The sequence below is a fragment of the Ornithorhynchus anatinus genome, chromosome X5, assembly GCF_004115215.2.
Source record: "Ornithorhynchus anatinus isolate Pmale09 chromosome X5, mOrnAna1.pri.v4, whole genome shotgun sequence".
NCBI lineage: Eukaryota > Metazoa > Chordata > Mammalia > Monotremata > Ornithorhynchidae > Ornithorhynchus > Ornithorhynchus anatinus.
The window spans coordinates 11,952,588-12,240,945 of NC_041753.1; the positions used below are offsets into that span (position 1 = coordinate 11,952,588).

General features: G+C 44.9%; 1 long non-coding RNA gene and 6 other non-coding genes across 7 annotated transcripts; 5 read left to right on the top strand and 2 right to left on the bottom strand.

The window, feature by feature from the left end:
* Window positions 1-1,065: 1,065 nt before the first annotated feature.
* LOC114808585 lies at window positions 1,066-1,203 on the top strand. The gene has a single exon (XR_003756431.1). It is a non-coding gene; the product is annotated as a small nucleolar RNA SNORA7 (small nucleolar RNA).
* Window positions 1,204-37,926: 36,723 nt separating this feature from the next.
* Window positions 37,927-179,758, bottom strand: LOC114808231. Its single transcript, XR_003756075.2, has 3 exons — window positions 179,623-179,758; window positions 38,654-38,768; window positions 37,927-38,159 (listed from the first exon to the last, which is right to left on the bottom strand). It is a non-coding gene; the product is annotated as an uncharacterized LOC114808231 (long non-coding RNA).
* LOC114808533 lies at window positions 47,384-47,526 on the top strand. The gene has a single exon (XR_003756380.1). It is a non-coding gene; the product is annotated as a small nucleolar RNA SNORA7 (small nucleolar RNA).
* On the top strand, window positions 87,413-87,550 carry LOC114808293. Its single transcript, XR_003756139.1, has one exon. It is a non-coding gene; the product is annotated as a small nucleolar RNA SNORA7 (small nucleolar RNA).
* A 54,733-nt stretch (window positions 179,759-234,491) lies between the features above and the next one.
* Window positions 234,492-234,629, bottom strand: LOC114808508. The gene has a single exon (XR_003756356.1). It is a non-coding gene; the product is annotated as a small nucleolar RNA SNORA7 (small nucleolar RNA).
* Window positions 234,630-276,678: 42,049 nt separating this feature from the next.
* On the top strand, window positions 276,679-276,816 carry LOC114808499. The gene has a single exon (XR_003756347.1). It is a non-coding gene; the product is annotated as a small nucleolar RNA SNORA7 (small nucleolar RNA).
* A 5,178-nt stretch (window positions 276,817-281,994) lies between these two features.
* LOC114808505 lies at window positions 281,995-282,132 on the top strand. The gene has a single exon (XR_003756353.1). It is a non-coding gene; the product is annotated as a small nucleolar RNA SNORA7 (small nucleolar RNA).
* Window positions 282,133-288,358: the final 6,226 nt, after the last annotated feature.

A 288,358-nucleotide genomic window follows, 5' to 3' on the forward strand; every position in this document is an offset into this window, starting at 1 on the left:
TGGACATTTAATTCCGATGAGTAAAATAAAATGAAAGGAAGAGCTTTTCCCCTGTCCATACCCTTTCCTAGGTTCATGGACCTTTGGACTGCAGGTAATGTGGCTGACCCTCCTGTGTAACTCACTGATCTGCAAATTGTAATGCTCAGAATATGTCTTTCCCTCTGTTTTGCACAGGACCTGCTCACTCTGCTGGTTTGGTATCAAAATGGGCAGAGCTCACAGTGAGCCATGGGAGGAACAATTGACAGCTAGTGGTGTTCCCTTAAAGGGGACCCAACTACCCTCCTGACTGGTGCACAGTTGGACCATACTATATTGCAGCTTGGCTCGCCCTTGGGGCACCAAATAGTATGGAAGGTGGGCAGAATGACACTTTCTGAGCTTGAAGGGAAGAATTGAGCCCATTCTCTTGATTTGGGGCCCACAATGAGCAGTACAGCCTTAGGCTTCAGAATAGTGGAAAATATATTTCATTGCCCTCTGGGATTGGTGATCCTGCCCTGGCTGAGTCACTGATTGTTGCCAGTGATGGTGGTCACGTTTTTGCCATGTCGGTGTTGCCTCATCACCACCATTCAAGTTTTAGTCCTTGATAATAATCCTGGCTTGCTTTGCAATCTCACCCTCCTTCTGGTGACCTGGAGCCCCCAGAATGGAATGCCTAACAAGACTTCAGGCCATTTATTGAGATTTCTCAATATACAGCTTATATAGCATCTCATCTACCTTCCTGTAAAGTAGGTTGAGAAGCGAGGGTCTTTAGAAATGGGGGAAAATGGAAATTTCAACAACCATTCTGTTAGGAAGAGTTGGATGAAGAAGATAGATTTCCTCCTGAAAATGAGAGTGAGCTGTCTTCTAGATTGTAAACTCCTACTCTAGACTATAAACTCCTTGGGAGCAGGGTATATGTCTATCAACTCTGTTGCACTGTACTCTCCAAAGTGCTTAGTATGGTGCTCTGCACACAGGAAGTATTCAATAAATACCATTGATTAACCGATTGATTGTCCCTGTTGCTTAGTTCACCCTCAACTATTAAATGAACTAGTAGAATGAATGCCCCTCTCAGGGTCACAGCTGGAGAGCTCCCAGTACTTTACCAGTCTCGACTGCAGGAGAGAGAGTCAAGCAGAGGCCTACCCATTCCATTCCTAGCTTGGGCAGTGGGTAGTGAGTGGAAGGCAATCTGCTACAAGGCAAAACTCACCTGTGCTGGGCAGCAGTGATGTGGGAGAGGATCTAGGGTGAAGACTCAAGTTTACTGTGCGGAAGGAAGCAATGGTAAACCAGTTCCGTATTTTTACCAAGAAAACTCTTTGGATACACTACCAGAAAAATTGCAGATGGAAGTGGGACATTCTGGGAGAGATGTGCCCATGGCATCGCTATGGTTCGAAGGCGACTTGATGCCTAAAGATAAGAAGAATGAACACCTTGCTTTCCCTCACATGATGACATAGGGATCATGATTTCATTTGTATTCAGTTGTGGGGAGATTGTGACAGGACAATAAGGGGTGAATTCAGTTGTGGGGAGATTGTGACAGGACAATAAGGGGTGACTTTTACCTGCGTACAAGGTGGAGGGATCGTCAGTTACACACTGGCCTTATCTAATATCCTTGTATAAATGGATAAAATCTCACTGTTAGCAGAGACCTACTCAAACCCAAAGGATAATTATATTTTGCATAGATGGTGTTGTGGTTTGTATGTGCTATATTATATACACGAGGTTATACTGACAGCTTACACATTAATTGTCCTTTAACAATAACTGATTCATTAACTATTCTCCCACCTCACCTCACTGCTCTCCTACTACAGTCCAACCCACACGCTTCACTCCTCTAATGCCAGCCTACGCACTCTTACTTGATCTCTTCTGTCTCACTGCTGATCTCTTCATATCTGATGGACAATGGCTCTACCCACCTTCAAAGCCTTTTTGAAGGCACATCTCCTCCACAAGGCCTTCCCTGACTAAGCCCTCATTTCCTCTTCTCCTACTCCCTTCTGCATCACTTGGATTTTCTCCCTTTATTCACCCTTCTCTCAGCCCCACAGGACTTATGTACATATCCATTATTTATTTATTTATTTATATTAATGTCTGTCTCCCCATCTAGACTGTAAGCTCATTGTGGACAGGGAACTTGTCTACCAACTCTATTATATTGTACTGTCCCAAGTGCTTAGTACAGTGCTCTGCACACAGTAAAGCCCTCATTAAATTTGATTGATTGATTGACTATTCCCACATTTTATAGACAGAGACAGGGAACCCCGATACCCATCAAAGGTTAGCTTACCTGTGAAATTTGAAAATTCAAATGCTGACTGTCTTTGACTATTTAATGCATCCTTACTGAATGTCACTGAGTTTGTCACTATGTACCTTCCAATAAATAAAGGTCTTAACTTGATAATCAAACTTCTACAACAACTCTGAGGAAATAATAGACTATTCCTGTAGGCAATGAACAGAGAAACCCTTAAAGCTCCTGTTGATGAATGTTGGATTATTTGTAATTACTTGTCTGAATAATTAGTATATTATTTTATTTCATTTACTATTAATATAGATACACAGTAGATTCGTGAAAACTAAAGTAGCCACATTTAAAATAATGGACTTTCAGTTTAGAGCATTCACTCATCTGTGTAAATGATCTGCATGTGAAATTTATCGCTGAATGGGTCTTCTCCTTCTCTCTGCCTGAATCCACTTGGCTAGTTATTCTAGCTGGAGACTCAATTTTGTTTCTCAAGAGTAAGATGACGGTTATGTTTCACTTCTCAGAATCCTGACCCCTTGAAGCAATAACAGTCATACACCTAATAGCAATGTAAAGAAAACAGACCGATTATGATCAATATCTTGAACTACCACTGCTATAGGTTACACTTTCCATTGGACAGAAATGATATCACACCAGGGAGAGCTGAATATGTTTTACCTATCTTAGTCAATACAGTTAACAAACGAAGCTACACCACATGCATCAGCACATGTTCATATTAATATTCATTTACATCCCAGAGGTGGTAATGACCGAGCACTTTTTTAGGCAGGATTTAGCCTTGATGTTCTTCCGATTTTGTTGATTTCTGTCAACTTGTTTTCCTCATTACAGTGTAAGATTCTTGAGGGCCAAGATCGTATTTTATATTTTTTTCTGTTGTGGTGCTGTGCAAACCACCAGCACTATAATCAATTATTTCCCACATATTCTCAGCCCTGAAGTCTTCATGATTGGATCGAGTCTTCTCCAAATGTATACAGAGGGAGACTCCATCACCATGTTCCCCACATACAGAGTACGGTACTCTGCATATAGAAGGTGTTCAATAAATAATGATGGTGATGAAGACTGATGCTGGCTTGGCTTTTTCCACTGACAGTTTCAGCTAGAATGTAACAGCAGAACTGTTGTTTTTCCAACAATGCATGCCTGTCTGGATACAGTGCAGGCTACGTGACGGAAGAAGCTGTTATGTACATGTGCACAGCGTCGGATATGGGGCAAATAATCTAACACGAGTTTTTTCTTGAGGCTGGGCTGTGCTAGAATGCAAACCCATGCCTCCCCCACACTCATGGGAGAATTGGGTATATCTGAATCAAAAGTCCATGGAGAAAGCTGATCTGGATGAGAACTAAATCTATGCTTAGAGCTTAAATTTTTTTTCCCACTAGTTGAGATAGAAAGAGGCAGGATGGATCATGGCAGAAGCATACTGCCTCCTAACTCTCTGAAAGCTGACTGACTCCCTTGTTGCCAGAAAAGACCTGGCAGAAAAAAAGAATGCAAATAAATCAGCTTTATAAATTACTAATCAACCCCCTTCCGTACTCCCCTGTGCTGCATGGAGACTTTCAAACTGCAGCTACAAACAGTGACTAAATTAATCAGGATCATTTGAATTAAAACAAGGGAATTGAGAGTGCTCCAGGTTGGCTCCCAAGTGGCACCTGGAGAAAATGAATTTCCTGAGGGGGAAGTAAGTGCCTAGCATAACAATTTGACATTCCCATCCAAAAATTTAGCTAGAAACTCCCTAGCTACTATCCTGATTTGGAAGGTGATCTCAACAAACAGAAGAGTGAGAGTCAATGGAGTCCTGCTGTTAATGGGGCAAAGAAGTACTCCAGAGAATACTAAGATTGGATGGTGAGAGAAGGTTTCTAGACTCAGGACCACCCCAGTCCCAATTTCTTGTCTTTTTTTTTTCACTTTCCTTATCCCTTCCCCATTTCTTCTGACCTAATTTCTCACTCACCCGTAAAACCCATGAATGATTGGATTATCTTATGTTTACCCCAGCTGTTAGCACAATGCTAAGCACAGAATAAACAATTCCTGTACTACAGTTGTCTAATGAATTTGGACTGCGGGAAGAGGACACGTCTACCAAATCTGTTAGAGTGCACTCTCCCAAGCCTGTAGTACAGTGCTCTGCACACAGTAAGCACTCAGAAAATATGATTGCCTCTCTCAGGGTCGCACCTTGAGAGTTTCCATTACTCTACCACTCTTGACTATGGGAGGGAGAGTCAAGCAGAAACATATCCATTCCATTCCTAGCTTGGGCAGTGGCTATCCAGTGGAAGGGAATCTGCTACAAACTTACCTGTGCTGGGCAGCAGCAGCATGGGAAAGAATCAAGGGCAGAGACTCTAGTTTACTGCATGGAAGAAGACAATGGCAAACTACTTCCATATTTTGATTGAGAAAACTCTTTATGGATACACTATCAGAACAATTGCAGATAAGAGGTGGGGCCTTCTGGGAGAGATGTGTCCATGGCATTGCTATCGGTCAGAGACAACTCCATAGCATAAGACAAGACAAATATGATTGATTGGTTAATTGATATGCAACTGCTGATGGTGTTCCTATCCTTATATTACAATGTGTCTGTAAAATCCCATCACTACCCACTGGGTAAAGTGTAGAATAGGTAGAAACAACTCTCCCCCTGCCACATACCCCTGCTTATCCATCATCCTTTTTTTGGGAAATCTCACTTCTGATAGTTGCACTGCTGGGGTAACATCACAGAGCTGCTCAGGGGAAGAAGTCACATACATTCCAACAACCAGAAGAGGGAAGAGAGCCAGTCCAGGAAATTAGAGTGAGCATGGGATTGGAGATGGGAGAGTCAGGAGTGAGGCAGAGTTTGAAGGTGAGGTTGAGGGGAACAAAGAGTTCAAGCTGGGATATAGCATGTGAAGAGAGTTGATAAGTAGGGTGGCGTGAGTAGTTAGGTATTTTACCAACAAAGAAGTTGGTGATGTCATCAGTGGTTAGGGATGGAGGCAGTATTCATTCAGACGTATTTACTGAGCACTTACTGTGTGCAGAGCACTGGACTAAATGCTTGAAAAGTACAATTTGACAACTAATAGAGACAATCCCTACCCAACAACGGGCTCACAGTCAGATACTGCAGCCATCAGAAAGGAGTTAAAGATTTAGGATAGTTGGTGGGGGCTGGGGGAATGAGAGTTGCACATGAAGAATGAAGTAAGCAGAGGTGTAGCAAGCGAGGGTGAATTTCAAAGAGCGGGGAGGAAAATGCTCATATATACGGTGGGAAGAAGAGTCTTAGGCACTAAATTCATCCCATTCCAGCAGTATCTAGCTGTTTCCTGCATTCCTACATTTAAAAAACTCTTCAGCTCTGGTAATCTCACTTATGGCCCTTTAAGGCAGTGGCCAGTAGAAGGGCATTATTTCACTGTAATGTAGTGAGCTCTCTGAGGGCACTAGAGGACATTTACAGAAGACCTGGGAATACGTAGGAGATGATTTGAAGAACTGATGAGTTTATTTGTATTGTTTGGGATGACTGTGTCTTCTTTCTCTTCTTACACCTATATGATGACCCAAGCGAACACCTGGTCCATAATTCATCTCTGGACTTCTAAAAATGCTCATTTGTCTCTTTGGTACTACTAATAATAATGATATTTATTAAAAACTTAACTCTGTGTGTCAAGCATTGTGCTAAATGCTGGTCTAACCCCAAATGAAGTTATTAATTTGCAAATATAAAAAAAGGCCTGGAAAACACTGCAAGACTGTGACTTTCTAAACTAAGCTGACCAGACTTTTATTTGTTCATAAAAGTGGGATTCATTCATTCATTCATTCATTCATTCATTCATTCATTCATTCATTACTGTGGGCAGAGCACTACATTAAGCACTTGGGAAAGTATGATACAACAATAAACAGTGACATTCCCTGCCCACAATGAGCTCACAGTCCAGAGGCGAGGGAGACAGACATCAATAAAAATAAATAAAATTATAGGTGTATACCTAAGTGTTGAGGGGCTAGGGGCAAGGGGAGCACGTCATGGTGACACAGAAAGGAGAAGGAGATAAGGAAAAGTGGGGCTTAGTCTGGGAAGGCCTCTTGGAGAAGATGTGCCTTCAATAAGGCTTTGAGGGGGGGATACTAATTGTCTGTTGGATTTGAGGAGGGAAGGCGTTCCAGGCCAGAGGCCTGATGTGGGCCAACGGTGGGCAGCGAGACAGGTGAGATAGAGGCATAGTGAGGAGGTTAGCACTAGAGGAGTGAAGTATGTGAACTGGGTTGTAGAAGGAGAGACGTGAGATGAGGTAGGAGGGGGCAAAGTGATGGAATGCTTTAAAGCCAATGGTGAGGAGTTTTTGCTTGATACAGAGGTGGAAGGACAACACTGGAGATTTTTGAGGAGGGGGTGACATGTCCTGAACATTTTTGTAGAAAGATGATCCAAGCAGAAGAGTGAAATATGGACTGGATTGGGGAGAAGTCAACAAGGAGGCTAATGGAGTAATCTAGATGGGATAGGCTGAGTGATTGTATTAACATGGTAGTAGTTTGGATGGAAAGGAAAGGGTGGATTTTAGCAATGTTTTGAAGGTGGAAATGACAGGAGTTGGTGATGGATTGAATATGTGGGTTAAATCAGAGAGAAGAGTCAAGGATAATGCCAACGTTATGGGCTTGTGAGGCAGGAAGGATGGTGGTGCTGTCTACAATGATGGGAAAGTCAAGGAGAGGATAGGGTTTGGGTGGGAAGATAAGTGGGACCTAGTGGGGGCTGGGCCTCAAAGGTGCAGGCCAAAGAGGGGCCCAGAGAAAGAGAAAATAGGAGAAGAAAAGAGAGAGAAAGGAAAAGTCGAAACCTGGGAAGGGGGAAAGGAAAGAGAGAGAACAAAGGGAAAATGGGGTGTGATGGACAGATAGGGAGTCAGAGGGGGAAAAACTTCTCACTCCCCCATTCCATGTCCTCCTCCTTCTCCTTCTCTTCTGCCAAGGATGGTCATTGATAGCAGTCAAAAATATCAGACATCCCTTTGCTGAATCCCCCATCTCAATGTGGTACCAGCAGGGAGACAGACCAGTTGCAATCCAGACTGATATAAAACTGGACAAATGGCTACCTTACCTTCTCCACCCATTGTCCTCTACCTGCTATTCTCCAATCCACCCACCGTGCTCTACTACTACCCACTACTATCACCAAAGCTGTGGCAACAGACATCAGCAAGCGGTAGTGGTGGGTGGTGGTGACAGGTGGCAAGTAACAAGTACAGATCTTATAGGCCAGGAATGGGAATTATTGAGTCAGTCAGATCAGTCAGTGACATTTATTGAGCACTTACTGTGTGCAGAGTACTGTACTAAAAGCTTGAGAGAGTACAATAGATGGAAAAGTAGAGTTCTACTGCAGTGACACTGACAGGGATAATCACAGCAGCTGCTTCTGCTGCTGCGCCATCATCACAGTTGAAGATTTCTGTCCTGCCACCCCAGCCAAAAGTGGGAGAGAACCTCCAAAAGGGTGACCCATTCTTCTAATGCAGGTCACCTGGTCACTTTACTCTCAACTGACTAAATGAGTTCCTCATTAATAATCAATCAATTGTATGTATTGAGCACTTACTGTGTGCAGAGCACTGTCCTAAGCACTTGTGAGATTACAAGAGAGTTGGTAGACATGTTGCCTTCCCACAATGAACTTACAGTCTAGAAGAACTTGAGAGAATCCCCTTACATTATCCAAGATTTTTATATCTAGGGTTTTGGCTTGAGACTGATATTATTTCCCTAGTATAAATCCAGCTCTAACAAGTGAGATCTGAGAAGATCACAGTATCACAGCATTACATGGAATTACTGTTATATAAGTGTAGGATAGACTTGGGAAGGTAAGACTCTTCTATTTATTTTCACAGGAACCCCCTCTGTTCTTCTTTAGGGTTCTACTGGACATCTGTGGAGTGGAAATTCCTTGCAGAGCCTGTAAAGGTCTGAAACGCACTTCATCCTGACTCTTAGGAAATGTAGATGCACCTGTTGAGGAGTTGTATTGAACTGATACTGTGAGTTATGGTAAATAATGATCAGAAAGTGCTACTGCATTTGTGAACTCAGAAAGAAGAGAATCTGACTGATGGAAAGTGGGAGCAAGAGGGTTACATTTGAGAAAAAAAGATGCTCCTTATAAGAAAATGTGTAATGAGATAGCAATTGATTCTTTCCAAAACTTGCGAGTGCAGCACCTTTCCCAGAAAGTCAAACTGTCTAAAGGAAGCAACAATGGAAAACAGGAAATAAATTATTGATTGGAAGAGTCTATACTGCATTACTTTATTTCCATACTGCTCATGGGCCCAAATCTTTACATCCACGATCCAAGATCTGTACCACTTGCACTTCCACTGAGCAAATGGAAGCCTTCTCCCCACCCACATTACCTTGACTAAGACAGGTGCTCACGTTCCCTTAGACATTTGTCAAAGAGGCAGCTTGACTGGTAAAGCAAACCAAGAAAAAAGTTGACAAAATAATTTTTCAAAATCAAACCAATCTCCAGAAAGCCCCAAAGAATAGGTCTGAAATCTAGGGTTGGCCTTTCCTTGTAAACAGAATAGAATGCAGAGCAGTGAAAGGCTGGGACAGTGAGAAGCAGCGTGGCTCAGTGGAAAGAGCACGGGCTTTGGAGTCAGAGGTCATGAGTTCGAATCCCAGCTCTGCCACTTGTCAGCTGTGTGACTGTGGGCAAGTCACTTAACTTCTCGGTGCCTCAGTTACCTCATCTGTAAAATGGGGATTAAGACTGTGAGCCCCATGTGGGACAACCTGATTCCCCTATGTCTACCCCAGCGCTTAGAACAGTGCTCGGCACATAGTAAGCGCTTAACAAATACCAACATTATTATAAAGAGCATGGGCCTGAGTGTCAGAGGAGCTGGGTTCTAGTCCCAACTCTGCCACTTGCCTGCTGTGTGACCTTGGGCAAGTCACTTCACTTCTCTGTGCCTTAGTTCTCTCATCTGTACAATGGGATTAAATACCTGTTCTACCTTCCCTCAAGACTGTGAGCCCCATGTGGGAAAGGGACTGTGCTTTGTACAGTACTTGACATGCATAATAAATGCTTCATTAATGCCACAGTTATTATTATCATTAAGGGAAAAACAATAATTTGCAAGGAATGAAAAACAAATTTAAGGAATTGAGCAAGAGAAAACCAAGATGAGGCAAGGTTGAGAAGGCCCTCAACCAGGAAAACGCTATCTGGGACTTCTTAGACTATCACGTCAATAGGATTTCTCCTGATGGACTAGTTGGATTATATTTCCTTTGCTAGCTTTTTGTGGAGATTGGAGTTGAATTAGGCTGAGGGCTGAAGGATTAGTTCTTCTAACAGCACAGCATTTCCTTTTCCTCATGGCCCGTGATTGTCCTTCCACCAAAAATGCAAATCCAAAAGCCACAGAGCACAAAAGAAGCTTGATAAGTTTGTAGCATTAAGTGGAAAGTAGGACAAGAAGATTTGTAGCTCAATATGACTGGAGAATTGGTTTGCTAAGTCTGATCATGGGACAAACTGATTAGCCCTTGAAATCAGAATACATCAAAATGACCCCAATAAAATTCTTCCCTTGGTGCTTTTTGGGTTTAAAATAGTTCCTCCCATCTCCAAGAACAACAGTAACTCCTCAGTGCTGGGGCCAACACAAGAGATTTTATCCTTAAGGCAAATTGGAAATGTCTGTTCCTTGGTTGTTCATTCAATAGATGGTCTTTGAACATGTTTTTTCAAGATGCAACAAGCATCTTGGTGTTAGAATAAGTTACTTGTCCTCTGCTCAGCAGGCTATAAGCATCTTCAAAAATCTCTGAGTCTCTGATCCAAGAACTGCTGAATGCTGAAAACTGGGCTCTGGATGCATACACACAAAAAATCATGCAGTTGATTTTGAACCTCTCCATTCTCCACCAACTACCCTATTCCCCCAACCCTCAATATCCTGGTCCTAATTACCTGGCCATCCACTTCATCAACAAAATTGAAACCATTAGGTGTGGTGTCCCCAAAATCTCCCCTGGTCCTCTCCAGCCCAGTCTTGGACTTTTCCATTCTTCCCAGGAGTATTTCATGAGAAGATCTTCTGCCTCCTCTCATATTCTATCCCCTTCACCTGAACTCCTGACCACTATCCCTTCTTATCTTATCAAAACAATTGCCTCCTTCTTCTTTTTTTATAGTATTTGTTAAGCACTTACTATGTGCCAAGCATTGCTCTAAGCGCTGGGATAGAAACAAGCTAATCAGGTTGGACCCAGTCCATGTCCCACATTGGGCTCAGAGTCTTAATCCCCATTTTCCAGATGAGGTCATTGAGGCCCAAGGTTACCCAGGAGACAAGTGGTGGAGCCAGGATTAGAACCTAGGTCTTTCTGACTCCCAGGCCGGTGCTTTAACCACTAGGCAACTAGGCCACTCTGCTCCTCCCTGCTTTTTCCCTCCTGCCTGCCATCTTTAACTGTTAGCTTTCCAAAGGATCCTTCCCCAGTGTTTTCAAGCATGCCCTGCTCTATCCTAAAAAAACCCTCCCATGAACCCACGGCTCCTTCCAGTTATCACCCCATTTCCCTCCTACTGTTACTCTCCAAACACCCTGAGTGAGCTGTCTACACTCATGGCTTCCACTTCTCCTCCAACTGGTTCTGTGATGGATTGGCACATTTTGCACTATGACATGTTAATCAGGAGAAATCCTTCAAGATGATTTGATAGATGAGTAATTTACATTGGCTCCCAATTGATTGTCATAATAATTTAAATTTTCAAGTCTCCCAATCTTGCAACAAGGGGTCAGTGCCAGGGAAGAGTGAGGCAGAACTTTCTGTGGAGCTCCAGAGGAAGGGGACCTAGGCTGATTGCATCAGGCGTGCGGATCGAGGGTGGCCTCTCAGTGAATGGAAGGTGGGGTGGGTGTAGGAAGGGTGGGTGGGGAGGAGATTTTAAAAATACTTAAATTATGCTCGTCTCACATTTTAAATGATTTAGGAATTAATTAAAAGAAGGCTGCCCTTCTGTAGATTATGTCTCTCACTTCTCCCCCAGGTTCCTTCCTCTGGAGCTGACGCCTGCAGAGGGGAATGGAGAAAGAGAGGCCCTGTGCTACAGAATTGGAGGGAAGAGAGTCTCTAGCATGTAGTTTCCTCCGCCAGGGATGCTTGTGGATTGTGGGGGTGGGGAACAGACCAGGGAGTGGGTGCCTGGATCACAAATGTCTGACTATGAGACTTCTTCCCCAGGTCCCTTCCTTTAGAGCTGGCCAGGTAGCGGACTGAGGGGTGGACCTCAGGCTGGTGTCAGATTGCATCATGTGACTGGCAGTTGTCAACAAAGGGGACAAGGCACCATACTGGCTCCTAATGCAATCCCTTTAATGAGGGATTGGCAGATCTGATAGGATGCCCAGACACAGTCAAAATCCAACCTGACTCCTCTTATACAAATCACAGCCCCGCTACATACTATTCCAACTCTCTCCTTGACCTTCTGCAATCTGATCGCTGCCCTCTTCATGCCACAGAAACAGCCTTCTCCTAGGTCACCAGTGCCCTCTTTTTTTCCAAATCCAATGGCTTCTAGTCCACTTTAATCTTTCTCAACCTTTCTGTTGCCTTTGGCACTGCGGTCCACCAACTTGTCCTGGAAATATTATCTAACCCCGGCCTCATCGACATCATCCTCTCCTGCTTCTCCTATCTCTTCGGCTTCTCCTTCTCAGTCTCTTTCGCTGGCTCTTCCTCTGCCTCCCACCTTCTAGCTGTGGGAGTGCCTCAAGGCTCCATCCTGGGGCTCCTAATCTCCATCTACCCCCCCTCACTTGGCAAACACATTCACTCCTCTTGCTTCGACTCCCATCTCTAAGCAGATGATTCCCAAATCAACCTCTTCAGCCCTGACCTCTCTCCTTTTCTGCAGCTTTGCATTTCCTTCTGCCTTCAGGTCATCTCTATTTGGATGACCCAACAGTATTTCAAATATAATATATCCACTGTAGAACTCACCTTTCCACCCAAGCTCTATCCTCTCCCTGACTTTCCCATCACTGTAGACAGCACCACCACCCTTCCTGTCTTACAAGCCTGCAACTTTGGCTTTATCCTCAACCCACCTCTTTCAACCCACACATTAAATGTCACCAAATCCCATCAGTTCTACCTTAGCAACATCTCTAGAATCTGCCCCTTTCTCTCCCTCCGAACTGCTACCACACTGATCCAAGTAGTTATTTCCCCCCTTGACTACCATATCAGCCTCCTCGTGACCTACCTGCCTCCTGTCTCTCTCTTCTCCAGTCCATACTTCACTCTGTTGCCCAGATCATTTTTCTAAAAAATCATTCAGGCCATATCTCCCCACTCCTCAAAAATCTCCATCGGTTGCCCCTCCACCTCTGCATCAAATAGAAATTCCTTCCATCAGCTTTAAGGAACTCAATCAGCTCTGTGATTTTATTATTCCAAGGATTTAGTACAATGCTCTGCACACAGGTGTTCAATACATATCATAAGCTTAATGCTTTTAAATGGTTGGGGGACTTGGACCTACTGTAGTTGTGATATCTAACTAGTTGAGCAGTTTCTCCAGCAACCCCTTCAAATAATAAAAACATTATCTGCCAGATAGGATAATGAATGATGAAGTTTTGGAACACCTGTCCTCCCAGCTACTCCCCACAGATGGTGGGTGTACTAGTTCCCAAGCCTGAGCTTTTTCCATGAGTGTGAGTCAGAAGACCAGGGTTCTAGTCCCAGCTCAGTCACTGGCCTGCTTTGTAACCTTGGGCAAGTCACTTAACCTCTCTGGGTCACAGTTTCCTCTTCTGTAAAATTGGGATCCTGGAAAAAGTCATGAGATGTGCAGTTGTAACAGTTGACACAAAAATACAAATTGTCAACTCTATGGTGTTTCCAGTGACAATGTATGGATCTGAAAGCTGGACAGTGAAAAAACAAGATAGAAAGAACATTGATTCTTTTGAAATGTGGTATTGGAGAAGGCTTTGTGAATACCATGAACGGCCTGAAAAACAAACAAATAGATTTTGGAGCAAATTCAACCAAAGTGGTCTTTAGAAGGCCAAATGATTCGACTTAAATTAGCATATTTTGGACTTATGATCAGGAAGACTAATTATCTGGAGAAGACACTAATGCTAGGAAAAATCCAGGGAAAATGTGGAAGAGGCAGACCAGTGGCTAGGTGGATGGAGACCATAACAATGATAACGGAAGATCCATTAGAAAGGTTGCGGATTATGGCAGAGGACAGGACGTTCTGTAGAAAGTATATCCATGGAGTCGCTCTGAATCAGACATGACTCGATGGCACTTAATAATAAAATAATAAAAATGGGGATAATATAGAGTGTGAGCCCCATGTGGGACAGGGACTGTCTCTGATCTGATAACCTTGTATCTACTCCAGCACTAAGCACCCAGTAAGTGTGACTAGAATGCCTGTGGGAGGCCTGAGGGAAAGGGACAAGCAGTGTGTTGATCCAATCAGTCATCATACCCCTCCCACCCTCACTAATCAGGGCCTCTTCTTTGGGTTTATTTGTGGGTTCCAATTTTGAATTTACACTACTATTTACTTCACTTTCTTGTCTGATCTGACACAAATGAGCATTTCATTAGTAGAATTATTGACTTTTGCTACAGAAGCCCCTACACCTCTAGAAATGAGGTCACTAATTTTGTTAGGTTTCTAAGGTTGACCTTGATATTGCCAACCAAATAGCTATCTGAATGGAATCCTAAAAAAGCAATAACTGAACAACCAACACATTAGTAGGCTGCTCTGACTGACTGTGTGTGTGTGTGCACTCCCATGAAGATGTACATGAGAAGAGAAGAGAAGTAGATGAGATGTACATGAGAAGAGAAGCAGCATGGCTCAGTGGAAAGAGACCGGGTTTGGGAGTCAGAGGTCATGGGTTCGAATCCCGGCTCTGCCACTTGTCAGCTGTGTGACTATGGGCAAGTCAATTAACTTCTCGGTGCCTCAGTTACCTCATCTGTAAAATGGGGATTAAGACTGTGAGCCTCTCGTGGGGCAATCTGATTGCCCTGTGTCTACTCCAGCACTTAGAACAGTGCTCGGCACGTAGTAAGCACTTAACAAATGCCAACATTATTATTATTATTACATGCACTAACATGTGACCGTGTTTCCAGTGCTTAGAACAGTGCTTGGCACATAATAAGCGCTTAACAAATACCATTATTATTATTATTATTATTATTGAGAGCTGGCTACTTTTTGTGTCAGAGGACAAGGAAGTCAAATAAGTTTCATCTAAACCCAATGCACCCAGCCCGATCACTGGCAGGTTCTGGAAAATTGAAAATATCTGAAACCCTAAAGGGGAAGAATGCCTGGAGTCACAAGGAGCAGGATCCAGTGGGTGTGGGTAGCCATCAGGAAGCTGATGGATCAGGCATCCCCTGAAGATACTGCCAGAAGCCAGAGAGGACCTTCTATCAAGGCCTGGCCTTAAGGAGAAAGGACCAGAAAGTCCTGGGTGGAAGACTATAAAAACTGAAGGCAGGGTTTTGGTGCTGGTATGGTGCTCAATGACTATTCAGTCAGCAGGAATAATAATAATAATAATAATGGTATTTGTTACGTGCTTACTATGTGCCAAGCACTGTTCTATGCACTGGGGTAGATACAAGGTAATCAGGTTATCCCATGTAAGGCTCACACACTTAATACCCATTTTAAAGATGAGGTAACTGAGGCACAGAGAAGTTAAGTGACTTGCCTAAAGTCACACAGCTGATAAGTGGTGGGGCCGGGATTAGAACCCGCAACCTTTGACTTTTAACCCCGTGCTCTTTCCACTGAACCACGCTGCTTCTCATAAACTCCCAACTACCATCTTAAAACACTTTCACACTAACTGCCCACTTATGCACTCACACCCTCCCCTAGCATTTCTGGAAATAACAAGTTACATACCCCATTATTGAAGCCCTTACTCAAGTTCATGCCCATTTTTCCTTTTTCTTCTTCTATCTGTAAACTGTTTTGTTTCTGTTTCTCCTGTTAAACTCTGAGCTCCTTGAGGTCAGAGATCATGCATTTTTCCTATTTTATATTCCCCAAGTATAGTGCAGTGACCACACAGGAGGTACTCAATAAATAGTACTGATTAATTGATTGATAAATAACGTTAATGAGTTCCCAACTGTGAAAACTGCTAACTAGATCTAGTGTTGAGAGTCACTGCTGGTCCTGGAGTCCTTTAGCAATGAATCTGAGAGTGATAATACCAACGCTACTTCCAGCAGTCACTTTGATCTTCCTCCTGATCCAAGTATCCCAAACATTCTCTGATCATCCTACATGCCTCCTTCCCATATTTTAGTCATCCTTCTTAATAATTATAATAATTGTGGTATTGGTTAAGCCCTAACCTGTCAAGCACTGTTTTAAGTGCTTTGGTAGATACAAGATAATCAGGTTGGATACAGTCCCTGTCCCAAAAAGGACTCACAGTCTAATATAAGGGAGAACAGGTATTGAATCCTTATTTTATAAATGAGGAAACAGGACAGAGAAGTTAAGTGACTTGCCCAAGGTCACATAGAAGGCAAGTGGCAGAGCCAGGGTGGGAATTCAGGTCCTCTAGTCCCCAAGCCCACACTCTTCCTACTAGGCCATGCTGCTTCTTCCAGGAAATTCTTCTTTGACCCTGATTTATATTCCCACTAGGCCATGTGGCCAGCCATCCCACAAAGGGAAAGTCAAACTGCTCTTTATGAGGTCCCTCTTGCAAATTTCTCCAAGCCTTTCAATCCGTGTTCTAACCTTGCTTCCTCATTTCACAGTCCTACCCTAGCTCCACACCCTCATCCACTGATGGTTCCCTATTCTGATTTTCATGCCATCATGAATCTGGGAGAGGCCTCATTATATTGCCAGGTTCATCCTCCTACATTAAAAAAGCACCTCTAGGTTGCAAAAGGAGCATCCTTGTTTTAGCTTCCATTTCACAAGATTTGATTACCCTCTGTTACAGGAATGCTAATAGGATGAGGGTGAACACGTGAAGCTGTCATTTCCTGAACACAAATGACTTAAGGTCATCATTAGTAGTATTGCTCCTTTTGTTCAAAGAGCATATAACATATATATAGCCAAATAGCATATAATATGAGACAGCATGTTCTCCACCAGCAAATACCTTCGTTGAAACTCTGATAAACTCAGGGATTATTTGGAGGAATTTTTAATACTGGAATTCTACGTCCAAATGGATAAAGGCATTTGGGAGATTAATTGGGGATTTCCTTCAGGCAGGAAGGATTGATTAACAAAGGATTGATTATTTTATTTTTCCATTGTTCTTAACATTCTTCCAGGAAAACTGATTTTATGATGAGCAGCGTCTTCCCCAATCCTCTCCATCTCCAAGAGAAGACTTGAAGGAAATTAGACTGGCAAGTGAGAAGTTTTACAAGTAAGTAAGGTAGAATTGGCCGAGGATTAATCTTGATGTAATTTCCAGATTCTCTGCTTCTAAGCTACTTATCGTGTGACCTAAATCATGATGAAAGGGCCAAATAGGACCGGCAAACCCATCATTTTATGCTTGAGAGTGGGTGACTAGCTAGCAGCCCTGACAGTCAAAGGAAAGATGAACAGTGGTGGAGCCATAGCCCCTGTTCTAGCAAACCAGACCTGAATTGCAAGAGAAAAGCCGCAGAATGGCAGGTTTCTCCAGCCAATCACCTAACATGAATATGCCACCCCAGAGAAGAAGATTCATCTAAGCACCTCATTTGAAATGACTGATTTACATGTGACCTTAAAGTCTTTCAGCAAACAGGCCCTTTCATCATCATTATGTAATCTGTTAAGTGCTTACTATGTGCCAGACACTGTACTTAATGCTGGGGTAGATACGAGCAAAGCGGGTTAGACACAGTCCCTGTCCCACAGGGGGCTCACAGTCTCAATTCCCATTTTCCAGATGAGGTAACTGAGGCCCAGAGAAGTAAAGTGACTTGCCCAAGGTCACACAACAGGCAGGTGGCAGAGCTGGGATTCAAACCCATGACCTTCTGACTCCCAGGCCCGTGCTCTATCCACTACGCCATGCTGCTTCTCACCCTTTGTTAAAAAAGTGTACATCACAGGTAGACATTGCTAGGTGAAAAGCCAAGACCCTCACATTTCATTCTACACGCTAAGCTTACTAAAGTTGTCAAAGCTCTCCTGTCTCTCAAAGTTCCTGGTGGAGTGAGGTCTGCTGAAATGGATGCTGTGTCTTGGCCTAGATGCATTTATTTCTCCCACAAGCAATGACTAGCACTGAAAAGTCATCAGTCCTTCCAACTTGCTGAAGGGGCAAATTGCACTAATTAATTTCTTCTCTTTGCTATCTCTCTTGGTGTAATGCCTTGGCTAACTGTATAGCTCAGTTTCTGAAAAATGACCAATTTAAATCCATAACAAACAAAACAACTACAGTTCAGTAACCCTCTTGGTAAATGGAAAATACGATTTTCATTCTGCAGCAAAAAAATGAGAATAGATTCTCTCAGCCATTTAGCAGGTAGCATTAAAAATGGCAGTCAGGTGGCAATGAATTGTTTATTTTCAATACTGGTCCAGGTTATTAGTATGAGGGATATTTCAAAAATGATTCAAGAATCTGGATTTCCCCCCACCCCCCTGGACAAAAATGCTATTCTGGAATTTACCAAATACTCACCTTGCATATTTTTTAAATCCTCTTTTAATTTCTGAAGAGTGGCATGCATTTTGTACTCATTAATTTTATGCCCAAATTAAAAAATGGGTACTTGAACACCAAGGGAGGCCTTATGATTTATTAGGATTTTTAATGGAGGATCTATCTAACATCTTGGACTAAGGAATTTTTCATTACTCTGTGTAATTTCTTTCCTCAGTATACCTAATTATAATAATCTTCCATAAGCATGGAACAGAAATCTGTTTCCTTTAAAAAAGATTTCCGGCTTCACAGCAATTCACGAGCTGCAGGCATTCCTTTTCTGCTCTGAAAGGGAAGAACACTAAAGCGTTTGTTTCAAATATAACCTGCCAGGATAATGGAAAGCAGCTTTCAAACAGAAATCAAGCAGATTTAGAAAAAAGGTTCATTAGCTTTGATAGGGACTCTTCCAATAATAAAGAATATCAGTATTTGCTGGACTCTGATGAGTCTTGAGATGAGGTGGTCAGCTCCAGTTTGTCACTGCTGTGTTTATTCTGTGATTTTAATGACCTGAGCCAGGTGCTGAAGGATTTATTAAGACAGAAGGCTTTTGATTTGGTCCTGAAATATTAATGTCTACCTGACACTTCCTTATCGGTATCAGATTTGCTTTTAAGTGCTTTTACCTTTCTCTTACCAAAACTGGGAGCCCATCTAAAGATTAACAGTTGAAGGAGAGATTGTGACTGATGACAGACTAAAAAGTACAACTGCAATGGAATATTTTTAATCTGCCACTGGTACAGTGATGCCGTGTGTACTTTACAGACAACAACACATTTCTCCACATGCACACACAAACACACACACACACACACACCATGTTTCCAGGGGTAGTGGAAGCTCCTTCTCTTCTTTCATCCCCTCTTCCCCACCTCTCCCTATTTTCCTCTTCTGTCTTTGCCCCACTCGTCTTTCCTTTTCTTCCTCCTGCTACGGTCTCGGGTCCTATCTTCTTTTTCTGGCTCCAACTCCTTTTGGACCCTCCCTGCCCCACCTAAGGGGACCGGTTAGACCCTGGAACTTTGTCCACTTGGTAAGGCCTGCAACTTCCACAGTGTAAAGAATGCTCTTGACACACCCAAGTGCAAGAAAGCCCGGAGGCTATGTCAGTGGGGTCCAGGGCCCTGATGTGAGGGATGCCTGAAAACCAGAGGGTCCCCCTTCCTCCCTGCCTGTGAGGCATGATTTCCCTTAATGGTTTCCCTTCATGTGATCTTTCTGCCAACAGGTTATAACAAATTAATTCATTGAATTTCTTGCTATCTCCATTTCATCCTCGGGCACCTTTTATTTTATGAATGCGAGCTTATTTTTGGCCCACCTAAGTTTCTTTCACACCTCATCTGCCACTCATTATGGATTTTTCTGTTTTCACTGGGTGAGCTCTGTGATTTTGAAAGGATGACCTTTCCCCTTTTACTCTGCCAATTAGCCTAGCGGTGTTTCTGTTGCTACCTGTTTGGTTGTTTTCTTTTCCTTTTTAGCAGATATTTAAAGTGGATCTCTAGATGGTGTTTTTTTAACAGCCTCCAGCCTTCCAGTAAATTGCTTGTTTTTTATCTACTCTTTTCAGATTCTTTCTAAGATTTGCATTCTTTCAGAGTTTCCTTTCCTCTTCTGGTTCTCTTTTTACCTTTCTGGCTGATCCTTCATGTTCTCTTTCACTGACTCATTCTCTGCCTCCCACCTCCCTAGCTGTGAGTGTCCCTCAAGGCTCTGTTCTGAATCCCCTCAATTTATATTCACTCCACTGGGGAGCACATTAGCTCCCTCAGCTTCGAATACCATCTCTGTGCTGATGACTCTCAAATCTACATAGTCCTGACCTCACTCCTTCTTTGCAATCTTATGTTTCCTTTTGAGTCCAGTACATCTCTACATGGATGTTACACAGGCAGTTCAAGCTCAACATTTCTAAAACTGAATTCCTCATCTCTTCCAAATTCCAAATTCTCTCCCTTCCTAATTTCCCCATTACTGTTGACTGGACCACCATCCTTTCTGTCTTTGAAGCCTGCAATCTTGGCATTATTCTTGACACTTCCTCCACTTTTAACACCCACACTAACTTAATAAATACTGTTTGTTCTTCCTTTGCAACATTTCCAGGATCCTCCCCTTCTTCATCCCTTTTCCAGTCCAGACACTTATCATATCCCGACTTGTTTAATGCGTCAATCACCTCTTCAATTTCTCTGTTCCCAGTTTCTCTTCTCTCCAGCCCACACTTTATTTTTCTGGCTGAATCATTTTTCTAAAATGTCTTTCTACACATATCTTCCCCATTCCTCAAAAGCTACCCAGAGTTGCCCATCAGGCATAACCTTATACAATTCATGTGCTTCCATTTCATTTCCTGAGGGATAATGTTGTCTCCCACTATTCACTCATTCATTCGATTGTATTTATTGAGTGCTTACTATGTGCAGCGCACTGTTCTAAGCACTTGGGACAGTATGGTAGAACAATATAACAGACACATTCCTTGCCCATGATGAGCTTACAGTCTAGAGGGGGAGACAGACATGAATATAAATAAATGAATTACAGATATTTACATAAGTGCTGTGGGGCTGGGAGGGGGGATGAACAAAGGAAGCAAGTCAGGGTGATGCAGAAGGGAGTGGGAGAAGAGGAAAGGAGGGCTTAGTCAGGGAAGGTCTCTTGGAGGAGGTTACTTCAATAAAGCTTTGAAGCAGAGGAGAGTAACTGCCTGTTGGATTTGAAGAGGGAGGGAATTCCAGGCCAGTGGTAGGATTTGGACCATGGGGAGGGTCGCCGATGAGATAAACAGGATCGAGGAACAGTGAGGAGGTTGGCATTAGAGGAGTGAAGTGTGCGGGCTGAGTTGTAGGAGGAGAGTAGTGAGGTGAGGTAAAAGGGGGAAAGGTGATTTGGTGCTTTGAAGCCAGTGATGAGGAGTTTTTGTTTGATGTAGAAGTGGATGGGCAACCCCTGGAGTTTCTTGAGGAGTGGGGAAACATCCTGAACATTTTTGTAGGAAAATGATCTGGGCAGAAAAATGAGCTTTGGGCTGGTGTGGAAGGAGGCAGGAGGCTGGGAGATCAGCAAGAAGGCCGATACAGTAATCGAGGCGGGATAGGATAAGTCATTGTATTAACATGGTAGCAGTTTGTGTGGAGATGAAAGGGCGGATTTTAGTGATGTTGTGAAGGTGGAATTGACACTATTGCTATCATCCCTAGTGTTACAGCTTCCCCCATATCATCAAACGTTTCCTGATCCCTCTCCTCATCTTGGCCAAGTGGTTTATATGACACTGCTATGATGATGTTTTGGATTAAGTTTGGGATCTTTATCCGAAGGGATTCCATGGTACTCCTCCTACCCTCTAAGATTTTTGTCGTCGTTTATGTCATCTCTCAGTTATAGCAGTGCATGCAGTAGTAATAATAGTGTTTACTGGGTGACCACTAGGTGCAGTTCTAGTACTAATACAGACTAATGAAGTGACCTGCCCCCTACCCACAAGGAACTCATACTCTGATGAGGGAGACAAACCTGCCTAACTCCGCCTCCACCTCCCTCAGCCCAACCCAATTTTTCCTCTATAGTGGATAACCTGGCAGCTCTGCATCCCACTGATTATCTTCCCTCCATCACGTCTCAGAGATATGCCATTTATGACTTGCTCCTCACCAGCCGCCAAGAATTCCAATTCACCTATTTCCATTTTTGAGGCTTTGCTTTTTTGCCAGTTATCATATTTGCCAGCCTCTCCATTGGATGGGCCATTTAATTTGCCCTCATTATTTTCCTCAAGTGGCTATTTGACTCCCTCCAGACTTGCCTAGCATTCCTTTGACCCTGGATTTCCCAGTAGCTGGGTCAATCTAGGTCTTGTACATTGCTGCACTCACCAGGTGTCCTGGGAATATCCCATGGTGACACAGGTCTTTCTTCTCTTTTCTCCACTCCAGTGGAGATGGAGGAGTGGGAGAGTAGGCAACAGACCCTCTCACTACCCTCATATAGGTAGCTGTAGTTCTCCTTTCCCCACTCCTCTCCTCATGGTGGGATAAAGGGGATGGGAGTGAGCAAGACCTCTCTTAAGCACTTAATACAGTGCTCTGCACATAGTAAGCGCTCAATGAATATGATTGAATGAATGAATGAATAATTTCTTCCAGGGAAATCAGGTCCTTCAGTGGTCAGAGGTTTCCCTGGGTGGCCTACCTGTTTTTTTCTTCTAGCTTCTCCACTATAGTTCAGTGAAGTGCCGACATTCCGAACAGTTCAGTTTGGTTCTGACATGCCTTGAAATATCTCTCTGGGAAGACCTACTCTCTTTTGTAAGGAGAGTTTTTGTGCCTTGGATTTTCTGTATCATTTGGACTATGATTCTGCTGTTGTAGGGCCATGTGTCCTATACACTATATACAAGAAATCCTTTGTAGAAGCTCAATTACCATTTAAAAATGAAATAGTCAGCAACCAACGTTCTCAAAGCCAGACTCTTTTTCCAGAGTATATATGAAGGTTACAGCTCACATAACTAGATCAAAAATCTGAAAGCAACTTTAGGGTAAGCTAGATCTCTAGCATTTCCTGTTTCCAGGCAGGCAGTTCATGCTGAAAGGGCATCCTTTGTTGGGCTGGCAGTTTGTACTTTAGGCTCCAGGGCATGACTGAAAACAACAGATTTAAAAGATAACCAGAAAACAAATTAACTAAACCTTTCCCAGTGAGTTCAATTGGGATTGGTTTTCAAAATCTCCTTCCCTCTCTCCGTCCCCCTCCCTCTCCAACCAAACTAGATCAGATTCACTATCATGCTAATAATAATAATAATGTTGGTATTTGTTAAGTGCTTACTATGTGCCAAGCACTGTTCTAAGCGCTGGGGTAGACACAGGGGAATCAGGTTGTCCCATGTGGGGCTCACAGTCTTAATCCCCATTTTAGTGTTCTGAATCTAGAAATGCCCAGTCAATCAATTTATGGTATTTACTGAGGGCTTACTATGTGCAGAACACCGTACTAAGCAAAGCAGCGTGGCTCAGTGGAAAGAGCACGGGCTTTGGAGTCAGAGGTCACGGGTTCAAATCCCAGCTCGGCCACTTGTCAGCTGTGTGACTTTGGGCAAGTCACTTCACTTCTCGGTGCCTCAGTTCCCTCATCTGTAAAATGGGGATTAAGCTGTGAGCCCCACGTGGGACAACCAGATTCCCCTGTGTCTACCCCAGCGCTTAGAACAGTGCTCGGCACATAGTAAGCGCTTAACAAATACCAACATTATTTATTATTATTACATGACAACAGGATTAGCAGAAACTTTCCTTGACATAATGAGTTTACAGTGCAGACTGTAATCCCCATTTTACAGTTGAGGTAACTGAGACCCAGAGAAATTAAGTAACTTGCCCAAGGTCACACAACAGACAAGTGGCAGAGCCAGGATTATGACCCAAGTCCTTCTGATTCCCAGGCCCATATTTTATCCACTGGACCCTGGGCTTCCCTAGAGATAGACGGGATCAAGGCACTGGAGGAGCTGAGTATGAGGCCTAGGCTGTAGTAGTAGGAGATTAGTGAGGTGAGGTAGGATGGGGCGAGCTGATTGAATGCTTTAAAGCCACTGGTAAGGAGTTTCTGCTTAATGTGGAGGTGGATTGGCAACTATTGGAGGTTCTTGAGGAATGGGGAGGCATGAACTGAACATTTTTATTAATAAATGATTCCTGCAGCAGAGTGAAGTGTGGATTGGAGTGGGAAGAGACAGGAGGCCAGAAGGTCAGAAGGGAGGGAGATGCAGTAATCAAGGCAGGATAAGATAAGTGCTTAGATCAGCAAGATAGCAGTTAGGATGGAGAGGAAAGGGCACTTTTTAGCAATGCTGTGAAGGTTGAGCTGGCAGGATTTGGTGACATATTGAATACGTAGGTAGAATGACAGAGATGAGTAGAGAAAAACACTAAGGTTACAGCCTCATGAGATAGGAAGGATAGTGGTGTTGTTTACATTGATGGGAAAGACATGGGTAAAGGCAGATTTGCTTGGGAAGATAAGGAGTTCAGTTGAGGGCATATTTAATTTGAAGCATCAGCAGGACATCCAATTACATATGTCTTGAAGGCATAAGGAAATGAGAGATTGCAGGGAAAGAGAGAGGAAAGGGCTGGAGATGTAGATCTGGAAGTCAATGAGGATTTGAGAATTCAGCCTTTAAGGAACTTCTGACCTCTGGAGTTGAGATGCTGATTTGGACAGAGAAGCAGATTGGCGTCTGTGGGTTGGAATCCAATCATCCCACTAGACTGTAAGCTCATTCTAGGCAGGGAATGTGTCTACCAACTGTTATATTATACTCTCCCAAGTGCCTAGTACAGTGCTCTGGATAAAGTAAGTGTTCATTAAACACCTTCAATTGACTGATTGATCAATTTTTGAAAAGCTATTTTATCTTATTTATCATTCTTTCAGAGATGCCAACCTCTTGAAGAGCAGTTCTCTCTGATTGCTTTGGTCAGAGTCCATACCAGCTCACATTGGCATGCCAGTAGATGCCAGCTCACACCCTGCAGCCATCATGGCCCCAGAAGTCCCTGACAGTTTAAGAGAAAGAGGGAAAATGAGGTATCCTAGATACACACAATACGTAGCCAGGCTCCCCAGCCACCTCCCATCCTGTACGTCTGTAGCAAGAATCAGTAGCCAAGCACTTTCAGTGATCAGGATATCTTCACCCCTCCCCCTTTTCCCCCCACTTTCAAATTTGACACCACTTCCACTCAGACAATGGCATGTTTGATGATCCACAAGATGCCACCTCCTCATCTCTGTGTTAGTGGGGTGGTCCTTACCCAGGGGCCATCTAAGATTAAGACTGAGACCAAGCAATGAAACAGTGTAGCCTAGTGGATAGAGCAAGGGCTTGGGAGTCAGAAGAACCTAAATTGTAATCCTGGCTCCGCCACTTATCTGAGGTGTGACCTTGGGCAAGTTCCATTACTTCCCTGTACCTCAGTTCCCTCAGCTGTAAAATGGGGATTAAGACTGACATGGGACATGAACCGTGTCCAACCTGATTTGCTTGTATCTACCTCATCACTTAGTACAGTGACTGGCACATAGTAAGTGCTTAACAAATACCATTAAAAAAAATTAAAAAACAAGCAGCAGATCAGTGCCAGCATTATCTTATCCCGTCCCTTCAAAGTGCCGGACCCCAAGCAGTCCCCCAGGCGATGCTTCTGCCTCATGCTCTACTTCCCACCGAGGATGCTTTAGCAGGTTTAATTGCAGAGTGGTCAGAAACTACTGGGAAGACGGTCATGCACTGAGCTCTGAATCGAAAGATTGGATGCTTGGTGTTGGAAATGAAAAGGTGAAGAGAGAGACACACTGTGTGTGGAATTGTCGCCTGAAAAAACTTCATCGCTCAGACCAGAGAAAGGCAACTTTCCCCAACTCCAGTGCAGCTTTCCCCAACTCCTGTGTTTGATAGCGCTTTGCCGTCGTGCACTGTGTAGGCCTAAAGGCCTTATTAGTCAGCCCTGTCAATCCCCAGGGAGGGATGATAGGTCTGCACAGAAGTGTCTGATCCTTTTCAGGCAGAGCCCAGAACATCACTGGGTAGAACCCTGTGTATTCTTAAGGCCCTGGGTCCAAAGTTCTGTACTTCTAGACAAGGAGGAATGGATGTGACTACTGTCACCTCTCTAGTCGGGACCATCTTCGGATTCCCCTAATTAATACCAGCCTTGAACACAGCTGAAATCCCAGATGGTGCTTTCAGTTTTCATTCTTTTGCCTGATAACCCTCAAGTAAACGTCCCTAATTATCAGTCATCTTCTCTAAGGGTCAGATCAAGCTCCAGTTTGGTAAATGTATCTTTTGATGACTTCATGGACATGTCAGAAGGTGAATGCACACACTGCTAATTCCTACCTATGCTTCAGTGTTAGGGTACTCAAAATACTCTTCCTTGATTACCCACAGCAAGCGTTCATTAGTAGGGGCTGTTCTCTGAGGAACCAACTGTTGACTTCCAAGCCCATACTCAAGTTATGCCAGTTATCCTAGATCCCTACAGATTCCCCTGAATGATAATGACCTCCAAGACATCAAGAAACAGTGTGGTCTAGTGGACAGAGCACTGGCCTAGAAGTCAGGAGATCCTGGGGTTCTAATCCCAACTCCACCACATGTCTTCTCTGTGACCTTGGGCAAGTTATTTCATTCATTCAATCATATTTATTGTTTACTATGTGCACAGCACTGTACTAAGCACTTGGGAGAGTACAATACAACAACAAGCACACACATTCCCTGCCCACAATGAGCTTTCAGTCTAGAGTGGGGGAAACAGACATCAGTGCAAATTAATAGAATTACAGATATATACTTAAGTGCTGTGGTGCTGAAAGAGGGAAAGAGCAAAGGGAACAAGTCAGGGTGACACAGAAGGGAGTGGGAGATGAGTGAAGATGGGGCTTAGCCTGAGAAGGCCTCTTGAAGAAGATGTGCCTTCAGAAAGGCTTTGAATGGGGGGAGACTAATTATCTGTAAAATTTGAGGAGGGAGGGCATTCCAGATCCTGAGCTAGGGGTCAGAAGCGAGTTAGGCAAGATAATAATAATAATGATAATAATAATAATGGTATTTGTTAAGCACTTACTATGAGTCAAGCACTGCTCTAAGTCCTGGGGTAGATGCAAGGTAATCAGGTTGTTCCATGTGGGGCTCACAGTCTTAATCCCCATTTTACAGATGAGGTAACTGAGGCACAGAGAAGTTAAGTGACTTGCCCAAAGTCACACAGCTGACAAGTGGCAGAGCCGGGAGTCAAACTCATGACCTCTGACTCCGAAGCCCAGGCTCTTTCCACTGAGCCACGCTGCTTCTCTGAGTTTAGATTGAGAAGAGGCAACTATAGAACTGCTTCATGGGTTTGGGGCAGACATGCACATTCACCCTGAAAGCTGGAAACTTGTCATGGGGAAAAATACTTCAGGTAGAAAAGTTCAGGAACAGGAGCTGTGATGGAAAGAAACAGTACTCCCCTAAGGCAGGTGTGGGACAGGGACCATAGAAGGGAAGGACCCAGGAAAAATTCCTCACCATTGGTTTTAAAGCATTCCATCACCTTGCCCCCTCCTACCTAGCCTCACTTCTCTCTTTCTACAACCCAACCCACACACTTCAGTCCTCTGGTACTAACCTCACTGTGCATCGTTCTCGCCTGTCTCGCCACTGACCCCTGGCACACGTCCTGCCTCTGGCCTGGAATGCCCTCCCTCCTCAAATCTGACAAAGAATTATTCTCCCCCCCTGCAAAGGCTTCTTGAAGGCACATCTCCTCCAAGAGTAAGCCCCACTTTTCTTCATCCCCTACTCCCTTCTGTGTCTCCCTGACTTGCTCCCTTTACTCTCCCCCGGCCTCTACCAGCCCCACAGCACTTATGTATAGATCTGTAATTTTATTTATTTATACTGATGTCTGTCTCCCCATCTCTAGACTGTGAGCTCATTGTGGGCAGGGAATGTCACTGTTTATTGATGTGTTTTACTTTCCCAAGCAGTGCTCTGCACACCGTAAACTCTTAAATAATATGAATGAAAGAATGAATGAATGAAGGATGGGGACGGTTCCCACAGGGCCAGGGGAAAATAACGTGAACTACATAGGATGAATATTCAATATTAGCCAGGAGAAAAGAACTCTTCTGGAGATCACAAAGTCACCAGCTGGAGCTGTAGAAAAGGTGATTGGTGAGCACTTTACACTCAAGGGTCTCTATTGAACACACTTTGATTTCTGGGAGGTTTTTAATGGTATTTGTTAAGTGCTTACTATGTGCTAGGCAATGGTCTAAGCACTGGGGTGGATAAAAGATAATCCGGATGGACACAGTCCCTGTCCCACAGGGGGTTCACAGTCTTAATCCCCATTTTACAGATGAGGTAACTGAGGCACAGAGAAGTGAAGTGATTTACATAAGGGCACACAGCAGACAAGTGGCAGTGCAAGGATTAGAAACCAAGTCCTTCTTTCTCTCAGTCCTGTGCTCTATCGACTAGGCCACCCTGCTCCTCAATTTCTGTGTAAACAGAAACAGAGATGAGTCCATCACCAGTAACCAATGATGCTGTAACTCTTTCCATTTTGTAAGGGCTATTATTAATGACCCATTATGATGATGATTATTATTAAATTACCTCTAGCGCTGTAAAACCCAAATGAAGATTTAATAGTACGTCAGTGTGGCTAGAGTTAGCGAAATCACTTGGATCTGTGGAGGCACATGATGGATTCTCACCCAGGTAAGACTCATTTGGAGTAGGGCTCACTCAATTGAATGTGTGGACTCAGGGGGTTATTTTAATAAGCTGTGTGTCTCCTTTTATTGAATGTCAGGATATAAAAATGGAAAAACATTTTCAAATTTGAAAGAAAAATCAGTTCATTTTCAGGATTAGGAGTGAGTCTGCAGTTCCTGGCATTTCTAATGCTTCAACGAGGCAGTATTTGCATTCAGCAATGTCAAAATGACCATAGGATTTGTGGCCCAGGGTGATTTAGTAAGGCTATTTGTGTAGAATCTACCATTTTCCAATAATACTTGAGAAATCACTACTCTTGGGTAGACAAATTTCTGTATAAACTGGAGGACTAGAATGCAGATTTCCCTTTTCTGGTCAGCACTAATGTTTCAACTCTGAAAGGCTGATATCCTATGCATCTTTCTGAGCAAATTAGCTTCATTTATCATACTGAATTTCCTTTAACTGCCATACACAGGGTCTTGTACAAATTCAAATCTTCCCATACCCACCACCCCACAAAATGGCTCTTTGATGAAATTAGTATTTGAAAAACAATAAACTGATTAGTTCACTTGACTGTGACAAACATATTTAATCTTTGCCAATCAATAAAGTCAGAAACCACCATGGTTAGTTAAATTATTGGCTGGATTCAAAAAAACAAATGGGCTAGTTAAACCATTATAATCAAGCAAAATCCCAGCTTATCGTTTTAGGTCTAAGCCGACTGAGAAAGCCCCACCGTGGAACCTTACCAGATCAGGCCGTTGCATATTAAGAAACACAAAAGAGAAAACAAACCATTTGTCCTTTTAGGAATCTCATCATCCTTTGCCGCTAACCCCTGCTATGGCCAGGAGTAGAAATGACACGTAGCAAGAGATTGTCATGTTAGGACAAAGGAACAGCACAGCACCTGTACCCAGAAACAATACTGCCTTTCAAGAGACACACCACAGCGACTTGGAACTGTTCACTGTGGTACTAGCTCCGTGGTTTATGAAGCACTGCTGGCTACCTTGAGCGAAGAAGAAGCCTTAGTCTTCTCATCGTAGAAGAGACCCTTGGAAGAGGCCTAGAGGAGAGAAGACATGGACACCACAAGAAATGGTTATGCCAGTCTGTGTCTGGCTATGTGAATTCAGGAATGATGTGGAACCTGGGTCTCCCTGATAAAAATAAAGTAGGACGGTGATGGTAATTTGGATCATTCAAATAAAAGACACGTCACATAAGCTAAAATTTGCTGTGTAATTCAAGTGAAAATGGTTTTGTTTTGGGTTTTTTTTTGCCAGAAGCGTCTGAATAGTTAATTTAGTTGTCTGGATTCTAGGGGGGGCCTGGTCTATCTGATATGGCATTTGTGCATTGTTACAGGAGTAGGAGCAGGGAAACCTTTTCTGTCCTTCATGCACGGCTTCCTTCCTGAATGTTCTAGGAATGTTTGTCTGAAATTTAAAATGGAAATGGAAAGGCATTTTTCTATTCTTTCCTTCTACAAGCCAGCCCACCCACTCCAGTCCTCTGGTGTTCTCACCTGTATCTCCACCCACCCCTAGACCATGTCCTGCCTCTGGCCTGGACCACCCTCCCTCCTCTAATCCAACAGACAACCTCTCTCCCCAACTTCAAAGCCTTATTGAAGGCACAACTCCTTCAAGAGGGCCTCCCAGGCTAAGTACCACTTTTCTTCATCTCCCACTCCCTTCTGTGTCGACATGACTTGCTCCCTTTGCTCTCCCCCCACAACCCCACAGCACTTATGTACATATCTGTAATTTTATTTATTTGTATTGATATTTGTCTATCCCTTCTAGACTGTAAGCTCCTTGTGGGCAGGGAATGTCACTGTTTATTGTTGTATTGTACTTTCCCAAGTGTTTAGTACAGTGTTCTGCACACAGTAAGTGCTCAATAAATATGATTGAATGAATAATAATGGTATTTATTAAGGGTTTACTATGTGCCAAGCCCTGGGGTAGATATGAGATAATCAGATGGAGCCCAATCCCTGTCCCATACAAGGTTCACAATCTGAGATGAAGGGAGACAGAACAGATAACTTATCCCCATTTTATAGATGAGGAAACTGAAGCACTGAAAAGTTAAGTGATGTGCCCAAGGTCACAGAGCAGGCAGGTGGTGGAATGGGGACTGTAATGTTATTCTCCTTCAATCAGTCATATTTATTGAGCATTTACTGTGTGCAGAACACTGTAAAAAAGTGCTTGGAAGAGTACAATATAACAGAGTTGGTAGACATGCTCCCTGCTTACTAGGGGCTTACAGTCTGGAGGGGGAGACAGACATTAATATCAATAAATAAATTACAGCTATGTACATAAGTGCTGTGGGGCTGACAAAACAATCCAAGTGCAGGGTCAGTGTGGAAGGGAGAGGGAGCAGAGGAAATGAGGACTTTATTGGGGAAGCCCTTTTGGAGGAGATATGAATTTTTGGAGGGTTTTGAAGGTAGGGAGAACTATTGTCTGTCTGGTATGAAGGGGGAGGGAGTTCCAGGCCAGAGGCAGGATGTGGGTGAGGGCTCAGCAGCGAGATAGATGAAATCGAGGTACAGCATGTAGAGGAGCAAAGTGAGCATGCTGGGTTGTAGTAGGAAATCAGCAAGGCAAGATAGTGGGGGAAAGGTGATTGAATGATTTAAAACCAACGGTAAGTTATTTCTGATTGATGCAGAGGTGGATGGGCAGCTGCTAGACGTTCTAGAGGAGTGGGAAGACATGAATTGAAGGTGTTTTCAGACAAATATCCTGGTCAGCAGAGTGAAGCATGAACTGGAGTGGGGAGAGACAAAAGGCAGGAGGGTCAGCAAGAAGACTGATGCAATAATCAAGGTGGGATAGGATAAGTTTTTGTAATAATGTTGGTATTTGTTAAGCACTTACTATGTGCCGAGCACTGTTCTAAGTGCTGGGTTAGACACAGGGGAATAAGGTTGTCCCACGTGGGGCTCACAGTCTTAATCCCCATTTTACAGATGAGGTAACTGAGGCACCGAGAAGTTAAGTGACTTGCCCAAAGTCACACAGCTGACAAGTGGCTGAGCGGGGATTCGAACCCATGACCTCTGACTCCAAAGCCCATGCTCTTTCCACTGAGCCATGCTGCTTTTGTACTAACAGGGTATCAGTATGGGTGGATAGGAAAGGGCAGATTTTAGCGATGTTGAGGTCTGCCCCTGGGCTTATAGTAAGCCCTGCCACCCGGACCTCTGCACCCCCGCTCAAGGACTCCGCCACTAAGGATCTCCCGCCCCGCCCCGCCCCCGCAGACCCCTAGCCACCAGCTCCTATTGTGCTCCCCTGCTCGGGCCTGGGGACATTGTGCTCCCCTGCTCCTCCCACCCCGGGCCTTGGGACATTGTGCTCCCCAACCACTTTCCCCCGACTCCGCCCGGAAGTGGCCATTTTGGGAAGCCCTCACTCCCTCTTCCCCCGTGAAGTGATTGATCTCCCCCGCCCCGGGCAACAATGTCCTTGTTCTCACTTTATTACCTTACCTTAGCCTCCACCTACGCCCGCAACCCACCCCGGACATCCTCAGGGCTCCCGCTGTAGCCTCAGAGACATTTGGACATGAGCCCCAGGACTCTCCTTGCCGCTGGGCTATTGACTTTGATTTTGATCAGGTCGACCCCCTCCACTCCCCCTCCTCCCATCTGCTCCTCCCAATCTTCTCCTTCCCCTTCCCCTCTCCTGCCCAGCTCTTTCCCGCTCTCTCCTCTGCCTCCTCCCTGCCTCCTCTCCCCCGCCCTAGAACCCCACTTTACCAGCGCCACCCCTCTTCCCCCTCCCCCTACCTTCCTCCCCACCAAACCCCTTCCTCCCACCCTCGCCCCTTCCCTCTTCCCCACCCACACCCCATTCCAGTCCTCCTGTCCCACCGCCACCCCTCCTCCCCCTCTCCCCGTCCAGGGCCCCGCCACCTCGTTCCCATCCAAACCGTCCCCTCCCCCGGCTCTCCCCCCTCTCCCCCTCCCCCGCACCCACAGCTACTTTCAAGTGTGGCCTCTGGAATCCCTGCTCCATTACAGGTAAACTACCTTTCATCCTTGACCTTTTCCTTTCCTGCTCTCTCCTCCTCCTTGCCTTTATGGAAACCTAGCTCACTCCTGAAGACACGGTCTCCACCGCTGCTCTCTCCAGTTTAGGCCTCTCCTTTTCCCACTCTCCCAGACTCACCGGAAAAGGAGGAGGCTTCGGCTTCCTTCTCTCACCCCGATGCCGCTTCTGCACTATCCCTCCTCCCCCTTTCTTCTCCTTCCCCTCCTATCATATCATTCATATCATATCGTATCATATCATATCATATCATATAATCCATATCATTCGCCTCTACCACCCCCTCCAGATATTTGTAGCCGTCATCTACCGCCCTCCTGGTCCCACCACTGACTTCTTCAACCACCTTGACCCCTTTCTCACCTTCCTTCCCTCCTTCTCTCCGCCCACTCTGATCCTCGGAGACTTCAACATCCACATGGATATACCCGGTGACTCCTCTGCCGCCCGCCTGCTATCGCTCCTTGACTCTGCCAACCTCTTGCTCCACCATACCTTGCCCATTCACCAACTTGGTCACACCCTCGATCTCATCATCTCCTACCGCTGCACTACCTCCTCCCTCACCAACTCTGAAATCCCTCTCAGACCATAACCTTCTCAACTTCCTCCTCTCTCACACTCTCTCCCCCTGAAAATCTGTACTACTCCCCCACAGAGACCTCCACTCTCTTCATCCCATCCATCTCTCCAAAAGCATCTCTCCCCATCTTGCCCCCTGTCCTCTCTTCCCACTCTCAATGATCAGGTTACCGCTCTCAACTCCACCCTCTCTACTCATCTCAACTCTCTCGCCCCCCCCCCCCCGCCGCTCTCGCTCCACTAACCCACAGCCCTGGGTCACTGCCTCTGTCTGCCTCCTACGCTCCTACGCTCGAGCTGCTTAACGCTGCTGGGGAAGGTCCAAGCACCAAGCCGATCTTATCCATTGCAAATTTATCCTTTCCTGCCTTAACTCTGCCCTCTCCTCCGCCAGGCAGAACTTCTTTTCTTCCCTCATTGACACCCATGCCCGTCACCCCCGCCAATTGTTCCGGACCTTTAATTCTCTCCTCAGGCCCCCTGTTCCTCCCCCTCCCACATCCCTCACCCCCAACGATCTGGCCACCTACTTCACTAAAATTAACAAAATCAGGTCTGAGCTCCCCAAAGTCACCCCTCCCCCTCTTAGTTCCCCCCCCCCCAACCCTCTCCCCTACTTTCCCATCTTTCCCTGCAGTATCCTCAGAGGAGATCTCCTCCCTCCTCACAAGTGCCACCCCATCCACCTGTGCTTCGGACCCCATTCCCGCTCACCTTATAAAAACCATCGCCCCTTCCCTCCTCCCCTCCTTAACTTCTATTTTTCACCACTCACTCTCCAATGGCTTCTTCCCCTCTGCCTTCAAACATGCTCATGTCTCCCCCATCCTAAAAAAACCCTCTGTTGACCCCACTTCCCCTTCCTGTTATAGCCCTGTCTCCCTACTACCCTTCTTTTCCAAGCTCCTAGAACGAGTCGACTACACTCGCTGCCTAGAATTCCTTAACTCCCATTCTCTCCTGGAGCCCCTCCAATCTGGCTTCCATCCCCTCCACTCAACCGAGACTGCTCTCTCAGGGGTCACCCATGACTTCCTTCTTGCCTAATCCAATGCCTCCTACTCTATCCTAATTTTCCTTGACCTCTCAGCTGCCTTTGACACTGTTGACCATCCCCTTCTTCTCTACACCTTATCTCACCTTGGCTTCATCGACTCTGTCCTCTCCTGGTTCTCCTCTTATCTCTCCGGCCGTTCATTCTCAGTCTCCTTCGCAGGCTCCTCCTCCCCCTCCCATCCTCTAACTGTTGGGGTTCTTCAAGGGTCAGTTCTTGGCCCTCTTCTGTTCTTCATCTACATTCACTCCCTTGGTGAACTCTTTCGCTCTTCTGGCTTCAACTATCATCTCTATGCAGATGACACACAAGTCTACATCTCTGCCCCTGTCGTCTCCCCATCCCTTCAGGCTCGTATCTCCTCCTGCCTCCAAGACGTCTCTACCTGGATGTCTGTCTGCCACCTAAAACTCAACATGTCTAAAACTGAGCTCCTTATCTTCCCTCCCAAGCCCTGTCCCCTTCCTGACTTCCCTATCACTGAGGATGGTACGACCATCCTTCCCATCTCTCAAGCCCACAACCTCGGTGTCATCTTTGACTCGGTTCTCTCATTCACCCCACACATCCAATCCATCATCAAGACCTGCTGGTCTCACCTCTATAACTTCGCCAAGATCTACCCTTTCCTCTCCACCCAAATGGCTATCCTACTGGCACAGAGTCTCATGATATCCTGGCTGGATTACTGTGTCAGCCTTCTCTCTGATCTCCCCTCCTCCTGTCTCTCCCCGCTCCAGTCTATTCTTCATTCCGCTGCCCGGCTCATCTTCCTGCAGAAACGCTCTGGGAATGTCACTCTCCTTCTTAAAAACCTCCAGTGGTTGCCTATCAACCTCCGCACAAAACAAAAACTCCTCACTTTTGGCTTCAAGGCTCTCCATCACCTTGTCCCGTCCTACCTCTCCTCCCTTCTCTCTTTCTACTGCCCACCCCGCATGCTCCGCTCCTCAGCCACCCACCTCCTCACCATCCCCCGTTCTTGCCTATCCCGCCATCGACCCCTGGGCCACGTCCTCCCGCTGTCCTGAAATAACCTCCCTCCTCACCTCCGCCAAACTAATTCCCTTCCCCTCTTCAAAGCCCTACTTAGAGCTCACCTCCTCCAAGAGGCCCTCCCAGACTGAGCTTCCCCTTTTCCCTCTGCTCCCTCTGCTCCCCCTCTGCCCTCCCCTTCACCTCCCCTCAGCTAAGCCCTCTTCCCCCCCTTTCCCTCTGCTCCTTCCCCTCTCCCTCCCCTCCCCCCCAGCACTGTGCTCGTCCACTCAATTGTGTATATTTTTATTACCCTATTTATTTTGTTAATGAGATGTACATCACCTTGATTCTATTTATTGCTATTGTTTTAATGAGATGTTCAGCCCCTTGATTCTATTTATTGCTATTGTTCTTGTCTGTCTTTCTCCCCCGATTAGACTGTAAGCCCATCAATGGGCAGGGACTGTCTCCATCTGTTCCCCATTTGTACATTCCAAGGGCTTAGTACAATGCTCTGCACATAGTAAGCGCTCAATAAATACTATTGAATGAATGAATGACCAGGATTTGTGGAAAGGTTGAATATGAGTCCAGAGTCCAGTCCTATGTGCTTTCTGCTAGGCCCTGCTGCATCCCATCTCTGTGTAGGTTAAATTCCTGGAAAAACCCATTAGAATAAATCCTTGGAAAAAGCTCTATGAAACGATTTCATTTTGTTTTCACTGTAAAGGTAAAAAAAGGAATGGCCATTATAATTGGCCCATTTGTTTGGCTTGTCAAATTAGCTTCCATGATGGCTTAGTGGATAGAGCACGGACCTGGGAGTCAGAAGGTCATGGGTTAATAATAATAATAATAATGTTGGTATTTGTTAAGCGCTTACTATGTGCAGAGCACTGTTCTAAGCGCTGGGGTAAACACAGGGGAATCAGGTTGTCCCACGTGGGGCTCACAGTCTTCATCCCCATTTTACAGATGAGGGAACTGAGGCACAGAGAAGTTAAGTGACTTGCCCACAGTCACACAGCTGACAAGTGGCAGAGCTGGGATTCGAACTCATGAGCCCTGACTCCAAAGCCCATGCTCTTTCCACTGCGCCACGCTGACTCTGCCACATATCTGCTGTGTGACCTTGGGCAAGTCACTTCACTTCTCTGGGCCTGAGTTTCCTCATCTGTAAAATGGGGATTAAGAGTATGAGCCCTATCTGGGACAGGGACTGTGTCCAACCTGAATAATTTGAATCTACCCCAGCGCTTAGAAAGTGCTTGGCACATAGTAAGTGCTTAATAAGTACTGTTATGATAGAGAAGCAGCATGGCTTAGTGGAAAGAGCATGGTTTTGGGAGTCAGAGGGCGTGGATTTTAATCCCGGCCCCACCACTTGTGAGCTGTGTGACTTTGGGTAAGTAACTAACTTCTCCGTGCCTCAGTTCCCTCATCTGAATAATGAAGATTAGGGCTGTGAGCCCCACGTTGAACAACCTGATTACTGTGTATCTATCCCAGTGCTTAGAAGAGTGCTTGGCACATAGTAAGCACTTAACAAATACCATCATCATTATTATTATTATAGAAAACTTCAACCCATGTCCTTCATCCCCGGAGTAAAGAGTGAGCCTGCCCTATTGTGGATGGGTGGATGAGGATATGGATGTGTTGCTTCTGGGTGACGTGATCCTTCCCCTTTGCAGCATTCACAGCATTATCTTTTGTTCTATTAGGGTTTCTGCCCCATTAAAAATAACAAAGAAGCCGAAAGGCAGTATAAAAATGTTCCCCAAGAAACCCAGTGCATAAATAAATAACCAGACAAATAGGAGATATTGATGTTCGCTTCACCAATGTGCAATAACCTTTTAACATGTGAATATTAGGATTTATTACCATTTCATGACAGGGAACCCTGTAAACCACACTCCTGGTCAATATTTCCTCTTCCCCGTAACTTATCAGGGGATTCTGCCCCTTGGTAGTATGTTCCAACTCTATCAAGGACTAGACCAAAATGACAACCCTTTTTCTCTGAATGACCGAGAACCCTTCTTCTCTGGCTCCCCTTGACTAACATGCTTCTATTGTCCCTAGAATTGGGTTGACTGGGATGCTTTAGCTAATCAGTCAATCAGTAGTATTCACTGAGTGTTTACTGTTTACTGAGCACTGTACTAAGTGCTTGCCAGAGAAGAATACAATTGAGTTGGTCATCCTGATTGTTCTTGCCAATTTCCAAGAAGAAGTACAAACTGGACAAGGACTAGATCAATGTTTGGGATAGATGTGAGAAAGTTTCTGTGGTCTGTGGTTGCATGGGACAAGTGGAATTGCCTTACAAAGGCCAAATATGAGTAAATTATTTTACAGGATCATTAAAACTTGATAGCTTGCCACCAATTGGACAAAACCGCTTACACTACAATATTCACATAGCAGAAAGACTTTGTCAAGTGCAGTTATAAATATACATCAGTTCTAAGTGTGAGCTGTTGTATGAAATCATAAATAATCTCAATGGCCCTCTGGAGGGTTTCCTCATCACGATGCATGTTCTTTCTCAGGTATCGGGGAACTCGAGGTGAGACGCAGTGGGAATCATATCTTCCGGAGGTGATGTAAAATCAATCACATTTACCCTTTGACCTGTATGCAACAAATTAACCTTGTGCATAGTGTATGTGTGTTCCGCTGTTAGGTATGGGAAGGCAAGTTCCTTATCTCCAAATCCCTTCCTGCATTATAGCCATGGAACAATGACAAACCTCAGCAGCACAATGAAGAGCATATGAGTGTCTGGAGGACTAGGTATTTGCAGAATTGAGTAATCCTTATTTTATCAGTGCCATGTTTGTTCCATCTGCTCACACCGAGCATGGCGAAGGAAGCATCTCCCTTCCCCCAACCAAAGCTAAAGTCAATGATGCGAGCGGTACGCTTCAAAATATGAAAAGCTCCATTCACAGCATATGGCTTCTGGCTCTTTGCCTGGGCATTCATGAGGCACCCTCCATTCTCTCCCGGCTAATCTCCTTCAGCATTTCTGTGGAAAATTTAATTAAAATATTGCAAGAGTTATTTCACTTTATGAAAACTAACCTGTTTAGAATTTAATTTTTGTGGGTGAAAATCTTGTTAAACTGAAGATAATTTCCTCTGAATAGAGCATATTTGGGGCATGGAATTGCTTCTTTTTATTTAAACAAATGACAAGATGACTAGGTAAGTTTTGAAATAATCACATTTGATTGTAGGTTTCGGAGATGAAAACTAATTAAATGTTAGTGTGCCCTGTTAATGTTGGGCTGATGAAGGAATTGTTTTGACATGGGGCCAAGAAATAATGCAGGCTAGTGGATGGATTTGGGTCACGTGGGCCAGAGGGCTGCCCGACTAATCCTCTTGTTACATCCAATCAAACTATCAAGAAATCAATAGAACACTTATCATCCGTCAATCAGACCATCCAGGGTAGCTCACAACATTCTCTGGCCTTGAAAGGAATGACTTTTCCTAGAAATTCTACCTTCCTCTTACCTCATCCATGAAGGGTCCAAATAAGAGTCTCCATAGTGAAAAACAACTGGAGTTAGTCCTTGGTTGGATGAAGATTTATGGCATTTTGTTCTGTTTCTTCTATTCTGGAGTCTGACTAGAAAAGAGGAAGAACTTCGTTTAGTTTAACTGGATATAAGGATTCAGTAAAGCATATCCCCAGTTAATGTGACATCTCATAGCTGAAAGCTAGTAAAGAACTCAGATTGCCAGAGCAGCCCTGAGAGCAGCTCTTTTTTGAGCAGACGTTTCAAGGGTTTCAAGGGCAAAGAGGCAGAGATTAAAATGATCAGTGCTGTAAGCATGAAAGCACGACAGCTGACAATCCTTGTGCATTGATAATCTGGTTAAAATTAGCCTGTATCAGCCTTTTTTGTCCCTCTTACAGCTACAGGTAATAATAATAATAATGCTGGTATTTGTTAAGCACTTACTATGTGCAAAACATTGTTCTAAGCGCTGAGGGGATACAAAGTGATCAGGTAGTCCCATGTGGGGTTCACAGTCTTAACCCCCATTTTAGAGATCAGGTAACTGAGGCACAGAGAAGTTAAGTGACTTGCCCAAAGTCACAAAGCTGACAAGTGGTGGAGCCGGGATTAGAACCCATGACCTCTGACTCCCATCCACGGGCTCTTTCCACTGAGCCACGCTGCCTCTCAGGTAAACTTCACTGCCACCCATGCCATCGCCTGATATACTGAGTTTAACGTGTTTGTTGGATAGTTATTTTGGGAGTAGTGTCTGTATACACACAAGTAATTAATATTTTGCATAGATGCTACCAGTGCTGGGCGAATAGTCTGCTCATCTTTCCTTTTTCACACTATTTGCAGAAAGATTTGATTCCTTGACATGGAAGGAAGCCTTGAGCACCTTTATGTAAGTTGGGAAATTGCCAAAATGCACACCACAGTGCCTAAATCATACAACTACTGCATTTCTTGCAATGCTCTCATGGACTGGTGGTGCTTAGTTCCCAAGTTGGGCATGGACCAAGACAAAGCTACCTGTGCTCCTAATCTTACTTCACTGTGGAAAAAGAGGAAAAGAGAGAGATAAGAAAAAGAGGAATGAAAACTCCACCTCAAATAGTGGGATAAACCTTTTCCCTCTACTGGCAGTTGGATAACGAAAGGCCAGACTGCCTCTGTTAGCTGCCATCCTTTCTCCCTTTCTGTCAGGTAAGATTCTGGCTACAGGGCAAAATTTCCAGAAGGGAAGATAAAGAAATGACAGAAGGTTGAAAATTTCTTCTCCCCTGAATTGTTTTCCCTTTTTTATGCAAGCTGAAACTGAGGTATGCCATATGAGGAAGCAAGGACAAGGGGAACAAGGGGCGAGAGAGGGGTGAGATTTTGATGGAACTAGGTTCCGAGCCCCTGTGGAGTCAGACATCCTTCCCGTTTCACAAGTCTGCAACCTTGGTGTCATCTTTGATTCCACGCTCTCATTCATCCCACTCATCCAATCCATCACCAAATCCTGCCGGTCTCACCTTCTTGACATCGCCAAGATCCACCCTTTTCTCTCCATCCAAACCGCTACCCTGTTAGTACAATCAATCATCCTGTCCCACCTGGATTACTGCTTCAGTTTCCTCTCTGACCTCCAAACCTCCTGCCTCTTTCCATTTCAGTCCATACTTCACTCTGCTGCCCAGAATATTTTTCTACAGGGCATGTCATTCAGGGCATGTCACCCCCCTCCTCAAAAATCTCTAGCGGTTGCCTACCAACCTCCATAAAATGCAAAAACTCCTTACTATTGGCTTCAAAGTTCTCCATCACCTTGCCCCTTCTTATCTTACCTCCCTTCTCTCCTTCTACGTTCCAGCCCACACACTCCACTCTTCTGGTGCTAACCTTCTCACTGTGCCTCGATCTCGCCTGTCTTGCTGCTGACCCTTGGCCCATGTCCTACCACTGGCCTGGAGCGCCCTCCCTCCGCAAATCCACCAATCACTCTTTCCCCCCTTCAAAGCTCTACTGAAGGTGCACCTCCTCCAAGAGGCCTTCCCAGACTAAGCCCCCTTTTCCTCAGCTCCCCCTCCCTTCCGCGTCACCTCAACTCACTCCCTTTGCTCTCCCCCCACCCCCCCCCGCCCCACAGCACTTATGTGTATATGTCTATATCTTTAATTCTATTTATTTGTATTGATGCCTGTTTACTTATTTTGATGTCTATCTCTCCCCTCTAGACTGAAAACCCGACATGGGCAGGGATTGTCTCTATTGCTGTATTGTACTTTCCAAGTGCTTAGTTCAGTGCTCTGCACACAGGAAGCACTCAATAAATATGAGTCAATGAATGAATGAACATCCACTTCCATTTCAAACAGAAACTCCTTATCATTAACTTTAAAGCACTCAATCAGTTCTCCCCCTCCTATCATACCTCAATGATTTCTTATTACAACCCAGCCTGCACACTCTACTCCTCTAGAACCAACCTACTCACTGTACCTCAGTCTTGTCTATCTCATCGCCAATCCCTCGCCCATATATTCCTTCTGGCCTGGAACATCCTCCCTCCTCACATATAACAGAATACCACTATCAATCAATGAATCAATCATCTATATTGGGCACTTACTATGTGCACAGCACCATATTGAAAGCTTGCATGAGTACACTCTACCTATCTTTGAAGACTTACTTAAGTCATATAGCCTAAAACCTCATTTCCCCTACTCCCTTTCGTCTCTGCGACATCTACGCACTTCAATGACATCTATGATATTCACCCCACCCTCAGCCCCACAGCACTTACGTATTTATCCTTAATTTTATTTAGTATCAATGTCCCCCTCTAGACAGCAGGCTTCTGGTAAGCAGGGACTGTGTCTACCAACTCTGTTGTGCTTTATTCTCCAAAGCGCTTAGTACAGTGTTCTGAATGTGATAAGCACTCAATAAAATACCACTGATTAATTGATTGACAAGGATCCTTTTTCTTTCAAACAGTTTGGCTAGGTGGTATGGGAGAGGGATCTGGAGAAAAGATAGTGAGGATAATAATAATAATAATATTGGTATGGGAGTGGGATCTGGGGAAAAGATCAATCAATCAATCAGTCAATCATTGGTATTTATTGAACACCGACTGAGTGTAAAACACTTTTTTACATTCTTGGGAGAATACAACAGAATCTTATCCTGGCTCCCTTGCCTGCTGTGTGACCTTGGACAAGTCACTTAACTTTTCTCTGCCTCAGTTTCCTCATCTGCCAAATGGGGATTAAATACTGGTTCTCCCTCCCGCTTAGACTGTGAGCCCCACATGAGACAGGGACTGTGTCTGATCTGATTATTTTGTATCTATCCCAGTGCTTAGCACAGTGCTTGGCATATAGTAAGTGCTTAAACAATAACCATTATTATTATTATTGCTATTATATGTATTGTAAGCAAAAATAAACATTTTGTGTCATCATTGCAGGTCATTTGAGGAGAAGAACAGCTCTTGAAGAATCCCAGAAAGGCCTTTGCCCATTCTTCTGCTCAGAAAGGAGCCTGGAGAGGGAACTAGGGGACTAAATCCAGGGGTTCTATCCTGGATACTTTCCTGCCCTATATCTGAGAATCTTATAATCTCCCCACCTAACCACCCTTGCTGCACCTCTCCAGTTCCTAAACCATTAGAGCCCCCCACCGCATCCCTCGATCCACACCCTCCCCCACCCTACGCTCCTCCATGAGAGAGGTAGATGTACAGAGATTCATTTTCTGAATACCTCTGCTACATACCTACAGAGGGAGCGAAAAAAATCAAGAAACTAGTTATGCTGGAGTTTTTTTTCTAGGCAGCCTTTATTGGGAAGTCCATTTTTATTTGGCGAGAGACATGGATGTATGATTATCTGCTCTTGGTTCTGCCATGGCAAAAATGTGGGTTCTGGCCCTGGAGCTTGCCCCATCCACTCCATGTGGAAGAGACTGGTGCCAAAATGGTAGTTCTTTTTCCAGGAAGTTTAGGTTTTACCACTGTAAGTGGGCTGGAGGCCAATGTCCATCCTACCATTAATTTACTGACTGTGATATTCTCAGATGTTGAAATCTCCAATCCCCTCCAGATCCTGATCCCAAACTGGTAAATTGGGACTGTTTACCAAAGAAGCTTTCACTTGTCTTTTCCTCATGGTTGGTAATCTATAATAGACTTCCAGCAGAGTGTGTCATTCATTCCTTTTCCCTTGCATTTGAATGCAGATACTTAATGTCTCAGTCTCCTTCTGGTTCCTGGGTCTCAGTGTGTGTGTGGAAGGTGCATATTTTAAAATGGTATTTGTTAAGCAATTACTAAGGGATGACTACAAAATAATCAGGTCGGGCATAGGTCATGTCCCACATAGGGCTCACAGTCTTAATCCGCATTTTACAGATCAGCCAACTGAGGAACAGAGAAGTTAAATGACTTGCCCAAGGTCACACAGAAGACAAGTGAGGGAACTGGGATTCAAAGCCAGGTTCTCTGACTCCCAGTCCCGGGCTCCCTGCAATAGTCCATGCTGCTTCTCATTTCTATACATGCATTTCTAGACATCTTTTGAAGCTTGAATTTTGTTATGCATGTACAGGCTCATTTTCCAAGACAAAATGCAGAGTGCTGCTCCCTGGCTTATCTAAGAAAAGGGTCAAGTCCCAGAAATGGATTCCAGGTAAGATTTTGCAACACAGCTATTAGACCTGCTTTTACATTTTAATTTTACCACATGATGTGGTACATTCCTTTGTGCTCTGGGAAATGTAAGAAGTAAGGAATAGAGCATGATAAATGACCTCCGCAATCTTTTTTGCTTTATTACCCCTATTTTTGTGTGCCAGTTTGGCTAAAAATCCAATTTCTTGGTAAGATCAATAAAATCTTAAACAACCGACTGTCAGGGTTCTAAAGTGTGTGTCCTTCTGATCTTTGGAGTATTCATTAGTGATAGGCCCACCAGTTATCGAGATAAAGAAACATTTTCAAGGGAAAGCTCTCTGTTGGGAAGAACAGCTTTGTTGAGCTGAGTTTTGCCAGCAGCTCACCAAAGCCTTCCTTACCTTAATTATAATAATAATCATGGTATTTGTTAAGCCCTTGCTGGGTGCCAAGCCCTGTACTAAATGCTGGGGCAGATAGGAGATAATTAGGTCCTACATGGGGCTCACAGTAAGTAGGAGGGAAAAGAGGTATTGAATCCCCCTTTTACAGATGAGGAAACTGAAGGACAAAGAAGTTAAATGACTTGCCCAAGGTTTCACAGCAGGTACATGGCAGGGCTTGGATTAGAACCCTGGTACTCTGACTCCCAGGCCTGTGCTCTTTCTGCTAGGCCATGCTGCTTCCATTCTGCTTCAGGGAAAAACAGTCAACATCTGGACCCTTGTTTTTCTTTTTCCGTGGTGGAACAAGATCAAGCAGAAACACAGCAGAGTAGAGCAAATTCAGAAGAATACCTGTTCAGCTGGCCAGTCAAGCATATCTATTGGGTGCTTACTGTGTGCCGAGCACTGTACTAAGTACTTGGGAGAGTACATTATAACAATAAACACACACATTCCCTGCCCACAGGGAGCTTACATCTAGAGGGGGAGAAGGATGTTAATTTCTGTTCTCCTGCCCCCTTAGACTGTGACCCCCATGTGGGACAGGGACTGTGACCAACCTGATTATCATGTACCCACCCCAGTGCTTTGAACAGTGCTTGACACATAGTAAGTTTTTAACAAGTACCATATTAATTGCAATTCTATAGGCAATGCAGACCCTGATTTACAGTCTAACAGGGGAGAGATAAGCCATTCACAAATGCTATAGCTGTTGATAGGGATATAGAAGAAAACTGGATGAATAAATAAGAGTAAACCAATCTAAGTTGAGAATATGAATAAAGACCAAGGTGGGTAAACCAAAATGACAAGGCCACTTGTTTGATGGGCACAACCTGGGAAGGTGGATCTTATCTTATCCCAACCACACAGGGCCTCTTACAGGTCTTGCTTTGTCTTATGCCATCGAGTCATCTCCGACCCTTAGCAATGCCGTGACACATCTATGCCAAAATGCCCCACCTCCATCTGCAATAGTTCTGGTAGTATATCCATAGACTTTTCTTGGTCAAAATACAGAAGTGGTTTACCACTGCCTTCTTCCATGCAGTAAACTTTAGTCTCTGCCCTCTACTTTCTCCCGTGCTGCTGCTGCCCGGCACAGGTGAGTTTGTAGCAGATTGCCTTCCATTCGCTAGCCACTGCTGAAGCTAGGAATGGAATGGATATGCCTCTGTTTGACTCTCCCTCCCGTAGTTGAGACTGGTAGAGTACTGGAAACTGTCTTACATGTAGACAAATCTACAGAGAGTCTGACACTAGCACCATTCATCAAAACAGCTGGGATAAGGGACCCTCTGGTTGAGAACAGAGAGGGAAGCTGGAGCCCCCATTTTGTTTCTTGTGCTGTTTTCCCTCTTGGAAACCATATCTCACTGCATTTGCTACTCGCCTGCCTTGATTCTGCTCCTCAACCTGGCTCTTTCCATGCTTCCGGACCATTCTTCCAACTTCCCCTGGTGCCCCACACCTGGCATGCACAATCGGAATCTGCATATCATTCATCTCTGAAACATATACTGCTCTGCTTGATGAAAAGAATTCTTGGCATTTTAATCATGCTACTTTGGGGTAGTCCTATCTATGGTCTGTGTAAGGTCTTCCATTCTGGAATGTTTCAGCTCATTTCCTTAAGCCTTCAGCTTGCAGGTCACTCATTTCCACTCTGCCAAGTCCATACTCTCAATCTTGCACGAACATACCTATATTTATGTACATGTCCATGCACCCTTTCCTCCCCAGCACTTCTCTCTCTCTCTCTACTTTCCCTCTTTATTATTAGTACCTATGGTATTTATTAAACACATACTATATGCTGATCCCTATGCTAACTGGGATAAATGGAAGATAAACAATTGAGACACAACCTCTGTCTTCCCCCAAATGCCCAGTCTAAGTGGAAGAAAGCAATCAATGCTTGAGCTGAGGTACCAGAACTTTGGAGAGGTGTGGTCTAAAGGAGTGCCCTAGTCTGAGCCTATCTTAGGCAATCCAGCTCATGTGCTAATGCTCTGATCCTGCACTGGCTTGGAGCCGGTCTGGATTCTGGATTTTAAATGATCCTATTTTGATGAGGCAAACCTGTTAAGTGTGAAGCAGCATGGCCTAGAGGAGAGAGCCCAGGCCTGGGAGTCAGAGGACCTAGGTTCTAATCCCGGCTCTGCCATTTCCTGCTATGTGACCTTGAGCAAGTCACTTCACTTCTCTGTTCCTCAATATCTTCATCTGCAAAATGGGGATTCAAAATTTGTTCTTCCTCCTACTTGGACTGTGAGCCCCATATAGGGCTCAGAGACTGTGTCTGACTTGATTGACTAGTGTCTACCTCAGCTCTTAGAACAGTGCTTGACACATAGTAAGCACTTACCAAATATCATAAAAAAATTTGTCCCATTCAGGAACAGGGGACAAAAGGAATTCGACATTAGAAAAAAAACTGTTTTCAAGAATACACTTGCCCAATATGCACCCTCCACCTCATTATTTACAGTAAAACGCCACCATGGTTTAAGCTAAAAGGAGTTGCAAAGATGAAACTTTAGTAATGTAAAATTTCTAAGTAGTTTCCTAATTATCCAGTAAATTCCTGCTTCATACAATGTGTACACGACTGTGAATATTGTGGGAATTAATCAAGTTGTGTAATCTCTTTCTTCAGGTGCTCTATATGTCACTCAAACAAATCTCTCTGAGGATTCAGCTTCCTTTTATTGAGGAGTTTGTATTAGTAAAACCACTTGCCACTTTAAGTGATTTCCAGTTTTTAACTTTCTCTACAGCTGTACCAGCTTTCTTGGTTATTGACAATATTATCCATTTTCAAACAAATGGAGAAAAAGAAGAAAAATAGATAGGCAAAAAGATAGTCCATGATGGGTAATGGCAATGAGTAATAATATTTTCTAAACTGGAACTTAGGTGTCTCAGATTCTAGCGCTTCCCAGCTATATAATAAATCATTAAAAAACAAGTCTAAAGGTCAAACCTAACCCTACTTCTGAAGCCTAACCCTTCCCCTAAGATATAATTTTATATGGAGTTGTCCTTCATATTCAAAGAAGAGACCATTGAGGGTGAAATTCACCCATGGGCATTTGTGTGGCTGAAAAAGCCAATGGGGACCCACATTTTAGGCTATACTGTGGACAAACTAGGTTGCCCCTGGTTTACAGTTTGCAGCACCTGGTCTCGTTCCTTATGAAGGTTAGGATCTGGGTCTAGGTCCAAAAAGGTCCCAGAGAGCCCCTTTGAATCCAGGTCCACCTCTCAAGAGCCATCACCTACCCCTCAGGGAGAGCAGTAGACAATGACCTCTGTGTTGACACTTAAAAAGGAATGTCACTGTGATGTTTATGGGGGTTCTCAGTCCTTAATCCTGGCCAAAATAGCCCCTGGAATTCCTTTATGATCACCTGGTACCCCCTTAGCCTCTGGGGGGGTCTACCCTCCCAGGATCATGGCTCAGACTTATCCCCCAAAAATGGCTATGGGCCTTCTTCCCCAACTACTTTAGCCCCTTTTCGTCTTTCCCAATCCTTTCCTCTGATTGGCTAGATTCCAAGTTACTACCATTTAAGGAATTGGAAGATGTTCAACTGAACTTCCCTCAGGGTAGGGCCCCCTCTCAGGGTCTCACACCTGGAGAGTTTCCAGTACTCTACCAGTCTTGAATACAGGAGGGAGAGTCAAGCAGAGGCATACCCATTATTCCATTCTTAGCTTGGGCAGTGGCTAGCGAGTGGAAGGCGATCTGCTACAAGTCAAAACGCACCTGTGCTGGTCAGCAGTGGCGTGGAAGAGAGTCAAGGGCAGAGACTCAAGTTTACTGTGAGGAAGGAGGCGATGGTAAACCACTTCTGTATTTTTACCAAGAAAACTATGAATCCACTACCAGAACAATTGCAGATGGAGGTGGGGAGTTTTGGGAGAGATGTGTCCATGGCTTCGCTGTGGGTCGGAGATGACTCGACAGCATAAGACAAGACGAGACAGGGTGGGGCCCTTAGGAGTATCTCCTGGGTTCCTCTTCTCCTCCTGAGAGTGGGAACTAGTTGGAGTGACCAACCCAGTCACTCAACTCATTAATCTCTTAATGCTATCTTTGGCCAGGAGGACTTTCCCTCCCCTTAGCCAAAGAAATAAATACAGAAAGAACCCCAAGAAATAACCACCTAGGCTAATGTGGTATTTCCACAATCTATACTAATTGGCCTCGAATACTTGTATAGTTCAAATGGGGACAGAGAGGGTGCTCTTCTGTAGAGTGAGGGATGCAGCAAAAGGAGGTATATCCAGCACCTAACACTGAGCTGTCCTTCATCTGGTAGTCTATTCTTGCTGTTGATACCAACTCTGTTCCTGAATTCATTCATTCAGTAGTATTTATTGAGCGCTTACTATGTGCAGAGCACTGCACTAAGTGCTTGGAATGTACAAATCGGCAACAGATAGAGACAGTCCCTGCCTATTGATGAGCTTACAGTCTAATCAGGGCAGACAGACAAAAACAATAGCAATAAATAATATCAAGGAGATGTACATCTCATTAAAACAATAGCAATAAATAGAATCAAGGTGATGTTCATCTCATTAACAAAACGAATAGGGTAATAAAAAATATATACAAATGAGCGGACGAGCACAGTGCTGGGGGGGGAGGAGGGAGAGTTTACCTCTCTGGGCGGTCATTCTCGGTCTCCTTCGCTGGAGCCTCCTCCCCCTCCCATCCTTTAATTGTTGGAGTTCCTCAAGGGTCAGTTCTTGGCTCTCTTCTGTTCTCCATTTACACTCACTCCCTCGGTGAACTCATTCGCTCTCACGGCTTTGACTACCATCTCTATGCAGATGATACACAGATCTACATCTCCGCCCCTGTCCTCTCCCCCTCCCTTCAGGCTCGCATCTCCTCCTCCCTCCAGGACGTCTCCACCTGGATGTCGGCCCGCCACCTAAAACTCAACATGAGCAAGACTGAGCTCCTCATCTTCCCTCCCAAACCCGGTCCTCTCCCAGACTTCTCTATCACCGTGGATGGCGCGACCATCCTTCCCGTCTCTCAGGCCCGCAATCTCGGTGTCATCCTTGACTCATCTCTCTCGTTCACCCCACACACCCTATCCGTTACCAAGACCTGCCGGTTTCACCTCTACAATATCGCCAAGATCTGCCCTTTCCTCTCCACCCAAATGGCTACCTTACTGTTACAGGCTCTCGTTATATCCCGGCTAGACTACTGTGTCAGCCTTCTCTCTGACCTCCCTTCCTCCTCTCTCGCCCCGCTGCGGTCTATTCTTCACTCCGCTGCCCGGCTCATCTTCCTGCAGAAACGATCTGGGCATGTCACTCCCCTTCTTAAACAACTCCAGTGGTTGCCTATCAACCTCCGCTCCAAACAAAAACTCCTCACTCTAGGCTTCGAGGCTCTCCATCACCTTGCCCCTTCCTACCTCTCCTCCCTTCTCTCTTTCTACCACCCACCCCGCATGCTCCGCTCCTCTGCCGCCCACCTCCTCACCGTCCCTCGGTCTCACCTATCCGGCCGTCGACCCCTGGGCCACGTCCTCCCGCGGTCCTGGAACACCCTCCCTCCTCACCTCCGCCAAACTGATTCTCTTTCCCTCTTCAAAACCCAACTTAAAACTCACCTCCTCCAAGAGGCCTTCCCAGACTGAGCTCCTCTTCTCCCTCTACTCCCTCTGCCACCCCCCCGCAGCTAAACCCTCTTCTTCCCCTTTTCCCTCTGCTCCTCCACGTCTCCCTTCCCATCCCCACAGCACTGTACTCGTCCGCTTAACTGTATATATTTTCATTACCCTATTTATTTTGTTAATGAAATGTACATCGCCTTGATTCTATTTAGTTGCCATTGTTTTTACGAGATGTTCTTCCCCTTGACTCTATTTATTGCCATTGTTCTTGTCTGTCCATCTCCCCGATTAGACTGTAAGCCCGTCAAACGGCAGGGACTGTCTCTATCTGTTGCCGACCTGTTCATCCCAAGCGCTTAGTACAGTGCTCTGCACATAGTAAGCACTCAATAAATACTACTGAATGAATGAATGAATGGGAGGAGCAGAGGGAAAGGTGGGGGAAAAGGGGGCTTAGCTGAGGGGAGGTGAAGTGGGGGTAGAGGGCCAGCAGAGAAGCAGAGGGAAAAGAGAAAGCTCAGTCTGGAAAGGCCTCTTGGAGGAGATGAGCTCTAAGTAGGGCTTTGAAGAGGGAAAGAGAATTAGTTTGGCAGAGGTGAGGAGGGAAGGCATTCCAGGACAGCGGGAGGACATGACCCAGGGGTCGACGGCGGGATAAGCGAGAATGGGGGACGGTGAGGAGGTGGGTGGCAGAGGAGCGGAGCGTGCGGAGTGGGCAGTAGAAAGAGAGAAGGGAGGAGAGGTAGGAGGGGCAAGGTGATGGATAGCCTTGTAGCCTAGAGTGAGAAGCTTTTGTTTCATGCGGAGGTTGATAGGCAACCACTGGAGGTTTTTAAGAAGGGGAGTGACATGTCCAGAGCATTTCTGCAGGAAGATGAGCCAGGCAGTGGAATGAAGAATAGATTGGAGCGGGGAGAGACTGGAGGAAGGGAGATCAGAGAGAAGGCTGACACAATAATCCAACCAGGATATTATGAGAGCCTGTACCAGTAAGATAGCCGTTTGGGTGGAGAGGAAAGGGCAGATCTTGGCGATATTATAAAGGTGAGACCAGCAGGTCTTGGTGACGGATTGGATGTGTGGGGTTAATGAGAGAGCCAAGTCAAAGATGACACCGAGGTTGTGGGCTTGAGAGACGGGAAGGATGGTCGTACCATCCACAGTGATAGGGAAGTCAGGAAGAGGACAGGGCTTGGGAGGAAAGATAAGGAGCTCAGTTTTGGACACGTTGAGTTTTAGGTGGTGGGCAGACATCCAGGTAGAGATGTCCTGGAGGCAGGAGGAAATACGAGCCTAAAGGAAGGGGGAGAGGACAGGGGCAGAGATATAGACTTGTGTGTCATCTGCATAGAGATGATAGTTGAAGCCGTGAGAGTGAATGAGTTCACCAAGGGAGTGAGTGTAGATGGAGAACAGAAGAGGGCCAAGAACTGACCCTTGAATGGCCAGAAAGATAAGAGGAGAACCAGGAGAGGACAGAGTCCATGAAGCCAAGGTGAGATAAGGTATGGAAGAGAAGGGGATGGTCAACAGTGTCAAAGGCAGCTGAGAGGTCAAGGAGGATTAGGATGGAGTAGGAGCCATTGGATTTGGCAAGAAGGAGATCATGGGTGACCTTAGAGAGAGCAGTCTCGGTAGAGTGGAGGGGACGGAAGCCAGATTGGAGGGGCTCCAGGAGAGAATGGGAGTTAAGGAATTCTAGGCAGCGAGTGTAGATGACTCATTCTAGGAGCTTGGAAAGGAAGGGTAGTAAGGAGACAGGGCTATAACTGGAAGGGGAAGTGGGGTCAAGAGGGCTTTTTTTTAGGATGGGGGAGATATGGGCATGTTTGAAGCCTGAGAGGAAGAAGTCATTGGAGAGTGAGCGGTGAAAAATAGAAGTTAAGGAGGGGAGGAGGGAAGGGGCGATGGTTTTTATAAGGTGAACGGGAATGGGGTCCGAGGCACAGGTGGAGGGGGTGGCACTTGTGAGGAAGGAGGAGATCTCCTCTGAGGATACTGCAGGGAAAGATGGGAAAGTAGGGGAGAGGGTTGGGGGGGGAACTAAGAAGGGAAGGGGTGACTTTGGGAGCTCAGACCTGATTGTGTTAATTTTAGTGATGAAGTAGGTGGCCAGATCATTGGGGGTGAGGGATGGGGGAGGGGGAGGAACAGGGGCCCTGAGGAGAGAATTAAAGGTCTGGAACAATTGGCGGGGGTGACGGGCATGGATGTCAATGAGGGAAGAAAAGAAGTTTTGCCTGGCGGAGGAGAGGGCAGAGTTAAGGCAGGAAAGGATAAATTTGTAATGGATAAGGTCGGCTTGGTGATCGGACTTTCCCCAGCAGCGTTCAGCAGCTCGAGCGTAGGAGCGTAGGAGGCAGACAGAGGCAGTGACCCAGGGCTATGGGTTAGTGGAGTGAGAGTGGCAGAGGGGAGGGGGGCGAGAGAGTTGAGATGAGTAGAGAGGATGGAGTTGAGAGCGGTAACCTGATCATCGAGAGTGGGAAGAGAAGACGGGGGGCAAGGTGGGGAGAGATGCTTTTGGAGAGATGGATGGGATGAAGAGAGCGGAGGTCTCTGTGGGGGAGTAGTACAGATTTTCAGGGGGAGAGAGTGTGAGAGAGGAGGAAGGTGAGAAGGTTATGGTCTGAGAGGGATTTCAGAGTTGGTGAGGGAGGAGGTAGTGCAGCGGTAGGAGATGATGAGATCGAGGGTGTGACCAAGTTGGTGAGTGGGCAAGGTATGGTGGAGCAGGAGGCTGGCAGAGACGAGGAGCGATAGTAGGCGGGCAGCAGAGGAGTCACCGGGTATATCCATGTGGATGTTGAAGTCTCTGAGGATCAGAGTGGGCGGAGAGAAGGAGGGAAGAAAGGTGAGAAAGGGGTCAAGGTGGTTGAAGAAGTCAGTGGTGGGACCAGGAGGGTGGTAGATGACGGCTACAAGTATCTGGAGGGGGTGATAGAGGCGAATGATATGGGTTTCAAAGGAGGGGAAGGAGAAGAAAGGGGGAGGAGGGACAGTGCAGAAGCGGCATCGGGGTGAGAGAAGGAAGCCGATGCCTCCTCCCTTTCCGGTGCATGTTAGATGGCAGACATTAAAATAAATGTTAAAGAGGGCAGACAACAAGCACTTTCTCCAGACATCCCAGGGACAGAGTATTAGGCTGGATGGACTATTGATCTGACCTCATAATGACCTATATTTCCTTCTTTTCCCCCAGACACTGGCCAGTAATGGATTGTGCATCCAGCTCCTGTATTTCAAATAGCTCTTTCCATCTAGATAGCTAATTTTGGATAGTTCAATGAATAGTGGCATCTACCCAAAGCCACACAAACTCTCAAAATATGAGAATCTTCTAGGCCTATAACTTAATAGATGACAGCACACCCAATCAAACTTCACTACTCAATTAATTAATCTATTAAGGGCCATAACACATGAAATAACATTCCGGTGAGTGCTTTGTAGAACCAGTTTACACCTGATTTATCTCTGAAAGCTTTACATTTGAAGGTGAAACAGCAGAAGCAGTTCTGTACATGGAAATTAACCAATTAAAACCCAGCTGCTCTAAAGCATCAGTATTAAACTCAAATGTACTTGAGGGCCCAATTTCTTCCCAGGAAAATACTGATGAGTCAGTGTCTCTGTTTGGAGGGAGAAGGGTGGAGTTTTGGTCTTGGTTCAGGGAATAAAGATAAAATGAAAGAGATGTACATTTTCACTTTTGGTCTCCAAAGTATGGGCACCACTGTTACCATCTCCTCTCCTCCCTCTGAATTTTCTGTATTTTTTAAGAATAGAACTGATAATGCAGGAATCACCTAGGAAGGGAGGGTGCCCAGATTTGGGCTCAAATGAAGAAGACACCAAAATAAACCTGATTTCAGATAGTGGGCAAAGTAAAATGTCATCACGAGGAGAAGATGATTGCCTGATGCTGTCCCAAAATGGCAGCTTCCTGGGAATCTTCCCAAGATGATGACCGTATAGGACCAAGGTCAGAGGTGGAAGATGGCATGATGAAGGAACGGGCAGCGTTAGTCTTGACGTGACCCTAATCCAGCCCTTTCCCAAAACAACTCCATAGCAGAGGTGGTACTGTGAAGCCTCCCACTTCTGTGGTACTGTGAAGCCTCCCACTTCTGTGGGTATCTCTGTATCACTCTTTCTGAGTCGAATCTGCCATAGGCAGTTATAAAACAGTATTTATATGCATCAAGGGCTAGTTAGACTGTGGGAGGAGGGGGAAGGCGGGCGGTGGGAAACTGTAGAATCTCTGATTTTTCTCATTTTGACCTCCCAACTGAATTAAAGTGTATGACTAATGCTTTAATTTAGCCTTATACAAAGTGTTTTGGGGATGTGGATCTCAGTTCAACAGAATTGTTTCTTTCTGAGAGAAAAGAAGGACTATTTTAAGATTTGAAATTTTTCCTTTTCTAAAGATGGAAAGGGTACTGGAAGAGAGAAGAGTGAGAGTCTGATCAGGTCATTTCCTGGGGATAGGATGAGGTTGATATTATAGAAGCGGCAGGAGTAATTATCCCCACAGTTTTCTGAGCTAGACTCCCAGATTTGGTCATTACAGGTCTCTAAGAAGGTCTGAGAGTTTCTAAACAGGGCTGAAAAGACCCAAAATGGGGTGGCGGGGTGTGTGTGCGTGTGTGTTACTTATTATCTTTGTAAAATTAATCACCTCCCATTTCTCATCCCCAAAAAATCCCTGCCCCTTTTTAGACCCCATAATCCAAATGAAAAGTAGGCACTTCTGCTCTTGTGCCATTTGGAAGCCTGGACCAAGAATTCAATCACACAAAGAAAATCTTTGTCTGTAACCCCACCATATGGATTTCCGCTGATCTGGAAATTGTACATCAAAAAACATAAAAATACCAGTTTTAAATCCTACTTCCCCCCTAACCAGACTGTGAGCCCATTATGGGGCCAGTTCTGTGTCCATCCTGATTGTCTTGTAATCGATCCAGTGTTTAGTACAGTGTTTGGCACAAAGTAAGGGTTTAACAAGTATCCTAAAAATATCCTCCTTTTGTTTCATTGAAACGGAACTGGAAACATCAGCAGTGTTAAGAATTATGGACCAAAAATAAATTCCGATTTCATATCAGAATGCTAATAACTAAAAGTGCCATTAATATTCATTCAATAGTATTTATTGAGTGCTTACTATGTGCAGAGCACTGTACTAGGCGCTTGGAATGTACAACTCAGCATAAATAGTAATGATGGTATTTGTTAAGCGCTTACTATGTGCTGAGCACTGTTCTAAGTGCTGGGGTAGATACAGGCTAACCTGATTGTCCCATGTGGGGCTAACATTTTTTAATCCCCATTTTTACAGATGAGGCAACTGAGGCACAGAGAAGTGAAGTGACTTGCCCAAGGTCACACAGCAGACGAGTGGCGGAGGCGGGATTAGAACCCATGACCTCTGACACCTAAGCCCGGGCTCTTTCCACTAAGCCACTCTGCTTAAACCTATAGTTGATGTTATACATGACATTAACCTTTTCTCATCTATTGCCTCCTATGTATTGGAGGTTTATCATGACTTGTCGGTGTCTTGTTTAAAGATTTGCTTCTTTAATTCAGATTTTAGAGATGATTGTCAGGTTGATGCTAATAGAAATATAACATGTCAGATCAATAATCCTAGGAGCCATTTGTGAAAAATAGAACAATTTTAATGTGAACAATATAATCATTAGTAACATGGTACATATATCAAAGAGAGAAAATTGTCTGTGGTCTACACAGCTAAAATCATTTTAAAACTATCTTATGGAACAAATACTATGAGTCAGTGCTTAGAACAGTGCTTGGCACATGGTAAGCTCTTAAGAAATACCATCATTATTATTAAAAACAATTACCCATTAGAAAGCAGGCATCCAGGACAGGGCTAAGGCTAGGATGAAACAAGAATAAGCATCAGTGGTTAAACTCTCCCGTCGGCCATTAACGGGAAGGCTGCTGCATGTATCCAAGTGGCGAATTAGACTCTGAAACTTTGCAGATCACTAGGACTCATGAAATTCCTCTGGACATTAATTTTAGCCCAGCCCCAAATGAAGCCATTCTATGGTAACACTGTAAAAATATTTCACTTACTGAAGCATAGTTCAGCTGCTAGGATGGGAAAATTAATCTTAATAAACTCAAATTCTTCCTATCATAGGACTCCCTGAGGATCACCTAGGAATCATGGCAATTATCCAAAATAGAACACTGGCTACATCATAGGCTGTGGAGCCTGTTAATTACTCTGGTTATTCAACATATCTTAAGCTTTTTCCTTTTTTCCATCTGGTTCTCCAGTACTCTGTTGCTCTGCTTTGTTGGGCTTTTTTGTTGTTGTTGTTGGTGGTGGTAGTGGGTTTTTTTGTTTTTCTTTTGGTAAGGACATTTTAGAATGCATACTCTCCCTGCTGAAGCAAATTCACACTTTCATCACTTTCTCAGCCTCAAAGTTTCTGTCTCTAATTGTGTCGTTTGCATAGAAGGACACCTCCTTAGAGCACTATTGAGAGGAATTCTTAGGGTGAGCCATGCTGACAAATGAAAATCTTGGAACGAACCATTTAGCTCTGCTTTTTGACAGGCTAATTGCCTACTCATGATATCAAAATTGGTTGATTTCCCAAGGGACTTTGATTGGTTTTTATAAATTTGAAAATCTTCTTTCATTTTTTATCTGTGAAAGAATCAGACAAGTTAATCAATTCATTTAATTCTTCAAATCAAAATTCCTGCATCTGATTTCAGATGAGCAGAGGAGACTTGAGGATTTAATAGGGTCAAACTTCTTAGAGTGACACTGTGGAGGAGTTTCCCCCCCACATCAGGGCTCATTTACTTAGACAACCTAAGGAAAATCTGTAATTATGGGGGGAAGCACTGGACTTGGGATAAGAGACCTGGCTTCCAGTTCAAGCTCCAACTCTAACCTTATTCTTCACAAAATAGCTAAAATTGGCCCTTTCCTCTCCATCCAAACTGTCACCACATTAATCTAAGCACTTATCCTATCCTACTTTGATTACTGTATCAGCTTCATTTATTCAGTCAAATTTATTGAGCGCTTACTGTATGCAGAGCACTGTACTAAGCGCTTGGAAAATCCAATTCAGCAAGAGATAGAGCGAATCCCTACCCAACAACGGGCTCACAGTCTAGATGGGGGAGAGACAGACAACAAAACAAAACAAAACAAAACAAATAAGCATCATTAGCATCAATAAACATAAATAGAATTATAGATATAGCTTCCTTGCTGACCTCCCTATCTCCTGTCTCTCCCCATTCCAGTCCATACTTCGCACTGCTGCCCATGTCATTTTTCTACAGAAACATTCAGCCCTCTCCTCAAAAACTTCCAGTGATTGCCCAACCACCTCCTCATCAAACAGAAACTCCTTATCATCTGCTTTATAGCACTCAATAACCTTCCCCCTCCTACCTTACCTCGCTGCTCTCCTATTACAACCCAAACCACTCACTTGGTTCCTCTAATGCCAGACTACTTCAATGTACCTCAGTCTCATCTATTTCACTGCAGACCTTTCACCCACATTCTGCCTCTGACCAGAAATGGCCTCCCTCTTCATTTCCGGCAGACAATTACTCTCTCCCCCTTCAAAGCCTTTTTGAAGGCACATCTTTTCCGAGGAGCCTTCCCTGACTAAGCCCTCATTTCCTCTTTTCCCACTCCCTTCTGCATCACTCTGATTTGTTTCTTTTATTCACTCCACCCTCAGTCCCACAGCCCTTATGTACATTACTGTAATTTATTTATTTATATTAGTGTCTGTCTTCTCCTCTAGGCTCTGACCTTATTGTGGGCAGGGAATATGTCTGACAACTCTGTTGTATTGTACTCTCTCAGCCTTGGTACAGTGCTCTGCACACAGTAAGTGCTCAATAAAGATGACTGATTGATTGAATCTTTGAACTCTCACATTTCCCATCAATAAAATGGGGATAATCACATCACTCACCTGCTGCCATCCACTTTCCAATGAGAGTGGCTAGAGTACTCAGAACTTCTTGGACACCAATTATTATAAATAGAGAACCTATTATCATTAGCATTAACTTTAAAGGGTTTGAATCCTTGGCTAGGAGTCTTTCAATCAATCCATCAATCAAAGGCATGTATTCAGGGCTTACTTGTTACAGAGCACTGTAGTAAGTGCTTGGGAGAATAGAAAGCAATAGAGATGGAATACCTGTCCCCTGCACTCAAGGAGCTTACTATTTACTGGACCACATGCATATCCGTTCCAATAATAATGGGGAGTATTTGAAGTTGGCCAAGGCAAGGGATAACTTCTTGGATTGCTAAAGCCTCATTTATCAAAATTGGAATTCCATACACTGGGGCCATTTAGGATATATGGACCTGCAAACTGCCCAAGGTGATTGAGAGCAGCATCTGTATTTGGGGCATAGCTGACCCAATTTCTGAATTTTGATGAAAAGTCATCAAATGGCAGGACAAGATCACTAAAAATGGGGTTCTAGGATGTAGTCAACTCATCATCTTTGAAGCAGTGCTCAGAGCAGCTCAACTCCACTATTTGGAAATGTGTACGGTTGGATTTGCATGGTAAACTTAAAGGGGGCACAGACACAACAGGAGAGCAAGATAAACAAGGTAAAAGCATAGAGGAGCATAGTTTCAAATAATGTCATATACCAGTGGACTTTTAGAGATGAGCCTGTTGTGCAGCAAACAGGAGAAGGAATGCTCTCCTTAAGCAAGGATTTTATGAATGAATAAATCAGCCAATAGTGTTTATTGAATATCTAAATTTGTCCACAGCATTGTACTAAGATCTTGAGAGACAATAATAGCAGGAGAAGAGAGAAGATGCATGACCTGCCCTCAAGATGCTTATAATCTAAAGGGGAAGAAAGACTTAAATTAATTTATAAATTGGAGGAAGTGCATAAATAGTAGATTAGGGAAATTGAATATGGACAAAAGGGCTAGAAGGGAGACTTGAGTGAATAAGAAAGTGCAAAAGTTCTGGGATGATCCTTGACAGGATGAGACCTGGGGAGAATCAAAGTTAATTGAGGAAAGCCTCCAGGCATGAGTGGCATATCAGAAGGGCTTTGAAGAAGCTGAGTTCTGATAGATTTGAAGGTACAGGGAGTTTCAGGTAGGAAGAAAGGCATTAGCCAGGACCTGAAGGTGGGAAAATCTAGAATATTCAATAGTATTTATTTATTTATTGAGTGCTTACTATGTGCAGAGCACTGTACTAAGCGCTTGGAATGAACAAGTCGGCAACAGATAGAGACAGTCCCTGCCGTTTGACGGGCTTACAGTCTAATCGGGGGAGACAGACAGACAAGAACAATGGCAGTAAATAGAGTCAATGGGAAGAACATCTCGTAAAAACAATGGCAACTAAATAGAATCAAGGCAATGTACATTTCATTAACAAAATAAATAGGGTAATAAATATATACAGTTGAGCAGACGAGTACAGTGCTGAGGGGATGGGAAGGGAGAGGAGGAGGAGCAGAGGGAAATGGGGTGAAAAGAGGGTTAAGCTGCGGAGAGGTGAAGGGGGGGTGGTAGAGGGAGTAGAGGGAGAAGAGGAGCTCAGTCTGGGAAGGCCTCTTGGAGGAGGTGAGCTTTAAGGCACAATGTCTAGATGACCTTGGGAAAAATGAAGAGTGAGGGTGGATAGGTAAAAGGGAGAGAACTGAAGGATTGCTTTAAAGCCGGAGTTCAGGAGTTTCTGTTTGATGCAGAGGGAGATGGGTAACCACTGAAGATTTTTGAGGAGTGGGGAGATGCGTACAGAACAACGGTTTAGACAAATAATAATAATAATAATGATGGTGTTCCCTCTTCCCCCTCCCCCTACTCTTCCCCCCACCTAACCCCCTCTTCACCCCCTCCCCCCTTCTCTCTTCCCCACCCATGCCCCATCCCAGTCCTCTTGTCCCACCGCCACCCCTCATCCCCCTCTCCTCGTCCAGGGCCCCGCCACCTCCTTCCCATCCAAACCCTCCCCTCCCCCCGCCCTTCCCCCCTCCTCCCCTTGCACCCACAGCTACTTTCAAGTGTGGCCTCTGGAACCCCCGCTCTGTTACAGGCAAGCTACCTTTCATCCATGACCTTTTCCTCTCCCGCTCTCTCCTCCTCCTCGCCCTTTCGGAAACGTGGCTCTCTCCCGAAGACACGGTCTCCGCCGCCGCTCTCTCCAGCGGAGGCCTCTCCTTCTCCCACTCCCCCAGACTCACCGGTAAGGGAGGAGGCGTCGGCTTCCTCCTCTCGCCCCGATGCCGCTTCCGCACTATCCCTCCTCCCCCCTCCCTCTCCTTCCCCTCCTTCGAAGCCCATATCATTCGCCTCTACCACCCACTCCAGTTACTTGTCGCCGTCATCTACCGCCCTACCGGTCCCACCTCCGACTTCTTCAACCACCTTGCCGCCTTTCTCACCTTCCTTCTCTCCTTCTCTCTGCCCACTCTGATCCTTGGAGACTTCAACATCCATACGGATGTACCCGACGACTCCTCTGCCGCCCGCCTGCTATCCCTCCTCGACTCTGCCGACCTCCTCCTCCACCATACCGCGCCCACTCACCGACTCGGTCACACCCTCGATCTTGTCATCTCCTACCGCTGCACTATCTCCTCACTCACCAACTCTGAAATCCCTCTCTCGGACCATAACCTTCTCACCTGCCTCATCTCTCACACTCCCTCCCCCTGCAAATCTTCGCTACGGCCCCACAGAGACCTCCGCTCTCTTGATCCCATCCGTCTTTCCAATAGCATCTCGCCTCACCTTGCCGCCCTGTCCTCTCTTCCCACTCTCGACGATCAGGTCTCCGCTCTCAACTCCACCCTCTCTACTCATCTCGACTCTCTCGCCCCCCTTTCCCTCCGCCGCTCTCGCGCCACTAACCCACAGCCCTGGATCACCTCCTCCGTCCGCCTCCTACGCTCCTATGCTCGAGCTGCTGAGCGCTGCTGGCGAAAGTCCAAGCACCAAGCCGACCTCACACACTTCAAATTTATCCTTTCCTGCCTTAACTCTGCCCTCTCCTCCGCCAGGCAAAGCTTCTTCTCCTCCCTCATCGACACCCATGCCCATCACCCCCGCCGATTGTTCCGGACCTTTAACTCTCTCCTTAGGCCCCCTGTTCCTCCCCCTCCCCCATCTCTCACCCCTAATGATCTGGCCACCTATTTCCTCACGAAAATCAACACGATCAGGTCTGAGCTCCCCAAAGTCACCCCTCCGCCTCTCCCCTCCCCCCCAACAACCCCCTCCCCTACTTTCCCATCCTTCCCTGCAGTATCCTCAGAGGAGATCTCCTCCCTCCTCGCAAGTGCCACCCCCTCCACCTGCGCCTCGGACCCCATTCCCTCTCATCTTCTTAAAACCATCGCCCCTGCCCTCCTCCCTTCCTTAACTTCTATTTTTAACCACTCAATCTCCAAGGGCTCCTTCCCCTCTGCCTTCAAACACGCCCACGTCTCCCCCACCTAAAAAAACCCGCTCTTGACCCCACTTCCCCCTCCAGTTATCGTCCTATCTCCCTACTACCCTTCCTTTCCAAAATCTTAGAACGAGTCGTCTACAATCGATGCCTAGAATTCCTTAACTCCCATTCTCTCCTAGACCCCCTCCAATCTGGCTTCCGTCCCCTCCACTCTACCGAGACTGCTCTCTCTAAGGTCACCCATGACCTCCTTCTTGCCAAATCCAATGGCTCCTACTCCATTCTGATCCTCCTTGACCTCTCTGCTGCATTTGACACTGTCGACCATCCCCTCCTCCTCCATACCTTATCTCACCTTGGCTTCACGGACTCTGTCCTCTCCTGGTTCTCCTCTTACCTCTCTGGCCGATCATTCTCGGTCTCCTACGCTGGAGCCTCCTCCCCCTCCCATCCTTTAACTGTTGGAGTTCCTCAAGGGTCAGTTCTTGGCCCTCTTCTGTTCTCCATTTACACTCACTCCCTCGGTGAACTCATCCGCTCTCACGGCTTTGACTACCATCTCTACGCAGATGACACGCAGATCTACATCTCCGCCCCTGTCCTCTCCCCCTCCCTTCAGGCTCGCATCTCCTCCTGCCTCCGGGACGTCTCCACCTGGATGTCGGCCCGCCACCTAAAACTCAACATGAGCAAGACTGAGCTCCTCATCTTCCCTCCCAAGCCCGGTCCGCTCCCAGACTTCTCCATCACCGTGGATGGCACGACCATCCTTCCCGTCCCGCAGGCCCGCAATCTCGGTGTCATCCTTGACTCGTCCCTCTCGTTCACCCCACACATCCTATCCGTTACCAAGACCTGCCGGTTTCACCTCTACAATATCGCCAAGATCCGCCCTTTCCTCTCCACCCAAACGGCTACCTTACTATTACGGGCTCTCGTTATATCCCGGCTAGACTACTGTGTCAGCCTTCTCTCTGACCTCCCTTCCTCCTCTCTCGCCCCGCTCCGGTCTATTCTTCACTCCGCTGCCCGGCTCATCTTCCTGCAGAAACGATCTGGGCATGTCACTCCCCTTCTTAAACAACTCCAGTGGTTGCCTATCGACCTCCGCTCCAAACAAAAACTCCTCACTCTAGGCTTCAAGGCTCTCCATCACCTTGCCCCTTCCTACCTCTCCTCCCTTCTCTCTTTCTACCGCCCACCCCGCACGCTCCGCTCCTCTGCCGCCCACCTCCTCGCCGTCCCTCGGTCTCGCCTATCCCGCCGTCGACCCCTGGGTCACGTCCTCCCACGGTCCTGGAACGCCCTCCCTCCTCACCTCCGCCAAACTGATTCTCTTTCCCTCTTCAAAACCTTACTTAAAAATCACCTCCTCCAAGAGGCCTTCCCAGACTGAGCTCCTCTTCCCCCTCTACTCCCTCTGCCATCCCCCCTTTACCTCTCCGCAGCTAAAGCCTCATTTTCCCCTTTTCCCTCTGCTCCTCCACCTCTCCCTTCCCATCCCCACAGCACTGTACCCGTCCGCTCAACTGTATATATTTTCGTTACCCTATTTATTTTGTTAATGAATTGTACATCGCCTTGATTCTATTTAGTTGCCATTGTTTTTACGAGATGTTCTTCCCCTTGACGCTGGTTAGTGCCATTGTTCTTGTCTGTCCGTCTCCCCCGATTAGACTGTAAGCCTGTCAAACGGCAGGGACTGTCTCTATCTGTTGCCGACTTGTTCATCCCAAGCGCTTAGTACAGTGCTCTGCACATAGTAAGCGCTCAATAAATACTATTGAATGAATGAATGAAGTGCTTACACAGTGCCAAGTTTCTAAGCGCTGGATGATCTGGGCAGCAGAGTGAAGTATGATCTGGACAGAGGGAGAGCCTGGAGTTTGGGAAACCAGTGAAGAGACTGATGTAGTAGTCTAGCCTTCTTCCTCCCTGACTGCCATCTTCAACTATTCATTCCTCAGTGGCTTTTTCCCCACTGCTTTCAAGCATGCTCATGTCTCCCCATCCTAAAAAAACAAACAAACAAAAAAAAAACCACCCTTGACCCCACTGCTATCTTCAGTTATGCCCCCATCTCCCTTCTACTATTCCTCTCCAAAATCCTTGACCAAGTTGTCTACACCTGCTGTCTCCACTTTCTCTCCTCCAATTCTCTCCTTGAACCCTCCCAATCTGGCTTGTGCCCCCTTCACTCTGCAGAAACCACCCTCTCAAAAATCACCAGTGACGCTCATTTTACCAAATCCAACGGCCTCTACTCCATCCTGATCCCCTTTGACCTCTCAGCTGCCTTCGACACTGTCGACCACTCCTTTATCCTGGAAACATTATCTAACCTTGGCTTCACTGAAACCCTCCTATCTCTATTGCTGCTCATTCTCAGCCTCTTTTGTGGGTTCCTCCTCTGTATCCCAATCCCTAACTGTGAGAGTTTTTTAAAGCACTTTAAAGCACTCAATCACCTTGCTCCCCTTCCTCACCTTGCTACTCTCCTAACTATAACCCAACCCACTTTGCTCCTCTAATGTCAACCTACCAATTGTACCTCCATCTCATCTACCTCACTGCTGACATCTTGCCCACATGCTGCCTCTGGCCTGGAACTCCGGAGTCCCTTTTCATATCTGACGGACAATTACTCTCACCACCTTCAAAGACTTATTGAATGCACATCTCCTCCAAGAGTCCTCCCCTGGCTAAATCCTCTTCTGCATTGCCCTGACTTGCTCCCTTTATTCATCCCCCACACCCAGCCCTACAGCACTTATTCATTCATTCAATAGTATTTATTGAGTGCTTACTATGTGCACAGCACTGTACTAAGCGCTTGGAATGTACAATTCAGGCAACAGATAAAGACAATCCCTGCCCAATAATGGGTTCACAGTCTAAACGAGGGAGACAGACAGCAAAGCAAAACAAAACAAGACAACGTCATCAAGATAAATAGAATCATGAAGATATACACCTCATTAACAAAATAAATAGGGTAATAAATAATATATACAAATATGAACAGTGCTGAGGGGAGGAGAAGGGGGAAGAGCAGAGGGCGGGGGGGGCAATGGGGAGGGGAGGCGGAAAAGAGGGAGAGGGACTCATTCTGGGAAGGCCTCCTGGAGGAGGTGAGCTCTCAGTAGGGCTTTGAAGAGGGGAAGAGAGTTAGTTTGGTGGTGTGAGGAGGGAGGGCATTCCAGGACAATGGTAGGACGAAGGCCAGGGATCGACGCCGGGACAGACGCGAACAGGGGACTGTGAGGAGGTGAGTGGCAGAGGAGCAGAGTGTATGGGGTGGGCAGTAGAAAGATAGAAGGAAGGTGAGGTAGGAGGGGGTAAGGTGATGGAGGGCTTTGAAGCCAAGAATGAGGAGTTTTTGTTTCGTGCAAAGGTCGATAGGAAACCACTGGAGGTTTTTGAGGAAGGGAGTGACATACCCAGAGTGTTCCTGTAGGAAGATGATCTAGGCAGCGGAATGAAGAATAGACTGGAGTGGGGAGAGACAGGAGGAAGGGAGATCCGAGAGGAGGCTAACGCAATAATCTAGTCGGTATATTGTAAGCGCTTGTACCAGCAGGGTAGCAGCTTGGATGGAGAGGAAAGGGAGGATCTTGGCAATATTGTGAAAGTGAGACCGGCAGGTGTTGGTGACTGATTGGATGTGTGGGGTGAATGAGAGAGCAGAGTCAAGGATGACACCAAGGTTGTGGGCCTGTGAGAAGAAGGATGGTCGTGTCGTCCTCAATGACAGGGAAGTCAGGGAGAGGACGGGGTTTGGGAGGGAAGATAAGGAGCTCAGTTTTAGACATGTTGAGTTTTAGGTGGCGGGCAGACATCCAGGTGGAGACGTCCTGGAGGCAGGAGGAGATACGAGCCTGGAGGGAGGGGGAGAGAACAGGGGAGGAGATGTAGATTTGGGTGTCATCAACATAGAGAAGATAGCTGAAGCTGTGAGAGCAAATGAGTTCACCAAGGGAATGAGTATAGATGGAGAACAAAAGAGGGCCAAGAATTGAGCCTTGATGAACCCCTACAGTTAGTGGATGTGAGGGGAGGAGGAGCCACCGAAGGAGACCAAGAATGAACGGCCAGAAAGATAAGAGGAGAACCAAGAGAGGACAGAGTCCATGAAGCCAAGGTGAGATAAAGTGTGGAGGAGAAAGGGATGATTGACAGTGTTAAAGGCAGCTGAGAGATCAAGGAGGATTAGGATAGAGTAGGCTATGTACTTATGTACATATCCGTAATAGTTTTATTTATACTAATGTTTGTCTCCCCCTCTAGACTGTAAGCATACTATGGGCAGGGAATGTATCTGCTATATGATTGTGTTCTACTCTCCCAACTGCTTAGTACAGTTCCCTGCACACAGGAAGGGCTCAATAGATGTAATCGAGTGATTGATTGGAGTCCCTCAAGACTCAATTCTGGGTTCCCTTCTATTCACCATCTACAGCCAGTCCCTTGGAGAATTCATTCACTCTCATGGGTTCAACTACCATCTTTATGTGGATTATTCCCAAGTCTACATCTCCAGCCCTGATCTCTCTCCCTTTCTGCAATCTAAAAGTTCCTCCTACCTTCAGAAAAATCTCTATTTGAAAGTCACACAAGTATCGCAAACATAACACATCCAAAACAGAACTTATCTTCCCACTCAAACCCTCTTCTCCCCGTGATTTTCTCATAACTGTAGACAGCACCACCATCCTCCCTGCCTCAGAAGTCCATAACCTTGGTGTTATCCTCAACTCATCACTCCCATTTAACCCAAATATTCATCATGCCACCAAATCCTGTCGATTTAACCTTCACAACACACTAAAATCTCCTCTCCATCCAAACTGCTTCCACGTTAATCCAAGCACTTGTCCTAACCCTCCTTGATTACTGCACCAGCCTCCTTTTTGACATTCCTCCCTCCTGTTTCTCCCCACTCTGGTTCATACTTCACTCTGCTGCCCAGATCCTTTTTGTACAAAAACGTTTAGCCCACGTTTCTCTATTCCTAAATAACCTCCAGTGGTTGCCCATTCACCTCCACATCAAACAGAATCTCCTTACTATCTGCTTTAAATAATTCAATAACCTTGACCCCCTCACTTTACCATCCCTGATTTCCTACAACAACAACACAGTCCTCACGCTTCACTTCTCTAGTGCCAACCTACTCACTGTACCTCAGTCTCCTCTATCTTGCTACTGACCTCTTTCCCATATCCTGACTCTGGCCTGGAATGCCCCTCCCTCTTCATATCTGACAGACAATCACTCTCCCTAACTTCAAAGTGTTAATGAAGGCGCATCTCATCCAAGAGGCCTTCCTCGATTAAGCCTTCATTTCCTCTTCTCTCACTCCTTTCTGCATTACTACCGCACTATGAATCGCACCCTTTATTCACCCCTCCTTCCACCCCACAGCATTTACGTATCTGTAATTTACTTATTCATATTAACATCTGTCTCCCCCTCTAACTAAGCTTGTTTTAGGCGGAGAATGTGTCTACGAACTCTGTTATAGAAGCGGCGTGGCTCAATGTAAAGAACCCGGGCTTGGGAGTCAGAGGTCATGGGTTCGAATCTCGGCTCTGCCACTTGTCAGCTGTGTGACTTTGGGCAAAAATTTGGATGAAGACTGTGAGCCCCACGTAGGGCAATCTGATCACCTTGTATCCCTCAGCGCTTAGAACAGTGCTTTGCACATAGTAAGCGTTTAACAAATACCAGCATTATTATAGAGAAGCAGTGTGGCTCAGTGGAAAGAGCCTGGGCTTGGGAGTCAGAGGTCATGGGTTTGAATCCCTGCTCTGCCACTTGTCAGCTGTGTGACTATGGGCAAGTCACTTAACTTCTCTGTGCCTCAGTTACCTCATCTGTAAAATGGGAATTAAGACTGTGAGCCTCACGTGGGACAACCTGATTACCCTGTACCAACCCCAGCGCTTAGAAAAGTGCTCTGTACATAGTAAGCGTTTAACAAATACCAACATTAGTATTATTATTACTATTGCTCTCCCAAGCCCTTAGTACAATGTTCTCTCTGCACACAGTAAGCACTCAATAAATATGACTGATTGATTGATTGATTGATCTAGCTTGGGTGTGATGAACACCTGGACAAAGGTAGTGGTTATTTTAGATGGAGAGATTGGGGCTGCTTGGGAGAATATTTTGGAGGAAAATCTGACAGGAAGAAGGAATAGACTGAAGGTGAAAATTTGAAAGAGAGCGAGGAGTCAAGAACAATACCAAGGTTGTGTGCTTCAGAGACAAGGTGGATGGCGGTGTTGTCATCTATGATGGCAAATTTAGATAGATGAGAGGATTTGGGAATGAAGGGGTGGTGTTCAGTTTTAGGCCCTGAGCGTAAAGAGCAAGGAGACAACCATGTGGAGATGTCTTGCGAGCAAGTGGATATGTAAGTGTGCCAAGGAGGAGAGATTTAGGATTAGTGAAATGAATTTGACAGCCATCTGAATATACATGGTAGCTGAAGCCATGGGGTCAGATCAATCAGTTGGTCAGTTAATCATACTTTCTGAGGATTTAATCAACTTGCCCCATTTTACCTCACCCTCACTAATCTACTATACCCCAGCTCACACACTCTGCTCCTCTAGGACCAGCTTACTCACTGTGCCCCGATCTCATCTATCTCACTGCCAACCCCTTTCCCACCTCCTCCCCCTAGCCTGGAACTCCCTCCCCTTCCATATATGCCAGACAACCACTTTCTCCACCTTCAAAGCATTAATTAAGTCACATCTCATCCAAGAAACCTTCCCTGATTAAGCCTTCTTTTCCTTGACTCACTCTCAATCCATGATCTTTGGACATTTGATATTATCCCCACCACAACCCCACAGCACTTGTGTAGATGTCTTTAAATTATCTATTATAAAGTACTTGTTCATATTAATGTCTTGTTCATATTAATGTCTCCCCCTCTAGACTTTAAGCTTATTATGGACAAGGAACATGTCTGCTAATTCTATTGTATTGTACTCTCACAAGTGCTTAGTACAGTGTTCTGCACATAGTAAGTGCTCAATAAATGCAACTGATTGATTGACTGATTGCACAGCCTTATACTAAGTGCTTGGGAGAATGTAATATAACAGAGTTGATGACCCCTTCCTTGCACACAAGGAGCTTATACTGTAGAGGGGAAGAGATGAATCCTTGAGAGACTGAGTATAAAGCCAAGGGAAGAGGCCTCAGACACCCACAGTTAGGGGGTGAGAGGCAAAAGAACTGTCGTGATTCAAGAAGAGTGGCCAGAGAGTTAAGAAGAAAATCTGTAGAGAACTGTACTGGTAAAACCGAGATTAGATAGCTTCAGGAGAAAGGAATGATCCAGAATGTCAGAAAAACATTTGACATTGGACTAGGATGATCTCCTAGTCCCACAGAGCATCAGCAGAGAAAGCAGGGAAGAGGAAGCTGCAGTCACAGTATAGCTTCATAGTTGTAGTGACGCCATACTCAGAAGCAGCACGAGTGACGGCAGATTGAATAATAATGTTGGTATTTGTGAAGTGCTTACTATGTGCAGAGCATTGTTCTAAGCGCTGGGGTAGATACAGGGTAATCAGGTTGTCCCACGTGAGGCTCACAGTCTTAATCCCCATTTTACAGATGAGGTAACTGAGGCACAGAGAAGTTGTGACTTGCCCACAGTCACACAGCTGATAAGTGGTAGAGCAGGGATTCAAACCCATGACCTCTGACTCCCAAGCCCGTGCTCTTTCTACTGAGCCACACTGCTTCCCTAGAAGAAGGTTGAGTGAATATTTTTTCAGAAGGTAGGTAGGTGTATGGGCATATATGTCTGTAGGTCTTATATGCTTATATGTATATTTATCAGTGTGACTGTTTCTCTGCATGTTGTGCGTGTGTATATTGGCAGTGTGTGGAATGTTTGGTCTGTTGGAATGTTTGGTCTGTCACCTCAGGCCCTATCATATACACCTTTCTCAATATATCTGTCTCTGTTTCTGTCTCTTTCTCTCTCTCTCAACCATTCCCCCCCACCCTTGTTAGATCCCAATCCCAGAGGACCCAGGAGCAGTGGGGCCTAGCGGAAAGAACGACCATGGAGCCTGGGGTGGGACAGAGGGCCTGGGTTCTAATTCTAGGTCTGCCACTTGTCTACTGGGTGATCTTGGGCAAGTCACTTCTCTGTGCCTCAGTTTCCTCATCTGTAAAATAGGGGTTGAATTCTATTCCCCCCTACTAAAACTGTGAGCCCCATGAGGGATAGAGACTGTGTTCAACCTGATTATCTTTTATCTCCAAGTTCTTGGCAGCACCTAATAAGCCCTTAACAAATACCACAATTATTCATTAACTTTACAGCCACCAAAACTGGGCCTTTCCTAGCTCAGTATCTTATCATTCATTGTTAAGTGTGCCCTTTGGCTTCAAGCATCTGGTTATTTCTGAAAAAAAGAAATCATTTTGCCAGAAATATCTAGATCACTGAGGTCAAAATAAGGGCATGAGGGGGAATTATCCAAATCCTTTACATGTGTAGACCTCTTCGAACTCTCAGTCTCAATAAGATGCTTGAGAGTGGGCAGATGGTAAGTGTCATTTTCCTCAGGTACTTAGGGGAAACATCAGACCTGTCATCATCACAGAGGAGGACCAGGACAACCCAGTCCATATCCGGAAGTCGCAGATCAAATCTGCTCAAGAAGGAAATTTTGTCAGGAATTAAAACTCCCATAATCATACTGAGCTTGCAATTTCGTGTGTCAGGTATGATTAGATAAGATGCCCTTTGAGTTCTTTTCATCAGGACGGCTCTGAGGAAAGCAAGAAGAAACTGAACTGCAAAGAGATGTTCCCACCTAGGATCTTCTCTCCAGTTGTTAAAGCTAAGAGATGATGATAATAATTAAGTGTGATCTATGTTAAGTGTTTGCTATGTGCCCAGAAATGTACTAAGGTCTGGGGTAGATAGAAGGTAATCAGGTCAGACACAGTCCCTGTCCCACAAGGGGCTCTCAGTCTAAGGAGGAAGGCACATCTCTTCCAAGAGGCCTTCCCAGACTAAACCCCCTTTCCTCTTCTCCCACTCCCTTCTGCATTGCCCTAGCTTGCTTCCTTTGTTCTTCGCCCCTTCCAGTCCCAAAACACTTATGTACATATCTGTAATTTATTTACTTGTATTGATGTCTCTTTCCTCCCCTCTAGAAGCAGTGTGGTGTAGTGGATGGAACACAGGCCTGGGAGAGAGAAGGTCCTGGGTTCTAATCCTGCCTCCGCCACTTGTCTGCTGTATGACCTTGAGCAAGTCACTTCACTGTGCCTCAGTTACCTCATCTGTCAAATGGAGATTGAGACTGTGAGCCCCTTGTGGGACAGGGACTGTGTCCAAACCTATTTGCTTGGATCCACCCCAGAACTTAGTACAATGCCTGGCACATAGTAAGTGCTTAACAAATACCATTATTATTATTATTAGTTTTAGACTGTAAGCTCATTGTGGGTAGGGAATGTGTCTGTTTATTGTTGCACTGTGCTCTCTCAAGTGCTTAGTACAGAGCTCTGCATTCAGTAAGTGCTTAATAAATATGATTGTATGAATAAATGAATGAATGAGGAGAATAGGTATTTAAATCGCTATTTAAACCTAACAACTTTTCTGTGGCACTTGCCATTTCAAATTCAGCTTCACTGCAGCTCAGTTCAGTGCTCGTCTCTTTGAATTTTAGCAAGGGACAGACCTGATTTACCCTGAAGTCTTTAGGAAGGCAGCAGACATGATATAAGAGAAATAATTTGAGAATCATTTCAGTCATCATGGTAGGGTTGTTTTTGGTATCTTTGTTTACCCACTTACGAATCCTATTTAATTTGGAAGAAAAAATGCTTTCATCAGAGTTGCCAGAATTAAGAAGTCTCAACAGCAATGTTATCTAATCACTTTGGGAACATGAAGTTTGAAACTCAGTGTAACAACTTTACAGATTCTATCTGGAGTTCTCATTTCCTTAATCATATTTTAGATTGAAAGCATTTATTTTAATTCCACTACTGCCTGACTGAAGAAAAAGGAAAAGGAATGATTCTGCTGAGAAGTAAATCTATTTTTGAGGAAGATGATTCTGCCTATATTTCCAGCTATCAAGCTTGAATGACAACTCTTTTCAATAAATTAGTTAATCATATTTAGTGAGTGCTTACTCTGTTCAGAGCACTATACTAAGCCCTTGGGAAAATACAATATAATAACAGCCACATTCCCTACCCACACTGAGTTTACAGTCTAACAATAAAAACTGTGGTATTTGTTAAATGCTTACTATGTGCCAGGCAATGTTTTAAGTGCTGGGGTAGATACAAGTTAATCAGTTTGGACGCAGTCCCTGTCCCACACTGGGCTCACAGTCTTAATCCCCATTTTACAGATGAGGGAACTGAGGCACAGAGAAGTTGCATGACTTGCCCAAGGTTACACAGCAGACAAGTGGCAGAATCTGAATTAGAATCCAGGTCCTAGTGCTCTATCCACTAGGCCTCACTGTCTAGCTCTTGTATTCGAGATGAGTTTTCTTCAAGTGGCCAGCTCTGTATGGCTCCCAATTTATATCTCATAGTGGGCTGAAAGCAAAGCAGGTGAGACCTGGGCCCAAGATTTCTCTGCTGAACATTCGGGTAGTAAAATTCTCCAACTTTCTTCCCTTTGCAGCAGTGTGGAATTGCTACTAGGGGATAAACAGCTGCTGGGTTTCATCTTAGAGTTGATAGCAAGTCAGCAGTTGAAAAAATGAATGAATTATGAATTATGCTTGCACCCGGGACAGGTTCCCCCCACTAGGAAAAGTCTCCTTCTAGCTGCAAATGGAGCCTAGGTTCATTAGTGTATAGTTATCTGCTCAGAGCTGGATCTTTAAGAATGCTACCTGCCAGATTCCCAGATCCTTTTGGTGGACATACTTGGGGATCTCAATTCCTGTGCTCCTCATCAGGTTGCCTCAGGATGGCTGCCTAGTGGAAAGGGCACGGGCCTGGGAGTCAGAGGTCCTGAGTTCTAATTCAAGCTCTGTCACCTTGTCTGCTGTGTGACCTTGGGCAAGTTGCTTAGCTTCTCTGTACATCAGGTTCCTCATCTGTACAATGAGGATTAAATCCTACTCTCTCCTACCAGCTCACAGAGACCCCCATGTGGGACAGGGACTGTGTCCAACCTCATAACCTTGTATCTACCTTAGCGCTTAGAATAGTGTTTGGCACATAGTAAGCTCATAGAAAAAAAAAAGGACCGTTACGAGAGATAACATGGTATTGATTGCATGTCTTATCTTGGCTCCACCGGCAACTCTATTGAGTGGGATGATACCTGATCTCAGATCTTGACCCTTTCGCTTTTAGGATCAGTCCTAGTTGAGGGGAGGAGAAGGAGGAGGAAAATTGGGATGGATGCTTTCCAGAGGCAGGTTGGGTAGAAGATCCAATTGCCAATTATTTTTTAACCTTCAAAACCTTGCCCTATGGCCTCTTCTGGGCAGCTTATTTCTAGGGAATAGAAGAGGTTGAAACTGACAATTTCATCCACATAGCAGGGTAACAAATACAGAAAAACCCCCAAAAACCTTTAACAGACATATAAGGGCAGAACCTTGGATGAAAATCAACAGGAAGAAAAGCGACCTCTCGATGGAAAACAGAAGTCCCCATCTTTCTGGACTATTGAAATGTCTGAAAACTTTCTGCCAGGAAGCACACAAAGAGAAAAATTGTCAGGAATTGAAAAATTAGTTAACCTAAGGAACGCGTGTCAAGGATATTGATGTCTTATGTTTCTGTGGCACGTTCCTCCTATGTTCTTTAGTGTGGCCTAGTGGAAAGAGCACAGACCTGAGTCCCAGGGACCCTGCATTCTAATCCTTGCCCTGCCACATGATTCTGAGTGACCTTGGGTAAGTCACTTCTCTATGCCTCAGTTTCCTCATCTGTAAAATGGTGATAAAATACCAGTTCTCCCTCCCCCTTAAAGAGTGAGCCCTATGTGGGACAGGCTCTGTGTCTGACCTGATTGTCTTGTATCTAACCCAGTGCTTAACACAGTGCTTGACTCATAGTAAGCACTTAGTGAATACCACAGTTATTGGAGTCCTTTTCCAATAATCCTTCACAATGCCAGTGGATTTCTGGATTTCCCAAGAAGTCTGATTGGAGCTGTTCCCAATATGCTTATCTCAGGGACTCGATAACATCATCCTTAGGAAGCAACATAATTTCACAACAATTTCCAAGTATGATCTACCTAGCAGAGTTGCCCTCTGGTTTGAAGAAACCACTGCTGCTGATGATTCTCCATAATAATGTTAATAATGTTGGTATTTGTTAAGCGCTTACTATGTGCCGAGCACTGTTCTAAGCGCTGGGGTAGACACAGGGGAATCAGGTTGTCCCACTTGGGGCTCACAGTCTTAATCCCCATTTTACAGATGAGGTAACTGAGGCACAGAGAAGTTAAGTGACTTGCCCAAAGTCACACAGCAGACAAGTGGCCGAGCCGGGATTCGAACCCATGAACTCTGACTCCAAAGCCCGTGCTCTTTCCACTAAGCCACGCTGCTTCTCTCCATCCATGAGCCTAGTGACTTTGAAAGAGAATCACTAGCTTGCCTTGTCCAAAAAATAAGAGTAGGGCATGTTTAGGTGACAACTAATCAGAATACTCTGATGTAGTACTTTTTACTGTCTATCCCTTTTTATTGTTGCTACAATTTAACAGTTCTTGAGCCTAAGCAATGAGGTGTTCACTGTACCAAGACAGTGCTGCTTCATGTGGCTGAAGTGTTTAGAGCAAAATGAGGCAGGTTAATGACATTTCAGGAACTTGAATTTGAATGTAAAATCTCTTAGCTTAGTTCATTTTTATAGCTTTTCATTCAGTCTTCGTCTTCTTTTTTGACAGTCAGGCTTGAAAGAACTCAATTCCCTCTTCTGAGCTTGCTGGTGGGGATTCCTTTTGAGTCCAAATGACTTACCCTTTATTTTCAAGAAGTCACAGGATTGGTGAGAAGCCTTAAAATTAAATTTTCAACAATATTATGACTTTTAAAATCAGAATCTTTTCCAGACTTTGCAGAAAAATGCTTTTGTAAAATTTCTGTTTGTCTAAGGGTTATTTGGTCTGTATTTACACGGTACCCCAAAGGAAGGCAAAGACTCAGTGCAAAGCTATAAAACTGAACTGAGCTAAAAGATCTTACAATCAAGTTCAAGTTTCTGAAACTTATCATCACCCCGTTTCACTTTGCTCTTACTTTCAGCCACATGAAGCAGCACTGTCTTGGTACAGTGCATACCTCATTGCTTAGGCTCAACAACTATTAAATCATAGCAACAATAATGATTGTAATAACAATAAATACATTCTGTTGGGGATTCTTTCCATTATCATGCACCATTAGGTATAAACTGTGGATACACCAAACCTAGTTATCCATCCATTCAGGCTATCAAAACACTTGTATTCACACGAGTGATTTGATTTCCATAAGGGTTGAGGACCATATTTTCAGGGTCTACGATATTCCTGATTAAAATTCAATTCAAGGTCTTGACCAAATAGTGCATATTTGATATTAGTAGATGGACAGTGGATAAATTAATGTTTACTGATTTACAAAATTCAGTGCAAGTTTGTGTTCAGGTAGGGCCTTTAATTTATACCAGTAGAATGCTTTAGAAGTATCTCAGTTTTTCTACAAGGTCTATGGGCAATAAATGAAGGCAAGTAAATAGTAGTCTCTATTTTGAACAAGGAGGAACTGAGTTGAGAGGTTTTGTGACATTCCCAAGGTCACACAGCAATATCTACTTGAGCCTAGGAGACTGCCTCACCTAGGATGTCTAGACTGTGGCTATGTTACAGGGAAAATACCCTGTCACACATGTAGAAGGCCTGCTCCAAACGTACTCCCACCATCATGACCTAGTTTGTATTCAGGGTTAGTGTCATGCCATAGCAACTCATGGACCAAGCATAGAGAGGGAGATGTGCTCCTCACCCCTCATATAAACTTCTTTGCAGTGCTGATTCTTGCTAGAGCATTTCATTTTGCCGAGTAATTCTTCATTTATTTACCTGTATCTCACTATTCTAATTCCCAGCCAATAATTGGACTTGAAGAATGCCCTCATCCTTCATTATTATTATTTAGTGGACAAGTACATAAAACCTAACCATTCACAAACATGCACATCATTTGTACTTAGACAAAGGAGATAACTATTAAGCAGTTCTACTGATTAGTTTGTGGCACAGCATTTAAGTTGTCCACTAGAAAATATTTTCCACAGTGTTTTCACTCACACGCCTTTGTGATTGTTATTCCAATAATAATAATCATAATAATGATAATCATGGTATTTGTTAAGTTCTTACTATGTATCAAGCAGTTTTCTAAGCACTGGGGAAGATACAGAATGGTCAGGTCAGACAGTCCCTGTCCCACACAGGGCACACAATCTTGTTTGAGCAGGGAATGTGTCTGCTTATTGTTGTATTGTACTCTCCCAAGCACTTACTACAGGGCTCTGCACACAATAAGTGTTCAATAAATACAATTGAATGAATCTAAATAGGAGAAAGAACAGGTATCGATTCCCCATTTTACAGATGAGGTAACCAAGGCACAGAGAAGTTAAGTGACTTGCCCAAGGCCATACTAACAGGCATGTGGTGGAGCTGAGATTAGAACACAGGTCCTCTGACTCCCAGGCCTGGGTTCTTTCCACTAAACCATGCTGCTCCTCCATCGCTATTAAATGATGGTGGCTTTCTGTCACTCATCTAAAAACAGGGCACTGATGCTGCACTTTGATGCCAGACAAATATTTTGCACCTCTGTATCTTGGTTTCTTAACCTATAGAACGGAGAAAATAATATCTACTTCTACCACATGCCACTCAAGAAGAAAGGTGCATCAGTGAAATATATTAGTTGAGCAAAACTCAACTCAGATATGTTCCTTCTTTTCTATTCAAGAATCACTCCCCCTGCTCAGCCCAGTGCCAGGCCCTGACCACACTGTGGTGGTTAGAGTTGAAACGACCAGCGGTAGGGGAAGATCTCAGACTGGAGAATGACCTAGGGCATCTTGCATGGTGGGCAGACTCAGCAGAAATCTGAAAATAATTGGCTAACATAGGTGGTGAAGAACACAGAGTATGCTGAAGAGGCTAACTTGGCAACTGCCAGCTGGTCTATGGCACAGCCTAGGCACTAGGCCGCAGTTGCACTGGCCGTAAATGGGTTTCATATATAAATAACATCATTGATTATTATATCCATATTATTGATATCATTCTTATTTCTTTATTAAGTGATAATGAGGTGCCAAGCACTGTGCTAAGCCCTGGGGTAATGGATAAAAGATAATTGGCTCAGATGAAGTCTCCCCCGATTAGACTGTAAGCCCGTCAAACGGCAGGGACTGTCTCTATCTGTTGCCGACTTGTTCATTCCAAGCACTTAGTACAGTGCTCTGCACATAGTAAGCGCTCAATAAATACTATTGAATGAATGAATGAATGAATGAAAAGTCCCTGTATTACATGGAGCTCCCACTGAGAGGTGAGAAGAATCTTATCCCCATTTTTTAGGTGAGGAAACGGAAGCACAGAGAGGTTAAATGACTTGCCCAAGATCTTGCAGCAGGCCAATGGTATAGCTAGACTTAGCTACCGGGTCTCTTGATTCCAGTTCTGTGGTCTTGCTGCTAGGCCACGCTAGCAATACTTATATTGTGTATCTATTAGATTTGATTTCATATCTTAAGTGCTGTTGTTCCAACTCTCAATTATCCAGACTTCCTGAAGAAATCAAGAACCATAACCACCTCTGTTGTCGGCTGCAGGCCTATCGATCATTCTTTCATTCACATAGTCAGTATTTCACTGGGTGCCTTCCAGATACCGTACCTGGTGTTTAACTAGGAATTACAAGGTGTGAGGGCATAACATTAAGAGAACACTAATGCTCAGCTTCCAAGGGTCTGGAAATCAATCTTCATCTATGTAATGTTTCTTTTCCTTCTTCTTTCTCACTCTATCCACCATTTGAAAAAAAGGAGCTGAATGGGAGAAGCTGCAAAGCAGGCTTCGAGTGCTTCATAAGGAAAGTATACCTAGTTCTCCTATAACACAGGGGTTACCTTCTAACAATCCCCACATTAAGGAAAATTCACCCAACTCCAAACCATGAATGTGCACTGAAAACCCTTTCTTCTGGAACTCTTTCATAATGAATCCAAATAGGATCTTTTTCATTCCTTAACATTGTTATAGCCCACATAAAGAGTGAAATAGGTAGGAATAGATAAAAGATCTTCAGGAAAGTTATGGTGCTTGGGAAACTAGTCAGTCAGTGGATCATCTTTATTGAGCTCTTACTGTGTGCAGAGCACTGTACTAAGCATTTGGGAGGGTACAATATAATAATATATGGACTCATTCTCTGTCCACAGTGAGCTCACAGTCTAGAGAGGGAGAGAGACAATATAAATAAATAAATTACAGATATGTACATAAGTGCTATGGGGCTGGAAGGGGGAGATGAATAAAGGGAGCAAGTCAGGGTGATTCAGAAGGGAGAGGGAGAAGAGAAAAGGAGGGCTTTGTCAGGGAAGGCCTCTTGAAGTAGATGTGTCTTCAGTAAGGCTTTGAAAGAGGGGAAAGTAATTGTTTGTCACATATGAGGAGGGAGAGCATTGCAGGCCAAAGGCAGGACAGGAGTGAGAGGTCGATGGCAAGATAGGTGAGATTGAGGCACAATGAGATTAGCATTATAGGAGTGAAGTGTGTAAGCTGGGTTGAAGTAGGACAGTAGCAAAGTGAGATAGGAAGGGGAAAGGTGACTGAGTGCTTTAAAGCCAGTGGTGAGGAGTTTCTGTTTGAGCCTGAGCAGGATGAGCAAACACTGGAATTTCTTGAGGAGTGGGGAAACATGGCCTGAATGTTTTTGTAGAAAAATGATCGAGGCAGCAGAGTGAAGAATGGACTAGAGTGGGGAGAGACTGGGAGGTCAGCAAGAAGGCTGATACAGTAATTGAAACAAGATGGGATAAGTGATTGGATTAACGTGCTAGCAGCTTGGATGGAGAGGAAAGGACAGATTTTAGTGATGTTGTGAAGGTAGAGCAGACAGGATTTAGTGACGGATTGAATATGTGGGTTGAATGAGAGAGAGGAGTCAAGGATAACGCCAAGGTTATGAGCTGGTGAGACTGGAAGGATGGAGGTGTCATCTTCGGTGATAGGAAAGGACAGGAGAGGACAGGGTTTGAGAGGGAAGACTAGAAATTCTATTTTAGACATGTTAAGTTTGAAGGGACAGGAAGGCATCCAAGTAGAGATGTCGTGAAGGCAGGAGGAGATGCGAGACTGCAGAGAGGGAGAGAGATCAAGGCTGGAGATATAGATTTGGGTATCTTTGGCATAGGGGTGGTAGTTGAAGCCATGGGAGCAAAGGGAGTAGGTGTAGATGGAGAATAGAAGGGGACCCAGAACTGAACCTTGAGGGACACCCAGAGCTAGGGATTGGGAAGAAGAGGAAGACCCTGCGAAAGAAACTGAGAATGAGTGGCCAAAGAGCTAGGAGGAGAATTAGGTGAGGACAGAGCCACTGAAGCCCAGATTGGATAATGTTTCCAGGAGAAGGGGGTGCTTGACAGTGCTGAAGGCAGCTGAGATGTTGAGGAGGATTAGGATGGAGTAGAGGCCAATGGATTTCTCAAGAATGAGATCATCGGTGACCTTTGAGAGGGTGGCTTCTGTGGAGTGAAATGTGTGGAAGCCAGATTGGAGGGGATCAAGGAGAGAATTGGAGGAGAGGAACTTGAGTCTGCACATGGAAGCAACTCGCTCAAGGAATCTGAAGAGGAATGAGAGGAGGGAGATGAGGCTATAATTGTAGGGAGCCATGGGGGTCAAGAGCGGGTTTCTTTACAATAGGGGAGACATGGGACTGTTTGAAAGCAGTGGGAAAGAAGACATTGGAGAGACAACAGTCTAAGATGTCAGTTAAGGAGGGAAGAAGGGAAGGCACAGGTGTTTTGATAAGACACGAAGGAATAGGATCAGATGCACAGGAGGAAGGGGTGGATTTTGAGAGAACGCAGAAGATCTCTTCTAGAGGTACTTCTGGGAAAAATGGGAGAGTTGAAGAATAGGCAGGAGGGGGATGGGAATAAGAAGGAGCAGGACAGGGGAAGGACTGAAAAGGGGCAGGGGATATTTTAGGGAGATCAAGCCTGATAGTGTCAATTTTCTCAATAAAGAAGGTGGCCAGGTCATTAAGGGAAAGGGATGGGGGAGGTAGGGTGACAGGAGGTTTGAGGAGGGAATTAAACATCTTAATCGACTGGAAAGGGCAAAAAGCATGGGTGTCAGTAAGGATAGAGAAATAATTTTGCCAGGCAGAGGAGAAGGCAGAGCTTAAGCACACAAGGATAAACTTGAAGTGGATGAAGTTGGCCTGATAGCTAGATTTCTGCCAGCAGTGCTCTTCGGCTCATGCACAGAAGGGAAGGAGGTAGTCTGTGGAGGTGACCCAGAGCTGTGGGTTAGTGGTACAGGATGGAAGAAGGGATAGGGGAGTGAGTGAATTGAGTTCAGGTAGAGAGGGTGGTGTTGAGAGCTTCAGTTTGGTCATCAAGGGAAAGTAGTTTGAGTATGGAAGCTAAACTGGGCATGATGAGTTGAGAAAATTGGATGGGATCAAAAGATTGGAGGTCTTTGTGCGGAGGAAGACACAGATTTGTGGGGAGGAATTGTGTGGGAGAAAAGGCAGGTGAGGAGGATGTGATCAGATTTCAGGCATTTCAGAGTTGGTGAGGGTACAGACTCTGCAGTGGCTAGAGATGAGATCGAGTGAATGTCCAAGTTGGTGAGTGGATGAGCTGGTGAGTGAGTGAAGTGAGTGGAGCAGGAGTTCAGTAGTTTTGAGGAATGATAGAAAGTGGGCTGCAGAAGGGTGATCAGAAACATCTATGTGTATATTTAAGTCCCCAAGGATCAGTTGTAACCAAGGAGAAAGAGAGAAGGAATGTGAGAAAGAGATCAAAATAGTTAAAGAAGTTGGAGGTGGGATCTGGGGGGGTGGTAGATGAATATTACTAGGATCTAGAGTTGTTGGTAGAGATGTATTATATAGGCTTCAAAGGAAAGGAAAGGAAGGGTTGGGGAAAGCGGAATGGTACAAAAGCACAATTGGGGCATGAAGAGGAATCTGAAACCTCCTCCTTTCCCAGTGAGTCTTGGGGAGTCTGGTGAAGATCAGGCCCCCTCTGGAAAAAGCAGCACGTGTAATCAGGGGAGAGTCAGGTTTCAGTGATGGTGAGGAGGAGAAGTGACTCGGTGAGGAACAGGTCAAGGATGAAGGGAAGCTTCCCAATGATGGAGCAGGGGTTCATTCATTCATTCAGTCATATTTACTGAGTGCTTACTGTGTGCAGATCATTATACTAAGCGCTTGGGAAGTAACAATAATAATGATAATGATGGCATTTGTTAAGCGCTTACTATGTGCCAAGCAATATTCTAAGTGCCGGGGGGGTACAAGGTAATCAGGTTGTCCTATGTGGGGCTCACAGTCTTAATCTCCATTTTACAGATGAGGTAACTGAGGCACAGAGAAGTTAAGTGACTTGCCCAAGGTCACACAGCTGATAAGTGGCGGAGGCAGGATTAGAACTCATGATCTCTGACTCCCAAGCCCGTGCTCCTTCCACTGAGCCCCGCTGCTTCATAGGGTCATAGTCAGGTCAGTGATATTTAAGCTTGTAGGTGAGGTAAAAGACAGCAACAACTTCTTAATCGGGTGATACCCTGAGTAGAGGGTTGAATTGTTCTTAGATCCTTGAGAGTGAGGAGGCCGCTGTTTAGGAAAAAGGTGGAGCTGGGTTGGTGTGAATGCAGGAGAAAACAACCTCCTCAAAAAGTTATCCTCAAAAATTCTTAAAGCACTCAACCACCATGCCCTCTCCTACCTAATCTTGCTACTTTCTTATTACAACCCAACCTGCACACTTTATTCATCTAATGTCAACCAGCTCACTGTACCCTGATCTCGTCTATCTCAAAGCCTACTTCTCCCCTACATCCAGCCACTGTCCTGGAACACCCACACTCTTCATGTCTGACAGACAATCACTCTTCCTATCTTCAAAGCCTTAGAAGTACTTCTCCTCCAAGAGGCCTTCTCTAACTAAGCCCTCATTTCCTCGTCTTCACCTGCATTTTTCCCTTCTGCATCATCCTTGCAGTTGGATTTGCACCCTTTAGTTAGCCCTTTCTCAGCCCCACAGCACTCATGTACATAGCTGCAATTTATTAATTTATATTAATGTTATCTCCCCCTTTAGACTGTGATTAGCTCGTTGTGGTCAGGGAGCGTGTCTTCCAGCTCTGTTGTGTTGTATTGTACTCTCCCAACTGCTTAGTACAGTGCTCTGCACAAAGTACAGTAAGGACTCAGCATCAGTGGTGTCAAGTGTCATCAGCAGCAGCATCCATTACTGAATCTCTTATTCTTTGTGCAAAGTTTGTACTAGGCATTCTGGAACAAACAATAAAAATGAAAAACCTGTTTCCTGCCTTGGTGGAATTTACAATCAAATGGAGGAAACAGACACAAAAAATTGCCAAATGGACAACAGGTAAAGGAGTAAGAGAATACAGTATCTAGTAAATCACTGAATAACAAATACCCCAGAGATCTGAAAGAGTTATTGCAGCTTCTTTGGAGGAGCCAGGCAGGGGGAGAATCTGATATTGTTAGGGCTGGAGTGTACCTCTGAAATGACCTAAGAGGAAGTAATATAGTTACATGTACCATAAAGGAAAACAAAAATAATTCTATGGAATTATTAAGCTGAAGGTCTTCTTTTATATTAGATCTATGTGATGTGCAAATGCAATAGGCTTAATGATTATATTTACATTGAAATAATCTGATAATCTTTCTATGCAATTCTGTAACAGTGAGTCACTAAGAGCCTTCAGTCATAGAACTGTTAGCTTTTTTCAAATTCTCTTTCAAGCTAAGTGAATAGAAAACCTAGTGAGAAACATTTCAACTCCCCTGCTATCAAGTAATTGCTCAAACAGAGAAGAAAGACTTGCTTCAGGGAACAAACAAAATGTAATTGGTTTAGGGTAAAAATAAAAAAACAGAGTTCCTCAGGATTCAGTAAACAGGTGATAGCAGTTAATAAGGGAGGGCATGGGAAAAATCTCTGTTACAATATCGGATTGGGATTGGAGTGGGAAAAATTTTGCAGTATTTCTAAATTACACTTTTAATTGATAAGAGGTAGAGCTAAAATGCACAGAGGTTACATTACCAGGAGAAAAAACAAACAGTGACCAATCGCTGGCCATTATTTTAGTCTGACCTTGGCATATTGGACCCATAATGAACTGCGGCCTGAGTGAAAAGTTAGTCAGGCAGTTGTTATTGTTGGATTTTCTTTAGTTCAATTCTTTATCCTGACCTAGGCAGGTTTTTAGACCTAATGGCTGAAATTAATTACAGCTTGGTATTGATTGGCTTAATGGGTCAACTCTTCCATAGATGGGGGCAGCTTTTTGCCTTAAAGATGCAGTTAGTGAAGAATATATTTAAAATAAAACCGAGCTGAGTGTAGGGCTTCCCTAGTGTAGGCTAGTAGACAACTTGGGTTTTCTTCAGATTTCTCAGTCCACATTTCTGGATCCAATCTGCAAAATTATTCAGAAACATGTGCCTCTTCTTACATATACACCCTAAAAACATAATCCTAAGCATAGAAAAGTTCCTGAATGAGTCTATCAAAGACATCTCGGCACTCCCTCTGCAACCACAGACACTGTTATGCCCTGATCAGTTTTTTTATGCCACTCTTGTATGTTGCACTTATTGCCACGGTGAAAATCACAGGGTCTTTGCTTTCCAAACTGAAGTAATAATGTTGGTATTTGTTAAGCGCTTACTATGTGCAGAGCACTGTTCTAAGCGCTGGGGTAGACACAGGGGAATCAGGTTGTCCCACGTGGGGCTCACAGTCTTAATCCCCATTTTACAGATGAGGTAACTGAGGCACAGAGAAGTTAAGTGACTTGCCCACAGTCACACAGCTAAGTGGTAGAGTCGGGATTCGAACCCATGACCTCTGACTCCAAAGCCCGGCTCTTTCCACTGAGCCACGCTGCTTCTCCAAGTAACCATTTAGACTCTTAGGCAGGCATGTACCACCTAAAACATAAAATGGTGTATAGGTAGCTAGGAAGATAGTTAATTGAAAAATTAGGGAGGGCAACAAATGTAGAATGTAATAGGGCTAAATCTGGATTTCTTTAAAATTCACTCTCCAGCCCCACCACCCTGTTAGTGATTGCTCCTTGGATGGCATAAGGAATCTCATTTTTCTGGAATCTCCACATCAGAATTCACACCTGGGTCATCTTCTGGTCCCTGGCAGCCAGGCATAAGTCATAGTAAGCCACTGACTTTCCCCTCAGGCAGCTATTGCTTCTCTGTCTTCCCCCAATGCCCCCTGCCCCTGCACATCCTGACCCAGGATTATTATCCTAAAAGTAGCACAGCTGGGGGAATATGCATGGTCAATCCCCTCTACTTGAAGAGTAAGGCTCCTCCATCAAGCAAGAAATCTTCTATTTGGTCCTCTTGGAGTGTGACAGGGAGAAAGCTGTAGCCCCTTTGCCATTTGAGGTCCGAGAGTGGCTTTCTGGCCATTGAAGTGGATCTGCAACTGTGAGGTTAAAGCTGTGTGGAAATTTAGAGGAGCTTCACAGCAGAAAAACAAATCATAAATAGTATGTTAGTTTTGATGAAAATGGCAATTTTATTGTGTTTAAGGTAACGTATACTTTGTTCTCAGATCCTAAACTGTGCTCTTTTCAAGAAGTCATTGGTGACGTATTTGTTGGTTAATAATTTGATAATTATCTCACTGATATATATCAATTAGATGTTGTTGATTGTTAAATGGATTCTGGATTTCATGTTCATGTTACTGTTTTTTTGCATGTTTCATTGGATTAACTTTATTGAAAATCTAGACCCTCCCCAAATTGTTATGATCATGAAGAGTTGGCTGGTTTATCCTGGTCATGAGCAAAAGACATAGCCAAGATCACACAGTAGATCATTGGCAGAGTTGGTAATGATGTTCTCGTTCTTTAATGCCCTCATAATTTCCTGGACTCAAGAAACATCAATTAATCAATCAGTGGTAACTATTGAACATTGAATGTTTGTGGAACACTGTACTAAGTACATGGGAGAGTACAATAGAGGTGGAAATGTATGATCCATGATCACAAGGAATTTACAATTACTAGTGATTCCAAATCGAATCTGGATCATATTGTGATGACCATATAGAAGGGCTTAGTGTAAATTGATAAATGAGGTGTAAACAAATTACTGGTAATAGCAACAGTGGTATTTTTGAGCACTTACTAAATACTGAGCATTGGGGTAGATCCAAGATAAGCAGAACAGATGTAGTTCCTGTCCCACATGGGGCTCATAGTCTGAGGGAAAGAGAACCTGAGAGTTCTGAAGGAACTTGGATGCAAAGAGGAATGGTAGATGTAATGTATTCTTTAAAAAGGGTCCTAGGGTTATCCTGGGAATCAGACTAGTAAATCTCACTTTTACATCTGATAGAGGAATTGAATAAGTAATTAGGATTAGTGACCACTTAGAGAAACTGACCTTGGTGAAGGAAAGAAAATGTGGTTTCTGTAAGGAGAAATCATACTTCACTAATCTGCCGGGGTTCTTTGAAGGGTCAACAAACATATAGATAGAGGGAAAGGAGGGGGCAAAAAAAATTGGATTTTCAAAAGTCCCTTGGCAAGGTTCCACATGAAAGGCTTTTTAAAAAATGGAATAATCATGGGATTGGAGGGAATGCTCTTTGGTCGTGGATAAAAAGAGGCTAAACTATAGGAAGCCAATTCTAGAGGGAGATGCAGACACTTTTCAGGATGGAGAAAATATATACAGTGAGGTCACCCAGGAATCAGAGATCAGTTCAATTTTGTTTCACATCTTCATAAATGATCTGGAAGAGGGAGTATGCAATATAATCTCTAAGTTTGCAGATGCCACTCAGCTCTTTTGGATAGTGAAATGCCATGAAATGGGAAGAAAATGCAGGGAGATCTCAAAAAGCTCAATGAGCTGAATGAAAAATGACAAATGAGCTTCACTGTAAGAAGGTAATTGCATCCAGGGAAAATCAGCCAAATTACAGCTACATGAGGGCGGGCATGGCATGCTCAGTTTCAGTCACAGCTCGGGAAAGAGACCTCTGAGTCAGTGTTAACTTTTCTTTTAAATTATATTTTCAATGTTCAGCAGTTGCCAAAATGGCTAATTAAATGCTGGTCATTTTCAGGAAGGGGATAGGATACAAAGCAAAAGGCTGTCTTATCATACTAAAAATCATGCTACACCTACACCTGGAATAGTGTGTGTACTCTGTTTATGGTCTTTTAGAAAGAACATAATTTGGGTAGAGAAGGTACAGAAAAATGCAGTCAGAATCAGGAGATGTGGGTTCTTGCTCTTCCAGCTCTACCACTAGCTTGCCGGGTGATCTTGAGCAAGTCAATCAAGTCGCGTGGGCAGAAAATATAAGTAAGTTTGAAAGGGGTTGGCATGAGCAGTCCATAATGAAAGGGAAAGTTAGAGATGTAGAGAGGAAGAATTATGGCTGCTGGTTGGCTCACCCCTCAACATTAGAATTAAAGTCAAGGGCAGTGATCACTCAGTTCCAAACATCAATCAGTCGTATTTATTGAACACTTGCTGTGTGGAGAGCGCTAAACTAAGCACTTGGGAGAGTACAATATAATAGATTTGGTAGACATGTTCCCCACTCACAAGGACTAGAGGGGAGAGACATTAAACTAAATTATGGATATGTACATATATGCTGTGGGGCTGAGGGCGGGATGAATAAAGGGTCCAAATCCAAGTGCAAGGGTGAACCAGAAGGGAGAGGGAGTAGAGGAGAATCGAGCTCAGAGGAGAAAGGCCTCTTGGAGAAGATATGATTTTAATAAGATTTTGAAGCTGGGAAAAGTGGTCTTCTGTTGCTCTTGTCACAGACAGGATGTCAAGCAGAATGAACCATAGGTCTGACCCAGTAATAGCATTTCTTCTGTTTTATGTTTGCTATAGTCCTAACTCACAAGCCCCTCCTCTCTTTCTTTGTTCTCAAAAGTGAATCATTTGAAAATCACCGAGATGCAGGGCCATAAAAGAGTTGTTTCTAATTGGATTGCCAGGTGAATATCTGTATGTGTACCTCAGAGTGATTTACTCTCATCTGAATCGTGCAGACAATTATCCACTAGAAAAGACATCGTCACTGGTTTACTCAGTCCTTGCTGGCACCAAAGGGTCCTTTTAATTGCATGTAATTTAAGTCCTATCTCATTAAATTCTTCATTTAAATCTGAGTGGTCCCTCCAGCCCTGAAAACATTATAATAAAGGGAGCTAGTGGACCCCTTTCATTTTTGAGACAAGGCGTGACTCATTTGCATTCCGTCTCGCTGTGAGGGTTCTGACAGGTGGCTGTCACGTAGCACCGAATTGTAATGATGCCAAGAGTGTTTCATAATTATAATTAATAATAAATGCATCTCCCTATGCCCAAAGGCTTCTGGGCCTAAGAGGAAATAGGGCAGAATGGTATCCACTTTTTCAGAGGAAAAATACTCAGATCTGTAGAAAGGTACTCTATAAACCCAGTGAAACCTGATGGAGGAAACTATCTGTCCCTCCCCAGAAAAGTGGCCTTCTGTTAGAGTTTATTGTTAATGTGTAAGTCTTAGAAAATTCAGTCTTTTTAGCAAGTGTCTTTCCAAGAGAAGAATTTTCTGAGGCTTTCACCTTATGAAGTATTATTGTATTAGCTTACACTCCTCAGACTGTTTCATGGAGCTCAAGTTAGGAAAGATGTTGCTATGTTATCATGAAGTGGAAAGAGCACAGATTTGGGACTCAGAGGATGTGGGTTCTAATCCATCTCTTCCACTTGTTTGCCGTGTGACCTTGAGCAAGTCACTTAACTTCTTTTGGCCTCAGTTCCCTCATCTGCAAAATGGGGATTCAATACCTGTTCTCTCTCCTACTGAAACGGTGAGCCCTGTATGGGACTGATTATCTTGTAGCTACCTCAGCACTTAATACAGTGCTTGGCATATATCAAGTGCTTAACAAATACTTTAATTATTAGTTATTATTATTATTCATAATACTCATAATGATGATCATTTATGTAACACTAATGGCCCCACTACACTGTAAGTTCCTGAGGGCAGGGATTATGTCTAACAACTCTCTCAAGCACTTTGGACAGTGCTCTGCACACAGTAAGTGCTCAATAATTGCCACTGATTGATTGTGAAAGAAGAGATGTAAAACGTGCTCCAGCCCTTACAGTTAAGTCCTACCTAGCCACTGAGGCCCTCTCAGGGTCGCACCTGGAGAGTTTCCAGTACTCTACCAATCACGACTACAGGAGGGAGAGTCAAGCAGAGGCTTACCCATTCCATTCCTAGCTTGGCCAGTGGCTAGTGAGTAGAAGGCAATCTGCTACAAGTCAAAACTCACCCGTGCTGGGCAGCAGCGACATGGGAGAGAGTCAAGGGCAGAGATTCGTTTACTGCATGGAAGGAGGCGATGGGAAACCACTACTGAATTTTTACCAAGAAAACTCTATGGATACGTTACCAGAATAATTGCAGGTGGAAGTGGTGCATTCTGGGAGAGATGCATCTATGGTGTCGCTGTGGGTTGGACATGACTAGACAGCATAAGACAGCAACAACAACAAGACCCTGGGGGGAAGCAATTTTCCAACTACCTCCCCACCCCAGTCACAATGTATTACTACACTAAAGCTATGTGTCTCTATGTGGTTTTCTCCCCAAAGAACTGGGAGCAGAAAGTAGTCAGTTCAGGATTAGGAGCCGCTGAGTTTCCGGTCAGCAGCTGAGCCCACTGCCTTGGGGATTTCCATGTGGCCCCATCACTGACAAGAACAGGATTAAGAAAGTCCCTGAACTTCTTGGTTTACTTGACCATAAAATGAGAATCAATGGACCCCAGTCTCCCTCTTTGTATTTTCCTCTTACTTCCAGTTAGAGGAGTGAATGCTGGAAAAGGCACAGCAATTCCACTGACTCAAGAGGGGCTACTGGCCCAAAAGAAAGGCTGAACTTTCTTCTGCATGGTTCTACCTGCCAGCACTGTAACCAGGAACAGCCAGTGGGTGGGTTCCTTCCCCAAACCTTTGTGTCTCCAACTGCACCTGATAACAGATGATCTCACCTGGAGAGGCAGTTTCCAGGAATTCACTGTTTGTTCTCATGATTTAGCTGCTTGGTCTATTCTAGCCACATCTTCCAAATGAAATTTCCTCGGAAATTTGAGTAGCTATCACTGAGACTTTACTTTCTCAGGCTGCATTTCAAGATCCGCACTTTTGTGTTTTATGGAATTGTGCATTTTTTCTGCAAGCTCTGTCAGTCAGTTGTATTTATTGAGCGCTTACTGTTTGCAGAGCACATTACTAAGCACTTGGGAAAGTTATAATGGACACATTCTCTGCCCACAGTGAGCTTACAGTCTAGAAGGGGAGAAAGAAACTAATATAAATGCCAGTGTATTAAGAGGCAGGTTATTGAGAAGGGAATGCTACCTTCCCTTTCTCCCTCTATCAGAGAGGTGCATGTATGAATACCTTACAAGTCCCTACAAGAACTTATCCATTCCACTTAGTGGGAGAATCCTGGACTGATAAATACTTATCACCAATACCTATCCCAGTTTTGGTCTTGGCTTACCCAGGTCCAAGCATCCAACAATCCTTTCTTAAATATGCCATGAGATGGGGGAGAAACATCTAAGGTTGGGGTTTAAATGAGAGCGGGGAGAGTTGTCTGAGAATAACCGGGAGAAAAATTCAGGAATGTGAGACATACAGGGCAGATAGAGCTAGAGAGACAAGGAGTGAGGGAGGGAAAAGACAGATATAATAAAAGCAGTCACAGGCATGCACTCTCCTCCACAACCCCCGCCCCCTAAATGCAAAATGAGACATAGCTAGACTGCACTGAATGAGGCCACTGAGCCTCTCCCTCTTTAGTAGTTTCCCACTTTCAGGTGTAGCCTCAACTCTGCTCTGCTCCTGCTCCAGGAGATGCTTCTGCCAATAATAGTAATGGCAGTGGTTTTTTTTTATTATACCCTTACTATGAGCCAAGCACTGTTCTAAGCAATGGGGTAGATACACGGAAATCAGGTCAGACACAGGACCAGTCCCACATGGGGCTCACAGTCTTAGGGGGAGGGAGAACAGGTATTTAATCCCCATTTTACAATGAGGAAACTGAAGCATAGAGAATTTAAGTGACTTACCAAAGGTCACACGGCAGGTAAGTGACAGAGCCGGGATTAGAACCCAAGTCCTCTGACTCCAGGACCTGCACTCTTCCCGCTAGGCTACGCTGCTACCTATAGTAATCTAACTGGTGCTGTAACAGCAGGTGTCTGCCCCCAGGGTTTCTGTCAATGGGGGGACTGCTCTAGACCAGAACTCCTGGGAAGAAGACCTCTCCAGCAGCATGAATTGCAGCCCCTTCTGGAGTAGAAGGGCAGGGCTGGCCCCATGGCAGGGAAGCAACATCGGGGAAGCCGGGCTCACTGCCTTAGCTTTCTGCTTCCTGCTGCCACTGTGGCGTGGGTCCCAGTGGCAAGGACAGCGGCAAGGAAAGCCAGGACTCCAGAGCAGCCTTCCCTGTCTTCCCTGCCTTCCCTTCTGCTCTCCTTGTTCCTGAAGGTCTACTTGGAATCCTGAAATCATTTCTACTGTATCCCTGGGCTGCTTCCTGGCAGTTGCCAAATGACCTCAGAAGTGGAGGTCAGCCCCAGGGAAAAGGGTGGCTGTCCATGATCAGTGGAAAAAGCTGCAGCCTGGCCATGCCTTCAGCTGCTCCTGCCGCTGCTCTCAAATGCTGGCTATGGCAGAGACCAGCTTCCGAACACAGTCACCAATGCCACTATCAAAGTAGGACCTAAATAGGTCCCGCTGGCATTTGGCAGGTGGTAGTATGGTCAGAATTTAGGGACTGCCCTGCCTAAATCAGGAAAGACCAATTAATGGACATCTGACTTAGACCAGGTCCAATCGTAACCAGAAGGATACCTGAACTGCCATTCCAGGAAGCAACATCAGCTATGGGTGGTGCATTTGTGAATCGCTGTTGGTCTCCTCGTAGGCTGCTGGAATTTATAATCCCAAAATCCTAGGGAGACAGCTGCACATGTACAAACAAAACGCCATCCACCTGGTCCCAACGTAATCTGGGAAGGCAGGAAAGAGGAAGGAGTTGGGGGCACTCTTCTGAAATGTGACTCAGCAATACAGAAACATCCATTGTTATACTTCTAGTTTGGAGATGAAGAACGAAGAGTCATCAGACTGCAGAAATTCTAAATGGTTACAGTTTTTACTTCTACCCATTCAAATCCCTATTTTGAAATGGTTTCAGTAGTTTCAGTACAGGGAAAGCATTTGGTATGCTCTCCACATTTTTTCCACACTGCCTTTCCATTTAAGATCAGTTTGGCAACCTGGAGTTAATTTGCCCATATCATTTTTATATCAGTAGAGAGAGGGTATGAAAGTAAATCCAGCCATCTGTGTACACATTCCCTGCCAAGGGCTCTTCAGAGACCAATTTTTGGAGGAGTTCGTCAAGGAGAGAGATTGTGACCATCTGCCAGTCTTGACCCAAGTGCTTATTGAATTGTGGGCAACTAGATGGTGAAAGAGGACATTTATGTCTCATGGAGGGTAGGTCTGCTTGCAGGTAGCTGATCTGTAGATATTTGAAGATTTTAAACTTTGATTGACCCTTTCTATGAAAACATCACGTGGTTTTCTTAAACCTAAAAATTTGGTCGGTCCAACCTTAAAAATAAGCATTAAATCTACTGCCCCATGAAAGATTTTTACCTACCTACCTTCCCACAGAAGCTGTGAAGGATGACGCTGGCATGCTTTTCAACTCACTCAACATAAATGGCTACCCACCCTGCAGTGAGTGGGTAAGAAGCAATCTGGAAAGCAGGATTCATCCACACAAGAGGATGGATGAAAACCTGTCTGTATTCTGATCGGAGAAATATGAAGTGAAAATTAAGTCTCTAAACCAGGTCCCTACTAGAGCTACATCATCATGATTTTTTCAATAAAATGCTAAGTAAATGTCCATTGAAGTGAACAGTGGAAATCGTTATCCACATAATTTCGATGGAATTCACATTATGTGAATTATGTGGAGTAAAAGAGGACTTTAGTCCCAAGAGATATTTTTTGGTCCTGTACACATGTCCATGTCTACCTTGGAAACGTTGCTCAGTCAATGTCAGCTAGCAACTTGAAAGAGGCCAGGCAAACTTTTAGGATTCCAGACTAAGCTTGGGTCTTGGAGGATCTGGGGATTTGGGAGGTAGATCTTACAGGGAACAGGATTTGGCATCTAATAGGTACAGCAGGAGAAAACAGATGTCATGGTTACACTTTCTGTAAAAGAAACATCCACACTGTCTGACCATCATCTTGTGGCCAATAGAATGTGGCCGGGGCTTTTTCCAACAGCTGCTTCTCACCTGCTGCTTCCATTTTGGCTGGCATGCCTTGAACCAGGAGGGAGGGGGAGGTGCTCTAGCTCGCTGTCCCTTGTTTGGGGGGAACTTGGCCTTGAATTCCAAAACCTGTCCCCAACTACCAGGGCAGGGAATGTCTCCATTCATTCATGCATTCATTCATTCAATAGTATTTACTGAGTGCTTACTGTGTGCAGAGCCCTGTTCCTCCCCCTCCCCCATCTCTCACCCCCAATGATCTGGCCACCTACTTCATCACAAAAATCAACACAATCAGGTCTGAGCTCCCCAAAGTCATCCCTCTGCCTCTCCCCTCCCCCCCAACCAACCCTCTCCCCTACTTTTCCATCCTTCCCTGCAGTATCCTCAGAGGAGATCTCCTCCCTCCTCGCAAGTGCCACCCCCTCCACCTGTGCCTCGGACCCCATTCCCTCTCACCTTATTAAAAACATTGCCCCTCCCCTCCTCCCTTCCTTAACTTCTATTTTTAACCACTCAATCTCCAATGGCTCCTTCCCCTCTGCCTTCAAACATGCCCACGTCTCCCCCATCCTAAAAAAACCCGCTCTTGACCCCACTTCCCCCTCCAGTTATCGCCCTATCTCCCTACTACCCTTCCTTTCCAAAATCCTAGAATGAGTCGTCTACAATCGCTGCTTAGAATTCCTTAACTCCCATTCTCTCCTGGACCCCCTCCAATCTGGCTTCCGTCCCCTCCACTCTACCGAGACTGCTCTCTCTAAGGTCACCCATGACCTCCTTCTTGCCAAATCCAATGGCTCCTACTCCATTCTAATCCTCCTTGACCTCTCTGCTGCCTTTGACACTGTCGACCATCCCCTCCTTCTCCACACCTTATCTCACCTTGGCTTCACGGACTCCGTCCTCTCCTGGTTCTCCTCTTATCTCTCTGGCCGGTCATTCTCGGTCTCCTTCGCAGGCGCCTCCTCCCCCTCCCATCCTTTAACTGTTGGAGTTCCTCAAGGGTCAGTTCTCGGTCCTCTTCTGTTCTCCATTTACACTCACTCCCTTGGTGAACTCATTCGCTCTCATGGCTTTGACCACCATCTCTACGCAGATGACACACAGATCTACATCTCTGCCCCTGTCCTCTCCCCCTCCCTTCAGGCTCGCATCTCCTCCTGCCTCCAGGATGTCTCCACCTGGATGTCGGCCCGCCTCCTAAAACTCAACATGAGCAAGACTGAGCTGCTCATCTTCCCTCCCAAGCCCAGTCCTCTCCCAGACTTCCCTATCACCGTGGATGGCACGACCATCCTTCCTGTCTCTCAGGGCCGCAATCTCGGTGTCATCCTTGACTCGTCTCTGTCGTTCACCCCACACATCCTATCCGTTACCAAGACCTGCCGGTTTCACCTTTACAATATCGCCAAGATCCGCCCTTTCCTCTCCACCCAAACGGCTACCTTACTGCTACGGGCTCTCGTTATATCCCAGCTAGACTACTGTGTCAGCCTGCTCTCTGATCTCCCTTCCTCCTCTCTCGCCCCGCTCCAGTCTATTCTTCACTCCACTGCCCGGCTCATCTTCCTGCAATAATGATCTGGGCATGACACTCCCCTTCTTAAACACCTCCAGTGGTTGCCTATCAACCTCTGCTCCAAACAAAAACTCCTCACTCTAGGCTTCAAGGCTCTACATCACCTTGCCCCTTCCAACATCTCTTCCCTTCTCTCTTTCTACTGCCCACCCCGCACGCTCCGCTCCTCTGCCTCCCACCTCCTCACCGTCCCTCGGTCTCGCCTATCCTGCCGTCGACCCCTGGGCCACGTCCTCCCGCGGTCCTGGAATGGCCTCCCTCCTCACCTCCGCCAAACTAATTCTCTTCCCCTCTTCGAAACCCTACTTAAAACTCACCTCCTCCAAGAGGCCTTCCCATACTGAGCTCCCCTTCTCCCTCTACTCCCTCTACCGTCCCACCCTTCACCTCTCTGCAGCTTAACCTTCTTTTCCCCCCATTTCCCTCTGCTCCTCCCCCTCTCCCTTCCCATCCCCTCAGCACTGTACTCGTCTGCTCCACTGTATATATTTTCATTACCCTATTTATTTTGTTAATGAAATGTACATCGCCTTGATTCTATTTAGTTGCCATTGTTTTTACGAGATGTTCTTCCCCTTGACTCTATTTATTGCCATTGTTCTTGTCTGTCTGTCTCCCCCGATTAGACTGTAAGCCCATCAAAGGGCAGGGACTGTCTCTATCTGTTGCCGACTTGTTCATTCCAAGAGCTTAGTACAGTGCTCTGCACATAGTAAGCACTCAATAAATACTATTGAATGAATAATGAATACTAAGCATTTGGAAAGTACAATTCAGCAATAGAGACAATCCCTGCCCACACCGACTTTACAGTCTAGAAGATAATAATGGTACTTGTTAAAGGCTTATTATGTGCCAAGCAGTGTTCTAAACACTAGGGTAGGTACAGGGTTATGAGGTTGTCCCACATGGGGCTCACAGTCTTAATCCCCATTTTTCAGATAAGGTAACTGAGGCACAGAGAAATTACGTGACTTGCCCCAACTCACACAGCTAAGTGCCATCGACCCCTGAGCCACGTCCTCCCATGGTCCTGGAATGCCCTCCCTCCTCACCTCTGCCAAACTAATTCTCTTCCCCTCTTCAAAACCCTACTTAAAGCTCACCTCCTCCAAGAGGCCTTCCCAGACTGAGCTCTCCCTTTTCCCTCTGCTCCCTCTGCTCCCCCTCTACCCCCCCATTCACCTCTCCTCAGCTAAGCCCTCTTTTCCCCCCTTTCCCTCTGCTCCTCCCCCTCTCCCTTCCCCTCCCCTCAGCACTGTACTCATCTGCTCAACTGTATATATTTTCATTTCCCTATTTATTTTGTTAATGAGATGTACATCACTTTGATTCTATTTATTTGCTATTGTTTTAACAAGATGTTCATCCCCTTGATTCTATTTATTGCTATTGTTTTTTTCTGTCTCCCCCGATTAGAGTGTAAGCCCATCAAAGGGCAGGGACTGTCTCTATCTGTTACTGATTTGTACATTCCAAGCGCTTAATACAGTGCTCTGCACATAGTAAGCACTCGATAAATACTATTGAATGAGAATGAGGTTTGAGCTGGCACCATCATGGAACCACCATAATCAACCACCCTTAAAGAAGTTCAATGATCAAGCTTTTCTAGCTACTGATCATCATGAACTAGCCAAAATAATGAGCTTGAGACAGCATGGTTGACATTCAAATAAGTCATATAGAATATGTCTGCAGATACTCTCGGCTTTATCCCCAAGACAGTAGATTAAAACTGGTTCAACAGAAATGCTGGAGACAATGCCTAATCAACATCAAGCACAGATCAATGACAGGAGCTCTGCTCCAAAATGTGACCTAGCAGCACACCAAACAGCTGGAAAAAGCCCCAGTCTACCAGATGAAGTGGTAGATGGCGAAAGCTGAGGAGTTGTAGGCAGAAGCTGACCATGAAAACAGCAAGAAGTTTTTGGACAATGCTCTAGGAGGTCTATGGACTGAAGTCATTCTAGACACCAAGCTCATCGTGGGCAGGGAATGTGCTGTTTTATTATACCCTCCCAGATGCTTAGTAGAGTGCTTTGCACACAGTAAGTGCTCAATAAATTCCACTGAGGATGTTGAAGTTCAGTGATGCTAATCCTGACCTAAATGTTGATGAGTCAAAACTGTTGATCAATAATAACGTTGGTATTTGTTAAGCGCTTACTATGTGCCGAGCACTGTTCTAAGTGCTGGGGTAGACACAAGGGAATCAGGTTGTCCCACATGGGGCTCACAGTCTTAATCCCCATTTTACAGATGAGGTAACTGAGGCACCGAGAAGTTAAGTGACTTGCCCAAAGTCACACAGCTGACAAGTGGCCGAGCCAGGATTCGAACCCATGACCTCTGACCTCCAAAGCCCGTGCTCTTTCCACTGAGTCACGCTGCTTCTCAATCCCACTACAGTTATGGATAGGTGAGCTGAACCCTTCAACTAGGTTTTTAGTTGCCAGTCAATCTATCAATAGTAGGCATTGAGACCCTACTGTGTGCAGAGCACCATATTCAGCTCAAAAAAGCCCTCTACTCAGCTCAAGACTTTCACTTCAATAAATGGTGATGGCCTGTGGCCCATTCTCAGGTTTGGCTATCCAGAAAAGGTTTTTTTTTTAACATTATGAAGTCACTCTGCATTGGAATGACAGTCAGCATTTGGGATTACAATTGCTTCCTGACACCTTTAAGGGGCACCAATAGCTTCAAGCAAGGCTGTGTTTTCAGGCCAACCCTCCTTACCATAATGTTTTCAGCCCTGCTGACTGATGCATTCCAAGCATGGATCATAAGGTGTATATACAATATCACCCAGACAGTAGATTCTTGAATTTGCAGCAACTTCCCATTAACACAGAGATGACAAAGACTCTCATCTGTGAGTTAGCATTTTATTAAGGTATCTGTTAAACACTTACTATGAGTCAGACACTGCTCTAAGAGCTGAGGTAGATGCAAGTTAATTAGGTTGGGCACAGTCCCTCTAGGGTATGAGGTTCACAGTCTAAATTGGAGGGAAAGCAGGAGAACTGAGGCACAGGGAAATTAAGTGACTTGCCCAAGGTCACACAGCAAGCATTTGGCAGAGTCAAGATTAGAATCCAGGTCCCTCTGACTCCTAGGGCATGCTCCTTCCCACTAGGACACACTGCTTCCCAGGGTCTGTGGGTGATTGAGCATTACTGCAAACAGTCTTGGAGACATTAAGATTTTTCACTATGTATTTTGTGCAGGCAATTGGCAATTAGTCAGAGCAAGAACAAAGTCATGCTCCACCTGAAACCCAATACCAAGGCTTTAAGCTCCACATCATCAATTAAGCAGAGGCACTGCTCCAATGATTGTCAGTGGTTAAGTATAACTTGAAACTGTCAAAAAAGTTTGCTATTTAGGCAGCATGCTCTTACAAAATGTTATAAATGACAAAATCAACATGGTCTGCACAGTATTTAGAAAGCTGGTTGGTTGGCTCTGGAATGAAAGAGGAGTCAGCTTGAAGACAAAGATCAACATCTAGGCTGTTGTCACAATCAATCAATCATATTTAATGACCACTTACTTTGTCCAGAGCATTGTACTCAGTACTTGGGAGAGCACTTGGCCACAGAATTAGCAGATGTGATCCTTGCCCATAATGAGCTTACAGTCTATAGGGGGAAACAGACATTAATATGAATAAATAATTTATAATATGTAATTTAAAGGTATCTACATAAGTGCTGTGGGGTTGGAGAAGGGCCAAATATCAAATGCCCAGAGGTCACAGATCCAAGGGCATAGATAACGCAGAAGGGAAAGGGAGCTGGAGAAAAGAAGACTTGATCAGAGAAGGCCTCTTGGAGGAGATGTCACGATACTGTTATATGGCTATGAGGCATGGACATCATACACACATCACACGAAACAACTAGACCAATTCTATCTGAGCTTTCTAACTAGCAGCTTAGCCAGCTAGCCAGTAAAAAATGGCAAGACCACCATCTCAAATGCTGTGGTCCTACAGTCTTGCGGTATCACAGACAGTGAGGTGATGACAATCAGAACTCAGCTCTTATGACACAGTCACCTGGTAAGGTAAGGAAAAAAAGATGCCCAAGATAAATTTTTATAGCAATTTCAGCACTGGAGGACACTTAAAGCAAACTCTAAACTTGCTTCTTTGACACTAGTGCTTAGGAACTCGGGGCATGCGATAGAGTCTCTAGGTCTCAGATCTGCTGTTTTTTGAAGACAAAAGTATTGAGAAATGTTCATTCATTCATTCAATCATATTTATTGAGCGCTTACTATGTGCAGAGCACTGTACTAAGCACTTGGAATGAACAATTTGGCAACAGATAGAGACAATCCCTGCACAACAATGGGCTCACAGTCTAAATGAGACAGAGAAAGAGAGAGGGAAAGAGAGACAAAGAAAGAGATAGAGAGAGAAAGAGAGGCAGAGAAAGAGACAGAAAGAGAGAAAAAAAAAGCATGACTGCGGCTGCTACAAACACCTGTATTTTGAGCAGAGGGGCCCTGCCCTGGGAAGTTCCCCTCCCCTGCCCTGCGCCTCGGGCCCTATCCCCTGGGTTTGGGGAATGTGCTAGGTGAAATGTGGTTTTAAGTGCTGCTGGAGAAGCAGTGTGGTCTAGTGGGTAGAGCATGGGCCTGGGAGTCAAAAGGACCTGGGTTCTAATCCCAGCTCCACTAATTGTCTGCTGTGTGACCTCGGGCAATTCACTTCACTTCTCTGTGCCTCAGTTACCTATCTGGAGAATGGGATTTATGACTGTGAGCCCCATGTGGGACAGGGACTGTGTCCAACCTGATTACTTAGTATCTCCCCCTGCTCTTAGAACAGTACCTGACACACACGCTTTACAAATACCATTAAAAAAAAGTGCCAATTTTCACATGGTTACTCAGCAGCCAGTCATATGGTTCCTGCCTTGGTGTCCATGTTCACTTGGCAACTCTACAGAACTGATAGGACTGAGGCTCACATCTTTTATTTTTGACTGCAGACTCCATCAATGTCTTAAAAGGAGCAGGATTGGAGGGATGCCTAAGGGGGTGGGAAAGTCTTCCTCCCATCACATTCCTTCACCCACCCTACCCAGCCACACACCCATTTTCTCTTCACTCAGAACCCATTCATACTCTCTTTTGACACACACATGATTTTATCCTCCAGGCTTAAAGAATGTGGATCAGTGTTCACAACCATTCAGCCTTGGGCCTATTTTTTTCCATTTAAATTGGTTGTTAAAGTTGTTAGTTGTGATTTTGATAATCTCAGTGCAAATATTTCAATATAAACCATGGAAAGACATCACCAACACAAAATAAGATGAGGCAGAATTTAGTACTTCCATTCCATTTATCAGAACTTTCTGAGAATATTGTAAAACTGTAGCAAATCCAAGTACTTCTCCCCTTACACCCATTATCAGCTCTATGCTGATGACTCACTCCCAAATTTAAATCTCTAAACTTGACTTCTCACCTGCTCTAAAACTTGTCCTCCTCTTGCCTTATGGACGTTTGCATCTAGAATACCTGTGGACACCTTAAACTTAGAACAGCCAAAAAAGTGAACTTTTCACCTTCCCTCATATACCCTCATATCTTCCATGCTTTTCTGCCTACACCTCAGACTAAACATGCACAAAACTGAACTCATCCTCCCTCCCAAAGATACTCTTCCCCATGACTGTTCCATCACTGGTGACAACACCACCACCCTCCCGTCTCACAAGCCTGCAACCTTGGCATTATCTATGACTCATCAATCTCCTTCAACAGACATACTCAGCCAGTCACCAAATTCTGTAGGTTTTATCGTCACTACTACTTCACTGGTCCAAGGCCTTCTCATAACCTGTCTTAAATACTGTATTAGCTTCCTCTAGACTGTAAGGTCATTGTGGACAGGGAATGTGTCTACCAAATCTGTTGTATTGTACTCCCCCAAGCATTTACTACTCTGCTCTGCTCACAGTAAGCAGTCAATGAATAACATTGATTGATTTAGCTTCCTCGTTGATCACCCTGCCTCTTGCCACTCCATATTGCATTCTCCTCTTTGATTGTTTGTCTAAAACCTTATTCTCACCACAGCCCAGCCAGCACACTTCGCTCCTCTAATGCCAACCTACTCACTGTACCTCAATCTCGCCTATCTTGCCACCGACCCCTCACTCACATCTTGCCTCTGGCCTGGAATCTGCTCCTTCTTCATATCTGACATACGATCCCTCTCTCCACTTTAAAAACCTTATTGAAAGAACATCTCCTCCAAGAAGCCTTCTCTGACTGAGCCCTCATTTTGTCTTCTCCCACTCCCTTCTGTGTTGCCCTTGTAGGATAGAAGGGAGCCCTTCTTCCTTGTAGGAGAAGCAGCATGGCTCAGTGGAAAGAACACGGGCTGGGGAGCCAGAGGTCATGGGTTCAAATCCCAGCTCCGCCACTTGTCAGCTGTGTGACTTTGGGCAAGTCACTTCACTTCTCTGTGCCCCATTTACCTCATCTGTAAAATGGGGATGAAGACTGTGAGCCCCACTTGGGACAACCTGATCACCTTGTATCCTCCCCAGTGCTTAGAACAGTGCTTTGCACATAGTAAGTGCTTAACAAATGCCATCATTATTATTATTACTTGGATTTGCACCCTTTATTCACCCCTCCCTCTGCCCCACAGCACTTCGAATCCCAGCTCGGCCACTTGTCAGCTGGGTGACTGTGGGCAAGTCACTTAACTTCTCTGTGCCTCAGTTCCCTCATCTGTAAAATGGGGATGAAGACTGTGAGCCCCACGTGGGACAACCTGATTCCCCTGTGTCTACCCTAGCGCTTAGAACAGTGCTCTGCACATAGTAAGCGCTTAACAAATACCAACATTATTATTATTATTATGGACATAGCCATAATTCATTTATTTACATTATTGTCTTTCTCCCCCTCCAGACTGTGAGCTCACTGAGGGCAGGGAATGTGTCTACTAATTCTGTTAGAGTTGATGATGATGATGGCATTTTTTAAGCACTTACTATGTGCCAAGCACTGTTTTAAGCACTGGGGTAATAATAATAATAATAATGATGATAATTGTTAAGTGCTTACTGTATGCCGAGCACTGTTCTAAATGCTGGGGGAGATACAAGGTAATCAGGCTGTCCCACGTGGGGCTCACAGTCTTAATCTCCATTTTACAGATGAGGTAACTGAGGCACAGAGAAGTTAAGTGACTTGCCCAAAGTCACACAGCTGACAAGTTACATAGCCAGGATAAAGACCCACAACCACTGACTCCCAAGCCTGGGCTCTTTCCACTGAGCCATGCTGCTTGGTCATCAGATTGTCCCATGTGAGGCTCACAGTCTTCATCCCCATTTGACAGATGAGGGAACTGAGGAACAGAGAAATGAAGGGACTTGCCCAAAGTCACACAGCTGACAAGCGGCAGAGCTGGGATTAGAACCCATGACCTCTGACTCCTAGGCCCGGGCTCTTACCATTAAGCCACACTGCTTCTCCAGTAGTAATAAGTTTAATAATTATAATATTATAATGTTATAATGTACTCTGTATAGTACAGAGCTCTGCACAGAGTAAGTGCTCAATAAATACTATCCATCAATTCTCCCCACTCCTCGATCCCCTGTAGGTTGAAGTGCAAAGGAAGTAGAACAAAGTCACCCCATTAAGAAACACTGGGATTAGGAATATATATGTTGATTTTACCCCTTGAAGATATTCATTCAATTGTATTTATTGAGTGCTTACTGTGTGCAGAGCACTGTACTAAGCACTTATGAATGCTGCGAGCAGAGCCCTGCACCAGCAGTTGAGGAGAGTTACAAAGAAAATAGAAGATGGAATCCCTTTAGGGGCTTATGTGAAGAAACAGAAAAAGACATTTTCAGACACAATAGAATGGCATGATTCCATAAAAACATTGACCAACCAAATTTACTTCTCAATAATATGGCAGTGCCTAATAATAAGTACTTATTGTATGCTAAACACTGTACTAAGCACTGGAGTTGATAGGATATAATCAGATCAAACCTAATCCTTGCCCCACATGGGGCTCAGCATCTAAGTAAGAGGGAGAACAAGTATTTTTATGCCTTTTTACAAGTGAGGAAACTGAGGTAGAGAGAAGTTAAGTGGCTTGCCCAATGTACCCAGGTCCTCCGACTCTGGCCTGTACTCTTCCCACTAGGCCACCCTCCATCTGTATGGAGTAAGGGAATGTTTGGCAGATAATTTTTCTAGGAGAACTTCCTTTTGTCATCTGAACCTGAGTGGGACAAATTTAAATTCTGATTCTCTCAAATACTTGCGGGGAGAGTCCCATGCAAAAGGGGAAACACTTCTAGAGCTAAATATCACTATTCCCACCCTAGAGCCTGTCCAGGAAACCCTGAAGCCAATCTCTTCTTCTGACCTAAAGATTGTACTTATGGTACTTGGTGATAATTTCCTTGACCTACTTTCTCACACTTAGGTCCAGTTCTGCAAGCTCAGAGGCATTTTAAAATGATATTTGTTAAGCTCTTACTATGTGGCCAAGCACTGAACTAAGCACTGGGGTAGATACAAGCTAATCGGGTTGGACACTGTCCATGACCCACATGGGGTTCACAGTCAATCCCCATTTTACAGATGAGGTAACTGAGGCCCAGAGATCTTAAACTCAGTTGGGAAGGGAAGTATCACCTCTCTTCACCCTGGTACAGAAGAGGGAATGTGGAGACTGCAAAGCCTCTCAGATGGAAAAAAAGGAACACAAACAAGTTTGGTGCATCTACGGGCATAATTTTTGTTTTTTTAAAGCTAACCACTCAGTGCATACAAATTCACATCTGCCCATATATGTTCTTGATCTTGTCAGTATTCAGGCATCTCAGTTTGAGAAATACTGCCTGCCTTTCTGATGTAGAGTACAACAGAATAGGCACATTCTGGTTGCAGAAAGAACAAAAGAAACGATTCAAGTGATTCTACATTTCCTTATTTAAGGAGGAAAGGATGTGGAAGAAACAGCCTTGAAGTGTCAATCAGGTATACCAGGAGTCACCTTGAGGAATACAGAGATCAAAAATCCATATCTGCAAGTGACAGATTCCCTCAGTTTCAGCACAATTCTGAGCCAATTCGGAAATATTTGGCAATGTCTATTACCCTCTGGGATTGCATGCAAATGGAGCAGGGGACTTTTGTTCCATTAAAGAACATCAAGATTCGGGGCTTTTTTTGTGAAGCTAGCTTTGCTATTGCTCTATGCAGTCTCCCTAGAATGACCGCAGATTAACTAGAAAGCTCATCCAGAATACCACTGAACCACAGCCAAACTATTGTTTTCATTCACAGAAGGCAGGGAGATGGCTGACTCAGAGGGGCGCAGACTTGTTTGGAATTCCTATAGCTGGAAGAAGAGAGGGAAGCAGCATAACTTCAATGGAGCTCTCAGGGGACGTCTCACCTGCTGCCTAACAGTTCACAGAAGATGGGGGGAAACTGTTATATTCTGTAGGATGAGCTGACTAGCTGCTTTTAAAATTTTGTTACTGGATATCAGCTAATAGAGGGAAAGAGCAGTAGTGGAAATGAAGCCAGGACCTGTTCTTGTCCCTATTATTTTCGTACTTTAGAGGAGGAAATTATTGATGCTAATTTGCATATTATTCATTCACGCACATATACACGTATATTTTATACAGATAGAGTTGTCCTTAGTACTAGAAGAAGACACCACTAATGGTGGAATTCGTCTATGGGTTGTGTGAGACTGAAAAGCTCATTGTAGGCCGGGAATGTGTCTGTTATAGTTTTGTGTTGAACTCTTCTAAGTGCTTAGTACAGTGCCCTGCACACAATAAACACTCAATAAGTACAATTGATTGATTGGTTGGTTGAAAAGGCCAGTGGGCACATGGACCTAACCACAGTGTGTCCACACAAACACTGTCCCTTCCCAAGCACTTAATACAGGGTTCTGCATGGTAAGGGCTCAGCAAATACCATCAGTTGATTGATTGTTTTGCTATTGTGTTTGTTGTTTGCAGCATCTGTGCTGTTCTCACTTTTCCTTCATTATCCCCTGATCCTTATAGAGCTTTTGTTCAAAAAGGGCCACCCCTCTCTTGATAGTACCAAACTCTGAGGCAGTTGACTTCCAGTTTTCAGCAGGGATACACCAGTAGGAGTAATAGTATTTATTAAGTACTTGAGCATTAAGCTTTATATGTGAAGCAATCAATCAGTCAGTGGCATTTATTGAGCCCTTACTGTGGGCAGAGCAATCAACCAATCATATTTATTGAGCATCTGCTGTGTACACAGCAGCATACTAAGTGCTTGGGAGAGTACAATATGATAGAGCTGGAAGACACATTCCCTGCCCACAGTGAGTTTATAGTCTAGAGGCGGAGACAGAAGCAGTGTGGCTCAGTGGAAAGAGCACGGGCTTTGGAGTCAGGGCTCATGAGTTCGAATCCCAGCTCTGCCACTTGTCGGCTGTGTGACTGTGGGCAAGTCACTTAACTTCTCTGTGCCTCAGTTCCCTCATCTGTAAAATGGGGATTAAGACTGTGAGCCCCACGTGGGACAACCTGATTCCCCTATGTCTACCCCAGCGCTTAGAACAGTGCTCGGCACATAGTAAGCGCTTAACAAATACCAACATTATTATTATTATTATATTAATATAAATGAACAAATTAAAGATGTACTCATAAGGGCCATAGGGCTGAGGGTGGGGTAACTAAAGAGTGCAAATCCAAGTGTGAGGACAACACAGAAGGGAGTGGGAGGATGGGAAATGAGAGCTTAGTTGGGGAAGGCCTCTTGGAGGAGATGTGCTTTTAATAAGGCTTTGAATATGGAGAGAGCGATCATCTGTTGGATATGAAGGAGGAGAGAGTTCCAGGCCAGAGGCTGGATGAGAGCCAGGGGTCGAAGGCAACATAGATGAGATCAAGGTACAGTGAGTGGGTTGGCATTAGAGGAGTGAAGTGTGTGGGCTGGGTTGTAGTAGGAAATCAGAGAGCTAAGGTAGGAGGGAGAAAGATGATTGAATCCTGTAACATCAAGGGTAAGGAGTTTCTGTTGACGTAGAGGTGGATGGGCAACCACTGGAGGGTTTTGAGGAGTGTGGAGACATGGACTAAATGATTTTGTAGAAAAATGAACTGGGCAGCAGAGTGAAGTGGGGACTGGAGACAGGAGGCATGGAGATCAGCAAGGAGGCTGATGCAGTATTCAAGGCGGATAGGATAAGCACTTGGATTAACCTGAAAGCAGTTGGCATGGAGGGGAAAGGGCAGATATTAGCGATGTTGTGAAAGCAGAACAGAGAGGATTTGGTGCCAGAATGAATATGTGTGTTGAATGAAAGAGATGAGTTGACGATAAGCACTCTCCTAAGCACTGTGCTTAGCCCTGGGAAAGAAATGCACGAATGAGGTATAGACATAGTCCCTGGCTTTCAAGGGGCTCACGGTCTGATAAGGATAGGTTGGGGGGAGGGAGGGAGTTGACATCATTCATTCATTCATTCAATAGTATTTATTGAGTGCTTACTATGTGCAGAGCACTGTACTAAGCTCTTGGAATGAACAAGTCGGCAACAGATAGAGACAGTCCCTGCCATTTGACGGGCTTACAGTCTAATCGGGGGAGACAGACAGACAAGAACAATGGCAATAAATAGAGTCGAGGGGAAGAACATCTCGTAAAAACAATGACAACTAAATAGAATCGAGGCGATGTACATTTCATTAACAAAATAAATAGGGTAATGAAAATATATACAGTTGAGTGGACGAGTACAGTGCTGAGGGGATGGGAAGGGAGAGGGGGAGGAGCAGAGGGAAATGGGGGGAAAAGAGGGTTAAGCTGCGGAGAGGTGAAGGGGGGTGGTAGAGGGAGTAGAGGGAGAAGAGGAGCTCAGTCTGGGAAGGCCTCTTGGAGGAGGTGAGTTTTAAGTAGGGTTTTGAAGAGGGAAGAGAATCAGTTTGGCGGAGGTGAGGAGGGAGGGCGTTCCGGGACCGCGGGAGGACGTGGCCCAGGGGTCGACGGCGGGATAGGCGAGACCGAGGGACGGTGAGGAGGTGGGAGGCAGAGGAGCGGAGCATGCGGGGTGGGCAGTAGAAGGAGAGAGGGAGGAGAGGTAGGAAGGGGCAAGGTGATGTAGAGCCTTGAAGCCTAGAGTGAGGAGTTTTTGTTTGGGGTGGAGGTTGATAGGCAACCACTGGAGTTGTTTAAGAAGGGGAGTGACATGCCCAGAGCGTTTCTGCAGGAAGATGAGCCGGGCAGCGGAGTGAAGAATAGACTGGAGCGGGGCGAGAGAGGAGGAAGGGAGATCAGAGAGCAGGCTGACACAGTAGTCTAGCCGGGATATAACGAGAGCCCGTAGCAGTAAGGTAGCCGTTTGGGTGGAGAGGAAAGGGCGGATCTTGGCGATATTGTAAAGGTGAAACCGGCAGGTCTTGGTAACGGATAGGATGTGTGGGGTGAACGACAGAGACGAGTCAAGGATGACACCGAGATTGCGGGCCTGAGAGACGGGAAGGATGTCGTGCCATCCACGGTGATAGGGAAGTCTGGGAGAGGACAGGGTTTGGGAGGGAAGATGAGGAGCTCAGTCTTGCTCATGTTGAGTTTTAGGTGGCGGGCCGACATCCAGGTGGAGACGTCCCGGAGGCAGGAGGAGATGCAAGCCTGAAGGGAGGGGGAGAGGACAGGGGCGGAGATGTAGATCTGCGTGTCATCTGCGTAGAGATGGTAGTCAAAGCCATGACATCAGAGACACAAAGAAAGACAACCAAAAACATGAAAGGCAAAGATGGCACAAACCTAAAAGAAGCAGCAGGATTTTGAAATCCTCCTCAAAGCACAGATCAGTGGTCACATAATTCACAGCTGTGATTACGGCGGTGACCTCAAATTCTAAAACCCGAGAAGGCCTTACACTGTCACTGATCTAGTCCTTCTTGGGCTGGACCAAGGGCCGGTGGAGCCCAGGCATCATAGTGATCAGGCAGTGTCTCTCCTTTGTGGCTGGGCCCTGGAGGTCTAGTGCATGGGAAGCAGTGGATGGCTTTGTTTTCACTGAGACCACTCTCCAGTCGTGACCTCTGTCCTTCTCTGCAGTCTTGCATTTCTTCATGGCTTCAGGACAGCTCTACCTGGATGCCCCGCAGACACCTTAAGCTTCATATGTACAAAACAAAATTTGTCTGTCCATCCAAACCCTGTCTTCCCCATTACTTTATTCAACCCTAACCCTGTCCTCTTCCTGACTTCCCTGTCACTGTGGATGGCATGACCATCCTTCCTGTCTCACAAGCCCGCAACCTTGGTGTCATCTTTGACTCAGCTCTCATTCACCCCATTCATCCAATCCGTCACCAACGCCTGCCAGTCTCATCTTTATAATATTGCCAAGATCTGCCCTTTCCTCTCCACCCAAACGGCTATCCTACTGGCATGGACTCTCATAATATCCCAGCTGGATTATTGTGTCAGCCTTCTCTCTGATCTCCCTTCCTCCTGTCTCTCCCTGATCCAGTCTATTCTTCATTCTGCTGCTCGGATCACCTTACTGCAGAAACGTTCTCGGCATGTCACTCCCCTCCTTAAAAACCTCCAGTGGTTGCCTATCAACCTCCGCACAAAACAAAAACTCCTCACTTTTGGCTTCAAGGCTCTCCATCACCTTGCCCCCTCCTACCTCACCTCCCTTCTCTCTTTCTACCTCCCACCTCGCATGCTCCGCTCTTCTGCCACTCACATCCTCACCATCCCCCGTTCATGTCTATCCTGCCGTCGACCACTGGCCCATGTCCTACTGCTGTCTTGGAATGCCCTCCCTCCTCACCTCCGCCAAACTAACTCTCTTCCCCTCTTCAAAGCCCTACTGAGAGCTCACCTCCTCCAAGAGGCCTTCCCAGACTGAGCTACCCCTTTTCCCTCTGCTCCCTCTCTGTTCCCCCTCCACCCTCTGCTCCTCCCCTCAGCTAAGCCCCCTTTCCCTTTGCTCCTCCCCCTCCCTTTTCCCCTCCCCTCAGCACTGTACTCATTTGTATATTTTTTTATTACCCTATTTATTTTGTTAATGAGGTGTACAGCCCCTTGATTCTATTTATCATGATTATGTTGCCTTGTTTTTGTCCATCTGTCTCCCCCAATTAGACTGTGAGCCCGTCATTGGGCAGGGATTGACTTTATCTGTTGCTGAATTGTACATTTCAAGTGCTTAGTACAGTGCTCTGCACATAGTAAGTGCTCAATAAATACTATTGAATGAATGAATGAATCCCTCCCCCTCCCTGCCCCACTGTAGCTTAATGGAAAGAGCATGGGCTTGGGAGTCAGAGGGTGTGGGTTCTAACCCCGGCTCCACCACTAATTTGCTGTGTGACATTGGGTGAGCCACTTAACATCTCTGTGCCTTAGATACCTCATCTGTAAAATGAGGATTAGGACTGTGAGCCCCACGTCGTACAACCTGATTATCTTCTATCTACCCCAGTGCTTAGAACAGTGCTTGACACATAGTAAGTGCGTAACGAATACCATTTTTATTATTATTATTGCTATTGTGATTACATAGCTGTAATTTATTTATTTATATTAATATCTGTCTCCCCCTCTAGACTGTAAGCACACTGTGGGCAGGGAATGTGTCTGTTTATTGTTATATTGTACTTTCCCAAGCACTTAGTACAGTGCTCTGCACATAGTAAGCACTCAATAAATATGATTGAATGAAAGTCCCCTTTCATAAATGACAGACCACCACGCTCCCCATCTTCAAAGCCCTATTAAAATTATATCCTTCAAGAAGTCTTCCCTGTCTAATTTCTCATTTCCCCACCCTATTCTCCCTCCCTTCAGCATTGCCCTTGAATTTGGGTCTGTACCCCTTAAGCACTTTGGTATTGCCTAATCGACCTTGCCCTTTATGCCATTTTAATGTTTTAGTGTGTCATTGCTCCTGATGTGTCTATCTCCAGTCCTCCCTGACCTTCTTTATTTAGAGATTGTGAGCTGCTCAAGGCTCTGTGTTCTTTACATTCTTTCTCAATGCTTAATCTGGTGCTTGGAACAAAGTTCCTAATAAATAAAATTACTACTGCTACTAACCCACCCCCTTCCCCAAAATACTTTTGTACATATCCTTATAATAACTATAATGATGGCATTTGTTAAGCACTTACTATGTGCCGAGCACTGTTCTAAGTGCTGGGGTAGATACGAGGTAATCAGGTTGTCCCACTTGGGACTCACAGTCTTCATCCCCATTTTACAGATGAGGGAACTGTGGCACAGAGAAGATAAGTGACTTGCCCAAAGTCACACAGCTGACAAGTGGTGGAGCCAGGATTTGAACCCATGACCTCTGGCTCCCCAGCCCGTGTTCTTTCCACTGAGCCATGCTGCTTCTCTCCTTCCTTTATCTGTAATTCATTTAAATGTCTCTCTCCCCCAATGGACTAAAAACCCCTTGGGAGCAGGGATCATATCTATTAATTTTATTATTTGGTACTCTCTCAAGTGCTTAGTACAGTGCTCTGCACACAGAAAGTGCTCAAAAAAACCATGCTCTTTAAACCCCACCTAAAATCTCACCTCTTTCAACATGACCTCTCCCATTAATTCCCATCATTCTGAGTCATAGCACCAGCCAACAGTACCACTCATGTATTTCATTTATACTTATCCTCAGCATTTATGATTGGATGTTTATTCAACTGTATATTCAGTAATTGATTATCATTATTCTGTTCTCCCTCCCACTTAGACTATGAGCCTTATGTGGAACAGAGACAGGGTCTGACCTGATTGCCTTGTATCTACCCCAGCTCTTAGCATAGTGCTTGGCACACAGTGAGGTGTTGAACAAATATCATTATTATTGTTGTAATTATATATTGTATGTACATACACACACACACACATATGTACACATATATATGTATATATATCTGTCTTTCCCATTTGATTATAAGCAAGGAACCTGTCACTTCTTTCTCTTAACTTCCCCAGGGAGCAAAGCTCTCTCTCCCTATATTTGATCATCATCATCTTTATCAATCATTAGGTATTTATTCTGTCCACGTGTTTAGAACTATCTGGCCGCTCTGTACTGTTTACCAGGATGTGCAGAGATCTGAAAGTACATGAAGTGCATTTTCAGTGTTCTTCTGTAGAAAAGTCCTATTACACCTCTTTGCCCTTGTGAAATTCATTTTTCTAAGGAATGGCAAAGGGAAGCTAACCAGAATAAATATTGGGAATAGCAAAGAACCTCAGACTCCATGAAACCCTATTTCTCTTTCAGGTTTTATGGGAAATGTGTGACTTTTACTTTCCTGAGATGGAACTTCATATAATTCTATTTAAGGTCCTGAAGGCTTTAGCAGGTGGTATTAAATGTATAATTGCCATTTCCCAGTGTGAATGCATAATCTGAGGCCAATATTCTGGCTTGCTATTTCTATTTGACTCAGTGGAGAAAGGGGCAATTACTCTCATCTAGTAATATCTTTCATTATTTATTCTGTAATGTGTGCATTATTATAGTTGGCAATCCTGTTTAAATTGGTCTGCAATTTAATTCCCAAATAAATGATTTCATTACCTAGAAATGGGCAATGTTGTCAATAATGCAATCTTGTTGACTAGTTAAAATTCAGGAGAGTGTATTGTCCCCAGGTGGATTTCATATTCAGCAATTGCCCAAATTTGGTAGTTTGTTCTATTTGTGGGTGGAGCTGGCTTTAGTGTTTCTGACTGCAGGAAGAACACCATCTGAACACATGCTGTGTTGATAGGGATCTCCCCAGTGCCAAGGCCTTCACATTAAAAGCTGCATGAAAAAGCATCGCATCTGAATGGATCAAAAGAGCGGAGACAGGCCCTGCTTGCTTTGCTCTTCCTTGTAGTCAAAGGGGAAGGACATTTGTCCATCTGGACATTTGTCCATCTGTTGTTATTGAGAAGCAGCATGACCCAGTGGATAGAGCACGGGTCTAGGAATCAGAAGGACCTGGGCTCTAATCTTGGCTCCATCACTTCACCACTTGTCTTCTGTGAGACCTTGGGCGTGTCACTTCACTTTTCTGCGCCTCAGTTCCCTCATCTGCAAAATGGGGATTAAGACTATGAGCCCCATGTGGGACAGGGACTGTGTCCATCCTCATTTCCTTGTGTCTACTCCATCGCTTAGTACGGTGCCTGGCACATATTAAGCGCTTGACAAATACCGAGAAAAAAGGGGTGAAAGGGATGGCCCGGAATTCCAGTGCATTCAGTGAGGTAAATTAAGAACAGAGAGAAGATTGCAATTATCCCTTTCCCTTGCTTCCATCACCCTTCCCATCTTCAAAGCACTTTACAAACATTAACTAATGCTCAGCATTCCCTAGGGAGAGGTAGGTAAGTGTTATCTTTCTGACCAAGGGGATGGGAAAACTGAGGTGAAGGAGTTAACTGTCTTTGTCCAGGCTGTAACGTGAGGAGTTCCTGGCTCCCTGCCTTCTACTCATACCAGGGCTAGCCACCGCTCTTTATGGAATGTCATCCCAGCTGCCAACAGAAGAGTAATTTTAGGATGTTCAGATTACCGTGCATGATGTATTATTTTTCGACTGTTGTCAGCTTTTAATCCTCCTCTCCTAAAACCCACTTGATCCCCATGTATAACTAGGAAAACATGAGGCCAAGATTTTTGCTGGTTTTGCCCCTGACATTTAGCAGGTATTGGCCAGTGGCCTCTGTATTGATTTCCTGCTCTTTCCCTTTTCCTAGGATTAATGCAATTAATTTGAGCTGCTTTCATATCCTGTGGCCGGGGGCCAGTATGAAAGCGCTCAGAATACACTTGCACTAAAGAGGATGTTTGTTGTTTTATTTTTAAAAGGGCATTCTTTTTTCTTTTTATAAAACACTGCCGGAAATCCATCTAGTCCTGGTGATTTGTTGGGTGATTTTTCTCTTATTGCTTCCTCTGCCTCTGTCATTCCTATGCATTCTCCAAGCCCTACAGTATACTCTATTTTGTGTTGATGAAACCATTTTTAAAGTTGCATTGCAAAGTCTCAATAGCCATCAGAACCTTACACATTAAATAGGTTTACAGAGGAACATAATGCCTGTTAACGGTATCTGAAATGGCTACTTGTATCGGCCAGATCTCTTAGTACCTTTTTGTTTTCTTTATTATGATAAATGTATCTTTTGCTGGCTGCTCACTCTGCATGTGTTCACGTTGCCATTAATTTTCCCCTTTCCCTCTTTATGAATGAACCAAATCCTGCAATGAGACTAAGAAAACACAATAAAAGGTAGTTACAACAGAAGACAACAGAAGAGAAATAGCCACTAGAATCAAAACTTGGTCCTATCAATAAATCAGTCAATCAATCAGTGGTATTATTGAACACCTACTGTGTGCAAAACATGGATGTAAGCACTTGGAAGAGTACAACAGAAGCAAATACATGTTCCCTGCCCTAAAGGAGCTCAGTAAGGGAGACAGAGTAACAAATTTTAATTAAAAAAATGGTGGGATCATGAGGGTGAACAGAGTTATAATAGGCAGCAGTCCAAAATGTTGAGATACCAGTTCAATAAACATACAAGTATACAATAAATATAGATATGTAAATGCCTGCCGAGACTGGATTAAAATAGACAATGCTAAGGGTAGCTGTTGAATTGAAAAGACTAGGGCATTGTAAATTAAATGGGGACGGTGTCCTGGAGGAGATAGGATTTTAGGAGTGCTCGGAAGATGGAGAGAGTTGTCGTCGTGTAGATTTGGGAGGGATTTCCAGTATGGAGGGACAGTGAGAATGAGGGGTTGGAGGTGGGAGGGCACAGTCAAAAACTGATCCTGGGAGGAGCAAAGAGTCTGAGCTGGGGAGTAGTGGATAAAGGCAGCTGATACATAACAGTGAATTTTTTTGGTTGATGTAGAAGGAGATGTGTTGCCATTGGAGATTCTTGAGGAGTAGTGATGTGTTAAGTGACACTTCAAGAAGATAATTTGGGCAAGAACATGTAGAATTGATTGAAGTGGGGGCTGGAGGCAGGGAGGCCAGTGTGCTGATATTAACCTTAGAGAAGCAGCGTGGCTTAGTGGAAAGAGCTTAGTGGAAACACTGTGCTAAGAGCTTGGGAGTGTACAATAGAGTAAGTAGGCATGGTCTTTGACCTCAGTCGATCACAGTTTTGAGCAACTACTGTGACAGAGTACTTTTCTAAGTGCTTGGGAGAATACAATGTGACCGAGTTGTTAGACACATTCCCTGCCCATGACGAGCTTACAGTCTAGAGGGGGAAGGAGCTTACAGTCTAGCAGGGGAGACTGTTGTTAAAATACATTCATTCATTCATTCAATAGTATTTATTGAGCACTTACTATGTGCAGAGCACTGTACTAAGCGCTTGGAATGAACAAGTAGGCAACAGATAGAGACAGTCCCTGCTGTTTGATGGGCTTACAGTCTAATCGGGGGAGACAGGCAGACAAGAACAATGGCAATAAATAGAGTCAAGGGGAAGAACATCTCGTAAAAACAATGGCAACTAAATACATTACAGATAGAGGAAACACCAGACTATAAGGATATGTACGTAAGTGCTGTGGGGGATGAGAGATTCGTTCATTCATTCATTCAATCCCATTTACTGAACGCCTACTATGTGCAGAACTCTGTACTAAGCACTTGGAAAGTACAATTCGGCAACAGATACAGTCCCTACCCAACAGCGGGTTCATAGGTGGAAGAAGAGTCAGTGAATGAAACTGAGATGGAGCAGTCAAAAAGGAAGGAGGAGAATCCAGGGACTACCATGGCAGTATAAACAAAATCTGAAAGTATTTCAAGGAGGAGAGAATGGTGCATAGTGTCAAAGATGGCTGGGAGGTCAATTCGAGCGCTTAGTACAGTGCTCAAGTGCTTAAGGCAGTGCTTTGCACACAGTAGGCACTCATAAAATAGAATTGAATGAACGTGAAACCCTGGTGTTCACAAAGACACCCCCTGCCCAAGACAACTTTAGCCAATGGACATTTGCCATACTCCAGCACAACAAGGGATCACTATGCACCATCAAACCTCTTGTGGTGATCACATTCAGCAACTTGTGGGGAAGGCTGTTCCTCTTTTCTTTACACAGAACAGACTGTCAGCTTCTCAGGGACAGGAACTGCATCAACGCAACTCCGTGGTACTTTCTCAAGTGCATAGTACAGTGCTCTTCACAAAGTAAGTATTGATTGAGAAAGGGAAAAAGATGTGCTACACCCGGCTGCTAAATGGCTCATCATTCCATTCCAAGCCTGGAAACACCGTGCTAAAAGTATATTCCCCTAGCTTTGTGAGGTATCAGAGTGAAGAAACCTTGTGAATGAAGTGTCCACTCACTTGGGTTTTATTGAACCTATTCCTGAAAAGCAACTTGGAAATGTCTAGAGGCCACAAGGGGGCAGAATCACAGTTTTCATTTCAACTAGAAGGATGTTATGAGCAGTAATCAATCAAGCAGAAGTATTTATTGAGTGCTTAATCTGTGCAGAGCCCTGTGCTAAGCACTTGGGAGAGTACAGGAGAGAAAGTAGACACGATCCCTCCCCTCAAGAACCTTACAATCTAGCAGGGCATAGAGAGACTAGAATAAGTTACAATAAGTAGTAATAGTTATAGTATCTATTAACTTCTTGCTGTGTGCAGAGCTCTGCACTGACTGGGAAAGCATACAGAGGTGGGAATTAGAAATGGGTCCTGGGCCTCAGAAAGCTTAAAACTATAAGGGTGGGGGAGAATGGTGACAGACACATAAAGAACAATGAAAAATAAAACAGTAAAAGAGCATAAAAGATAAGGACAAATGCACAAGATAAAAACAAAGATCAGAAGGGTACTATGGTTAGAGGAGCAGAATTTCAGGCTCCCTGTGGTTTAGAGTCCACGGTCCCAACCACGACCGCGGTGAGCACTACAACATCAGCCTCCAGAGTCTTCCCAAGCTTTTATGGAGGCAGCGCCAGGCTACAGCTGTATTTCTCTGTCCTGCCAGGGTGGTGGAAGACAGGGCAAGATGCAGGTTTCTCGACGATGTGGAGGAGAGCCAGTGCAGGATCCCAGGAAGACAGTGTTGCTGTTCTGTGAGGGGGAGGCCGGGGGCAAACGGAAGCTGCAGGTCCTTTAAACATAATTCGTACTACTCCGGTCTTAAGGGTCACAGAACAGGATTAGTCCCAGGAGTCTCTGACTTTCTATATGACTTCCTGATTTCTGAATCAATCAATGGTATTCACTGAGTGCTTACTAGATGCAGAGCACTGTACTAATCAATCAATCAATTGTATTTATTGAGAACTAACTGTGTGCAGAGCACTAAACTAAGTGCTTGGGGAAATACAATGTAACAGAGCACTTGGGAAAGCACAATACAATAGAGTTGGTAGACGGAATCTCTGACCAAAAGGAGCTTACAGAGGGGGAGACAGTAAAATAAATTACAAATAGGGGAAGCAGCAGAGTACAAGGATATAAAGCCTTATTGAAGGCACATCTCCTCCAAGAAGCCTTCCCTGACTAAGCCCTCCTCTCCTCTTCTCCGACTCCCTTCTGCGTCGAACTGATTTTCTCCCTTCAGTCATCCTTCCTCCCATCCCCACAGCACATATATATATGTATGTAATTTTTTATTTATTTCTGAATATTAATGTCTGTCTCCCCCTCTAGACTGTGAGCTTGTTGTGGGCAAGGAATGTGTCTGTTGTTATATTGTACTCTTCCAAGAGCTGAGTTTAGTGCCTTGCACACAGTAAGTGCTAAATAAATACGGATGAATGACTGAATAAATATGCACATAAGTGCTAAGGGAGTGGAGGTGCAGTGAGCCTCAAAGTACTTAGGGGTACAGACCCAAGTACATAGGCAACAAAGAGGGGAGGGCTAATAGGGTGACAAAATGAGGGGTTAGAAAAAGCCTCTTGGAGAAGATATGATTTTAGGAAGGTTTTGAAGGAGCGGAGAGTGGTGGTCTATCAGATATGAATGGGCATGGAGTTCCAGGCCAGAGGGAGGGCATGGGCAAGGGGTCGGCAGTGAGATAAATCAAGGTTCATTGAATAGGTTGGTGTTAGAGGAGCGAAACGTGCGGGCTGAGGTGTAGTAGAAAATCAGGGAGGTAAGGTAGGACACGCTTAACAAATGCCATCATTATTATTATTATTATCATTAGAGCTGATGGTAAGAAGTTTCTGTTTGATCCCTCTAGACTATATGTTTGTTGTGGACAGGGATCATGTCTACCAACTCTGTTGTAGTGTACTCTCCCAAATGCTTAGTATAGTGCTCTGCACACAGTAAGCACTCAATAAACACCACTGATGGATTGATTGATTGATGAGGAGATGGATGGCCAACCGAGATGGATGGCCAACCATTGGAAGTTTTGGAAAAGACTTGCTCAGAACGTTTTTGGTTTTTTTTTTTTAGATGAACAATCTGGGCAGCAGAGTGAAGCATGGACTGATGTGGGAAGTCCACTGGCTTGTAATGTGTTTTGCCTGATATCATCATCCTTCCACTATCTGCCTCTCGATATGCTGAAAGTCTCAGAAACACTGAGAAACAGCTCTTGAATCCTAGGAGGAAAGATGAAAAACATTTCATTCTTTGAACTGACTAGCCCTCTGGGAGACATTTTATCTTCATTCTTTTAACCAATCAGACATTATTTGGTACTCTGGTTATTTCTCCAAGTTCTTTTATTCAATTTGATGTTTGCCTGAAAGTTCATCGTGGGCTTTCTAAATGAAAACTCAGAGCCACGTTTTTCTCATTAGGAATAATCTCTATTATTTCTCCTAAACAGTCTGAGGTTTCTCCCATTTAGAATGTGGGTTCCAGATGCCATTGCTCCAAGAAGCTACTAGCATTGTGCTCTGATTTGATTGAATTCTTGCTCCCTCTGCTAGACCAATGATGTTATACGGGCCTCCAAACAAATTGGTGGGTTGGTGTATCTGAACATCGATGAAATATGGCTAAACCTGAGGTACAAATAATATTGCAACCCAACTTGGGGTTATTATACGCTTCTTGCCTTCTAAAGAGCAAATGTCTGGCACTGAAGAGCAAAGTTTCCTGGAGAACTTAAACCACTTCTTTATATCATTGTGGTAACTGGATGGGCTAGCCACAGAATTAGTGGGTGAGGCCTGCTGAATTCTAACCATCTGTTGGCTGTTGCATTTCCCTGGGACATCAGGACATGAGTAAAACACCATCATCATCATCGTCACTAACATTTATTGAAGGCCTACAGCGCATGTGACGTGGTACTAGGCCTTTGGAAATCCAAATAGAAAAACGGAATAAGCAACAATCCCTCCTTACAAAGAGGTCACCAGTAAATTCCATTCTAACATTTACGCATTTAAACAATTGCTGCTTAACAAGATTATTAATAATAATAATAATTATGGTATTTGTTAAACACTTACTACGTACTAAGCACTGTTCTAAATACAAGGTAATCATGTTGTCCCAGGTGGGACTCCCAGTATTAATCCTCATTTTACAGATGAGGTAACTGAGGCACAGAGAAGTTAAGTGGCTTGCCCAAAGTCAGACAGCAGACAAGTGGCAGAGGAGGGATTAGAACCCAAGTCCTCTGACACCCTAACCCAGTCTCTTTCCACTAAGTCACGTTGCTTCTCTAGATTGTTCTGCCCAGCACAGCCGTCCTCTCTCTCCTCCTTTACTCCTTGCCCAGGTCTAGTAGTTGAATCACCAACAGTCTAGAATGTCTTTAACTGCCCTCTGCTCCTGCAAGGGGGTGGGACATCATGCCAAGATGGTGAGCTGTGAGTAGGGGGATAAGGCTTGAGGTCACAGTGCTTGCAGAGTGAAGCAACATGGCCTAGTGGAAAGAGCAGAGGATGGGAAGTTAGAAGACCCAAGCTTTAATCCCCAATCTGCCATTTGTCTGCTGTGTGACCATGGGAAAATCATTTAAATTCTGTCTCAGTTTCTTCATCTATAAAATAGGGATAAAACCCGTTTACCCTCCTCTTTAGACCTTGGGCCACATGTGGGACAGGGATTGTGTCTCATCCGACTGCTTTGTATCAATCACAGCACTTAGAACAGTGTTTAGCACATAGTAACCATTTAGCAAATACCACAGTTATTATTAGAGCAGTCCAGCCTTGGCATTGAAGGGGCCCAGGCCAATATCCTCCTTCAGACCCAGTAGGTAGGTATAACCCTGTATTACACGGAAATAGTCAGTCATGTCTCTTGCCTTTGAAGAAGGTCTTCTAAATAAATCTTTGAAAACAACTGCCCTTTTAAGTCTTGCATGAGCCTTACAGATTTCAGGTCACACCAGGACCTTCATCGAATCTCTGATTCTCATAAGAGGACCAGTTGCTCAGAGTGCCAGTCTATAGGGCCACTGTCCTCTCCTGGTTCTCCTCTTACCTCTCTGGCCGATCATTCTCGGTCTCCTACGCTGGAGCTTCCTCCCCCTCCCATCCTTTAACTGTTGGAGTTCCTCAAGGGTCAGTTCTTGGCCCTCTTCTGTTCTCCATTTACACTCACTCCCTCGGTGAACTCATTCGCTCTCACGGCTTTGACTACCATCTCTACGCAGATGACACGCAGATCTACATCTCCGCCCCTGTCCTCTCCCCCTCCCTTCAGGCTCGCATCTCCTCCTGCCTCCGGGACGTCTCCACCTGGATGTCGGCCCGCCACCTAAAACTCAACATGAGCAAGACTGAGCTCCTCATCTTCCCTCCCAAGCCCGGTCCGCTCCCAGACTTCTCCATCACCGTGGATGGCACGACCATCCTTCCCGTCCCGCAGGCCCGCAATCTCGGTGTCATCCTTGACTCGTCCCTCTCGTTCACCCCACACATCCTATCCGTTACCAAGACCTGCCGGTTTCACCTCTACAATATCGCCAAGATCCGCCCTTTCCTCTCCACCCAAACGGCTACCTTACTATTACGGGCTCTCGTTATATCCCGGCTAGACTACTGTGTCAGCCTTCTCTCTGACCTCCCTTCCTCCTCTCTCGCCCCGCTCCGGTCTATTCTTCACTCCGCTGCCCGGCTCATCTTCCTGCAGAAACGATCTGGGCATGTCACTCCCCTTCTTAAACAACTCCAGTGGTTGCCTATCGACCTCCGCTCCAAACAAAAACTCCTCACTCTAGGCTTCAAGGCTCTCCATCACCTTGCCCCTTCCTACCTCTCCTCCCTTCTCTCTTTCTACCGCCCACCCCGCACGCTCCGCTCCTCTGCCGCCCACCTCCTCGCCGTCCCTCGGTCTCGCCTATCCCGCCGTCGACCCCTGGGTCACGTCCTCCCGCGGTCCTGGAACGCCCTCCGTCCTCACCTCCGCCAAACTGATTCTCTTTCCCTCTTCAAAACCTTACTTAAAAATCACCTCCTCCAAGAGGCCTTCCCAGACTGAGCTCCTCTTCCCCCTCTACTCCCTCTGCCATCCCCCCTTTACCTCTCCGCAGCTAAAGCCTCATTTTCCCCTTTTCCCTCTGCTCCTCCACCTCTCCCTTCCCATCCCCACAGCACTGTACCCGTCCGCTCAACTGTATATATTTTCGTTACCCTATTTATTTTGTTAATGAATTGTACATCGCCTTGATTCTATTTAGTTGCCATTGTTTTTACGAGATGTTCTTCCCCTTGACGCTGTTTAGTGCCATTGTTCTTGTCTGTCCGTCTCCCCCGATTAGACTGTAAGCCCGTCAAACGGCAGGGACTGTCTCTATCTGTTGCCGACTTGTTCATCCCAAGCGCTTAGTACAGTGCTCTGCACATAGTAAGCGCTCAATAAATACTATTGAATGAATAAATATCACAAGGAAAACTACCAGGTTGGAGGTCAAGAAGCTATCTACTGTTGTGCCAGTCAACATCCAGAGAATGGCTCTCTTCCTGGCTGCAAATTTTGGATTATTGGCAATAAACCTGGCTAATCACCATGAGACATTAACCTCCCCATTATTTATTGAAGTATGTAAACGTCAGTCCGCCGTGTGATTTTTCATGTGTAATTTGTTTCAATTTTCCCTAGTGCCTTCTCTCCCAGTGCACAGCGTGGCTCAGTGGAAAGAGCATGAACTTGGGAGTTGGAGGTCATGCGTTCAAATCCTGGCTCAGCCACTTGTCAGCTGTGTGATTTTGGGCAAGTCACTTAACTTCTCTGTGCCTCAGTTACCCCCTCTGTAAAATGGGGGTTAAGACTGTGAACCCCACGTGGGACAATCCGATCATCTTGTATCCTCCCCAGCACTTAGAACAGGGCTTTGCACATGGTAAGCACTTAACAAATGCCATCATTATTATTATTACAGAGTTCTGCACACAGCACTTAATAAACACTATTACTACTGCTATTATTCATTCATGCATACATTCGATCATATTTATTCATTCAATAGTATTTATTGAGTGTTTACTATGTGCAGAACACTGTACTAAGTGCTTGGAAAGTACAATTCAGCAATAGAGACAATCCTTGCCCACACTGAGCTTACAGTCTAGAAGAGAGGGTGGGGAGTGTCTACTGGTACAGGGCCTAAGTCTCTCCTTGGTAGAAGTCATGCTTAGAAAGGTATAGTCCCACAAGCCAGCATGGGACAATTTCATGCTTGAAATGTCCCCCAGTAGCCTGACGAAGACAACATCTCCCTAAGGATCTAGCTTTATTCCCAGGAGGGATACAGGCTTCACATATCATATTCACATAGAACCTATCGCTCAAGAGCTCAAGGTGATTTCCACACATTAGATTAATGCCCCCATGTTGAGTTCATTAAGTACAGCTAGTAGTGACCTCACTTTATAGAGCAGAAAGAAGGTCATTACCAACTAACTCCTTCCCACCGACCTCCTCCCCCTGAACATCCTCTGCAAGCAGATCAGGTGAATGTTGTTGTGACCCATTGTCGTTGTTGTGTGTGTTCATTTCCTCCTTTGTAAAATGGGAATAATAATATCTGGCTCTTCCGAACTCCCAGGGATATTGTGAGGATAAAATGACAAAATTGAAATAAAGGTCTTCTCTGTTACATCTCTGTGGCCACTACCATTGGGGAGCACAGGTATGAAGTTGTAACTCTACTAAATTTAACAGCTAAGAGGCTGGAAACCAGATGAGAATGGCCACAGCAGTGACCATTAGTACCATTCCTAATCCCGAAAAAGTTCCAGGTTTCTGGTCCAGAATATTCAGCCCTGGGAAGACTTTACTAAATGAATTGCATGTAACAAAAAGCTCGTTTATATATACAGCACTTTTGTATCAGTTTTGTCATTTTATTCTCACAATACCCTTGGGAGTTCAGGAAGAGACAGGTATTATTATTCCTATTTTACAAATGAGGAAATGAAGGCACAGAGAGGTTAGGTGACTGGCCCAAAGTCACACAGCAAGTTAGTAGCAGAGCTGGGAGCAGAACTCAGTGAAGATAGGGAACCCCAGCATTCACCTGAACTGCTTGCTAAGGATGTCCAAGGAGAGGTTGCTGGGAAAGAGCTGGTGGTTGTTACTGACCCGACACTGTTTCTCTGTTCCATGTTCCACTCTCTCTTTTGTTTATTTATTTTTTTGCATTGGGGGGCGGGGAAGAAAAGCAGCCCAAATATTGTCTTATGGCTAAATCCTCCTGGGCTCTTTTCTAGCCACCTTCTCCTGTCTCCTGAGTTTTCTAAACACTAAGAAAACCCCAAGTCATTTTCACATGGATTGACTTCCCTAGTGTGATTAGCACATGTGCACTTATTTTCCCCTTTCATCTGCACAAGAGCACATTCGATTTCTACTCTACACCCTGTGAGGCATTCAAGTCCCTTGATACCTTTTCAAACGATTGCAAATAGTATTTATTTATGTACACCAGGCAGAGATAATCCTCCCAAACTGTAACACTGACTAGCATGAGGGCTTGATGTGCAATCAACTCTGTTGCTCTCAATCCTCTGAAATGTCAGAGTTCAAAGAGACCACCAGTCACGGGAGTCAGAGCCCTGAGGATTAATACAAGAGCTAACAACGATGATGCGTGACAGAAGACATCTTTTTTTTCCAGATTAATAATTTCCCTAAAGATCATCACAGTTTTTTCTAACTCCCATTCCATTTTCCTGACTGTCTACTTCCACATCTGTCACTCTAACTTGATTGGATCCATTGACTAACAGTGTCAGATCCCTACTTCCGCCCTCCTCCATTACTAAGAGCCACGGTGGAGACTGAACACACACACACGAGTGCACACCTTTGTGAATCTTGGAAAGGCTATGTGGCACTTGATTAGATTCTGGAAAATTCAACCTCCTTTAATTCTCAACTGCTGACTCCTAGGTCTGCCAATTGGAGGACATTCAGCCTCTAGAGTTGACTCAGGGAATGAGTGGAGGTCCTGTGATCAGTTGGGAGATGGCAGCCAGATATTTTGAGGGGTGTTTGAGACAGATAGAAGAGGCTGGTCAGTTTAGGAGGGGGCTTGCCTTCTGCCATCCCATGACAACTGATGCTAGTATGGGGGGGGGGGAAACAGCACAGTCTGGCAAGGTCATGCACACTTAGGCTTCATCCCACTTTCTAGAGGAGTGAGAAGCAGCGTGGCTTAGTGAAAAGAACCCAGGCTGGGAGTCAGAAGGTCCTGGGTTCTAGTCCCAACTCTGCTGCTTTTCTGTTGTGTGACCCTTGGGCTAGTCACTTAACTTCTCTGTGCCTCAGTTACCTCATCTGTAAAATGGGGATTAAAAGTATGAGCCCCTCGTGGGACAACCTGATTACCCTGTATCTACCAGCACTTAAAACAGTGCTTGGCACATAATAAGTGCTTAACAAATACCATCATTATTATGACCCCTGGAAACATGTATTGCCAGCGTGATATCTGGCCCCTTCCTTACCTCCCTCTCTCCTTCACTCTCATCTTTGTTCCCCTACTCCCTTCATGTGACATCTCTTCCTTTCATGTACTCTTGTGAGTTGTATCTATGCAAAGCATGGGGGCCTTTTTTTTTGGCTAGTTTTCAATATTTGGGGCACCAAGCCTCCCCTTGGGATCCCCAAATTAAGAAATCTGCACCTCACCCAGGAGAAACCAAGGGAAAAGCAAAGATATTGTGTAAGCCCTTTTCTTTGTTCGAAGTACTTTAACGGTAAAAGGATTCTGTCTTTGGATGCAATTCTTTTTAGCAACATTTCAAATATGGGGAAATTGAGGAACAGAGAGGCTAATGACATTCTCGAGGCCACACAACACAGAATATTTGGAGGCCAAGAATAGAATGTAGGCCTCTTGGCCACTCCGGTCCACACTTTGCTAGATCAGCCGGTTTTCTGAAGGGAAGTATGGTTCTGATCGCCATGGCTGTATTCTCAAGAAGAAAAGATGCCAAAGAGAGTTCAGGAGAAAAGTAAGCATTTGACAAAGACCTTCTTCCAATTCTATCCAAGAACAGGTATAGAAGTGGAAAGTCTCATAGCCTTTCCCAGTGGCAGACAACTGGTTGGACCTAGGGGGCTAATTCAGAAGGAAGGTGATTATAACTCCTAACCTTACATTCCTTAGGCTTTCTACCAACTAACCCCCAGCATTACCTATCTGCCCTTGAGCCAGTCAATCAATCGATGGTATTTATTGAGCACTTCCTGTGTTCAGACCACTGTACTAGGCAATTGGGAGAGTACTATACAATAGAGTTGATAGACATGATCCCTACCCTCAAGAACCTTTTGACCTAATCCCTCAGTGACCATTGTCTTCAACTGCTCACTCTCTGATGGCTCCTTATCCTCTGCCTTCAAACATGTCCACATCTAACCTATCCTCCAAAAAAAACCAAAAACCCCCTGTGCCTCACTGCACCCATCTATTCTGCAGATGAGGTAATTGAGGCACAGAGAAGTTGAGTGACCTGCCCAAAGCCACACAGCAGAGAAGTGCTTCAGTTCCCTCATCCGCAAAATGGGGATTCAAAACCTGTTCTCCCTCCTTCTTAGACTGTGAGCCCCAAGTGGGACAGGGACTGTGTCCGACGTGATTAACCTATATCTACCCCAGCACTTAGAACAGTGTTTAACACATAGTATGCACTTAGCAAATATCATAACTAGTAATTAGTGTTAGTAATAATAGCAGGACAGTGCTCTGCACACAGTAAATATTCAGGAAATACAAATAATGATGATAACTATGGAATTTAATTGCCATTCTGCTGGGAATTGATAGGCCATTCTGATAGGCAACCACTGCAGGTTTTTGAGGAGGGGAGTGGCATGCCCAGGGCTTTTCTATAGGAAGATGATCCAGGCAGCAGAATGGAGAATAGACTGGAGTGGGGAGAGAAAGGAGGAAGGGAGATCCGAGACGAGGCTGACACAATAATCCAGCCGGGATATTAAGAGAGCTTGTACCAGCACGATAGCCGTTTGGATGGAAAATAAATAATATATTGTCTATCTATCTGCCCTTTCCTCTCCATCCAAACAGCGGATAGATAGATATACAATATATCCTTTATTTTCGATGGATGTGCTAAAAATGCTGAGACCCTACCCATGTCATTCACTGTGACTGAAAAGATCAATGTGTGGTGGACATTCACTTCCACTTCATGTGGAAGTTTAGATCATGTATAGATCGGACCTTACTGAGCAGATGTGTTTGGCCCGCACAATACCTGCCTCTGGGTATCCTTACATTTGTGAAGTCTTTGCTAGAAGTGAACAGTCCCACAACTGATGGATGGCCTGTCCATTACAATGGCCACCCAGCAGTCTACTACTACATCACACTGTTTTAGAGTGTGCTTTAGTTTATCTTTAAAATGTTTATTGGCATTATCCTTGACTCCTCTCCCATTCAACTCACATGTATCGCTAAATCCTGTTGGTTCAACCTTCACAACATTGCTAAAATCCACTCTTTCCTCTCCATCCAAACCACTCCCGCTTTAATCCAAGCACTTATCCTATCCCACTTAGATGACTACATCATCTTTCTTACTGACCTCCCTGTCTCCTGTCTCTCCCCACTCCAGTCCATACTTCACTTTGTTGTTTGGGTCATTTTTCTACAAAAATGCTCTGTCTGTGTTTCCCCATTCCTCAAGAGCTTCCAGTGGTTGCCCATCTCTCTCTGCATCAAACAGAAACTCCTTACATTCGGCTTTAAAGTATTCAAACACCTTGCCCTCTCCTACCTCACCTCGCTACTCTCCTACTTCAACCCAAGCCGCACACTTTGCTCCTCCTCACTGTACCTTGATCTCATCTATCTCATCACTGACCTCTCACCCACGTCCTGCCTCTGGCCCCAAGTGCCCTCCCTCTTCACATCTGACAATTACTCTCCCTACCTTCAAAGCCTTATTGAGGAGGCCTTCCCTGACTAAGCCCGCTTTTCCTTTTCTTCCACTCCCTTTTCTTTCCCTCCCCACTCCCAATACAGCACTGTATTAAGCCCTTGAGAGAATACAGCAATAAACAGACACATTCCCTGCCCACAACGAGTTCACAGTCTAACTGGGGGGAGAGAGATATTACGGATATGTACATAAGTGCTGTGGGGCTGGGAGTGGGTAATAACAAAGGGAGCAAGTCAGGCTGATGCAGAAGGGAGTGGGAGAAGAGAAATGGGGGGCTTAGTCGGGGAAGGCCTCTTGGAGGAGATCTGCCTTCAATAAGGCTTTGAAGCGAAGGTGAGTAATTGTCTGCCGGATTTGAGAAGGGAGTGTGTTCCAGGCCAGAGGCAGGATGTGGGCGATGGGTCAGTGGTGAGATAGGTGAGATCGAGGCACAGTGAGAAGGTTAGCTTTAGAAGAGCAAAGTGTGTGGGCTGGGCTGTAGTAGGAGAGTAGTGAAGTGAGGTGAGGTAGGAGGGGACAAGGTGATGGAGTGATTTAAAGCCAATGGTGTGGAGTTTTTGTTTGATGCAGAGGTGGCTGGGCAACCACTGGAGTTTTTTGAGGAGTGGGTTGACATGTCCTGAATGTTTTTGTAGAAAAATGATCCAGGCAGCAAAGTATGGCCTGGAGTGGAGAGAGGCAGGATGCTGAGAGGTCAGCAAGGAGGCTGTTGCAGTAAGTCAGGTGGGATAAGATTAGTGATTGTATTAACGTGGTAGAAATTTCGATGGAGAGAAAAGTTGGATTTTAGCGATGTTGTGACTGTGGAAAGACAGGATTTAGTGAGGGATTGAATATGTGGGTTGAATGAGAAAAAGGAGTCAAGGATGATGTCAAGGTTATGGTCTTGTGAGATAGGAAGGATGGTGTGCCGTCTACAGTGATGGGAAAATCAGGAGGGGGACAGGTTTTAGGTGGAAAAATAAGGAGTTCTGTTTTGGACATGTTATGCTTGAGGTGATGGGAGGACATCCAAGTAGAGATGTCTTGAAGACAAGAGAAGCAGCATGGCTCAGTGGAAAGAGCATGGGCTTTGGAGTCAGAGGTCATGGGTTCGAATTCCGGCTCGGCAACTTGGCAGCTGTGTGACTTTGGGCAAGTCACTTAACTTCTCGGTGCCTCAGTTCCCTCATCTGTAAAATGGGGATGAAGACTGTGAGCCCCACGTGGGACCACCTGATTCCCCTGTGTCTACCCCAGCGCTTAGAACAGTGCTCAGCACATAGTAAGCGCTTAACAAATACCAACATTATTATTACATTATTAAGAGGAAATGTGAGAATGCAGAGAGGGAGAGAGATCAGGACTGAAGATATAGATTTGGGTATCATCCGCACAGAGGTGGTAGTTGAAGCCTTGGGAGAGAATGAGTTCTCCAAGGGATTGGGTGTAGATGGAGATTAGAAGGGGACCCAGAACTGAACCTTGAGGGATATCCATAGTTTGGGAGGAGGAGCCCGTGAAGGAGACTGAGAATGAATGCCCAGAGAGATGAGGAGAACCAGGAGAGGATGGCCTGAGCGAAGCCAAGGTTGGATAATGTTTCCAGGAAAAGGGGGTGGTCCACAGAGTCGAAGGCAGCTGAGAGGTCGAGGAAGATTAGAATGGAATAGAGTCCATTGGATTTGGCAAGATGGAGATGATTGATGACATTTGAGAGGGCAGTTTCTGTTGAGTAAAGGGGACAGAAGCCAGATTGAAGGAGGTCAAGGAGAGAAATGGAGGAGAAGAATTTGAGACAGAGGGTGTCGATAGCTCGTTCAAGGAGTTTGGAGAGGAATGGTAAGAGGGTGGTGGGAAGATAACTGGAGGGAGCCATGGGATCAAGGGAGGGTGTTTTTAGGGATGGGATTGTTACAAGCTAATAAGGTTGAACATAGTCCCTGTTCCACATGGGCCTCACAGTCTTAATCCCCATTTTACCGATGAGGTAACTGAGGCACAAGGCAGTTAAGTGACTTGCCCAAAGTCACACAGCAGACAAGTGGCAAAGCCAGAATTAGACCCCAGGTCCTTCTGACTCCCAGGCCTGTGCCCAATCCATTAGGCCATTATCTCATTGCCGACCCCTTTCCCACCTCCTCCCTCTGGCCAGGGATACCTTCCCCATCCATGTATGCCAGACCACCACTCTCCCCACCTTCAAAGTCTTATTGAGGTCACGTTTCTTCCACATGCCCTTCCCCAGTAAAGCTCTCTTTTCCTCCTTCCCTTCTGCTGTACCCTCTGGGGACTTGATACTCACCCCACCCTCAGCCCCACAGCACTTAGGTACATATCTATAAATCATTTATACTGATGTCTGTCTCCCCTTCTAGACTGTAAGCTCATTGTGGGCAGGCAGTGTGTCTACTAATTGTGTTATATTGTACTCTCCCAAGTGCTTAGTACAGCGCTCTGCACACACTAAGCACTCAATAAATGCCATTGACTGATTGATTGCAGTCTCCCAAATAGTTCAGTTTTCTGCACACAGTAAGTGCTCAATAAATATGATTGCTTGATCGATTGATGAGCAGTGCATCAGTATCAACGTCACGGATGGCATAGAGGAGGGGCAGTGTGGCTTAGTGGAAAGAACATGGGCTTGGGAGTCGGAGGTTGTGGGTTCTAATCCCAGTCCTGCCACTTGTCAGCTGTGTGACTTTGGGCAAATCACTTCACTTCTCTAGGCATTAGTCACCTCATCTGGAAAATGGGAATTAAAACTGAGCACCCCACGTGGGACAACCTGATTACCTTGTATCTACCCCAGTATTTAGAACAGTGCTTGGCACATAGTAAGCGCTTAAGAAATACCATCATTATTATAGAACCAGCAGGCATTGCCTTAGTTCTGGCTCCACTTATCTGCCCCACCACAGTGAGGTATGGGTCAGACTGTGGGCCAGAGGATATTGCTACTGCTCTCTTGTCGTTTCACAGTACCGCACTGAATCTGCAGAGACTTATAATCATTTGCATGCCTTTGTGTGCATGTCGGGGAGTCAATGGTGCTGACTGTGTGTAGAATGCTGTACTAAGCACTTGGGAGAGTACACTACAGTACCAAACAGATACATTCCCTGCCCACAACAGTATGTGCTTCAAGTGTACAGTCATCTGCAATCCCTGAACCAATGTCTCAAAGATTTTTGAAGATTATCATAATTTGTTGAGGTAGAAGTGTTTCCTAATGGATCGGAGGCGTACTTGGATTCCAGCGTCCACATCCCTCAAATGAATACTTTAAATGGCCACAATGACCAGGTTGAACAGGGCCGGCCTCCTTCCTACATGGCCCTACTTTGTACCAAAAGTGATGGGGAAAAGGTTAAGCAGAGCAAATAATAATAATTATAATGATATAATACTATGTGCCAACCACTGTTCTAAGTGCTGGGGTAGAGACATGTAATTAGGTTGTCCAATGTGGGGCTCGCAGTCTTAATCCCCATTTTATAGTCGAGGTAACTGAGGCACAGAGAAGTGACTTGCCCAAAGTTATACAGCTGACAAGTGGGAAGCCAGATTGAAGCCCATGTCCTCTGACTCCCAACTTGTGCTCTTTCCACTAAACCACTTATTGGTTAAGCATTTACCATGTTCCAAGAACTGGGGTAGATACAAGATAAACAGGTTGGACACAGGCCCTGTTCCTCCTCTAGCTCACAGTCTAAGTAGAAGGGACAAGAGGTGGTTAATTGCTTAATTCCCATATTTCATTCCTTCAATTGGATTTACTGAGCACCTACGGTGTGCAGAGCACTGTACTAAATGCTTAGAAAGTACAATTTGGCAACAAATAGAGCCCTACCCAAAAGGCTTACAGTCTAGAAGCAGGGAGACAGACAAAACAAAGCAAGTGGACAGGCATCAATAGCATCAATGCAAATAAATAGAATTATAGATATGTACACATCATTAATTAAATAAATAGAACTGAGGCATAAAGAAGTTAAGTGACTTGCACAAGGTCACACAGCAGGCAAGTGGGAGCAGTGGGATTAGAACCCAAGTCGGCTGACTCCCAGGCCCATGCTTTTTCCACTAGGTAACACTGTTTCCCACACCTTCAACTCTGACTCTAGTGAACACACTGCTGTGAAGTAGTTTTAAGACTAAAATTATTCCTAAAATTACCTTTCTGCCCCCACACGCTAAATGAAAAGTTGGTGTTTAAAGTCTCTCCCAAGAACCCTGCCTAGGATCTGAAACATTAGCATGCCCGTCGGATTGACAAATACAATTTGGAGATTTTCCAGACCCCAATTCTTTCCCCATCCCTCTTCCCAACTCTCTTCTGTGGAACCTCAGATTAATCCTAAAGATTCAAGAAGGTTTTACAGTGGAATGTGGAAGCAGCATAGAGCGCCCTGCAATTCCAGGCTAATCAGAAATCCTGGATGTGAAGAGACCAACTCCTGGCAAAAAGGACAGTATCTGCCTGATGAAACAAGGCAGAAACGAGCTGATTTAAATGCACTGCACTGGAAAGTTGCCTTTCAATATCCCTACTCCATAGAGGGAAGTAAAAATTGTAAGAAAATGTCTGCTGTTAAATAGTACTGTCAAGCCATCAAGTCATCTCCAACCCATAGCGACGCCAAGGACACATCTCTCCCAGAACGCCCCACCTCCATCTGCAATCGTTCTGGTAGTGGATCCATAGAGTTTTCTAGGTCAAAATACGCAAGTGGTTTACTATTGCCTTCTTCCACACAGTAAAGAAGAGTCTGTGCCCTCGACTCTCTACCGTGCCGCTGCTGCCCAGCACAGGTGAGTTTGTAGCAAACTGCCTTCCACTTACTAGCCACTGCCCAAACTAAGAATGGGATGGATATGCCTCCCTTGACTCTCCCTCCCATAGTCGAGACTCGTAGAATATTGGAAACTCTCCAGGTGCAACCCTGAGAAGGGGCTGTTAAACAGAGTTAGGGGATATTTTCTTCAAATGGCCATTTGTTTTCCACTCTGCAGACTCAATTAAAGAATGGGCATTAAAAGTGCAAGCATTCAGCCAAAGAAGGTCCTGCTATAAATACAAAAGAAAACTTGTTCTTAATTACAGTGAAACCTCATTATACCTTTCCTGTGACTAATGTTTTTCCATGGATTTCTCCCATTTACATTGGAAACCCCACTTCAGATCGTGCTGGCATTTGTTCAATATATTCCATTTTCCCAATTACTATATAACTTATTTTAACCTTTCCCTTGGAAAATTACTTGATGGGATTTTACTTTATTACTTCTGAACTGATGACAAATAGCTGTTGTCATTGCTAGACCGATGGGGAAAAGGGTCTGTGCAAGCTCTCTGCTTTCTCAACCTCAGCCAGTTGCTCCCTCCATCCCACACCTTCTGGTAAAGCTGGCCAGTGGGGTCAGGTTGCTCTGCAGTGGAGGAAGCCAAGGTGACGAGAATGTCACTAAACTCAGTTCTATTTACTAGTGTTACCTTAGGGTTAGTTTATACAGCTGGGGTTTTCTAGCTCTTCTTAGAGAGTTTTACAAGTATGTGACACTGGCAGAACAAGGCACAAAATCTGGGAATGTCTGAGAGGATAAATTACAGGGTACACTTCTCAACCTGCTGGTCTTCCCTCTCTGATAACCTGCTGGCAAAGCAGGATTAGGGAACCAGGGAATACAGGTGTGGAACTAGGGTTGAGGCAGCCAAGACAATTGCCCCAAGGCCTGTTGCTAGAGAATTCCACGGGGAGGGATAATTTCTGGCTGGGGTCTGGTTTAGCCCCTGCCTCAGATATCTTCATCCAGAGAAGAGAGTGAGCCTGCAACGACATAGCTGTGATCAGTTGAGTGCCTGGCAGTGGCGTCACGTGGACCTGCCCACAGTCTTAATGATTTCCCTGGTTCATAGTAACGCAGACAATCACCCATTGACTGTTCTTGTAAATTAAGGTGGTTGTGTCCTTTGTTCCAGTAGAATTTCTGGGATGTTGTCACAGGGGTCCAAGCAGGCATCTTCATTTTCCAGGAACATAACACTGACTTCCTTGATGATTTGGAAGCCACTTTCCAATGCACTGGTAGTGTTGCTTGGACAACTTTGGGATTATTATGTATCTGACCATGGTCAGCCTGACATTCAGTTCTTATATTGGTTGCAGTGATCCAAACGTCTCTCAAGTTCTGCTGCAGGATAATGACATACAAATGCTCCTATTTAGGTCTTGCGTGTATCTAGGAGGGCTTTTTTCTTATTTGGGAGGTGAAAGATTGTGTTACTAATTATGAATTGATGGTCACTACCCTCTCCAAGCAGGAGTGCACCAGTATTATTTGGTGTTCTGATTTTTTGTGGTCTGAGCAATAAAACAATCAGTCAATGGAATTTATCAAGCACTTACTGCGTGAAAAGCCCTGTACTAAGCACTTGGTAGACTATAATACAACAGAGTTGGTAGGCACGTTCCCCTGTCTCATTAGATTTTTTTTATGTTTCAGCATTGTAGCTCACTTCTGAAATCTTCCAGAAAGATCAGTTTATCAGAATTTATTACTGCTGCAGTGTGTTTCCAAATCCTTATAGAATTTTAAATTCCATAATCTTTTTTGTAGGGACTGGCTTCAGGTCAGGCACCATTTGCTTATGTTTCTGGGCTGAACTGGAAGGATTGACATTAAGGGATTTCTGGTGCCAATTCAATAAACTGAAAGACATTATTCTGAAGAAGTAAGGCCTCTCCAAGAGAAGATGTTATCTAGTACCCTGCTCTGCGAGGATGCTAGTTCGTAATGATCTCTCCTGAAATTCTGAAATTATATGCCCCTGAAAAAAATGGTATTTTTTAAGTGCTTACTATGTGCCAAGTACTATTCTAAGTGCTGGGGTAGATAAAAGGTTAGCAGGTTGTCCCAAGTGGGGCTCACAGTCTTAATCCCCATTTTACATATGAGGTAACAGAGGCACAGAGAAGTTAAGTGACTTGCCCAAAGTCACACAGCTGACAATTGGTGAGGCCGTGATTAGAACCCACGATCTCTGACTCCCAAGCCTGGCTCTTTCCACTAAGCCATGCTGCTTCTCATTGATCATTAATCATTAATATCAGTAATCATTCATTCTCTTCTCATCCCAATCTTCTTCACCTCCAGCAATATTCTCATCACCTCAAACAGTGTAATCGAGCACCTACTACCCTAGAGACAGAGAGAAGCAGCATGGCTTAGTGGATAGAGCAGGGGACTGGGAGTCAGAAGCATCTGGGTTCTAGCCCCGGCTCCACCACATGTCTGCTGTGTGAACTTGGGCAAGTCACTTTACTTCCCTGGGCCTCAGTTACCTCATTTGTAAAATGAGGATTAAGAGTGTGAGCCCCATGAGGGACAGGAACTGTGTCCAACCTGATTAACTTGTACCTCCTCCAGCGCTTAGAACAGTGCTTAACAAGTACTGTAGTTAGAGAAAATACCAAAAAAAAATAAAGGCCTTGTCCTTGTGGAACTTACCATATTCACAGTATCCAGAAAACCACTTAAATGTGATAGTTGAGGATGGGCCAGAAAGCGTGTATATATATATATATACACACACACACACACATACATAATCCTTAGAACTTGAAGAAGGTGCCTAAAGAAGATGCCCCAGAGAGTGAATGGGTGGCTGAAAAGGCCAATGTAGGACCCCCATCCTGAGACTCTGTGTACACACCAAGATTGTTTCCTGCTGTGCTACTTACCCTCTAATGAGGAAGGAGGAGGAAATGCAAAAAATTAGCACACAATTCGATGAAGGTTAGTGATCCAGAAGCCAAAGCCATAAGGATATAAAAATAACTAAACCATATATCCCGGTCTGACAGAGCCATGTATGTACCTAAATGCTGATGGAGCAGAGTAGATGGCGAGCGGGATTTGATCTTGCCAACAGCATCCCTGAAACTCAGTTATGTCTGTCTTCTGGATTGCTTTCAGGCCCATCCTCAGCTGTCGTGTGGCTGTACCTTTCTGGGCCATACCAGAATGGGCTTGTCACTGGAGCAAAGCAGACAGAGGAAACCAAGGAAGGAAAAGGGCCAGGATTCTCTAATTCTCAACCTCTGCTACCCAAACAGCATAATGATGAAATGCACAGTGCCCTGATTATCAAAGCTGTTGAAGGAAGCAATCCCCTCCTGCCTGCCCCAAATCCCTGCCAAAATGGCCCTATATGACAGGAAACAGGGAGATCTTACCCCCACTGACATAAGTGGAGTCTGATTACGTTTGGCCAATATAGTGGAAACAAAATGTATGCTTTGTTTGAGTTGCTGCTCCTCTCATCAGCCAGGAGGTACTTCACTCAATCATAGAACTGGAGCAATCCTATTGCTTCAGTAAACCAACCAGACATTTTTCAAGATTTGACATTTGCAGCTTGCCTTTTCTGTTCTCCCTCCATCTCTCGGTTTTACTTATGAAAGCACATACAACCAATCGGGGCTCACTTGGGGTCTCCAAGATCTCGAAAGCCTGACTGTCAATAAGCATGTATTGAAAAGTATAAGATTTGCTAAGCCAATAGGTGATATGTAAAAGCAGAATGGAACAAAATGCCAATGATTTCTTTTGGAATTGACTTCATTCATTCGGTTCCACCTCAGCCCCCACCCTGCCATTATGAACACAAAAAAGTCCCCTGGAAATAATTCCCCGGAACAAAGGGAAAACAATTTGCGGGGGCTGCCTTTGAAGTAAATTCGGGGTTTTGTCATTTCTTCTCCTCGCACTCTGCCATCATCTAGCTGTCTGACAGTCTTTCTCTGAGTGAGGCAGCTGTTCTGAGCATATGTGGAGCCAGAGGTTTTCAGTAACAAGAAGCCAGAGAAAGCTGTCAGTGCAGCTCTCGACAGAGAATGGCCTGCTCCCACGGCTAACCGGGCATCTTGTGGGTCACCTTTCAAAGTGTGAGAGGTAACGTGCGGAGAATCTCTTTATTCCTTCAGTTTTCCTTCCACCTCAATCTATATCCAGGGCTGCTCTGCTGACATCTTATGCAGTGGTAAAAAAAACACCACTCGCGGTGATCCTTACTTGTCAAGTTAGGAAAATCACTCAGACACTACTGATGCTCACAATGGTTGCCTACTCGGGGACATCGACCTGATCTTTTTGAGGCCTTGAATAGACTGGTCTTCTCCCAGGTCCAAAGCATTTCCATATCTTGGTGTCACCCAGCTACCACTCTTCCATTTGCCTTTACACAAGGGCTACCAAGCAGCCTATAAAGACTTCATCCAGGGTAATTAACACCTTTCCAATAACAGGGTGAGGAGAAATCTCATGCTGAACAATTAATACACCAAGGCCCACCTGCTCTTGGAAAAAGCCAACCAATTATCAGTAATAATGTGCAAAAATGTGCCTGTAGGCAGGGGGTAGGTGAAGATTGAGAGGAGATTTCATTATTTCAGCATCTTTTACTGCTGCGTGAAAAGAAAAATGGGCACAGAATAGGAAATCTTTCTCCAGATTAGCTGTAGTTGGAAACTGAAATTTTTGCTCCCTTCCACGGGGGGGGGGGGGGGGGGGGGGGGGGCGGAACACATTTGCTTTTTCATTTTTGAACAGCCACCTATCTCTACAAAGGCTATTGTAATATTGGATGGCAAAAATGATATTAATGTGATAGCCTTTCATATAAGTACAAAAAAAATTCCCAGCTCTCACAGGGCTCCCGGCTAGAAAATCTAAGTTCTGGGGTTCCTCATGAGGGAAGGAGTGGAGAAGCAGCATGGGGTAGTGGGCAGAGCACGGGCCTGGAAGTCAGAAGGTCAAGGGTTCTAATTCCAGCACCGCCACTTGTCTGCTGTGTGACCTTAGGCAAGTGAAGTGTTCTGTTTGCACTTCGCTAAACATCGTGTTAAATTTAATGCCCTTTGACATATCATTTCCTGGGATTGCAGGTGAGTCAGACGGATTGGCTCCAAGAAAAAAGACAATGGGGACTATAATAGGTAGATTAGGGCCACTTACATGGAAGAATCCGGATGGAACGGTCAACAAGCACAGTATAAAGGCTGGGGGGAAGAGGCCTGTCACTGCTGCTCACTGTTATCTGAAAGGACAACCGAGACAGCCCGGGCAGAGGGGGCCTTCCTGCAGGAATTTCTGCGCTGGTCTCAGTCCATACTTGGCTGCTTTCTTTCCTCCGAAGGGTATCTAGGCCGGGGGACACCCGTCTCAGTCCAGCCCTTTAAGGACCTTGAAGGATGCTGAAGAGGACTGATCATCCCATGGTAGAAAACTCTAAATGCCTCTGGGTTGAGGGCTTAAATATTGTCTTATCGCCCCAGGGTTGAGGGCATAACAGAAGCAGAATCCTTTACTATTAATGTTTTTCTGTATGCTAATATGTGTTTTCTTACTGTAATGTCGAATGTCGTGGTTTATTCCATCGGTAAAGCTGAGCCATGAACTCCCTTGTCCCTAATTGACTCGATTGGGATGTAACAGCAAGTCACTTCACTTCTCTGTGCCTCAGTTCCCTCATCTGTAAAATGGGGATTGAGCCCCATGTGGGACAGGGACTGTGTCCAACCCCATTTGCTTGTACCCACTCTAGTACTTAGTACAGTGCCTGGCACATAGTAAGCACTTAACAAATACCACAATCATTATTATTGGTAGATAGAGCATGGGCCTGGGAGTCAGAAGATCATGGGTTCTAATTCTGGCTCTGCCATCTGTCTGCTGTGTGACCTTGGACAAATCTCTTAACTTCTCTGGGCCTCAGTTACCTCATCTGTAAAATGGGGATTGAGACTGTGAGCCCCACGTGGGGCAGGGACTGTGTCCAACCCGATTTACGTGGGTCCACCCCAGTGTTCAGTACAGTGCCTGGAACATAGTAAGTGCTTAACAAATACCACAATTATTATTATTGTTATTATTATTATTAAGCAGGAGAAATTAGTGACAGGTTTAGTCTAGACAGGGAGAAGAAAGGAGAGCACTCCCTGTAGCCTTCTGACCTGCTCCTTCTCAGTTCTCCTCTGCCCAGACTGCCTGCCACTTGAAAATAAACTCCACAGAAAAGGGAAAGATCAACATTTAACGGAAACCAGGGGTGAATCATTTAATCTTCGAGACTGTGAGCCCGGTGTTGGGTAGGAATTATCTCTGTTTGTTGCCAAATTGTACTTTCCAAGCACTTAGTACAGTGCTCAATAAATACAGTTGAATGTATAATGGAGGTCCAGTATATATTGTTGCCCTTTGGGTTCGTAGATGATGCTTTCTGTGAATTTAAAAAGAACAACAAACAACAACCCCTTTTCAATAAAATAAAATTAATTATATCAGTCATCTTAACATCCACGTCGGGTGTCAAATTTGAATAAGGCTTAGACAGTCACTTTTTTCCCTCAGACTGACACCTAATACGGTATCTTTATTGATGAAAGTCTTCTGCCTGGGAAGGATGGAATCCAGGTTGCTAGTGGTGATGAAGTGATAGGTATGTGCAAAGGAAGGAGTGCTTAGCACAGTGCTTTGTACTCCATAGGAGATGTAGAAACACCGCCGATGGATTGAGAGGGGGTTTAAGCTGGGACAGGAGCAAGGAAAGGAAATCGGGGCAAGGAAAACAAAGGCTGAGTGTGGTCTGTGCCAAGTTTGGCTGCAAAATTGGCAACCAGGAAATGTAGTTCTCCTCACTCCTGCTCCCTTTCTTGTTCCATGGAGTGATTGAGCTGATGAGAATTATGGTGTGCTGGAATATTTGGGGGTTTACCTGGAAGACTGTCTTATACTTCAGAATTCCCCTGGGGCCAAACTTAGTGGAGACCATGTGATTTACTCACGTGTGGGTGAAGGTTATGAAGAGATAGGTCATGTAATTTCTCCAGAACTTCTTGATGTTAAAGCTCCTTCAAACCTCAGGGACCCCTAGGACCACCCCTTAATCAATCTTACCAAGGAGTCACCATCAAATCTTTGAAATTGGATAAGCTAAAAATATAGGATCACTGGCCTGGTCCTTAAGTCATCACCAACATGACTAGAGCCTTTTCATAGGTCTCTCCGCTTCTGTCCACTCCCCCCTTCAGTCAATACTCATTCAATCATATTTATTGAGTGCTTAGTGTGTGCAGAGGGCTGTACTAAACACTTGGGTGAGTATAACAATAAACTGACACAGAGCTTACAGTCTACTGGGGGACACAGACATTAATATGAACGAATCAATTACAGATACAGATGTAAATTACAGAAAAGAGAAGGATGAGCGGCAGAGGGAGAAGAGCATTAGGAAGAAAACGGGAGGGAAGGGAAGGAGGAGCCAGGGAGGAGAGTAGGAGGTAGGGAGGGCCGGGGAAGGGGCTGTTCTTGGCTCTTTCTCTACGCCGTTGCCAAGATCTTCTGTCACGTTACTCTGCACACATTTCTCCACTCCCCAAAAGCCTCCAATGTGCGTAGACTTTCTTTCACAAACAACAAAACCTAATCATTGGTTTCAAAGATCTCCTCTAACTTTCTTCACTTTATATATTGGCTCTTCACCTGCTACTCCCCAGTTCACACTCTTCCGCCTAACCATATCCCACTCAAATGCTCATGCTGTCTCCTCCTTTCCTTTCGATTCCACCAGACATCCGTTCTCCCCACTTTTAAAGGTCAGGAAACACCACCTCTTCCAATAAGCCTTCCCTGATTAAGTCCCAGCACTCTGAGTCTTATCAGCAAGCACCTTTGGCACTTAGGAATTTAATCATACTCAATTTTAGAGCCTGGGAATATACTTCAATTAAAGTCTCCTGGCCTTGAGAAGCAGCGTGGCTTAGTAAAAGCACACAGGCTTGGGAGTCAGAGGACATGGGTTCTAATCCCAGCTCTGCGACTTGTCTACTGTGTGACCTTGGGCAAGCCACTTAACTTCTTTGTGCCTCAGTTACCTCATCTGTAAAATGGGGATTAAAACTGTGAGGCCACTTAACTTCTTTGTGCCTCAGTTACCTCATCTGTAAAATGGGGATTAAAACTGTGAGCCCCACGTGGCCCAACCTGATTACCCTGTATCTACCCCAGGCTCAGAACAGTGATTGGAACACAGTAAGCGCTTAACAAATACCACTATTATTATCATATGTAATTCCAATTTTATGTTCAGTGATTTATTCTCATTCCACTATCTGGAAATACTTTTGTCTCTCTCTCCCCCATTAGGGAGTAATCTCCTTGTTGAGATATACCTTAGGAAGAGGATGATCCAAGCTGATGTTGGTAAAATGTGAAATACTCTGGTTCTGGGGAATTTACATTTCCAAATTCTGTATTCATTACAATGTGATCTCTCTCTAAGTAGGGACAGCAGTCATATAAGGTAATTAATCATATAATCGTAGCCAAATATGAGGATAATGAAGTTTGGATAGTTCTCGTTGATATAAAACACAAATGTCCAGGGCCCCGCCACCTTGTTCCCATCCAAACCCTCCTCTTCCCCTCCCTCCCCCTCCGCCCCCCACACCCACAGCTACTTTCAAGTGTGGCCTCTGGAATCCTCACTCCATTACAGATAAACTACCTTTCATCCTTGACCTTTTCCTTTCCCGCTCTCTCCTCCTCCTCGCCCTTACGGAGACCTGGCTCACTGCTGAAGACGCGGTCTCCACCACTGCTCTCTCCAGCCGAGGCCTCTCCTTCTCCCACTACCCCAGACTCACCAGAAAGGGAGGAGGTGTCGGCTTCCTTCTCTCACCCCGATGCCGCTTCTGCACTATCCCTCCCCCCTTTTCCCTCTCCTTCCCCTCCTTTGAAGCCCATATCATTCGCCTCTACCACTCCCTCCAGATATTTGTAGCTGTCATCTACCACCCTCCTGGTCCCACTACCGAGTTCTTCAACCACCTTGACCTCTTTCTCACCTTCCTTCTCTCCTTCTCTCTGCCCACTCTGATCCTCGGAGACTTCAATATCCACATGGATGTACCCAATGACTCCTCTGCTGACCGCCTGCTATCACTCCTCGACTCTGCCAACCTCCTGCTCCACCACACCTCGCCTAATCACCAACTTGGTCACACCCTCGATCTTGTCATCTCCTACTGCTGCACTATCTCCTCCCGCACCAACTCTGAAATCCCTCTCTCAGATCATAACCTTCTCGCCTGCCTCCTCTCTCACACTCTCTCCCCCGAATATCTGTACTACTCTCCCAGAGACCTCCGCTCTCTTGATCCCATCCATCTCTCCAAAAGCATCTCTCCCCACCTTTCCCCCCTGTCCTCTCTTCCCACTCCCGATGATCAGGTTACTGCTCTCAACTCCACCCTCTCTACTCATCTCAACTCTCTCGCACCCCTCTCCCTCCTCCGGTCTTGCTCCACTAACCCACAGCCCTGGGTCACCGCCTCTGTCCGCCTCCTAAGCTCTTATGCTCGAGCTGCTGAGCGGGGCTGGCGAAGGTCCAAGTACCAAGCCAACCTTATCCATTTCAAATTTATCTTTTCCTGCCTTAACTCTGCCCTCTCCTCCTCCAGGCAAAAATTCTTTTCTTCCCTCATTGACACCCATGCCCGTCACCCCCACCAATTGTTCCGGAACTTTAATTCTCTCCTCAGGCCCCCTGTTCCTCCCCGTCCCCCATCCCTTACCCCCAACGATCTGGCCACCTACTTCATCACGAAAATTGACATAATCAGGTCTGAGCTCCCCAAAGTCACCCCTCCCGCTTCTGCCTCCCCCCCCAACCCTCTCCCCTACTTTCCCATGTTTCCCTGCAGTATCCTCAAAGGAGATCTCCTCCCTCCTCGCAAGTGCCACCCCTTACACCTATGCTTCGGACCCCATTCCCGCTCACCTTATAAAAACCATCGCCCCTTCCCTCCTCCACTCAACTTCTATCTTTAACTGCTTACTCTCCAATGGCTTCTTCCCCTCTGCCTTCAAACATGCCCATGTCTCCCCCATCCTAAAAAAAACCCTCTCTCGACCCCACTTCCCCTTCCAGTTATCACCCTATCCCTCTACTACCCTTCCTTTCCAAGCTCCTAGAATGAGTCATCTACACTCGCTGTCTAGAATTCCTTAACTCCAATTCTCTCTTGGACCCCCTCCAATCTGGATCCCATCCCCTCCACTTTACCGAGACTGCTCTCTCAGGGGTCACCCATGACCTCCTTCTTGCCAAATCCAATGGATCCTACTCTATCCTAATCCTCCTTAACCTCTCAGCTGCCTTTGACACTGAAGACCATCCCCTTCTCCTCCACACCTTATCTCACCTTGGCTTCAGGGACTCCGTCCTCTCCTGGTTCTCCTCTAATCTTTCTGGCTGTTCATTCTCGGTCTCCTTCGCAGGCTCCTCCTCCCCCTCCTATCCTCTAACTGTAGGGGTTCCTCAAGGGTCAGTTCTTGGCCCTCTTCTGTTCTCCATCTACACTCACTCCCTTGGTGAACTCATTCGCTCTCACACTTCAACTATCATCTCTATGCAGATGACACACAAATGTACATCTCTGCCCCTGACCTCTCCCCGTCCCTTCATGCTCCTATCTCCTCCTGCCTCCAGGATGTCTCTACCTGGATGTCTGCCCGCCACCTAAAACTCAACATGTCCAAAACTGAGCTCCTTATCTTCCCTCCCAAGCCCTGTCCCCTTCCTGACTTCCCTATCACTGTCGATGGTACAACCATTCTTCCCGTCTCTCAAGCCTGCAACCTTGGTGTCATCCTTGACTCAGCTCTCTCATTCACCCCACACATCCAATCTGTCACCAAGACCTGCCAGTCTCACCTCTATAATATTGCCAAGATCCGCCCTTTCCTCTCCACCCAAACAGCTATCTTACTGGTACAGGTTCTCATAATATCCTGGCTGGATTATTGTCTTCTCTCTGATCTCCCCTCCTCCTGTCTCTCCCCGTTCCATTCTATTCTTCATTCCGCTGCCCGCTCATCTTCCTGCAGAAACGCTCTGGGCATGTCACTCCCCTTCTTAAAATCCTCCACTGGTTGCCTATCAACCTCTGCACGAAACAAAAACTTCTCACTCTAGGCTTCAAGGCTCTCCATAACCTTGCCCCCTCCTACCTCTCCTCCCTTCTCTCTTTCTACTGCCCCCCCGACACGCCCTGCTCCTCTGCCGCCCACCTCCTCACCGTCCCCCGATCTCGCCTATCCCGCCATTGACCCCTGGCCCACGTCCTCCAGCAGTCCTGGAATGCCCTCCCTCCTCACCTCCGCAAAACTAATTATCTTTCCCTTTTCAAAGCCCTACTTAGAGCTCACCTCCTCCAAGAGGCCTTCCCAGACTGAGCTTCTCCTTTTCCCTCTGCTCCCTCTGCTGCCTCTCTGCCTCCCCTTCACCTCCCCTCAGCTAAATCCCCTTTTCTCCCCCTTTCTCTCTGCTCCTCCCCCTCTCCCTTCCCCTCCCCTCAGCACTGTGCTCATCCGCTCATTTGTATATATTTTTATTACCCTATTTATTTTGTTAATGAGATGTACATCCCCTTGATTCTATTTATTGCTATTGTTTTTGTCTGTCTCCCCCGATTAGACTGTAAGCCCATCAATGGGCAGGGATTGTCTCTGTTGCCGAATTGTACATTCCAAGTGCTTAGTACAGTGCTCTGCACATAGTAAGAGCTCAATAAATACTATTGAATGAATGAATGGATGAAATGTCGACAAAGGTGGGGTAGGGTCGACCTTCACTCAATCACTTGTGCAGTTTAGTCTTGCATTGTTTAAAATCATACAAGAGCTCTGAGGACATGGGAGAAGATACATTTTTGAGGGGTAGGTACAGGAAGAAAAGATTGGAGTTCGTGGCCAAGGACAGGCCACTTTAGTCACTGAGCAAATTGGGAAATAACACTCAGGATCCAGTGTTCTTAAGAGGCTCTTGGTGGTCATCAAGAGACCCGCTATGGTCATCGGGGGGCATCTACTGGCCAATTGGGAGGCTCATTTAAATGGCACTCTCCCTACCTCTCCCCTTCTGCACTTTGACTGAGACCTCCAGTTTCATTGCCCTGGAAGGAGATTGGTAGCAGCTCTTAAGCTGTTGTCTTTATTTTTTTATTAAAGTCCTGAAGGCATTGGTTTAGTACAGACTGTGCAATAAAGGTCAGAGGATAAAGTGGGCCATAACATCATGGACTAGTCCCAGTTGCACTTGAACTTGCCCTGACACTCCACTCTAAAGGAAGAAGCTGGCTGAATTTTATAAAGGAATGTGGTGGGGGATTGTTTCCCGCAATTGATTATATATTCTGGCTGTTTGGAGAACATAACTCCAACCTTGGAGCTCCCTGAGTCATTTTTAGGAACTGGAAATGAAGGATGCGTGAAACCTGCTGACCTTTTCCTGGGCCTAGCAGTTAAGGAAAAGCCCTGAGATTTGACTAGCCAAAACAACGTTCTATTTAAATGAGGGATGATGGATAATATGATGCATCTAGAAGCCCTAAAATCTGTGAAACATAGACATTTCCCAAGTCTGAGAATGTGTTGAGGAGCTTAGGAAGGGGGAAGGATAGGGAAGCAGCACACCTTCCAGGAAGCCATCTTTACTAGCTAAGAGTGAGGCAGCCATTTTGCTCCTCCATCCCTAGCCTCTCAGCACCACATTTAAGCAGAATGGCATAGTGGATAGAGCACTGGCCTGGGAGTCAGAAGGTCATGGTTTCTAATCCCAGCTCCGCCACGTGTCCGCTGTGTGACCTCAGGCAAGTCACTTCACATCTCTGTGCCTCAGTTCCTGCATCTGTAAAATGGGGATTGAGATTGTGAGCACCATGTGGGACAGGGACAGTGTCAACCCAATTTGCTTGTATCTACCTCAGTGTTTAGTACAGTGCCTGGCACACAGTAAGCACATAACAAATTATACCATTTTTATTAGTGTTATTATTATTAGTTCACATTTTCCACTCAGCAAAAACCCTTTCACAAATTTTTAAAAATAAATTGTGAATCTCTCTCTCCTTCTCTCTCTCTCTTCTTCTACCTTTCCCTTTCTTACTCTCTTAGTGTTTGGCAATGATCTCTTTGCATTTTAATAAGAAGATTGAGGCTTGTGCACTTGAATCTTGAAGAGGCCACAGAAGGACAACCTTAGCATTAATCATTTCTGATTGCAAATTCCAAGAGGGTAAGGATCATATCTGTTTACTCAACTTTGCATAACACTGAGCACCCCTTCAAGGGCCTCTGGGACATTAATATAACTTAATGAGTCAGGTGATTTAGCACATTCCCACCCGTGGACAAGCTGATTGAACCTTCTGTATTCATATTTTAACAAAAATGTGGGTATATCCATATGATTTCACACCTTTTTGTGAATAAAACCATAAAGATTGTAAACTCCTTGAGGGCAGGGCTCAGATCTACTCACTCTGTTGTATTATTCTCTTCCAAGTGCTTAGTACAGAGCTCTGCCCACAGTAAGCACTCAATAAATTCCATTGAATGACTGATTGATTGATGTGTGGGTTTTGGTTTGCATTCCTTGAGAACCCATCTCTCTCAGTACCTGAATTTATTCTCTGGTAGTAAATAGGATAAGGTTTCAAAAATATATCAAATTGGGGGTAATTACTGATTTGGGCACAGGTATATTTACAAATTTGGGGGGTTAATTTTTCCATATGACAATACTTGTATGGCAAAGGTCTCTTCCCCCTTTCAGGATTGCACCTGGAGAGTTTCTCGGCTGTGGGAGGGAGAGTCCAATACACCACCTGGAGGGAAGTATGCCTCATTCCATTCCTAGCTTGGGAAGTGGCTAGTGAGTGGACGGCAATCTGCTGTAAGTCAAAACTCACCTGTGCTGGGCAGCAACAGCACAGGACAGAGTCAAGGGTGGAGACTCAAGTTTACTGCGGGGAAGAAGGCAGTGATAAACGATTTCTGTAATTTTACCAAGAAAATTCTATGGATACGCTACCAGAACGATTGCAGATGGAGGTGGGGCGTTTGGGGAGAGATGTGACCGATGGGTCGCTATGGGTCGGAAATGACTCCACAGCATAAGACAAGACAAAGGTCTCTTCGGTAATAGTAATCCTTTTTCAATATAAACAAAAGGCCAGTTAAATGCTTACTGTCATAGCTCCCTTTTGGTATACAGAGCAATCTTAAGGTTACTTGGCTTAGGGTATTGAACTCCAGGAACCTACATAACTTAACAGGATTCCAAGTTTGGTTTGAGATTTGATCTTTATATTAGAGAGAGAAGAATAAATGAGACACACACAAAAAGTGAGAATTAGGCACAGATGCAAGGATCCATAATTTTTTACAAAATAGAAGACCAGGGAAATTCCCCTGAAAAAATACAGATGACATATTTTAAAATGACCAAATTTTCCAGATTTCATGCTCCAAAATACATGTTGATGCTACTGATGACAACAAAGATATTGACTAGTCATCCACATGAATGTACTATATCGACTTTAGTCAGCTGTGGCAGAGGTAGGATAGATTTGTAAATTAATTTGTAAATTAATATGGCAATGAAAATCTTAAGAAGCACATAGCAAAATTTGCCCTTTTTGTCAGTTTTACAGTAATTGAAAAAATACCTTTCAGGGATTGAAATTAGAGTAATTTAGGTTAGAATTCCTAAAAATCTGTATTGTAGTAGTACGTTGGACACTTTGGGAAGATGATTAGCTATTTCAGGTCACTGGGGACCCATTTAGTACGGTTCTGAAACATGTGCATAATGCAGATTAGTGGAGAAGCAGTATAACAGTAGATAGACCACAGGCCTGGGAGTCAAAAAATCACGAGTTCTAATTCCAACTTTGAGTTATAATTCCAACTTTGCCACTAGTCTGTTGTGTGACCTTGGGAAAGTCACTTCTCTTCTCTGTGCTTCACTTACCTCATCTATAAATTAATAATAATAATGGTATTTGTTAAGCACTTGCTATGTGCCAAGCACTGTTCTAAGTATTCGGGTAGATATAAGGTAATCAGGTTGTCCCACGAGGGGCTCACAGTCTTAATCTCCATTTTACAGATGAGGGAACTGAGGCACAGAGAAGTGAAGTGACTTGCCCAAGGTCACACAGCAGACAAGTGGTGGAGCTGGAATTAGAACCCATGTCCTCTGACAAGCCTGTGCTCTTTCCACTAAGCCACGCTGCTTCTCTAAGATGGGGATTGAGACTGTGAGCTCCATGTGGGACAGGGACTGTGTCCAACCCGATTTGCTTGAATCCACCCCAGGGCTTAGTAGTGTGCCCGGCACATAGTATGTGCTTAACAAATACCATAATAATAATTATTATTATTATTAATGAACTAAACAGTCCTCCAGTGATCTTGAATGAGTTAATGCTCCTTGCAAAATGCTAGCTTACTATCAGGGAGTAAAATTATCCATTAAGAGAGCCTAACTCAATATTAGTAGCTAACCAAGTCCAGAATGAAGATTTGTGTGTGAGCCTTTGTGATATGTTTGATTTTCATAATAATTAGATTTTGAGATTGTTCCCCACCCCCACTGCAACCCCTCTGCCTGGAGGCAAGGCTAGACTCCTTATTAGCTCGGAAATAGTTACAAGGAACTTCATAACACTCCAAAAAAGGAGCCTGCTGCCAGTTTTCCCCCAGTTTCTTTGTTTGCCCAGAGCTTTGTGACCTTGATCTTCTGGCTATTATTTTGTTTAACTCAGAGTAAAAGCAGAACTTTCAAATATGTCCGCTCTGCTGGCAGAGTAAAGGAAAAAAGATAATTACCTCTCCCAATTTCAGTCTCTACCTCTGCTTACCCTAACCCACACATACACACACATACACACACACACACTCCAGGAGACATAATACACAAAAGTTCTTTTGCAGTGCAAATTTGTGCCCATTATTCACTGCTTCAAGATGAAATCTAAATTCATTAGCAAGACACAATTAAGACCTTGTCTCTATCTAAGGCCTATTTACAGCAGGCTTTGTGTTGTAGTGTGCTGCTTTTGCCTGAATGAAACTGGCAAACTCTATCCTATGGAAATGTATTAATTAGGCTCTTCATCCTAGGGTAACAGACGGGATAAACGTGGCCTTCTAGGCTTTGAATAGCAGCCTCTTGGCTTGAAATAACACCCCATTCTCAACAGACTGAGCGTATTCTTTATTACTCCTGGTAATTAGCTGTAGCCCTTTATCTCCCCATCTGTTCCTCCATCTTTTTCCACCTACAAATGGCTAGGGTCCCTTCAAGACCTGACAAGGCGAGTTTGGAACTAGCCTCGCTTTCTCAAAGCAATGTATCTGAGCACCGTGAGCATCCCTGCACGCTCTGGGGCGGGGAGTGGGTGGGCAAGTCCAACCTGGCCTGGCTTTGATAGTGGATAAACGATCACCCAAAGCCCTCCCACCCCCAGCCCAGCCTCTGCCCTCCACCTCCATCCAAGATACTCAAGCAGAGTTTTGGAAATGCCATGAAAATCTGGCTGTTGGCTGTTTTACCACCTTGGTGTATTGTGCTTAACCAAGCACTTAGGACAGTGCTCTGTGCTTAGTAAATATCACTGATTGATGGATTGACTGGAGATACATAGAGTATCCAGAGAAAAGCAACCTCACTCCCATTCTTCTTTACCCACCCCAACGCCCTAGAGTTAATGCCCCCTCAGAGGGCCGTTTGTTTCAGGTAGAAAAGGAGTTAAGACTTTTATACCTGTTTACCCAGCCTGATCCACGAGGTACTCCCAGAAGACAGCTGAGGGTCAGGTTGCATAAAATTAGGGACCTCCTCCCACCCCCACCCCTTCGTTTTTTATTCCCACCGCTTCCTCCATTCTCCCAGCCCCTCTGCCTCTGCCTCAGCCCAGGCCTTTCCCACCCTCCTCTGAAGGAAGGACAGCAGGTCAGCCATCCTGTAGTAGAGACCTCCAAAACCTGCAGTCTGGATAGTCACAGGAAAATTGCAGGCCGACTGAGGAAATAGCCTTTTTTCATACATCTGGGGAAGGTTTAGGTGGGTGGACTGGGAATATAAGACAGCAGCAAGTGACCTGTCATGAGGGGAAGAGAATCCAGGAAGCAGCCCAGGGCTGGAAAACCTGGGAGAGGGTGGAGAAACCGGAGCAGGAATGTAGTAGGAAACAGGAGGAACACAGCAGAGTTGTTTCATCAGCAATCATTCGAAGAGCTCTTTTGTTTTAATCATTAGGCTGGCAAGGGTCAGGGACAGATGAAAAGGGGACAAGATGAAGAAGGCAGGTAGGTTGTGACCGACATGCTTCCAGCTGGGCAGAAAGAAAGAAATCACACGCTGCCTCTCCTGTCCTGCACGAAGCTTCTGGATAAGGAGCCGGTAGCAACCTCTGAGCTGGCTTTGTCCTTGTTTTGTTTTTCATTTGTGCTCTACGCTCCTGAGGTGGGGAAAGTGCAGGGCCTATCAGGCTGAGGCACACACAAAGAGCATAAAGGCGGCTTTTGTTCAAGTCAGGTTAGACAATCTCTAGCTGCCTGTGCCTGAGCTTTTGAAAGGCCAATAGTCCTCCCTGTGCCCTTCAGCACACACCTGGGGGCTAAACAAACATGGCCGGCTGCAGAGCAGCAGCCTGAGGAAGAAAGCTGTTTCATCTTTCCGGATAGCGCTGAGCTGGCAAATATTTGCAGTGGTTTGGGGGGAAGTCACTTACTGAGCAGTGTCTGGGCAACAGGGAATGCATTTTTACCCATTTGAAAGCACTTTTCGTCCCCTCCTAGAGAAAGGAGAAAGACCTCCATTTATTCCAGGCATCAGGCTCCCATACGTGTAAAAGCCATGGCAAAGGTCACTCTCCAAGGGCTGGCTAGGCAGTAAGAACTGGGGTCAGCCAGAAGCTTTAGATGTGTTGTGTCTAAGTCGTTCCCTGGTGCTCACATGAATCACTGGAGAGGCTCATAAAAACAAGTCTCAGAGAACCTTCCCCCCACCCCCCACCCGCCCCCGCCATTGCATAGCAGAATTGCAAGTTCTTCCCTGAAGCATGGAAGTTTCTAAACCCACTGACTGAAAGAAAAAAAAAAAACCACACCGAGTCTGGGGATATTTTTTTTGTTCACTGGAGTCAGAAGGCAAGAGTCCAGTGGGCATGATGAAACAGTCTGCCTCCACACAATCCATTCAGCCCTCTTGGATTGGCACTGGAAAGCCCACTCTTGGTCAGAGAAGTAATAATAATAATGTTGGTATTTGTTAAGCGCTTACTATGTGCCAAGCACTGTTCTAAGCGCTGGGGGGGATACAAGGTAATCCAGTTGTCCCATGTGGGGCTCACAGTCTTCATCCCCATTTGACAGAAGAGGTCACTGAGGCCCAGAGAAGTGAAGTGACTTGCCCAAAGTCACACAGCTGACAAGTGGTGGAGGAAGGATTAGAAACCACAATCTCTGACCCCAAGCCCAGGTTCTTACCACTAAGGCACGCTGCTTCTCGCTGATCCAAACTGGGGGGAGAAATTAGAGAAAATGAGCTTGTGCAATGGGAAACAAACTGGGCACCAGCTCAGAGGCAGAATTCAGGCTCAGGACCTGTGCTGAACAATTTTTCAGGAAGATGATCCAGGCCGCTGTGTGAAGTGTAGACCAAAGTAGGAAGAGGCTGGAAGACCAATGAAGGCGCTGATGCATTATTTACCCTATCTGTGGACTAGACCAGGTCACCTCCACAACTTTTGGCCAACTACTATGCTTCTATTCCACGGAGGATCAAAAAGAACCGCTGAGTCTGGCTTTAAAACATTACAAAATAACCCTATAGAATAAGTTAAAACCTGACCAGTACTCTTCCTGCTCTGATTGATTCCATTTATATCCCGGCATGGGTTGTGGCAGGAGGTACCCTCTTACTGACTGAGACATGATGGAGACTTCTGTCAAGAATGACAGATTAACCTTGGGCCCGAGATTTCAGGAGCAAGAATAGATTCTAGTGAGAGTAGTTTGTTCAGCATCACACTTACTGTCTCTTCCCTGCCAGCCATGTTCCCACCATGTGAATGAGTAAGGAGGCAGGGAAGCATGTGAAATGCGTGCAGTAATTTTAGGAACAAAACCCACTGGTATTCACCCCAACCTCTAGGCACTTGATATTCACCCCCACCCTCAACCTCGTAGTACTTATGTATACATTTGTAATTTATTTTAATCTATCTCTAGACAGTAACCTCCTTTTAGGTAAAAATTGTGTCCACAAACTCTGTTATAGTGTACTCTCAGAAGTGCTTAGAACAGTACACGGTAAGTACTCAATAAATGTAATTGATTGATTGATTTACCTACCATCCAAGTGAACGCAGCCTAGTGTTGGATGCCATACCTCACTGCAGTGACCAGGAAAGCAATAGCTTGGGTAAAATGATGAAAGGCCATAGGGATTCAAGATTCTCTGATTCTCTGATTGTGGAGAATTAAACCTAACACCTGAAAAGGAGCCTAGGGATCAATTTGGGGTCCCCCGGGAAGCTAAATAATCTGATGCTGTGAATCCCATGTGGGACAGGGACCGTGTCCAACCTTCCATTCATTCAATAGTATTTATTGAGCGCTTACTATGTGCAGAGCACTGTACTAAGCACTTGGGATGAACAAGTCGGCAACAGATAGAGACAGTCCCTGCCGTTTGACGGGCTTACAGTCTAATCAGGGGAGACGGACAGACAAGAACAATGGCAATAAATAGAGTCAAGGGGAAGAACATCTCGTAAAAACAATGGCAACTAAATAGAATCGAGGCGATGTACAATTCATTAACAAAATAAATAGGGTAACGAAAATATATACAGTTGAGCGGACGAGTACAGTGCTGTGGGGATGGGAAGGGGGAGGTGGAGGAGCAGAGGGAAAAGGGGAAAAAGAGGGTTAAGCTGCGGAGAGGTAAAGGGGGGATGGCAGAGGGAGTAGAGGGAGAAGAGGAGCTCAGTCTGGGAACGCCTCTTGGAGGAGGTGAGTTTTAAGTAGGGTTTCTTATTATAAGAAACTTATCTTCTTATAAGAATCTATTCTTGCTCCTGAAATCTCGGGCCCAAGGTTAATCTGTCATTCTTGACAGAAGTTTCCATTATGTCTCAGTCAGTAAGAGGGTACCTCCTGCCACAACCTGGATATCTTGTATCTACCCCAGTCCTTAGTACAGTGCTTGGCACATAGTCGGCAGTTAACAGATGCCACAGTTATTGAATTGCCTAAAAAGGAAAAAAAAATCCATTTCTGAATTAGTTGTCTGGAGCACTTGTGAGGAAAATGCTCTAGATTTTGCTGCTGACATGATAGGAAATAATTTCCAAAATTCATTACCTGCTAAGGAAAATGGTAGGTGTTGTTTGGGGGAAAAATGATCTCAAAGGGAATTTTAGTTCATTCAGCTTTAAATGCGTAGCTCTCTGGTCTAGAGTTTAGAAATGTTTTTGCTTTCGTTACTGTCTACCTTAGTTCAGTAGGTCCTGCTCTGAAATGCTCTTTTCTAATGCCGTCCACGGAGACCCAATGACCACACAATATACTACCCAGCCCTAGAAGAAGCAGAGCCTTTGTGTAAGTAGTTTGCCTAAAATAGCCAACCGAGTCTGGTGAGCAAATCACTGTAGTCCGCAAATCTTTCAAACCTAGAAGGGAAGGGCTGTTAAAGAAAACCCTTTGGGACTGGAAGGCTTGTCATACAGGGTGGAATGTTAGCAATTAAACACCAAGTTTTTGCACTGAGCACAGGTGACAACTTGTGCACTTATTATTGATGCTCAGTGTTGCAGAGGACTATACCAGATGGTCATATGGACTAAGACAAAAGCAGAGAGAAAAATCTTTGTGGAGGTGAAAGTGGCCTAAACTCCTGGTGGAAGAAGGCAGACACATCATTCTCTGGCTGAAAATAACAAGCAGAGGTGTCAAAATGAATGTAAAAAAAAAATGTGTGATTTCTAATGAAAAGCAAGCAATGTGTGAGGTGGGGGCTGGGAGCCCCGGTGAAGGGTTTCTGTTGGTTACCGAATTAGCAGTCTCCTTACTTGCTGATCTTTCCTTCTAGCAACCCAATAAATCTCCATCAGTGTTAGCCACAGAGCTTATTTTCTCTGTGTCACAGGGGCTTAAGCTAAAGGGATTTAAGGGGCAAGATTCAGACCCAAGCAGTCACATGAAAAACTGCCTCCAAGCTACTTAAGGCTCCATTAGTGTTTCCAGAATAAACCCAATTCTGGATTTGGAGCCAGGCATTTAAAGGTACAGCCCAAGAGAAAGAATGTTCTTATGTGTCACAGGGGTCTGTGCCTGGGTTTTAGTAGCATAATGTAGGCAGCTACAGTTATTTATAGAATTCCATGATTTCGTATTATTTGTTTAAATGAAACCCTTTAGTTCTTTCTTTTTGAAATTAAAAGGTAAGAGAAATTAACCTGCTCCATTGGACGTTAAGGTCAGGATCTGGCATGCAGCCCTAGGCCTGCTCCTGCCCGGCACTGCTCAGAAGGTCGGCGACCTAGATTGAAGAGGAGGGTAGGGGCAGTAGGCGACTTCCCGGCTCCTCTTGGGAGGGACAGAGAGAAGGACACAGAGGTAGCTTGTACCATGTGGACTTAGGCTGCCCCTGGGCTTCTGCTACACGTCTCTCCCCACCAGACACCTGTGTGACTCCCTTTCCTTCCCCTATTGTGGCTTTCAGAGCCCTCAGCATCCTCCTACAGCAGGCCACTATAATACTAATAAAAATAATGATAATATGGTATTTGTTAAGGGCTTACTATGTGCCGGGCACTGTATTTAGCAGTGGGATGGATCCAAGCAAATCAGGTTGGACAAAGTCCCTGTCCCACATGGGGCTCACAGTCTCAATTCCCATTTGACAGATGAGGTAACTGAGGTCCAGAGAAGTGAAGGGACTTGTCCGAAGCAGACAAGTGGCAGAGTCGGAATTGGAACCCATGACCTGCCGACTCCCATTCTGCAGCCTGCCAGGGATCCCGCTCCGGCTCTCCTTCGCATCACCAAGGGATCTCCACCCTGACCTGCCCTACATCACTCTGACGGGACAGAGAAGAGTAGCCAGGGTCTGGCTCCACCACCACAGACATCTCGGGCAGACTACGGCCATGGTCGTGACCATGGATTCTGAGCCGCGAAGAACCTGGAGTTCTGTTCCTCTGGTCCAGTGCTCTGCTGATCTCTATTAGGTCTTGATGTGTTTGTTTCATTACTCCTTACAAATCTGTTGCTAGTCCCCTCTCTACCTTTTGATTTGTAGATCATGAACCCCCCTAGTGATAGGGACCATGTCTAATTCCCACCTGTGTTTTCCCTCCCAGTGCTAAATAAGTCTTATTACTATTACTGGTATCTAGAAAGAGACCCAAGACTGTGATATCCTGGAAAGACTCCCCAAACTCAGAGGATGACCTGCTTTCTTGCCTACTCTGCTCATTCATGTGGGCACAAATTGATGCTTCTAGGCCAGATCCTGAGCAGATGGAAAAGGACCACAGGGCTCTGGGAGGGAAAGGTAGGAAGCTCAGACACAGATAAAACATTCTCCTCATGTTTTCTAGTCAGGGGAAAGATTGAAACATGTTCAATTTTACATGTAATGTCCCCCTTCACCAGCCTTTTACATGAAAGTGCACGGAGCTGTGGGCTTGCTAAAGAAGACTCAGACTGGTCTCCTGGCCCAAATGCCTTTCTAGTATGGCAGACGACTATCTCTGGGGGTGCTGTATCCTTTTCCAACCCAAGCATGTCAATTTGGTGATAGGATTGTAAGGCTTAAACTCCTGCAGAGCAAAGGTAAAACTCAGTTTTCTGGCAGGAAGGAGCTGTTTGGATGTGAGCCGATGTCTAGGACTTAACTAACTGTGAAATAGCAGTAGCAGCTATCAGTTGGACATTCATTCATTCATTCATTCATTCATTCATTCAATCATATTTATTGAGTGCTTACTGTGTGTAGACCACTGTACTAAGCACTTGGAAAGTACAGTTCAGCAGCAGATAGAGACAATCCTAACCCAAAAACGGGCTCACAGTCTATAAACGGGAAGACGGACAACAAAACAAAGCGAGTAAACAGGCATCAATAGCATCGGTATAAATAAATAGAATGATAGATATATACACATCATTAATAAAATGAATAGACTAATAAATATGTACATAGGTGCTGTGGGGTGGAGAAGGGGGATAGCAGAGGGAGGGAGTTGGGGCAATACGGAGGGGAGGAGGAGCAGAGGAAAAGGGGGGCTTAGTTTGGGAAAGCCTCCTGGAGGAGGTGGACTCTCAGTAACAACTTAATCCAGTGACACCCTGAGGGGATGGTTGAATTGTCCTTGGGTCACTGAGAGTGAAAAGGCTAGTGATTAGGAGATCCTGAGAAGATGATTCAATTGCCCATGAGTCCTTGAGAGCGACGCTATGTGCTAACCACTGTACAAACCAACGGAATAGAGAAAAGATCTTCAGGCCCCAAGTGGGGCTCACAGTCTAAGTAAGAGGGAGACAGGTGTCGAATCCCCATTTGGCAGATGAGAGAACCGAGGCCCAGAGAAGTTAGGTGACTTGCCCGAGGTCACACAGCAGACAAGTAGCGACGTTTGGATTAGAACTCAGGTCCTCTGACTCCCCAGGCCCGGGCTCTTCCCACTAGTCCACGCTGCTTCCCAGCCTATGGAATTCCAAGTTGGGCCTCATCCTTGGTGGGGGTCTCCCAGCCAACCCTTGTCATGTTTGTGGAACTTGAGCATCCTGCGAAGGACCCAGACAGTTTCGTCTTTCAACCGTCTGGAAATCCCCAAGAGCAGAGATGTAGATTTCATTCATTTTGCCCTTTAGGGCTCAAATGGGGTTCTAACCGACTTACTGAGCTTCTACACTCTCCCTTCTACAGTCATGCATCACCCTGTACGTACAAGTCCCAAAGCCGCCTACTCCTTCTACAACATTCATATGGAAACATCACTCTTGGACCTGATGAGCAACGCACTGATCATAGCAAAGTTGGTAAGTGATTCTTCTTCTTTCCCTGGGGAAGCTTTTTCTCCGGAGGGTCTGGTTCTCCCGTCCCCATCCCCGAGAAGGGTCCGAAGCAGTTGGAGGTTTGATTTGCTTCGTGGGGGCCCGAGTGTTCCATGGGTAAAGCCAAATGGTGACTCACGCTTCCTCCAATAGGTCCTCTCTGACCAGTCAATCGTATTCATTCATTCAATCGTATTTATTGAGTGCTTACTACGTGAAGAGCACTGTACTAAGCACTCAGGGGGGCAGGGTACAAAAGAATTAGCAGACGCGTTCCCTGCACACAATGAGTTTACAGTCTAGAAGGGGAGACAGACAGGAGGAATAGATAAGCATGGAAATAGGCCAACCTGAAGACACCTAAGAGAATACAAGAGAAGAAGAATAGATGAGCAGTGTGGCCTAGTAGAAAGAGCACAGGCTCGGGAATCAGAGGAGCTGAGTTCTCCTGATTCCACCACTTTTCTGCTGTGTGACCTTGGGCAAGTCATTTAACTTCTCTGGTCCTCAGTTACCTCACCTGTAAAATAGGGATTAAGACTGTTAGCCCTCTGTGGGACAGGGACTGTCCACTGGGTGCAGGCCCCCCTTTGGAAGGTTTACTTGTGGAGAAGAAGGTTTTGGCCTGATTGTGATTTATCAGAACAACTTTCACTATTTACCAATACACTTTTGCTGAGATTGAAAAAGTCCCAGGCCCATTTGAGCAGCTAAATGTCAGGGTATGAGATTTTTTGTTGTTGTTGAAGTTAGGATTGGTTTTGCTTTGAGAAAGCCACTAAATTCATTCACAAGGCCACGACTTCTCAATCAGTTCTTAGTAAAAATTGTGGGTATTGCAGGACCTCAGGAAATGGGCAGAGTCATTCCAGGGCAACGGGCCTCTGTGCTTCTGTTCTACTCCATGGTTCCTCAGAGTGGCTCTTGAGTCCCAATGAGGAGCTGTTGGATGTGAGCAGAGCCATGCTTCGGCATTGTTAGTAAAATGGTCATGGGGCCATTATGCCATTGGGTACGTGCCCTGTGTACAGATTCTCCAGACAGTCTGTGTGCAGGCTAAAACCATTCCCCCGCAATTCCATATACTCTGACTGCAACTCCTTTTCCCCCTATGCAAGGGTAAGAGTCAGATTCAATAATAACAACTCTTTTGTCAGGAGAGCTGGCTCAGAAGTCAAACCGGTTCTCTTTGAATTATCCTGGAGAGCAATTTTGAGCACTGCAGTGGGAATGTCGAAAAGTAGACAATAGGTACACTGAAAAGACACGAAGCAAACAGAGGCAGGATGACTAAGTATGAGCGAAAGTACAAGTGGATGGGGGAGGCATCATGTGAAGCCCCATGTGGGACAGGTACTCTGTCCAATATGATGAACTTTTGTTTAGAATGGTATTTGCTAAACTTGTATCTACCCCAGCACCTAGAACAGTGCTTGACAAGTAGTAAATGCAAAACAAATACCATAAACCACCCCCCAAAAAACCCTCTAAACACTAGCAGTTCCAAGTAAGTCCAGCTGGAATATTTTCAGTTTGGATCAATTTTACATGCCACAGGGGATGGTAAGAGGGGCCACCAGGCCATTGCACTTTTCAGGTACAATCATATCCTCGGAAAATCACCAGGCAGTGTCACCCTCAACTATAAAGGATAGCTATATATGCTAAAGGCCAAATAGAGTGGAGGAATTTACTGGTTCAGTGAAAATTATTCCATTTCAAATTACTGTTTACCTTTATTCTTATTTCAGGATAGCCTGGATATTTCTGTAATTTTTCATTCATTGCTGCAAACCCACATACATGCAATTTCTTAACAAAGAAGGGGGGGGGGTCTGTTGGGAGCATAAACCCCTGCTGTTTCACAAGGGTTTTCTGTTTTCATAGCATCCTTTCCACATGTGCACGACATGCGTCGAATGATGTCTAGGCCATGGCGTGAACTGCTCACATCTTTATTAAGCTTTCTTCAAGCAGATGGATTTCATTTTTTTCCCTCCCTCCAAGTTCTAACCACTCTCAGACCTCACTTCTGCTTATTGGACATGCTAAATGCTTCAGTTGGAAACCCTGGGCCTATCCCAAAGATAATCATGAATGTTTTGACTGCAGTTTGGGCCAGATTTTCAGAGAAACAGCTGGGCAAAGTTCCACATGACAGGAGTGTCAATAGTCTTCAAATGGTTGTGGGCTAGAAACCTCATTTCATTGCTGTGTGAGATAGCCCGTAACCATTCTACCCATTCAATTAGATTCCATATGGAGCTTCCAGATCACCCCTGTACAGCAGCACTAATCTTCAGAGAACTTCTCAGGTTGAATGATTTGCATGTTTACCTCTTCCAAACAAGCAAAGGCATGAAAGAAGGGAACACGCCTACACATCCCAAACTCAAAATCCCAGTTGGAGAGGGCATTGTGTGCATCTGTCCATATGTGTGTGTGTGTGTTTGTGTGTGTGTGGGCGTGCTTTTTATTGCTTCTCCAGTCTGAAGGAAAAAAAATCAATAAGCCATTTCTTTCAATGGCCTATATGAATGTTTAGTGAGATCTTCATGGCCTCAGGTGTGAAAGCAAAAGGCACATTTCTTGGTTAAGCCTGATTTGAGAGCTCAAACATTTGTGTGTTGTAGGGTGAGAGTCCAGCTGGAAAAATTGAATAATACAATGCTTAGAAATTTGCTTCACTTTAGCCACTGATTTAGAATCACTAGTGTATCTAAAATACAAGATAGATCAGTAAACTGGCTTGATGGCAGATATCATATGTGCCTCCCAAATTTCTGGGTTTATGTTCGTTCTGTACATTTGGAGAAGCAGCGCAGTTTAGTGAAAAGAGCAGCGGACTGGGAGTCAGGGGATCTGAATTCGAATTCCAGCCTTGCCACTTGTCTGCCATGTGACTTTGGGAAAGTCACTTAGCTTCCCTATGACTTAGTTGCCTCATCTGTTAAATGGGGATTAAGATTGTGAAGCCCATGTGGGACCTATACTGTGTCTAACCTGATTATCTTCTATCTATCCCACCACTTAGTACAGTGTGTGGCACATAGTAAGTACTTAGCAAGTACTATTAAATAAAACCAACCAAACAATAAAACACGTGTAAGCATGTGCTCCCTAGATCTTCATTTACCATGGAAAACTTTTTCTTTAGGTTGCCTGGAGTTTCCAGGCACAGTAAATGGGTGCAGGAAAATAGAAATCGTTCAGTTAGATCATTTAGGTTTTCCTCTGGGGAGCTAAATTTTGAAATGCTGGCATATGGAATTTTGGAATATTGCTGTCTTGCAGATAGAACCATAAAATCTACCAGCCTGCCAAATGTTCACTGGATCATCACACACCTAACAGTGATATGGTAATGATTCAGCTGAGCAACTTTTATGAGAATCAGCGAAAGTACAATACCAATATATAGAAGGCTCTGAATTTGTAATGTCCTAATTTTCTCAGCAATTTAGTCCCTATGAGAAATTAAATGCAATTAAAATATGTTGTTTTCCTATTGACTATTTTCAATGTCAATTCATAATTGAAATGTATAGCTTAGTACAGAGCAGCTTGAAAAATAGAGAATGAAATTGTAAGAACTGCCATGATGATTGTCATAAGCATAATTTTCTTGATATCAAAATCTGTTTAGGAACAGTTTTCAGAAAAGGTCAGTTAGCATGAGTGACTCAAAACCCAATGATTCAATTCACCTCTCCTTAACCTGGCTGCTGATTTAGTCTTTAAAGGATTCAGCTCGATGTCCTTATCTTTGAGACTCTTCATGGTAGGTTCCAGTAATGGAGATTATAGAAATATAGATAAAAGAGCAAAAAAATATATGGAAAGAATCCCTGCATACACCAGCACACAAAACCTGCTCAAAGCCATACTATTCTATTTATAGTGTACTCTCTCAAGAGCTCAGTACAGTACTCTGCACATAGTAAGCACTCAATAAATACGATTGATGGATTGATTGATTCTCCCTTCACACCAAAGCAAAATGGCCATGTGTACTCTATGTGTGTGTTTTTCAAATTCAAAGATGATGCCTCTGACAGTCAAGTCCTATCCACACAGGCAAATGTGATTGAAAAGACTATCTATCAGTGGTACTTATTTAACACTTACTGTGTGCAGAGCACTGTACTAAGCACTTAGGAAAGTACAGTATAAAAGAGTTGGTTGACACTTTCCCTGCCCACAAGGAGATTACAGTCTAGAGGACAAATGAGAAAGCGACTCTAGTGTGGTTCTCCGCACATCATATGCACTTAATGAGTCATCGTTGCTGATTTGATGATGATGATGATATATTTAAAGAGGGTTAGGAGACATTAGAGATGAAGTCTGTATGTAAATGAAAGATGCAGTAAGGAAAGTTTCATTAATGGGAATGATTATTAACTGGAAAGTTATTATTTTCCTTGTATTTTTATGTTGTTTTGTCTCTGTCTTTTCAGTCTTTCCCCAGGTGCCGTTACCGACCTCCTTACTACGTCAAGACTGTGAGCCACCTCATGGCCAGGGACCAAGTCTTATTTATCCTTTAATATATTCTTCCCTAATGCTTAGTATATAGTGCCTTGCAAACAGCAGCCACTCAATAAATGCCATTGAATGAATGAATGACTGTAAGCTCGTTTCTCGACCATAAAGTCCGTCTCTAGACTGTAGGCTCATCTCTAGACTATAAGCTCATCTCTAGACTGTAAGCTCACTGGGAGCAGGAACCGTGTCTACCTTCTCTATTATTTTATTATATTCTGCTCTCCCAAGCCCTTAGTATATTGTTTCAACACAGTAAGTGCTCAATAACTATGATCAATTAATTGATTTTTGGATGAATGAATAACTAGTTGCAACTGAGATATAAATCACCATCTACAGCAGCAGCAGCAGCATCAATGGTATTTATTGAGTGTTTACTATACCAAGCACTTGGGAGAGTATAATATGACATGTTTCCTCCTCAAGATGACGTACAATCTGAAGTCAACAATTCATTCAACCGCTCATTCATTCAGTAATATTTACTGAGTGCTTACTCTATGCAGACCACTGTGCTAAGCTCTTGGGAGAGTACAACACAACAATAGACAGACACACAACAAACAATAGTGCTCATGCTCTTATGATGGGAAGCAGCATGGCTCAGTGGAAAAGAGCCTGGGCTTCGGAGTCAGAGGTCATGAGTTCGACTCCTGGCTCTGCCACTTGTCAGCTGTATGACTGTGGTCAAGTCACTTAACTTCTCTGTGCCTCAGTTACCTCATCTGTAAAATGGGGATTAACTGTGAGCCTCACGTGGGACAACCTGATTACCCTGTATTTACCCCAGTGCTTAGAACAGTGCTCTGCACATAGTAAGCGCTTAACAAATACCAACACTATTCATTGCGGTCTTTGTGTTCTTAAGTTCTTGGATCTTTATATATTATGTCTTTTTCACCAGCCCACCAGACCGTCTTGTGGACACAGAACACCCTGAGGGCCAGGGACTGAGGCTTGTTCATTCTTTATTGTATTCTTCCCTAGCCCCTAGTTCTGTGTTTTGCACACCACAGGTGTTCCATAAATGCTACTGTGTGAAAGAATGAAATGCTTACTTTTCCAAGACCCCGTCTCTTTGAAAGTCGCGGGGCTGGCTCTACCAATATAGGCAAAGTAGGAAATTAATGGCCTAGGCACTATTCAGCAAAGAGTGCCTCTTTTTTATTATCATTATTATTACTGTTAATAATATAAATATTTGTCAGTGCTTTCTTTGTGTCAAGCACTAAGGTAGAAACTAGATAATCAAGGCAGACCAATCTCTGTCCCACAGTTTAAGGGAGAGGGAGACCAGGTACTTGACCCTCATTTTATAGATAAGGAAACTGAGGGACAGAGAAGTTGTGACTTGTCCAAGGTCACGCAGGAGGTTTAAAACCCAGGTTCCCTGACTCCTAGGTCCTGACCCTTTCCACTAGGCCACACTTCTTCTTTTTTCTCTGTTCAACTTCCACTCTTTGCCTTACAGTTCAACTGCCTTGTTTCTTCCTCTGCCTAAGGCACCAAAATGCCTTGAGATTGCCCTGCAAAATACTAACCCTGCCTTTTACTGCCTAACTCCAGTAGAGTGGTACTACCATTTCTCAAGCATCTTTCGTGTTTAAAAATAACTCTTCAAACATCTTTTTCATCATCTCTCATGGGCTCATGAATGGCCTCTGCCACTCTGAGCTAGCACAAAATGTTTCACTGAAGCCAACAGGACTTCTGACCGCTGAGTGGAAGTTCTGTGTACACAAGATGTGTTCATGAGCTCAGGCTCTAGAGCCAGAAGAAAAACCCTTATGAGATGAGATCTAATAATAATCTCTGTATTGCACTGCAATTGTTCGAGTAAACAAAGCCAAAGCTGAGATGCGGTCTGGCCATGAAAACTCTTGCACGGAACGTTTTCCTCATATACCACAATATTTTTCTGACTTTCAGTCTGAGTATGGGTGTAAAGCATACAAAGCATATTTAAATAAAGCATCCCGTTGGAGACCAAAGTAAAGATGATTAAATAAACTGCCTGAAGGGGCCCGTTTTTTTTCATCACAGCCTTTTGTTAAGCCCATTTGGAAAATGAAATATACGTGTGTGGCAAATTGCTTACCAGCCCATGTATATTTCATCTGAATGATTTAACATATAAATGGAATAGTCTCAAAGACAAGAAAAATCTCAGATAACAAACACGTCAAACTTCAGAATGCTCAGTGAATTGGGGCCTGGGGCTCTGTGGCATAAGAAGCCCCTGTCAATACTGTGCTTGCTTCAGTGGATCGATAGATAGCATCTGAAAGTCAGGTAATGTCCTGAAACAACCCAAAAAGTGATGGAATGCTCCAGTGAATGCCTCGGTTCCCTAGGTCACCCATCCTGGCTTGCACGTCCCCGAGTTACAGGCCGGCCCTGCTGTTGAGACCTGGACTCAAGGTCGGCATGGAGCTGCCCAGACCAATGTCAAATTTGAGTCTCAGGTGGCCCCAGAGGGAGAGGCACCTGGGCTAGACCAAGACAACACTAGGGAAGTATGGTTCTGATCCAGGCCAGTAGTCTCAAGAAGGGCTTAGATAAATCCAGAGGTCTAGAGTAGGTTACTAGAGGGCAAGTTCGAGATGTAGAGGGTTAGGTTAGGGATATCAGGTGCATCCCTAAACTTTAGCATGGTTGTCAAAGAGGTCCACTCTCACACAGTGCCACCCAGGCATCTTATTGTCAATGTTGGAGACCAACTACAGGGTTGGAGAAGCAGCATGGCTTAGTGGCAAGATCCCGGGCTTGGGAGTCAGAGGTCATGAGTTCTAATCCCGACTCCACCGCTTATCAGCTGTGTGACTTTGAGCAAGTCACTTAACTTCTCTGTGCCTCAGTTACCTCTTCAGTAAAATGGGGATGAAGAGTGGGAGCCCCACGTGGGACAACCTGATTACCTTATATCTAGCCCAGCGCTTCGAACAGTGCTTAGCACATAAGTAAGCGCTTAACAAATACCATCGTCATCATTGTCATTGGGGTGACTTAGTAGTGACATCTGATATTCTTATCACTCCTGGGAAGTGGAGCGATTCTGTGGCTTCCCCCGTCTGGGCTCCCTGGCAGCCTGGGCAAGCCTGAAATCAAACTGGTTTCAGGGGTGCAGAAAAGGGGACCTGGAGCCCCTGTGGCCCCTAAAGTAACTGTTCCCCTGAATAACCTTTCCTCTGCTTTAATATTACTCAACAGAAAATGTCAAAATATTACACTACCTTCATTCATTCAAATTGGTCATATTTCTTGACCGTTAACTGTGTGCAAAGCCCTTGTCTGAACGAGGATTGAAAAAAATCTTTTGGTGACCCTCAGAAGTCTGCGCAGGCCCCAGATCTGTGCTCCTCACCCCCCAGCAGAGCTGCATGGAAGCCCAAACCAATCTGGGGAAAGGAGGGGGATCAGTGGTGGGATCAGAAGCCAGAAATACTCTGTTATTCAGTTAGTACAAGCTTCCCTAAAAGCTTGTTGCATCTCAACTCCAATGCTGAGACTGACTGCATCTAAACCCCCAAGGGGATGAGGATCTATTCTAGAAAATGTCTGAAAGAGCTTGCAAGCTCTTTGTGGGCAGGGAGTTTTGTGATTGAGAAGCAGCGTGGCTCAGCAGAAAGAGGCTGGGCTTGGGAGTCAGAGATCATGGGTTTGAATCCCTGCTCTGCCACTTGTCAGCTGTGTGACTGTGGGCAAGTCACTTAACTTCTCTGTGCCTCAGTTACCTCATCTGTAATATGGGGATTAAGACTGTGAGCCTCACGTGGGACAACCTGATTACCCTGTATCTACCCCAGCGCTTAGAACAGTGCTCTGCACGTAGTAAACACTTAACAAATACTAACAATATTATTATTATTATTATTATTGTTGTACTTCCCAACAACCTTGTATAATGCACCACGCCAGGGGGTGGTTAAGCGCTCTGCACACAGTAAGCGCTCAATAAATATGACTGCATGAATGAAAAATAATACTATTATTAATATTACTACTACTATCCCCAGTATACTTCAAATGACCATTTATCCTGTTTCAGAAAGGACAGTCTTAGATGTTTGTATACTTCCCTGGATGATTTTGGAAAAACATTTTAATACTTAGACTTTGAGCCCCATGTCGGACAGGGACTATGTCCAGCCTAATTAACTTGTACCTACCCCCAGCGCTTAGAACAGTGTTTGGCATCTAGTAGATGCTTACGAATGCCGTAAAACATGCTTCGGGCTTTGTGCTGTCCCATATAACCTGGTCAGCCTAACTCAGTCCCCTCAAGCTACTACTGTTGACTTAAATATCTGTACACTCAGTTTTCCTGTAATGAGTTGGGCACATTCTTGTTCAACCCCCTTTAAAGAAAACTCATGTTGTACTATATGTGACTTGATCAATGCCATATTCTTACATTTCTTACTTCACTGGAAGCATTTTCTAAGAAGAGAGCTGTACAACGTTAGAAGAATGTTCCCTAATTCCTTATCAATGTTCTATCCATAATACACTGGGAAGCTACGTGGTTCAGTGGAAAGAGCCTGGGCTTCGGAGTCAGAGGCCATGAGTTCGACTCCCGGCTCTGCCACTTGTCAGCTGTGTGACTGTGGGCGAGTCACTTCACTTCTCTGTGCCTCAGTTACCTCATCTGTAAAATGGGAATTAACTGTGAGCCTCACGTGGGACAACCTGATTCCCCTGTATCTCCCCCAGCGCTTAGAACAGTGCTCTGCACATAGTAAGCGCTCAATAAATACTATTGAATGAATACACAGCAGAAGCACACATTTTGGGAGAACTAGGTGTAATTGGAGAACTCATTCGCTCCCACAGCTTAGACTACCATTCCCAAAGGATCATCCCAGATGATCCCCAAATCTTCCTCTCCAGTCTTGACCTCCTTCTCTGCAGTCTCACATTTCCTTCTGCCAGCAGGACATCTCTATCTGAATGTCCTGCCAATACCTCAAACTTAACATTCCCCAAATAGAACTCATCTTCCCAACTAAATCTTGTCTTCCCCCTAGACTTTCCCATCACTGTAGGCAACACCCCCTCCTCCCCTTGTCTCACAAGTCCATAACCTTGTTGTTGTCCTTGACTCATCTCTCTCATTCGACCCACAAATTCAATCTGTCACCAAACTTGTCGGGTCTTCCTTCACAACATTGCTAAAATCTGCCCTTTCCTCTCCATTCAAACTGCTTCGGCATTGATCCAAGCACTTATACTATCCTGTCTTGATTACTGCATCGGCCTCCTTGCTGACCTCTCTGCCTCATATCTCTCCCCACTCCAGTCCGTACTTCACCCTGCTGCCCGGTTGATTTTTCTACCAAAGCTTCGGTCCATGTCCCACGACTCCTCAAAAGCCTCCAATGGTTACCCATCCACCTCTGCATCAACCAGATGGTCCTTACCATTCGCTTTAAAGCACTCGATCAGCTCTCATCCTCCTTGCTGATTTCACCCTATACACTTGGTTCCTCTAACACCAAAATATTCATGGTAACTCAGTCTCATCTATCTCGCCACCAATCCCTTGCCCAAGTCCTCCCTCTGGCCTGGAACTACCTCCCTCTTCATATCTGACAGACCACCCCTCTCCCCATCTTCAAAGTCATCCTAAAATTGCAAGTTCTCCGAAAGGGCTTCTCTAACCCCTTATTTCCCCACTATATTTACCATCTCCTCTGTATCGCCTGAGGGGTCTGTACCCATTAAGTATTTTGATACTCATTCTAACCCCAGCCCCACAGCCCTTGTGTACACATCCTTATATGCTTTCATTTCCCCTCTCTGTAATTCATTTATTTATTTGTTTATTTTTGTCATATTTGTTAAGCACTTATTATGTACCAAGCACTATACTGAGTGCTGGGGTAGATACAAACTAATCAGGTTGGACGCAGTCCATGTCCCACGTGGGGCTCCCCATTTTACAGATGAGGTAACTAAGGCACAGAGAAGTTAAGTGACTTGCCCAGAGTCACACAGCAGACAAGTGGCTATGTGTATTTCTGTCCTCCACTCTAGACTGTAAGCTCCTTGTGGGCAGGGATCATGTCTACCAACTCTATTGCATTGTAGTCTCTCAAGCTCCTAGTCCAGTGCTCAATAAAAACCTTTGATTCCTAGATTGAATTCCCAGAGCAGTGTGGCCTAGTAGAAAGAACAGGGGACTGGCAGTCAGAGGACCAGATTTGCAGGATCTAGGTCTGCCACTGGTCTGCTGTGTGTTCTTGAGTAAGCTTTTTTCTTAATGGAATTTGTTAAGTGTTCACTATGCATCAAGCACTGTTCTAAGCACTGGGGTAGATCGAATTAATCCAGTCAGACACAGTCCCTGTTCCACATAGGGCTCACAGTCTAAGTATCGCATGCCATTTTACAATGGAGGAAATTGAGGCACAGAGAAGTTAAGTGCTTGTCCAAGGTCACACAGCAGACAAGTTGCAGAGCCAGGATTAGAACCCTGGTCCTCTGACTCATAGGCCTGTGCTCTTTCCACTAGACCATGCTGCCCTGGGAATTCAATCTATCAGTCCAAGGGAAGAGAAGCAGCATGGCTTAGTGGTTAGAGTATGGTCCTGGGAGTCAGAAGGACCTGGGTTCTGATCCCAACTCTGCCACTTGTCTGCTGTGTGACTTTGGGCAAGTCACTTAACTTCTCTGTGCCTCACTTTCCTCCTCTGTAAAATGGGGACTGAGACTGGGAGCTCTTTGTGGGATAGGGACTGTATGCAACTTGATTATCCTGTATCTACCTCAGCACTTAGTACAGTGACTGGCACATAGTAAGCACTTAACAGATACCACAATTATTATTATTAGGTATTTTTTGAACACTGTACTAAGGGCTTGGGAGAGTACAATGCAATAGACTTGGTAGACATTCAGCTACTAATTCAATTCAATTGTATTTTTTGAGCCCTTACTGCATGCAGAGCATTGGGAGAGTACAATACAACAATAAACGGACACATTCCCTGCCCACAATGAGCTTATAATCTGGTGGGGGGAGACAAAAATCAATACAAATAAATTAATTACCATTATGTTTGTAAGTGCTGTGGGGCTAGGGAGGGGGGAAGAGCAAAGGGAGCAAATCAGGGTGACGCAGGAGAGAGAGGGAGAAGAGGAAAGGGGGGCTTAATCTGGGAAGGTCTCTTGAAGATGTGCCTTCGATAAGGCTTTGAACGGGGGAGAGTCATTGTCGGATTTGAGGGGGGAGGGTGTTCCAGGCCAGAGGCAGGACGTGGGTTAAAGGTTGGCGGCAAGATGGGTGAGATCGAGGCACAGTGAGAAGGTTAGCACTAGAATGAAGTGTGTAGGCTGGGCTGTAGAAGGAGAGTAGCAAGGTGAGGTAGGAGCGGGCAAGGTGGTAGAGTGCTTTAAAGCCAATGATGAGGAATTTTTGTTTGATATGGAGGTGGATGGGCAACCACTGGAGTTTTTTGAGGATCCGGGTGACATGTCCTGAGTGTTTGTGTAGAAAAATGATCCGGGCAGCGGAGTGAAGTATGGACTGGAGTGGTGAAAGACGGGGGGCTAGGAGGTCAGCAAGGAGGTTGATGCAGAAATCCAGGTGGGATAGGATGAATGATTGTATTGATGCAGTAGCAGTTTGGATAGAGAGGAAAGAGCATATTTTAGCAATGTTGTGAAGGTGGGACCAACAGGATTTAATAATGGATAGAATAGGTGGGTTGAATGAGAGAGGAGTCAAGGATAACACCAAGGTTACAGGCTCATGAGGCAGGAAAGACGGTGGTGCCGTCTACAGTGATGGCAAAGTTGGGGAGGACAGAGTTTGAGGAGGACAGAGGGTGTGAAGATAAGAAGTTCTGTTTAGGAAATGTTAAGTGTGAGGCGGCAGGAGGACATCCAAGTAGAGATGTCTTGAAGGCAGGAGAAATGTGAGACAACTTCTCAGGGCCTCAGGTTCCCCCTCTGTAAAATAGGTATAAAACATCTTGTTCTCCCTCTTAGACTTGGAGCCCTCTGTGGGACATAGAATGTTTTGATCTGCTTTTCTTATATCTATCCTAGCACTTACCACACTGGTTTGCAGTCTGAACTGATTGGCTTGTATCTACCCCACGTCTAAGTACACTCCCTGGGGGATAGTAAGCCCTTAACAAATACCATGACAATTTAACCACTGACATTATCATTAATAATTTCATTTTAAGATTGAAGAATGCTTAGTACATACGGAGTTTAGGTACCCCATCAAACTGGGACTTCTGATATGGACAACATAAATGCTGAGAGGCAGCGTGGCTTAGTGAGAAGCAGCATGGCTCAGTGGAAAGACCCCGGGCTTAGAAGTCAAAGGTCATGGGTTCTAATCCTGGCTCCACCACCTGTCAGCTGTTTGACTTCGGGCAAGTCACTTAACTTCTATGGGCCTCAGTGACCTCATCTGTTAAATGGGGATTACTTTCATTCATTCATTCAATAGTATTTATTGAGCGCTTACTATGTGCAGAGCACTGTACTAAGCACTTGGAATGTACAAATCGGCAACAGATAGAGAGAGTCCCTGCCCTTTGATGGGCTTACAGTCTAATCGGAGGAGAGAGGTAGACAAGAACAATGGCAATAAATAGAGTCAAGGGGAAGAACATCTCATAAAAACAACGGCAAATAAATAGAATCAGGGTGATGTACATCTCATTAAACAAAATAAACAAAATAAATAGGGTGATGAAGATATATACAGTTGAGCGGACGAGTACAGTGCTGAGGGGGTGGGACGGGAGGGGGGGGGAGGAGAGGGAAAGGGGGGAGAAGAGGGTTTAGCTGCGGAGAGGTGAAGGGAGGGTAGAGGGAGCAGAGGGAAGAAGGGGGGAGCTCAGTCTGGGAAGGCCTCTTGGAGGAGGTGAGCTTTAAGTAGGGATTTGAAGAGGGGAAGAGAATTAGATTGACGGAGGTGAGGAGGGAGGGCATTCCAGGACCACGGGAGCACGTGGCCCAGGGGTCGATGGCGGGATAGACGAGACCGAGGGACGGTGAGGAAGTGAGCGGCAGAGGAGCGGAGCGTGCGGGTGGGCAGTAGAAAAAGAGAGAAGGGAGGAGAGGTATGAAGGGGCAAGGTGATGGAGAGCCTTGAAGCCTAGAGTGAGGAATTTTTGTTTTGAGCGGAGGTTGATAGGCAACCATTGGAGGTGTTTAAGAAGGGGAGTGACACGCCCAGAACGTTTTTGCAGGAAGATGAGCCGGGCAGCAGAGTGAAGAGAAGACTGGAGCAGGGCAAGAGAGGAGGAAGGGAGATCGGAGAGAAGGCTGGCACAGTAGTCTAGCCGGACATAACGAGAGCCCGTAGCAGTAAGGTAGCCATTTGGGTGGAGAGGAAAGGGCGGATCTTGGCGATATTGTAAAGGTGAGACCAGCAGGTTTTGGTAACAGATCGGATGTGTGGGGTGAATGAGAGAGATGAGTCAAAGATGACAACGAGGTTGCGGGCCTGAGAGACGGGAAGGATGGTCGTACCATCCATGGTGATAGGGAAGTCTGGGAGAGGACCGGGCTTGGGAGGGAAGATGAGGAGCTCAGTCTTGCTCATGTTGAGTTTTAGGTGGTGGGCAGACATCCAGGTGGAAACATCCTGGAGGCAGGAGGAGATGTGAGCCTGAAGGGAGGGGGAGAGGACAGGGGCAGAGATGTAGATCTGCGTGTCATCTGCATAGAGATGGTAGTCAAAGTCCTGAGAGCGAATGAGTTCACCAAGGGAGTGAGTGTAAATGGAGAACAGAAGAGGGCCAAGAACTGACCCCTGAAGAACTCCAACAGTTAAAGGATGGGAGGGGGAGGAGGCTCCTGTGAAGGAGACTGAGAATGACCGGCCAGAGAGATGAGGAGAACCAGGAGAGGACGGAGTCCGTGAAGCCAAGGTGAGATAAGGTATGGAGGAGGAGGGGATGGTCGACAGTGTCAAAGGCAGCTGAGAGGTCAAGGAGGATTAGAATGGACTGTGAGTGTCACGTGGGACAACCTGATGACCTTGTATCTACCCCAATGCCTAGAACAGTGCTCAGCACATAGTAAGCGCTTAACAAATACCATCATTATTATTATTATGATTATTGTAACTTCACCCACAAATTGATATCACTTTGGAGGCTGAGAGGAAAGAAAAAAATAGTGATGCTCCGATGCCATGATTTTCAACAGAACAACATAGCCATTTTATTCATATGGTCAAGAAGCTCTTTTGTTGTGGTAGCTTGAGCCCTATCCCTCTTTTATAACCTCATTTCAAAAAAACACAATAGCTTTTCACTGTCCTCCAGAGAACATCCCTTCCTGCACTTAAAGACTGTTATTGTCCCTGCTCAGCCTATGCTTCAGGAATAGTTGAAATGAAATCTTAGAGTTTCTAAGCCTCAGGCACTTGCTAGAAGCATACATGCCTACAACAAGCCTTACTGGGGTTTTCTAGGTTGAAAGTTCAGGAACTGAGAGCTCTGGTTAATTTACCTGCCCAGAACATCTCTTTCTTCATGTAAATAAATCAATGGAACTGCACACTTCCTCAAATTTAATCTGGTGATAGACACTATATGAAAAGAAAGAAACCACTAAAATACTCTCTGACAAGCAATAATTACTTTGCATTTCTTGCATGACAAATCGACACAATTCTGTGAAAATCAGCTCATGCTTTTGCCACCATTGCTTGGAAGGAAGAGAAATAGAGATGAAGTTCCCAAAAGAAAACAAAAAAGATTTCTGAATCAATGAGATTAAAATAATGAAAAAGTTCCTACACCTTCATCATATATGTCCACTTTACCATAAAACCTGAGAAGAGCTTGAGAAAAATATAGAGCAGCCTGGTAGTTAAATTGTTTTGACCTTATCAGCTAACAAAAACATCCCCAGCTCTTCCCACACCTACCAGTGTCATAGCAGTGATGTAGCTGCTGGCAGTGAAATGGCATTTTAAAATGACTTCACGGCCACGGGCTGATTTCTTTCAAGTCTGGCCTAATTTTTATTTCTAGCCTCTTGATTTGTGGGGCCGCTTTAATTTACAAGGCTGTTTTAGTGAGTCTGAGTTCTCTTCCCCAGAATATATTTATTATTGTTTTAAAAATGTGAATATTCTAACCTATGCCATGATTTCTGGGTGGATGTAGAGGGTCAGGCCACGATACCTTAAAAGTAGCATGGCCTAGTAGAAAGAGCATGAAGCTGGGAGGTAGTGGACCTGGGTTATAACCCCAGCTCTGCTATTTTTCTGTGTGATCCTGGGCAAGTCACTTAGCCTCTCTCTGCCTCAGTTACCTCATTTGTAAAATGGGGATTAAGACCGTGAACCCTATGTGGGACAGCGACTGTGTACAACCTGATTAACTTGCTTCTACCCCAGTGCTTAGTACAGTGCCTGGCACATATTAAGTGCTAAACAAATGCCAGTTTGAAAAGAGAAAACTTAGCAAATTCCAGGTAAATACAATCATATTAAGGCAGCCAGCATTCACGCTCCCTGGCAGAGCTGAATAACAGATTAGTAGCTGCTTTTTACTTCGCCAAAGCCAACCAGAACCTCTGGAAAGACCTCAAGGGATTTTAATATGTACAACCAGGCCTACAACCAGGAATTACTCATCCTTCCAGTTCCATGAAGGCATCACTGGTCTGGTCCCCAAAGTCACTCTTCTCCTAGTTCTGAATTCTACTATGTTTGTAAACATGAGCCCAGTGAGAAAAAAAAAAGTGAATTATTCTTTTCCGGAGGGGAATCTCCCACATGACTTCTCAAAAGAGCCTTCCACAGGCTTAGAAGCCTTTCTTCCTTTAATAAGTCTGTTTCAGTGAGCCCATTATTTCTAGCCTTTTCTTGTTACTTTACCAAGAAAATGGTTGCTCTACTCTGGCTTTGGGAATTAGGGTATTTAAAATCAATCAATCAATCAATCAATCCAATAATGAAAAGCCCAAATTGAGCTAATACTGTTCTCAAAGTTTTTTTTTCAACAAATGTTTTCAAATGAATACTATCTATTCTCAGCCTACCAGCTTGTTCTGAACTCAGCAGTCTGTTATGCACTACCTCAGTTTCCTCCTCTGTAAAAGGGAAGAGCTAAGGAGGTCTGATTACACCTTTGGCAAATAGCCAACCTTATTATCTGAATGCTGAGGTTATCTCCCCTCAGGCTCCTGATGCATCCTGCCCTTTCTTACCTTGTTGGTATTTTCAGTAGGCATAAGCTACATTTTTATTGCTTTGTAAAGAAGATTCCTCAAATGCTTCTCAATCTCTTATTCTCCTTTAAATTGCCTCTATATAATGCTTCCTCACTGGAGGATAACAGTAACAAATGTACTGTTATTCTTTCAGGAATAGTATAACATCCTGAATACCAGCTCTCCGTGTAGAGTCTGAAATAAGCTAGATAACACACACTACTGTAATGTGATTCACTTCAAAATGTGGAATATTCACATCAGAGGTAATCCAATACTGAGCAAGACCATTTTATCTATTAGGTAACACTGCAGCTTTTGTCTGAGGTTTTGTGCTTTTTAGGAAATCTTTGCTTAGACTCCAAAGTAGCAAGGAGGAAATTTAACCTTTCTGTTCAGTAAAAGACAACTCTGGCAGGAATCAAGCCTACCCTCTATTTCCTGATGACGTACAGGCAGTGGAGTCTGTAAAGATTGGAGTGCTCAGAAGAGACAACATGGACTGCCTAAAACTCAGGGTTCCGGCCTCGGCTCCACCACTGATTTGTGGGTTAGCTCTAGCAAATTACTTCCCCTTCCCCTGACTCACCATCCCCATCTTTACCTTGAGAATGGTCAGCCTCACAGAGACTTGAGGCAAATCATTACACACTAAATGGAATATGACAATAGTTCTCTGAGCAACAACTTTCCTTCCATACTGACTTCAAACACCCAAATAATTCATTGATATTTTGAAAGTAAATTAAACCTCAGGATGAAAGTGTTCTGTGGAAATGTGCTTTTCACTCTGGCTAAAAACAGATCTACTTAAACCAGTCTGGGCAATGACAGCAAGGAAAGCAAAAGGTGAATCATTTCCTAAGACTGGAAAGAGCACAGAGGGAAAGAAATGTTTCTATAAGCACTCCCCTCGAGGAATACACCCAATCAGGGTGCAGGGCCTTGACAGTTTCCAGCCCCCAAGGTAGAATCCGCCCTATGGCACGAGATTCCATCTTCTCCTCAGGCTACAGTACTGATGTGGAGATTGTCAAATTGTCTCACAGACTGACAAGTAAGCCCAGAGATCCCACCTGTTTATATTATTTCCACCAGGGCCTCATTTTCACCCAATACATGAATAACATATATTGATTCATTACAGAGATAACAACCAACAGTCAACAACCAGGAAGCAAATGAGCAAGCGAGCAGTAGGATTTATTGAGAGCTCAGCTTGCACAAAGCACTGTACTAAGTGTAATAGATTCAGGAAACAGAGTCCCCATCCAAAAATTGTTTGCAATCTAACAGGAGAGACAGTCATAAATTAATTTACAGATAGAAGAAGCAGTGTTTTTAAATGGATATATACGAAAGTGCAATGGGAGGCTATGAGTGGAAGAGTGGTGAGGTGCTGTAAAAGTGCTAAGGAGAGAGAGGGGAGGGGATAAGGAGAAGAAAAAGTAATCAGGGAAAGCTTCCTGGAGAAGGTGGAATATCAGAAGGACTTTGAAGATGGGTTTGGCAAATTTGAAGTGGGAGGAAGTTCGCGGCACAAGGGCGTGAGCCAGGGGCCAAAAGTGAAAAAGTCAGGTAGGAATCACATTGAGAAAGTGTGAACTGGAGTATAGTGAGCAAAGAGATTTGGTAGGTAAAGTGAGCAGATGGAATACCTTAAAGCGCTTATAAGGTGCCAAGCACTCTTCTAAACTCTGGGGAAGACACAAGACCAGGTCGTGCACAATCCCTGTACCTCCTGGGACCCACAATCTTTAGAGTGGAGGGAGGGAGAACAGGTCTTTAATCTCCCTTTTACAGATGAGGAAAATGAGGCACAGAGAAGTTAAGTGACTTGTCCAAAATCACATAGCAGGTAAATTGCAGAGCCAGGATTACAAGCCAAGTCCTCTGAATCTCAGGCCAGTGTCCTTTCTACCAGGCCACGTCGAGTTTCTGTTTTATGTGCAGAGGAATGGGTAATCACAGAAGGTTTTGGAGGAGAGGAGAGAAATGTGCAGAACAGTGTTTTAGAAAGATAATCTGAGATAATCTGACTAGAGAGAAGAGATGCTGGAGGCAAAGATACAGTAATGAAGCCAGGATATGAACCAGAGCGGCGGCTGTTTTGATGGAGAGGAAGGGTTGGATCTAATGAATGTTGTCGACAAAAAACCCACAGGATTTAGCAACAGAACAAATGTGAAATTTGAAAGAGTGAGGAGTCAAAGATAATTCCAGTAATAGTAGAGATGTCCTTTGTATTCAAAGATGACTCTGCTGAAGTTGAAGTTCTATTCAAGCATACAGGTGTTGATGAGATTTAATCACACTGACATTTACTCTACACCTTGTGCATGACAAGAGAGTGTTTTGCTGGGCTGACATAACTGTACTTGCAAAACTTGTTACTGGTCTTCAATCATCCTGCGACCCCCTCCGTTCTTGAGGTTTCTGTTTGCAACCAGGGAAGCAGCATGGCATCGTGGAAAGAGCATGGTCTTAGGAGTCAGAGGATCTGGGTTCTAATCCCAGGTCTGCCACTTGCCTCTTGTTTGACCTTGGGCAAATCACCTCTCTGTGCCTCAATTTCCTCAATGGTAAAATGGGGATTCAAAACTTAGACTGTGAGATCCAGGTGGTACAGTGACTCTACCTGACCCGATGAACTTGTATCTACCCCAGCACTTAGAATGGTGTTTCACGCATGTAATCGCTTAACAAATACCATTAAAAAAAGACCAAACGACCCTCTATTTCCTGGCGCATTCCAAACAGTTCTGTCTGCCGTTATTCCAAATGGTTTGAGATAGTGCTTGGCTTTAGTCTTCAAAGCATTTGTTCTGCCCTCCCTTTCAGTTCAGGGTACAGGCTTCTCATTATGAGATTAAGAGGTAACAGCTCCTTTTGGTAAAGAAATAAGGTTATTGATGGATCACAACCATTGAGGATTAGGTATTAAAATCATAATATTGATCCAGGAGGGTGGAGTTAAGACTTCAATATATACTTGGCTGAGTGTACGTTAATTTAATTTATAGCCCTGTTGTTGGTTCCGTGGATAGAGCAGTGGTCTGAGAATCAGGAAACCTGGGTTCTAGCCCCAGTTCTGCCTTTATCTGGCTCTTGTGCTTCAAGGCTACACCTGCATTTTGCAGTTCTCTGCATCCCTGAGCGTGGCTTAGTGGAAAGATTACAGGCTTGGGAGTCATAGGTCTTGGGTTCTAATCCCAGCTCTGCCCCTTGTCTGCTGTGTGACCTTGGGCAATTCACTTAACTTCTCTGTGCCTCAGTTACCTCATCTGTAAAAATGGGGATTAAAAAATGTGAGCCCCACGTGGGACAATCTGATTACCCTGTATCTACCCCAGCGCTTAGAACAGTGCTCTGCACATAGTAAGTGCTTAACAAATACCATAATTATTATTATTATTATTACATAATTGTTGCACTCCATGCACAAATGAGAATATGACTGCCAATGAATAGAGAATGTGACTCATCCCGCACAAGCTACTACCACTAAAATCCCCCCCCCCCAAACAGTGCATGAACTCTGCCAGAATATCCTTCCTCTGAATATCCCATCGCTGAAGACAGCACCACTATCCTCTCTTTTGTCGCAAGCCTGTTACCTTGGCATTATCCTCGACTTATTTCTCTCATTCAACCTAATTATTTAATCTGGCAGCAAATCCTTGTCAGTTCTACCTTCACAAAGTCCCTAAAATCTGCTCTTTCCTTTCCATAGACACCGCTACCCCGTTAATCCCAGCACTTATCCTGCCTTGCCTTGATTACAGTATCAGTCTCCTTGTTGACCTCACTGCCTTCTGTCTCTCCGCATTCCAGTCCATACGTCACTCTGCTGCCCAGATCATTTTTCCAAAAAAAATACTCAGTCGTGTTTCCCCACTCCTCAAGAAACTCCAGTGGTTGCCCATCCTCCTCTTTATCAGAAAGACTCCTTACTATTGGCTTTAAAGCTCTCCATCACACTATCCCTTCCTATCTTACCTCACTAATTTCCTACTACAACATAGCACGCTTACTTCACTCCTCTAATGCCACCCTCCTTGCTGAACTTCAGTCTTATCTATCTCACCACCAACCCTTCGCTCATGCCCTGCCTCTTACCTGGAACTCCTTCCCCCTTCAGATCTTGACAGACCACCATTTTCCTCATCTTCAAAGCTTTATTAAAATCACAACTCCTCTGAGAGGTCTTCCTTTACTAACCAACCCCTCATTTCCCCTACTCCCTCTCTCTTCTGCCTCACCTTTGCGTGTGGATTTGTAACCTTTTTTAACCCCATCTTCAGGCCCAGAGCACTTATATGTGTATCTGTAATTTGTTTTAACGTCTGTCTCCTCCTCTAGACTGTAAACATTTTGTGGACAGGGAACACGTCTACTAAATCTGTTAGGTTTTTCTGTTGCCCCACTGCACAGTGCAGAATCTGGGAAGTGATTCCTAATCACCTGTATGATGTCTTGTGTAAATGCCTCCAGAGCAAAATCAGCAGGAGAGAACAATCCTTAGATGACTCGCCTCTGTTGGATACAGAATACCAAGATGAATGAACCATTGATCTAACCCAGGGATGGCATTTCTTGTTATCTTTTTACTACTAGGCTGAATAAGACTGGTAGATAGAATGAGTTTTAATGATAGTTTCAATTCTCACTCTTAAAAATCATTAATAAGTATTTAGCAAATTACTACTGTAGCACACTAAATGACCCTCTAATGGCTTGTAAAAGGTAATGCTATAATCAAGATGCCTAACTTAGAGAAGCAGCACGGCCTACGGAAACAGCACAGGCCTGGGAGTCAGAGGTCCTGGCTTCTAATCCTGACTCTACCATTTGCTTTCTGTATGACTTTGGGCAACTCACTTAATTTTCCTGTGCCTTGATTTCCTCAACTGTAAAATAAGAATTAAATCCCTGCTCTCCCTCCTGGGAGCCACATGTGGGACAGGGACTGTGTTTCACCAGAGTAACTTGTATCTACCCCAATACTTAGAACAATGTTTGATCCCTAGTAGGTGCTTAACAAATATGATAATAATAATAATATTAATAACTTCCTCCCAGATTTTAGTTCATGCACTGGGAGATTGTGGCTCATTATAGATGAATGTCCATCAGTGCTCTCCCTCTTTTTCCAGTCTCAAATTCAGTCCCAGATATTGACGCTAAAGGTTCATTGTATCCTTCCAGCATGATCAGCTGTGAATGAAGACTCTGGAGGAGCTCTTCCTCTGGAAACTCCTTGGACAAAACTTCCTAGCCCTCTCATGCCTGCCTTTTGTAAAGACCAAAACTCAGTGGGAATAATCTCCTATAACTTTATAAAATTACCTAATCATCCAGCTCCAAAACATCTGTCATTGCAAGGAAAATGGGTGCCAGGTACCCAAAACCTTTACAGGATATGATCGAAACACTAAAGTGAGGAGCAAACATGGCAGTTTTATAGCAACTTTCATCTCATTAACTTCATCTCCAGTGGAGCTAAGATTGTTTTCAGCTGGGTTTCAACCCAATTTGAGAACTACTCCAATTTCAGAATGACAGATGGTGAAAATGGCACTGGGAGGTTCTCAAAAAGAGACTAACCACTTCGAAAATACAGACAGGCTCAGCTTCTGAACAAGTTCACTTCTGATGACTGACCGGAATTCTCAGCAGGGAATCCAGAGGTGCTGACAGAAGCGGGAAATTGATCAGCCACTGGTTGTGCCATCACAGAGTGGAGTAGCAGAAGTTGCTAGAAACTGTGGTCCCTTGCAGCCAGCTGCCTGATTCCTTACCTCTGCTGGCTCCTAAAGAATGCATGGCAATGAACACATGATATGACTGCAGAAGCAGCTGCACTTTCTTTGGTTTTCACTTATCTTCTGCACGGATGCTGCTGTGGTCTGCTTTATGCTGTGATCTTTCCTTAGGACAGTCTAACAGCCCCTAGAAGCTTTTCCCCTCCTAACCATCTGCCATGGTGCTGCCAAGGTCACAGACACACAGATGATCACAGAAATTGGCATACTAACCCACAAAGATGCTGCTTCTTACCACTCTGGTGTAATTTGGGCTGTCCTAATCAATTAATCAATAACCCTGCTCATCTTCCTTTCTAAACTCACTCCTCCTCTCAACTTTTCTTCTCCCTGTTGACAACACCACCACCCTTTCTGACTCACAAGACCCCTTACCTTGGTGTCATCTTTGTCCCCTCACTGTCCCGCACTCTTACATCCAATCAGCTGCTAAATCTGGCTGATTTTTCCTCAGCAAGAGTTCGTGGTTCAGCCCCTTTCTCTACACCCAGGCAGGTTATCCCCATTATCCAAACTTGATGTAGCATGGTTAGACTGTATTGGTTTCATCACTGGATTCCCAGCCTCCAACCTCTCCCTGCTTCAGGTCCCAGAACCAAGAACTTACCCAGTAGAATTGATTGTAGTGATAATGGTTTGCGCAGTGCTACTCGTTCTTCTCTCGGCCTGCCAATCTTGTTCCCTCTGGGGCACAGATGCAATGAGGAAGTACATGGGCTGAGGTGTAGCATACTAGAAAATGCATGCTAAGGTTTAGCACATACAGGACCTATTCATGGCCAAAGTGACCAGAGTCAAGTGCCTGTTTTGTTCCACGGTGCAATGACCAAGCAGCCAGTCATCTTGGTAACTGCCGGAGTCTTCACCTCTCACGAGACAGCTATTTTTCAGTATTTCTGCTGTTCACCTCACAGAATGCCTTGGGTGGTCCTTCAGTCAGAAATCTCCACGGACGGCAGAGTCCCAGTGAGCAGAACCAGGACCCAAAACCTAGGGGTTTTGATTCCCAGAGCAATGTTCTGCCTGCTAGGCCAACCACAGAGCTAACCCCAAATTCAATAGTATTATACGACTCAACTTGTGAAAGACTGTTTTCCCAGACAGGTGATAATCTAAAGCCAATTCTATTCATTTTATTAGGCCTGTATTTCCTCTGAAGGTAAGAAGATACGAGCAGAATATGATGGTTTTTAGTCAGAGCAGAAATCAAGCAGAAATAGGAACTACACATCCTGGTCCTCCCCAGCCACTGGAGCTCCAGGGTCCATGGAAGGCCATCTGAGGAACCAGGCCGACCCTTTCCTCCCCACCTGAGTGGGTGGAGAAAACTACCTCCACTACAGTTGGAAAAGTGGGAAGGTTGTGGCTCATAGTTATATGACCCCGAGCACCTCTAATCTCCCCACACTATTCTCCCTATTCTCTAATAATAATAATGAGAGTAACAATGAGAGTAAGCACTTATTATGTGCCAAACATTGTTCTAAGTGCTGGGGGAGATACAAGGTTATCAGGTTGTCCCGAGTGGGGCTCACAATCTTAATTCTCATTTCACAGATGAGGTAACTGAGGTACAGAGAAGTGAAGTGACTTGCCCAAAGTCACACAGCTGACAAGTAGCAGAGGTGGGTTTAGAACCCAGGACCTCTGACTCCCATGCCCATGCTCTTTCCACTAAGCCACGCTGCTTCTTTACTGCCACAGTGGTCTAAAAGTTTGGAAGACCTGGCTGCTGCTGCTTTATCCTGGCCCCACCACCTTGATGGTGAAGAAGGTGAAGATCTTATCTACCAACTCTATTGTATTGCTCTTAATAATAATAATAATAATAATGATGATGGCATTTGTTAAGCACTATCTACCAAGCACTGTTCTAAGCGCTGGGGTAGGTACAAGGTAATCAGGTTGTCCCACATGGGGCTCACAGTCTGAATCTCCATTTTGCAGATGAGGTAACTGAGGCACAGAGAATAATAATGATAATAATGGCACAGGTTAAGCACTTACTATATGCAAAGCACTGTTCTAAGCACTAGGGAGGAATACAAGGTGATCAGGTTGTCCCATGTGGGGCTCACAGTCTTAATCTCCATTTTACAGATGAAGTCACTGAGGCACAAAGAAGTGAAGTGATTTGCCCATAGTCACATGGCTGACAAGCGGTGGTGTACAGTGTGCTAAACTCCACAGAAACTGTCCTCTTAGAGGTCACCAATGATGTCCTTCTTGCTAAATCCTCGATCTGTTGTATCTCACCGCCCCCCTCGTCCAAGTCCTGCCTCTGGCCTGGAACCGCCTTCCTTTTCACATCCACCAGAAATCACTCTTCCCACCTTCAAAGTCTTATTAAAAGCACATCTCCGAGAGGCCTTCCCTGACTAAGCCCTAATACCCTCTTCCCCCACTCTCTTCTTTGTTGCCCTGGCAATTGGATTTCCACCCTTTTTTAACCCCACCCTCAGCTCCACAGTGTTACCCTAGCCCTCCTCAGTCTCTGCCTCCATGACAGGGAGATAAGTGTCAAACACTGAGGCCTGCGCAAATAGCCTCTGCTGCTGAGACAGTTTTCCCCACTGCTCCTTCCTCTCCCTGACTCCAAATGATGGTCTGGGATGAGCTCCGCCACGGTGTGGGGAGGGAGAGTCAAGCAACGTCATTTCATTAGAGAAGCAGCGTGCCTCAGTGGTAAGAGCACGGGCTTTGGAGTCAGAGGTTATGGGTTCGAATCCCAGCTTTGCCACTTGTCAGCTGTGTGACTGTGGGCAAGTTACTTAACTTCTCTGTGCCTCAGTTACCGCATCTGTAAAATGGGGATTAAGACTGTGAATCCCAGATGGGACAACCTGATTCCCCTGTGTCTACCCCAGCACTTAGAACAGTGCTCTGCACATAGTAAATGCTTAACAAATACCAACATTATTAAAGAGCACGGGCTTGGGAGTCAGAGGTTGTGGGTTCTAATCTTGGCTTTGCCACTTGTCAGCTGTGTGACTTTGGGCAAGTTACTTCACTTCTCTGTGCCTCAGTTACCTCATCTGTAAAATGGGGATTAAGACTGTGAATCCCAGATGGGACAACCTGATTACCTTGTGTCTACCCCAGAGCTTAGAACAGTGCTTGGCATATTGTAAGCACTTGACAGATACCATTATTATTATTATTATTATTATTCCCCTGCAGTCCAAGGTGGCCCCACAGTGCACCGAGGGGGCTCTGACCCGCTGACACCATCCCTCCCCTCCCCCATCCCCTCTTGCCCGGGGCTTGTTCTGAGGGCCTCAGCCCCGCTGCTTCGGAACACACTCACGTGCAGTGACCCCTGCCCCCTACCAGTCCCAGGGCCCGGCTCCGCTGTCTGACCTCCAGTATCCCAGTACCTGCAAACCTCCCTCCCTCCCCTCACACAAACCACAACATGGAGTTGCTGGGGCGTGTTCCCCAGCCCCGAAGTCCTACCTTCAGGAGCTCCTGAAGCCACTGCTGCTGCAGGATACCTCTCACCCCCACCCTATCACAGTTTGGGATTGACTCTAGTTCCCTGCGCTTCCCCAGTGCCTTGGCATTTTGGGGGTGTCCCTCACTCCCCAGCCCCAGGCCACATGGTTCCAAGATGGCGGATCGGGTCACGAGGTAGAGATCAACGGACCACAGGAGGAGGGACTAAGAGTGATGAACAGGTACTATTGGAAGATGAGGGATGCTAATTTCTGCTCAACTGCCAACAAGAAGCCATGGATCCTGATTGACAGTAGGGGGACAAATGAGGGTTCACTCCATGGAAGAATCTTCAGGAGGGCCAAGGGGAGCTGACCAGCTCGGGGTGGGCTTAAGCAAAGGAAACAATGTGATAAAACCCCACCCCGGTAAGTGGTCTGAACTCAGGACAGGGACCACTCAGTGCTCAGTGTGGTCATGTGCTGAGCCCTCCTGGGAAGGAGTGGGATTAAAGGTGCCTGACTTGGAGAGAGCTGTGTACTCTTCGATCTCTATGCTACATCTCAACCAGAGTGGTAGCACACAGCACTTACGTACATACCCATAATTTATTTATTTATATTAACGTCTGTCTCCCCCTCTAGACTGTAAACTCTTTGTGGGCAGGGAATGTGACTGATAACTCTGTTACATTGTGTTTGCCCAAGCACTTAGTACAGTGTTCTGCACAAGCACTCAATTAATATGACTGATTGATTGAGAGATTAGTCAAGGAAGGCTTCCAGGAGGAGATGTAATTTAATACTGCTTTGAAGGTGGGGAGAATAATGGTCAGTTGCATCTGAAGGGTGAGGGAGATTGAGACAGGAAAAGGAACGTGAGCCAGAGGTCAGTGGTGAGAGAGACAAGACCAATGCATGATGACTAGGTTGCTATTAGAAGAACAAAACATGTTAGCCGAGTTGCTGCGGGCAAAGATTGAGGATAGGAGGTGGCAAAAGAGCTGAGTAAGTGCCTTAAAGTTGGTGGTGAGGAATTTCTGCTTAATGCGGTGATAGAATCACGGTGGATGGCAAGAACCAAATGGACATATTCCCTATATGCAAGGATCTTACACTCTGATGGGGAAGCTAGACACAGACATATTTACAGAGAAATTTAAAAAAATACTGAGCAAATATATACATATGTGTTGAGGGTGAATATAATCGGTACACAGGTGCTATCAGCAAATCAGCTGATAGTATTTATTGAACATTTACTGTGTGCAGAGCACTGTACTAACTGCTTAGGAGAGAAGAATATAATGATATGAGAGTTGGTAGACATTTTCCTGCCCACAGTGAGCTTACAGCATTTGGGTTTATATAACTTGGGATTTGGGGAATTGATCAGGGAAGACTTACTGGAGGAGGTAACCTTTGAATATGTGAATGACTATAGTCTGTCAGGTTCTGGAAGTGAGACAGTTCCAAGCTGTGGGGACAGCATGAGTAAGGGGACAGAGGAAGGAGAGTTAAGAGTGAAATAGAGTAAAAAGTTTAGCTTGGCCTGAATAATAAGAATGGGTTGGAGAGTGGCATACATTCATTCAATCGTATTTATCGAGCACTTATGGTGTGGAGAAGAGAGCAGGTACACAAGGTGGAGTGAGTAAGTGAAAGAACCTTGGAGGCAACTGTGAAGAGTTTTTCTTGATGCAGAGAGGCACGAGAAGCCAATGGAAGGCTTTGAGGAACAAATAAATGTGGGCCAAATGACACTTCAGAAAGATTATCCTTGTAGGAGTTTATAGCATAGACTGGAGAGGGGAGAGACTGGAGGCAGGGAGACTAGTGAAGAGACTGATACAATAGTCTAGTGGTAATGGGACCAGAGCTTGTACGAGGGAGCTAGCTATTTTGATGGAGAGGAATCCGTAGATCTGGGGAGATGTGCAGGAAGAACAACCAGGACTTGGTAGTAATAATAATAATAATGTTGGTATTTGTTAAGCGCTTACTATGTGCCGAGCACCGTTCTAAGCGCTGGGGTAGACACAGGGGAATCAGGATGTCCCACGTGGGGCTAACAGTCTTAATCCCCATTTTATAGATGAGGTAACTGAGGCACAGAGAAGCTAAGTGACTTGCCCACAGTCACACAGCTGGCAAGTGGCAGAGCTGGGATTTGAGCTCATGACCTCTGACTCCAGAGTAGACAATGTGAGAACTGAAAGACAGGGAGGAGTCCAGAAGCACTGTGCTAAGCACTTGGGAGAGCGCAATACAACAAAATAACAGACAAATACCCTGCCCACAGTGAGCTTACAGTCTAGAAGAATAAGCTTGCAGTCTAGAGAGAATTGGTAGGCACAATACCTGCCCTCAAGGAGTTTATGATCTAGAGGGGGAGACAGGCACTGAGACAAATTAAAAGTAATAATAATAATTATGGTATTTGTTAAGCACTTACTATGTACCTAGCACTGTTCTAAGAGCTGGAGTAGATACAAGGTAATCGGGTTGTCCCATGTGGGGCTCACAGTCTTAATCTCCATTTTACAGATGAGGTACCTGAGACACAGAGAAGTGAAGTGGCTTGCCCAATGTCACACAGCAGATGAGTGGCAGAGCGGAATTAGAACCCACATCCTCTGACTCCCTAGCCCCTAAAGATATGTTCATAAATGCTGTTGGGGAGAGGTTGTGGATTGAGCACCTAAGGGATTAGATGGTGAGGACTACTAGTCAGTCAATTGTATTTATTGAGCACTGTACTAAGCACTTGGGAGAGAACAACATAACAACACCCACAATGAGTTCATAGCCTAGAAGGGGAAGTAGATATTACTATAAATAAATACAATCACAGATCTGTACATAAGTGCTATGGGCCTGAGAGGAGGTGAATAAAGGGAGCAAGGTGATGCAGGTCATGCAGAAGGGAGAAGAGGAAAGGAGGGCTTAGTCAGGGAAGGCCTCTTGGAGGAGATGTGCCTTCAGTGAGGCTTTAAAGCATGGGAGAGTAATTGTCTGTCAGATACAAAGAGGGAAGGTGTTTCAGGCTAGAGGCAGTATGTGGGTGAGAGGTCGGCAGTGAGATAGACCAGATCGAGGTACCGTGAGAAGGTTGACATTAGAGGAGCAAAGTACATGGGCTGGATTGTAGTAGGAGAGTAGTGAGGAGAGATAGGAGAGGGCAAGGTGATTTGTAATAGTATTAAGTGCTTATTATGTGCATTAACTCTATAGAACTCTCCCCAGCACTGTGAGCCCCATTTGGGACAGAACCGTGTCCGATCTGATTAGTTTGTATCTACCCTAGTGCTTAGCACAGTGCTTGACACATGGTAAACACTCAACAAATACTCTAAATACAGTGCTCTGCATGGAGAAAGCATTTGATAAATGCTATTGACTGACTGACTGACAGACTGAGATGAGATGAAGCAGAAGGTCAGTAGAATTGAGAAATGAAAGGGAAGGGTTGCCTGGGAGGCCAGAGGGATCATCAGCATCCCCAAGGATCAGAGAAGGAGAAGAAAGGGAGAGCAGGAAAGCAAGAAAAGCATCAAAGTTGGTCAGAAATGCAGAGGTGGGACCAGGAATGGAAGAGAAGGTGGCTAATGGATGTAAGGGGAAGTAAAGATGGATGATGTAGATTCAAAGGAGAGAGAAGGGGAGCGCAAGAGAGCTAAAGTCACAGGGCAGTGTGAAAGGGTAGCGGTGAAGAGCAGGTAGGCTCTTCTCCCTTTTTAGGCTCCTCTCCCTTATCTTGAGAAATGGAGAGAGTGGGAGAAGATGACCCTCCCCCAGCCCGCTGCTAGTCAGGAGAGAGAAGCAAGGAAAACAGACTCAGCAGTTGGGAGTTTAGTTTTGGGGGTGGTGAGGAAGAGGAGTGAATGGCTCAGGAAGAGATCAGAGCTGAAAGGGAGTTTGCCACGATGGAGGGAGGGTTACACAGACCACAGTGGCATGGAGTTGTTGGAAGAGTGGGTGGTGGGCTAGGAGAATTTACAGGTGGGTTTATAAGATCTGAGGTGTTGGGTGGTGTTCTTTAGGGTAGGAGTTTGGTGGGGTGGGGAAGGAAGGGCGAAGGGCATGATGAGAAAAATATCCGGGTTAAGATAGTCCTTCCCTACCAACTGCCTCAGCCTCCCCAAAATTACAAAATTTGTTAAGGCTTTCCATCTCATCCATATCTTTAAGGGAGAGAGGGGCAGGAGGAGAGGAGCTGTTAACCTGGAGCACATGTTTAGGGCTCTGTGACTTCAGGCTAGCACGATACAGCCCCTGGGTCATCTGAGCAGCCTACTGAGTGCTTGAAAGATCAATGGCCAGGAGTTTCTGCTTGATATGGAGAGGAAAGAGCAACCATGAGAGATTTTGAGGCAAGGGGACATATGTGCAGAATGACACTATGGATTTTGCGATACATCACTGGGCAATGTGCTACCCTGGTAACATAATTCAGTGGTTTGGGTGTTCCTTGATTGTATGTAGGATTTGCCAGAGGTGGGATGTGAATTGGTACATTTACTTTCCAGGACTTACACCTGGCTCAAGGGCAAAGTGGTCATTTTGTCCCATTTTATACCAATCTGGTTTTCAGCTGGTCTCTTCCCTATCTGGTCCTGGGTATGGGGCAGGGAAGGTCAGCAAAGGTATGCTTGAGAGCCAAAAGTAGTTACCCTACTCAAGAATGGTGCAGGACTTAGGGAATTGGTTGTTGTACCTTCCCCTCAGAAGTACAAACTACCTGTGCTAGCCAAGCAACGTGGGCCTCACCACGTCAGCCCCCCAGAGGCAGTCAGCCTTGGGTGAAGGAGCCATGACAACCTTTGACTGTGCAGCAGTGACAGCTTCTCTATCTTACTCTTCCCCGAAGCCACTATCCCCACCACATCCCTCTGGCCTGACTAGGCCTGAAAAGACCACTTGCCCTGGGGGCACTGAAGTATTGTGGCCTAGTCCTCCACCTGTTCTCTAGCTGGAGGGACTTGGCCAAGTGCGAAGCCACGGCGATTGCTCCATTCACCCTTCCCCACAACCCAGCCCTCCTACCCACCTTCTTTTGGCTCAGTCAGAACGTAGAAGAGAGATGGCTCTTGCCCTCAGAGAGTTTATGCACGGTGACACAATGGGGAGACAGACTGCCTTGCGCAATTTAGAGCCACAAATTGGAATGCTGGCAACTTTCCCAGAAAGCTGTCTCTCACAAACCTGAAGCCCGATTTCAGGACTTTGGTGTTTCTGGGAAATTCGGGTAGGCTTCCGGGTTTGGGGTATTAATTTGAATTGACCCAGATTTTTTGAACTTTGCCTAGCTCTAGTTCCCTGGGCTGAGCCAGAAGTGTTTGTAACCTGGAGTGAAATTGGCCAAGTGTCACAGTATTGGTAGGACTAAGCTTGTAGGCAATCTTTTGTTTATTATTTGCCTCAAATCTTTTTTTCTTTTCCTTGAAACAACATATTGGTTGTTTTGTTTTGGTGGAGAGAATGGGGATTGTGGGGTAAGTGCTATAATAGATGAAAGAGGTTCAGAGCGTGGCTTTTCACCTCAGAATTCTCGAAAATCTGTATTTGCTAGGAAGAGCGGAGGAAGGAGCCCCAGACTGGTATATGCAAGGGAAAATCCTGCTACCCTGGCTATCACAAAGTGGAATTGTGAATGAGGAGCCAGGAAATTGGTCATTATAGGGTTTTCCAAAACTTCAACACTATTTGAAATCGTCTAACATGGCCACTCTGTACAATTCTCCTCCTGTCAGAAATGAATGGGTCAAACTAGGACAGCTGGAAAGTGCAGACAATGTCTGCGGAGGCTCAGCCTCCTCCGGATGCTGACATGTTTGTTCAGTACCTCCCGATAACACATTGTTCACAGAGAGGCAGATGCAGTGTTTCACTTCTTTTGACAGCAACCGGCTGTCCTGCCTCTTCCCACTCTAAAGTCAACCCTGGGTGGGAAGGAAGCACGATGACTAACAAATCATATTTCTCTTGCTCTGACTTTACCCTAGATTACCCTATCTTCTTGTTTGACTCAAATGTGCCTGGTACACTGAAGAACTCTTTATACTTTTGACAAAAAGTTCTAAGGTATTTTAATTTAAAAAAAAACAAAAAACCCCAAACAACTGATGTTTGGAAGGGAAATACTTCCTGTAGATAATTCAATTTGAATGTTATTGCTAATAATACAGTGATGGTACCCAGTATTTATGTAAAGCTTTGGAGAAGCGCAAAGTATTTTCAAGGCATCACCTAGCTCCTCCTATCTCCAAAGGGAGGACACAGAAAGAATGGGAATTATTTCTTCTGCTGGCCTAGGTCATTTACTGATGTTATTTGCATACTTGTGGGACCACAAGGTCCTGATACTATTTCTGCTCATTCCCCCTGCCATATTCACCCCTGGATCATGGAGGTAGAGAAGGTTTTTCGAAGTTTAGAAGTGCTCCATGGCCTATTCATGGTTAACTGTCATTCAGCTTCAGTAGGTTGAGAAAGGTACTGTACTTCTGTAGTGATGGTGTTAATTTGAGGAACACTTTGAGAGAATACTCTTGTGACTAAATAATTATAATTGTGCTATTTGTTAATAATGTTGGTATTTGTTAAGCGCTTACTATGTGCCGAGCACTGTTCTAAGCGCTGGGGTAGACACAAGGGAATCAGGTTGTCCCACGTGGGGCTCACAGTCTTAATCCCCATTTTACAGATGAGGTAACTGAGGCACCGAGAAGTTAAGTGACTTGCCCAAAGTCACACAGCTGACAAATGGCCGAGCCAGGATTTGAACCCATGACCTCTGACTCCAAAGCCCATGCTCTTTCCACTGAGCCACGCTGCTTTCTATGTGTCAAGCACCGTTCTAAGCACTGGGATAGATACCAGTTAATCAGGTATCAGATGCAGTCCCTGACCCTGTTTACGTAGGACTACTAAGCCTGCTTTTGCCAATCATTTTTCTAATCATCTGGCCCACCAGATTTAACCCTGGTGGCCCTTTTCTGTTTCCTATCTAGCAATGTGGGCTGTTCCCATGGCAAGTATCCATGAGAAGTGAGCCCCAGTAAAGTGGAGAATGGAGTCAATTAATTTGGTAACAAGCAGAAGAAATCCTACAGAGAGATTTGATATGACATTATAGATGATACAGAGAGGTCATTATCTAGATAAATGCTTACCTCTCCTGTTCAGCTTGCTCATAAAAAATGGCGGTCTCTGCACCCACTTTCCTGGATGTGTCTCCATATGAATTTTCAATCTTGTTTCCTCTCTGCTATGTGGCTTTCCTGGGAGTGTCCCACTGGAGGCTCTACAGATTCATCAGCATCCAGAATTCTGTTCCATGTTCATTCCTGCAACCGCATGTCCAGTGGTTTTCTGCATTACCTGAAATACCCCTTTCCTCCCTCTCATCCTAGCGGATGTACACTCCTAATCTCAGAGAGCATGCTGGGGGTTGTTACATATCTTACCTCCCAGCATGTGTCTGACCTGATTATCTTGTCCCTACCACCAAGGTCAGGCAGTGTTTTCAGGAGAGGGGGTTGGTCTGCATTGTCAAAGGCAGCTGAGAGGTTTAGGAGGATTAAGGTGGAATAGAGGTCTTTGGATTTGCCAGGTTGGTATAGTATAGTCCAGTGCTTGTTACATTTTAAGCACTTACCAAATACCACAATTCTCCTAAGTTCTTTCCCATCTCAGGGAACTGAAGTAGGATGTGCTCACTGTAGGGTGACCATCAGTCATTCACTTTGGTGTCCCTCAATATGTGGACACCACCATGCCAACCTTAAAATCCACCCCCTCCTTCCCTGTGGCCCTTCCTGATCTGTATCTTTCCATCCTGTCCCTCAAATGGAGCATCCCATTCCTCTCCGTGACTGCATAAACTACACCTCTGTAGTTCCCGAGGACACGGGCAGGCTGAAGTTAAGATGTTCTGCTCACTGCTTCCCTGTGAGTTGAATTTAATGGCTGAGGATTTGCTATTTTCAAAATTAGAAATGGGGAAAAGTTTCCTGTTTGCCATGTTTTATCCCCCATATTCTAGGTTCTGCTTCCCACTGAGTCTAGGAAACCTTTTCCACTATTCATTGCATACATGCTGATGAATAGGCCCTTAGTGCAAGAAGCTCCAGTGGGGAAATTTAGAGATGTGATTCTGTTCCTAGCGTTGTCATTTTTCAGTGGTGTGACAGTGGGCAAGCCCCTTCATCTGCCTGTCTCCAAGTTTCTCCACCTGCAAAATGGACCCCCTTGTATGACTCTTCTGCCTCAAAGATACTGCAGGGACTAAAGGGATTTTGCCTGAAATGAATTTGGGACACCTCAAAAGAAAGTATGATGCATCAAATATAAACAGCAAGGATGACAGTCACACAGATCTTAAGCTCTTTCCTGCAGAAACGATCTGGGCATGTCACTCCCCTTCTTAAACACCTCCAGTGGTTGCCTATCAACCTCCACTCCAAATAAAAACTCCTCACTCTAGGCTTCAAGGCTCTATGTCACCTTGCCCCTTCCTACCTCTCCTCTCTTCTCTCTTTCTACCGCCCACCCCGCACGCTCCGCTCCTCTGCCACCCACCTCCTCACCGTCCCTCGATCTCGCCTATCCCGCTGTCGACCCCTGGGTCACGTCCTCCCGCGGTCCCAGAACGCCCTCCCTCCTCACCTCCGCCAAACTGATTCTCTTTCCCTCTTCAAAACCCTACTTAAAACTCACCTCCTCCAAGAGGCCTTCCCAGACTGAGCTCCCCTTCTCCCTCTACTCCCTCTACCACCCCTCCTTCACCTCTCCGCAGCTTAACCCTCTTTTCCCCCCATTTCCCTCTGCTCCTCCCCCTCTCCCTTGCCATCCCCTCAGCACTGTACTCGTCTGCTCAACTGTATATATTTTCATTACCCTATTTATTTTGTTAATGAAATGTACATCGCCTTGATTCTATTTAGTTGCCATTGTTTTTACGAGATGTTCTTCCCCTCGACTCTATTTATTGCCATTGTTCTCGTCTGTCTGTCTCCCCCGATTAGACCGTAAGCCCGTCAAACGGCAGGGACTGTCTCTATCTGTTGCTGACTTGTTCATTCCAAGCGCTTAGTACAGTGCTCTGCACATAGTAAGCGCTCAATAAATACTATTGAATGAATAATGAGTTGCCACAAGATGTGTTAGAACATTATTGAAATCAGTTGTTTAAAAATCTTGTGGATTTCAACTCACACAGTTTCAGAACCAAAACTCCTGTGACCAAACCCAACAGACGGTAGAAAAATTGCAAAATAACTGGAGATGTAAAACACTGCACAGTAATATAAAAGAATGTCAAAAACAGAGGAGCTAAAATCAGGAACACCTTATCTGTGTCTGTCACAAATCAACCTCCTTGGAAAATAAACAAGTTATTCAAAGAAATGAAATCCCCGATTCAATTTTTATTTCACCGATAAGTAATAATGAAATCTTCCTCTACGAATTCCAACAACTTTAGACGTTTTCTTATGAACTGAACAAAAAAAAAATGTGAAGACAGTGTTTTTATCTTGATGCTCCAATACCCAGACAAGGAGTTACTATTTGAATTTTTCTGGGGGAAGTAATCCAAGGGTCTGACAGTTTATTATCAGATGCATGTGAAGAATTAAAAAGGGGATTAGAAGGGAAGAAAATGTATTAACATTCCAAAACTAGCAATAATTTGTCCCAGCATCTTTGGAAATGAACTTTCAACCTCTGCCTATTTATTCTAAGGTTGAAAGGCCATTGTTTCTGCCAGTAAAGAAGGGAATTGAAAAAAAACAACCCAAAAGCCGTTTATGTAGGATTATTGAGAAACTGGTGGACTGTGTCTTTAAATCAACAAGAAGAATTGTACATGCAACATAAATTTTATCTCTGAATTTCTGAAAAATAAATTTTTCAAAACACAGATACTCATAAGGTGGCAAGTTGACTGGTTATTTCTGTTCCTCTCCTGATAGGCAGGGTAGGTATATCATTGGCCCCAACATACTTAATAAACAGGCTTTTAAATGTATCTCCATGCATCTTACAATTGTATTTATGTACCAGCATAGATTTTAGAGGAATTCCTTTTTTCATTTCATTTTTCATTATCTTTCCCATCTGTCAATTCTTGAGAATCCTCTTGAACACGTCCCTAAGGGTTCAACACATCCCTAGGGGTTCTGACACCCACTATGTGATGCATTCTCATTACAAAAGATTCCTGGAATTCTTCTACATGTGTCCTCTTTTCAAAATGCCAAGCCATATCTTTTTTAAAAAAAAATACATTTTTCTTAGGTCCAGGCAGTACAGAAGTCCTCTAGAAATGCATTTTCTATCTGCCCATCCCACCTCCTGTTTGTTCAAGTTAGAAGCATAATTGCCTGACTCCAAGGAAACAGAGAGCATTCCCTTTGCAGTGACATATTTGCAGGTATACTATCTCTAGCATTGACCAGCTATTATGGGTCAGATGGAGATGGGAGGGGGATTTAGCATTCATGGCTTTATCCAAGCATTTAGTACACTGAGCACATTAAGCAACCAATAAGTAATAAGTATTGATTGATCTGATTATTCATTTATTTTTCCCCTTGTGTTTATCATTTGTATCTATTTGTTCAACTCTTTTACTGATTTCCATTTGGCATTGTATATCTGTTTGTTTCCTCTATTCTACTTCCAGCTTTTTCCAGGGCACAGATCACATATTTTACTTTTGTAATATGATAATAATTGTGGCATTTGGTAAGTGCTTATAGGTGCCAAGCACTTTATTAAGCACTGGGGTAGATGCAGGATAGTCAGGTCCCACATGGGGCTGGTTCACAGTTTAAGTAGGAGGTAATGAATCCTTATTTTGCGGATGAGGAAACTAAGTCCTGGAGAAGTTAAGTGATTGGCCCAAGATCACGCAGCAACTATGTGGTAGAGATGGGATTAGAACCCAGGCCCTCTGACTCCCACGACTTTGCTCTTTCCACTCGGCCATGCTATTCTTTAAGGGCCTACTACAGTGTTCTGCACAGAATAGGTGCTCAGTGACTATGGTTGACAATGCTGCTGCTGCTAATGATGAAGAATTCTGCATAAACTGTGTTAAGAAAGGCCTCCAAAGGCAGCTGGACATTAAGCTCCTGAAGATCTAAGACATCCACAAGAAGCACCGCAACATCACATCAGCTCTGCCAGAACAAGAAAGTCAAACCCCATTGCCCAACGTACACAAGGAATGGGCATTTGTGAAGCTGTATCCCAGGAAGCTGTCAAGGAACTGGGACAGTCAAGAGAGGTCACCAAGATTGGTCTGCTGTAAATAACTAGGACATAAAAGGCCAGCCTACATGCTGTGAAGCACTGATTACTCCAGGAGCATCTTGCAGCACCCGAGAAGTCAGACAGGGGTGAGATTTTCAGAAACCTCAAATTAAAGAATATGTGTGACATGTTGCAGGATGCCAGAGCAGCAAAATCCAGGGCTATGTGGATCACTGCAAAACTAAAAACATCTACACATCACTGAAGACTTTGTATGACCCTATCTGTGCCATTAAGGGACTAGTGAAGAGTGAAAGTGTCTCCATTCTCATCACAGACCAGGGGCAAAAGCATTTCATTGCTCTCTTCAACACACCTTCTACTATTAAAGATGAGACTCTGTAAGACATGCAGAGTCTTCCAATATGGAAAGACATGGAACTTGTCCCCATTGGTTGAGAAAGTCACTGCAGCACTTGGAGCCATGAAAAATGGAAAAGCACCTGGACCCAATGACATGCCTGCTGAGATCTGGACCAGTGGAGAAATCTCCTGGGATGTCAAAGATGCCATCAGCATCACCAAGAAAATAGGCAAGATCAAATCGTGACCATTTTTGAGGCATCTTGTTACTCTCCACTGCCAGCAAGACCCCAGCTACAATACTTCTGAATTGGTTACTAAAGGAGATCCATTTACTAAACACTTGCGGAAATACAACATGGCTTTAAGTCACACTGTAGCCTGAGAATATGATCTTTACTTCACCTCAGACACAAAGTGCAGATAACAGCACCAAGACCTCTACACGGCTTCCATAGACTTTACAGAAGCACTGGATACCATCAGCAGAGCCAGGCTCTGGAAATTAATTAGCAAATTTGGCTGTCATAGAAAGTCCATCCAGATTCTGAGGTAGCTTCGTGATGGCGTGGCTAGCTGGGTCAGAGCTGAGAGTGTTCTGTTTGATCCGTTGTCAATGTCATAATCAATCAATCAGTGACATTTATTGAGCACTTATTGTTTGCAGAGCACCAGTTGTCTGCTGCGGGACTTTGGGCAAGTCCCTTCACTTCTCCATGCCTCAGTTGCCTCATCTGTAAAATGAGGATTGAGACTGTGAGCCCCACGTGGGAAAGGGACTATGTCCAACCCAATTTGCTTGTATCCACCCCAATGCTTAGTACAGTGCCTGGCACACAGTAAACGCTTAACAAATACCACAATTATTATCATTAGACACATTCCCTGCCCACAGCCATTGTACAGAAAAGCAGGGATGCGTAGGCATCTGCACACTGCTATTCTGAAATGACTGCCTCTAGGACTTTACATGATGCTCGAAGTCTGTTGAGTTGCAAGAGTTGCCCAGAGATATAAAAGCATGTTCTAACACCTGCATCAAGGTCTCTCATTGTCCAGCATATCTGCATGGGAAGCAGCACGGTGTAGTGGATAGAGCAGGGGCTTGGGAGTCAGAAGGTAATGGGTTCTAATCCTGGCTCTGCCACTTGTCTGCAGTATGACCTTAGGCAAGTCACTTCTCTTCTCTGTGCCTCAGTTACCTCATCTGTAACATGGGGAATAGGACTGTGAGCCCTATGAGGGACAGGGACTGTATCCAACCCGATTTGTTTGTATTCACCCCCAGTGTTTGGTACAGTGCCTGGCACATAGTAAGAGCTTAATTATTATTGTTATTAATTTATTATTATTATTATTATTATTATTATTTTGCCTGAAAATTTCAAAATACTTTTCCAATGTTATCTAATTATTCCTGAGGATTACTGACTCGGTTCCAGTGTCAAATGGACATTGCACTCTGATAATTGGAGGACTCTTAAATAAATACTATTGAATGAATAAAGCATCCACATCCAGGGAATTTGCCATCTATGTCCATAAGCCCAGGGAGTTTGAATGAAAAAAGAAATGTCAAGCCATAACGTGATTCCACTTATGCAGTGTTGATATGGTCAGGGTGATATCCTGGAAAGAAGTAGCAAAGTAGTTTTTCCCAGCATTCAGTACAGTCTTTTGCACACAGGATGCATTTAATAATACTATTTCTAACTAAGATGGAAAAAAAAAGATGATTACTTAGTAGACTTGGTTTTTGTTGTTGCTTTTTTAAACCAGCTTTGCCCTTGACACGCTATTACAATTTGCATAAATGAGCTTAATAACACTTCCCTGAATTTATTTCATTGGGTGATTGTGAGGTTTAATGAGTTTCTATCAATCTTGTGGGTTTGGGTTTTTGTTTTTTCAGGAAATTCTTACATAAATATTGCATCTGGAACCTTTACTCACTTACATGGGGGAAGTAAGCACTGGTATGATAACATGGGAATAAATCTGATCCCTTTTAAAGCTACATCAACTTTCTTGATATTTGGATATCATCTAGCACAGTGAAGCAAACAAACACTAAATAGCACTCCAGAGGATTAACTCACCACTAAATAACACTCCAGAAGAATATTGCTCTTTTTTAATATATCTGAATGACCATTTTGTTCTCAACTTCTCTCCCTGAGAGTTCCATCTTCCAACTAGCGTTTTCACCTGTCTCCTTTCCTGCAACCATCTGCTCTCACTGAACTCATCAAAAAGTACTCACTAGGGGGTTGTTGGTGTAAAGTGCCTTCTTTCAGCCTGGGCAGCAAGCAAAGGGAGGAGGGAAAAAGTGACAACTAGGGTCAGGGTCAGAAGATCCATCAATCAGTCATATTTATTGAGCACTTGTGCAGAGCACTGTACTAAGCAGTTGGGAGAATATAATATAACTGAGTTGGTAGACATGTTCCCTGTCCACAAGGAGCTTACAGTCTAGAGCTCATCCCAAAGTCCAGAAGTGCTGGATCATGTCCACTGGCCATGGCTGCCTTCTCACTCCTTCACACACAGAGTGCAGGTTCAGGGAAGATATGGCAGAAGGACTGGGAGAGTTGAGAGGAGAATTGAATTGAATTGGGTTCTAATCCCGGCTTTGCCAATGTCTGCTGGGTGACCCTGGGCACTTAACTCCTCTGTGCCTCAGTTCCCTTATCTGCAAACATGGGGGGTTCAATATCTGTTCTCCTTCCAACTTAGTCTGGGAGCCCCATATGGGACCGGATTATCTTGTCTCGACCCTAGTGCTTTGTACAGGGTTTGCTTGACACGTAGTAAGCACTTAATAAATACCACAATTATTATTATCTGTGGTGACCTCTGAGAGGAAAGGATCTGGCTAACCTCAAACTAAATATGGTACATAAAGCAATTTGACCAACAAATACATTTATTATTTATATTTTTAGAATATTTTAGGGTACAAATACCAAAAATTACAGATATTTAAAATGCATCCAGAGTGTCAAGATGGTGAGTCAATGAAGGCATCTTGGAACCAGGATGAAAAAATGTTGCTCCACCTCTCCCTCCCTCAGGTACAAATTAAACTTCCTTCCAGACCTTCCGATGCTCATGTTGTTGGTGTTTTGTTTTTTTAATATTGAACAAGGATTGTTAACTTTCTGATGTAAATGATTAGGTCTCCTAGTTCTACTATACTGTCCCAAGCATGTAATAGAGTCACTGTCCAGAGCAAGGGCTCAATAAAGATTTGTGATAATGATGATGAAGAAAAGGAAGAAGAACAGGGATGGTAACTGTCAAGGCCAAATGAAGACTCCAGTGCCATGCTGCTTCTGGAACGCTAGCTTCGGAAACAGCATGGCTACCAGGAAGAGAAGGAAGTACATAGAGTACCAGTGCAAGAGGGGTGGAGATACTGGCGCAACTGAAAAAGGTGAGGATTCCTCAGAGGAAGTGAGGAGAGAAAAAAGGAGAAAATGGACAACAAAAGAAAGAGGGACAAAGAAGGAAGGAGAGAAAGTGTGTATGTGAGAAGCAGCATGGCTCAGTGGAAAGAGCCTGGGCTAGGGAGTCAGAGGTTGTGGGTTCTAATCCCGCCTCCGCCTCTTGTCAGCTGTGTGACTTTGGGCAAGTCACTTAACTTCTCTGTGCCTCAGTTACCTCATCTGTAAAATGGGGATTAAGACTGTGAACCCCACGTGGGACATCCTGATTACCCTGTATATTCCCAGTGCTTAGAACAGTGCTTGGCACATAGTAAGCGCTTAACAAATACCATAACAACAATAATAATAATAATAATAATGATAATAATAATAATATGTGTTTGTGCCTGTCTGAATGCCTGTCAGAATTTCTGTATGTCTTTTTTGTGTTTGAATGTATCTGTGTGTTTGTCAGAATGTGTGAATGTGTTTGAGGGCCTCTGTATATGTGTATGTCTGAATCTGTTTTCTGGAGCCTGGTTGTGTAAATATTTAGATTCTTATCGGAGGCAGAACTAAGGATACTGAAGCAGGAGTAAGAAACTTATCCCTGTAACCCTCTCCTTTCTGGGAAGTATATATCCCAAAATCCTATTGGAAATTGGCACTTTCTGGGAGGAGGTGCTTACTCGATCAGAAACTGGGAGTAGCTCAGCCTATCAGCAAGCCAATCAAAGCTTTTAAATCCAAAGGAGGAGCTCTTCCTTTCTCTCTTTCACCATCTCTCCTCCCTCTCACTTCCTTTCCTTGTCTTTCCCTTGCCTTTCATTCCTCTCTCACCTTTTCATGGGCCCAAGAGAGTTGGCATAATTATTTGAGAAAAAGAAATAGGATATCCTTCTCTTCCCTTTCGCTCATCTTATTGCTATTAAATCTAAATTCCTGTGAATGACTTGAGCAACAGTGTTTTTCTCCATTGTTACAAAATCTAAATTTCTGTGAATTATTTGAGAAACAGTCAATTTCTCTATAGTATCTCCGCCATCAATCCTTCAATGATCTTAAGCACTTACTATGTGCAGAGCACTGTACTAACTGCTTAGGAGTTGGTAATAATAATAATAATAATGGTATTTGTTAAGCGTTTACTATATGCCAAGCACTGTTCTAAGCGCTGGGGTACACACAAGGTAATCAGGTTGTCCCACATTAAGCTCACAGTTACGGAGCAAGGACTAGAACCCACGACCTCTGACTCCCATGCCCGTGCTCTTTCCACTGAGCCATGCTGCATGGTCATCAGATTGTCCCATGTGGGGCTCACAGTCTTCATCCCATTTGACAGGTGATGTAACTGAGGCACAGAGAAGCTAAGTGACTTGCCCAAAGTCACACAGCGGACAGGTGGCAGAGCCGGGATTAGAACACGATCCCTACCTTCAAGGAGCTTAGAGTCTAGCTGGGGAAACAGACGTTAAAATAAATTACAGATCGGGGAAGTAGCCGAGCATAAGGATATGTACAGAAGTGCTATGTGGCTGAGGGGAAGGTGAATATCAAGTACTTTGGGAGTTCAGACAAGCATTCATTTAATAGTATTTATTGAGCACTTACTATGTGCAGAGCACACTACTAAGTGCTTGGAATGTACAATTCGGCAAGCAATGTAGCCTAGGGGAAAGAGCACGGATCTGGGAGTCAGAGGATCTGGGTTCTAATCCCATCTCTGCCACTTGCTTGCTGTGTGATCCTGAGCAACTCTCTTAATTTTTCTGGGCCTCTGTTTCTTCAACTATAAAATGGGAAGGTGGGCATTAGTTTTGGTGATTACAAGTTGATGCTTGGCACATTTGCTGAGCAGGTATAGATCATTGCTATTTAGCTTTCTAATCCCAAAAAGCCCAATTCCCTTTACTTTTTCCATTTTACAGCATCACTACTTATCCATGCATTGAAATCTCCCATGATGATCAGCTTGTCAAATTTTGGACTGATAGGATGAGTCTATCCAGATATTTTTTTCCTCCTCTTTATTGCTATTTGTCATTGCTTAGGCATATATGCTAGGGATGGTAGCAAAGAAGTCCTTCATCAGGTAGAATCTTATTTCCCTCCGTGCCACAACATTGACCTCATTGCTGGCCAGCTCACAAGCACGAGACATTAATGTTATCCCTCTTTGGGGAAGATTATTGTTACCATCATATAAGGGAGTCCCTGATGTTTTACGATGGCATGGCTATTTTCTTCCTATTTAGTTTTCTATTTGTTATTATACTGCAAAATTAAATTTACTAAGTGTGGTTCGCCAGAGTGCCACTTTTCAGTTTGATATGACTGTCAGTGTTCAGGGCATTTAGGTTGAGGAAGACATTCTAAAACAGGGCCATTCAAACACCAGGATGTCACTGAATGCAACTCCTGCCTTGTCTACCGTCAAACGCCCAATATCCTGGGCTGCCTAGTTACATAGAACTTTTGCTTAGGGTAGTGAAAAGGGTAGTACAGTGCTTTGCACACAGTAGGTGCTCAATAATAGTAATGATGATGGCATTTGTGCCAAGCACTGTTCTGAGTGCTCGGGTAGATACAAGGTAGCCAGGTTGTCCCACGTGGGGCTCACAGTCTTAATCCCCATTTAACACATGAGGTAATGGAGGCCCAGAGAAGTGAAGTGACTTGCCCAAGGTCACACAGCAAACAAATGGCAGAGCCAGGATAAGAACCCTTAACCTTCTGACTCCCAGTCCTGAGCTCTATCCACTACACCATGCCATGTCCCAATAAATAAATATGCTCAATAAATATATAATTAATAAATAAATATGCTCAGTAAATACGATTGATTGATTATCCCACCATCATGTGCTTGAGTTATTTCTTAGTTGTGGTGATTTTTTGTGCTGAATCATGTCAGTCAGTTGTACTTATTGAGCATTTACTGTGTGCAGAGCACCATACTAAGTGCTTGGGAGAGGAGAATATAGCAATATAACAGCCATATTCCCTGCCCACAACCAGCTTACAGTCTAGAAGGGGAGACAGACATTAAAATCAATCAATTAATAAATCATGAATACATATGTTTCTGCCTAATACCCAGTGACCAGTAGCACAGGGACTGTGTTTGACCTGATCTTGTATCTATTCCAGTACTTAGAACAGTGCTTGGAATGTAATAAGAGCATAAAAAGTACCACTATTATTATCAGTTATTATTACTATTATTATTAATAATTTTCATCATCATCATCATCCATGGATCATGGATCCACATAGCCTGAGGATTCCATGCCAGGGGGGCTCCAGGATCCATGGGGAGCCAGACACCAGCCCTCTAGCTCTCAGTAATTTCTGCTACATCAGCAGTACACTAGTCAAGGATACACAGAGAGGTAAGGAGACAGAAAACAAAATCCAAAAGGCCAGCATGGCATGTGGAAGACTGCAGAACAGGCTGTGACAACAACTGGGTAACAAGCTCCATAGCAAGCTGAAGCCTGTTATGGTGTCCAATTTTTTTTATGGTATTTGTTAAGCACTCACTATGTGCTGGGCACTGTACTAAGCACTGGGATAGATACAAGTTAATCAGGTTGGACACAGTCCATGTTCCACTTGGGGCTCACAGTGTTAATCCCCATTTTACAGATGAGGTAACTGAGGCACAGAGAAATTAGCGACTTGCCCAAGGTCACACAGCAGACATGTGGTAGATCAGGATTAGAACTCAGGCCCTCCAGCTGATGCTTTTCCCACTAGGCCATGCTGCTTTTCTACAATCAGCTCTAAATTGTGAGACCTAGACTTACTAAAGAAGATTAATTCAGCCCCTGAAACAATTTCATTCACATCACCTACAAACCATATTCAACATAATGAGAAGGAGCACAGGCCTGGGAATCAGAGGACCTGGGTTCTCATCCTGACTCCATCATTTCTCTGTGCCTCAGTTTCCTCACCTTGAAAATGGGGAATCGATAACTGTTCTCCCACCTACTTAGTCTGTGAGCCCTGTTTGGGTTAGGGACTGAGTCTGATATGAATGTATTGTATCTACTTCAGCGCTTAGTAGTGTTTGACACACATAGTAAGCTCTTAACAAATATCATTATTATGGCGGGATAAGATTACCAAGAATGAGGTCCTGGGAAGCTGTGAGTTCACCAGCAACACACTTCACAGTGGGACATGAGCAGAATGGGGGGGCCCCACAGTACTTATGTATATAACTGTAATTTATTTATTTATACTAATGTCTGTCTCCCCATCTAGTCTGTAAACTCATTGCTCATTCATTCAATCGTATTTATTGAGAGCTTACTGTGTGCAGAAGACTGTACTAAGTGCTTGGAGAGTACAATTTGGCAACAGATAGAGCCAATCCCTACCCAACAACGGGCTCAGGGAATGTGTCTACCAACTCTGTTGTATTGTTATATTGTACTCTCTCAAGTGCTCAGTACAGTGCTCTGCACACAGTAATGTTGGTATTTTGTTAAGCGCTTACTAGGTGCCGAGCACTGTTCTAAGCGCTGGGGGAGATACAGGGTAATCAGGTTGTCCCACGTGGGGCTCACACACTTTTAATCCCTATTTTACAGATGAGGGAACTGAGGCACAGAGAAGTGAAGTGACTTGCCCACAGTCACACAGCTGACAAGTGGCAGAGCTGGGAGTCAAACTCATGACCTCTGACTCCGAAGCCCAGGCTCTTTCCACTGAACCACGCTGCTTCTCCATAAATTCTCAATAAATACAATTGATTGATGGGTCAATTGTTGAGACTTAGCTTTCTGGGGTTAGGGAGTGTGTCTACCACCATCTCTGTTGTACTGAACTCTCCCAACTGCTTAGTACAGTGCTCTGCACACACTAAGTGCTCAGTAAATGCCTTCGATTGACTGAAGTAGCTGCTTTGTACTCAGTAGCCTCATAATAAATGTCATTGATTTAGATCCAATTCTGATCTAATCTAAACTATTCTAATCTTCAGATCAAATTCTGTCTGGAAGACAAAGCAAACATCATATGCAAATGAGCAATCCAGAGGCCACCTGAACAATCCAAATTTTCATTCCCCGGTCTAATGCTGGAGTGTAATGGAGACGTGTGCTCAGATTCTCCTCTTCTGAATTTGTGAAGAGATGGGTTTTTTTTTCCCTCACTTCGCTTGTAGTGAAGTTTTGAATGCTCCCCATTAAAGGGCATATCCAATTACCTTTGAAGATTAAATTTCCTTGAATTTAATGTACTTTCAGCAGACACTGTATTTCTCAGTAACTAAATAAAATTACTGAGTAGAATTTTTAAACCATTTGCTGATGTAGACATTAGGGGCTGGATGTGTATATGTACTAGGAAGTAAAATGACTTAGCGGGGTAACCCCTGTGGTTTTGTCATGGGGAACTGTGCTGTGTAGCTCTGCTGCAATAGATGTCTTCTTCAGACCACAGGGATTTAGGACAAAATGAAGGTTTTTCTTAGGTTTATGCTTCACACAGACTCTCACTCCCCTCTGCTCCATTCCCCGGAGCAGCGTGGATATAATAATGTTGGTATTTGTTAAGCGCTTACTATGTGCAGAGCACTGTTCTAAGCACTGGGGTAGATACAGGGAAATCAGGTTGTCCCACATGAGGCTCACACTTAATTCCCATTTTACAGATGAGGTAACTGAGGCACAGAGAAGTTAAGTGACTTGCCCACAGTCACACAGCTGACAAGTGGCAGAGCCGGGAATACCACCGAATGAATGAATGAGAAGCAGCATGGCTTAGTGGAAAGAGCCCGGGCTTGGGAGTCAGAGGTCACAAGTTCTAATCCCAGCTCTGCCGCTTGCCAGCTGCGTGACTTTGGGCAAGTCACGTCACTTCTCGGGGCCTCAGTTCCCCCATCTGTCAAATGGGGATTAAAACTGTGAGCCCCACGTGGGACAACCTGATCACCTTGTATCCCCCCCAGCGCTTAGAACAGTGCTCTGCACGTATTAAGCGCTTAACAAATGCTACCATTATCATTATTATGGGCCCTAGGATGGGATGCCTCCAGCCCTCCGCCTCCCACCTTTTTCTCTTTTGGTGTTTCATATTGAACCCATGACCTCTGACTCCAAAGGCCAGACTCTTTCCACTGAGCCACGCTGCTTCTCTCTAAGCAGCCCCCGCATCTTCATGTGACTAGTGGGAGAATTATTGTTATTATTATGATATTTCTTAACAGCTTACTATGTGTCAAGCACTGTTCTAAGCACTGGGGCAGATTCAGGTTAATCAAGTCGGGCACAGCCCCTATCCAACAGAGGGTCGTAGTCCAAGGGCGAGGGAGAACATCCCATTTTGCGGATGAGAAAACTGAGTCACAGAGAAGTTAAGTGACTTGCTCAAGGTCACACAAACAGGAAACTGGCAGAGCCAGGATTAGAGCCCAGATCCTCTGAATCCCAGGCCCATGGTCTTTCCACTGGGCAACACTGCTCCTCAGGCATAGTGCAAAGAGAGGAGAGGAAGAGATAGTTCAAAGGATGGGTGGCTTTAAGGTTAAGGATTTGGAGGAACATAATTGTTTCTCATTGGGAAGTGTCCTTTGATCACCTAAGGTGAACCTAGTGTAATCCTCGACTGCATCGGCTGTAGGATATCAGGTTGACCTCATCCACTTGAAGTTCATCCTTATCTGCTTTAACTCTGCCCTCTCCTCTGCCTGGCAAAATTATTTCTCCATCCTTATTGACTTCCTTGCCTGTTGTCCTCACCAGTTGTTTCAGACTTTTAATTCCCTCTTCAAACCCCCTGTCCCCCTGCCATTCCTTTCTCTAGCCTCTAGTGACCTGACCACATACTTCATTGAGAAAATTGAAACCATCAAGTGTGATTACCCTTAAATCTCCCATGCTCCTCTCCAGTCCCTCCCCCTTCCTGCCCCTTCTTCATCTCGCCCATCTTTCCCAGATATATCACAAGAGAAAATCTCCTGCCTCTTCTCAAAACCCACCCCTGCCACCTGTGCCTCAGACCCCATTCCTTCACACCTTACCAAAATACTTGCCCCCTCTCTTCATTCCTCCCTGATTGCCAACTTTAACTGTTCACCCTCCGATGGCTTTTTCCCCAGTACTTTCAAACATGCTCATGTCTCCCCTAACCCAAAAATCCCTCCCTTGACTCCACGGCTCCCTCCAGTTATCAGCCCAGCTCCTTCCTACCATTCCTCTCCAAGCACCTTGAGTGAGTTATCTGCACCCGCTGTCTCCACTTCCTCTCTTCTAAATCTCTCCTTGACTCCCTCCAATCTGGCTTCTGCCCGCTTCACCCACAGAAAGAGCCCTCTAAGAGGTCATCAATTATCTCCTTGGCAAATCCAATGGCCTCTACTCAATTCTAATCATCCTCAACCTCTCAGCTGTCTTTGACAAGGTCAACCACCCCCTTCTCCTGGAAACATTATCCAACCTTGGCTTCACTGACACACTGTCCTTTCCTGGTCTTCCTCCTATCTCTCTGGTCACTCATTCTCAGTCTCTTTCACTGGCTTCTCCTCTGCCTTACACCCCCTAACTATGGGAGCCCTGCAAGGCTCAGTCCTGAATCCCCTTCTGTTCTCCATCTGCACCCACTCCCTTGGAGAACTCATTCACCCCCATGGCTTCAACTGCTATGCAGATTCCCAAATCTATATCTCCAGCCCTGATCTCTCTCCATTTCTGCAGTCTCGCATTTCCTCCTACCTTCAGGACATCTCTTCTTGGATGTCCTGTTGACACCTCAAACTTAACATGTTCAAAACGGAACCCCTTGTCTTCCCACTCAAACCCTGTCCTCCCCGTGACTTTCCCATCACTGTAGACAGCAGCACCATCCATCCTGTCTCACAAGCCCGTAACCTTGGTGATATCCTTGACTCCTCTCTCTCATTCAATCCACATATTCAATGTTATCAATTCCTGTTGGTTCAATCTTCCCAACATCACTAAAATCCACCCTTTCTTCTCCATCCAAACTACTACCATGTTAGTAATAATGATAATAATTGTGGTATTTGTTAAGCGCTTATTATGTGCCAGGCACTGTACTAAGCACTGGGGTGGATACAAGCAAATCAGGTTGGACACAGTCCCTGTCTCATTTGGAGTTCACAGTCTCAAACCCCATTTTGTAGATGAAATAACTGAGGCACAGAAAAGTGAAGTGATTTGCCCAAGGTCACACAGCAGACAAGTGGCAGAGTTGGGATTAGAACTCATGACTCCCAGGCCCACGTTCTATCCACTAAGTCATGCTGCTTCTCTATGCAAGCACTATCCTACCCTGATTACTGCATCAGCCTCCTTGCTGACCTTCTTGCCTCCTGTCTCTCCCTACTCCAGTCCATACTTCATTTTGCTGCCCGGATCATTTTTCTACAAAACCTTTCGGTCCACGTTTCCTTACTTGAGAAGCACCTCCAGTGGTTGCCCATCTTCCTCCACATCAAACAGAAACTCTTTATTATTATTTATTATGTGCCGTTGAGTCATCTTCAATTCATAGCGACTCCATGGATATACTTTCTCCAGAACGACCTGTTCTCTTGCCATAATTCGTAACCATTCTAACAATAATAATAATTTTGGTATTTGTTAAGCGCTTACTATATGCAGAGCACTGTTCTAAGTGCTGGGGTAGATATAGGGTAATCAGGTTGTCCCACATGAGGCTCACAGTCTTAATCCCCATTTTACAGATGAGGGAACTGAGGCACAGAGAAGTTAAGTGACTTGCCCAAAGTCACACTTTCATTCATTCAATTCAATAGTATTTATTGTGCACTTACTTTGTGCAGAGCACTGTACTAAGCGCTTGGAATGTACAATTCGGCAACAGATAGAGACAATCCCTGCCCACTGACGGGCTTACAGTCTAATCGGGGGAGACAGACAGACAAAAGCAATAGCAATAAAACAAAAACAATAGCAATAAAACAAAAACAATAGCGATAGCACACAGCTGACAAACAGCAGAGTCAGGATTAGAACCCATGACCTCTGACTCCCAAGCCCAGGCTTTTTTCCACTGAGCGATGCTGCTTCTCCTTCTTCTAAAGGTTCTTCCGTTATTGTTGTTATGTCTGTAGCCATCTAACTCCAGGTCTTCCTCTTCCACGTTTTTCCTGGACATTTCCTAGCATTAGTGTCTTCTCCAGAGAATTAGTCCTCCTGATTATGTGTGCAAAATATGTTCATCTAAGTCAAGTCATGTGGCCTTCCAAGGACCACATTGCTTTAATTTGCTCCAAAATTGATTTGTTTTTTGGACACTCCATGGTATTTGCAAAAGCCTTCTACAACACCACATTTCAAGATGTTCTTTCTATGCTGTTTTTTCACTGTCCAGCTTTTGGATCCATACATTGTCACTGAAAGCACCATAGAGTTGACAATTTGTATTTTTGTGGCGACTGTTACATCAGATAGGTTTTAAAGCACTCAATCACTTCCCCTCTCCTACCTCACTTCTCTCCTTCTACTCTCCTTGTACTCTCCCAAGCACCAGTTACAGTGCTCTGCATACGGTAAGCGCTCAATAAATGTAATTGATTGATTGATCGACTAAGGGTCTCTGAAAGCAAACAATATTGGAAAGAGCCCGGGTTTGGGAGTCAGAGGTCATGTGTTTGAATCCCGGCTCTGCCACTTGTCAGCTGTGTGACTGTGGGCAAGTCACTTCACTTCTCTGTGCCTCAGTTCCCTCATCTGTAAAATGGGGATTAAGACTGTGAGCCTCACATGGGACAATCTGATGACCCTGTATCTACCCCAGTGCTTAGAACAGTGCTCCGCACATAGTAAGCACTTAACAAATACCAACATTACTAATATTGCCAGAAGCAATACAGAAATTAAGCAGTGTTCTCTCTTGAGCTGCCTCATCAGTCAATGAAGCAATCATAATTCTTGAGCACTTACCATGTTCAGAGCACTGCACTATGTGCTTGGGAGAGTACAATATAACAGAGTTGGTAAACACGTTTCCTGCCCACAAGGAGCTTACAGTCAAGAGAGGGTGACAGACATTAAAATAAATTACGGATTTGTAGATAAATGCGGTGGGACTGAGGGTGGGGCAAATAAAGGATACAAATCCAAGTGCAAGAGCGATGCAGAAGGGAGGGGGAATAGCGGAAATGAGGGCTTATTCGGGGAAGGCCTCTTGGAAGAGATGTGATTTTAATAAGGTTTTGAAGGTGGGGAGAGTGAAGGTCTGTCAGATACTAAGGAAGAAAGAATTCTAGGCCAGAGACAGGACATGGGTGAGGGATTGGTGGCGAGCTAGACAAGATTGAGGTACAGCAAGTAGGTTGGTGTTAATGGAGCAAAGTGAGTGGGTCATAGTAGGTTGTAGCTTCATATGCACTTCTCAGAGTCACACCTGGCGAGTTTCCAGTCTCGACTATAGGAGGGAGAGTCAAGCCGAGGCATATCCATTCCATTACTAGCTTGGCCAGTGGCTAGCGAGTGGAAGGCGATCTGCTACAAATCAAAACTCACCTGTGCTGGGCAGCAGCAGCACGGGATAGAGTCAAGGATGGAGACTCAGGTTTACTGTGCAGAAGGAGGCAATGGTAAACCGCTTCTGTATTTTTTCCAAGGAAACTCCGTGAATAAACTACTAGAACAATTGCAGATGGAGGTGGAAAGCTCTGGGAGAGATATGTCCATAGCGTCGCTGCGGGTCGGACATGACTCGACAGCATGAGACAAGTCTCATATGCCATAGCCACCTGCAAAATATTTCCATACCACAATGGAGTCATATTTCTCAGATAGCTGGACATTGGCAAAAGCCAGCAGTGCAGGGGTTAACATCTATATCTTTATTTGTGCTTCACTGTAATGTAATGCAGCTTCAGCTTGATTCAGAACACATTTATTTGTCCAGAGAGAAATATTCCTTCATCTCTCACTTCTAAAATTATTTTTTTACCACAACTGGCAAAGCTGAAAAATGATCGATCTATTGAAAAAAATCATGAATGAGTTAAGTCCTCCATCTCCTGATGCATTATTAATTTTATTTTCCAAGATGTGACTGGGTCTGGAAGAAGGTACAAGCTTATGCATACTTAATGTTCTGAAGTTATTAAATGTTAAACCCACTTAAATACTCAGCATTTTGTTAATAGCAATGTAGGGATAGCTAGTAAGGATCATTTCATGGCTAGTTCCAAGCGGGTTGAAAGACCAGAGTTAACATGAGTGCTTGTGATTTGAGTAGTGAAAATCAATCAAGCAATGGTAATTACTGAGTTCTTACTGTGTTCAGAGCCCTGTAGTAAGTGCTTGGGAGAGAACAATGAAACAGAGTTGGCAGAGTTACCTTCCCACAACTAGAAGTGCAAAGTGGTTCTAGGACCTAGAGGGGAGGAGGTGGAAGGAGGTAATCACACCTTCCCTCCACTAAAAAAGTGGAATTTCAGGGGATCTTGGAACAATAGGAGAATAGGAGTATAGGGATCTAGAATATACAGGGTGTCCCTATTGTGGTACAGTGTGAAAAGGTGCTTTCATTATTTTTCTTCTTGAATGACTTACAGTCTTCTCAGGATAAGTACAAAACCCACCAAACTCCATCCTCCTTTACTGTCCACATTTGCCTTGTCAACTTTTTATTATCAATGGAAGGGTTCGCTCTCTTTCTCTCTCTTTTAAGCACGGGTCTCTTCATCCCATTCCCATCCTTCTCAATTCACATTCAATCTATAGAATTGCTGCTTGAACCTCCTTGACACTTCCAACCCGTTCATCCTCCGCAGCCAAAACTCGAGCCCATCTCTCGACCATGTTTTATCTGGGGCACTCACTGATGGCCTCCCTTGATCTTCCTCCTACTTGGACTGTGAGAGCCATGTAGGACAGGGACTTGTATCCACCCCAGCTTTTAGTGCAGTGTTTGGACAAAACAGGCGCTTAATAAATACCACAATTATTATAATTATTATTATTAATCTTAGTCCAGTGCTAATTTTACTGTTAAATTTAGGGGTAGGGCTAGGGTTAAGTTTAGAGTTACATTTAGAGCTAGCGTTATTGTTAATATTATGGCTAGGCTTTGTGCTGAGGTGAACCTGGGCACCGGTCATCTCAAAATCAAAATGCTACCCGTGACTTAACTTCTCTGGCCGGGGGAGGGGGAAGGAAGAAAAGTAGGTATCCCTTACCTCCGTGCTGACCCAATAAGGCATGGAGGAAGGTATCGGGGCAACACAGCTGCGCCTCACCTCCCTGCCAACCAAATAAAGCTCAGCATGGCATAGTCTATAGAACACGTGTCTGGGAGTCAGAGGGTCATGGGTTCTAACTGCGGCTTCGCCACTTATCTGCTGTGTGACCTTGGGCAAGTCATTTCACTTCTCTGGGCCTCAGTTCCCTCATCTGTAAAATGGTGATTAAGACCGTGAACCTCTTGTGGGACAAGGACCGTCCAACCCGATTTGCTGGCATCCACCAGTGTCTGGTACATAGTAAGCGCTTAAATGAATCAGGGCAGGGAACTGAGTTTTGAGGAGCAGAGTTAGGGGCTCCTTGCGCTGAGAGTCTGGCAATCACAGCTTCGGCCAAGGTCACAGTCGGGATGGTAGCCTCGGCCTTACCCATGTTCTGAAAGTTGAAGCAGCGTCAAGCTGTCACTGCTTCTCACCCTGTCAACTGGTGACGGGCCTTCCAATGGTGTGTATTTGAGGAGAGCAGGATTGGGAAGGCCGTCATTCACCCAGGCAGTAACCTCTGGAGGTCTGGAGTAAGGGGACAGCTGTGGGTCACTACTACTATTTCCTCACCTTCCTGGTTGTAAGGAAAAGGATGGGAGTCCTGGTAATGGAGGGAGTAGAGAGAGAGAAGTGGGGAGGTATGTCATCCTTCCCATAGAGCGGGCTCTGGTGGCTGGGCTTGGGAGTCAGAGGAAGTGGGTTCTAATCCCGGCACCGCCACTTGTCTGCTGTGTGACTTAGGCAAGTCACTTCACTTGTCGGTGACTCAGTTACCTCATCTGTAAAAAGGGGATTAATAATGATAATAATAATAGTTATGTTTGTTAAGCGCTTAGTATGTGCCAAGCACTGTTCTAAGCGCTAGGGTAGATACAAGGTAGTCAGATTTTCCCATGTGGTGCTCATGGTCTTAATTCCCATTTTCCAGATGAGGTAACTGAGGCACAGAGAAGTTAAGTGACTTGCCCAAAGTCACACAGCTGACAGGTGGTGGAGCTGGGATTTGAATCCAAGACCTCTGACTCCCAAGCCTGTGCTCTTACCACTAAGCCATCCTGCTTCTCCATTATTATTATTAATTGGGAGACTTCAACTGTCTTCCTGGCTCTAATCCTGAATCACTGTATGACCTAAGTCTGATGTCATTAGGGGTTCTCAGCCCTAAATCCAAGCTGAAAGAGCTCCCAGAGACATTTTACAACTCAGACTCTGGTTTGCCTCCGCTGAGTCCTAAATCCCTCTAGTTCTTCCATTCTTTTAACAGATTTTAGGGTATCTTCAGTGCTGGAGTAGATACAAACAAATCGGGTTGGACACAGTCCCTGTCCCATATGGGGCTCACATTTTCAATCCCCATTTTGCGGATGAGGTAACTGAGGCACAGAGAAATTAAGTGACCTGCCCAAGGTCACACAGCAGACAAGTGGCAGAGCTGAGAGTAGAACACGTGATCTTCTGGCTTCCAGGCCCGTGCTCTATCCACTAGGCCACGCTGCTTCACAGTACTAAGCACTTGGGAGGGTACAATTTAACAGAGTTGGTAGACGCTCTCCCAGACCACAACAATTTCCCTCAGGGAGGGCCACAACAGATTGACTCTCCTGCTTTCTCTACCCTCTCCTAAATTTGAGGGCCAGTGAAACCGATCATCCCACTAAGAAATTTTCAACATCTCTCTGAACCTTAATTTCCCTTACTGTCAATTGGAAATAGTAATAATGTTGGTATTTGTTAAATGCTTACTATGTGCAGAGCACTGTTCTAAGCACTGGGGGAGATACAGGGTAATCAGGTTGTCCCGCGTGAGCCTCACAGTTAATCCCCATTTTACAGATGAGGTAACTGAGGCACAGAGAAGTTAAGTGACTTGCCCACAGTCACACAGCTGACAAGTGGCAGAGCCAGGAGTCGAACCCATGACCTCTGACTCTGAAGCCCAGGTTCTTTCCACTGAGCCACGCTGCTTGCTTCCTTCATTCTCTACCAGAGTATGTTAAGAAGGCAGAGGAGATCATGTTTCTAAATGGTTTTGAACTTCCTTGGCTAAAGGTGGCCATATAAATGAGAAGCAGCGTGGCTCAGTGGCAAGAGCATGGGCTTGGGAGTCAGAGGCCGTGGGTTCTAATTCCAGCTCCGCCGCTTATCAGCTGTGTGACGGGCAACTCACTTAACTTCTCTGTGCCTCAGTTACCTCATCTGGAAAATGGGGATTAAGATTGTGAGCCCCACGAGGGACAACCTGCTTACCTTGTATCTACCCCAATGCTTAGAACAGTGCACATAGTAAGCGCTTAACAAAATACCATTATTATTATTATTAGATAAATACAAACTATGATATGAGTTGTCATCATAGGATATCCTTTGATTCATAAAACATGGTTAATCTGGGCCAAGCTCTCATCTCTCTCTGCCCACTATGGTATCCTAATTTGAAGTCAGCAGGAGGGTGTAGAGTGAAAGGAAATTGAAAAAAATCATAGCAGTAAAACACTCATGATTATTATCTACCCATGGATACCACACAGTTTGTGAGAGATCCTGCAGGAACAAAGCACAACAGGATGCTTCATGTCATTGTACTGATCTACATAACATTTAGACTTTCTAGAGATATAATCTACACCAGAAACTCTGCATTTCTATCAAGAATTGGGTGCAGAAGTACAGCTTTTTCCATGACTTTTTGGTAGTATTATCTCAAGGATAGCATTGGGGATTTGGGTTACCTGAACTCTGGTCCATCCCCACCAACACTCAGATCAATATTTTTCAGGTCACTGATTCTAGTTCCAATTGAAAGTGGTCACTGCAACCATGAATTAAAATACTTTGTCAAAAACCACAAAATCAAATTTGGTTGACTCTAATCCATTGGTTTACAAGAAAATATTTGCTTTGGACAGACATCTTAATTGTTGTAAAGCTTCATTCAATCATATTTATTGAGCACTTACTATGTGCAGAGCACTGTACTAGGCACTTGGAATGTACAATTCGGCAACAGAGACAATCCCTGCCCAACAACGGGCTCACAAGAGTCAGATTACAGCTCTCTATGCTTAGTTGAGTGCCTAGCTCTTGGTGGGAACTTGATGATACCACTGATTGATTCACCACCTGGAGCAGTGTGGCCAAGTGGAAAGAGCATGGGCCTGGGACTCAGAGGACCTAGGTTGGAATCTCCACTATGCCATGTACCTGCTATGTGACCTTGGGAAAGTCACTTAACTTCTCTGTGCTTCAGTTTCCTCATCTGCAAAATGAGGATTCAATTCCTGCTCTCCCCTCCTACTTAGACTGTGAGCCCCATGAGAGACCTGATTATTTAGTATCCACCACGGCACTCAGTACAGAGCTTGGCACATAGTAAAGACTTGATGAATAACACAATTGTCATTTTTAGGGTATTTATTAAGCGCTTACTATGTGCCAGGCACAGTACTAAGCCCTGGAGTAGATGCAAGCTAATCAGGTTAGACACAGTCCATATCCCACATGGGGCTCACAGTGTCAATCCCCATTTTGCAGATGAGATCATTGAGGTACCCCCTCTCAGGGTCGCACCTGGAGAGTTTCTAGTGCTTTATCAGTCTCGACTTCTGGAGGGAGAGTCAAACAGAGGCAAACCCATTCCATTTGAGCTTGTGCAGTGGCTAGTTAGTGGAAGACAATCTGCTACAAGTCAAAACTCCCCTGTGCTGGGCAGCGGCACCACTGGAGAGAGTCAAGGGTGGAGACTGACGTTTACGGCGCGGAAGGAGGCAATGGTAAACCGCTTCCAGATTTTTACCAAGAAAACTCTACGGATACAGTACCAGAGCGATTGCAGATGGAGGTGGGGCATTCGAGAGAGATGCATCCATGGTGTTGCTATGGGTCAGAGACGACTCGACAGCATAAGACAGAACAAGACAATTGAGGCACAAAGGAGAGAAATGACTTGCCCGAGGCCAAACAGCAGACAAGTGGCCAGGCCGAGATTAGAACCCAGGTCCTTATGACTTCCAGGCCCGTACTCAATCCACTAGGCAACACTGCATTTATTATTATTATTATTATTATTATTATTATTATTATTGTTCTCTGGTAGAAACATAAGAGCCTGGAAATCACTTTCACTTTAATATGTGTTTTTCTGTTCTGCAACTTCCCTACTACGTAAACAGCCACCCCACTCCTCACCCACAAGTCCATGGCAGTTTTGAGGGGAAAGGCACAGGGTAGCTCATAAACTGTGTTTGGTGCATGACTGAAAGCAGCTACCAGGTGGTATCACTGGGCTCACTCAGACTTTTGCCCAGGGTCTGTTCTATAAAATACAGATAGTGGCATCAAAGCCGTCATGGCACATCCGAGAAGCCACCCTGGCACCGTAGTCTTCCACTACACACTGGATGGGAAGCACTTCCCTAGGGGGCAGGTTAGTACACTGAAACAGCATTAGCCAATCTGGAGTACAGCCTTGCTAGTTTGGCTGTACCTCAGGAGAGGCTGGTTTTAGGGGCAGAGATGTCATTTGCCCAAGATTTCTCTCTAAATCATCTTGGGATTAACAAGTATCTCACCACCACTTCCAGAGTATCAATCGATCAATCAGTCGTATTTATTGGGCACTTACTGTGGACAGAGTCATAATAATAATAATAATGGCATCTGTTAAGCGCCAAGTACTATGTGCCAAGTACAGTTCTAAATGCTGGGGTAGATACAAGGTAAGCAAGTTGTCCCACGTGGGGCTCACAATCTTCATCCCCATTTTACGGATGAGGTAACTGAGGCACAGAGAAGCAAAGTGACTTGCCCAAAGTCTCACAGCTGACAAGCGACAGAGCCAGGATTAGAACCCACGGCCTCTGACTCCCAAGCCCGGGCTCTTTCCATTAAGCCATGCTGCTTCTACTTCAAGGGTTTGGGAAAGCATAATACAGCAGAGTAGGTAGCCGCAAGCCCTGCACAAAAGGAGCTTACAGTCTACAGGGACAGGCATTAAAATAAATTAGGGTTAGGGAAGATAGTAGAATTTAAGAATATTTACATTAGTACTTTGGGGCTGAGGTGAGTATCAAAGTGCTTAAGGGGTACACGGCCAAGTTCATAGCTGATGCAGAGGAGGGGGCAGGTAGGTAAAATAAAGTGCTTAGTATAGGATGGTATCTTGGAGAAGAGGTGATTTTAGGAGGATTTTGAAGGTGGTTTGTCAACTATGCAGGGAGTGGGAGTTCCAAGCAAGAAGGAGAACATGGACACGGGGTTGGTGACGAGATCGATGAGATCGAGGTACAGAGAGTAAGTAGGTTAGTGTTAAAGGGGCAGAGAGTGAAGGTTAGGTTGTAGAAGGAAATCAGAGAGGTAAAGTAGGAGGGAGAGAGCTGATTGAGTGCCTTCAAGCCAATGATAAGGAGTTTATGTTTGATGTGGCGGTGGACGGACAACCATTGGAGATTTTTGAGGAGTGGAGAGAGACTTACTGAAAGGATTTTCATAAAAATAATCTGGGTGGCCTTAGAGGTGGAAAGACAGGAAAGTGAGGGAGCAGGTAGTTAGTTTTGGAGGGCAGAGAATTGGAATTATCCAGGCTGGAGAAGAGACAGCTGAGGGATAATTTAGTAACACTCTTCAGAGCAGGATGACCAGCTGTTCTCCATTGAAGGCAAACCCCATCCGAACCAGGATTAAATAGCACTGGAAGGAGTTTAGGCCACATATAAGGAAGAGCTGTCTGATATTTCACGATTCTGGGCACCGCAGTGGATCCCTAAGTTATGGAGTCTCCTTTCCAAGGGAGCTTTAAGAACAGAACGGATAACCGCTTAAGATCTGTTTAGCTCTGCATGAAAGCAAGAGAATGGACTCGATGCCCCTTGTATAATGCTAATGTTTTTCCCCCAAATCTGTTCAAAGAAGGAAATTCACTTTGCTTTCCATCCTTGGTATCTGGGGACTGCACATCACAACCTCATGCCACCAGCCTCAGTTTCTAAAAAAGTAGAGCCAAGGAACCATCCAGCACAGTACGCTGCAGATCAGGGCCACACAAAATATCTAGCTTTTCCATGCAAAAACTTTTCCATGCTTTTCCTAACTGCACTTGACAAGCATTGTTCTAATCTATTATTTGTCTACGAATTCATTCCATAAGCATATTCAGTTAGGATTCATCACACCGATTATATTAGCATTACATACGTTTGTCCTCCATCACCATACTTTCAGGCCAGTTAGCATCTATATAATGTATAATAGCAATGCCATGGAATATAATTCTTTAGTCTTAAAAAAGAGAGTTGTGTTATGGTGCATGCCAGTTACTGCAATTCTGCTTCATGAGTCAGCAATCTGAAATAAATTAATCCCCCCCACCCCCTGCCAAATGGATTCTGACATGAAATTATTATCTAATTGAATTAAGAAAGTAGAATTGAGCCTATGAATTTTAAATGTCACTGATGATTCCCTTCCCCTTCTTGAGAGCAAATGGAAAAAGGACTTTGTGTGGTTTGACTGGAAAACATGCATTTTATGAGCACCCTACTGTAATTAATCTCGATTATGCCTAATATCGACGTCAATCTCCAAGCAAAAGAAAAACAATAACATTTGGCTCCATATTAAGAGGATTTATGATGCCCTTGTGGTAACCCAATTATTTAAATTCCAAATGGATATTCGAATAATCTATTAGTCTCATAATCCTACCTTCCAAAATAGCAATGCAGCGTGCCATTCGATATTATTTATTAGGCAACTAAATCTGTATGATCGCCTTGTCAAGAAAAGATAACACTGTGTTGTCACTGGAACCTAATTCCAAGAACAAACTGGGTTATAAAAAATGACAGATAATAATGAATTGTGCTGAGTGAGAATCGCACCAAAAAGTGATGGTGTTTTGAAGACTCCAGCCCAGCACTCGGAGTAACACAGTGACATTTTTCAAGAGCCGTTTTGGATGGCTGCTTCAGGCAGGTGACAAGGCAGCCTCTTGATCAGATTCTAACCTTTCATTTTCCATGGACAAGTGAGGTCCAATGGGACCAAAAGAAAAAAAAAGGCCTGGGAGAGAAACCCATCACTCCTCACCCGGATGCGATGTGGCCCATGAGCCCACACTGACAGAGGCAGGCTCTTCCCCATCTGTCAACATGACAAATTCTAACTTCTCTGGAATCCGGACACTTGTTTTATCAAACTCTGCGGACCAGGAGCCCCTGTGCTTATTGTGAAGCTTGCTGTTTAAAGGAGAACTTTCCCAACCCGAGGAACAAAAAGGAGACACGTGCTAAGCTCCCTAACAAAGGGGCCACTTCAAAGGGCAACAAAGGTTGGAATATTTCAGGCAAACCAGATCACCATTTCCAGGAGTAAAGACTTTGATTCATAACTCAACGCTAACAATTGGCTGAGGTAATGGCATTAACTGGCATCCAAACTCTGCTTTGGCCAGCCAGTGTGGGGATGAGAATGAGGCTGCCTGTCTTCCGAGGACCAAAGTTAGAAAAGCCAGGGCTAGCTGTGGTTTCACTACATTTGCCATAGAGAGGACTAAAGAGCTCGGCAGGAAAGGAGAGGAAGTGGACCATTAGGTAATTATTATCTCTACCTCAGTTAGTATTACACATTGTGGAATGATTGCTCCCTGCATTGTTGTTTTTACTTCGCTTAGAAAATGAGAAAGGCAAATGAAAAGCAGCACATGGTCCCTGCCTTTGAAGGGCTTGTGATTAAATGGGAAAGTCAAGCAGACCCAAATTAGCAGCTATACAATGGTTAAGAGAAAGTGAGACTAGATATGAAGAAGAAACACAAGGGAATAAATCAATAAAAAATAGACAGACAAGTAGCTAAGGATTCTGAGGTGGCGGAGGAGAAGGTCATCCCAGAACAGTTGAGAATTGGTCAGGGAGAGAAAAGCTATTGCTCAGAACAAGTCTCCCAGCTGCTTAGTACAGTGCTCTGCATACAGTAGACAATAAATACCGTTGACTGTCGGAGGGATTGATTAATTGACTGATTAAAGACTAGTTGTATCCGAATACCTGAAGCTATTTAATAAGTAAATAACATGAAAAGAGAGACTGTTATTATGAAATAGCTGCATGACTCAAGTGTATTATGTACTGTAAAGTATATGGTTCTCTCAAAATACATATTTAACTTTTTATTCATTTTCATTTCATGTTCACAATAACCTACTGACCAGTCACTGCCTGCCATCTTATTCCACTCCTTCCCCTCCCCAGCTGAGAAAGAAACAACAATAATCCCTCCGTCTTAACACCTTACGCATTTAACAAATACCATTATCATCAACATCATTTGAAGCTAGGAGAAAAAAATGATTTTGCTTATTAAAGTCCAGGCTAAGCATTGAGTTCCAAACAGATACAGAGGATATGGACTAAATGGGAAGGATACAGAGGAAGGAATGAAATGAAAGGACATTACCTCCTGGTTGTCACACCAGCTACATTGAATCACTTCAACAACTCAACCTAGTTTACCAAGTAATTATGGGAAGTGAACATTCGGGAAAGATTGCTCTGCAAAACGCTGTAGGCCTCTGGCTCTCTCTAGATATTTCCACTTTCAAATTCTTCTCCAGCACTGATTAAGCTACATTCTCCTCATAATGGAGGGAGAAAGAGGTCATTATTTGCCTTTATGATGGAGGGATTAATCTTCCCCGGCTCACTACGAAGGCTCAGCTAAAGAGGAGCTGTGTTTGGGGGTGGCTGGGATTGGGGAAAAATAAAGCCACCACTGCATAGCTGCAGTTTCACAGCACAACAGCTACATCTATATCACTCTGTATGTATGTGGCTGGGGTCGGGAGTGGGGGAAGGAGGGCTTCAGTGGAGAGAAAAGAGAAGGAGGGAGGGAATCTGCTTAAGTGAAACTGTATGCATAATTCAAAAGGAGTGTAGCCTTTTCCTAGACTGTAAACTCATTGGGGGCAGGGGACTTAGCTATCAATAATGTTGTATTGTACTCTCGCAAGTGCTTAGAACAGTGTTCTGCACACAGTGAGCACTCAGTAAATATGATTGACTGATTTCCCCTGGGAGAACAACGGTTTGGTGGGAAAGCAGAGTCTGCTGGGACTGCCCTGAGATTCTTCCCTCCACTCCAGCCTAGCTTGGAGGTCACAGGGCGAGAGAGGGCACAGGGAAATGTCCTTTCCCTGCATTCTAGGAGAACATATAACTAGCCCCAACCTGCTCATCAAGGGTTGAGGTGATATGGAGTTCTTAATTGTTTAACTGGTGAAACATCCACCAAAAAAGGAAATGTCTCAAGCCATCACCTTTCGTTTTCCTTCTCATTAGCTTGGCACCTCTATTTCTTCACCCTTATGATTTTCCAGGGCCTTAAGACCTTGAGGGCAATAAGCTTTCCCATTCAGTCCATAAACAAAGAAGTTTCTTCCTCTCTTTCTCTTATTGGGTTTGGTGAACTCCGGAAGCAATATGAGGGACCAGTAACCTAGTAAATACACTCAAAAGAGGAACATGGTGAAAATGGGATGAAAGAAAGGAGTGTCATAAGATCATAAGAGAGAAAACGAGAGAAGAGAAAGGCTGAGAGAATGAGGGCAAGAGAGAGTGAATATATGTGTTAGGATCCCTCAAAAAGTCAAAAGGTAGCCCTGCAGTGGATTGACCTGAATTTATTTAAGGTTTTATATATGAACCTCAGGACACTGGTGCATGGGAATCCATGCAAGTTACAGATCAGTTCTTTTTTTTAAGAAAAATGATCAGGGCAGTAGAGCGAAGTATGGACTAGAGTGGTGAGAGGTGGGAGGGAGGGAGGTCAGTGAGGAAGCTGATGCAGTAATCAAAGTGGGATAGGACAAGCGCTTGGATCAGCTTAGTAGCAGATTGGATGGTGGTGCTGTGTACAGTGATGGGAAAGTCACAGGAGGACAGGGTTTGGGTGGGAAGATAAGGATCTCTGTTTTAGACATGTTAAGCTTGAGGTGTTGGTAGGACATACAAGTGGAGATGTCCTGAAGACAGGAGAAACCATGTGACTGCAGAGAAGGAGAGAGATCAGGGCTGGAGATGTAGATTTGGGAATAAAGGAGGAAGTTGAAGCCATGGGAGCAAATGAGTTCTCCAAGGGACCAGTTGTAGATGGAGAACAGAAGGGGACCCAGAACTGAACCTTGAGGGTCTCCCACAGTTGGTTTGTTTTGTTTGTTTTAAGGGTACTTGTTAAGAGCTTACTCTGTGGCAAACACTGTTCTAAGTGATGGGGTAAGTACAAGTCAAGTAGGTCGGACACAGGACTCGCATTCTTAAGCTGGAGAGAGAACAGGTATTGAATCCCCATTTTACAGTTGAGGAAACTGAGGCACAGAGAAGTTAAGTGTCTTGCCCAAGATAACACAACTAGCAATTGCTAGCAACTGCTTCCACATTAATGCAAGCACTTATCCTATCCCGCCTTGAATATTGTATCAGCCTCCTCGTTGACCTCCCTGCCTCCTGTCTCTCCCCACACCAGTCCGTATTCCATTCTGCTGCCCAAATCATTTTCCTTCAAAAGCGATCAGACCATGTTTTCCCACTCCTCAAGAAACTCCAGGGGTTGCCCATCCACCTCCGCATCAAACAAAAACTCCTCGCTACTGACTTTAAAGCACTTAATCACCTTGCCCCCTCCTCCCTCACCTCACTGCTCTCCTACTACAACCCAGCCTGCCCACTTCGTTCCTCTAATGCTCACCTCATCACTGTACCTTGATATCATCTGTCTATACCACCGTCCTCTCGTCCACATCCTATCTCTGGCCTGGAACACCCTCACTCCTCATATCAGACAGTTAATTGCTCTTCCCCACTTCAGAACCTTATTGAAGACACAGATCCTTCAAGAAGCATTCCCTGACTAAGCCTACCTCTCCTCTACCACTCCCTTCTGAGCCACTCTTAGTAGCTCTTTCATTCATCCTCCCTCCCATCCCCACAGCACATAGGTATATATCTGTATATATCTGTAATTTTTGTATGTATTTGTATTGACATCTGTCTCTCCCTCTAGATTGCGAGCTCGTTGTGGGCAGGAAAGTTTTTATTTGCTGTTATATTGTACTCTCCCAAATGCTTAGTATGGTGCTTTGCACAGTAAGCGCTCAATAAATACGATTGAATTGGTAGAGCAACTGTCAGAGCTGGGATTAGAACGCAGGTCCTCTGACTCCCAGGCCCATGTTCTTTCCATGGCCACACTGCTTAGGGGATGAGAGGCAGAGAAGGAGCTAATGAAAGACTGAGAATGAGTGGCCAGAGAGATAGGAGGAGAACCAGGAGAGGAGGGTGTCAGTGAAGCCAACGTTGGATAATGTTTCCAGGAGAAGGAAGTGGTCAACAGTGTCAAAGGCAGCTGAGAGGTGGAGGAGGATTAAGATAGAGTAGAGGCCATTGGATTTGAAAAGAAGCAGATCATTTGTGACCTTAGAGAGGACGGTTTCTGGAAAGAGGGCAGAAGATGCATTGGAGGGGGTCAAGGAGAGAATTGGAGAAGAGGAACCTGAGACAGCGGGTGTAGACAACTCACTCAAGGAGTTTTGATAGGAACGGTAGGAAGGAGATGGGGAGCTAACTGGAGGAAGTTGTGGGATCAAGGGTGGGATTTGGGGGAATAGGGGAGACGTGAGCATGCTTGAAAGCAGTGGGGGAAAAGCCATTGAAGAGCAAAGAGTTGAAGATGGTCAGGGAGGCAAAAGGGACGGGTAAGTGCTTTGATTAGATACAAAGGGATGGGGTCGAATGTGCAAATGGAGGGGGTGGATTTTGAGAGAAGGTAGGAGATCTCCTCAGGAGAAACTGCTGGAAAAGATGGGAAAATTGAAGAAGGGGAAGGAGGAAGGAGGGACTGGAGAGGAGCAGGGGAGATTTTAGTGAGATAGCACCTGATGGTTTCAATTTTCTCAGTAAAGTAGATGGCCAGGTCATTAGGAGCAAGAGATGAGGGAGGTGGCAGGGCAGGGGGGTTCAGGATGAAGTAAAATGTCTGGAACAACTGGTGAGGGAAATGGGCATAGGTGTCAATAAGGATGGAGAAATAATTTTGCCAGGCAAAAGAAAGAGCAGAGTTAAAGCACTCAAGGATGAACTTGAAGTGGATGAGGTCATCATGATATCTAGTTTTCTGCCTGCAGCACTCTGTGGCTCATGCACAGGAGTGAAGGAAATGGACTGGAAAGGTGATTGATGGCTGTACATTAGTGTTACGAGACTGACAAAGGGATGGGGGCCAAGTGAGTGGAGTTCAGTAGAAAAGGTGGTATTGATGGCATCAATTTTTTCATCAAGGGAAGGTAGTTTCGGTACAGAGGCTAAATAGGGTGAGATGATATGAGAGAATTAGATGGGGTCAAAAGATCGTAGGTCTCTGTTGGGGGATAGCACAGATTTGCAAGGAGGAAATGTGTGGGAAAGAAGGTAGGTGAGGAGGTTGTGGTCAGATAGAGGGATTTCAGAGTTGGTGAAGGTAGAGGTTGTGACTAGAGATGATTAAATTGAGACAGGAATTAAGTATGTGAGCTGGGGTGTAGAGGAAGAGGATAGAGTGGATATTAGATCTGAACCCTTTGGGGCACTTGTTATTCACCCAACCTAGCCACCTCTCCCGCCACCACCCCCCCCAGCACTTATGTACCTATCTTTAATTCAATTTTTATATGAATGTTTGTCTACCCCTCTAGACTGAAAGCTTCTGGAGGGCAGGTAATATATCTACCAACTTAGTTGCACTGTAGTCTCCCAAGATCTTAGGATTTTGCTCTGCACATGGTAAACTCACTCAATAAATACCATTAATTGATCGACTGACTAGATAGGTAGAAAGGAGAGAGCTGATTGAGTGTTTCAAAGGCAGTATAAGGAGTTTCTCCTTTACGTGCAGGGTAATAAGCAACCACTGGAGGTTTTCTGAAGAGTGGGGAGATGTGAGCAGTACAGTCTTTCATAAAAAGGCTCCAGGCAGAAGGGTGAAGTGTCAACTGGAGAGGGGAAAGACTGGAGGCAAGAAGATCAGTAAGGAGACTGATCCAGTAGCCAAGTATCTGGACCAGCATGGTGGTTGTTTGGATGGGGAGGAATGGGCAGATTCTGGAAATGTTTTGGAGTAAGAATTAATGTGATTTGGTAAAACACTGGATGGAGGGGCCTGAAAGAGAAGGAGCAGTCAAAGGCATTATCAATGTTGCGGGCTTCAGAGATGGGGAGGATGGTGGTGTAGTCAATTATGATTGGAAATTAAGATGGAGGAGAGACTACTGGGAAGAAAATAAGGAATTCAGTTTTAGACAAATTAAGCATGAGGTGCTTGAAGGACTTTCATGCAGGGATAACATGGAGGCAGGAAGAAGTGTGAAATTTCAGAGGAGGGAGGTTGGGGCTATCAAGGTAGATTTAGCAGTCATGCACATAGACGTGGATTCAACATGTCTAAGACTGAGCTCCTTATCTTCCCTTCCAAACCCCGTCCTCTCCCTGACTTTCCCATCACTGTAGACGGCACTAACCATCCTTCCTGTCTCAAGCCCTCAACCTTGGTGTCATCCTTGACTCTGCTCTCTCATTCACCCCACACATCCAATCCATCACCAAAACCTGCTGGTCTCACCTTCACAGCCTCACCGAGATCTGCCCTTTCCTCTCCATCCAAACCGCTACCTTGTTAGCACAGTCACTCATCATATCCCGACTGGATTACTGCATCAGCAGCCTTTCTGATCTTCCAACCTCCTATCTCTCCCCGCTTCAATCTATACTTCACTTTGCTGCCTGGATTGTCTTTCTACAGAAACACTCTGGACATGTCACCTCACTCCTCAAAAATCCCCAGTGGTTGCCTATCAATGTTCGTATGAAGCAAAAGCTCCTCACTATTGGCTTCAAAGCTCTCCGTCACCTTGACCCTTCCTATCTCACTTCCCTTCTCTCCTTCCACAGCCCAGCCTGCACACTCCACTCCTCTGCCGCTAACCTCTTCATTGGGCCTCGTTCTCTCCTGTCCCTTCGTTGACCCCTGGCCCACATCCTACCACTGGCCTGGAATGTCGTCCCTCCTCACATCCGTCAAACTAGCTCACTTCCCCCTACTTCAAAGCCCTATTGAGAGCTCACCTCCTCCAGGAGGCCTTCCCAGACTGAGCCCCCCTTTTCCTCTGCTCTTCCTCCCCTCCCCATTGCCCCTACTCCCTCCGTCTGCTCTACCCACCTCCCTGTCCCACAGCACTTGTGTATATATGTACATACTTACTTTTCTATTTATTTTATTAATGATGTGCATATATCTATAATTCTATTTATTTATTTTAATACTATTGATGCCTGTCTACTTGTTTAGTTTGGTTGTCTGTCTCCCCCATTCTAGACTGTGAGCCCGTTGTGGGGTAGGGATTGTCTCTATCTGTTGTCAAATTGTACTTTCCAAGCGCTTAGTACAGTGTTCTGCACACAGTAAGCACTCAATAAATATAAGTGAATCAGTGAATGAATAGTTGAAGCCTTGGGAATGGATGAGCTCCCCAAGGGAGTGAGTGGCAGAGATTGCGTCTACTAATCTGATTGTACTGTATTCTCCCAAGTGCTTAGTCCAGTGCTCTACACAGAGTAAGCACTTAATAAATACCACTTGCTGATTTATTGATTGAGAAAAGAAGGGGACCAAGAACACAGATGGGGTGGGAGGCAAAGAGGAGAAAGAACTGGCAAAGGAAACTGAGAAGGGTCATCCGGAGAGATAAAAGGAAAACCAAGAAAGAAAAACCAAGGCTACATAGAGTGTTTCCAGGAAAAAGGGGTTTTCCATGGTGATGAAAATGGCCAAGAGGTTGAGGAGGATTAGGTCAGAGGAACATCTGTCTGATTTGGAAAGAAGGAGATCATTGGAGACCTTGGAGAGGGTGGTCTCAGTAGAGTGAAGGAGTCTAAAACCAGATTTTGGTGGGTTAAGAAGGGAGTCAGAGGAGAAATGGAAGCTGCAGGTGTTTACCACATCCGCCTGGGCAGTGGGAGATTCTGGTCATCTTATGTTTGTGCTTCACTCAATTCGTGTTAGCCCAAAATTCTTTCTGAGGCTTTTTAACTGCATCAGGAGGATACAGAGAAAAAAAAAATAATCTTTCCAAAGTCCTGAGCTACAAGAAGAATGACTCAGGTTGGCATGTCCTAGCTCAAGCACTTGCATTCTTATTCTTGTCTACTTCACTGAGCACTCCAGAAAACTCATGGGGGAGAACTCTGAGAAAACTTCAAGGTGACTGAAGGGGACCGTGAATAGATGTGCTGCCTTGATAAGCCACAGAAATTGAGTTCCCCAAAGGCTCATAAGTGTCAGATTATTATGAGCACAGTGATAATCTGATACTTAGCAGAACGCCATTATGTAGGATACAGTTTGAAGGGATTCCTTCAAGTTTAATTATCTCATTTCACATTATCCCCTCCTCTCCAGGAACATTCCTAAGTATGGGAAAGGGGCAAGATATTGAAGGAGCCCGAGGTGCTCCTTCCACTCTGTTGCCCAACTTCTCCTGCCCAGTCCAGCAGCAGCCATGGCATGAAGGGGAAAATAGGAGAGAAAAGATCTGTGAGCAGTGCTAGCAAGTGGAGGGTAGAGGTGTGGAAGGAAGGGACCACAAACCAATAGGCAGCCATAACAGCAAAGTGCAAGTGTGTGGTCTCCTCCTCCCTCCACCCACCCAAATCTACTCCGTACCTATGATGAACACCAGAATAGCCATACCTTACTTGACCCTCCCGGTGTTGTCAGCATCTTCCCACTTTTCATGAGCAATTTATGATCTCGGAATTACCGCCCCAAAATATTCTGTAGCAGAGCAAGAGGAATCATCAAAATCAACTGACAAAAATAGGTATATTAGCAAAGATGCTGGTGAGGACTAAGAATTGAAATCAATCTGACTAAAATGGGTGAAATGCTGAAATGAGTCATAAAGTCTATTTTGGAATATGGGTCATTTTTAGGCTGATCTCACTTGTTTTATTTCAACCTGCAGCTAGTTAAGAGTCCAGGCTGTTTGGGGCTAGGGGATGCTTTGGATTCTCCTGAAGGGAAGGGATTCATGACCTAGCATCCCTTAGGGAAGCCTGCAGATAAACTCTCCTGCTCTTTGATAAGCAGTAGGCGGGCTGATTTCAGCCACATGAGAGTATTCATTCATTCATTCATTCATCCAATCATACTTATTGAGTGCTTACTGTGTGCAGAGGAGTATACTAAGCACTTGGGAGAGTACAACACAACAATAAACAGACACGTTCCCTGCCCACAATAATAATAATAATAATGTTGGTATTTGTTAAGCGCTTACTATGTGCCGAGCACTGTTCTAAGCGCTGGGTAGACATAGGGGAATCAGGTTGTCCCACGTGGGGCTCACAGTCTTAATCCCCATTTTACAGATGAGGGAACTGAGGCACGGAGAAGTTAAGTGACTTGCCCACAGTCACACAGCCGACAAGTGGCAGAGCTGGGATTCGAACTCATGAGCCCTGACTCCAAAGCCCGTGCTCTTTCCACTGAGCCACGCTGCTTCTCCGAGCAACAAGCTTAGAGTCTAGAAGAGGGGAGACAGACATTAATATAAATAATTAAATTACAGATATGTAAATAAGTGCTTTGGGGCTGGAAGGGGAGATGAACAAAGGGAGCAAATCAGGGTGACATGGAAGGGAGTGGGAGAAGAACAAAGGTGGGGCTTAGTCATGGAAGGCCTCTTGGAGGAGATGTGCCTTCAGTAAGGCTTTGAAGTCGGGGAGAGTAATTGTCCAAAGGATTTGATAAGAAAAGGTATTCCAAGCCAGAGGCAGGATGTGGGCCAGGGGTCAGCAGCGAAGTAAATGAGATCATGGCACAGTGAGAAGATTAGTATTAGAGGAACGAAGTGCATGGGCTGGGTTGTAGTAGGAGCGTAGCGAGGTGAGGTAGGACGGGGGCAAGCTGATCGACTGCTTTAAAGCCAGTGGTGAGGAGATTTTGTTTGATGATGAGGTAGATGGGCAACCACTGGCGTTTTTTGAGGAGTGGGGAATCATGTCCTGAACGTTTTTGTAGAAAAAGATACAAGCAGCAGAGTGGAGTATGGACTGGACTGGGGAAAGACAGGTGGCTAGGAAGTCAGCAAGGAGGCTGATGCAGTAATCCTGATGGGATAGGATGAGTGATTGTATTAACGTGATAGGAGTTAGGATGGAGAGGAAAGGGTGGATTTTAGTAATGTTGTGAAGGTGGTACCAACAAGATTTAGTGAGGGATTGAATATGTAGGTTCAGTGAGAAAAAGGAGTCAAGGATAATGTCAAGGTTACAGGCTTGTGAGACAGGGAGGATGGTGTTGCCGTCTACAGTGATGGGAAAATCATGGGGTGGATAGGGTTTGGGTATGAAGATAAGGAGTTCTGTTTTGGACATGTTAAGTTTGAGATGAGGGGAGGACATCCAAGCAGAGATGTCTTGAAGGAAGGAGGAAATGCAAGACTGCAGAGAGGGAGAGAGACAGGACTGGAGAGGTAGATTTGGGTATCATCCTCCTAGAGGTGGTAGTTGAAGCTGTGGGAGAGAAAGAGTTCTCCAAGGGAATGGGTGAAGATGTAGAATAGACAGGGACCCAGACTGAACCTTGAGGGACACCCTTAGTTAGGGGGTGGGAGGCAGAGGATGATCCCACCAAGGAGTCTGGGAATGAGCGGCCAGAGAGATATGAGTAGAACCAGGAGAGAAGAGTGTCAGTGAATCCAAGTTTGAATAATGTTTCCAGGAGACGTTGATAGCAGTTGAAAGCAGTGTTGAAAGCAGCTGACTGTTCGAGGAGGACTAGGATGGAGTAGATGCCATTGGATTCGGCAAGAAGGACATCATTGGTGAGAGAGCAGTTTCTGTGGAGTGAAGGGGACAGAAGCCAGATTGGAGAGTGTCAAGGAGAGAATTGGAGGAGAGGAATTTGAAACAGCGGATGTAGAAAACTTCTTAAGGCATTTGGAGAGGAATGGTAGGAGGGAGATGGGGTGATAACTGGAGGGAGCCATGGGGTCAAGGGAGAGTTTTTTTAGGATAGGGAAGACATTGGCATGTTTGAAAGGAGTGAGAAAGAGGCCATTGGACAGCTAAGAGTTGAAGATGATCATTAGGGAGGGAAGAGGGGAGTGGGCAAGTGTTTTGATAAGGTGTAAAGGAATAGGGTTGAATGCACAGGTGGAGGGTATGGATTTTGAGAGAAGGCAGGAGATGTCCTCTAGTAATAATAATAATAATATTGATGGCATTTGTTAAGCACTTACTATGTGCAAAGCACTGTTCTAAGCGCTGGGGGGGATACAAGGTGATCAGGTTGTTCCACGTGGAGCTCACAGTCTTAATCCCCATTTTACAGATGAGGTAACTGAGGCCCAGAGAAGTTAAGCGACTTGCCCCAAGTCACACAGCTGACAAGCGGCAGAGCCGGGTTTAGAACCCATGACCTCTGACTCCCTAGCCCGGGCTCTTTCCACTGAGTCATGCTGCTTCTTTAGTAGTAGTAGAAGAGAATCAGCATGGCCTAGTAAAAAGAGCACAGCCTGGGAGTCAGAAGACCTGAGTTCTAATCCTAGCTCAACCACTTATCTGCTGTGTAACCTTGGACAATTCACTTAACTTCTCTGTGCCTGTTACCTCATCTATAAAATGGGGATTAATATTGAGAGCTTTACATGGGACAGGGACTGGTTACAACCCGATTATCTTGTATCTATCACAGTGCCTGGCACATAGTAATTGCTTAACAAGTACCATAAAAAAGTAGTTTGAATAGTAGTAGAAACATTCATTGATTGCCCACTTGGTAGAGTGCATTCTAAGTGTTTGAGGAGTTGAGAATAAAAAAGTGACATGTTCCTTGGCCACAAGGAGTTTACCCTCTTCTCAGGTGGAAGGGAGATTAGCTCCACTGGGTCCCACAGATATGCCAGGGTCCCCTCACCCCACCTTCAAATATGATCAGTCTCTGGAATTGGATAAGGGACTTAAAGTGGCTGGAGGAGCCTGAAGTACTGATTTTCCCACCTTCCCCTTCTCCAAGAGCATGATGAAAGTATCTGACAGTTGGATTCCTATCAGGTATCGCCAGCTCCCGTGGGATATCACTGAGTCATCTGAGTCATCAGCAGGGACAGCAGCAGCATGGGGCTGGTGACAGAACTGCTCTAGAGTCAGGGGGGCAGCGTTCTCCATGTTGCCAGATTTCTTCCACCAGTGTGAAGTCCCCTTGGCATGAGGCCAGGGGTGACTTACCTGCTCATCTCCCTGCTAAGGGTGACCAGATTTTAGAAGCTCCAATTACATTTATATTTATGTCTTTCTCCTCCTCTAGACCGTAAGCTCATTGTGGGCAAGGAGTGTGTCTGTTACATTGTACTCTCCCAAGCGAGTAGTACAGTGCTCTGCACTCAGGAAGCCCTCAATAAATACGATTGACTGAGTGACTGACAGCAGTGTGGCCTAGAGGGTGTGGGGCTGAGAAAGCAGTAGAGAAGACAGAGGTCTACAGAGAAGAAGACAGAGAGGGTAGAGTCAGGGAGAGAGAAGAACAAAGGAAGAAAGGAGGGACAAAGAGAGAGGAATGGGGATGCTAGAGTCAGGGGTGACAGAGCAACACAGATTCACACTTACAGAGACACATACACTCAGAGACAGGCACAGGCATGTTAGAAACACAAACAGACAGAAACAAACAAAAACCCTCAGGATCACTGCTGCCATGGCCACCACCCAGACCTGACCAGGAGCTTGCAATCTAATGGACGGGGCAGACAAAAATCATGTACAATAACACAAGCAGGAGAGGAAGAGCAAGGATATACCAGAAAAGTGTATAGATGTATCTGCATGAAATAGCTGAATATAGAAATAAATATGCCCATAAAAATATACACAGATACTGTAAGCCCGTCAATGGGCAGGAATTAATATATGTGTTGAGTGGTGGTGGGTAGATAGATCTAGGGTGCGTTAATTAGGAAAGGCTTCTTGGTGGAGGTGGGATTTTACCAGAGCTTTGAAGATGGAGTTTGTGGGAATCTGTCAAATTTGGGGAGTGGAGGGAGCTCCAGGCTGGGGGGAACTGCATGAGCAAGGGGTCAGAGGAGGAGAAGTTGAGAGTAGGCTACACTTAGTGAAATTGGGATGAAAAAAGAGTATGGCGTGGGGAGTAATCAATCAGTAGTATTTATTGAGCACTTGATTATGTGCAGAGCACTGTATGATGCACTTGGGAGAGTATAATAAAATTGGTAGACAATGTTCCCTGGCCCCTCAAGGAGCTTACAATCTAGGTGAGGAGGCAGACCTTGAAATAAATGGGAGACTGGAGAAAGAAGGAAAAGGAAATGTATACATGAGGCAGTGTTTCAGGACTAGGATGTGTTATGTACATAAGTGCTATGGGAGATTGTGAGTATTTAATTGCTTAGGTGGAAAGCAGCTATATAAGATGAAGCGAGCTGGTAGAGAACTGTGAAGTCATGGGTAAGGAATTTCCAGAGAAAGCCCTCTGGCCCCTTTTACCCCTTTACCTCCTCCAACTCTGCCCACAATCTCCATGTATTTTGCTCTCCTGCATAATTTGTGCAGGTGGAGATGATTTGAATGAACTTCCCAGCTTAATTCCCACTGCACTGTAGATTTCTGCCAAGCTCTATGAGAGAAGATCTAACCAGCCGTAAATTGGTCAGATATTTTAAAAGCATTTCTTCTCTGTCGTTGCCAAGGTTTGTTTGTCTCAAAAGAAGCTAAACCCAAAAGCGAGTCCTAAGAGGAATTACCTGGCTGAGCCGCAGCCTCCGCACCTCAAAATGCAACAGGTTTTAAGCACCTTTCCGGGAAAAATAAAGAGCTGCTGGTAGTTGAGCCTGAAGAACAGAGAAGTTAGCGCTGTACGAAAATGCCAAGCAAGCTTATATTTCATTTGGTTTGTCAATAGTTTATGCTCTGAAAAAGCCCTCACTCTAAGGGCAGGAAGCAATAAGGGAGCAGTTCACACTAAGAAAAGCAGGTAACTCAATTCAAACCCCTGTTTGTTCAGTGACTTTGAATCTTAATAAGGTTAGATTGTGTATGGTAATCACCCTTTAAGCTTCACCCCTTCAACTCTGATGGAAATTGCTGAAATGCCAAAGCCTCGATGCCAAAATAGGATGAACCGATCCAGCTGAAGAACATCTATGGGAAGGAGACTGATTTAAAAGCCAATGACAAAGACAACTTAGCAGTCCTCAACCTGCACTGATAAAATCTAGGTTGAAAAGTGACCTTTCTATCAGGATCCACTACCAGAGATGGGATGGGTTTTCTTTGCAAGAGTGGAAAGGTCTTGCAAAGCCCAGAGCCTAGGAGTCTCGTAGGGTGGCAGAATCCTCGGGATCTCAGATTGGCCTCACTTTTTTTTAATGGCATTTGTTAAGTGCTATGTGAGAAGCATTGTATTAAGTACTGTGGCAAATGAAAGCTAATCAGGATGGACATAGTCAATGTCCCACAGGCTTAATCCCCATTTTACAGTTGAGGAAACTGAGGCACAGAGAAGTTAAGTGACTTGCCTGAGGCCACCCAGCAAAGCAATCGGCAGAGCCAAGATCAGAACCCAGGTCCTCTGACTCCCCTGCCTGTGCTCTTTCCACTAGACCACACTGCTTCACTTGTTTTTATCACTGTGTTTCCTAGGGGCTACATGAGCTATGATACTGGGCGCTAAGTACTGGCCATGAACTCTCACCTCTGCTTTACCTGACTATTCACCCTTCCCTCAAAGACTAAAAGTCTGAGTTTTTGAGAAATCTCTGAATTTCATCACTCAGGAGGCTTACTAGAGAGGAGCTCTATCCCAGGTTTACTGTCACTAAAGCAAAGTCATTCCAAAATAAGGAAACTACTAGAGTCAGTGACTGTGAATCAGTCAGCAAAGGATACCCATTTGGGCAGGGATTGTTTCTATTTGCTGCTGAATTGTACTTCCCCAGCTCTTAGTACGGTGCTCTGCACATGGTAAGTGCTCAGTAAATAGGATTGAATGAATGAATACCTTCATGCAACAGGGCAGCCCCTTCTAATTTGGCCAACCTGCCTTGAAAAGGGAAGGAATGAATAATGCTGCTGGGACCTGCTGTTTTTAAAAAATATTTTCGTTGTTTGCTCCTTTATGGTGGGAAACCTCCCCAGAGCCTAGTGGCAAAGCTCCCAATATTAAATTAGAATGAATAAAGTGTATCACACCATTTTCATCATCTGAGCTGTAGATTTTTCAAAACAGAATAATCAGTTGCCTAGTGACGGATATAAACACCCAAATAATTAGGAAGATATTTATTATTGAAAATATATCCCTCATTTGGAGTGAAACTAATGGGCATAAATAAATAAAGTCTCATGGTAAACGGTATCTATGGCAGTTTCACGACTGTTATTCTCAGTTTGCTTTAGAGATCTGCAAGCAAAAACTATGTCAATAGAGTGAAGCTTTTTTCATTAAGATAAATACATGAATAACTGAAGTCCGATTGTGTTGACCTTCAGGGGACAATGCCAGGCTAGTCTGTAAACATAAACTGGGCAAGATGCAATGGGAGTATTTACTGAATTGGATGACATTGCACTTTCATTCATTCATGCAGATGTACTTATTGAGCGCTTAGTGTGTGCACAGCACTGTACTAAGTGCTTGGGAAAGTACAATATAACAACAATCTGTTCACTCATTTCTAGTGTTTAGAATGGGCTTTTTAAATTTGGTGCTTTTCGTATATAAACCACAGGTACAAAGAGGCTGGCTACTGGGTTCTTGAAGGAAAGAGTCTGCTGGTTGTGGTTTTTCAGGAGCTCATGAAGCGGAGGTCGCCGGTGAGTGGGACAAGAAGGCAGGAAAAGAAGTCAGTGACTGAGAAAGACTGAGTCAGGCAAGCAAGGGACAGAGAGAAAGAAATGGAAAGTGCAAGAGAGTCAGAGAGAAGGAGGCCGAGAGAGACATAAGACAGAGAAAGGAAGAGAGAGAGAGTCAGAGAGGGAAAGAGAGTCAGAAGGAGAGGGGCGGGGTGGGATGGTAGTTGGAAAACTCATCGTCTAGACTATAAGCTCACTGTGGGAAGGGAACATGTCTATTTATTGTTATATTGTACTCTCCCAAGTACTTAGTATAGTGGCTTGCACAGAGTAAGCACTCAATAAATATGATTGAATAACAGACACATAGGTATGATATACATAGAAACCCATAGATGACCAAGCACACAGAAACTCATAGGTACACACACACAATACACGAGACCTTGACATACACATGCATAAGGCCATAGGCATATATGCACACACATACCCACACATAGAAAACATTCCTCAGCCACCACTGCTTTCTTTACTGTACTGACTGATAATCATGTCTGTTTGAGCTGCAGTTGAAGGTTCTGGCCACTTCTTTCAGGAATGTGTGGCCTGGCTGCTCCTCTGGTAGTCACAGACTAGTTCATGGAGGTTCCAGAATGGCCCTCCTGATGCAGTTCCAGCTGTTCCAGGAACCACTAATAATAATAATTATGGGCTCAATTAAGGGCATTTAATGTACCACTCAATGGGGTAGATAGAAGGTTATGGATCAGACACAGCCCCTGACCTTCACGGGGCTCCCAGTCCATTTTATCCCTCTTTTACAGATGAGGAAACTGAGGTTCAGGGGATTGACTGGCTCAAGGTCACGCAGTAGGCCCGTGGTACCTCCAATACTAGAACCAAGATCCCCTGACTCTCAGTCCCATATGCTTTTATGCTATCAATCAATGGTATTTATTGACCACATACTATGTGCAGAGCACTGTACTAAACTCCCGGGAGAGTCCACAGCAACAGAATTAGCAGACACATTACCTGCCCGTAATGAGCTTGCAGTCAGAGGGAGTCCCTGGGAGTCAGAGGACCTGAGTTCTAATTCCAACTCTGCCACTTATCTGCTTTATGACCTTGGGCAAGTCACTTCACTTCTATGCCTCAGTTTCCTCATCTGCAAAATGGGGGATTCGATACCTGGTCTCCCTCCTACTGTGAGCCCCAGGTGGGACCTGATTACCTGGTATCTATCCCAGTGGTTAGTACAGTGCTTGGCACATAGTAAATGCTTAACAAATACTATTATTGTTATTATGATTATCACTAATAATGCATAACAGATTCCATTATTATTATTAATAATAATAATAGTAATAATAATGTTCCCTGCCCACAAGGAGCTTACACTATACACCCTGACCCAGAAGTTTGCAATTTTGGTATCATCTTGGGCTCCTCTCTGTATTTTACTTTCCACACACAACTGCTCACTGAATTCTGCCACTCCTGTCTCTGTCTTATTTCCCAGATCTGCCTCTTCTTCTCTCCCTTATGGCCCTACCTGATTTGAGTGCTCATCAAAATGGACTATTGTAACAGACTCCTCTCTGGGCTCCTGGCCTCAACCCTCTCCCCTCTTCATTCTAGCATATACCCAGCTGCTTGGATCATTGAACAATTCATTCAGAATCTATTATTCCCTCCCTTAAAAACCTCCAGTGGCTTTCCATTTTTTTCCAAATTAAACAGAAACCCCTGACCTTTGGATTTCAGCCTCTCCTCCAGCTGTCTTCTCCTTCCCTATCTGCTTCCTTTCCCCTCCTCACTCTAACATAATCTCTTCACTCTTTCCAAGCAAACCTTCTAACTGTACTTTGCTTGTGACTCTCCCATGTGTGACCCTTTGCTTTCTTCCTCTAAGGAATTCCCTCCTCCTGTAAATCCTCCAAACCACGTCCCTCCCCATCTCCAAAGCCTCCACAAAGTCAGCTCTTCCTGATCATGACATCCCACCAGCTACTCCTAGCACTCATGAGTAACTCTTGTTGGAAGAGTTGGAAGATCATTGAAAAGCTGGTGGGGCATAAACCAGAAGCAAAGACCAACACCATAAGGTGTCCTCTGTCCATCTCTGTCCTCCTGAATCTGGTGTGGCACAGGAAATGGGAGAATTGTTCCCAGTGAGGCAGCAGTGTCGGGGATAGCTGCTGGAACAGAAGTGCCTGTTGCCAGTGAGCCCAGATCTGGGAAGACGAGCTTCCATTGTGGTGGAAATAATTCAAGACATCCTGAAACGTGGCTACAGCAAGAAAATGACAGCCAGAAATAACTGTTCAGACTTTGCCATTATTGCACCTGACTTCACAAGCCTGGGAGGGGAATGCAAAGTACAGATTCATTCAATCATATTTATTGAGCACTTACTGTGTGAAGAGCACTGTACTAAGCGTTTAGAGATACATAGGCAGGACAGGTATATGCCATATTGCAGTGAAACTAAGCAGGCTGGTGACCACGATGCACTTCATTCTGAGGTTTATCTCTTTCTCTTTTTAGCTTAATGCCTCGTGAAAACAAAATATATGTGATCCTCACTGTCAAGAACCTGCTAGTCTTTCCTTTGTTGTTGTTAAAGAGGTTGTCGGAGTATATACTTACTTCTCTTGCATGTTCCCAGCTGCCTAACACAGTGCTCTGTAAATGCTGTTGCTACTAAACTTCACCTGGTTTATAAACTCGACAATGAAATCTTCCTTTCCCAATAATTCTGCTCCAGATTTCAATTACTCTGAGAATGTGATGGTGAACAGGGATTCAGCCTAGTTCCTGCCTAGAAACCTGAAGGTTTCTGAAACACGGAACAAGGCCTAGCCAACAGCCTTCTGGAAATACAATTTTTCCAAAGTCCCATGGTGGCTGGAAGAACCTTAGGAAGTTGGGGGTGATGGGGGAGAGGGTAAGAGGAGACTATTGGGGCAATTATTTATTTTTAAAACTTTCCTGTAGATTTAAGTTAATCAGGTCTGCAAATCTTTCAGGTGAATAGAACACTGGGAAGTTCATGCCAGTTTGCCAGGCACAATGAAGTACCCAATATTGTTGTAACCGTTTAGTTGGCATATTCTACTGTTGGTATTTTTGATTACTGAATTTTAACTTGCTTTCACTGAAGTATGTTCTTCTTATTCCATGTGTCTGCCTTTTCCCGCTTAGATTGTGAGCCCCTTGTAGGCCAAGGGCAGAGCTTCAGTCTCCTGTATTTATCCCAGCTCTGTCTCCTCTGCTCTCCTGCCCCCTTAGTAAGCCTGACTTTTAGGATAAGCTCACCAGACTGCAGGAGCACTCTGAGTTCCCATTAGGCTTCCAACATCAGTCATTTCCCAGCCTATTTCAGGATGCTATTTTCTTGTTTCAGAAAACCATTCCAGTTGCCAGAATCTCAGCCCCAACTCCACACTGGGATGCTTGATGCTCAGAATCTGCCCCTCTTCCTCCACCACCTGGGCTGCCCTGACTTCCTGGGAGCCCTAGAAGTCCCTGAACTTGTAATAATAATAATAATTAGTAATTACGGTGTCTGCTAAGCGCTTACTGTGTGCCAAGCACTGTTCTAAGCTCTGGGGTAAATACAAGGTAATGAGGTTGTCCCACATGGGGCTCCCAGTCTTAATCCCCATTTTACAGATGAGGTAACTGAGGCACAGAGAAGTTAAGTGGCTTGCCCAAGGTCACACAGCTGACAAGTGGAGGAGCTGGGATTAGAACTCACATCCTCTGAGTCTCAAGCCCATGCTCTTTCCACTAAGCCATTCCGTAGTACCCAGATTTTCCAGGGTCTTGGGAGATGCCAAGTCCCCAAACACTTATAATCGTGGCTCAGTGGAAAGAGCGCGGGCTTTGGAGTCAGGGCTCATGAGTTCGAATCCCAGCTCTGCCACTTGTTGGCTGTGTGACTGTGGGCAAGTCACTTCACTTCTCTGCGCCTCAGTTCCCTCATCTGTAAAATGGGGATTAAGACTGTGAGCCCCACGTGGGACAACCTGATTCCCCTATGTCTACCCCAGCGCTTAGAACAGTGCTCAGCACATAGTAAGCGCTTAACAAATACCAACATTATTATTATTATTACTTAATGCAGTGCTCTGCACACAGTTAAACACTCAGGAAATACCACTGATTGGTATTGACAGAGCACAGATTGGCTCCAGCCAGACTCCCCTCCACCCCTCCAGGGCTCTTTGGAATATTCTAGGAGGGAACTGGCTTTTGGCCAATAGGGTAGAAAGCTCCCTCCCTCTCCACTCCCACCCAACCCTGGAATGGGGGCAAAGCTGAGCTTCAGACTGAGTAGAGAAGCCTTTCAGTTTGGAATTTGCTGCAGATGGAGCTGTAGAACTGACTTCTGGTCCTGAGACCCAGCTAGAATGATCTGTCCTGGTGCTGTATTTCTCTGTCTCCGAGCTACATCTGGGATAGAAAGGATGATTGTCTTGCCTTTTGCCATCTAGTCATTTCCGACCCATAGTGACACAACGGACACATCTCTCCCAGAATGCCCGCTCTCCATCTGCAATCATTCTGGTAGTGAATCAATAGAATTTTCTTAGTAAAAATACGGAAGTAGTTTACCGTTGCCTCTTTCCATGCAGTAAACTTGTCTCCACCCTCGACTCTCTCCTGTGCCACTGCTGCCCAGCATGGGTGAGTTTTGACTTGTAGCAGACTGTCTTCCACTCGCTAGCCACTGGCCAAGCTAGGAATGGAAAGGGTAAGCCTCTGCTTGACTCTCCCTCCCATAGCCAAGACTGGTAGAGTACTGGAAACTCTCCAGGTGTGACCCTGAGAGGAGTAAAAGGAAGATAAGAGAGGGCTAATTTGGTCATGAACAAAATTTATGGCTGATTTAAAGCCTAAACTCAGTTCCTCAGAGTTCCCCAAGCAGCTAAGCCTGGTGCAATCACATGGTTCTATTAGTCCAAGAGACCTCTAGGTTGGGTGATGCTCTTAAACCTTCAGGACCTGAAAATAGTTGCCTGGAAAATGGCTTCTTCCATATTCTGTGCTGTGATCTTGCTAATTAAATCCAGATTTCTTGTCTGGTTTGGGAGTGTGGTTCATTTGAAGCCACTGGGGCCTAAAGAGATCTTTGAATTGGTTCTTGGGTGGAGTTCCTAATTTCATACCTTCCTTGACAGCTTTAACTCTGGAATGGCTGGTTTTAGTCCTGGTTTATGGATAGATAGCTCTGCGGCCCCAAATTGAAATCCAAAAAGGCGAAGCTCCCTTGGATTCTTATAAGAACCCAAAAGACTTTGACGCCACTTAAAAATGTGGCTAAGAAGGGCTCTGCTAGTAGCAGAATACTACCAGTTTCCAATGGTCCCACCATCAAATGTTGCTGCACCCTGTCAGGATGTGCCCCGTGCAAAGACGGCGCACAAGCCTCTGAGCGTGATCTGCTGGTGAGGGGAGATCCCCTCTCTCGCTCTCCACAGGAGCATTTAGCACTTCAGAAGTGGAGCCAATAGTCAGCGCAACCCAAATTACTGCAGAAAGATCTCACAGCCTCAGCCACTAACTGAATGTAAAACCAAGTCTCCACCAAGTGCTATTTGCTCAGCAGTCTGATTAGAAGAGCCCAAGAATGAGCAGCTAGGAGGCTGTGCCCTCCTGAGAGTCTAAAGATAAGATCAAACCTAAACTGCAAGAGGCATTTACGTATTTTCCCCATGGAGCCCTGGCATATGTGTCAGTTCTAGAAAATTGAAGTCCGAGCAAAGAACGAACCACACACAAAAAAAATGCCTGACCCTCGCTCGATAATTTATTCCCAGTGTTTGTCAAACCCGCCTCCCAGATCTGCCACTCTTCCAGGCCTGCTTGCCCCCTGAGATGCCCAGCTGAGGCTGGGGAGTTTGTTCTTCGGCGAATGAAACAGCATCTGGGACGTTGCCGGTGAACGGGGAAATAGATTACAACAGCCTGACTCTAGTTTCCTCAATAATTTATAGTCATGTTGGAAGGCTGCGTGCCCTTTGTGAGATTAAAGGAACATAAAATACCAGCAAAAATGAAGGAATTGACATAAAAAGGATAAGGGAGAAGCTTGTAGTGTCAGATTATTAAAGCAAAAATCCAAGCACCTCCCCCGAAAAGCAAACCAGTTCAATTTTAGGAGTCAACAAACCTGCACCCCAGATTTGACTAGCCACAAATGAAACAGCTCAACATTCGGTAGCTCTCAGATGTGCTACAGTATAGCATTTTGTGGTTCCAGAAGGGCAGGACTTGGTTGACTAGGTTCCAAGGGATGCTGAGAGATTTCTTTTCAGTTTCTGGTTGGCAAAAAGCTGTTTGCCTCTTAGAGTGGATCCTATATTTCTAGGCCTGATACTCCTGGAAATACACTAAAAGTGTTTAGAGAAAAGTGGGGGCTGAAAGTAACACCACCAGCAGCAATAGCAAAATTCTGAGTCCCGAGGCAAAATGGGAATCCATCTGGTACTGAGGTATTGAGATGACTCTAGTTTTGCTCACAGAGATCTGCCACCCAGAGGGTCTCGATGTCGAGTAGATTAGGGAAGCAATGACAGCAGGAGAGGGTGAGTCGTCACAACTGCAATTATGGCTGTCTCTGACTGGCCAGAATTCTAGGTGTGCCCTAGTAGGAAGCAGCAGAATCAGCAAATCAGGTAACAGCTACGAGACTTGAATGCCCATCTGTTCTAGGACTATTCAAGGGGATTCCCAGCCAGCAAACAACAACAGTCTTTAGGGCCAGGACCATTTCACCACAGTCCAATTTTTCTAGAAGGCGGGGCTACAGCATAAAGATAATTGTGATATTTATTAAGCATCATTGTACGCGGCTCCCCCAATCCCCTACCTATGATCCGGCCAGCCATTCTGCACGGGGGAGTAGGAGGCTCCAGCCACTTGTTCAGTGGGGTTCAGATCCAAGCTCTCCTCTTTACTGTGTCAAAGGCTGAACATGAGGCGGTGGAACTGAGGGAGAAGGCCAACTGAGCTCATCTTTGACTTTAAGCTCACTATGGCCTGGGAATGTATCTGTTATATGGTTCTGTTGTACTCTCCAAAGCACTTAGAACAGTGCTCTGCACGCAGTAAGAGCTCAATAAATATGATTGATTGCTGTGTCAAGTACTCTTCTAAGCAAGGAGGTAAATGAAGATAATCAGGTTGGCCAAAGTATCTGCTCCACCTGAGGCTCATAGTCCAAGTAAGAGGGAAAACAGGTCTTGGATCCCCATCTTACAAATGAGGAAACTGAACTACAGAGAAGTATAGTAACTGTCCCAAGGTCACCCGACAGGAAAGTAGCAGAGCCAGGATTAGAACCCAGGTCCTTTCTGACTTTCAGGCCTGTGCTCTTTCCACTAGGACCCTGTGCATGCGGCCAGGGGTTCCACATCCCAGTCCTCCCAGCGAATTGCCACTAGGGATTATCCCTAAGGCAATCGGTAAACTCCAATACAGTGAACCAGTCAAGCAACACTTCCAGTTCATTATATACAGTCGGGAATTTGTAGGTCACCCTCAAGGCACAAAGTACTCTACTCTGCCGTGGGGGAGCCATAGAGGAAATACATGCAAGTACATGGGCTGTGCCCTTTTCATCTAAAGGGGAAGACAAGATAAGACTCATGGAAAATTGTAATGGTTATTAACAATGACTAACATTCAAAACTAAATGAAGCCATAGAAACTTTTACCTGAGAGAATAACTGTGCTAAAGATGGCCTTCTTAGATATCTTGTCTCCTAGCGCAGACTGTCAAAACATTTTGTAGCATGCTATACATTCAGATGGGTTTAAGCTAGCATGTGGAGGCCTCTTAAGTGTCCGTGTCTTCTCAATTCCCCAATGTTGTCCTCCATTCTTTAGTGTTGCATTTTTGTTTTCCAAGCAATTGCACTGCACGGCCCCTGATGCCCGCCTGATGAAATGTCACCAGACAGATGACCTCGCCACCCCTTCTCTCAACCCCGACCTGGGTGGACCTCTAGAGGCTGAACACTTCCCAAAGAGCAGCTTATCCTTGGGCCTCCAGCCTTTATGCTGAACCAGCAACTCATCAGTGTTCCTTGGCATGACTCAAGCATCCCTGTTGGCCACAGAGAACCTGATTCTATGGCTCCTTTGACTTTGGTTAAAGCACATGATCCAGGTTCAAGCCAGACATTTACAAGGCTCAATGATTCCCTTGGCCTCCACCATTATCTCTCTCCTTTCCTTGGGGCATTTGTCCCTGTTTTTGCAGAAGCTCTGTTGGTGGCTTCAAAGATCTGTTGGCTAAATTGATTCCTGAATGTGTGCTGGCATTTAGACAATGGGCTTCACTCTAAGCTATTTGGGTCCCTCAGTTCATTTGAGTCTAGCTTTAAGGTGTGTCCATGAAAGCTGTAAACAACCCAAAACAGTCTCTTCTGCTCAGCATTCTAGTCCCTACGTATTTTAATACAAGCAATTTTGCTAAATGAGTGATTTTTATGAAATGTCAGTGAGACTAGCTCTATTTAGTATACGTGGTGAACAGAAAATTTAAATGCAATGTAAGTGCCATTTAAATTCTTAATGACATTATTGGAAAGAGAATTCAGGTACTGTCAAAGTCTGATTCTTGAGGAAACTCTGGTTATGGAAAAATTGTACTAAAGTAACCATGACTCAGTGGGAATTAATGGTTTGGGAGGGTATATGTCGTTCAAATACACCACCATGACTAATTTTTTTTATACCAATTCCTGTAGTGCTGTAATCTCCACTACTAGCAGAATGCTTTTATACCTTTGCAACTCTTTTTTTATGGTATTAAATATTGTAAACTTTCAGAAACTCAACGACATCCAAAATACTATCCAGTTCAGTACATAAGGCTGCAGCAGAGGCTGGAAAGGGAAACAGCATCAAAGCTTGTATGACACCTCAAAGATGCGCACAACCATTTCTTCCTATACCAAATCTACTTGGGCTGGCTTGTGGAGCTCGAAGAACATCCTGCAAAGAACATTTCCCAATATTTCATTCAATCGTATTTATTGAGCTCTTACTGTGTACAGAGTACTGTACATTTCCATAGTGTTATCTCCAAATTGGTTAATGAAATCATGTCGTAGCACAAATGACTGTATCTTCTTCCCTGGTCCTCACTGTCTCTTGCAAACCTTACAATTCAGAGTATCTTTTTCCTAAAAACTATTTTTTTTTTCTTCCTGGCTGTGAGATTGAGAGGAAAGGGTTTACTATTCTTCAATCGCATTGGCCCCAGACAGTGCAGGGTTGGGAGACTCTGAACAGCTGTATGTTGTTGACAGGCAAAAGATGGGTTTTAAAAACGCTTCTCCCTCCACTTTATCTTTCCCTGGCTCTCCTGCTGTTGATTAGTGACATCCATTAAACACACATTGTTCCTCTTTGCCTTCCCTGAGAATAGGGGAGTTGAAAATCTGTCCTGGGGTATTCTTTGAGAAAAACAAAACAAACAACAAAAAACCCTGCACCTAAAGATCCTAAAGACATTTGGAAAATAGCATTGCTCCAAAAGGTTTGTCTCTTTTGGGGACATAACTTCTAGAAGCTCTTTGAATCTCAAGGCCATGTTATCCCGTGCTTCACTAAAGCCACTGCCAAATTTGTTTCAGGAGAGGAACCAAGTCTCAAATTCCTAAAGGGGAGGAGAGAGGGATTGAAAAGTGCCACAGTCCTCCTAAAATCAATCAATCAATCAATGGCATTTATTGAGCACTTACTGTGTGCAGAGCACTGTACCACATATTCAATCCATCACCAAATCCTGTCGGTCCCACTTTCACAACATAGCTAAAATTGGCCCTTTCCTCTCCATCCTAACTGCTACCATGTTAATAGAATCACTCATCCTATCCTGCCTATATTACTGCATTAGCCACCTTGCTGACTTTCCAACCTCCTTCTCACCCCACTCCAGTCCGTACTTCATTCCGCTGCACAGATCATCTTTCTACAAAAACGTTCAGGACATGTCATCCCCCCTCCGCAAAAATCTCCAGTGATTACCCATCCACCTCTGTATCAAACAAAAACTCCTCACCATTGGCTTTAAAGCACTCCTCACCTTTCCCCCTCCTACCTCACCTAGCTTCTCGCCTTCTACAACCCATCCCACATACTCTGCTCCTCTAGTGCTAACCTTCTCACCATGCCCCGATCTCTCCTGTTTTCGCCACCAACCCCTGGCACACGTCCTGTCTCTGACCTGGAACACTCTCCCTCCTCAAATCCGCCAATTACTTTCCCCTTCTTCAAAGCCTTATTGAAGGCCCATCTCCTCCAAGAAACCTTCCCAGGCTAAGCCCCACTTTTCCTCAGCTCCCACTCCCTTCCTCGTCACCCGGATTTGCTCTCCCCACTCTACAGCACACACACACACATATATATATATATATATATATATGTATATACATATATATAATTCAATTTATTTGTATTGATGTCTGTCTCCCCCACTGTAGACTGTGAGCCCACTGTGGGCAGGGATTGTCTCTCTTTATTTTTTGTATTGTACTTTCCAAATGTTTAATACAGTGCCCTGCACACAGTAAGCACTCCCTAAATATGATTGAATGAATTAATGAATGAATGTTTTTGTAAAAAATTATCCAGGCAGGAGAATGATGTTTGGACTAGAATGGGGAGAGACAAGAGGCTGGGAGGTTAGCAAGGAGGCTGATGCAGTAATCCAGATGGGATAAAATGAGTGATTGTATTGGATGGAGAGGAAAAGGTGGATTTTAGCGATGTTGTGAAGGTGGAAACAAAGTATTCAGTGAGGGATTCAATAAGTGGTTTGAATGAGAGAGAGGAGTCAAGAATAATGCCAAGGTTACGGGTTTGTGAGACAGAAAGGATGGTGGTGCTCTATCCAGTGATGGGAAAGGCAAGAGGAAGACAAGGATTGGGTGGGAAGATAAGGAGTCCCATTAGAACATGTTACGCTTGAGGTGACTGGAGGACATCCAAGTAGAGATGTCTTGAAGGCAGGAGGAAATGCGAGACTGCAGAGAGAGAGAGAGATCAGGGCTGGAGATGTAGATTTGGGTATCATCTAAATAAAGGTGGTAGTTGAAACCTTGGGAGAGAATGAGTTCTCCAAGGGAGTTATCTTGATACATGGAGACTGGAAGAGGACCCAGAACTGAACCTTGAGAGACCCCAAAGTTAGGGGGTGGAAGGCAGAGCAGGAGCCTGCGAAGGAGACTGGAAATGAGTGGCCAGAAAGATAAGAGGAGAACCAGGAAAGGACAGAGTCAGTGAAGCCAAGGTTGGATAACATTTCCAGGAGAAGGGGATGGTCCACAGTGTCGAAGGCAGCTGAGAGGTCTATCCATTTTCAGCACTTATATATATATATATATATATATTTATACATTCAACTGCACATTTAATTATTTATTCTGACTCCACTTGCAAATATTTTTTATGTCTGCCTCCTTGTGAGCAGGGCATGTTCCTCGTGTTTTTGTCATAATAACAATAATAATAATAATGGTATTTGTAAAGCACTTACTATGTGTCAAGCACTGTTCCAAGCACTGGGGTAGATACAAGGTAATCAGGTTGTCTCACTTGGGGTTCATTTTACAGATGAGGTAACTGAGGCACAGAGAAGTTAAGTGGCTTGCCCAAGATCACGTAGCTGAAAATTGGCCGAGCTAGGATTAGAACCCACATCCTCTGACTCCCAAGGTAGGGCTCTTTCCACTAAGGCACACTGTTTTACTTTCCCAAGCACTTAGTACAACATTTTGAACACAGTGGGTGCTCAATACATTCCATTATTACTACTCCTAAGACTACTTTGGGACAAACTATGGCAAGTTTTCCAGAAGCCATATGCCCCTGGAACTGCAAGGGTTCTTGGCACCTGCAAATTCAACATACACCTAGTCACCACACTGAGAACACTGAACTCTTGGTAGAAGGACCTAGTGAGGTCTGCTACAAATTAAGCTTGTACTCTTCCAAGCGCTTACAGTGTTTTACACACAGTAAGCACTCAACAAATACGATTGAATGAATGAATGAAGGACCAGAGGGCAGATTTCCTATGCAAGTTCTCATTCGATCATCAGGGATGAAAATGTGGTGCAAAACTAGGTTTTGACACTACTGTCCCACAGAGTATACACCAAGGAATATAGTTGAGGTCAATGTCTTTAGCTTAATAATGAGGAGACCTCAAGTCACCCAACAGTTTCTTCTGTGCAATCCTGCCCCACCCTTGAGGATACCATACATCCTGGAAACGAAGCTTATAATCTCTCTGGCCTCTTAGGCTGTGCTCTCTTTCTCAGAAAACAGACATCAATTTTCAGCAACTGCTTTGGGAGTTTCCCCTGGACTAAAACCATAAAGAGGAGTTAAGCATTCAAAAAATGTTCTGAACATAACAGAGATGGCATATTGAGTCACCCTTCATGACTTTGGGGTTTTCAATTTCCTTTTGTGCCACCTGCAACTCTCCGCTGGTATTTTCTGAGTAGGCTAGTCACCGTGGTATCGTGAAAATTAGGTCAGGAAGGGCAGAGCAATCTGCATAAACAATTTAGGTAAGAACTTGATAGGGGCGAGTGGGTTTATAAGATGAAGAAGCATGAAGGCACAAGCACCGAGCAATGACTCAGAATGAACTAGGGAGATTCAGCTTGGAGGGGAAGAAGGAGGCAGGATCCAAGCAGAAACATTACATTTACTTCAGGGCTCAGAACTCACAGTGATAGTGTCACAGGAGCTCAACATTTTAGGGGATGACAAGGCTTAATAAAATGAACCTTGCATCTTTGTTTCCAGAAATTTCTCCCAAATATTAACCTATTTTCACTTTAGCTTCCTATAAGCACAAAAGGATGTTAATAGGACGACCTCTTGTAACCAGTTGCAATGAAAGAGGTCCTTTACTGTATCTCCAGCTATAATGGTGAGTATCGACATTAATTCCAAACTTCCCTCACCATCGACAGTATTTATTGAGCATTTAATGTGTGAAGAGCACTGTACTAAGCACTTGGGAGAGTACAATCCAACAGCGTTGGTAGACACATCCCCTGCCACAGTGAGCTCACAGTCTGGAGGGGGAGACAGACATTAATATAGATAAATAAATGATGGATATGTACAGAAGTGCTGTAGGGCTGAGGGAGGGGTGAATAAAGGGAGCAAATCAGGGTGACTTGGAAGGGAGTGGGAAAAGAGGAAATGAGGGCGTAGTCAGGGAAGGCCTTTTGGAGGAGATGTGCCTTCAGTAAGACTTTGATGGTGGGGAAAGTAATTGTCGGATATGAAGAGGGAGGGTGTTCCAGGCCAGAGGCAGGACATGAGCGGGAGGTCAGAGCCGAGTTAGATGAGATCAAGGGACTACGTTGGTATTAGAGGAGCAAAGCGTGCAGGCTGGATTGTAATGGGAGAGCAGTGAGGTGCTTAATGGCGAGGTGAATGGGCAATCACTGGAGGTTCTTAAGGAGTGGGGAAACATGGAGTGAATGATGTTTTTGTGGAAAAATGATCCAGGCAACAGAATAAAGTATGGATTGGAGTGGGGAGACTCAGGTGGCTGGGAGGTCAGCAGGGAGGCTGATAAAAAGCAAGGCGAGATAGGATAAGTGCTTGGATTATCATAGTAACAGTTTGAATGGAGAGGAAAGGGCAGACTTTAGCGATGTTGTGAAGTGGGGGACTGACAGGATTAGTGGTAGATTGAATATGTGTGTTTGAAAGGGAGAGATGAGTCAAAGAGAACACCAAGGTTGCGGGGTTGTGAGACAGGAAGAATGGTGGTGCTGTCTACAGTGACAGGGCTTAGGTGGAAGTCAGGGTTTAGATGTCCTCTGTTTTGGACATGTTAAGTTTGAGGTGTTGGCAGGGCATCCAAGTAGAGATGTCTTGAAGGCAGGAGGAAATGTGAGACAGCAGAAAGGCATCAGGGTTGGAGATGTAGATTTGGGAATCATCTGCATAGAGGAGGTCATCTGAAGCCATGGAAATGAGTGAGTTCTCCAAGGGAGTGGGTGTAGATGGAGAATAGAAGGGGACCCAGAACTGAACCTTAAGAGACACCCACACTTAGGCAGTGGGAGGCAGAGGAGAAATCAGTGAAAAAGACTGAGAATGAGTGGCCAGAGGGATAGGATGACCAGAAGAAGACAGTGCCAGTGAAGCTAGGGTTGGATAATGTTTCCGCAAGAAGGGTGTGGTCTACAGTTTTGAAGGCAGATGAGAGGTCGAGAGGCTAAGAATGGAATAGAGGCTGTTGGAGTAAGCAAGGGGCTGGGTTGGTGTGAAGGTAGGTGAGTTTAATATGTAAAAATCTGGGTCACTGTCACCTGGGTGTCAGACAACCTCATTAACCACAGGATACACTACTGCATAAAGTGGCATGGAAACCATAGAAGTCCTCTCTGCTTCAATCCTCATCTCTTCTATTGTTATCCGCATTCAAAGTCACATGGACTCATTCATTCAATCATATTTGTTGAGCACTTACTGTGTGCAGAGCATGTTACTAAGCCCTTGGAAAGTACAATTCAGCAATAAAGAGAGACGATCCCTGCCTACACCGGGCTTACAGTCTAGAAGGGGGGAGACAGACATCAAAACAAGTAAACAAGGCATCCACTTTCCACATCTAAAACCTCCTCAACGCTAGGGTCAACGTCGCTCCCCACGGCATTGTATCAAAATAATTGTTAAACCACATTAAAAGCATTCTTCCCTTCTCACGATTCTCACCCTCACCTGATTGACTCTCCATATTACCCCAGGCATGGGATATTGTGTCTCAGAACTTCTCCCCTGTTCTATACTCCTCGGCCCCACATCCAGTTTTTTGAATCGGGTTGATTATGTGAACTCATTTTTTAATATCAACTTCCTTGGTCACTTACTGTCTTCTAGGATCTCAGGCCAATTTCAGCTGGCCTGTCAGCCCATCTCTCTATTCCCTCTGCTCTCCAACTGCCACCCCACCGGTGCTTGAGTATCCCTTTTTAAACAAGCAGTCCTATTTCTGTTCATGGAAGGCGTGAATGGGAAGGTCTCCTGCTGGTAAGGCCTAAATAAATACCTCACAGTCTTGTCCTGAAAGCCTTCTTATGAAGTCAACTACGCATATCAAATTTCCACACAGCCTCCTATGTTCAGGAAGGGTGATCTTTTGAGGATTGTGAGGCCAGAGTGAATTTAGTCCCCAGAATTAAGTCGCTTCTTCTGCTGCTGTCAGGGTTGTATAAAGATGGCCCTGAACAGGTGTATTTGTAAATAACTTTCTCTCGGACTCTGGAGTCTGTCCATTCCACAGGAGCAGGTTGGATAGAAGATACTTTCCCAACAGGTTAGAGTATTGGGAATCCTGTGGCTATTTATTCATTCATTCATTCAGTTGTATTTACTGAGCACTTAGTACAGTATTCCGCACAGAGTAAACACTTGGGAAGTACAATTCAGCAACAAAGAGAGACAATCCCTGCCCATGATGGGCTCACAGTCACAGTTTGGACCAAGGAATGTCTTTCTAGGAGTGGCGAGAATCCCTGAGAACTATTCCCTTCCAGCTTGATATACTACTGGAATTGTAATCATTGTTGAACTACAAAAGTAATTCCCCTCTTATAGAAAATGGGCCCCCTGTGGGCCAGAGACCCTGCATGAATTATTATCCCTGTACCCCTCCCCTACACTTAGCACAAGGCTCTACACAAAATGTAAATGCTTAAAATGTTATTATTAGTGTTATTAATAATGATAATAGTAATGATTGTGAAATAATAATAATAATGGCTATGATAAGAACAACAACACTGCCACTATCTTAGCCATATCACAGAGTTCCAACTGGTTCTGACTAAACACAGACAGGAGATGAGAATCGGGAGGGAATCTTGTACGGAAGCATTTCATAGCAGGCTTATGCGAAGAGAAGGAATATCAGTGTTCAACCTAGGCACCTCTCCTCCACAGTCTGATTTCGTCGATAATAGTGTTATGTGAGGGTGTTCCCAAACTTGCCAATGAAATATTCATTTTGACTGAATAGACAATAGAACCAAACAACCACTGAGAACCAGAAGTGAATCATTAGCCCGTCAGAAATCTGATCTTAATACTTAAAAGTGTTTTCTCCCATTTGCTCTTGTATTTTCATTATCCCTGCTGTTTTTCCTCCACGCCGATGGAACTGCCACTGACAGTGGATACTCTTAGAGGATACTCTCAGCGATGTACAATTCATTACTGCAGCCTTTCATTCATTCAATAGTATTTATTGAGCGCTTACTATGTGCAGAGCACTGTACTAAGTGCTTGGGATGAACAAGTCGGCAACAGATAGAGACAGTCCCTGCCGTTTGACGGGCTTACAGTCTAATCAGGGGAGACGGACAGACAAGAACAATGGCAATAAATAGAGTCAAGGGGAAGAACATCTCGAAAAACAATGGCAACTAAATAGAATCAAGGCGATGTACAATTCATTAACAAAATAAATAGGGTAACGAAAATATATACAGTTGAGTGGACGAGTACAGTGCTGTGGGGATGGGAAGGGAGAGGTGGAGGAGCAGAGGGAAAAGGGGAAAAAGAGGGTTAAGCTGCAGAGAGGTAAAGGGGGGATGGCAGAGGGAGTAGAGGGAGAAGAGGAGCTCAGTCTGGAAATGCCTCTTGGAGGAGGTGAGTTTTAAGTAGGGTTTTGAAGAGGGGAAGAGAATCAGTTTGGCGGAGGTGAGGAGGGAGGGCGTTCCAGGACCGCGGGAGGACGTGACCCAGGGGTCGACGGTGGGATAGGCGAGACCGAGGGATGGTGAGGAGGTGGGCGGCAGAGAAGCGGAGCGTGCGGGGTGGGCGGTAGAAAGAGAGAAGGGAGGAGAGGTAGGAAGGGGCAAGGTGATGGAGAGCCTTGAAGCCTAGAGTGAGGAGTTTTTGTTTGGAGCAGAGGTTGATAGGCAACCACTGGAGTTGTTTAAGAAGGGGAGTGACATGCCCAGATCGTTTCTGCAGGAAGATGAGCCGGGCAGCGGAGTGAAGAATAGACCGGAGCGGGGCGAGAGAGGAGGAAGGGAGGTCAGAGAGAAGGCTGACACAGTAGTCTAGCCGGGATATAACGAGAGCCCGTAATAGTAAGGTAGCCGTTTGGGTGGAGAGGAAAGGGCGGATCTTGGCGATATTGTAGAGGTGAAACCGGCAGGTCTTGGTAACGGATAGGATGTGTGGGGTGAACGAGAGAGACGAGTCAAGGATGACACCGAGATTGCGGGCCTGAGAGACGGGAAGGATGGTCGTGCCATCCACGGTGATAGAGAAGTCTGGGAGAGGACCGGGTTTGGGAGGGAAGATGAGGAGCTCAGTCTTGCTCACGTTGAGTTTTAGGTGGCGGGCCGACATCCAGGTGGAGACGTCCTGGAGGCAGGAGGAGATGCGAGCCTGAAGGGAGGGGGAGAGGACATGGGCGGAGATGTAGATCTTTCAGTAGTCAACTATTAATTGTTAAAGTACGTCCTGATTTACAATCATCACACTCTTGCCAACGTTTCTGTGCTTCCAGAGGAGTAAGATTTTTATACTAATAGCTATCTCCTTAATCAATTAATGGAACTTATAAGGTCATTCATCATGAAGAATTGCAACCAGAAGCACTAAAGCACTAAATGGGCACTCTGATTCCAATGAATTGAATCATACATTGATAACTGTACCTTGGCTTAATTAGATTCTTATTAGTGAATACATTATTAATTAGCCTATTAATGCAGATGTCATTTTGAGTCACAACAGGATTAGCTCACATGGTTATTAAACCTTGCTAATTTCCACAATGAATTAATATTACATTAAAAGAGTATATCTGCTGTGAATTCTAAATTAAATGCTTACTTTTAGACCTTTTTTCCTTAGCAGTCACTAATAGATGTTAAGCAGAGGAACTGGAGCTTTACATTTCCATTCTGGAGTCCGTGAGCTCCTGCTCTTTCAAAAATGTTAGTTGTGTTTTAAGTGGTTGGTAGAAATAGAAGACAATGTATCCCTTTGCTGCTGGAGAAACGGTGTATTCTTGAGTGATAAGTTAAAATGGAAGCAGCATGGTCTAGTGGAAAGAGGACAGGCATGGGAGTCAGAGGACCTGGGTTCTAATCTTTGCTCCGCCCATGTCTGCTGTGTGACCTTGGGTAAGTCACTTCACTCTTCTGTGCCTCAGTTAGCTCATCTGTTGAATGGGGATTAAGACCTTGAGCCTCATTTGGAAGATGCTCGTTACATGCTACTGGTTAGCTCGTATCTACCCCAGTGCTTAGTAGAGTGCCTGGCACAGAGGGAGTGCTTCACAGATACCATTTCAAAAATAGGCCACAAAACTTAGGTGCAAATCCTTTTGGGTCATCGTTATCTATTCAGCTCTGTGGCAAAAAAAAACACATGCCCAAGACATCGAAGTCAAGAAACTGGGAACAGGTCTGTGTACCTGCCTGAACAACACATCATCGGAGTGCAGGATACAGTGGCAGAAGGCCAGAGGAATTATCAAATTGTATATAACAAACCACAGTATGCGACTTCTCCATCAGATATGCTCATGTATGTGGGTCTCAAAGAAACTAAGGAAATTCAAGCAAACATTGCCAGGCTACAGCAAGGGTGGGCAAAATCCAGCCCATGAGCCAGATCCAGTAGAGAGCTTATATTTTAAGGCTAACTGCCCAACTCTGATCATAGCAGAAACAGCTAAAAGGAAATGTGTGATGTTATCTATCAATACTTGTCCTCCTTCTTACTTAGACTGTGAGCCCCATGTGGGACAGGGACTGTGTCCAACCTGATTATCTTCTATCTACCCCAGCGCTTAGTACAGAGCTTGACTTAAAGGATACCGTCATCATCATCCAGTACCCCAGGCGATCCAATTCCTCCTGGCCTCATGGAAACTATTTCCACCTACATTGGTGGCCTCCTAGGAGCTTCAGGTACAATCAGGGATACACAGTGCAAACCCAGTTCCAGCAGCATTCAAGAAGTTAATGATTGCCCCCCCCCCCCACCTGCCGATCTATCAATCAACCAACCAATGGTATTGATGGATGCTTACTCTGTGCAGAGCACTGTACTAAGCACTTGAGGCCTGTAATAGCACTAGAGGGAAGCAGCAAGGAAGCAGAGAAAGCACAGGGCTGGGTGTCAAAGGCCCTGGATTCTAATCCCGGTTCCATCACGTGCCTGCTGTGTGACCTGGGGAAAATAATTTCGCTTCTCTGTGGCTCAGGTCCCTCATCTGCAAAATGGGAATTCAATACCTGTTCTCCCTCCCACTTAGACTGTGAGCCCCGTCTGGGGCCTGATTATCTTGTGTCTATCCCAGTCCTTAGTAAAGTGCTTGGCATGTAGTAATCATTTAACAAATAAAACAATTACTGTTATTAGTATTAGTAGACATGATCCCTGCCTTCACATTGCTTAGAATTTAGTGGGGGAGATAGACATTAAAATAATTTACCAGTAAGAGGCCGAAGAAAGGGGGAATATGTACCAGTGTTTAAGCCTAGGACATGGAAGACGTATGGTATGTGAAATATATAAATGAGTGCTTGGGTGTTTGTGAATACATAGATATGTGTGGGTGACACTGAAGTGGCAGTCAGGTGATATAATCAGGGAGATTGGAATTTATTTGGGGCAGGTCTCCTAAAGAAGATGATTTCAGAAAGCCTTTGAATAAGGGGAGATCTGTGGTCTTGGTGGGCCATCGACCTGATTATCTTATGTCTACCCTTTGCTTCTCCCAGTGCTTGGCACATAGTACTCAATATCACTTTTTTTCCATGTAAAGCAGCACGGCTTAGTTGATAGAGCATGGGCCTGGGAGTCAGAAGGACCTGGGTTCTTAACCCAGCTCCTCCACTTGTATGCTGAGTGACCTTGAGCAAGTCATTTCACTTCTCTATGCCTCAGTTACCTTGACTGTAAAATGGGGATTAAGATTGTGAGTGCTATGTGGGACAGGGACTGTGTCCAACCTGATTATCTTGTATCTACACCAGTGCTTAGTACAGTGTCTGGAACATAGTAAGCGCTTAACAAATACCATAAAGAACATAGTAAGTGCTTAGTAAATATTATCAACATTAGAAGGAGATTTTAATATTGTCATAGGGTGGGAAAAGAACCACCAAAAGTGTTCTTTTGGCAGGTTTGGAAAAAGAAAGCAAAGTGAGGGAGAAGATCCCAGTTGGTTGCTTTTGTTGAAACCAACTGTGTGTCTTGGATGTACAAACAGATACACCCAAAGTTACTATAATATTGGTGGAACTGGAAAAACCTACCAGAGTCACAGAGAACCAGGTGGGTTAGGTATCGATGTCCATGAAAATAATTTTCTCTGATGTCTTGATGCTACTTGAAACCATCCTTTGCACAGTGGACACCATGATTGAAGTTAAAAGACCAAATTCAGAGAGCTCAAGGACTAATTTTTCAAGGAAGTTTTTGCAAAGGAATTAAACTCATTATGCTCAAGCAGATCTGACAGAGAACAAGAAGATGAATATTAGGACAATACCAATTTTATTGTATTTTCCCAAGCATTTAGTACAGTGCTCTGCATACAGTAGGTGCTCGATAAATACCATTGATTGGTTGATTGATGTGTTCCCTATGCAAGCAATTAATGAGAAGATAACTCAAAAGGGAAAATAGACAAGAAAGAAATAAAGGGTCAAGGAGGAGACACTAAAAATGATGGCATGTTGATCACACATGAAATCCCAAGGAAAATCACCAAGGAACAAAAAACATTTTCAAGGACATTCGGGAGAGAAATAAAAATGACTATGTGCAGTTCAGAAAGAAAGCAATGAGAGGAACAGGAATTGAGAAATGAAGGAGAGTTTAAAGACAGTTGAAAGGGATATAAGACTGAAAAAGAACATTTCAGTGGCAGAAAAAGATGAAAATGGGATGAGGATGACAGTCACGATGGATAAGCTTTGTACGAAATTCTACAATGGATTCTACTCATCTAAAATCACAGTAAATCGTATTCAACCAAGGATAAGCCCAGAATTATTCTAAGTAATTTGGAAAGAAGTTGAAATCTCAGTTCCCAATGTGAAACATGGAAAATACCCAGAAAGTCTGAGATATCTACAAGGAAAAGAACAAAGCCAATGCTGTTGATGAAGAATGGAGACTCTGATAATATTCAGAATTGCAATCCACTAACTCTTTTCTACTAAACTCCCAAAACCTTCACCAGAGTCATAGTGAAATGCGTAAAAAATGACTTTGCGCTGCACATACGAGAAGAGAACAATGCAGATTTTGTTCAAGCTACTCAAATATTGACCTCATCCACTCCCTCCTTCCCCTAACGGAGAACTGTGGAAAATACTGAATGTTTTGTTTCAGATTGATTTCAAAAAATGCAACTGAATAGACGTTAAGACTAATTTCAACATGTTCAGTGGAACTGGAACTGAGTCAACGTAAACCTCATGGAGAAGATAAGCTGCAGCTGAATACAAGAAATCAAAATATTCAAAAGCCCAGCCATATAAACCTATACAGAGGAGTCAAGCAGGGCAATATCGGTGTCCTTGTAATAGTGTATATCCATTCTGGAGTTGGTATTCAAAGTCATTTGGGAAACGGGCATCAGTATTGAAGGGGGTCAACTGATGCACCCCCTCTTTGCTGACTGTGGCATTCCACTCACTTTTAGAAGGCAGAGTTCTGGTGCACACAGCTTTTTAGAGCCTTGGAGGGGAGACTCTCCATGCTTCCAACTTGGGTGTCCTAGTAGATTGCTGCGAAAATCTCATGTCTTTTGATCTTAGCCCCTTAGAAACACATAATAATTTGTGGCATTTGTTAAAAGTTTCCTAGGGGCCAAGCACCGTATTAAGCCCTGCAGTAGATACAAGACAAATTAGGTTCGACACAGAAGCTGTCTTACATGGGACTCACAATTTAAGTAGGTGGAAGAGCAGGTATCGAATTTCCATTATACAGATGAAGAAACTGAAGCACAGAGCAGCTGACTGATTTGCTCGAGCTCACACAGGAGGCAAGTTAGAAGCTGCAGGGCCTAGTGGAAAGAGCACAGGCCTAGAAGTCAGAGGACATAGTTTCTAAACCCGGCTCTGCCATTTGCATGCTGTGTGACCTGGGACTAGTCACTTAACTTCTCTGTGCCTCAGTTACCTCAAACCTAACATGGACTAATCAGATGCCATTGATGCCCGTCCACTTGTTTTGTTTTGTTGTCTGCCTCCCCCTTCTAGACTGTGAGCCCATTGTTGGGTAGGGATTGTCTCTAACTGTTGCCGAATTGCACTTTCCAAGCGCTTAGTATGATGCTCTGCACACAGTGAAAGCTCAGTAAATACGATTGAATTAATGAATTAATTAATGAAGAACTCATCTTCCCACCCAAACTCTGTCTTCCCCTATCAATCAATCAATCAATCAATCATATTTCAGTGCTTACTGTGTGCAGAGCTTTGTACTAAGCTCTTGGGAGAGTACGATATAACAGAGTTGTTAGACACATCCCCTGCCCTCACTGAGCTTACAGTCTAGAAGGGGAGACAGACATTTATATGAGTAACAGTAAATGAATTACAGATATGGACATAAGCACTGCGGGGCTGAGAGAGAGGTGAATAAAGGGAGCAAATTCAAGTGCAAGAGTGACACAGAAGCTTCTAACAGTGGCTTCTAACTCACCTGTTGTGTGAGCTTGGGCAAATCGTTCAGCTTCTCTGTGCTTCAGTTTCTTCATCTGTGTAATGGAAATTGGATACCTACTTAAACTGTCAATCCCATATAGGACAGTTCCTGTGTTGAACCTAATTTGTCTTGTATCTACCACAGGGTTTAGTATGCTGCTTGGCCCCGAGGAAAGATTTAGTCAGGGAAGGCCTCTTGGAGGAGATGTGCCTTCAATAAGGCTTTGAAGGTGGAGAGAGTAATTGTCACATATGAGGAGAGACAGCGTTCCAAGCCAGAGGCAGGACGGGGGTGAGAGGGCAGCGTTGAGATAGACAAAATCATCTCATGATGATTCCCATGGTGAGTCCCATGTAGGACAAAATCAAAATCATGACTCCGTTGGCATTAGGGGAGCGGAGCATGACGATTGCAGATGGAGGTGGGATGTTCTGGGAGAGATGTACCTCAGTTTCATCATTATTATTATTATTATTATTATTATTATAGGTCCATGGCGTAAACTATGGGTTGGAGATAACTCGACAGCATAAGACAAGAGTCTCACCTGGCAGGACTGGTTTGGAGGCATCCTACCCAGAGCCAAGACATTAAGCTTTGGGGCCCCTCAAAGCCTCTTCCAACCCCCAGAATTATGTGATGGTCAGCGACCCAGAATGCTTTTAAGTTTAGGGTCTGGTCATGCTTTTAGAACAAGCTGAGCAATGGTTATGATGGCAGGCTCCAGCAGAAGCCTTGTGGCTATAGGGCGTAGAAAAATATCTAGCCTAGTATTGACCATTCAAATTGGCTTTGGAGCATCTATACAGGCCTAATCATCTAGCATTACTTCACTCCTCTTTCCAGTCCTCTTCCTCCGTAGTTTTTTCTCCAGCTAGCTCTGGCTGTCTCAGTGCTGATTCCTCCTTTCAGTGCTGCTTCTGGTTTTGTGGTAATCAGGAAAGCAGATAGGTCCTTGGGGCTTGACTGTGGATAGGTGTATAGAGAGGGTAATAACAATAATAATAATACTGGAATTTGTTAAGTGCTTACTATGTGCAGAGCACTGTTCTAAGTGCTGGGGTAGATACAGGGTAATGAGGTTGTCCCACGTGAAGCTCACAGTCTTAATCCCCATTTTACAGATGAGGTAACTGAGGCACAAAGAAGTTAAGTGACTTGCCCACAGTCACACAGTTGACAAGTGGCAGAGCCGGGATTCAAACCCATGACTTCTGACTCCCAAGCCTGTGATCTTTCCACTGAGCCACACTGCTTCATTCTGTGGTGTGCTCTCCAACTCCTCTCTCAAATCACTTCTCATGCCCTTTCCCATCCCATGCATGATGTCTGCAACCTGCAGTCCTAAATTCTGCCTCAGTTTCTAAGTATGGAGAAAAAGGCATTCCCTTGTCCCCATATAAACTCAGGCTTACCATGTCAGTGTGCAGGCAAGCAGGTCCATCTTTCCTCTTTGTGGGGGGAGATTGAGGCTCATTTTTCAAGGTAAATATCATTTGAGCTGAGAAAATCTGCAATAGTTTAGAGCATATTTTCCCAATGCGTGTCTATACTCACTGTAGATCTCAGGTGTTCTCTCACAGAATCTATGTTGTAGCTGAGCATTATCGAACAGTGTCAATCTGAATTGAAAATATACCAGTTTTGATAACAGCATCCATATCAGACTTCTTAATCTGCCAACACTCTAAGAATAACACGACTATATTGTATCATACTGTATCATGTTGCTATATTAGCACCACTGTATTGTATCATATTGTATCATGTTGCTATATTACCGATTTCGTTTATTACTGTTTATTGTTGTCAGTGCTGCCACCCACCTCTCTGGCCTCGCCATGTCCCTCCTCCCCCCTCCCCCCTCCCGCCCCTTCCTATCCTCCCCTTCCCCTTCCCCTCTCTCGCTCAGCTCTTTCCCGCTCTCTCCTCTGTCTCCTCCCCCCCTCCTCTCTCCCGCCCTAGAACCCCACTTTACCAGCGCTACCCCTCTTCCCCCTCCCCCTACTCTTCCCCCCACCAAACCCCCTCTTCACCCCCTCCCCCCTTCTCTCTTCCCCACCCATGCCCCATCCCAGTCCTCTTGTCCACCGCCACCCCTCATCCCCCTCTCCTCGTCCAGGGCCCCGCCACCTCCTTCCCATCCAAACCTCCCCTCCCCCCGCCCTTCCCCCCCTCCTCCCCTTGCACCCACAGCTACTTTCAAGTGTGGCCTCTGGAACCCCCGCTCTGTTACAGGCAAGCTACCTTTCATCCATGACCTTTTCCTCTCCCGCTCTCTCCTCCTCCTCGCCCTTTCGGAAACGTGGCTCTCTCCCGAAGACACGGTCTCCGCCGCCGCTCTCTCCGGCGGAGGCCTCTCCCTCTCCCACTCCCCCAGACTCACCGGTAAGGGAGGAGGCGTCGGCTTCCTCCTCTCGCCCCGATGCCGCTTCCGCACTATCCCTCCTCCCCCCTCCCTCTCCTTCCCCTCCTTCGAAGCCCATATCATTCGCCTCTACCACCCACTCCAGTTACTTGTCGCCGTCATCTACCGCCCTCCCGGTCCCACCTCCGACTTCTTCAACCACCTTGACCCCTTTCTCACCTTCCTTCTCTCCTTCTCTCTGCCCACTCTGATCCTTGGAGACTTCAACATCCATACGGATGTACCCGACGACTCCTCTGCCACCCGCCTGCTATCCCTCCTCGACTCTGCCGACCTCCTCCTCCACCATACCGCGCCCACTCACCGACTCGGTCACACCCTCGATCTCGTCATCTCCTACCGCTGCACTATCTCCTCACTCACCAACTCTGAAATCCCTCTCTCGGACCATAACCTTCTCACCTGCCTCATCTCTCACACTCCCTCCCCCTGCAAATCTTCGCTACTGCCCCACAGAGACCTCCGCTCTCTCGATCCCATCCGTCTTTCCAATAGCATCTCGCCTCACCTTGCCGCCCTGTCCTCTCTTCCCACTCTCGACGATCAGGTCTCCGCTCTCAACTCCACCCTCTCTACTCATCTCGACTCTCTCGCCCCCCTTTCCCTCCGCCGCTCTCGCGCCACTAACCCACAGCCCTGGATCACCTACTCCGTCCGCCTCCTACGCTCCTATGCTCGAGCTGCTGAGCGCTGCTGGCGAAAGTCCAAGCACCAAGCCGACCTCACACACTTCAAATTTATCCTTTCCTGCCTTAACTCTGCCCTCTCCTCCGCCAGGCAAAGCTTCTTCTCCTCCCTCATCGACACCCATGCCCGTCACCCCCGCCGATTGTTCCGGACCTTTAACTCTCTCCTTAGGCCCCCTGTTCCTCCCCCTCCCCCATCTCTCACCCCTAATGATCTGGCCACCTATTTCCTCACGAAAATCAACACGATCAGGTCTGAGCTCCCCAAAGTCACCCCTCCGCCTCTCCCCTCCCCCCCCCAACAACCCCTCCCCTACTTTCCCATCCTTCCCTGCAGTATCCTCAGAGGAGATCTCCTCCCTCCTCGCAAGTGCCACCCCCTCCACCTGCGCCTCGGACCCCATTCCCTCTCACCTTCTTAAAACCATCGCCCCTGCCCTCCTCCCTTCCTTAACTTCTATTTTTAACCACTCAATCTCCAAGGGCTCCTTCCCCTCTGCCTTCAAACACGCCCACGTCTCCCCCATCCTAAAAAAACCCGATCTTGACCCCACTTCCCCCTCCAGTTATCGTCCTATCTCCCTACTACCCTTCCTTTCCAAAATCTTAGAACGAGTCGTCTACAATCGATGCCTAGAATTCCTTAACTCCCATTCTCTCCTAGACCCCCTCCAATCTGGCTTCCGTCCCCTCCACTCTACCGAGACTGCTCTCTCTAAGGTCACCCATGACCTCCTTCTTGCCAAATCCAATGGCTCCTACTCCATTCTGATCCTCCTTGACCTCTCTGCTGCCTTTGACACTGTCGACCATCCCCTCCTCCTCCATACCTTATCTCACCTTGGCTTCACGGACTCTGTCCTCTCCTGGTTCTCCTCTTACCTCTCTGGCCGATCATTCTCGGTCTCCTACGCTGGAGCCTCCTCCCCCTCCCATCCTTTAACTGTTGGAGTTCCTCAAGGGTCAGTTCTTGGCCCTCTTCTGTTCTCCATTTACACTCACTCCCTCGGTGAACTCATCCGCTCTCACGGCTTTGACTACCATCTCTACGCAGATGACACGCAGATCTACATCTCCGCCCCTGTCCTCTCCCCCTCCCTTCAGGCTCGCATCTCCTCCTGCCTCCGGGACGTCTCCACCTGGATGTCGGCCCGCCACCTAAAACTCAACATGAGCAAGACTGAGCTCCTCATCATCCCTCCCAAGCCCGGTCCGCTCCCAGACTTCTCCATCACCGTGGATGGCACGATCATCCTTCCCGTCCCGCAGGCCCGCAATCTCGGTGTCATCCTTGACTCGTCCCTCTCGTTCACCCCACACATCCTATCCGTTACCAAGACCTGCCGGTTTCACCTATACAATATCGCCAAGATCCGCCCTTTCCTCTCCACCCAAACGGCTACCTTACTATTACGGGCTCTCGTTATATCCTGGCTAGACTACTGTGTCAGCCTTCTCTCTGACCTCCCTTCCTCCTCTCTCGCCCCGCTCCGGTCTATTCTTCACTCCGCTGCCCGGCTCATCTTCCTGCAGAAACGATCTGGGCATGTCACTCCCCTTCTTAAACAACTCCAGTGGTTGCCTATCGACCTCCGCTCCAAACAAAAACTCCTCACTCTAGGCTTCAAGGCTCTCCATCACCTTGCCCCTTCCTACCTCTCCTCCCTTCTCTCTTTCTACCGCCCACCCCGCACGCTCCGCTCCTCTGCCGCCCACCTCCTCGCCGTCCCTCGGTCTCGCCTATCCCGCCGTCGACCCCTGGGTCACGTCCTCCTGCGGTCCTGGAACGCCCTCCCTCCTCACCTCCGCCAAACTGATTCTCTTTCCCTCTTCAAAACCTTACTTAAAAATCACCTCCTCCAAGAGGCCTTCCCAGACTGAGCTCCTCTTCCCCCTCTACTCCCTCTGCCATCCCCCCTTTACCTCTCCGCAGCTAAAGCCTCATTTTCCCCTTTTCCCTCTGCTCCTCCACCTCTCCCTTCCCATCCCCACAGCACTGTACCCGTCCGCTCAACTGTATATATTTTCGTTACCCTATTTATTTTGTTAATGAATTGTACATTGCCTTGATTCTATTTAGTTGCCATTGTTTTTACGAGATGTTCTTCCCCTTGACGCTGTTTAGTGCCATTGTTCTTGTCTGTCCGTCTCCCCCGATTAGACTGTAAGCCCGTCAAACGGCAGGGACTGTCTCTATCTGTTGCCGACTTGTTCATCCCAAGCGCTTAGTACAGTGCTCTGCACATAGTAAGCGCTCAATAAATACTATTGAATGAATGAAATAGTTAAATTTTTTTGAAGAAATAAGAGTCGTAGTCATACTTTTCCTCCACAGTGTTTTCATTTGCTCTGGGTAGTATAGATTTAAAATGTTCATTGAGTAGGACATAATATTTTTCCCCAAAACAAGTAAAAACTCAAGAAGTACCCCATGATTCACAGCTTCATTTCTTAAATGTGCAGCTGACTAGAAAATTGAGATTTTCATCACTAATCACTTTAATCATATCAGTAATTCATTCTAAAACTGCTCTTTTATTCTGAACTTGCTCTTTTTTCATGGGCTTCTGGTTGTGAAGCAGGAGATTCTTTCGTCCCCCACAGAGAATTTTCATTAAATCCCATTCAGGGCACTGACAGTTAAAGGTTCCTCTCTGTGTGCAGATACAGGCCTCCAGTCTCTCCGGCCTGCAATCTGCCTTTAAACATATGGTACTAAAAGGAAGCTGATTGTGGGGAGAACAACTTAGTCAAAGATGCTTTATTCCATTTCTATGATGGAGTGTAGATTTACTGAGCCCCCAGTCCCATCCCTTTCCACCTTACTAAACTGCTCATCTGTACCCTCTTCCCTCCCTGACACTTATTTTAACTGCTCACTCTCCATTCATTCAATAGTATTTATTGAGCACTTACTATGTGCAGAGCACTGTACTAAGCGCTTGGAATGAACAAGTCGGCAACAGATAGAGACAGTCCCTGCCGTTTGACGGGTTTACAGTCTAATCGACTAATCTAATCTAATCTAATCTCCATGTCTCCTTCCCCTCCACTTTCAACACACCCAAATATCTCCTTTCCTAAAAAAGACCCCAATGCACCTTCCAGCTATGGCCCCATCTTCCTCCTACTATTCCTGCCCAAATTCCTTGAATGAGTTGTTTACTCCCACATCCCCCACTTCCTCTCCTTTAATTCTCTTCTTCACCCCTTGCGATCTGGCTTCTGCTCTCTGCCCTGCCACCCCCCCCCCCACAAACACACGCCACTGAAACGCCACCCTCTCTCCTAAGTCATCAGTAACCTCCTCCATGCCCAGTCCAATGGTCTCTACTATGGCCTAATTCTCCTTGACCTCTCAGCTGCTTTTGGTACTGTGAACCACCTCCTTCGACTGGAAACACGTTCAATCCTTGGTTTCTCTGATACTGTCCTCTCCTGGTTCACCTACCTTTCTGAATTCTCATTTTCCTTCTCTTTTGCTGGCTCCTCCTCTACTTCCCACCTCCTTACTATGTGAGTCCCTCCAGGTTCAGTTCTGGTTCCCCTTCTATTCTCCATTACAAGCACTCCCTTGAAGAATTCATTCACTCCCACAGCTTCAGCTAGCAACTCTGTGCTGATGACTCCTAAATCTACATCTCCAGCTCTGACCTCTCCCCTTCTTCACAATTATGCATTTCCTCCTCCCTTCAGGACATTTCTCCCCCAATGTCTCGCCATAACCTCAAGCTCAATATACCCAGTCTGAACTCCTCATCTTCCCTCCAGAAATCTCTCTTCCTCTCAACTTTTTTTTTGTATTTGTTAAAGCGCATACTATGTGCTGAGCAGGATAATCAGGTTGTCCCACGTGAGGCTCACAGTCTTAATCCCCATTTTACAGATGAGGTAACTGAGGCACCGAGAAGTTAAGTGACTTGCCCAAAGTCACACAGCTGACAGGTGGCGGAGCCGGGACTAGAACCCATGACCCCTGACTCCTAAGCCCATGCTCTTTCCACTGAGCCACGCTGCTTCTCTACCATCACTGTGGTCCACGTTATCATCTTCCGTCTCTCAAGCCCACAACCTTGACACTGTCTCTGACTCAGCTATCTCCTTCAACCCTCATATGCAATCACTCATTAATATTTTCTATTCTATCTCGACAACATCTCCAGAATTTGATCCTTCCTCTCCATTCAAACTGACACTATAGTGACCCAAACACTCATTATATCCTGTCTTGACTACTGCATCAGCCTCCTCTCTGATCTCCCTGCTGCCAGCCTCTCCCCTCTCCAGTCCATACTGGATCACTCTGTTGCTTGGATCATTTTTCTAAAAAGAAAGTCATTCTGTGAGTGTGCCCCCACTCCTCAAACACTTCCAGCACTTGCTTATCCATTTCTCCTCACTATCAGATCCAAGGCACTCAATCAGCTCTCTACTCCTATTTATCCTCACCCCATTCCCCCCCTAACCCAGCCAACAGAATTCACTCCTCTAATACCAATTTAATGTGCTTAGCTCTTGTCTCTCTTGCCACTGGCTCCTTGCTCATACCCTCCTTCCTCTTTCATATCTGACAGATCGACACCCTCTCCATCTACAAAGCCTTACTAAAATTACGTCTCCTCCAAGAAGTCTCCCCTAACAAACCTCTCATTGCCCACACTATTTTCTCTATGCCCTTAGTCCCAGCCACTAAGCACTTAGGTATTAAACCCACCCCACTTCCATAGCATATATATAATCTTGGTCAAGTCAAGGCAGAGGAATAGACACCTGTCATGAAAAGCAACTTCTGCAAGCCCTGGGGCCAGAAAGGAGGAAGTTGAGTAACACATCTTCCTGCCACCTTTGCAAGAGAGGCTGCATCTGTTCTGCATCTGCAGCTAGCTCCACCAGCCTCACATCCTAGGCCAACTTGAGTCACCATTGCCATTTGCAGGACATCTGGGCTCTCTACTCACTCCTCTGAAACCCCACCATTCCTGCAGGCCCTTTGATAATGCCCAAGGACTCAGTTGAGTTAAGTCAAGCCTAGTTGGTCATATGGATGTCATTAAGGATTAAGCTTCTAAAAGAGAAAGCAGCTCTGGTGTCATCCCTAAAGACTCTATTTTTAAATATTTCTCTGTCTTCCCCATTAGAGTATAAATGTCCTGTGATGATAATAATAATAATTACGGTATTTGTTAAGTGTTTACTATGTGCCAAGCACAGTTCTAAGCGCTGGGGAAGGTACAAGCTCATCAGGTTGTCCCACGTGGGGCTCACGCTCACAGTCTTAATCCCCATTTTACAGTTGAGGTAACTGAGGCACAGAGACGTTAAGTGGCTTACCCAAGGTCACACAGCAGACTAGTGGCAAAACCGGGATTAGAACCCACATGCTCTGACTCCCAAACCTGTGCCCTTTCCACCAAGCCGCGCTGCTCCTTGTGGACAGGGAACGTCACTTTGTTTTGTACTTTTCCCAAGTACCTACTAGAGGGCACTTCACCCAAGGGGGCCTCAATAAATACTATTCCTACTGTTCTAACCACCTGTGTCAGAACATATAAAAAGCAGGATCTCCTAATGCCATCTTACAAAGGACATTGTTTTGCTTGCCCAAGACTTTGCCACACGCAATATCTGTAGATTGAATCGAGAACCCAATTTGAGCAGGAGAGACAACTCACGAGGATGTCTCTGTGATTTAGTTGTTTGGGTTTTTTTAAATGACAAATGAAATGACAGATTTAAATTTCACCATTACTTTTTCTGAACCTTATGAGAAAAACCTCAGACATGAAAGAAAACTGCAGCTTGGACAGCAGGGAGCTACATAAGTCTTATGGAAAGAACCGTGGGCTGAGTGATGAGAGCAGTGTTTTCATCTTAGGTATGCTTATAACTTCAATCAATCAAACAGTGGTACTTACTGAGTGCTTACTATACTGGGAGAGTACAATATAGCAGAGTTGGTAGACATGTTTCCTCTCCAGAAGGAGCTTACAGTTTGGGTAAAGTATATCACTTTTTGGTGGGTTGTGTTACCTAGCAGAGTAGTCTGGCTTAATGGAAAGAGCCTGGGCCCAGGAGTCGGAGGACCTGGGATCTATCCCAGCTCTGCCACTTGCCTGCTATGTGATCTTGGGTAAGTCACTTCGCTTCTCTGTGCCTCGGTTTTCTCAACTGTAAAATGGTGATTCAGTACTTTTTCTTCCTCCTACTTAGACTGTGAACCGCCTGATTATCTTGTACCTACCTCAACATTTATTGTGGCGCTTGGTACATAACAAAGCACTTAACAAATACCACAATTATTTTTGTTCATATTATTGATAATACCCTCTCATTTCCAATTTGCTAGGATCTTTCTAATAATAATAATAATAATAATAATGGTATTTGTTAAGTGCTTACTATGTGCAGACCACTGTTCTAAGTGCTGGGGCAGATACAGGGTAATCAGATTGTCCCACATGGGGCTCACATTTTTTAATCCCCATTTTTACAGATGAGGTAACTGAGGCACAGAGAAGTTAAGTGACTTGTCTAAGGTCACACAGCAGACAAGTGGTCAAGCCGGGATTAGAACCCCCAACCTCTGACTCCCAGGCCTGGGCTCTTTCTGCTAAGCCATGCTGTTCGATTGTGAGCTCACTGTGGGCAGGGAACACATCTACCAACTGTGTTATATTGAGCTCTCCCAAGTGCTTAGTACAGTGCTTTGCACACAGCAAGTACTCAATATATTCAATTGATTGATTGATTGAAGATTTTGGCAGAGCCCATCCAGGGGGAGAGGAAGGAATGGGAGAGAGTGCAGGGTTGGAAAATAAAGAAGCTCTGGGAAAGTGGTTAGGAGGATTCATGGGGTAGACAGAGAGTATGGTAAATGGGTCATTTCCCACAGGCTTTAAATAAGTACAAAAAGTGACCAACTCACACAGTTGATCCTTCTAGCTCCTCTCTACCCAGGAGGTAGATACTCAGGAGATGAAAGGAATGAATTCAGCATTCTCTACTACTTACCTGGCATAAATCATTGTTTACCCCATGGGCAACAGCTGAATTAGAAAGGCTGGCTGTGGGAAATAAAAGATTCTTTTATAACTGCTGTACAGAAGGAGCCATTGTTGTGGTTCTTGTTTTGAGTATCGCCTAAACTTGAAAATGGAATGGGAGGACTTGTGAAAATGGAAGCTGCTTATGAAAAGCCTGGGAGTTGTATAAGAAGCTTCCCATGGCTTAGTGGAAAGAGCACGGGTTTGGAAGTCAGAAGTCGTGGGTTCTAATCCCGGCTCTGCCCCTTGTCTGCTGTTTGACCGTGGGCAAGTCATTTACCTCTTCTGTGCCTCAGTTATCTCATCTGTAAAATGGGGATTAAGGCTGTGAGCCCCACGTGGGACAACCTGAGTACCTTGTATCTACCCCAGCGCTTAGAACAGTGCTCGGCACACAGTAAGCGCTTAACAAATACCATAATCATTATTATTTTGCAGGATTCGCTTATTCCAGATTGGAATACACCAGTTTATAATACAAAAAAAATACCCAAATCCTGTTGATGATAAATGATCACATACATGAATCATCTTGGAAGAAAAGTACTGTATACATGGAAGGATAATCAATCTCTTGAATGCTTCAAATAGCTTGCTGCATCTGGCCCTAAAGATGAGCTGAAATGCTACATACTCCACCCAATATGAGCTGTTTGCAAATAAACCAGGATAATGGAAGCATTTTAACACCAGTGCTGCTGTCTGTGGACATAGAAGTACTTTAACTGCAATGCTGTCTCTAGATGTTTTTAAAAATGTGGGTTTTAGGTTCCCTGAAATGACTGCAAGAAACCAAGCAATTTTGGACTCATCTGACATGACGTAGCAACTGAGAAATATAGAGATAAAAGATAGTTCATGCCTTCTCTGCACTCATCTGCTGTTATTCTTCCTTTTCATTTGATGAGCATGTGGATTACACGTTGCTTTACAGCAATGAGGTTAAAATGAAGGTTGCTAGGCCACTTAGAGTGTTTGGGCTTGATAGAAGTTCCAAAAAGAACAAAACTTATGCCTGCTGGGTCACCGTCTTTGCTCCAGGATACAAAATATAGGCACAATATCTGTAGCAACCAATGAGCAGTTGTTACTTCTCTGCCAGAGTTTGATTTTTAGACCTTATTTAGCTAATTCTTGCTGTGTGTGACCCAGGTTCCTCTATGAAAAGCCTCTCTTCCAGCCTGGTCCTCCCCAACAATGGCTTTATAAAGCTCACTGCAACTTCAGGACCAGGCAAACATAAATACATGGCAGGAGAACTTGCTGTTGGCAATTCAGTCCTTTCCCATGCTCAATAAATAATGCCATTTATTGAGCACTTACTGGGGGCAGAGCACTTTACTAAGCACTTGTTAGAGTACAGTACAACAGAAATGGTAGAAATGTTCCCCGCCCACAAGGACCTTACAGTCCAAAGGAGGAGACTGACATTAAAATGAATTACAAATATGTACATAAATGCTGTGAAGCTGAAGATTGAGTGGTTGTAATGGGCAGAACACTGTAGAGTTGGTAGCCCTGATCCCTGCTGGCAGTTTTCTCTTTATTCTCCTCTTTATCCTCCTCTTTCTTGCTGGCAACCCAGAATGCCTTTGGCTCCTGACTACACCCAGCATCACAGCAGAGAGCCAGCAGAGGAGATGGGGATCCTGTCTATCCACTATATTGTACTCTCCCAAGCACTTAATAAAATGTTCTGCTCACTGAGTGCTCAGTAAACACCATTGATATCCTGATGAGCTGCCATTTCTCAGAGTTTTAGCAGGGACAGCAGCACCTCAGCATTGGGGAGGCGGAAGGAGCCGGATAGGGAGAAGAGCTTATGGAGTTATAGCTGAGGGAGAGAGGGAGGAGAAGGGTTCAGATGAAAGTATCAAGCATTTTCACTTTAGGAGCAGGTCAGACTACACTTGGAGCCCGATTTGCTCACAATCTTCCTATCTGAACCCACTTAATTTCCCAGGCTCTGAGTTGCTGATGAAACATGCAGAATGAACATTTAAACATCTCTGGGTCTTCCACCAGGATGCTGCGTGAACTCAGGAGCCGGGGCTGATTTGAGTAGTTACACAGGTAACCTAACCAGTATGAAAACTTTTCTGGCCAAAAAAATCCTGCCGCAAACCCTGTTCTTACCAGCTATTTCCAGCAGTCTCTTCTTTCCCTCCCTTCTCCTCTACTCCCCTTTGCTTCAATTTCAACACTGTATGTTGTGGCCAATTAGCTGCATGTGGATAATGGCTTACTGTTGGACCCCCCAGGCTCTAGGGAAGCCTATAACTAAGGTACTTTTAGAGTACTGAATAATGCAGACAGTAATCGCGAGCCTGGTGGGTTTTAGCCATGGAAAAGGGTTTCAAAGGAAATTCCTATAAGGAGTGTAGTTTTAGACCTGCTGAGTTCAAAAGTTGTATTAACAGAAAATGTCTCATGACCATGCATTTAAGTGTGTAAGCCATAATAAATATTTAATGTGTCCATATTTTGGGAGCTCAAAGTTGGGCAAGGAATGGGGTTGGAGGATGGGATGACATTCCATGGAAGCAGGGTGTTTAGGGGATGGGTAAAGTGTCTAAAAATAAGGGAGAAAGAAAAGCCGCTAGGCTAAACAAAGAAAGGCAGAGAAAGTTGGAGAGAAAAACAATGAGGAGAGAGAGATAGAGGGCAGAGCAGATGGGGAGGAGGAAGCAGATTGAGGAAGGTAGAGTATGATACAGAGGGAGAGACACACATAAACATTCACATACACATAGAGCTAGAGGCACATAGGCAGAGTTAACAAATTTCCCCTCCCCACCCTAACCCCTCCCCAGACTAGGGTGACCAGTTGTCTGCTTTTATATTAGGCAGTTTAGTTTCCAGCTGGTCTGTCCCATTAGATAGAAGCTTCTATCTCCTCCCTCATCGACACCCATGCCTGTCACCCCCGCCGATTGTTCCGGACCTTTAACTCTCTCCTTAGGCCCCCTGTTCCTCCCCCTCCCCCATCTCTCACCCCCAATGATCTGGCCACCTATTTCCTCACGAAAATCAACACAATCAGGTCTGAGCTCCCCAAAGTCACCCCTCCGCCTCTCCCCTCCCCCCCACCAACCCTCTCCCCTACTTTCCCATCCTTCCCTGCAGTATCCTCAGAGGAGATCTCCTCCCTCCTCGCAAGTGCCACCCCCTCCACCTGCGCCTCGGACCCCATTCCCTCTCACCTTATTAAAACCATCGCCCCTGCCCTCCTCCCTTCCTTAACTTCTATTTTTAACCACTCAATCTCCAATGGCTCCTTCCCCGCTACCTTCAAACATGCCCACGTCTCCCCCATCCTAAAAAAACCCGCTCTTGACCCCACTTCCCCCTCCAGTTATCGCCCTATCTCCCTACTACCCTTCCTTTCCAAAATCCTAGAACGAGTCGACTACAATCGATGCTTAGAATTCCTTAACTCCCATTCTCTCCTAGACCCCCTCCAATCTGGCTTCCGTCCCCTCTACTCTACCGAGACTGCTCTCTCTAAGGTCACCCATGACCTCCTTCTTGCCAAATCCAATGGCTCCTACTCCATTCTAATCCTCCTTGACCTCTCTGCTGCCTTTGACACTGTCGACCATCCCCTCCTCCTCCATACCTTATCTCACCTTGGCTTCACGGACTCCGTCCTCTCCTGGTTCTCCTCTTACCTCTCTGGCCGGTCATTCTCGGTCTCCTTCGCTGGAGCCTCCTCCCCCTCCCATCCTTTAACTGTTGGAGTTCCTCAAGGGTCAGTTCTTGGCCCTCTTCTGTTCTCCATTACACTCACTCCCTCGGTGAACTCATTCGCTCTCACGGCTTTGACTACCATCTCTACGCAGATGACACGCAGATCTACATCTCCGCCCCTGTCCTCTCCCCATCCCTTCAGGCTCGCATCTCCTCCTGCCTCCAGGACGTCTCCACCTGGATGTCGGCCCGCCACCTAAAACTCAACATGAGCAAGACTGAGCTCCTCATCTTCCCTCCCAAACCCAGTCCTCTCCCAGACTTCTCTATCACCGTGGATGGCACGACCATCCTTCCCGTCTCTCAGGCCCGCAATCTCAGTGTCATCCTTGACTCGTCTCTCTCGTTCACCCCACACATCCTATCCTTTACCAAGACCTGCCGGTTTCACCTATACAATATCGCCAAGATCCGCCCTTTCCTCTCCACCCAAACGGCTACCTTACTGCTACAGGCTCTCGTTATATCCCAGCTAGACAACTGTGTCAGCCTTCTCTCTGACCTCCCTTCCTCCTCTCTCGCCCCGCTCCAGTCTATTCTTCACTCCGCTGCCCGGCTCATCTTCCTGCAGAAACGATCTGGGCATGCCACTCCCCTTCTTAAACAACTCCAGTGGTTGCCTATCAACCTCTGCTCCAAACAAAAACTCCTCACTCTAGGCTTCAAGGCTCTCCATCACCTTGCCCCTTCCTACCTCTCCTCCCTTCTCTCTTTCTACCGCCCACCCCGCACGCTCCGCTCCTCTGCCGCCCACCTCCTCACTGTCCCTCGGTCTCGCCTATCCCGCCGTCGACCCCTGGGCCACGTCCTCCCGTGGTCCTGGAACGCCCTCCCTCCTCACCTCCGCCAAACTGATTCTCTTCCCCTCTTCAAAACCCTACTTAAAACTCACCTCCTCCAAGAGGCCTTCCCAGACTGAGCTCCTCTTCTCCCTCTACTCCCTCTGCCACCCCCCCTTTACCTCTCTGCAGCTAAACCCTCTTTTTCCCCTTTTCCCTCTGCTCCTCCACCTCTCCCTTCCCATCCCCATAGCACTGTACTCGTCCACTCAACTGTATATATTTTCGTTACCCTATTTATTTTGTTAATGAATTGTACATTGCCTTGATTCTATTTAGTTGCCATTGTTTTTACGAGATGTTCTTCCCCTTGACTCTATTTATTGCCATTGTTCTTGTCTGTCCATCTCCCCCGATTAGACTGTAAGCCCGTCAAACGGCAGGGACTGTCTCTATCTGTTGCCGACTTGTTCATCCCAAGCGCTTAGTACAGTGCTCTGCACATAGTAAGCGCTCAATAAATACTATTGAATGAATGAATGAAGCAAATAGCAGACGCCTTTGTGCCTGATTTCATATTTTCATCACTCAGGTTGCCCTTGATTCATTCAGTCGCATTTATTGAGTGCAGAGCACTGTACTAAGCACTTGGTATGGCTCACACTGCCAAGTTCCACAGCTCGGATAAGGCACCTGAGTTCCCATGGACCTGGGAAGTGAACACCTCAGCTCTGGAGCCAGTAGGGGTCAAGTGGCCACTGGAGAAACCTTCTGAGATCGGGTGAAATTGGGCATTCGCTGAATGCCCAGCACAACGTATCTGACATCATGTTTGTGTCCTTGTCTGACAGTCGCAAGTGTCACCAGCAGCCATCCTAATGGCACAATTGCCTAGTCAAACTTTCGGCAACAGCCTCCAGCAACGGCAGGTAAATGTAGAGAAAAGTCATCCTGCTCGTCCCCTGAAGCTGCCATGATGATCATGCCCACTGCTTCTGCTGGGTTGATCAATTTTATTTATTGAGCACTTGCCATGTTCAGAGCCCTGTACAGTAGAATGCATAGGCATGATCTCTGCCCTCAGTAATAATAACTGTGGTACGTGTAAGCACTTACTATGTACCAAATACTTTACTAAGTATTGGGATAGATATAAGGTAATAAGGTCAAACACAGTCCCTGCCCCAAGTAGGGCTCACAGACTAAATGGAAGGGAGAACAGGATATTGAATCCCTATTTTCCCGAAGCTGAAACTGAGGTACAGAGAAGTTAAGTGACTTGCCCAAGGTCATACAGCAGACGGATGGTAGGTTCTCTGATTCCCCAGACTGTGTTCTTTCCTCTAAACCATGCTGCTACTCAATGAGCTTACAATCTTGTGGGGGGAGATAGACAGTAAAATCAATGAGAGAGGCAGCATAGCCTTCTGGATCAAGCACTGGCCTGAGAGTCAGAAGGAACTGGGTTCTAATCCCATTCCATCGCTTGTCCGCGATGTGACCTTGGGGAAGTCACTTAACTTCTCTGTACCTCGGTTACCTCATCTGTAAAATGGGGTTAAGATTGTGAATCCCATGTGAAACAGGGACTGGGTCCAATCCGATTTTCTTGTATCTTCAGGAGGAATGGGTTCTAATTCCAGCTCCATTGCTTGTCTGATGATGTGACCTTGGACAAGTCACTTAACTTCTCTGTGCCTCAGTTACCTCATCTGCAAAATGGGGAGCCTCACGTGGGACAGGGACTGTATCCAATCTGATTTGCTTGTAACCACCCCAGTGCTTAGTGCACTGCCTGGCACAGACTGCTTTACAAATATTATTATTATCCACCTCAGTGCTTACTATGGTGCTTGGCATAAAGTAAGTGCTTAACAAATGCTATTATTATTATTATTATCATCATTATTATTAAATAACAGATGGGGGAAGCAACCGGGTATAAGGGTAAGCACAGTCTGTGGGAGTGGGGTGAGCTGAGTATAATAATAATTGTGGTTTTTGTTAAGCCCTTACTATGTGCCAAGCACTGTGCTAAATACTGAGGTAGGCAGAAGATAGTCAAGTTCCACATGGATCTCACAGGCCAAGTAGGAGGTAGAAGAGGTATTGAATCTCTATTTTGCAGATGAGGGAACTGAGGCACTTAGAAGTTGTGACTTGCCCAAGGTCACACACCGGGCAAGTGGCAACTGGTCTAGTGGAAAGAGCACAGGCCTGGGAGTCGGAGGATGTAGATTCTAATCCCAGGCCTGTGCTCTTTTGACTAAGCCAGTATCAAAGAACCTAAGAGGTATAGACCTAAGTGCATACGTGATGCAGAAAAGAGAGAGAATAGGCTGGGGAAATGAAAGTTTCTACCACTCTGCCACTGATGCAGGTTTGTCTCCGGAGGTATCTCGTTCTGGCTGGTGTGGAATCCTCCTGGTAATGCTCCAGGCCATTTCACTACTGGTAGAGGCAGCCATGGTGGTCACCACCCTGGCCGCCCTCACCCAAGATGGAATTTTAGATAGTAGCCATAGAAATGGCATTTACTCAGTAACAGAGTTGCAGTGCACTGTATTGAATACTCGGGAAATACAACAGGAGACTCACTGGGCATTTTACAGGTGGAAGGACAAGTAGTCAGAATTCAGTGCAGTTCCATCCATTTCGGGGGTTCTGAGCATGTTACAGGCAGTGCAATCCTGCAGCAGAGCAGCTGCACGGGGTAATTGGAGAGTGGGCAATTTGGGATTCTGTCCATCTCAGTGCCCAGTAACGGAAAAGGAGACATAAGGCTGATAGCGGCAGAGACCAGAAGACTTTAGCTCCGTCAAAAAATGTACATTGTTCTCAATTATCTGGGCATTTTGACCTGAAATATCCGTTAATAAGATTGAAAGGTATTTGGAGGCCTGAAGTACCTGGGAATTTTCTAGCATAGTTCTAGCAAATCTGTGCCTTTAGTGGAATTTTTCCCATCATAACCCCCCAGTCCAAGCCTGGTCTGGGGCCTCTGAATGTAAGTGGAGAATTGAGAAAATTACCAAATCACTGGAGAAAAGATAATTTCTGCCTTATCAGAATCACCTATACAAATTCCCTAGGTAACTGAAGGTCCCCGCCAAAAGGCACATTGACCTCAATTATCTGGATACTTCAGGTTAAACTTTTGGCCTGAAATATACAAATTATTGGGGGCAAAGAGTATGGGGGTGGGGGGAAATTATGTCGATAATTGCCTCAGTTCTCCCCTTCATTTTGGTAGATTCGACCTGAAAGTGCCTAAGGGGATGCAAGACTGTTCTGGGTTTGAATGCAAAAGGCAAGATTCAAAACAAGCCTACGAAAGCCCGGTCTCCAGCAACATCTAACTGGTTGTTTTTAAATAAGCTCGAAAAATTGTTTACAAGCCCTAGATTCTTTAATATGCTTGAATAATTCAAGCAAAGCTTTATATTCTTTCAATGCAAATTTTATAGGCTATTAGCATAGTACATAATGGGCACTGGCACCTTTGGGAATGTTGGGGGAAAAAGATAATTAACAGAAGAACAAATCATCCCAATTACAAAGAACATTTTCCTCTTTGAGTCCATCCATGTTTTTCAACTAAAATTTCAGAAGGGAATTCTCGCCTAGGGGTTCTCTTCATACAGACAGCAGCAAAATTCACCTGATGGAATGAAACAACCGGTCAATAATTCATGCAGCATGAGAGATACCCAGAAAAACATGAAGACATCACTTTGCAATCCATTCACAAATAAGCAGGAACTAAACTGTGTATTTCTCAGGGCAAATAGTACCACAATTCAAAACTCAAGAGCCGATCCTGACTATAACCCCAAAGGCGATCAATCCCTACACCTTCTCCAACAGATGTAAATTTTTTCAAATGTAAGACCCGTTCACAAAAGCAAGCTTGAAGTGATCATATTCAATTTAAGGCAACCAAAGGATTTCAGAGGGAGAAATGCCTCCAGCTTTAGTGCAACCAGTGTAGGAAAAAATTACCTCTTGCTGATTTTGTCTGTCCAGCACAAAACAAATGCTAGCTTCAAATAAATTCAAGAATAAAGGTGTGCCTTAACCACAGAAACATATCCAACCCCATTTTTTCTCAAAACACAAAGGCGACGGAGAAACCACACGTTACTCTCCCAGTTCAAAATCAGCAAGGAGCTGAACTGAGTCTATTGAGTTATGCCTGTGCAGATGGCTTTCTTTCCAGGTGATTTGATTCTCCTGCATGTCTCCCAGTTGGCCCATGACCACACAGGCAACTGATTCCCTGGCTGCTGTCTGTGACAGGAGCTGAGTTGCTTTGCTGCTCTTCTAGATGTAAAGCGCAGAGCTTTGTCAAAAACTGGCCAAACTAGGACCCATGGAGGACAGCAAGGGCAGCCACTGTAATAACACTGGGGTGGATCAGGGCCTGGGAAGGAACCTAGGCTACCGCCATACTTCCCCTATTAGCCCCTCAGTTTGGGGAAAGGGTCATCCTGCACCCTCTCTCTCCCTGTAGCTTGGCTCCAGCCTCTCTTCTTGAGAGGCCAGTCAGGGCCCAGGCTCCGTGAAGATCCAGGGATTCAACACCCCAAAGAGGAGGGAGTAGGAGGAGTTGACTTCCTCCTCCTCCTCCCTTACACTTAATTTCCACTGCCTTAGCTTTTACAGTCTTTTCCGAGGGAACAAGATGTCATCCTGAGGATAAGTAGATACTGGAGCATATTCACCAAATGTCTTATCAACATCATCATCAGTGGTATTGTCATAATCAGTGGTATTCATTGAGCACTTACCGTGTGCAGAGCACTGTACTAAGCACTTGGGAGAGTAAAACAGAGTTGCTAGACATATTCACTGCCCTCAACAAGCTTATAGTCTAAAAGGTGGAGACAGACCTTAATATAAATAAATAATTATATATAATTTATAATCACATGGGATTAAATATTAATGATGTGTATATATTTATAATTCTATTTATCTATTTTGGTGCTAGTGGTGTCTGTCTACTTGTTTGTTTTTGTTGTTTGTCTCCCCTCTTCTAGACTGTGAGCCCGTTGTTGGGTAGGGATTGTCTCTATCTGTTGCCATATCGTACTTTCCAAGTGGTTAGTACTGTGCTCTGCACACAGTAAGCGCTCAATAAATACGATTGAGTGAATGAATGAAGGAATGAATAAACCCAGATGAACAACTCTTAAGGAAGGTTTATCCTTAATATTTCTAATGTAGGCATTTTATTGGGTAACCTAGGTCCATCTGTCTAATTAACATAAGCATTTCACTGGTTAAAGATAATTTGCAATTTGGCAAGATGGCATAACTGCAGGGTCAGCCTTCTGCCCCTAGGAACTCCTCTTATCTTAGACAATTAGTGCTTTCTGCAGGCTAGACTTGTCTTACAAATTCTTTTCCCAGCTGAGAAGCTCCCACCAAGCTGGCTCATCCCACTGGTGCAGGTTTAACTCCCTCCACCCCTCTACCAATTGTCTTGGAGAGGCAACACAGCATATGGGAAGTGAGAAAGTCCTAGTTTAAACGCTAGCTTGGGTCAGGCACCACAAGATGGGCGAGAAAGAAAGTCCTGCAAATGGTGTCCTCTGGCTATCAATAAGCCCCCCTGCACCTGGCATGCCATGGGGAAGTTTTACTCCTGAGGCAACCTAGTCTGGGAAAGCTACCAGAGCAAGAGTGAACCCAAGTCTGGGAAGGTGAGCTACAAGCCACTTGGAGACACTCCCCACCTAAATGGAGCGGGGAGAAACAGGAGGCAGGGAGGTCAGCAAGGAGGCTGATGAAGCAAACAAAGCAGGATAGGGTAAGTGCTTGGATTACCATGGTAGTAGTTTGAGATGGAGAGGGAAGAGTGGATTTTAGCAATGTTGTGAAGGTTGAACCAACGGATTTGGTGATAAAGTCAATATGGGGGTTGAATGAAAGAGGCGAGGCTAGGATGACACCAACATAATCGGCTTGTGAGATAGGGAGCCTGGTGGTGCTGTCTACAGTGATGGGAAAGTTGGGGGAGGAAGAGGTTTGGGTGGGAACACGAGGAGTTCTGCTTTGCACATGTTATGTTTGCCATGTCTGAGGGTCACCTAAGTAGTGATGCCTTGAAGGTAGGAGGAAATATGAGACTGCAGAAGAGAGAGGGCAGAGCTGTAAGTGTAGATTTGGGAATCATCTGCAAAGAGATGGTAGTTGAAGCCAAGTACTTACCTACTAAAATGTAATAGAACTTTTCTGATGCTCTGATAATGATTTTTGAAGCTGTGTTTCTAGTGTAAAGTGACCATGTTCATTGGAAAATTATTGAAAATCTGACAGGATATAATTCACAGTCATAGACCACAGCATAAAACCAGAGGGTCCCACACAATCTTCCCAGAGGTACTTGAAACAAGAGCCAAAATATGCGGAAGAAAAAAAAAATCCCTGAAGAACATTCACATTGCAACACAGAGCTGCAATCACTCCACAGTCCTTACGTACATATACTCTGCCATTTCCCCATCTGTAATTTATTTTAAAATTGATCTCCTGCACTAGATTGTAAGATTCTGTATGGCAGGGACTATGTCTACCAACTCAATTGTATTATATGCTCCCAAGCACTTAGTCCAGTTCTCTGCACAAAGTCAACATTCAATAAATGCCATTGATCGATTGATTGATTGCCATCCAGATTAAACTAACCTTGATGGACAATAAACCAATACATCCATAGTGCAAAATTAGAGTTTGTCTACTGGAACTCTTTCATAAAGGTAGATTGTAGTCATCTTGTATGGGCTACCAGCTAGGGGGAAGGTCTTCATTGGTATCCAAGGGCCTTAGATGGTGGTAGAATTAAAGTGAAGTATTGGTGGATGGGTAAAGGGAGTTTTGTGTTTGAAAGTGCCTATAAATCAGTGTAGCACCCACAGTAACATAAGGGAGGAAGGTGGGCACTGTGCAGAGAATGGAGGTGGGGGATACTGTAGGAGATCTATGTCTGTAGGTGTCAAATTCCATTAAAACTAGGCAGGGTGCAGTCAGAGGTTTCTATCTTTCTCTTCTTTAGCTGAATCACTCAAAAAAAACCCACCTGTGTGATCCTCTTGGTTAAGAACCTGTTAGTCAGTCTTTCCTTTGCTGCTGTTAAAGAAGTTGTCAGAGTACTTAGTAATGTTTTCCGAGGAGCGAGATAGGGCAGGCCTTTAGTGGAGATGGAGTCAGTGATCCTAGCTTTAGGGGGAGAGGAAAAGGCTAGCTAAGGAATTAGGCTATCCAGGAAGAAAGGAAAAAAGGAAGGGGGAAGGGGAGGAAGGAAGAAAGGAAGTAGGCGGCAGGACACAGACACAGGAGCACCAGAAACAAATTTTGCTCAAACACACACACGCATCCACACAAACATACCCCAGAATAAATCCCAGAGTATCTATCAAGCATGTCTTAGCTTGTGAAAAACCAAGGAAGATAGTGAGCACCCCCACCCCACGCCCTCTCCTCTACTTCTGTACAGAAGACTTGCTTCTGCCCTAAGTGGGTTATTCCTGGTGGTTCACCTCAACTTCTGATGTCATTTCCCCCCATAACACCAGGCTGCTCCCTGAATGTTGTGACAAAATGGCCTTGGAAGTCAAAAATCACAAAAGAAACTAATGATTGGGGACTTTTATTTCAATGCTTCTGCAGGGCATGCTTCCCAGAAATGATACAATCAGTCCGTCACTGACAGGCCACACAGAAACATCACACTGCAAAAATGTAAAGACAGTAGAGAAGGCTGATGAGTGACTCAGAAATTGGCCACCCAGAACATTGCAACTTGCCCATTTATTGTGTTTGAACTGGAGACTGTGAATCATATCCTGATGGTGTTTCTAGCCGGACCAGTATAGGTACTTGGTTTTAATGGAAGCAAAGCCATTTAATTTAATGAGCTTCAACAGCAGTCCCCAGGTGGCCAAAACAAAACTTTTTCATTCTTGTTTTCCATTTAGCTGTAGGATTGGAGCTGGGGTAGGCAAAGAGTGGGGCACTTTGGTTCTTTTTGTCTATTTCTCCTCAGAACCTGGGCTGTAGTTCTGAGATATGGTCTAGTAGCTCCTATTCAAATTTCCCAGGAAATCAAGGTGATGGAAGGTAACCAAAAACCTGGATTAGGTTTATGGCTATCCAAAACTGAGGACTAACCCTTCTACTCAAACTCCATTATTGGTCTCAAATTGTCCAGTGTCCTTCTTTGATGTATTCTCTTTTTCCTCTTATTCATAGGAAACCCAGTTATGGGATCTTTCTCCTTCTAAGTAACCCTCGGGCATTTTCCAACGAAGCCAAAGTCCATTTTAGCAGGTTAGACTCTGTGCTGCAGAGTAATTTCCTTTTGCCTATCTAAAACTTTCCACTTTGATTTCATGCAGATTTGGGGCTCTGCCCTTCACATCTACTAACTCTACCAGAGTCAATCAACTCTGTTGTAGGGTTGTAGTGTATTCTCTTAAGCATTGAGGCTGTAAGCCCCATGTGGGACAGGGACTGTATCCAACATGATTAACTTGTATCTACCCCACTGCTTAGAACAGTGCTTGGCACATAGTGAGTGCTTAACAGGTATCGTATTTATTATTATTATTATTATCATTTAGCACAGTGCTTTGCACACAGTAAGCACTCGATAAATATCATAGATTGTTTGATGCCCTCAATTGCCCTGGAATGTTACTAGGTAGCTGTTAAAGGGGTACCACATTAGTATCCTGCTAAAAACAGTGTGTGAAGAAGAACTCCCCTGCAAAAATCTTGGTCCAAAACAGAACCATTCTCCTTTCTACACCATTAAGAAAAGCCAACCAGCAGTCACCCCGGCTGCTCTCTTCATGAGGTGCCTAGGCTTTGGAAAAAAAAAATTATCTTACACTCCTTCCCTACTAGGGTCTCGTGCTAGTGCTGAAGAAGCCCAGTCAACTCAACCATAGCTATTGAGCAGGAGGGGAGACTCTGACTTATTGTCCCCTATTTTATTTTAATAGTATTTCTTAAGCACTTACTACGTGTAAGGTGTCGTTTTAAACACTGGGCATACAATATAATCAGGTTAGACACAGTCCCTGTCCCACATGGGGCTCACAGTCTAAGTTGGAGGGAGGAGGATTTAATGTTCATTCTACAGATAAGGTAACTGAGGAATGGAGAAGCATAGCGCCTTGCCGAAGGCCACACAGAAGACAAATGGCGGACCCCAAATTAGAACCCAGGTCCTCTGCCTTCCAGGTCCGTGCTCTTTCCAGTAGGCCATGTTCCTTATCTCCTAATTACTTACCAGCTCAGGAGCAGGAAAAGGGAACAAAAATAGACTTCCTTCTGTCCATTTTTTTTAGCTAGGTCTTACTGGGACTCCTATAAAAGCTTCACGGGCAGTAGAGAACTATTATGAACTTTGGAGATTTACCATCCCGCTACTGTTGCTTACATCTCAGGGTCCCACCTGGAGAATTTCCAATACTCTACCAGTCTCGACTGTGGGAGGGAGAGTCAAGCAGAGGCATATCTGTTCCATTCCTAGCTTGGACAGCGGCTAGTGAATGGAAGGCAATCTGCTACAAGTAAAAACTCACCTGTGCTGGGCAGCAGCAGCATGGGAGAGAGATGAGGACAGAGGCTCAGGTTTACAGCACAGAAGGAGAAAATGGCAAACCGCTTCTGTAGTTTTACCAAGAAAACTCTATGGATACACTACCGGGACGATTGCAGATGGAGGTGGGGCGTTCTGGGAGAGATGTGTCCATGGCATCACTGTGAGTTGGACATGACTCGACAGCATAAGACAACAACTGTTGCTTATCTTGGCCAAGAATCACATAAGGTGACAGCCATCAGGAAATCCTTGCCAAAAGTTGGTCCTAGTTTTTCGAACACAGGAGCAATTCCATGGGAGAGAAAGACCTGTAGATCCTAGGTATCAACTGTAAGAAATCCAGAAAGGGTTTGTTTAGCTAAAGCTCACATTCAGCACCTCAAGGATGACCAACTGAGTATCATTCAATTGATCAGTGGTATTCATTGAGTGTTTCCTGTGTTCAGAGAAGTGTACTAACCACTTGGCAGAGTACAGTACAACCGAGTTGATAGACATTTAAATTTGAAACAATGCAAGAAAATCTGAGATAACTGTGGCCTAACACCATTTACCTGGCATGGGTACAGGAAAGCCATTTCAGAGACTAGTTTCAGAAAACAGCCGTCTACAGAATACCCCCCTCACCTCAAGGGGGACTCATCTGTGTAAAAAGCTAGCCTCCCAGTGTCAGTGCAAGACACTGAATCCAATGGATCCCAAAGGGGAGGAGAGCACAGGCAAGGAATAAAGGGAAAGAAATCCTCAAACAAAAAAGAGAGTCGCAAAGTGGCAACTTGGGAAAATGCAACTGTGTATCCTTAGAAAGCAGCACTACAATTTTCCCAGTTCTAGCATGCTTCTTACAAGAAAGGAATGCCAAACACTAGAAGGTGTTGACAGTGCCCTGGATACAGCCGTCCTTAATGAAGGGCAGAGGGGTCTATCTTCTCAGTTATTATGTCGCAACATCGAATAAGGGAAAACTTTATATCAAAGACAAGTGTGGGTCTGGGATTACAGTAATAACACAGTAAGACTTTGGATTTATAAAGCACTATTTTTCGTAAATGCTCAAACTGCTGTCCCATCCATTATCTCTTAAATTCAGAGTATTCCTGGGAGAAAGGGAGGCCGGGAGGGGCATTGTTACAGATGGAGAAAAGAGAAACAGAGAGATGTTTAGAAACTTGTTTGGCAGCCTAGATAAACCCCGTCTAGTGCACTCTATTCTCTAGACCAGGTGTGGGCAATATACACCCTGTGGATTGGATCTAATAATAATAACAACAATAATAATAACAATGACAGCAATAATAATTTTGGTGTTTGTTAAGCACTTACTATGTACTAAGCACTGGGTTAGATACAAGGTAATCAGGTCAGACACAGTCCCTGTTCCTCATGGGGTTCACAGTCTAAAGGAGATGGAGAACAGGTACTTAGTCTTCATTTTAAAGTGATTTGCCCAAGGTCACATGGCAGGCAAGTGGTGGTGCCTGGATTAGAACCCAGGTCCCCTCACTCCCAGATCTATGCTCTTTCCACTAGGCCAAGCTAACTAAACCATTTAATTTGGCCCGTGGGCTTGATTTAGACTGACTGAGCCTGTTATTTTCGCCTGCACAACTCCTATCTCACTCCAGTACAGCTATAGATGTTTTTTCCCTGGGACCAGCAATGTTTAGGGGGTATATTGTATCTGCAGGCAACTCAGAGTCAGCCTGGTGGATGGAAATGACTGCATTTCCAGAATTGCAGCCCCCCCTTCCCACTCTTCACTGTTCACCCCCCTGTAGCTCCTTCACAATATACCAATTAGCCTACAGGCCAAAATAACTGCTGACCCCTGCTTTAAGGTATTCTGCCTCTGTGCTCTTTCTTTGCAACAGAGATACAGTAGAAGGTCTAATATCCAAAAATCTGTCATCTAAACCAAAGCTAGATTGGAGTTTTTTTAAAAAAACCTAGATAACTGCCCCAAACTGGGTCAATGCCTGAATGAAATACTCAAACCCAATCTTCTTTTCAGTGGTTATCAAAACATTAGATTAGCAGTTTATCAGCTTTGGGACATATTTTTATAGTGACTCTTCATTCATTCATTCAGTCAGTCAGTCGAATGTACTGAATGCTTACTGTGTGCAGAGCACTGTACTAAGCACTTGGAAAGCACAATATAACAGTAAAGAGAGACAATCCCTGCCCACAATGGGGTCACAGTCTAGAGTGGAGGAAGACAGACATCAATACAAGTAAACAGGCATCAATATAAATAGAATTATAGATATATACATATACACATATATACATAAGTGCTGTGGGGCAGGGAGGCAGAGAAGAGCAAAGGGAGAGAGAGTCAGGGTGACATGGTAGGGAGTGGGAGCTGAGGAAAAGTGGGGCTTAGTCTGGGAAGACCTCTTGGAGGAGGTGAGCCTTCAGTAGGACTTTGAAGGGAGGAAGAGTGATTGTCTGGAGGATTTGAGGAGAGAGGACGTTCCAGGCCAGAGGTAGGATGTGGGCCAGGGGTCAGCGGCGAGACAGGCGAGATCGAGGCACAGTGAGAAGGTTAGCGCTACAGGAGTGGAGTGTGCAGGCTGGGATGTAGAAGGAGAGAAGGGAGGTGAGGTAGGAGGGGGCAAGGTGATGGAGAGCTTTAAATCCAAGAGAGAGGAATTTTTGTTTGATATGGAGGCGGATAGGCAACCGCTGGAGATTTTTGAGGAGGGGAGTGACATGCCCTGAACGTTTCTGTAGAAAGATAATCTACAGAGTGAAGTATGGACTGAAGTGGGGAGAGGCAAGAGGTTGGGAGGTCAGAAAGGAGGCTGATGCAGTAATCTAGGCGGGATAGGAGGAGTGATTGTACTAATGTGGTAGCGGTTTGGAAGACAGGAAAGGGTGGCTCTTGACTGTTGGACTTTACCTGAAATCTTCTCTAAAGCATTCTTCCCCCAATTTACCCTAATGTTTTAAAAGCATTTCACTCCCTCCCTATCTCTCCAAGCTAAAATCAACACCATTTTCCATAGCGTGAGTCCATGGATTACAAAGGCAATGGTGAACAATTAGGAATTAGGTCCCTTAGCATATTAAAGTTAAAGTTTTTCATGAGAAGCTAGCCGATTTCACAATGTCTTTGAGATAGAGCATCCACCCATGGCATGTGCTGGGGGACGAAGGACAAAGGAACTCGAGTGAGCTGGGAACAGAAATAAATGTCCAGAAGGAACACTATGAAGACCAGAAATATCTTTGCCCCCTCCAACCTTACCTCTCAGATTTCCTACTATAACCCAGCCTGCAAACACACTGCTCCTCTAATGCCAGCCTACTCTCTGTACCTTGATCTTACTTATCTCACCACCTTCCTCTTGCCCAAGTCTCAGCCTCTGCCCTGGCCTGCCTTCCCACATCATATCCGACAGACCATCACTCTCCCCACCTTCAAAGCCTTATTATAAGCCCATCTCCTCCAAGAGGACTTCCCCAAATAAGCTCTCATTTCCTCTACTCCCACTCCCTCCTGTGAGCCCCATGTGAGTCCATCCCAGTTACCTTGTATCTACCCCATAGTTTAGTACAGTGCCTGGCACATAGTAAGCACTTAAAAAATACCACAATTATTATCAGTAATAATAATAATAACGAATTAAGGGCTGTTTTGAAGAATGCCACTGTCCTTCAGTTTTGGAGATGATGCTATTGAGGGTGAGAATTTTAGAGATTTTTATTGTGGCTGATTAGACCAATGAGAATGCCCAATCTCTTCTATAATGGAAATGTAAATCGATCAATCATCAGAGGTATTTATTGAACACTTACTGTGTGCAGAGCACTGGACTCCTACTTCATTTGTCAATATCCACAGGACATGATGCCCCATTACTTTTTTGTGCTGTGTCATAATCTTCCTAAAGCGCCCGCTCAAAAAGAATTATCCCAATTTCTACTTGTCTGGGTCAGGATGAATTGTCTTCTGCTGCTGTCTCCCAACTGCCCCACTGCTTTGCCAAACTGCTTGGAGTTTGGCTTCACTGTGTCTTTAAAGTATTTGTTCTGTCCACTCTGTTTAGGGTCACTCCATTTCCACTCATTCTAGGGTATCTATCGGAATATCCCGCTGTCACCCATTCTCCTCACCAGTCTCATATAGTGAAAGTGTGATAGAGTGAACATTGTTTCAATGCTTGGGGTCTGACTGTATTCCAGGACCTGACTGTTTATGATCCTGTCTTGCCATCTGATGCTAATGATAGCACATAGGTATCAGAGGTAGAAATGCTCTAGAAGTCGGATTTTGATGTTTGTTTTGGGTCTAGGGTTCGTAGCCAGAAAGAAGGTGGGACCTCACAAATACTGTGGGGCACTTTAGTCTGAATCTTGGTCAATGTTGCTATTCATTCATTCAATTGTATTTATTGAGCACTTACTGTGTGCAGAGCACTGTACTAAGTGCTTGTTGGTATAGTTTTTCCAACTCCCAAAGGGCATAGCAGCCTTCTTGATTCAACTTATCTTTTCATTATTGGAGAGTGTGTTACGGAGGTAATAAAATTCATGGACGGCATTCACTTCCATCCAGTTTAAAATGTGAACCCCATATGGGACAGGGACTATGTCCAGTCTGATCAACTGAATCTACCTCAGTACTTAGAACAGTGATTGGCACATAGTGCTTAACTGATAACATAAAAAAATACAAGTTCTGTGTTGTTAATGGGCATCCTTAGCTGAGTACAGGGTTTTCCCAGATATAAATTTGTGCATAATCTCAATCCTTCTTCAGGCTAGTTGTGAATCCCTAGCTATTAGCAGTCAATCAATGATATTTACTGAGCTCGTACTGCATGCAGAGAGAAGTTCATAAGCATCTTCCAGCATGCAGTCATTTGTGTATAATAGCTACTCAAGGACTTTTGATTATGCTCCTATGTTGTCGAGATGAGTTTCCCAGTGTGCACATATACACATGCATATTCAGTGTATGACTGAATGGGCCAATGTGGATCCACAGTCCCAATCACAATTTATTCACAATTTATTCACAATTTATTCCTTGTTGTGCTGTCATTTTGTTTGCAGCACCCGGCAAGGTTTATTCTTTGACCGTTTTGTCTTACAATTCTCTCAAAAGTTCTTCTCAAAAAGGTCCTCTAGACTGGAAATGCCCTCTCAGGTTCACACCTGGAGAGTTCCCAGTACTTTACCAGTCTCCACTACAGGAGGGAGAGTCAGGCAGAGGCCTAACCATTCCATTCTTAGCTTGGATGGTGGCTGGCGAGTGGAAGGCAATCTGCTACAAGTCATAACTCACCTGTGCTGGGCAGCAGTGGCACGGTAGAGAGTCGAGGGCAGACGCTCGAGTTTATTACATGGAAGGAGGCAATGGTAAACCGCTTCCGTATTTTTACCAAGAAAACGCTATGGATCCACTACCAGAATGACTGCAGATGGAGGTGGGGAGTTCTGGAAGAGATGCGTCCAAGGTGTCTCTGTGGTTCAGAAACAATTCCACAGCATAAGACAAGGCAAGACTCTAAGCTCATTGCAGGCAGGGAACAAGTCTACCAACTCTGTTATATCATACTCTCCCAAGCACTTAGTACAGTGCTCTGCACCCAGTAAGTGCTCAGTAAATACGATTGATTACAGCACGGGCCTGGTACGCAGAAGGACCTCAGTTCTAATCCCGGCTCTGATACTTGTCCACTCTGTGTCCTTGGGGAAGTCATTTAATTTCTCTGGGCCTCCGTTACATCATCTGTAAAATGGGGATGGAGACTGTGAGCCTCATGTGGGACAAGGACTGTGTCCAGCCCGATAAGCTTGAATCCACCCCAGTGCTTAGCACAGTTCCTGCTGGCACATAACAAGCGTTTAACAAATACCATAAAAAAGACTGCAGTGCACTCTTCTAGCCTATCTACGGCAACTTTCTCCCAGATTTCAGGTGGGATGCAGTATTGTTTGAGGGTTTGTTTTATAGTATCCTTTAAACACTTCCTCTGAACTCCTTGCTTTTGCTCTCCCAATTTCAGTTCACCAGAGACCAGATGTTTGGGTAGCCTGCTGTCATCCATTAATGGTATTTGGTAAGCATTTACTAGGAGCCAGGTACTGGGGTAAATACAAGGGAATTAGATTGGACACAGTCCCTGTCCAACATGGGGCTCACAGTCTTCACCTGCATTTTACAGATGAGGTAACTGAGGCACAGAGAAGTTAAGCGACTTGCCCAAGGTCACACAGCAGATAAGTGACAGAGCCAGAATTAGAAGCCAGGTCCTTCTTACTCCTAGACCATGATTAATCCACTAAGCCACACTGCTTCTCCATTTTCCTCACGTCCCACCCAGTGCAGTTATATTGTGACGAGACTAGCTTCGGTTCTAGGAGAATGACTTAATTCTAGGACTCTATCGTTGGTGATCCTGTTCTGCCATTTAATGTTGAGTAAGTGATGTTAATGGAACTGCTCAAGTAGTCAAATGTGGCATTTGTGATGAGTCCAGCTGTCACAGCCTAGGGAACAAAGGACAATATTTGAGTTCTATAGATCTTTCATTAGGCTTGGAGTCTAATACCGTACTATTTCTATATTCGGTCTGATAGTGTCCAAAATAATACGCTGGCCTTCTTGATTCAATTCTTAACTTCCTTGTCTAGCATCAGTCAGTGTAGTGCCTAGAAATCGGAATTCTGTGACCCCATTTAGCTCTGTATTGTCAATACAGAATTTTGTTGTGTGTATGGCTTCCCTGGCACAGGCTGATACATCATCTCATTTTTTGTTTTTGTTCTTTTTTAGACTTATCGTCAATCTATAAACTCTAGCTGATTTAGTGAAGGGGTTTATGGTCATTTTACTAGCATTTAGTTCAGTGCTAAGCACTTAGTACAGTGCTCCGCACAAAGTATGCACTCAATAATCTCATTGATTGATTTGAATGTTTTCTAGGGTGTGAGCCTCCAGTGTTCAGGCATCTGTATCCAATAATGCTTGTGTGTGTCTGTCTCTAGGACTTTGGATGAAGCTCGAAGTTTGTTGAGTTGGAAGAGTAGAAGCATATTCTGACAACTGCATTCAGGTGTCTTTTGATATCTTCCAGTAGGACTGCATGGAATAAATTGAGCTAGATCAGGTCCATTACACATTCTTGTTTTACCCCATTGGAGCTGAGGAAAGTATGGGACAGGGAAATGACCCAGCCAGCCATGCCGTGCCATCTTGAATCTCTGAATCTTATTTACTTTTCAGAACAGCCAAACTTTCTAAACAATCTCCAGAGTCCAGATACACTGATAGCATAAAATGGTTCTGTAAGGTCTGTGTACTTGAAGTGCTGAAAAGATTACACCCACTGTGCCATGCTATTGTCTGAAGCTACACTCTGATTCCAGGAATATTATTTTAGTAGTCGATTCAAGGGTATTTTGGCCGGCATCTTACTGGCAAGGGTGATTAATGAAATGCCTTGATAAACGCTAACTGATCTTTCCCGTTTCTTCTTAAGATAGTAATGGTGGTGGGATCTTTGAGATCTTGAAGAAGCAGCAAGGCCCGGTGGAGAGAATATGGGCCTGGGAATCAGGACACCTGATTTCTAGTCCCAGTTCTGCCACTTGCCTGTAGTCTGACCTGGGCAAGTCATTTAACTTCTCTGTGCCTCTCAGTTTCTTCATCTGTAAAATGGGGAGAAAATAACTTTTCTCTGTCCCTCTTGGACTGTGAGTCCTGTGTGGGACAAAGACTGTGTCCAATCTGATGATCTTGTATCTACCTGAGTGCTGGGCACATAGTAAGTGCTTAATAAATACCATCATCATTATTATACTACTGTGGCATCTCCCCAGTGCTCCATGTACTGAAGATTCACATGTATATGAGTTTAAGCAGGGTGTTCCCTCCTTGCTTGTAGTTCTCAGAAAATAGGCCAAAAGATCCAGGTGTTTGGCCATTTTTCATGGCTCTGATTGGGAACTGGATTGTGATTCCAGCTCTGCCACTTGTCTACCATGTGACCTTAGGCAAGTCCCTTAACTTCTCTGTGATTCAGTTACCTCATCTGTAAAAAGGTGATTAAGACCGTGAGTCCCATGTGGGATAGGGCCTGTTCCAGCCTGGTTAGCTTGTATCTACCCCAGTGGTTAGTACAGTGCCTGGCACATAGTAAGCACTTTAAGAATACCACACTCTCTCTCTCTTCCCTCATCGGCAAAATGAGGATTCAATACCCATCCTCCCTCCTATTTAGACTGTGCCCCATGTGGGACCTGATTAAGTGCATAGTCCAGTTCTTGACACATAGTAAGTGCTTAATACAATTATTGTTATTATTATTATTATTCTATCTCTACATGTTGGAAGTCTGCCTATATTTTGAAGGGCCTTACCTTCAGTAGCAAAAGGTGCATTGAGGAGAGTATCAAAATACTTTTGCCAGCTCTTCAAGCTTCCCTCCTTGTCTTGGTGAGGCTGTCTCTATCTTCACTCTTCAGAGGTACTGATCCCAGGGCTTAGTACAGTGCTTGGCACATAGGAAGTGCTTAATAAATACAATTATTATTATTATGTGTGATAACATGAACTGGGCCATATAATACCTTTAATGATGTGTAGATTTTCTTAGTTCATGACAATCTGTATCACTTGGCTCTCTTCTGTGTTGGCACCCCATCACCTGTTGTACATTTCTTAAGTTCATTTACGTGCATGTTGTTCATGGGGCTGTTCTCATTTTGTTGCAAGTAGTTTTGTGTTTTGTTTTGGTTTTGAGTCATTTACAACAAACCAACCTTGGAAACTACATTTGGCTAGGCCCAATGTCTTGGCTGCTGCCTAGGAGACAGTGTAACGGAGAATTGCCCATTCATTGTTTGTACTAGGGATTGTGGTTTAAGTTTCCCTTTCCAATAGGGCGGAACTCTTTGTTCTCCGTGATCTGAACGTGTTGCTGCCTCGGCAGTCTGGTTGCACACATCCTACTCCATGCATGGAGTAGACATGGCCTCCTCGTTGCATATATACTCCATGTATATTCCAAGCTTGCATTGAGTGTGCAACCAAACTGCCAAGGCAGATAAATGTTAAGATGATGGAGAACAAAGAGTTCCACAAGGAACGCTGCAGAAATAGTTCCACAATCCCCAGTCTGAACAACAGATGGGCATTTCTCTGTGACACTGTCTCTTAGGCAGTAGCCAAGACATTCGGCTCGAAAAAAACCCCAAACACAAAACTACTTGCAACAAAATAAGAACATCACCACCCCTAACATCCTACTCCACACATAACTTCCTTGTCGCATCATTGAACTAAAAGGTCTACTTTGAACCAGATTAAATCTAGTATACGACTTTGCTTTACATGAGTATTGATGGGGAAAGAGGTCAGATAAGGCCCCTCTAATTCTGACTCCATATCACTGTAGAATGATCTTAAGATCTTGATCAGCTTCTCAGAGAGGTCAAACATTTTTAATAGATGTCTGAGCTCAGTTTAGACTATGTTTTTCAATAATTCATACATCAATATTGATATTTGCATTGGTGCTTAGCCATGAGACAGCCCTGCAATCTGCACCAAGGCTCTAAAAAAGCGAATCAAGGTGTAGTCTTTCTGCCTCCTGTTGGGTTAATAAACAGTAAGAGCTTAGCTGACAAACCCTTCTGATGTCTCAAAAGGCTTTTTTAAAAAAATGGTATGCGTTAAGTGCTTATTATGTGCCAGGTACTGTAGTAAGTAGCTGGTGTAGATACAAGCTAATCAGGTTGGACATAGTCCACTTCCCATATGGCGGTCACAGCCTTAGTGCCCATTTTACAGATGAGGGAACTGAGTCCCAGAGAAGTGAAGCGATTTGCCTGACATCACAAGGCAAAGTAGTTCTATTTATCTATTTTCATAATACTGATGCCTGTCTTCTTATTTTGTTTCGTTGCCTGTCTCCCCCTTCTAGACTGTGAGCTCGTTGTTGGGTAGGGATTGTCTTTATCTGTTGCCAAACTGTACTTTCCAAGCACTTAGTACAGTGCTCTGCACCCAGTAAGCGCTCAATAAATACGATTGAATGAATGAAAAGTAGCCGAGCCAAGATTAGAACCCAGGTCCTTCTGAGGCCCAGGTCAGTGCTCTTTCCATGAGGTCACACTGCTTCTCTTAAAGGCTTCAGAGAATCCAGCTCAGATTTTGGCCCTGTAGTTCAAGCAGTAAGGGAAACTTGTTTTTGTCAGTCGAGTGGGAAGACGTGACTCCTGAACCCCAAGGGAAGAGGTATGTTGAGCAAGAACATGCTATTTCACTTAGTCACCTTTCTTAGCATCACTACACTTCAGGTTCCAGGCAGCCACCGCACAGGGCAGATTCCCAATGGCCCCGGGGGTAGGGGAGGGAGAATACAGAACAAAAACATTCCTTGGGTGCTTTTGGTTGGGTTTTTTTGTCTCACATATATGATTCTGGTTAACTGGAACTAGTCTTCACACACCTCTTCAGGTTGCAAGGTAGCTGAGGACAATCTGGTTTCAGATCAAGCCAGATTTTATTTGAATGAGTAATGTGTGTTTTATCAGCGTAAAATATTAACTGTGCTACAGATGAATCTTCCAAGAATCCCATCAGCTAGAATTGCTGCTGACTGAATATTACACTGTTACATTCTCAGCACAATTTACTATCCTGTATATTTCCAAGCAAATGAAGGAAAAAACAGCGGATGTAAGCAACTGCCTCATTCCAGCTAAGATACGTCCAACTTTTCAATTAACAAACCCTGCAAAACGAAGGAGGGGGAGAAGGGCGGGGGGCAGCTGATTGCACTGATAGTCATATTGCAAAGACAGACCAAGTTTTCCATAAGTGGGGAAAGTCCACATCTTCTGCGTTTTGTACCTTGTTCCTAGGAAAGACCGAAGGGTTTCATTCTGCTTTACTCAAAGCGCCTTCTTGTAGCATTCCATCCCCTAAGCCAGACAAGTCAGCCTTTGCCTCACTCTTCCCCAGTGACTGCTTAGCTCCAGGAGGAGCTACATTTTCAGTCCCCAGGTAACCACACATCCAATCCGTCCCCAAAACCTGCCCGTCTCACCTTCACAACATCGCCAATATCTGCCCTTTCCTCTCCATCCAAACTGCTACCTTGCTGGTACAAGCTCTCATAATATCCCGACTGGATTATTGCATCAGCCTCTTCCCTGATCTCCCATCCTACAGTCTCCCCCAGCTTCAGTCTATACTTCACTCTGCCGCCTGGATTATCTTTCTACAGAAAAGCTCTGGGCTTGTCACCCCCCTCCTCAAAACCCTCCAGTGGTTGCCTATCAACCTTCACATGAAGCAAAAACTCTTCACCCTTAGCTTCAAAGCTCTCCATCACCTGGCTCCCTCCTACCTCACCTCCCTTTTCTCCTTCTGTCGCTCACCCCGTACACTCCGCTCCTCTGCCGCTCACCTCCTCACTGTGCCTCATTCTCGCCTGTTCTGCTGTCGACCCCTGGCCCATGTCCTCCCACTGACCTGGAACGCCCTCCC